Here is a 244,719-nt window from a genome sequence, read left to right as displayed (position 1 = left end):
TAATTTTGTGACAAAAACCTATATTATGTCAAAAATTTGATCACAATCCAAATTCAGACAGAATCAAGCTTGAATATTGTGACCAAATTTGTCCCAACTGTTCAGGGTTTAACCACTGGGGTCGTATAAAGCTGCGCCATGCGGAGCACCTGGTTCATGATTTCACGATGAGCGTCCACTGGATAGACGTAAATAAGTAAACAACATTTACTTGAAAGTTTTCCAGAATTTAATGGACGAATTGGGAAACCGAGGCATTAATTTATTCAGTACGGAAGAAGACATATATACAGAAACAATGTAATAGTATGTGCAGGAAAAGGACAATATTGTATGACATTAAAGTTTTTAAAAATGCTACAATCCTGCATTGCTGGAATATTCTGAATATTTCAATCCTTTTTTGCGTAAACCCCTGAGGGTTTACGCAGTATATATTGTACGAGTGATGTAGTCTTTCGGAACATCGGATGTTATTCGGAACACTTCTGTTCTTCATATGACCACCTTTCAAATACATGCGCAATAGCTATGACCACCTTTCAAATGCATGCGCAATAGCTTACTAATCTGTTGAATATGCATTAGCATCTTAAGTTGCTATAGAGATATTTTACGTATGATCTGAAATTTATTATGATATAATATTTTCTTGCACACGATTACAAGCTGCTAAAATTAACCTACATGCGAATATTTTAATAAGTCAAACGATGTAACCAGCTGTGTTTAGATATGAGATAAGATTTCATGTCAACAATGTGCTTTATATTCTGAACGAGAATAATCAAAAATAAAATCTTTAGAAAGAGTTTTAGTAGCATTTTATTTTAGATATAACGTTTAGTGAAGATGTACATGTTGGAAAAAGCAAGCTATTTATTTGTTTATACTAAAATTAAAGGGAAGTCTTTCTTGCATATGATTAAATTACAGTTTGTTGGTTTTTTTTGGGGGGGGGGGTTAAATATTGCAACTTTAATAAAAAAAAAATAGTATAAATTAAATAGATGTTGAATATGAAAAAATAAAATATTTTGAACGAGAACAATTAAAAATGAAATCTTTAAAAAAAGTATTAGCACTTTTTGAAATTTTACGTCTATTATAGACCAAGGACGTGGAAATATAATCATAAATACGTGCCTCAAATAGGTGTAAAAACGAGGATTTTTAAAAAAAAAATTAGTTTATTGAAAATAACGTTAAAATTAATTATGAAAGTTATGTCCGTATTTATTTTCATTAATATTGCTAATTCAAAGTTATTTTCTTTGTTTAAATATTGCAACATTATTAACTTTTTTTTAAAACAAGGAGGTCACATAATAACCTTTGAATCCTTTTCGTCATTAAAATGCGACTGATAAGTATAGATATTCAATATGAAGGGGGGGAAATAACCATGACTGAAATCTAAATCTTAAATTTATTTTTGAAAAATACACATTTGACCATGCAGATGTAAGAAATTATACTTCAAGCAATGAAACAACGAATTAAATGTGCCACTTTAATTACGACTGATAACACAAAAATGAATCATGCATGCATTTTTAGCAGACTTAACCAGGTCGGCGATAAAATATCGAAATATAAAAAAGATGTCAATGAGACAACTATCTACAAGAAACCAAAATAACACAGAAATACAAACTATGGGCCACCGTACGGCCTTCAACAACAGACAAAGCACGCACCGCATAGTCGGCTATAAAAGGCCCCGAAATGACAATGTAAAACAATCAGTCAAAAAAGAAAATTAACAAAGTCCGTATCATGGTATGCGTAACTTAGTTGCTCACCAGAGGAACGCTACGCAAGCGTTTAAGGGCATACGATACAGTTTTGATCCTGTATTTACAAGTTCATGAAAATTTGCATATAGGCTATTTTTTACCTGATTAAATCAAATATGTAATAAAAAATATACCTCCATGTACTACTTTTTGAGTAAAATGAGGTCGAAAATTTTATATATTTCCTCGAAATTCAGATTTGTGGCCGGAATTTCTGTTTCGAAAGAAAGAGATAACTTTTTTGTTATAAAAGATAAACACAAATTGTTTTTTGTTAAATAATCGGTAATTTCTGTATTTTATAAATATTCAAAAAAATATGCAATTTTTTATTCAGAAATAACTCATATTTATCAAATGTTCATGAATTGAGGAAAAAACGTAATTTTTTACTGCATGTTTAACAAAATTAAAAAAAAATCCTCTATTTACAGTTTTATAAAATTGGGGTTACATAATCTTCCTGCAAAATGAAACAAAAATCCTCTATTTACAGTTTTATAAAATTGGGGTTACATTATCTTCCTGCAAAATGAAACAAAATGCCGTTTTGAAAAATAGGGGTCCATGAACTCGTTTTCAAATTAAATCAGTTTGAATGATAAAAATCAGTCGAAAAGTGCATCTTTTTTCGATATGTCACAGTTTGACGTCGCGAAAATAACAAATTACGTTAGCAACGTCATTACCTTCCCTGTAACTGTATCGTATGCTGTATAGCAACGTCATTACCTTCCCTGTAACTGTATCGTATGCTGTATACTGTATACAGCATACGATACAGTTACAGGGAAGGTAATGACGTTGCTAACGTAATTTGTTATTTTTGCGACGTCAAACTGTGACATATCGGGAAAAGATGCATTTTTCGACTGATTTTTATTATTCAAACGGATTTAATTTGAAAACGAGTTCATGGACCCCTAATTTTCAAAACGGCATTTTGTTTCATTTTGCAGGGAGATTATGTGACCCAAATTTTATAAAACTGTAAAAAGAGGATTTTTTTTTAATTGTGAGAAACATGCAGTAAAAAATTACGTTTTTTCCTCAATTCATGAACATTTGATAAATATGAGTCATTTCTGAATAAAAAAAATGCACATTTTTTAAAGATATTTATAAAATACAGAAATTACCGATTATTTAACAAAAAACAATTTGTTTTTATCTTTTATAACAAAAAAGTTATGTCTTTTTTTCGAAAAAGAAATTACGGCCACAAATCTGAATTTCGAGCAAATATACAAAATTTCGACCTCATTTTACGCAAAAAGTAGCACATGAAGATATATTTTTTATTACATATTTGATTTAATCAGGTAAAAAATAGCCTATATGCAAATTTTCATGAACTTGTAAATACAGGATCAAAACTGTATCGTATGCCCTTAAATCCGCGTTCCATAAGTTTGAAGTACGTCGAAATGCAAAGGTATACGCTTCACGGGTGAACGCTTTTACTTCATGAAAATTTTAATGGAACATAGAAAATTTCATTCAGCTCAAACGTTTGTCAAGCGTATACCTGTAAACTGCACGCACATAATATACACGCTACACGAGCGTAAAGGATACATTGCATACAAAAATACTCGTCGCCTTAAAGCTTTCATTCAGGAGAAGAAGTCCGATACGGGTGAAACTTTATCAAACCTACAGAAGATATTACACCCTCTCCAACCATGCAACATGGGACTAGACATAAAAGTACAGGAACTACTCCCATTAGTTTGAGCTGTACAATATCTACAAAAATATCCCGCCTGCCTCAAATGTGCAGGATCGACCATGTTCCAGCACTAATGATACAAGTACCAACCAGAGTTACAATGACGTGGTAGTAAGTCTTTAAAGGCCACCGAGCGGCCTCCAAAAATGAAAAAAAACACTATTTAGTCGGCTATTAAATGCCCCGACCATTCAGATTCAAAACAAAAATCAAACAAAACTAAACAGCCTTATTGATAACAAAATAATTTACGAAAAAACCCACTGTACTACATGTTTCTGGCTTTAGAATGGACATTGGAACATAAATATGTGGTGGCCATAAACCCAACCCTCCCAAATGAACCAAACCTTAAGGACAACACATCGCAAAAAAAACCTATAAAATATCAGTTGCAATTCGCGTCCCTAAAATTATGGGTACGGTGAACAATAATCACTTACATAAAAACAATAGACACAAATCACTGAAATAATCGCACTTACCGAAAGCTAATTCAAAGCTCGTGAACATGTAGACGAACCAGTGGACATAGACGGACTGGTAAACATGTAAACAGACGGGCGAATGTGACAGACTTATTGACAAACATTCACATATAAACAGACCTGCAGTTGGGAATGTAGAAAGACTAGGAGAAACACTTAGGTACGATTTACGCACACCCAATACACGCTTTAAGCTCGTTGTGCACACGATACAGATATGATTGACAGGTTGAATGCATCAAAATTACTAGCGTATTGCTAGCGTGCATGATTTTTTTTTACCATGGCCGACGTACGTCAGATCTATACGTTGATGTGTGAAGCCGGTATTACATTAAATAAACAGGTAATGTCAGTTTCTAATTCTTATGCACAACAAAAGTAATATTAGACAATACATCTTTATTAAACAATTATCTTATATATATATAATGCCAAACAAGCATTTGGGTTTACGATTGCATTTCTTTTTTTAAAGAAAGCAACTTGTTTAGCCTAATTGTTTCGTTGCTGTAGACGGTTTTAAACGTAATCGTGACGTTGTTACTCTAAAAGTACTCCAAATCAGAAGAACAGTTTTCATATTGTCAAAAGGCAGTCTTTTTTGGAAAAGGGGGCATTCTAAATTAAAAAAACTGTTTTCAAAATAGTACAGGATTTAGAATTTGTTTACGATACTAAATTTAGGAATCCTTTTATTGTAATAAGAAACAGCCTTTCTGTGTTCCTCCCTTTGCACACAAATAAATATACATACTATTTCAGAAAAAAACCACAATCCTCCATCCACCCCGACAAAGGAAGGAATAGACGGTGCCTAAATACGAAAGATTACAAATTTCAGTTCAATTCTATATTGCTTCGCATCACGATGCGGAGCTATTAGTTTCAGTCGACATACACGCCATCTTTTATTAATTACTTATCAAATACAGATTCTGATTGGTTGAAATACAGCAATGTCGTTTTATAATGCATATATTTCACAGATGAATTCAATATTTAAAACGTGTATACTGTGAAAGTACTTTAATTCGTGGGTATCAATTTTCGTGGTTTGAGCAATATTTTCATGTTCGTGGGTTTTTAAATTCGTGGATTTTAGTTGTTTTTTTTTAAATGAAATATTAAAGCCTTAAGAAAAGAAGGTTACAAAAAGTCTGGATTGAAGGACATTGCAAAGTAAACATTTACCCGCGAAAATCGTAGTGACAACACTAATTATCCCAAGCTGAGACTACCAAGATAAAGTGATCAACAGATTAAGGACAATCAAAGGTGTTTATTAGGCCATAAATTTGTCACCTAAAGAAATCAGTATCATAAACGTATCTTAAATTGTCAAATAATTCTTCTCAAAATCAAGCCCAGCATGACATTATTATTTCCCATATGTACGAGAACTATGAGGATATAAAATGAACACTTTATCATACTAGCATATCAATACCGGAAATCCGACTTTCATCGAAAAATATTTTTTTTTATGAGAATTAAAAGATCAAAAGTTGTACAGTTTAGTTTATTAAAGATTAAAGGGGTATACTCCTGCATGCAGTTGAAGTGATGTGACTGCTATTAAAGTATTTTTAGATTCGAGGTTATTCAATCTATTCTCTAGATCATATCAGTAGTCAAACTTCATGGGGATCTTTTCATGTCTTACTTTGGACAATGGTTGTTTTATTTCGTTGGACACTTAAATTCGTGGATACAGTCATCCACGAAAACCACGAAAATTGGTACCCCACGAATAAAAGTACTTTCACAGTATTTGCATTGCTAACCTGCAATATGCACGATTTGCTTTGCTAAACAATGTCCCTATACAAAAGTCAAAGTTTACAAAAATTCGTTATCTGTATTTTTTAACTTCTGACAAATTAGGCACACCTCCAGAGAGGCACACCTCATGAGTCGCGTTGTCCATTCGTAATTGTTTTAATTATCAACAAGTACAAGTAATTAAAAAAATTAAAAGCATGGGTGTATAACGCACACTCTTAGAGTAAATCAATTTTATATCAATCAATATAGAAAAATACCACATTTTCATTACTAAATCAACAACCAAATGCACACATATTCTTTTAAAATTTGATAGAGCGAAGCTTTTTAGAAATTTCAAACTTGGTTTACTCTTGTGAACAATTCTTATGTACAGGTTAATCCTATCGGTTTATCTAGTATCTTAATATTACCTAACTCCTATATACATTTCTAAGCAACCGCGGGGAGACCGTAAAAGACGAAGAAATTAATGATGAAAGATTGTAATAAATTCATGAAACACATCAAAAGCTAAAAAGTTGTTTTTGTTTGCATTTGTTTTTGTATAACCAATGGAAGAAGTTTCGGGTTGTTGTCTCTTTGACACATTCCCCTTTTCCATTCTCAATTTTATCTTAAAGGGAAAATTCGCAATTTTTTACTTATAGTTTAAATATATTCATTATGACATAAAATACATATTAACAAAGTTCTATCGCTAAAAGTACGGTAACTAATATAGATTATCTGATATCATTTAGATAATTGACGGTATATTCTGTAAAAAGGGGAGGGGCGATTCAATATTTTTCGTGGCTAACTTTCAAATATGCTCAAAACAATCGTGGTGTGCTTATGACGAAATCAGGTCGTAGTAGAAGCGTAGTGAGAGCGCATTAAGGTGGTGGTAAGATCGCAAAGGTCGCTGTACCATCGTAGCGAAAGTGCGATTCTAGTTGGGGAGAATGCGTAACGATCTCACCCCGATGTTGCTACGACCTCACTACGACCCCACCACGTTCTCACCGCGACCCAACCACGATCAAACTACGACCAGCATGCTCATTGCCATTTTCATATAAAATATTTAAAAGATCTCCAGGTTTTGTTTGTCGGTATGCAATTTGAACCTCTTGTCCTTTTTCTCCAACGGCAACCATGCTTGATACATCTGTGTCATCTCAACTATCGCTGACCACAGCATTGCCATTTGATCTTGATGGACCAGCAATAGGTTAGGATAGAAGTTGGATTTGTCGGTCCGACAACTCTCTATTGGATCATCATTCGTTACTATAAGATTTGTCTCTGCCTCTGCTTCTGCCTCTACCCCTACCACCACGCCCACAAGTTCTGTTATATTTTGGTTGCATGACTGTGTTGAATTGTTTCCGATAAACTGTACTGATGACTGAGAAGAAGGAATGGAACAGTATTTATATGGACACACGATGTTAACGTTATTGCTGCATTGTAAGATCGCGGTATGAACGTGGTATGATCGTAGTATGGTTGCGGTAAGAGCGTGCTATGATTGCAGGAAAAGCGTGGTAAGATCGTGCTGCAATTGTATAAATCGTTGTATGGTCGTAGTGAGGACGTGATGAGCGTAGAAAAATCGTGATAATCGTAGTGCGGTCGCAGAATAAGCGTGGTGAGAACGTGGTATAATCGTAGCGGGATCGTTGTAGAAGCGTAATGAGGACGTAGTAGCTACGCAAAGACACGAACATTTACATTTTCATGCCGCTCACACCGCGACCTCACCACGATCTGAATTTATTTTAAATCGCGATGAGCGTGGTGCGATCGTGGTAATGGTGGGACTGGGGCTTAAAACATCGTTATTTCAAGTTTGATTGACTAATATAAGGTTGTGATTCAGATTGGATTGGTCGGTTCGACATCTCTGCTGGATTAGTATTCGTTACTATCAGAGCTACCTCTATCTCTTCATCTACCCCTACCACCACACCCACGAGTTCCAGTAGATTTTGGTGGCATGACTGGGTTGTCTCTGAGAAATCTACGTATTAATCATAAATAGATGGAACAGAACAGTATTAATATGCAACACGGATGGTTATTGCTGAGAACGTAGTTAAATCGGAGTATGAACGTAATATTATCGTGGTAAGAACGTCCTATAATCGCAGTAGAAGCGTGGTAAGATATTGTTGCAATCGGATAACTCGTGGTATGGTCAGGCGAAGTGAGAACGTGATGAGCGTAGTAAGATCATGATAATCGTAGCAGGTTCGTTGTAGAAGCGTAATGATGACGTACTATTGTCGTGAAAACAACGAAAAATAAAAATGTCATGCCGCTCACACCGCGTCCTCACCACGATCTGAATTAATTTAAGATCGTGGTCAGCGTGGTGCAATCGTGGTCTAGTGGGACTGGGGCTTTACTCGCGATCACGCACGCGATTCATGTACCTTGTTCATTGTGTATTTAAAAATTAACAAGTCTGCCAGGAAGTCGACCGATAGAATACCAGAATGTGTCACTTTTTCAATACCCTGGTATTTATTAATCCATGCTGTACAAGGAGATAAATGTTTGAACGTTGGTCAAGTACGTAAACACCCAAAATAAAATCAAAATATACGTTAGAATAAAGCAGATTTTTTTTCAAAAGATCTCAAATCAACATTTAAAATAAAAATCGAAATGAGAGTATAACGATAAATCTCAGTTTATAACTCCTCCACAACAAAGAGGGACGAAAGATACCAGAGGGACAGTCAAAATCATAAATCTAAAATAAACTGACAACGCCATGTCTAAAAATGAAAAAGAAAAACAGACAAACAATAGTACACATGACACAACATAGAAAACTAAAGAATAAGCAACAGAACCCCACCAAAACTAGGGGTGATCTCAGGTGCTCCTGAAGGGTAAGCAGATCCTGTTCCACAATTAGTGTCTTTGGACTTTTTTTTCACTCTATTGAGATTACTATATAACATTATTAAAGCGTAATTCCCATATACTACTAGATACTGTATTCCAGAGCAAAAATGTAAATTTAACGACGAGCTAAAACCGATGTACGATCTTCTGTCATTTACATTAAACCACTGGTGGTAAACGGATGGTTGTTTAAAGTTACGACCATTCGAAAATGGGAGACAACTCTAGGGAAAAGTTTTCTTTTCCGATTTTTGTGTAATACGAGGTTTATTTGAGCCAAACCGCTTGTCTCAAACATACTAATCGTCAGTGCGTTGATATTGAAACAAAATTAGATACATCAAAACCTTCTTATTTTCGAAAAATAGTCATTCAAAAATTCAAGCATGATGGTCGTAACTAAAAACAACAAAAACGTTGAGAATGCCCGTAACGTAAATTGTGATGGTCGTTACTCTTTATTAAATAGGACCGAATAAGGCAAGTCAAGAGTTTTAAAAGTGTCTTTTTAATTAACAACAATATAAAGAAAAGAAATATTCATTTGACCAAGTAGGTCAAATTTTGGAAATTTTCCGTTACCTGCAGCAGACGATTCGAACACTCCCTCTATCTGATAATCGAATAAGCTCTTCATCCGGATATTTATATTTAATCATTAAGTATTTAATTACATGTAATTCAAAAATTGCTGCATTACACATTACATGCAATTACTTGGAATAATGTAATGCATTACACATTACATGCAATTACTTGGAATAATGTAATGCATTACCATGCATTACAATTACAAATTTGCATTACCCTATGCCTGATCTTTAGTACTCAAAAGAATAAAACACTTAGCAGCTACAGATATCATATATGGTGATGGTACATTTTACTCCTGTCCGAGCCTATTCTTCCAACTAGGAACCATTACACAACACAGGGACTGATGACTACACCATCATCTAGAGGAATATCACAGCAAGCTGAGGAAACATGTCCAGCACCCACATCCAAACTCATAAAACCACTGAAACATGACGAAGCTTTCAACGCCATGAACAGTTTGCAACCGGTGGGAAGAGAGTGGCCCAAAAACAAAAGTATGTAAATCAACAACAGATTAGATTATCTTAATGTTAGACACCGCAACCAGGAAGTCACAGCAGTACAGTTTGATGATGCAGACTCCCACCTTCTTCACGTTGAATAGATTAATACACTTTAATCGATTTATATACAGTGAATTTTTAATGTGTGTGCTACAATGTGCTACAAATTGTCACAGTGATTTGTTTAAGTGCTGTTATCTTGTATTGTTTGTTTCATATTGTAATGCTTGTTTGGATATAGTGTTGAATCTGTGTTAGTCTATAAAGAAATAAAATAATTTGCTTATATTTGTTTCCATTTCTTTCATAGTTCTTTCATATTTCTTTCAATTAAAAACACAGAATTCATGAACATACAAAAATAACCTATTACCTATCCAAAATAACACTGGTCAATTAAAAGTTGATTAAACAATGTTTATACAGTATAAATCCCACATGAAATTTTAAATTTACTTACCAAATTTATAAAACGTGGGAATAGGAGGAATGAACCATTTGTTTCTAACTTCACCTTGATTAAACGATGTATGTGTTTCTGCGTTTGTAAAAAGTCTGTTTACCAACAACATGTGCAAGCATTATTGAAAGTTCAAACAGGGTCAGTAAACACTGATTAAACGATGTATTTGTTTCTACTTTTGTAGCGTTTAGAAAACCACAACAAACTCCACACAACGTTTACAAAATTTTTGTTAGAAAGAAATGCACTCTTTTAAAATTCATTATAATTATGATATCATTTTATTATGATTATGATATTTGCATTTTTCTAAATACCACTTCATCGTTGATTAAACCAGCGGATAAAGCCACCGAGGATTTAACAGATTTTTTTCACAACATTCTATATAAGATAAGAAGTCATTAAAATCTTCCAAAAGGGTAACAGGTTTAAATCTTAACTAGAGGCTCTTAAGAGCCTGTGTCGCTCACCATGGTATATGTGAATATTAAACAAAAGAGGCAGATAGATTCATGACAAAATTTTGTTTTGGTGATGGTATATGTTTGTACATCTTACTTTACTGAACATTCTTGCTGCTTACAATTATCTCTATCTATAATGAACTTGGGCCAGTAGTTTCAGTGGAAAATGCTAGTAAAAGTTTACAAATTTTATGAAAATTGTTAAAAAATTGACTATAAAGGACAATAACTCCTACAGGGGTCAAATGACCATTTCGGTCATGTTGACTTATTTGTAAATCTTACTATGATGAACATTATTGCAGTTTACAGGTTATCTGTATCTATAATAGCATTCAAGATAATAACCAAAAACAGCAAAATTTCCTTAAAATTACCAATTTAGGGGCAGCAACCCAACAACGTGTATGATTCATCTGAAAATTTAGGGCAGATAGATATTGACCTGATAAACAAATTTACCATCTGTCAGATTTGCTCTAAATGCTTTGGTTTTTGAGTAAGAAGCCAAAAACTGCGTTTTACCCCTATATTCTATTTTTAGCCGAGGCGGCCATCTTGGTTGAATGGCCAGATCAACGTACACACTTTTTTAAACTAAATACCCCAAAAATGATTCTGGCCAAGTTTGGATTAATTTGACACAGTAGTTTCAGAGGAGAAGATTTTTTGTAAAAGATTACTAAGATTTTCGAAAAAATGGTTAAAAATTGACTATAAAGGGCAATAACTCCTACAGGGGTCAAATGATCATTTCGGTCATGTTGACTTATTTGTAAATCTTCCTATGATGAACATTATTGCTGTTTGCAGTTTAACTCTATCTATAATAATATTCAAGATGATAACCCAAAACAGTAAAATTTCCATAAAATTACCAATTCAGGGCAGCAACCTAACAACGGGTTCGCCGATCCATCTGAAAATTTGAAGCGGATGATCTTGACATAGAAACATTACCCCAGGAGTAGATTACCTTAGCCGTATTTGGCACAACTTTTTGGAATTTTGGATCCTCAATGCTCTTCAACTTTGTATTTATTTGGCTTTTTAACTATTTTGATCTGAGCGTCACTGATGAGTCTTATGTAGACGAAACGCGCGTCTGGCGTATAAAATTATAATCCTGGTACTTTTGATAACTATTTACACCACTGGGTCGATGCCACTGCTGGTGGACGTTTCGTCCCCGAGGGTATCACCAGCCCAGTAGTCAGCACTTCGGTGTTGACATGAATATCAATCATATGGTCATTTTTATAAATTTTCTGTTTACAAAACATTGAATTTTTCGAAAAACTAAGGATTTTCTTACCCCAGGAGTAGATTACCTTAGCCATATTTGGCACAACCTTTTGGAATTTTGGATCCTCAATGCTCTTCAACTTTGTATTTATTTGGCTTTTTAACTATTTTGATCTCAGCGTCACTGATGAGTCTTATGTAGACGAAACGCGCGTCTGGCGTATAAAATTATAATCCTGGTACTTTTGATAACTATTTTATCCCTGTAAGATTTGCTCTAAATGCTTTGGTTTTTGAGTTATAAGCAAAAAACTGCATTTTACCCCTATGTTCTATTTTTAGCCATGGCGGCCATCTTGGTTAGTTGATCAGGTCACCGGACACATTTTTTAAACTAAATACCCCGCTGATGATTGTGGCCAAGTTTGGATTAATCTGGCCCAGTAGTTTCAGAGGAGAAGATTTTTGTAAAAGATAACTAAGATTTACGAAAAATGGTTAAAAATTGACCGCAAAGGGCAATAACTCCTAAAGGGGTCAACTGACCATTTAGGTCATGGTGAGTAATTTGTTAATCTTACTTTGCTGAACATTATTGCTGTTTACAATTTATCTCTATCTATAATAATATTCAAGATAATAAACCAAAACAGTAAAATTTCCATATAATTACCAATTCAGGGGCAGCAACCCAACAGGTCCGAGACCACAATTATTTCGTAGTGCATTTCTTTCAGAACATAAATGAAAATAAAAAAAATCCCACCTGCGTTTTCTAAAAGAAACTTTTACAGTGTGTTGTAATACTTTTGGGACAAATTATATCAAAATTATAGAAACTTCATCGTCTCGAACTCAAAATATGGACAATTTTATGTTTAGGGCGTCTTGAAATCTTTTTACAGCTTCCGAAGTGCTAATTTTAAACCTTTTTCAGCTGGACCAAATCACATACTTGCAATTTGAGGCATTAAACATGGAGAAATAAATTTGGAAGGGGTATAAAAATTAATGGCAAGTAACCCACTGTCAACACTAGGGACTACAATGGTGGTCTCGTACCAACAACGGGTTGTTCGATTCATCTGAAAATTTCAGGGCAGATATATCTTGACCTTATGAACAATTTAACCCCATGTCAGATTTGCTCTAAATGCTTTGGTTTTTGAGTTATAAGCCAAAAAAACCAATTTTACCCCATTGTTCAATTTTTAGCCATCTTGGTTGGTTGACCGGGTCACCGGACACAATTTTTAAACAAGATACCCCAATGATGATTGTGGCCAAGTTTGCTAAAATTTGGCCCAGTAGTTTCAGAGAAGAAGATTTTTGTAAAAGTTAACGACGACAGACGCAGGACGACGACGGACGACAGACGACGGACGCCAAGTGATGAGAAAGGTCACTTGGCCCTCTGGGCCAGGTGAGCTAAAAACGTAAACGAATGAAATCTAGTTTATGGTTTGACAGTGAGTGTGAATCAATGTATCGTAAATTAATCCAATCTTCTCGTTCACTCTCTACGGTTCTGTAAATGAAGAAAATTTTAAGAATGACTATGGACTGAAAAAGCAGTTCAAAAAATTAGTACGAAAAAAAACCACGACCGTATAAAGAAGAGATGCTTGATTCCTTACTGGAATTAGAAGACAAAAATTCCAAGGCTTATTTTGGATATTTTTAATAAATCTAAATATTCTGACAAGGACATCATTGCTCAGAGTTCCAATATTCCCTCTAATGAATGGTATAATTATTTTGATAAACTTTTAAATTTAGATAGTAGTAATGAACAGGATGATTTTCCTTCATGGTACAACGTTTTACTTGATTATGCTATAAATATGCAGGAAGTGTTGAAAGCTATAAATAAAGGCAACAGTAGTATACCGCTGTTCAAAACTCATAAATCCATGGACAAAAAACAAAATCGGGGAAACAAACTTAAACCGAGGGAAACGCATTAAATATAAGAGGAGAACAACGACACAACACTGAAATGTAACACACACAGAAACGGACCAAGCATCAGACAAAATCCCACGAGAATAACAAATATAACATCAAAATCAAATACATAAAATTGGGATAGACAAGTACCGTGACACGTCTTATCGCAATGTTAATTTACACACAAACTTTAAAGAATAACACAAGTGTAGGTTTTGACTGTATAAGTAATGAGATATTTAAACATTCTAGTGTGAATATGTTGAATTGTATTTGCAAACTTTTCAATATCATTTTGAAATCAACTTTATTTCCTAGTAGTTGGACAGAAAGAACAAATGTATGATTAAACCTCTTTTTAAAACAGGAGACGTTAGCTATCTAAATAACTGCAGAGGTATAGCAATATTTAGTTGTCTAAGTAAGTTGTTTGTAAAGATCTTATGCAACAGATTAGATTTTTTCGTAACTTAGAAAAACATACTATGTAAAAATCAAATAGGCTTTAGAAAAGCTACTAGAACAATTGATCATTTTTATACATTAAAATCAATTGTGGAAAAAATGGTCAGGGCAAAAAATATCTATATTGTTGTTTTGTTGATTTTAGAAAAGCCTTTGACACAGTTTGGAGGAATTTTCTCTTTTCTAAACTTTTTGAGCAAGGTATTAGTGGCACGATTTTCCATTCAATCAAATATATGTATACACTAGAACACACCCGTGATATCGCGGGTCCGTGACCGAATTAAGGTATATAACTATGCGCAAGCCTTATTTTAGTATTAGTATTGTCATCTGATAAAGTCATGCCGATTATAAGATGCACAGTTTTTCTCTGCTTTCAAATCTTTCTGTTTGAACCCGTCGAACTGGAACTTAACAATTATTGGTAATATTAATTATTTGGAAAACAAAAGGTCCTGGAATGGAGTATTTTTTAATCAGCAACATTGTCCTATATTAGTTATAAATAAAGATGAATTCTTTGGTTCGCTGTTTTACGTCATGTATGCCCACTAACAAATTGAAAACTTTTCCTCATTTTTAGTCTTGTTATCTTAGAAAGTCTTACTGATTAAAATACTACAATAGGTAGCTATTTGACAATTTAGTAGTGTCAACCCTGTGATTATGACCCGTGTATATATTAAGGCCTATTAACTCTGAATACACCGTTTTGTGGTGCGCCTGTCAGATGCAGAACGTACAGATTAGGTAATAGGTAACAAGTGAATATATTATTGGTATCGGTATCGGACTCCACCCGGAACTTCTTAATTATTGGTAATAAATAATTACGTGGAAAACAAAAGGGCCTGGAGTGGTGTAATTTTCAATCTACACTTTTGTACTATATTAGTGATATATAAAGTTGAATTCTTTGATTCGTCGTTTTAACGTGATGACGGCTGAAAAATTGGACTTCGTAATTTTAGTATTATAGATGTGTTAAATATTCAGTTAAACTAGATCCGGACTAACTGATTCCATACTCCCAAATGGTAGTGTAAAACAAGGGTGTATACTGAGTTCCCTTTTTTTCAATTTATTTATGAAGGACTTTTTCAGGATATCTTGATAAGAAATGTGATCCAGTAGATATAGGGAATACAAACTTAAATTGTTTAATGTATGCAGATGGCATAATTTTTTTATGTCTAAAATCTAAAAGGGCTACAAAACTGTTTATGCTCATTGGAACTGTATTGTAAAAAATGACAACTATCATTGAATATAGAAAAAAACTCAAATAATAGTATTAAATAAATCAGGTAAATTATTGAATGACTGTAATTTTTATTTTGAACAAAATCTTATCAAAAGTGTTCAAGAGTTTAAATACTTAGGTATTGTATTGAGAGCACCAGGTTCTTTCAGTACTGCAGTTGAAGATCTTAGTAAGAAAGCACTTAAAGTAATTTTCATGATTTAACGTATATTTCATTGTACACATAATAATACAACTTTGCTCTTAAAAATTTTTGACTCCTGTTTCAAACCAGTCCTTCTCTATGGAAGTGAATTGTTGGGTCCAAACATTTTTAACCTGGACAAAAGATTAACACCAGGTTCAAATAATGATTAAGAAAAACATTTATTTTAAATTTTGCACCTGAAAAAGTTCACATGGTTCTAATATTGCCAGTATGGCAGAACTTGGTCGTTATCCAATCTCTATATTTGTTATTTTGCAATCTCTTAAATACTGGCTATATTTGTATAAAGACCCTCTTTTGAATTTTTCAAAATTAGCATATAAGTCAATCGCCGATGTTGATTGTACCTTTCTATGAACCTTCAATAAACACATTTTTCAGTTTTTAAAATTCGTTCGTTTTGACCATGTCTGGAATAATAAAGGAACTCTCTCAGAAGGAAAACTCATATCGGCAGTGAAAAAGATATTACACGAAAGATATGGAAATTATTTTTTCTCATGTTTGTCAGGTGAAAAGCAAAACAAACTACGCACATATTACAAAGTTAAAAAAGGAATATAAACCGGAGACTTATACAAAGTTGAAGATCTCAAAACAATATATTAGACAGTTATGTAAATTAAGAATTTCTAACCACAATTTGCACATTGAAAAAGGCAGATATAATACTACGCCTTTGGATCAAAGAATATGTAAACATTGTATTGATAACAAAATTGAAGATGAGTTTCATTTTATATGTGAATGTAACCTCTATCAAGACGAGAGGAAGAGGTTTCATGATGACATTGTTAATATTATACCATGTTTTCTAATTTAGATAATTTTGATAAATTTAAATATTCAATGAACTGTTCGGAAACTGATGTTCTGAGACGGGTCTAGATCACTCATCTGCTGATATGGCACCTATTCAGTTTTGTCTATTCTGTCTTCTAATTCAATTATTTTCTGTTATATCAACAACCCATCCAGACCTTCATGCATGTGTATGACAGGCACCATCATGTTTGTCTAATTAGTACGAGGTTTACATTTTTGTCTTTAAGTTGTTGTTTACATATACTAGTATTACTTTCTATTGTTATCCTATTGTTTTTTATTCCCTTTTTTGTGTCCATTCTGTTGTCTTTGTCCATTATTCCCTGTTATATGAAAAAAAATTTAAAACGAAAATTAAATATTATTCTTTTAGCTTATAGTTTACATATTATGTAAATCTAAAGGAGATACTACAAAGCCAATTAAAAAATACTTACATTTTCAAAGTATTTATTTAAATAAATCCCGACAAAACAATTTAAATTATCTTAAAGTGAGAAGAAAATAGTTGTAAATTAGATCTGTTTGTGAAAATACACATTTGTGGATATATGTTATTAAGTTTTAAAATGGTTGTTGAAGAACACAATGTTTTTTTTGGCAATTAGTTAAATTATATCAATAATATTTTTTTCTCTGAAATTTAAGACACTGTGCAAAGGGAGGCAAATCAAATTTCCCCCAAAAAGGTGCCGTATCGCCAGCTGATGGTGCTATATCAGCAGGTGCTCAATCAGCAGGTGAGTGATCTAGACCTTACTGGATGTTCTCACCAGATTTCCTATATATATATATATATATAGACAAATGTATTTTGATTAGACATTCATCAGTGGGAATGATTCCATAATATTGAAGTGTGTGTTTTGTCTATTGCTTGCATTATATGAATATATTATATGATAAATTTGTGAAGTTTTTTATTTTTACATACAACGTATAATAAAATAATTTCGGTCCGTGTAACACTTATCAATTCAATTTTTTTCTTCAAATATTAGTTGGTTTTTTTATTTTGATTTAAGTTTTGAAATATCAAAATTTCAAATTTTGAAAATGTTTTGGACAGAATAAGGCAAGTTAAGAGTTTTAAAAGTGTCTCTTATTATATGAATTTATTATACTAGTTTGATATATTTGTGAAGTTGTCTTCACCAAATAATAAAAACTAAAAGGAATAAAGAGAGGGGTACCTGTAAAGTGCGAAATGTAGGTAATAAGATTAACGGTACCATTAAATTTGAACGAATCGAACGAAGCAATATATATATATATCTTTATTCTGTCAAACCTTTGCAGTTACAATGGTATACAGGCACTACATGACATCAATAATACAGACATAAATACATGAATACACAAAGCAAAATATATACACTATTTACAATTATACTGATAGTATTTAGCCAGGAGGGCACACATGTGAATTTATAAATCTAATGAAAGTACACAGCTTTCTCAATTTAGATTTTATATTTAAATTCATAATTTTTTAAACATAATTATATTTGGACGATTTAAATATTTTTTATCAATACATTCTTTTCTTTTTATTGACATCTCTGTGCACATCGTAATATAATGATACTCATCTCCAAGATCTTTAGAGTTACATAAGTTACAATTTCGTCTATCTCTCTGAATATTTGTCCATCTCCCTATCTCAATGGGTAATTTATGGTTGATGGTTCTAAATTTGCATAAAGTATAAATATCACGAAATTCTAAAATATCAAAATAGTTCTCAAACCCAAAAGTATCCTTAAAAATTCGATAATTTAATGTCTTCGAACATGCTTGCACATTTGAAAACCATGTTAGTTGAAACTGATCTTGGAGTGATGTTCTGATTGTATTCTTTAGCCAAATGTCACTAATACATGTTTGAGATAACCACACAAAAGATAATCCTGTTTCATTAAAAATAGATTCAACATGGTTTAACCATTTAAACTTTACATCATTTTCATTTGACAGTTTAAACAGTAGTTTATAAATGGTCGCTGATAATTTAGTCGGTTTACCAAATACTAATTTCATCCAAAATGATACCATACGGACTTTAATATCTAAATTAATGGGATATCGTCCAAGTTCACCATATATTACGCAATTTGGGGTAGAAGACTTTAGGTGCAGAAGAAGCTTACAGAATTTGAATTGAACTCTCTCCAAAATGTCGTTATTACCAAACCCCCAAATTTCACAACCGTACAGTAAGACCGGGTTTACTAATTTGTCAAATAAATCTAATTGACAACTAATAGATAACCCATGTTTTCTCCCCTTTTTGATTACCTCATACATTGCCTTTGTAGCTTTTTCTGCTAAATGTTTTCTACAGTGTTTAAATGTCCCATTTCGTGAAAAATATATCCCAAGATAGTTAAATTCTTGAACGATATCTATAACAGAGTTATCATATGTAAAACTGAGATTTTTGGGTTGTCTCCCATTACTAAAAATTACAATTTTGTTTTTTCTACATTAACTTTCATTTTCCAGACATCACAATATGAGTGGAATTTATCCAGCAATAATTGAAGATTTTTGGCCGATTCCGCCATTAACACAGTATCATCTGCATAGAGGATTGCGAACAGTTTAACATAAATATCTAATTTTTTCCTCAAGTGCATCTTCTATAGTATTCAAACCAATCAGGTTCTCGTTGATAAAAAAGTTTTCCAAATCATTTAAGAAAAGTGAGAACAGAAAAGGAGATAAGTTTTCCCCTTGTCGTAGGCCAATATTGCATGAAAAATAATCTGATATATTGCCATTATAAGATAAACATGACTTAATATTATCATACATCTTATGAATTATGTTATACATATGACCATTTATGTTATTCAATAACATCTTATACCATAAAGCGTCTCTTCTGACTGTGTCAAACGCTTTTTCAAAATCTACAAATGCACAAAACATTTTTTTCTTTTTTAATTTCAAAATTTCAAAGAAAGAGTGCAGTATAAATATGCAATCGACTGTTGAATAGCCACTTCTAAATCCAAACTGGTTTTCATTTATTAATAAAAAATCATCGGAAACATATGATAATCTATAACAAAATCGAAGTGAATAATTTCCCAACACAACTGACAATTGTGATTGGTCTATAGTTTTTTGGATCAAATTTGTTTCCCTTATTCTTATAAAATGGTTTGATCGTGCCAATTACCCAAGATTCTGGTATAATTCCAGTTCTGAAAACTAAATTAAACAATTCAACACATACATCAATTAAAAAATCACTAGACGATTTAATATATTCATTTATAATCATATCGTCGCCACAGGCTTTATTACTTTTCAGTTCATAATCTCGTCCTTTGTAATTGGACCATTAAGTGTACCATTTAAATCATCTAAAGCATCTTGGTCTACATTTGGTAAATCAATAGGATCGGGGGTGCCTGAATTAAGATCTCTGAAAAAATTAAGTAAATTATCAAAATTAATTTCAGGTTGTTTCGTGTGTTCCCGCTTATTCAAAATATTCCAATACTCTTTTGAATTTTGAGATCTGAGGTTTTTTTAATCTTTTAGCCATATCACGTCTATGAGTTTTTATGGCTTTGTCCATCACTTTTTTATATTTCCTCTCAGAATCTTTTACTTCGTTGTATGATAAAAGCGAAGGTGAAAATTTGAGCCTGCGCTTAAGCTTTCTGAAGTTTTGCCTCGCAAATTTGCAGTCATAATTAAACCTTGGCTTGTGTCCCTTCTTTTTAGGGGCTCGCTTTTTTGGTTTATCAGTTCGTGTTCCAAACGTTGTCTTAGCAGACTCTAAAACAACTAATCCAATCTCATTTACAAATGCGTTGACATTGTTATCATCAACTTTTTCTAAATTCACACTTTTAAAATTACGTAACAACCTGTCTAATCTATCAACATTTATATTAGCTCTAAATTCAGGTACCATTTTATGATCCCATTTATTAATCTTTTCTCTAGACTGAACATTAGGACTGTCCTGTTCATTACAATCTGTGACCAATGAGTTGCTTTCTAAGCGTAAATACAATGGACAATGAACATCTGAATATAAGTGTGAAAATTCTAGTACATCAAAATCAATAAGTTTTTCTAAAATGTTAACATTACTCAAACAATAGTCTACAACACTAGCATTTCTGCAGGTAAATTTCCCAGTTTTATTATTTCCAAGTCTACCATTCATAATGAATAAGTTGTTACATTTACATAAGTCAAGCAGATTATTACCGTAACGTGTTTTCCCTTTATCCATACTAATACGATCTCTGGGTATATTATACAATTCTAAGTTACATACATCATTTATAGATACACACTCCAAATCAATACTAATATCTTTATCATCAATAAATACATAATCTTTCTCATTTGAGGTACGTGCGTTAAAATCACCAATAATAAAAATATGTTCAAATGTTGTAGAAAGTTCCAAGTATTCACTTTCAATTTCATTGAATGCATCAGGGGAGGAGTATGATGTATATTCTGGTGGGATATATACTACTCCAAAAATTATATCCTCATTATTTAAAAATTTTGAAATTTTACACCATAGAACAAATTTACTATTTGTTTCAATCACTTCTATAGAGTTATTCAGATTTTCTCTATACCCGATTACAATGCCACCTGATTTTACTCTTGATATTTTACGTCTATTTTTGAATTTTAATGTGTAACCAGATAAACGAATATCATCCATATCGTCAGTTTTTGATTCAACAAAGCAAACAACATCATGTTTTCGGATTAAACTTTCAAATTCTGGATATTGTAGTCTATGTTTTAGGCCACAGCAGTTAACATATAAAAGATCTATAGCTTTTTTGTCTGTAATACTATTTTTTGACAAATAGTCAGATTCACCTGATAAAGACGCACTTATGTCTTCATTATTACTAGTAATATTTTCATCAACATCAATATCTACATGAACGCTTAAATTTTCAAAAATACAATTAATCAGTTCAAATGTTTCATCATTACACAAAGTTTCATTACAATTACTATTTACATTATTTTCAGCAATGTTTACATATTTATTATCATGTTTATCAATTAGTGTCGGACTGTCAATATGTTGCGCTCCTCGGCAATCCTAGTAATGAGCTTTCGGAGTTGAACCTGTGAGGGATCGTTTCTTGGGGTTGCAATCAGATGAGGGGGTTGATTTTGTTCGTTCAATATGCGGTGATGGGGCGTCACTTTGACGCTGTGGTGTGGCATCACTTTGGCGTAGCGGCGAAGATCCATCTTGGCGTGTCGGTAGGCTGCCATCTTGGTATGGGATATCTGCAACCTCGGCATCGTCAGGAATTTGATAAAGCTCATTGTCTATAAAGAGGCGGTCTCGAACGAGTGTTGCAATTTTCCTGTTTCGCTTTGCCTCTTTCATTATAGGATACAGCTTTCGTCTCCTGTCCTCTATTTCTTTTGGGAATTGTTGCTTAATGCCGTATCTTGTGTTCCGTAGCCTGTAAGCATTATCTAAAACGTACTGTAGGTCACAATGATATAGGAAACGTAATTCTATGGGTCTGCCGCCACCTTGATATCGTCCAAACCTGTGAACGTTTCCAAACTCTATTTTATAGTCAATGCCTAGTTCGTTGTTAAGAAGACAACGGAGAAGTTCTTCGGTGTTTTCATCTCTGACGTTACAAAGTCCGGTAAAAACCAGATTGTTCTTCATGGAGCGGCACTGAAGGTCGAGCACTTTTTCCTTCATGTTTTCAAGCTCTGTTTGGCAGTTGCATTCTTGCCGCTGGTCACTTAATTCTGTTAAATTTTTGAATAGTTTATTTATACAGGCTTTTGTTTGTTCGAGTTCCTTTGAGTTTTTCTCGGTGACGATTTTGTTTCTGTCGCATCGAGCTTTTACATCGTCAAATAGGTTCCCTATCCCTTGGACATTGGTTTCAAGTTCCGTAACTGTTGTTTGACATGTTTTTAGTCCCTGCTCGTTAGTTATAACCCTGCTGGTCAAGGATGTTATTATATTTCTAAATTCACCGAAATTTTCAATCCCTTTTTCAACAACTTGCAATCTTTTATCAATACTCGATACCAAGCTAATAAAAGTGTTCAATAGTAAAGGTACGCTTAGATCGTCTCCATTGCCTTCAATAATTGTCCTACTATCTTCCATTAATTTACGAGTCTCGCTTATAGCCATTATGTGTATTGCGGATGTGTGTAAATGTAGCAGAGTGATTTTTATGATCATTTTGTATATTGTAACAATCATCTATTTAATTACTATATTAATTATAAAAGCTTAATTACATATTTTGAATATTGTATATTCAGTTTAAATTATTACTTGCAAACCTTATTTTTATGTATAGCAATATTCACGTTATTTTATGAATATTCATTAGGGATTTACTTGAATCATTGTATTTGATTGGCTGTTAATATTTCGCGGTCAAGTTTAATTTCCTTTGTTTTGTACCTGTACATTTCCACGGACGATAGCCATGACAGTCCATTGAATTTATATCTGTTTTGACCACACATAGTTTACCTGTAAACTTAATTATTCTGGACAACATTATTATAGAATACTGTAAGTTACTTCTTTATTAACATTAGTTATATATTTCACGTAAATGATATTCTAGTAAAGTTTCTATTTTGTCTTGTAACGTTCTCCTCATATCGCATGTATGTAACACAAGTACACGAGATGTACATGATAGTATTTTATTAAGCTAGAAGTATATGATTTTATAATCTACGGTTTATTTGCCACGGTAGAATTGTATTGTTAATTTGCGTACATTACTATTTGATTATTGTCATGAATAGTCTATATTTTATAAATGACGGCTTATTAAGTGAAAGACGGAAAAGTGTTTCCATTTATATAAAGTTATAGTTTTGTAGTAAATAGTTTTTATCAAGTACAAATAGGAATGAGTAAAGAATATTTGTTACGTTATATATTTTCATAGTTAGAGTCCGAGTATTTATGCTCGTATTTTGGTTTCAGGACTCCATGTAATGTAATTATGTAGAACACATGATTGTGATGTCTATATGATGTGCCGTTAATCTTATCATTACAACTCACTCCACAAGTGGTAAGAGTATATTTATTTATAGTTTAGCTTTGTTTATATTGTATTGTAAACATGAGTTATCTCCCGTTAGTTTGGAGCTTTTAATGAATCGATAATATTGACATCATAAGTCTTTATGATTATTATATTTGCAACTTTATGATTGTTGTATGATATTATATAGTTAATTATTATACGTATTATATATTTTAATGAAGTCATTATTAATAAATGTAGTTGTAACATTTATTATATACCGTTTGTAAGGTAAACCAGTATTGAATACAAATACACAGATACACGTAAAGTACGTATGTTCCCCGATCGTGCGAGGGCTGAAAGGCCAGTCAAGGTCGTTAAACACTTCCATATATATAACGTATGACATTCCGATTTAGTGTATAGTTAAATGCCAAGCATTAGTAAAAGTACACGTGACACTCGATCTCAATTTCATTGAATGTAAACATTGAACATTTTCTATTTACCTTACATTTTACTTGCTAATTAGTTAATAACATTTAAAGGTATTATCTATTATATTTCTGTATTAATTAACCTGTGATATTCGTAAAAGTACATATTTATGTTATATGAAATAGCTTGTTATTTATATATGTTGTATTGCTATTTCAGACTAGTTTAATATACTGGTACAATAAAGCATCAGAACTTAAGCTCTTGTTGGTGTTATCGTTAACGCATAGAAAACAACCTACTACATAAACACTAAAGGGCATAGTTGAATGTTACAGTCCAAAGTCCAACTTTGACGAACAGGCCAGTAGCGCTTTCTAATACGTTATATTGTTCAATCTTAGTGAGTTTTATTCGTTACATGTAGGTGTTATGTACTATTTTGGTGATGTCTATGAAGAATAAACAATTGCTGTGAAAATAAATAAAGTGTTACTTTTCTTTGGCTTTCTTCATCCGAAAATAAAGTCCGTTCGATACCGATTCCAATCATATATCACATATTCTCCATAACGCTTTCAATTTTGCTACATTTTCGATATTTTTTTCTCTGAAAATTTTACACGTCCATCATTCTCAAGGGCACATAACTCCTCTCTACAAAATAGAAGGTCCACAGTAGTTTTTTGCTAGAATTTATTGGCATGGGTGAATGTGTTTGTATTGGCTTTCATTTTTTGGTGATTTGTTTTGTATATGTGACTCTTTGTATTTCTTTTTGTGCTCATAACGTGACTCTGTACTTTAAAAGATCCCGTCAGTATGATGTTTGTCTATAATATGTCATTATGATATATTTCTATTATGAATTACTATATACGTTGAACCACAAACGTCAAAATCAATCAATGGCGTAGTGGAATTAACAATTTTTGGATTCTCATAAATTCTATGTATAACTTTTGGACTAGTTTGAATCTCGGCCTATTTCTGTAATTTATTCTTACATACTTTTGATTTTTTTAACCCTGTATGCGTACATTGCCTATGCAAATTTTAAAATTGTTTATTATCATGGTACTTTTGATAACTACTGTATACACATTGAACGACAAATTTATGTGACGTATATAATTTTTCTGACGTCAGACACTCAAATCAATCCATGTGTTCGTAGATAGGTTTTTGTGTCCTGTTAAATTGTTCCTGTTAAAAGTTTTGGATTCTCATAAATTCTATGTATAACTTTTGGACTAGTTTGAATCTCGGTCTATTTCTGTAATTTATTCTTACATACTTTTGATTTTCTAACCCTGTATGCGTTTGTTGCCTATGTAAATTTTAAAATTGTTTATAATCCTGGTACTTTTGATAACTATTGTATGCACATTGAACGACAAATTTATGTGACATATATAATTTTTCTGACGTCAGACACTCAAATCAATCCATGTGTTCGTAGATAGTAAATGTTTTTGTGTCCTGTTAAATTGTTATACGATGATGACTGATGTACCCATATTTTGACTATTTTATTAATTGTGACTATTTATTTAACGCATCATGTAAATGTAGCGGAATTTGATGAGACTGTTATTAAAGTGAGAGGGTTAGCGCTATAGAACCAGGTTTAATCCACCATTTTCTACATTTGAAAATGCCTGTACCAAATCAGGAATATGACAGTTCTTGTCCATTTGTTTTTGATGCGTTTTGTTTTTTCATTTTGCCATGTGATTATGGACTTTCCAAATTGATTTTCCTCTGAGTTCAGTATTTTTGTGATTTTACTTTTTGTAATACTGAATACATGGGGTCTCAATGCACCTTGTGTTAGCACCGAACGTAGGAGGTTGTCTATTCTACACTGCTATCCGCTATACACACTGAACTTAAGAATGGAGTCAAATACATGTATGAGTAGCTTATATTTGTCAGAACTTTTTGGAATTTTGGATCCTCAATGCTCTTCAACTTCGTACTTGTTTGGCTTGATAAATATTTTGATATGAGCGTCACTGATGAGTCTTTTGTAGACGAAACGCGCGTCTGGTGTACTAAATTATAATCCTGGTACCTTTGATAACTATTGTAGCCAGGATAATATTTAAAGAAAGAACTTTATGCCTCAGCTTAGTGTGCTGGTCTTTTAAAGCTGAATACATTCATACAATATACACAGATAACATAAACATTATTTTCAACCGGCATATTTATGTGATACCTGTGTACGCTTGAACTCACAGTTGCCGCAGTACATTTAGTTTTATCTTGTAATATTATCGTGGCTACAAGCCTTCCTACAAACTACTTATATTTGATCTAACTCTTAATTTCAAATTAGAAGTGTAAAATATATATATCAACAATATTCCTACTTTTGAGGTTAACACATTGTTCATTGCGACACCATTGATTCAGTGTTCATTCCGTACCAATACTAAGAACTAATATCAATGATATACCGCAATACATGATCGTCATGCAATCGATAAGAAATAAAGACGACACGTTAAAAACTCAAGGACTCCGAAGCGCATTTGTTGATTTCCATTCATCATGAACGTATTTGAAGGTCAATGGTTTATAAGAACTGCAATAGCTGATTAAAAGTTAAAGATGATTGTTCAAAATTGTACGTTCAATAATTTCTTCTACCACAATGATTGCAGATAATAAAAAGTCGTAAATAATTAAAAAATCTAAAAACTCTTACGAGGGAATACTCGTGTATTTAACAATTGTTTGCATTAACGTACAGTTAAAATTATATTAATACTCAACCCCAACATACTATTTGGCTTAATGTGAGTTGATTAGTTGTCACTGCTACTCCTAAATGATGGTCGTTTGGAATTCATCAGAACTGTGTATGTTTAATAATTTTTTAACTTAATTTCTGCAATCCATTATCAGAGTAACAATTAATATTGTTTGTAGTTAATCATATATGACATCTGAGTTTATTAACATTTTTATGTGCACAGAACTTTTCAAATACTTTGATAAAAGGTCGTCTAAAAACTCGAGTTACAGTCATCTGATAAAGTTACGTCCATCTTGTGTCGTTGACGACCATCATTCAAAATTTTATAGTTGACGCTACGACCATCACACATTCAAAGTATGACCCTTATGCTCGAATTTTTGAATGACTATTTTACCAAAATTGGAATGATTTTATGTATCAAATCTGGTTTCAATATCAACGCAGTTACGATAAGTGTATATGAGATAAGCGGTTTGGCTCAAATGGACTTTTTACTGCACAAAAATTGGAAAAGAAAAGTTATCCGCAGAGTTGTCTCCTATTTTCGGATGGTCGCAACTTTACGTTACGACAACCCGCTTACCACCAGTGTTAAACCTGACTCTAGCATTGTATGCTGATTATTTAACCCACTCAAAAAATTAAGATATCTTGTAAAGTATTTTATGAAAAAAAAAATATTTTAGGAAAAATTCTTATCAATCTTAGTAAAGCATTACTTGATTTGATGATTTCGGAAAATATGAAGGCTTCTTTCATTACTTGGTCGGATAGAACATCCATAAGCTTGACAAGTCATTTTAACACTGATTAACGAACATGTCATGCTAGGTACTATGACTTTGTGGTTATAAGATATCTGTGGTTATTAGTTTTCAAGATGACGACTTGCCGAAAATTTATAGTCGGTTTTAAAAATCAATTAACTCACTTATCTAGACGAATAAACCTTAAATATTCATGTGTGCAATTAGCAAAATTACAATTGAAATATCTGTAAAATTTCCCACTGCACAGTATCCACCTTAGGTATTCAACAAGTAAACAGGTATAAAAAATATAAATGAACTTCTAAATTGCCTAAGGTAAAAAATGGTTGTTCAGTAATTGATAATTGTAAATTAAGGAAGAATGCTTTGTAAGTAGGGTATGGAAGTCAGATGAATATCACACAGTATCAATACTTCCTTTTCCAGTGGCATTCAATGTAAATAAGGTCAAACACTTGTACATTTTTGTTGAAGCTTGTCTATGATAATTTATAATAAGTGTGTCTACATTTATTTGCTAACATAATTATAAGTAGAAACTTTTTTTAATGATAGCTAATAGTCCAGTTGAGTTTTGTTTAAAAAATTTACTTGTTGTCTTTAAGTTTTCTTTCACAAATATTAGTTCAGTGCCAGTCAAGATTATTTTTTGTAAGTCTCTTTAATTACATTTTGAAGATAATGTTCATTGAAGATATATTTGAGCTTGTCTTGTAAATAAAAAAGCTAGTGCATGTAATGGAATACAGCAATACTTTCGTATTAATGAAAACTTCTTAAACTTCTAGAAACATTAAAGTGACCATGTAAATCTGTGTTAGTTATTTAAGATTCCACAATATATAATTAAACACTGTATACTCTAAATATTCTTTATTTTTAGGTAAAGGTTGCATGTAATGCAAAAAAAAACCTTACTAGACTAACTTGATATCTAAATCTTCCTAGGCTGATCACTACCTTTTTGATATACAAAATATAGTGCATTGGTCATATCATTCTATACATCCTATCCATGAACATTTCCAGAAATTTATTGATGTAATATATCCTCAGATATTCAAGGCGCATAATGATGTTACACTTGTCGAGGAAATTACATAACCTATGCAAGGTGCAAGAATCTAATATCTGTTCTTAAAATATAAATGATTGTTAAGATCATTTAAATATAAATTGGAGTAATCTTAATGAATTGCTGTTAAATCAACTACAACCAATGTATTTATGATATCTTAAATATATTTGAAATATTTTTTGGTAACTTTAGTATGAGTCTTATTAGTATAATTTTGGGAGATAAATTACAGAGAATTGTTTATGTTTTGAAAAAATCATGGACACTTGTACAACATCTGAAGTTGATTTGAAAGCTGAAAATTCTTATATAGAAATGCAGTTTTAGAATTAAAAACAGTTCATTAATGATAAGAAAAAAACAGGTTAAATCTTGAAATTTAGTGTTAACAATTAGCTAAACTCATGTAGATCAGTACTGTTACATATATGATAAAGCTTTACAACATTTGTTAAGATGTCATTTGACTGATATTCTAGTGTCTTAATTCACTAGCATTGTTAGTTGGTTTGTTATCTTACCTAGCTGTCATTTCATTAAAAGTTCGAGTATTTGAACACTTAATTTTAATACAATGTATATGTATTCAGTATGAATTTGCAGCATTTTGATTTGATATTACAAATGTATTTGTGTTGAATTGGAAATGTTTTATTAATAGTATGTACAAGTTCTTATTTTCTTGCAATACTTTGACAATCACTTAATGTAGTTGTAAAATGATATATTTGTTTATATACTACAATTTTTTTTTTTTGGATGTGTCTGCATAGGTTTTGAAGAAGAAAAGTAATCACATTTAGATTTCGATAGCATAATTTGTGTTCGGCTTTTCCTTAATTGTTCAGGTATGTTTTACAAATATTGTTTAAGTACATGTAGATATGCGTACTTGCAATAGTAATACTTCCATGAAAAATTATTGAAATCCATTTTATTTATTATCATTTGTACTTATTAACTTTTTAAAATAATGTAAATTGATTTCATGCAATGTTGCATGATAATATATTTGGATGATAAAATGCATTGAAGGGCGTAAGTTGACCTTTAGTTGTAAATGTTTGTGTCATTTTGGTATTGTGTGGATAGTTGTCTCATTGGCAATCATACCACATCTTCTTTTTTATATTTCCTGAATGGAAATGATTGTTTTATTGTTTCACAAAATAAAGCTATGATATTTTGTATGAAAGGTTTGCATTTTACCTTTAATTAAATTTGGTTAATATGGATTTATATCGCAATGAGTTGATCTGATATGAACATTGACTTAGAAGATGCAGGCAGTGTGTGCCCTCAATTGATGATTCATAGAGAATTTGTTATTGTTGAAAAAAAAAAAAAAAATCTTTTAAAATATAGACCACCCGACATTGACACACTTTATCAATGTTTTGCTGAAGAGTTCATTTAATTATTGTTGAAGACATAATTTTTTTTACAGAATAACTTAATATTTGTGTTTGTTTATTTGTTTGTTTAAAATAGGACATGACATTTTCCTTGTTTACTTTATACTTAATATTTTTGGAATACAATTAAAAATGGGAATTTTTATTTGATTCAGAGAAAAACTCTTTTTTAGTTGAGCAGATTGTTGATAATACCCCTTTTCAACTCTAGAATACATGTTCCAAAACCCACACTTATATAGTCAATGTTAATATTAATATTTTTATTTTTTTGGAAAAGTGAAATGCAAGACTTTCATGTAGAATTTCATAGCTGTACTTCGTGAAACAATATCAGGATCATATTCAGTGTCCCTGTTGTTCCTTTGCTTTCCTCTTATAGTTGATTTGTAACCCTCAGTTTTAGTTTGTAACTGGGATTTGTTTTCTCTCAATTGATTTATGACTTTTGAACACCAATATACTACTGTTGCCTTTATGTTTAAATCAAATTAGTTGTGTAATGTTTTTTAGTTAACATACTCTTGATTAAATAATGACTGTTGCTTGGAACGATTCTAAGTATCCATGATGAGAGTGATTTCATTCAGATAAGGGTTACAAATTTGATTCTGAATAACCATATATCAATTTGTTATGTTAATTATATAATATAGTTTATTTCTTTATGCTCATTTAATGTCCATAAGACTGTGCAATAGGCATAATTCTTTTTACTGTTTATTTTTTTTTATATATATGATACTTTTTTTATGTATTACACTATTGTTATAAATAGTAACTAATGATGTTTTCTTTTTCTTATTTAATCCAATTTGTCTGGCCTCCAACCAATGTGGTTGTTGTAAATGTTTTTAAATATACGGATACTGTTTAAATTGCTTATTTCACAAATTTCGACGAAATAGTTCTTACAGCATTAAGATTAACCTCATTTAACAATAACTTACATTTAAAATAGCAAACAATCTTAAAGATTGGATCTTGCAGAGAACACACACTAAAAACAAGTATCTTTTTTAGCTCACCTGGCCAAGTGAGCTTTTCTCATCACTTGGCGTCCGGCGTCCGGCGTCCGGCGTCGTCCGTCATCGTCGTCCTGCGTCCGGCGTTAACTTTTACAAAAATCTTCTCCTCTAAAACTACTGGGCCAAATTTAACCAAACTTGGCCACAATCATCATTGGGGTATCTAGTTCAAAAATTGTGTCCGGTGACCCCGCCAACCAACCAAGATGGCCGCCATGGCTAAAAATAGAACATAGGGGTAAAATGCAGTTTTTGGCTTATAACTCAAAAACCAAAGCATTTAGAGCAATCTGACATGGGATAAAATTGTTTATCAGGTTAAGATCTATCTGCCCTGAAATTTTAAGATGAATCTGACATTCCGTTGTTAGGTTGCTGCCCCTGAATTGGTAATTTTAAGGAAATTTTGTTGTTTTTGGTTATTATCTTGAATATTATTTTAGATAGAGATAAACTGTAACAGCAATAAAGTTCAGCAAAGTAAGATCTACAAATAAGTCAACATGACCAAAATGGTCAGTTGACCACTTTAGGAGTTATTGCCCTTTATAGCCAATTTTTAACCATTTTTCGTAAATCTTAGTAATCTTTTAGAAAGATCTTCTCCTCTGAAACTGCTGGGTCAAATTAATTGAAACTTGGCCACAATCATCATTGGGGTATCTAGTTTGAAAATTGTGTCCGATGACCCGGCCAACCAACCAAGATGGCCACCACGTCTAAAAATAGAACATAGGGGTAAAATGCAGTTTTTGGCTTATAACTCAAAAACCAAAGCATTAAGAGTAAATCTGACATGAAGTAAAATTGTTGATCAGGTCAAGATCTATCTGCCCTGGAATTTTCAGATGAATTGGATTATTGGTTGTTAGGTTGCTGCCCATGAATTGGTAATTTTGAGGAAATTTTGCTGGGTTTTTTTTTTATTATCTTGAATATTATTATAGATAGTGATAAACTGTAAACAGCAATAATGTACAGCAAAGTAAGAACTAAAAATAAGTCAACATGACCAAAATAGTCAATTGACCCCCTAAGGAGTTATTGCCCTTCATAGTAAATTTTTAATAATTTTCACAAAATTTGTAGATTTTCACTAACATTTCCACAGAAACTACTGTTATAGATAGAGATAATTGTAAGCAGCAAAAATGTTTAGTAAAGTAAGATCTACAAACACATCACCATCACCAAAACACAATTTTGTCATGAATCCATCTGTGTACAATGTTTAATATTAACATAGACCAAGGTGAGCGACACAGGCTCTTTAGAGCCTCTAGTTATATCAAAGCTTGGAAATGTAACTACAAATAGTTATATTTCATATGCTGGTAATATAAAGGATGCTATTGGTATTTTTTCAGCATGTCATAATTATTTTGCTTTTAAGCTGTTTTAAAAGTGTTACCCTCGACTGTTCTCTGACTCTTCCATCTGTCTGTCCCATTTTAGTTATCCAACTAACTTTTGTTTCCCAACTAACTTATGTTTTCCTCATTCAAATTTTTTAAAATTCATACACAATGCTAATAACCAAGACTCTCAAAGTGAGTTTGAATATGTAGTGTTGTGCAAATTCTGTAAAAAATTGTGACCTGAGTCCAATGAAAACTGTCTTTATTTTTATGCCCCACCTACGACAGAAGAGGGGCATAATGTTTTCTGGTCTGTGAGTACGTTCGTTTGTTTGTCTGTTTGTCCATCTGTCTGTTAGTCCCAGTTCAATTAAAGTTTTTGGTCAAGGTAGTTTTTGATGAAGCTGACTTGAAACTTAATACACTTGTTGCTTATGATATGATCTTTATAATTGTAAAGCCAAATTTGACTTTTGACCCCAATTTCACGGTCCACTGAACATAGAAAATGAAAGTGGGAATTTCAGGTTAAAGTTTTTGGTCAAGGTAGTTTTTTTTATAAAATTGAAGGCCAATCAACTTTAAACTTAGTACATATGTTCCCTATAGTATAATCTATCTTATTTAAATTTCTATTTTAAATTAGATTATTACCCAATTTCACGGTATATTTCAAGGATAGTGTAATTGGGGCATCCGTGTACTTTAGACACATTCTTGTTTTAAATCTAGACCTCTATGATTGTGGCATTGTGTTGAGTTGGGATCTGTTAAAAAATAATTACAACTTCAGTTTAATATTCTAGACCAACTTAAAATAACTAAAGACTTATAATTTATAAGCAATAAGTCAACTATATTTGTTGTATTGAAGAATTGTAAGCTGTACATGTCTGCCTGGCATGGTTCATCTGACCTTGACCTCATTTTCATGGTTCATTGATCAATGTTTCGTTTTCTTGGTTAATATTGAGTTTATGTGACAGTTGTAATAAAGCTTTATATTTAGGTCTATCAACATTAAATCAATGATGAGTAAAAGAGGCGAGACATTTCAGCGTGTGCACTCTTGTTTTATTTAAATTTTACAATATGACTTCAATTGTCTAATAAGCAGTCAGTAATTTATGTAAACGTGGAATCTTGTGAATTTCACAGTTTACTTAGATGTTAGAAACCCCGAAAACTTAACACTATATATTTTGGCCTCAGCAGGTCCACTTTCGTATGTACTACAACCTATGTACAATGTTCCTCTGTTGTCAATTTTTAAAGAAAATGGAAAAAGGATACCTAACTGATCATTAGTGTTTAAGTAATGAATGCACTGTCCTAAACTGCTTAAGATATAAATCATGTTACTTTCCATATCTGTAATGATAAGGTTTTTTAGTTTAGTAGCCGCCAAATCTCTTGGTTTGAATATGACTTGTCCTTTCCTGATATTCGGATTACCATTATATATCCACCTTACGCCGTTAGTTCTATCTAGTGCCACTATCCTACCACAGTTATCTCTATTCAGACGATCTAGAACATACATGTTATTGTCACTGTCTGTTGCTATGCTTTGTGGAGCAGAAAAGATAGGCTCTCCATTATTGTCGAGATCATACACCTTTTCAGTTCTTCCTTTTATATCCATAACAACAACTTGTCTTGTGCCTTCAACTGGGAAGACCGGTCCTTTCTTTCTGGTTCTGATCACAATCTTATCATCCAAGGTTACATGGATGGCACCTGTTATTAAGGGAGCTACACTATATTTTGATTTGGTCATTTTTTCAGTGGTATGGCAAATCATTTTAAGATTTGGTTCTGCATTAGATATTAGTAAGTCTCCTGATGGTAATAATGCCATGCCAGTTAAATATATAGATATTTCCTTTATAATATTCACTTGTTCGTTTGAAAATTGTATCTTCTGTAATATTTGGGTTTTAGTGTGAGCAATCCACAATGTTCCTTCATCACATCAAGCTATCTTTCCAACTCCTTTCAGTCCTGTTTTATACTGTTTTATCACTTTAGGGTCATATTGGTCTAGTGCATAGTGGAAATCATCACCAGACGCATTTAGTTGTCCATGTAGTGTCTGCTGATTGAGTATATTTCCTGGAACGTATTGTGGCAGCCTTTTAATGCAAGTAGTGACTAGTGCTATATTTCGTTTTCTTGCTGCTGTTTCCCTTTTGCAAGCACTGAAAACATCACAAGCATTAACAGAAGAAAATGCATTGGTTAAGCACTCTGTTCGATATTTTAAATCTTTGTTTATCTTCTTTGACTTGATATCTGCATCCTTTACTAATTTTGCTTGCAGATCCCATCTCTGATCAAGTTCTTTCAGAAGTGATTTTGTGTGCATTTCAACTTCATCTTTTAAAAGTTTTTCTCGGCTCATTATTTTTTGCTTCTCTCTCTCATATTTGATGTCTTCTGACGATTTGAAAGTAGACAGGTTAGATCTTCCTCTTTCATAATTTGCTAATTGTTTGTCAAGTTCAGAATTAAAAGTTTTTAAGTTCTTTACAGTTAGCTCGTATCCTTTAACCAATTCAATCATGTTGTGCTTTGTATGAGTGATAGCAATACAGGAAGGGCATATAACTTCATCACATGTCTGACAAAATATGCAGCAGTTTTGCCCACTATGAATTTCACATGGAATATTATGAAAGTCTTTGTTTTCTTTGGCCTGCTGACGATGTAAAGCAATGTCTTTGATGTCAATAATGGTATGTTGGTACGTGGATTTGACTTTTTCATGAAGTTTATGACATTTTGTACACAAGAGAAAATCACATTCTATACATTTCCATTTTATTTCGTTAGATTCTTCGCACAACTGACAGGATATCGGAGTTTGTCCTTCTAGGATCGTTTTGGATAAAGCCATTATGCTGAACACACTCTTACGGTCGTTGCTATGAATGATGTATACAAACTATTTAACTTCCTTTTAAAATCTTTATCGGACAAGGAAGTATTTCAATATTATCCTTCATGATATTGATTTTTACATTTTAAACTATACATAAATAATAATATTCCTCTCATATTTGGCAAGCAATTGGAATGTGTCCCTTTTATGTGGATTATGTCATGATGCGTTCGTTGAAAAAGAGTGAATGTTAAAAAAAAATTTGTTAAAACAAAACAAAAAATGTATATACATTTGTAATATATGTTATTGCTCTAATATCGATGAATATACACTGCGAGATACACTGAGATGGAAAGTTTAACTCAATACAAATGCAATATCATTTTTATAATGTCAAATCTATTTTTAGCATAATTGATGATAATTCTTCCAAGGGCATGAAGTCAAATTCCTTGTGTTTTATATCTCGTTTGTTGCGTTCATTAATCATTTTACCCAAAACTTCTTTAAACAATTAGTGTAGAATGCATCATCATCTTTCCCTACTCCCATATCACCCCGATCAGTCGCTCCGTAATCACGGCTTAGAGACGAGAGCATGTGTCATCAGCGACGCCACGTTGTCTGAGATGACATTATCAAGCTTGTGTTCGTCAAGCGTAAAACTGACTAAAGGAGGGTGAAAAGAACTGACATAGAACGATCAACAGATAATCACAAATTAAAACCAAGGGAAACACATCAATTGAAAGAGGAAAGCAGCAAAACAACTTTAACATTGTACTGCAACAGATAACAAACCCTAACCTATATAGAAACAGATTATTTACTAGCAACTGCTACATTCCTGACTTGGTACAGGAAATTTTAAGACAAAAATTGTAGATTTAACCTGATTTTATGGCTAGTCAAACGTCCCGTTTATATGACAATGTTAAAATACTGCTTCAATGACAACAAGAGATACTATAGGGACAATCAAACTAATAAGTTGAGTTGATGTCATGGCAAAAAGAAAACCAATTGACCCATGCCAGTCTGCAAACCCTATGTAGAAACATGGAGACTAGGTGCACATGATTTGTTTTAACCCCACCGCAACCTGGGGCTATTCTCAAGTGGTCTGGATGGGTATGTAAAATTATTAATTTGCCAATGGTATTGGTTCGCAGGTACCATTTTTTTATAAAGCCATTCCAATTGAAATACCAACACAACATCTACGAATCCATTTGAAACTTTTATACTGCAACTACGTTTTCCAGAATCAGGGTTTCAATTAGGGATGATAATAAGATTGAAATTTGTGTTACAATTTTGATAGATATTAATTTGATTTATTTAATTTGCAGTATAAATCACTATTAGGTCAATGTCATGAAAATATACACTTTTTTGTATTCAGCACAGACCTGTGGAAGGGATCGGAAAACCATCGCCCTCCCCCAGTTTCTCAGCCTGATAGAAAACCAGTTTGTATTTTTTTTTCTGAAATTTACTTAATAGTGTATATGTATTTTCTGTATCTTTTTGACTATATTATAGTGTATCCATCATCACCGCAAACAAATTGTTTAACATCTATCAGAACAAGTTATACAGTTTTATCACTTATAAATTTTGAAATAATAAAGGCACTAAGGTTTCAATTCCCTAAAACAAAGTTGACCATCGACCAATTGTGCTATTTTATGACTTATTTTGTCAAAAAGCTTTCACAACTTCTTCGGTTCCCATACATCCCTGGCTTTCAAATATTTGTCGTTGTGTGTTTCTAATGAAGGTTAATCCAGAAATTCACTTTGGATGCATGACATTTAAAACGTGTTGCTTTCCTTGTAAAAATTTATATTGGTCAAGAACATAGACTAATCACACTCAATTAATTATGCATAATCAAAACATTTATCTAATAGTAGTTATGGCCAGATACGACCTTTAAGAAACAATGATGTACTGTTTCTACGTCTGTTATCGCTTATGGATACCAGACGGACATTCAGTCATAGATCGAAAATATTCAAGAAAAAACAAATAGCATTTTGCCTTAATACTTAATTTGTAAAAAAAGATAAAGTAACAAACATACCAAAGTTAACTTCAAGGGAATGAATACCGGAAAATCCTTTTTAAAATGCCAAAATGGAAAGCTCAAACAAATCTATTGACATGAGAACAACTGTCGTATTCCTGACTTGATACAAAACGGAGGATCAACATAAAAAGAAGTTGTGGTATTATTGGCAATTAGACAACTCTCCACAAGAGACCAAATGACAGAACATTAATAAACTGATAATGAAAAATGAAGACAGCTCTCTTGCAAGCAAAAACACCAACTGAAAAAAATAAAAGGGCATACACTTCAGTCACGGGGACCAGGTTTTATAGCTAGCTCAACACTTTTATGACAGTCGAATAGAATTTGATCTTATTGACAACAATGTGTTAGTAAAGCAAAGAGACATAACATGTCAAAATGTCAAAATTTAGGGTACAGCAGTCAACATTGTAATATAATCTTAATGACTATATAAAAACAATTTTTTCAACAAAGAAAAATAGATGAAATGACATATGCACAAAGTAAATAAGTAAAAATGAAAACCATGAGATCGACATTATGATCCAGGAAAACGTGATCATAATACTTGAACCCATGAAAATAAAGAACTTGCACCAATAGTGAAAGACTTCATAAAATTAGACTGCCAAATTTAATTCTATTAAACAAAAGAAAAAACATCTCAAATGAAAAAAGTTAGTAACAAAAGAAAGAAACTCAATGGAAACTGTCCATGAAATGAGAAGATAGGAGAAATGTGACGTGACACGATATAAAATAAGTTTAACACGGGTCTCTAATGTATGTTGCAAAGTTCCGCAGAAAGCACTAAAATAATATTGAATTCGTTACATAAGATTGTATTAGATTGCAATTATTATCTATGAGAATGAAAGAAAAAGAAAATCTGGTATTTTCTTCTTCTACTGTTAGCTCAGATTAAATACAATCAAGCATTTTTAAATAAATCAAAGATGTAAATGTGATTTTGAATAATTATTTGAATAGATGATTAAAAAGCAACCAGCAAAGTAAAGAAACTGTAGTCAGATTTCGTTCACCAACCCACCAGCAAAGTAAAGACACCGTAATCAGATTTCGTTTCGATGGAAAACGGATTTTTCATTTTGTATTCTTGCCATTCTTTACCATTCTTTAGAAAAGAAAATTTAACTTATGCAATGAGAATGTAAGTATTTTTGAATACATTTTGTACGTCGTTCAGATTTTATTGACAAAGGATGTTTAAGTCATGAGAGATATCAAACATTTTAAGTTAATCAGAATATACCCTTTTTTATATTAATAAAAACATACTCAAGTTAGTTTGCATTCTGTTTGAATTATTTTCTGGTTTCCTGTTTTCGGTTAATAATGATAAAAATCGTATAGTTTATTACTCAAATACTGTTATTTTTTTCATGGAAATTCGTCAGTTTCCTTAAACAATCATATTTGTGATGTTAGGACTAGATCTATAATTTACCAATTTTCCGGTTTCCTATCTTGAATTTTAAGAGTCAATATAGGATGAACGGATCATATAAACCGGAGGGAAAATATGATACAAGCCCAAACGAAAAAAATATAAACGAGTCTAAATTGAAAACTACGTTCAAACCTATGATTGCGTTGGATAAAAACCGCAATTTTTATACGTGTGCATGTAAAACAAATTTTGTTGTAGAAGGGTCTAAAACCAGCACAAACAACATTTTCCAAAAGACCAAAAAAGAGAAAAAGTATATTTTAACAACACGCATTTGAATATATATATTGACACCTCATTTTTGTCGTATAACATCTTGGTCACAAATTTAAAATAGTCGACACGATATGCATCCGCAGAACATCAACGAACATCTTGTTATTTAATTTTGATTTTATTTTTTGTTTGGCATCTTATGTATTTGAAGAATTTTTTCGTCAAATAATCGATCACATCTATCATATGTTTCAAAACGTTAAATGTATTGTCTGCAATAGCATAAATCGTTCTTAATAATAAGGATGTTCTTATCCCAAGCAGAAAACCAAGCCGTATTTGGCACAACCTTTTTGAATTTTTGATCCTGTACAACTTTGTACCTTTTTTTACTTTCGAACTTTTTTGTCTGGGCGTCACTGGTGAGTCTTGAGTGTACAAGGCGCGTTTCTGGCGTAATTGATTTTAAACCTGATGCCTTTTGTTAGCTATTACTTATGTGTTTCTTAGTCTAATATGTTCTCCTATTTATTTGTATTGTAGTCCTGTAATATTATGTTGTCATTTTAATGTTATATTTAACTTTGCCATTAAAGTGCGAGGTTTGGCATGCCACAAAACCAGGTTCAACCGACCATTTTTTTCTATAAAAAATGACCTGTACCAAGTCAGGAATATGGTCATTGTTATATTATAGTTCGTTTCTCTGTGCGTTACATTTTAACGTTGTGTTTCCGTTGTGTCGTTTATTTTCTCTTATATTTGGGTGTGAATTCACATTACTATAAGAAGTGTCACGGTACTTTTCTATCCCAAATTTTTGTATTTGGTTTTGATGTTATATTTGTTATTCTCAACGGATTTTGTCTAATGCTTATATAGTCTGTTTCTATGTGTGTTACATTTTAATGTTGTGTCTTATATTTAATGCGTTTCCCTCAGTTTTAGTTTTTTTCCCCGATTTTGTTTTTTGTCCATATATTTACGGTTTTGAACAGCGGTATACTACTGTTGCCATTATTTGACGATATCCTGAAATTCATTACATGACGTCATAAAGTAAATCGGGTTTAAGATATTATAAAAATAACCGTACAATATGCGTTTTGCTATCCGCCGTTTTCTATCTACCTTCGAAAATATATTTTGACATTTTATTATCCCTAAACAAATCAAATTTGTTAAAATATACGAATTAATAATATGACTTTATATTACTCATATTACATTAAACTGTACAATATGCATAATTCCTATTAATGTTTACATTTCTATATATATTCTATATTGAAATTTAACAATGTATTGGATTCGAGCGTCACTGATGAGTCTTTTGTAGAAGAAACACGCGTCTGGTGTGTATAAATTTTTTTAGTCCTGGTATCTATGATGAGTTTATTTAACTTTTGTTTTACAGATTAATTAATATACCGGTACTTAAATTTATTACATAGTACTATATTCTATTCCAGAGGGTCGTAATTCATTTGTTGTGTTGTATTTGTTTGGAATCTATGATAGATATGATGGTTACTAATTGAGTTTACTTGTTTCAGAGTGTTTTGTCATCATGGCTAAAACAATGATTATTTTCTACCATGAAATCATCAATATATAACATTGAGAATGGAAATGGGGAATGTATCAAAGAGACAACAACCCGACCATAGAAAAAACAACAGCAGAAGGTCACCAACAGGTCTTCAATGTAACGAGAAAATCCCGCACCCGGAGGCGACCTTCAGCTGGCCGCTAAACAAATATATACTAGTTCAGTCATAATGAACGCCATACTAATATCCAAATTGTACACAAGAAACTAAAATTAAAATGATACAAGACTAACAAAGACCAGAGGCTCCTGACTTGGGACAGGCGCAAAAATTCGGCGGGGTTAAACATGTTTATGAGATCTCAACCCTCCCCTATACCTCTAGCCAATGTAGAAAAGTAAACGCATAACAATACGTACATTTAAAATTCAATTCAAGAGAAGTCCGAGTCTGATGTCAGAAGATGTAACCAAAGAAAATAAACAAAATGACAATTATACATAAATACCAACAGACTACTAGCAGTTAACTGACATGCCAGCTCCAGGCTTCTATTGAAACTGATTGAAAAATTATGAAATCATCATATGAATATCAGGCACAATCCTTCCCGTTAGGGGTTTAGTTACATACCATCATAACATATATGAGAGGAACATAACCCGTGGCATGCCAACAACATAATAATACAATAATGTTGCTCTACTGTAAAAAAAAAAAAATACCATTGCGGAGGTACTGGACGAGATTGTGAAAATTACACAAAACATGTGCGTAATATTCTGAATGCATTTTGATAGAATATGAAATTAAGAAGATATGGCATGATTGCCAATGATACAAATCTCCTTCAGAATACAAATTGCATAGACGTAAGCTTGTTTTAGAAAAAGAAGTAATCTAACGAAGTAAGCACTATTATTCTTACAAATAAAAACAATACAATATCGATATTGGTAACAGAAATTTAATAGTAATAATAAGTTGAGTAACAAGTATATTTGAACAACCCTAATTACCATGAGTGAATGAGTATTATTATACTGTAGTTCATGGATACATTAAAAAATATACATAAACTGTGGCTAAAATATTGCAATATGGAAATTATATACTGATAATCTGGCACATTAAAGTAATTTGATAAATATTACCAGCAAAGACTTAATGAATAAGAAATAAAAGATTTAAATAATCTGTTTTTAAAAGTTAATGAAGGGGAGACTCTACTTATGCAAAATTGTAAAAAAAAATCATTGACAGAGATATACATTTTCTCCTTTCCTGGAAATTTTAATTTGAATGAACCAATTATAGTTAACATCTTCCTTAGTCAAGCTCGTAAGCGATATTTTTATTCATAAAAATATGCATTCAACAAATGTTATTAGATGGTAAAGCTATGAGTGCCTCTTTCTATTTGTTTATCCTTACCAGGCCAAACTAATGGCTCTATATTGAGACTTTCTTCCTTGTTTGTGAATATTATATTCATTACACATTTTAGATTGATACACTCGTATACAAAAGTCATTATCCTCTAAAAAATAGGAAGATGGCATCATCATTATATTTAGTTGGTTACATGATCTGCCATATTAGTACATGTACTATTTATAACTGCAGAAATCAAATATCTATTGAAGAATTCATCTTCTTAGATTATATCTTTGTCTGTTAGAGATATTTATTGTAATATGATAATAAAGTAGATTTGATAACTCTTAATCAAATTAAAATATAGATGATCTCTAATCTGTCATAGGTTCAATCAGAGTTAATGTTAAAAACTCATGGATCACTTCCATGAATTACTTCCCTTCTTTATAAAATTCAAGCCTAAAAGGTTTTTTTGCATGGAAATTTTGTACTCATTCATTTCCCCTGTCGGTAATATTTGTATCCAGCATTTGGTTCAAAGTCTTCATATGTAATTTTCTCCTCTTCAGTCTGTGTATGACATGATATTACATTTACTGGAGGTGTGTAGGTTTTTATGTAACGTGTTTCTCTGATTGTGTAAATAATCCCTTCTTTGAACGTCTTTAAAATGTATAAAAGTCCTGCTATAATTAAAGCTAGACCTGAAAGAAGATACAACATATAAGTGAAAATCATTTACATTATACAGCAATATATAAACTAAAGAAGTATTCATCAGTAATCAAGCATCTCTACAATATATATGCATTGTGTTTTTCCCTTTGTAGCCATGGCGTTGTCAGTCTATGATCTGCTTTTGAGTTAGATTGTCCATTTGGTATCTTTCGTCTCACTTTTTGAAACAAAAATATTTAAAAAGAAAAACTCCTCCCAATGAATCCCTTTTGAAAGCAGAATATTCATATAAAACACAGATGACACCCGGGAAGTCCAAAAGGAAGTCATTCTATGACATTTTTTTGCTGTAAGACTATTTAGCCATTTTGTTGCTTTTATGGTTGGTTTAACTCTTTGATTGTTTTTTTTTCTGTTATAAAGATAATTGCGCCATTTGTTGTCATATAAGACTTTTTAACTACCCTCTTAATTTTTGTTAGGGATCATTAAGCAGCGGGTTTAAAATAGAAAATTACAAAATTAGTAGTATTTCAAGTCTTTTGAAGAGTGCAATCTCGACTTCGTGAATGGGTCAGCAACCCAACAACCGGTTGTCCGATTCACCTGAAAATTTCAAGGCAGGTAGATCTTTACCTCGTAAACAATTTTACTCCTGTTATATTTGCTCTAAATGTTTTGGTTTCAGAGTTATCAGCAAAAATCTACATGTTACCCTTATGTTCTATTTTTTAGCCATGGCCACCATCTTGGTTGGTTGGCCGGGTCACGCCACACATTTTTTAGACTAGATACCCCAATGATGATTGTGTCCAAGTTTGGTTTAATTTGGCCCAGTAGTTTCAGTAGTCAACACTTCGGTGTTGACATGTATATCAATAATGTGGTCATTTTTATAAATTTCCGGTTATTAAAACTTAGAATTTTTCGAAAAGCTAAGGATTTTCTTATCCCAGACATAGAATACCTTAGCCGTATTTGGCACAACTTTTTGGAATTTTGGATCCTCAATGCTCTTCAACTTTGTAATTGTTTGGCTTTATAAATATTTTGTTTTGAACGTCACTGATGAATCTTATGTAGACGAAACGCGCGTCTGGCGTACTAAATTATAATCTTGATAACTATGCAGAGGAGTAGATTTTTGTAAAAGCTAACGCCGGACGACGACGCCGGACGCAAAGTGATGAGAAAAAGCGCTTCGAACGCATCCAGTTTATAACGTGTTGTGTTTACATGTTTAATAGAGAATAAGGAAAAAAGAAAAAGAATAAAGAAAATGAGATAAAATCGAAACAAAATTACAGAAGTGAAAACCACCAGGTTTTTTGGTGACTGACAGTTTGGGAAGCCAAATGCATAGCCAAAGAACATCAAAATTAAATAGCCATCGGTCATTATTTGACTGGCAAACCATGTTTTCTGTTTTGTTTTCTGATTACTTTTTCATTATACCGTTTATTTTTTTATATAGCAAATACAGCGAATATTTTATATAATAATGTTATTTAAAATGAATTACCTGAAATAAAACCTAGAATAACTTTTGTACCAATCAGAAATATAGGTATAGTAAGTAATAAGTATAAAATGCCTTTCTTCCAGTTATCTATCCACATGATCACAGACCAACATCTACAGCAACATCCCTCTTTGCTGAAAAATAGAACGATAAATACGTATAGTAAAGACAATACTGTAAATGGAGATGTTTTGCCACACCTAGGGCTAAATCTGTTTCTATACACCCGCTACAAATTTTCAGGATGGGATATTGTTTTGCCCCCGTCTGTCAGCAGAGTTGTCTATCCTTCTGTCTTTCCATCCATTTGTATTACATATTACAGTTTGTCCCACAAAACCCTCCTATAAAAGGTGTTAAAGCTCGAACATTTTACTTGTTTAAATGTTGGTTATATTCTATATGTAATTATCAGTGTGCCACCTAGAACTTTTATAGTCTGTAGGATGGTATTTCTTATTCTAAAAGCGTGCTTGCTTTTATTTATGGAACTTAATTTTCTTTTAAATTTTCACAATAAACACAATGCTGCAAACTTTGGGATTTTATATGGAATTATAAAAGCAAAGTGCAAGGTTTCTTTCTGGCTGTGCCCTTCTACATTTTTTAGCCATTTCTTTTACTTCACAAATTAGCTAAAATAAAATGTGCGAAAATACCCCACTTAACACTACTTTTCAATGTCCCAAAAATGAACCACACATTAATTCTTGGATTTGTTGATATTAAACACAGTGTGTCTTAGTTATCTTTCTCTATACAGGGTGTCTAAAGATACGGGTGCCACTTGTGGAGCAGGATTTGCTTACTGTTTCGAAGCACCTGAGATATCCGCTAGTTGCTTTGTCTTTAGTTTTGTGTCTTGTGTGTTTTTATTTGACGGTTTGTCCTTTTCTTTTTTTTCTTTTTCGTGGCGTTTTCAATCGATTTTCGATCTATGAGTTTGAATGTTCCTCTGGTATCTTTCGTTCCTCTTTTTTTTAATATAAGTGGTGAATAGTGTAATCAAACTGATGTTGATCTCTATATAAGAGTATTTTTTAGTATGGTATGACTATGGGTAGTTCTTAAAACATCTGCAATCATATCCGAGTGTTGAACACACATGAAAGTGACCTTGTATGTCAAGTAGCACATTCAATCTTGGCAAATAATGTTTATAATTTAAATGAAACAATTATTATTTAACATATATATCTAGTTATCTTTCTTGCGTAGTATATAGATAGCCTTTTGTGCTACATCAATCAATTATGTAGAGAAAACATCAGTATACAGTATATAAACAGCTAATATTTTTACTCATAACACCACTTTCACGTAACAGTCTGACTTTTATCTATACAACTGATATACATGTAATAGTTGCAACTGGACCTTAACATATATGTTTGAACAACGGACAATGTAAGTGTCTGTTCCAAATTAAGAGCTAGTAATTCCGACTGGCGTAGCTGTATATATTTGTTTTTAATTGATCATTTTTATGCCCCACCTACGATAGTAGAGGGGCATTATGTTTTCTGGTCTGTGCCTCCGTTCGTCCGTCCGTTCGTTCGTTCGTTCGTCCATTCGTTCGTCCAGCTCCAGTTTAAAGTTTTTGGTCGAGGTAGTTTTTGATGAAGCTGAAGTTCACTTAATTTGAAACTTAGTACACTTGTTGCTTATGATATGATCTTTATAATTTTAAAGCCAAATTAGATATTTGACCCCAATTTCACGGTCCACTGAACATAGAAAATGAAAGTGCAAGTTTCAGGTTAAAGTTTTTGGTCAAGGTAGTTTTTGATGAAGCTGAAGTCCAATCAACTTGAAACTTAGTACACTTGTTGCTTATGATATGATCTTTCTAATTTTAATGCCAAATAAGATTTTCTACCCAATTTCACGGTCCATTGAACATGGAAAATGATAGTGCGAGTGGGGCATCTGTGTACTTAGGACACATTCTTGTTTTCTTTAATTCATACATTTGCTTTTCTCTTTTGATTTATTCTACATTTAGTCATGTTTGGGTCTTTTAAATCTCTGTTTGTGCATTGGTGTTTCATTTAAAAACATACCGCATATTTTGTAATTTTTATACAAAGTTCAATAATATATCAACATACCGCATTTTTTCTAATTTATTTTTTTTAAAGTTCAATAACATATCAACATACCGCATATTTTCTAATTATTTTTTTTTAAAGTTCAATAACATATCAAAATACCGCATATTTTCTAATTTTTAAAAAAAGTTCAATAACATATCACCATACCTGCAGCATGAACATTTATGTATCATCCAAGTTAGTTCTAATAGCGTTACTAAAATACTGGCTCCTCTGAAACAATGAAAATAACAATTAATACTTTTTACGTTTCAACAATGGAGAATAATTTGTTAATGTAATGCGTGGAAACAAAATTCTTTTACATTGAAATTTAATTTAGCTATATCATTTAAGCCTCTTATGCTAATTAAACCATATATATTTAAATTGCTATATTGGTCAAGTTTCTGTGTGTTTTTGTAAATATTGTTAAAATATATTAGTGAAAAAACTTAACGTTCAGCGTTAAATTTTCTTGTGTATATGGAAGCCCCGCCTTTTTTAATTGTCTTTGCAGTTCCGTATTTTTCCAATCTTTCGACATGTATACACAAGGTCCTTGTAGAAGTCTCTCGTCATATTTATATCTCTGTTGCTTCTTGTATTTATTGATGATGAGGCAAATTTCGGCCTTGGTATGCATGTAATATTTGCCACTGAGAGTAAAGCATGCAACATCAACCGTCCTGATTGTTTTATCTGTTAATTTGTATGCTCGATGTTCTCTCTTTCTGTCTGTTATAGGTTTGTAATTTCGAATACTATTAGTATTTTTCGTTCTATGTTTGATAATTCTATCACTGGTCACAGAAAGAGATTGGTACAGCAACCATCGATCAACAGCAAAATGACAAAAATAAAGGTCATCAGCAAGAATGGCAGATATCTTCACCATACCACTGGCCCCTCTTTATAAAAGAAAACGTGGTGCAAAAATGTAATCAGGGATATCAATGATTTTTACACAACACCAATATCTTATAGTTTACTTACAATATGTACCAACCCCAGTATAATGGCGTCCCTGAAGCAAACTGAAGAGTTGTTATGCTGGTAGACCACATGACTGAAACAAAAAGATTATCATCATAAGTTCCATAATTATAAATGTTTTTACTGAGACTACAAACCTATATAAATCTGTCAATTAATGGCCTATATGTGTATTATGGTATGTATTCAAATTCAGTAAATCTAGAATCCATCTTGAAGATCCCGGGTTTGGAATTATATTTCTTTATAGTAATTTAAATAAGAAAAAAATCTCAGTTGGCATACTCAGATTGTAATATTAAGTTGCTGGATAGTAAAGAAGATGAATACTTATCAAGACCTAAAATGTATCATGAACATTTAAAAATGGAAGAGAACTAGGAGAATTTTTATATCAATGACAGCAAGTTGACGGGAAACAGTTGGCAAAAACGCCAAAAGGAAACGGAAAAAAAGACCAAACACAGCCAACAAAACTTAAGATTGAGGAAAACCAAAAACTAAAGATTGGGTACCAGAAAACTAAAGATTGGGCAACAGAAAAATAACGATAAAACCCCCCACAAAAAACATATATTGTTTTCTGACATCAAAGCATTGTTCACCGTGATATTGTGAGCTTCCATCAGTGCTGTTCACATATTGTTCTCTCTCATCAAAGTGTTGTTCCTATATTGTTTGCTCCATTCAGAGTTTTGTTCATATATTGTTTGCTCCATTCAAAGTGTTGTTCCTATATCGTTTGCTCTCATCAAAGTGTTGTTCCTATATTGTTTGCTCCATTCAAAGTGTTGTTCCTATATCGTTTGCTTTCATCAAAGTGTTGTTCCTATATCGTTTGCTCTCATCAAAGTGTTGTTCCTATATTGTTTGCTCTCATCAAAGTGTTGTTCCTATATCGTTTGCTCTCATCAAAGTGTTGTTCCTATATTGTTTGCTCTCATCAAAGTGTTGTTCCTATATCGTTTGCTCTCATCAAAGTATTGTTCCTATATTGTTTGCTCCATTAAAAGTGTTGTTCCTATATTGTTTGCTCAATTCAGAGTTTTGTTTCCGTATCGTTTGCTGTATTCAAAGTGTTGTTCGTATATTGTTCATATATTGACCGTCAAAATGCCATAAATAAAACACTAGCAAATATGCATACCAATAATAACTAAAATATTTATGATTAGATTTTTAATTTTACCAGATCTTTGTACTATAAAAAAAAATCCACATTCATTTCTATTGATTTAGTTCAGATACTTATCCAGAAAAATCTGGAATTTGAATGAATATGAAACGAATCCAGTTATATCCTGAATCATACTACCTATAGCTTTCGGTAATGTTTTGATTGTTCTTGATATTTAGGACTATTCATGATCCTCCAAGTTCAAATCTAGATATTCTTACTTCTACTACAAGTATAGGTATTGGAATTCTGGTGTGTGCTTATAATATATTTTTAGTTTTAGTATCCTGTGACAAAATAGTATGACTTATTTGATCATAGTAATTCACTTGAGGACTATTTTCTTCACTTACAGGCACTTGTTCAACAGTATAAAAGTAAGAACCAAGTCAGGGACAATACGTAGTGCATGTGTCTTCATAACTAAGAAATATTTTATTAAATTTGAATGATACATGTATATGATGCGACATTTATCATACTAGTGTAAGATAGAGCGGAGATATTCTCTGACTTTAATTCTCGACATTCAAGATGAAGAAAGAAAAAAAAGTAGAGAGTTAGAAGCAATGGCCCTTCCCCCGTCAAACATTTATTCACAATTTTCGAGAAAAATACATATGCAGTCAGACTAAAAGTCACGAATTACAATAGTAGTTTTAATTCAGTCAATATGCGAGAATTGTCTGAAGCTTTTTCTATTGTCAAGCATATTTACTGCTTACTCTTTCAATGTCTGCTAATTAGTTGAAATCGAGTGATTCACTGTACAGCGGAAAATATGTATCAGCATTTTATGTAACAGTTGTTTATCGTTATATATATATATATAACAATTAAGAAGATACAAATCTGTGTAACAAAAAAAATACCCGGAGGCAACAAGTCAAGTCCATAGCGGTGAAGTAGCAAACATCAAATGGAACTCGGGGTAGCGTGTTAGTCTTGGGTGCGGAAACTTTGCGTGCAGTCTGATTACGTGTCTGGGTAGGTTGAAATGTAACAATTTTTCAATGAACAGTTTATACCTTGTAAAACATCGCGTTTAAATCTTGCTCAGGGTTCTAATCTAGTATGATGCAGAATCATTTTTATGTGACATCGATATGTTCTTTTCCTGGTATGAATGAGTAATATATCTCACTTAACTTTAAACGGCATGTGCAATAGATGCGTTCCTATGACTGATCTAGAGTCGAGGAACACAAGACAACACCAAGGACTACGATTGTTCCGATACCACCGGGTGAGCGTATATGAGTTAATTGTTTGTCATCTCGGTAGGGAAAAGGAGATGCATGGAATAGTGAAACCTTCTAATAAAATTCAAAAATGAAAATTGTTTGTCTTTACTTTAATTATAATTTCCAGATAAAAAAATACATAGGAGTAACGAAGGTCTTTGTATTTTGTAAGATGATTGCATTTCCTTATGACCAGGCATAAATCTGTGGATAGATCATGGTATGGTGGCAGACTTTAATAAGTTCAATAAAAAACTCACGTGCTAGAGTGGCCAAGGTCCATAGTCTGGCTACAGCCGGTATATATGCTAAAAGCTTAGGCTGTGTTGGTGGTCCAGTTTCAGTCCGAATTATACGATCCTTTTCCATCACAAACTAGCATTTTACAAACTTACACACATGGTGAACATATCTATATCTATACACACTCAAATGCCACGCAATACTCAATTTAAACTATTTATTCTACAAATGTTTATATATATACATATATGTATTTAAAAGTTTGTGTATATAAAAGGGTTTAAAAATCCTTGCCCTCTCATGTAGAACGACATAAATAAAAGATTTTATCTATCCTGTTTATTCAGATTTGTTGCAAGCTGTTGTCATTGATTTTTTCAACATTCATTTTGTTGTAGATTTGGGCGAACTATTATTTGAGAGTTATTGATGCTTATAATTACAATAATAAAGATATGCGTATTTGTTTCATGCGCAGTCATCATAGTACAAGGTCGTTTTATCGGCATATTGTACCTATTTGATGCAGGGAAACATGTGGATTAAAAACTCGCAAATTTGGGGCAAATCGGTAAATGCTGTCACTGCAGAATTTTGAGATTCAGATTTCGTGGTTAATAACCGATAGCATACAATTGAGAATGGAAACGGGGAATATGTCAAAGAGACAACAACGTTGAACCCGGCCAAAGAGTATATAGAAAACAGCACAAGGCAACCAATTGTTCTTCAATATGTTTTGCGGAAGAATACAAACTAGGTGGTATTGAAACTCCATTATGTTCGTTCTTATTCAGTTGAAGTCTTGAAAGAGGCAAACAGTTTCAGGCTTTTTTGACTTCGGCACTGTTTGGTTTGATGGTTTGTATGTTAAAATAAATTATATTAAAAAGTTTTGTATTTGTTTCAAACCAATCTCGATTTTCTACATGTATAGGTGCTGAATTGAACCCATTGCCTGTAGAAGTGGCCATTAAAACTACATGTCCGCTGCGTCAATTGAAGATACCAATTGGACATTCAAAAGTTGAAAATCAAGTTCAAAACAAATATAAACTGACAACGCCATGGCTAGAAAAGAAAAGACCAACATACATACAACAGTACACAAAACACAGCATAGAAAAATAAAGGCGGGTATCTGTTTAACACTTTCAGATAACCACTTTCTCGGATTGTGTCCATTCGTCATGTCTTTTAATTCATTCGGAAACTTTAGTGTATGACTATGATGGAAAAACACTCTAGCCGTTGGACCTATCTTTAGAACTTTCTTATAATCTTATAAAATTTCAAGCTTAAATCTTGAAAAGAAAATTATCAGTATTAAGACGATTGTTATGATGAAAAATAAATAGACTGTTCTTAAAATAATATTATCTAAAGAGGTGACCAAAGAATTTAACATTTAAACGTTAGAGCAAAAATACAGAATAAAAAGTGATGTCTTCCTTTTGACTACTAAATGAAAAATTCGGTATAGTTACAAACTAGGGTTCATATATCTCATTGTGTATGCATATGATAAGGTCTGTTAAAGAGTGCCTGCTAATTAGGCTCCTTTTGTGGGCTCTTATAAAAATACCTGTTGACCTTAATAAGTTGACCAATAGATGTTTGGTTGCTTAACTACCAACATTTCCTTTCAACTAAAATTTCATTTGAGAAAACTGCAGATTGTCTTATCATAATTTTCTTTTGATTAAAAGTATAAATGATTATTTGATGTATTTGTACATCCAGTGGCAAATATTACAATCCTATTCTGGAGGATAACATGCAAGTAATAAAAAAATCCTTTTATTTGAACACTAAGAATATTTTGTGATAATAAGCATTATGTATAAGTTTCATAACATTTGGTAAAGACAAACTAAAGTTATAGAATGGAAAAGAAAAATTCATCAATTTTTCCATTTGTAAAGGGGCATAATTCTATAACAGTTAAAGAGGCACCACCAAAATTCAAATTTGGTCTGTGTGTTTATGGTAATGAGCATTGTGATTAAGTTTCATAACATTTAACATTTGGTAGAGGCAAAATTAAGTTAGAGAAAGGCAACAACAACAAATATGGACTTACAAGGGTAAAACTTAATGTCCCCTCAGCTTTGATGGGGTAACAAAAATGTAACAAAATGTGTCTCTTATGTTCAATGTGATCAATCTACAATAACATCTAGAGTTATCAGTTTTGAACCCTGCTTGTAGCAATGTATGTTTGACTTGAACCTTAGTTGAATAAGATTGCCAATGTTCCTGCATAAGGTCAGTGTTCTATACAGGTACTACCTCTTTCTTCAGCAATAAAAATTGCCCCCCCCCATCATAGAGCTAAATGTGCTGCAAGTGGTGTAAAACCAGTATTATCAATTAGAATTGTGGACTTTCCTGAAGAAGATCATTCGCGGGGCACTGATAAATTTTCTTTCTCGATACATCATTAATATTTTAAGAATTTCTGTGGTAGCTTAAAATGTTCATCTCTACATTTAAGCTTGGTATATATCAAAACATTTGCAGCTAGGCTGCAAAATTAAAGCACAACATTAATAATCTTTAGTGCTAAATTTGAAAATCATATTCATAATTTTTTTTTAAAATTTCGAAATGGTCAAGAAAGTTATTAAAAATACATCATAAACAAAATATGGACTCAATTTTGACAACAAAATAATAGATAGACTTTTGGTGCTTAATTCTATTTTTCAGAACTATTGGCTTTGTTGTGGCAGCTAATTAGTATAGGTAGAGGACACAGAAGTGCCCGGAGAGAGATCTTCTACAGGTAAGTCCACAATCCTAAGTAACCAAGATTGGAGTCAAACTAACAACGTCAATGTTGACAGGCTAGTGATTTAGTTGATGAACTTCTTATACCATCCAGCCACTGAGGCCAACCTGACAACAAAAAGAAAACTGTCAATTTCATTCTCTGTTTTGATTGTAAAATTTTGGAATCTGATATTTCAGACCAATGTCCAGTTGTGTCAGAGGAAATGACCAAAGAAAGATTGAAGCCAAGTGACGAGAAAAGGATGACTCTATCTTTCAATGTCCCATTAATTAAAGAGATAAGACACACAGCTCTTTTATATTATACTGTTAACACAATATTATTAGAAGGATACCAATTTTCCATAGCCTTGTAAGCAGACTTTGACTTACATAAATAAGGCTGTTATTTTTCTTATTTGAATAGTTTTAAATTGTCATTTCAGGGCCTTTTATAGCTGACTATGTGGTATGGGCTTTGCCATTTGTTGAAGGCTGTACGGGGACCTATAGTTGTTAATTTCTGTGTCATTTTGGTCTCTTGTGGAGAGTTGTCTCATTGGCAACCATACCACATCTTCTTTTTTTTTATATTTGGCAAAACCACAAATTAATATCCTTGAAAAGACAAGTTTTCCTGAATCCATGGAAATTGTTAACCATGAAAGTAAATGAGTCCAAAGAATAACAAATCTGTAAAGTCAAATTTAAGACATATGTTTTTAGTCAAGGGGGATAATTCAAACCAACACATTTGTAGCATTAAAATTTATATTTAATCTGCAATAATTAACAAATAAAATTTTCCAAAAGAATTGCACAATACGGACAATTTTACAAAAAAAGCAACCTAGAAGCCACTATAATATGTATAATTAACAAACTACAATATGACAATAAAATACAAAAGCTTAAATAACAAATAGGCACATGGTTGCTTGCATGTTTTGGCATATTTAATATGCTTGGTGAAAATAATGAATTGACGACAATTTGTACTTTACTTCTGACATTAAAATCTGGTAATGCTAGTAAAATTTCTATGCACATTATACTTAAAATATCTTTAAATTTCATTTTTTACAAATTTTAAGTGTATGCCCTCAATATATCATTGTTAAATGTCTTGAAATCAATTCCCCAAAAAATGCAATTTTGGTTCTCTTAACATCATTCTGAAATCAATGTCGGAATTTACAATGGAAATAAATGCTTAAACAATAAAACTTCAGACATTAGTGTGCAGATCTTTCATAAAGAACAATGATGCTGTATCAATTTTCCTATCATTTCTTAAATCATTTTCAACAAAATGTGTTTAAAAATAAATGAACGTTTCATTTTTTCTCAAGCATAACTTCTTCCTTAAATCGTTCTAACACTCCATCATCACTAATTGTTGCTGCTTATTTATGGTAACTGATTAATGCAAGCAATGTACAGCATGTTTCTGAAACCTATGCTGTGTTCTATAAATAACTATGTGGCACCTTAGCTAAAATAATGGGAAAAGGTGTTTAAAATGGGGTATTATATACTATATACTAATTTTTAAAAGATGAAACTTGTAAAACAAAATGGCACAATTTTAATAGGATTTCAGATTGAGACAGCTTGAAATTGTTTAAAATTAATAAATTATCCTGATAAATAACTGAATTTATGATTAAATATAAATTTATGCATAAGCCTTTCAAAAACTCTATATCTCAAAGTAATTTTTCAATTTTGAAAATGATGTTTAGAATATGAAGAGGGTGGTTTTTAAAAAGCTTGACTATCCATGAGGAGCAGAAAGACTTTAAAAGAATAAGAAAAGGGAAATAACTCCAGTTTGAATCATTATTCCCTTTTTATTTTCAACTTTTTAATATAAACAATCTTCTTCATAGCAAATTCTATTTCTCTATGCTTACATCTATATTTTACAGTTATTTCTTTTGAATAGCTCATTAATTTAACTTCTAAATTTCAAAGATTTCATGTAGAACTCTTCTAGTGATTTCACTATCATTAAAATTTACATGAATTTTCTATATATTTCTTAAATCATTGAATATTATAAAATTAGTACAATTACAATATAGACTAGATTTTTACTACATTTCATATTAAATTATAATCCAAACTAGGCTAGATCTAATCACTACTTTTCAACTACATGTATATCACTTTAGTTAATAAATCTATCACTATTGGCATATATCTAAATGCTATATTCTACGAATAGATTATTTATATACTAAACATTTATGATTAATGTCATATTATGCAAAGAATTATCAAAAGTTTTCTAATGTTTTTGTTCTTAATATTCCATATGGTTTCCATAAAACCAATTTAAAAATAGGACTTTGAAATTTGATAAAAACTGCCTTTCAGCAAAATAACAGCAAATCTCAGTGAAAGAATTTGTTCTTCCTGCTTTTCTTGTAGTAGTTGTCTAGTGATTTAAAAAGTATGCTTTGTTATTCAACCAACTACATTAAGATTTATTTATTTCCTCAAATTCATGTTTTACTTTAAAACAATGCAATTAATTGAACTGCATATCAATCCAAAATAAATTGTGTAGAATAACTATAGCCATACTGCAAAATTGAGCCTTTCTTTTCTATAGGTGTCCCAACCAATATAGGGCTATACTAAACTATTCTTTACCCTAACCCATACCTAACCTTAAACACTAGCTATAAAACCTAATCCTTATCTAGAGCAACCCAATACCTAAAAATAACCATAAATGAACCCAACCCGTCAGTATATAGACCCCTAGAAAGCTCAAAATGCACAGAAGAATTTACAATGTAATATTTTTTATGTTTTGAAATCAAAATGACATAAACTGAAAACAAATTCTGTATAATTTCTATGTAAAACCCCAAGTAAACAAAAATCAATTAAATTATTCCACTATGGACTTAAGTCTACATCAGGTAAAGTTTGGTCAGAGGGAAATAAGAAATAATATAACATAAAATACAGAAAAAAGATCTTACATGTATTTGTTAATATAAATGCAAATAATTAAAATTACATCACAAAAAAAAATGAATTGTAAATATCAAAACAGATAAAATATTATTTAAATTTGATTTCAAATTGTTCCATTATATATCTACTACATATTGGCAAGGACATAAAATTTAAATTCAAATATGAAATTAAAATTAAATTTCACAGTGTTTAAAAAATACTACACAAGATGGCTTCAATTTGTATGTCATGTGATAAAAGTCTTGATCATGATTGGATGTAAAATTTGATCAGTGTTTTGTGTAAAGTTTTGATTATAATGACTGGCCAAAGAGTACAAAATTCTCTTACATGAACATGCGTAATGGCTAAATCTATAAATTGTTAATCATATGAACATGTGGCATCCATTCCTTATACATAGTGTAAAGTATTACAATTTCAACTTATATGTATATGATGGTTGAACTCTAAATTTCCATTATTTGCACTACTGCACTACCCAATATACTACTGTAAATTCAGAAATTAATGCGAGGTTTTTATTATTGGGAAAAATGCGATTGAATTGTAAACGCAATAATTAACTAGCATTTTGAAATATTTATATGAATTCAACAGGATTTTTCTCAAAATCGTAAAAATTAAAATCGCATTTAAGTCTAAAATGACAAAATTGCAAAAAGAAATGCACGCAATAATTTCTTTTTTTACAGTATTAAAATTGTTCGAAGTGGATTATAAGAAGAGGTCTGTTTAGTAAGAAGAGAAAAATGAAATAAATGTGAAATGAACACATTGGTACACTGCTGTAGACAATAACTTAGCAAGATCTGATTACAATCTGGCCATAGTTGTTCTTTAAGAGACAATAACTTAGCAACATCTGATTACAATCTGTCCATAGTGGTTCTTTAAGAGTTCGCTTTGATGAATTTGGAAACTTTTTCATGGGCTCGCTGACAACATTCTTTAAAATGTCCTGAAAATAAACAAATATTGATTAATGTCTGATAACATCTTAAAATATTACAAGCTTATTCAGGAGGAAAATGTGTTAATGTAATATGAATACCTGTTTACAGTAATACCCTACTTTGTTCATTTAGTCATTAACATACATGTGATTCTTCCTGCGAGAGTCAAAATCTCCCCCTTTTCAGACCATCTTCTGTCCCTCCTGTTAAAATTTGAAATCTTCCACTTTTTGAAAAAGTCAATCCCTGAAAATTTTCAGTAGACAAATTTTGTTTACAAAATAGATATGGACAGAGGAAAAGTCTGAAAAACTGGAAAATGATATAAAAACAGTCTGAGAAAACCGGAAGTCATCATTCCCTGTGTGAAAATGTAAAGCTCAGTGTCTGTGTCATTGAAAGAATCATTGCAAGCAAAGCTAAGACACAGAATCTGTATTTTAATTAGATTGTGTTTACATCCTCAACCTTTGATCACTAGTGGATAGTTGTCATTTTGGCAATCATCTCACATCACTTTATATCTTTTACTATGGTCCACAAAATGTTCATAACTTCATACACTAGAAGCATCCAGATCTACAATATGCTTGTTTATAGTACAAACCTGGCATAACAAAGAAACCATGTGTGACACCTTTAACTGTAAATGTTTGAGATTTTACTCCTGCCTCCTTTAACTTCTCATGGTAAGCTGAAAAACAAAAAGGTTATTAACTCATGTTTGATATATTGCATTTGTATGTCACATATTTTATTGTTTTTCTGAAATGTGGATTTTGATGAATTATCTTCCTTTGTATTGGGTGTGCAAATGGTGAGTTCATGCCCGGCAATGCTTAACTGTAATTTTAGCCATTTTAGGCCAGAAAATTTTCCTATCTTTGCTTCATCAAAAAATAATTTCCCTTTTGAGAATTTGAAAAATATTGATTGATTAGTTGATTGTTTGTTGCTTGCTTATTTATACATATTTGCTTGACCTCAGTGATAATTTTTTTGTATTTATATCAAGGTAAAAAAATTGCACCTATAAATGTGACAAAACATTACAATTAATGTATGTGAAATTTACCTAATTTCACTCATAATTATCATTACATTACATACTTACCATAACCATGGTCTCTATTCATATCTAATTCTGCCATAATAATCAACGCTGGTGGACATTTATTGAAACTTTTATACAACAGTGGGGATGCTCGTGGCTTTTCAAAATCAGCTTCATTTATATAATTTCTGTTAAACCTAAAAATTGTAAAAAATATTGAAACCATATCTGGATTAGAAAAAAATAACTAGAGGCTCTTAAGGGGGCTCCTGGGTATAAATGATTTTTTTTTTCTAATATAGGATTTCGCTATATTTTTTCCAAAATGACCTTTATCATATACTTAAAAGAAAAATGAAATAAAAAAATAGGGTCACCGTTCATTTAAGCTAAAATCTGCCTCTGGAAAAAGCATACATTTTTGTTAATGTCCTTTTTTTCTGTTGAACTAATAGGAGAAAAAGAGGAAATATCGAAATAAAAAAATAACCTAATATAAGAAATCGCTTAAATTTTACAATAATTTAGTTTATGTACAGCTGATTTGAAAACAATAATAAAAAATATAGGTCACCGATAAGTTAAAAAGATATTTCAAATTTAAGGCCAAAAAATGGCATTTTCGCACCAAAGGGAGATAATTTGGAGCTTTTTCAAGTTTTAAAGTCATCTGGGGCCAAACCAAATCATTTTTGTGGGTTGTTTTTTGTACCATATCATAAAGTAACAACTAATAGTGTAATAAATAAAATTTGTAATGAAAAAGTATAGGTTTGATTTTTTGCTAAAATTTTTGTACCCAAGAGCCTCCTTAAGAGCCTGTGTCGCTCACCTTGGTGTATGTGCACATTAAACAAAGGAAACAGATGGATTCATGACAAAATTGTGTTTTGGTGATGGTGATTTGTTTGTAGATTATACTTTACTGATCATTCTTGCCACTTACAATTTTCTCTATCTGTAATAAACTTGGCCCTTTAGTTATAGAGGAAAATATTTTGTGAAAAAATACCAAAATTTACCAAATGCTTTGGTTTCAGAGTTATAAGCCAAAATCTACATTTTACTCCTATGTTCTATTTTTAGCTATGGCTGCCATCTTTGTTGGTTGGCCCGGTCATAGCACACATTTTTAAAACTAGATACCCTAATAATGATTGTAGCTAAGTTTGGTTAAACTTGGTCTAGTAGTTTCAGAGAAGAAGATTTTTGTAAAAGATTACAAAATTTACTAAAAATTGGTAAAAAATGACTATTAAGGGCAATAACTCCTTAAGGGGTCAACTGACCATTTTGACCGTGTTGACTTATTTGTAGATCTTACTTTGCTGAACATTATTGCTGTTTACAGTTTATCTCTATCTATAATAATTTTCAAGATAATGAGCGAAAACGGACAAAATTTCCTTGAAATTACCAATTCAGGGGCAGCAACCCAACAAAGGATTGTCCGATTCATCTGAAAATTTCAGGGCAGATAGATCTTGACCTGATAAACAATTGTACCCCATCTCAGATTTGCTCTAAATGCTTTGGTTTCTGAGTTATAAGCTTTTAGCTGTGGCTGCCATCTTGGTTGGTTGTACGGGTCACACCACACATTTTTTAAACTAGATACCCCAATGATGATTGTGGCCAAGTTTGGTTTAATTTGGCCCAGTAGTTTCAGAGGAGAAGATTTTTGTAAAAGCTAACGCCGGACGACGATGGACGCCGGACGCAAAGTGATGAGAAAAGCTCACTTGGCCCTTTGGGCCAGGTGAGCTAAAAAGTTGGCAGGTATGTTTTTACATGAATTTTAATAATCAAATAAATGATGTCTAAAAACAATGCATAAATACATATATATTTACATATTTATCCACAAAATGAAACTCATTTTATCTTTTATTTCATATTGCATATTCATGGATTTGACAAAATTGTAATTTGAAGGTGAAGGACAGCAATGAAAGAGCTGTTACTTGCTGTACGTTGTCCAATAGAATTAGACGTTTTGCAACATGAAATAATACACCATATTAGTTCTTTCATTCAGACAAACACCAATATCCCTCTTTCATCAATATATAATTTAATTTTGGATGAAACATGTCTTCTGATAGGCCGAGGTTATTTTGTTATCAGCCCAAAGATATAATTTAGTCATGTGACCGTGACGTCATCAATGTTTTTCATGGTTTTTAATGGTTTTGAATGGAATTTGGAATTAAATTATAAGAAATGACTGTAATATTTTTTCTGTCTATTCGAAATAACATAAAAAATGTGTTGCACACTGTTAAATAACCTGCTACGGGCTTTATGCAGTGTGCACCAAATTTTTTATATGATTTTTCTTTATAGACAGAAAAAATATTATAGTCATTCCTTAATTGTAAATAAGCAGAATCCTACTATAACAAATAGAACAGGGCTGGCATGTTTGAAGTCATTTGCTTCCTTCTTGCACTTTATAAACAACAGATCATAAAATGTTAGTCATATACATAAAACCTACCATTGTAAAATCTCACTAGATAAGACAGGACCTTTTTCAAACTCTTTATCTGAATTAAATTTTCTTCTATAGTCTAATGATGGATAAACTAGAACCTGAAAAGAATAAAAAAAATGTAAGCATATTCAATTCTTAAACATTAAATTGATGTACATGATAGATACTATGAATTCAGAAATGTTGCCATGTATGGAACCTAATGTTCAGTAGTTATTATTTGTTGATGTAGTTCATAAGTGTTGTTGTTTTTTTAAATTTGTATATAGATTAGACTGTTGGTTTCCCTGTTTGAATGGTTTTTAACTACTCATTGTTGGAGACTTTTATAGTTTGAATTTTGGTGAGAGCCAAGGCTCCATGTTGAAGATCGTACTTTGACCTATAATTGTTTTCTTAAATTCCAAATTGTGACTTGGATTGAGAGTTGTCTCATTGGCACTCAAACCACATCTTCTCGTATCTTTATACATTGTATTCATTGTTGTGAATTTGGATTATAGATTTCCAAAATATGCTATCAAATCTTAGATGCAAGGTTCTAATTTTGCAGATACCATCCAATCACAATTTTTTTCTTAATAAAACATCATGAATGTTTATCAATTAATCGAGTTGTTTCCTTATTTTTTTTTATTTAACATTTTAAACAGTTCATCTGCAGTATTAGTATGAAATAGTTTATGTAAATCAACTTATTTTTGTGGATACCTCTTTTCAATATATTTTTTTCCAATAGCATTTAACATTTCCTAAGATTTCAGATGTGGATGGAAATGTAAACATACTTCTAAATAAGAATAAAATGTTGGTAAGTGTGTGCCCAAATTTTGTTGTAATTTATATGGGAGGAGTTTTTTTCGCTAAATATCATTTTATGATTAATCCTTGGTTTTAGTAGTTTTTTTAAAATCAAATATAAAATAACATTTCAAAGGAAACTCAAATGAACGTTATTTGCAGTAAGGTGTGAATGTTTTGCTCTGTGTTGAAGGCCTCCCTGTGACTTTGATATCAAGTACTACTTTTTTAGTTTCTTACGGTGCATGTACTGAATTTATGTAATGAATGGATAACCCATGTCCTTTGTTTTTATATTATACTAGAACACGCCTATGATATCGCGGGTCCATGACTGAATTAAAGTATATAACTATGCGTATGCCTTATTTTAGTATTGGTATCTGATAAAGTCATGCCGATTATAAGATGCACAGTTTTCTCTGCTTTAAAATCTTTCTGTTTGAACCCGTCAACCTGGAACCTATCAATTATTGGTAATATTATTAATTTGAAAAACAAAAGGGCCTGGAATGGAGTATTTTTTACTCAACAGTATACAGCAAATTCTAAATACACTGTTTGATGGTGCGCGTGTCAGATGCGGAACGTACAGATAAGGTAATAGGTAACAGTTGACTATACTATTGGTATCTGTGTCAGACTCGACCCGGAACTTCTTAATTATTAGCAATATTAATTACGTTGCAAACAAATGGGCCTGGAGTGGTGTAATTTTTAATCAACACCATTGTACTATATTAGTTATATATAAAGTTGAATTCTTTGATTCATCGTTTTTACGTGATGACGGCTGACAAATTGGACCTCGTAATTTTAGTATTATAGATATAACAAACCTGATAATTTATATTATATTCTTCATGACAGACAGAAGCTGCTAATCTTCCACCAGCACTATCGCCCCCTACACCAACTGTACTCTCATTTACAGCACCTGAAGAAAAACAAAGTTACTACATATTTGTCTTGTGTTCTGATTTGGTTCATTGATTAAAAGAATTGCAAAAATCATCCATCGACCTAACCATCCTATTTTTAAGTTAACCTTATTTTGAGTTTAAAGTGTTGTTCTTTCGTTTCTATGTGTCTTGTAAAATTAAGACATGTCTGATTTTTGTTAGAATGTTTCCTAATTATGGAATTATCTCCCCTTAATTGTTAATTTCCAGTGCATTTTAACCAAATTATAAATTGAAATACCAGAACAGGAAAGGAAACAAATTAGGAGACAACTGTATGGTATTTTAAGCTTGGCCTTCTTACTATCGCAAATTGATTTTAGCTAGCGACGTGTAGGTTAACAATATTTGTGACAGTGAAATCAAGTTTTTCAAAGGCCAAGCTTAAAATACATTTAACAATACAGTTAGCTCCATTCTAATGCCTCATATTAAAATAAATACCATTCAACAAATATTTTGGCATAAAATGACATCAATGAAAAAATCTGTGAACAGTTAGATGACAAATTTGAATGTAAATGCTATGGGTATTGTTTAGCTACCTTACCTATGTTTGACAATAAATAATGAATTTAATGGTACCTATTAATCCTTTGTTCATTTTGACCCATCGTACCACACAGACTGCATCTTCATGGTTGGCTGGATACTTAAATTCTGGTCCACATCGGTACTCTACATTTACCACAACACAAGGGGCATCCCTAAAAAATTCAAATAATTTAAGTAATATAACAAGATGGCAAGACATGCTAGGGTTACCCCTCTTTTAAATCAAAGCATATGAAAACAGAAAGTAGGTGACATACAGACCCAAAAAGCACTCACTTGTTACAACTTATTACATTCAAGCTGCTGACCATATACATATATGAAATCAATCAAAAAAATTGTGTTGAAAAAATAGTATGACAAACAGACAAGCGGCTCAACTCCTAGAATGTGGTTTTCATAATTCTGAAATAACTACATATGTTGGTACATCAGGTAAAAAAAAAAACAAAAGTTTTGAAAGCAAGCATATAATATGAAAGTGATAAGGGCTACACAGTCAAAAAAGTTTGACGAAGACTCCATGAATCAATTAATCATAGTTCAATAAATGTCCAGTGGCTAATTTTTCATACAAATTCAGGATAAAAACAAAGAAAACTATTGGGTTTTGGTTAGTATCATGTAACTGGTCAGGGAATTATTGCAGGGGTTCCTGAAAGTTTTAAAATAATGAACTTGCAATGTTCAGGAACTAGCGGCTCCAAAGAGCCTGTGTCGCTCACCTTGGTCTATGTGAATATTAAACAAAGGACGCATTTGAATTCATGACAAAATTGTGTTTTGGTGATGGTGATGTGTTTGTACATCTTACTTTACTGAACATTCTTGCTGCTTACAATTATTTCTATCTATATTGAACTTGGCCTAAAAGTTTTAGTCGAAAATGTTAGTTAAAATTTACAAATTTTATGAAAATTGTTAAAAATGCACTATAAAGGACAATAACTCCTTAAGGGGTCAATTGACCATTTTGGTCAAGTTAACTTATTTTTGGGTCTTACTTTGCTGTACATTGTTGCTGTTTAAAGTTTATCTCTATCTATAATAATATTCAAGATAATAACAAAAAACAGCAAAATTTCCTTAAAATGACTAATTCAGGGGCAGCAACCTAACAGCAGGTTGTCCGATCCATCTGCAAATTTCATGGCAGATTGATCTTGACCTGATAAACAATTTTACTCCCTGTCAGATTTGCTCTAAATGCTTTTGTTTTTGAGTTTTAGCCAAAAACTGCATTTTACCCCTATGTTCTATTTTTAGCCATGGCGGCCATGTTGGTTGGTTGGCCAGGTCATGCCACACATTTTTTAAACTAGGTACCCCAATAATGATTGCGGCAAAGTTTGTTTTAATTTATCCTGGTAGTTTTAGAGGAGAAGATTTTTGTAAAAGATTACTAAGATTTACGTAAAATGGTTAAAAATTGACTGTAAAGAGCAATAGCTCATAAAGGGGTCAACTGACCATTTTGATCATGTTGACTTATTTGTAGATCTTACTTTGATGAACATTATTTCTGTTTACAGTTTATCTCTATCGATAATAATATTCAAGATAATAACGAAAAACAGCAAAATTTCCCTAAAATTACCAATTCAGGGGCAGCAACCCAACAACGTGTTGTCCAATTCATCTGAAAATTTCAGGGCAGATAGATCTTGAACTGATAAACAATTTTACTCCCTGTCAGATTTGCTCTAAATGCTTTGGTTTTTGAGTTATAAGCCAAAAACTGCATTTTACCCCTATGTTCTACTTTTAGCCATGGCGGCCATCTTGGTTGATTGGCTGGGTCACGCCACACATTTTTTAAACTAGATACCCCAATGATGATTGTGGCCAAGTTTGTTTTAATTTGGCTTGGTAGTTTCAGAGGAGAAGATTTTTGTAAAAGATTACTAAGATTTACAAACTAGAGGCTCTAAAGAGCCTGTGTCGCTCACCTTGGTCTATGTGAATATTAAACAAAGGACGCAGAATGATTCATGACAAAATTGTGTATTGGTGATGGTGATGTGTTTGTACATCTTAATTTACTGAACATTCTAGCTGCTTACAATTATCTCTACCTATAATTAACTTGGCCCAGTAATTTCAGAGGAGAAGGTTTTTGTAAAACATTACTTAGATTTACGAAAAATGGTTAAAAATTGACTATAAAGGGCAATAACTCCTAAACGGGTCAACTGACCATTTCGGTCATGTTGACTTATTTGTAAATCTTACTTTGCTGAACTTTATTGCTGTTTACAGTTTATCTCTATCTATAATAATATTCAAGATAATAACCAAAAACAGCAAAATTTCCTCAAAATTACTAATTCAGGGGCAGCAACCCAACAATGGGTTGTCCAATTCATCTGCAAATTTCAGGGCAGATAGATCTTTACCTGATGAACAATTTAATACCGAGTCAGATTTGCTCTAAATGCTTTGGTTTTTGAGTTATAAGCCAAAAACTGCATTTTACCCCTATGTTCTTTTTTTAGCTGTGGCAGCCATCTTGGTTGGTTAGCAGTCACGCAAAACATTTTTTAACCTAAATACCTCAATGATAGTTGTGGCCAAGATTGGTTAAATTTGGCCCAGTTGTTTCAGAGAAGATTTTTGTAAAAGATTACTAAGATTTATGAAAAATGGTTAAAAATTGACTATAAAGGGCAATAACTCCTAAACGGGTCAACTGACCATTTCGGTCATGTTGACTTATTTGTAAATCTTACTTTGCTGAACATTATTGCTTCTTTACAGTTTATCTCTATCTATAATAATATTCAAGATAAAAACCAAAAACAGTAAAATTTCCTTAAAATTACCAATTGAGGGGCAGCAACCCAACAATGGGTTGTCGGATTCATCTCAAAATATCAGGGCAGATAGATCTTTACCTGATGAACAATTGAACACCGTCAGATTTGCTCTAAATGCTTTGGTTTTTGAGTTATAAGCCAAAAACTGCATTTTTCCCCTATGTTCTATTTTTAGCCATGGCGGCCATCTTGGTTAGTTGGGCGGGTCACCGGACACAATTTTCAAACAAGATACCCCAATGATGATTGTGGCCAAGTTTGGTTAAATTTGGCCGAGCAGTTTCAGAGGAGAAGATTTTTGTAAAACATAACTAAGATTTACGAAAAATGGTAAAAAACTGACTATAAAGGGCAATAACTCCTAAATGGGTCAACTGACCATTTGGGTCATGTTGACTTATTTGTAAATCTTACTTTGCTGAACATTATTGCTGTTTATAGTTTATCTCTATCTATAATAATATTCAAGATAATAACCAAAAACAGCAAATTTCCTCAAAATTACTAATTCAGGGGCAGCAACCCAACAATGGGTTGTCCAATTCATCTGAAAATTTCAGGGCAGATAGATCTTTACCTGATGAACAATTTAATACCCGAGTCAGATTTGCTCTTAATGCTTTGGTTTTTTAGTTATAAGCCAAAAACTGCATTTTACCCCTATGTTCTATTTTTAGCCATGGCGGCCATCTTGGTTGATTGGGCCGGTCACCGGACACAATTTTTAAACTAGATACCCAAATGATGATTGTGGCCAAGTTTGGTTAAATTTGGTCCAGTAGTTTCAGAGGAGAAGATTTTTGTAAAAGTTAACGACGACGGACGACGACAGACGACGGACGACGGACGCAAAGTGATGGGAAAAGCTCACTTGGCCCGAAGGGCCAGGTGAGCTAAAAATGGTTAAAAATTGACTATAAAGGGCAATAACTCCTAAAGGGGTCAATTGACCATTTTGGTTATGTTGACTTATTTGTAGATCTTACTTTGCTGAACATTATTGCTGTTTACAGTTTATCTCTATCGATAATAATATTCAAGAAAATAACCAAAAACAGCAAAATTTCCCTAAAATTACCAATTCAGGGGCAGCAACCCAACAACGGGTTGTTAGATTCATCTGAAAATTTCAGGGCAGATAGATCTTGACCTGATAAACAATTTTACCCCATGTCAGATTTGCTCTAAATGCTATGGTTTTTGAGTTATAAGCTAAAAACTGCATTTTACCCCTATGTTCTATTTTTAGCCATGGCGGCCATCTTGGTTGGTTTGGCGGGTCACGCCACACATTTTTTAAACTAGATACCCCAATGATGATTGTGGCTAAGTTTGTTTTAATTTGGCTTGGTAGTTTCAGAGGAGAAGATTTTTGTAAAAGTTAACGACGACGGACGCCAAGTGATGAGAAAAGCTCACTTGGCCCTTCGGGCCAGGTGAGCTAAAAATATGATAAAATATCACAATTCTGATTAAATAAGTCTAGTCATTTAGGAACAAATGTAATATAAGTAATGTATCCTTACTTTTATACCATTAGAAAAATATAAAATCAGTAAAATAAAGACAATATATTTCTACGGAACATTGTGATATGATTGTATGACAATTGCATTACAATTGCATTACAAACTCATTGACCTTAAGAAGTTGTGTTTCCTGTACTAAAACCCAGTTAGACTTATTTATGGGTAAGTACTTAGTTACATCTTTTAACCAAGATATTCCTATGAATTATTTAAACGTCTGCACCAAAGTTTTACAATCTTATCCAGTAATCTGCAATTGTTCCCAGCATGCATTATGATTAACAAATTACATTTACATTGCTAAAAGCAATTTATGGAAATGGAACCTGGAGACAGCAAAGTTTGTTTTACCGATTTAATAGTTTGTACGTTTACATTTAGACACGAAACTTTAACAAAAGTTACAGAACATGTAATATTTATGTCTTGATTAGGTGAAGATTATTTTACAGCCTAATATGATTGTGAAATATTTCATGGAAGCCATAGATTCGTTGGACATTCACACATGGCCTGGGTCATTATAGATACTCAAATTTTATTCAGTGGTTGTCGTCTGTTTATGTGGTTTATAAGTGTTTCTCACTTTTCTTTTTATATAAATTAGACTGTTGGTTTTCCCGTTTAGATGGTTTTTCACTAGTAATTTTGGGGCTTACTTTTATAAATTGTTAATTGGATGGAGAGTTGTCTCATTGGCACTCTATCTATTTTCATATTTCCGCACTCAGTCACAACTCTTGACTATTACGTGCCGTTGCATGCGTGGCTTATTTACAATTAAAAATAAATAAATTTGCAGTAATATTACGTTACATTGCATTGATGCTTAGAAAAAATAAATAAAGTAAAAATATAACAGTGATTTAATTTTTTTTGTGTGGATTGTTATCCTATGTATATTTCTTGTTAAAACTATGTACATGTTATGCATTTTTTAGAATATTTGTGATATAGAAATCTCATACCACATCTATCTATATTATATATCTTTGGCAATAATCATAAATTTCCAAACAATTCTTTCTTATACCATCTGAAAAGCAGATCACCAATTGTATGATGTAATATTTCAACAAGTAGTAAAGCTTTTTCAATCAAGTAAACTTATTGATTACAAATATCTTACAAATTTCAATCTATCAATGTAACAGCTAAGATGAATGTTTGAAAGATTTTTGGTGTTTGAACAAAATAATTGATGAACCTAATAAAATTTGGAATACAGTATAAACTCTCTACAAAATTTGGAATTAAGTTATGCAGAAGAGCAATAATTATTTTATGACGGCTATCTAACCAAATAGAGAGAGGTGTGAAATCTAACACCAATTCATTTGTGTCAATTTCCTTACGGAAATAAAACCTGTCAAATTTAGCTAAGATACAGATTACTCTTTCCAGATATTTTTCTATAAATAAAATGTGTGTATTAATAGGAAATTGATTTTTTTATACTTGTATAGATGCATTTAAAAAGATGTAGTGTTTAGTCAGAGAGAAAACAAGCATGTGTCCATAACACACACACCAAAAACTTAACTTGAAGCGGGCAGATAGATGCACAGAGAGAAAATATACAATACCCTTACATTAGGTGGGGCATAAAATAAAACAGACATCTCAAGGTCAACCAAATGCTCCAAAGGGCGTAGCTTTATACGACCGCAGAGGTTGAACCCTGAACCGTTGGGGCAAGTATGGACACAACATTCAAGCTGGATTCAGCTCTAAATTTGGATTGTGATTAAATAGTTGACACAGAATAGGTTTCTGACACAGAATGAATGTGTTCTAATGAACTTAAAATTTTTGTTTTCTCTTAGAGCAATTCACTATGTTGTTGAATATAAATCCTCTCCAAAAAATGGTTGAAGAAATTTTCTTTTTATTTATGAAATTTCAAATGAGAAAAATTGAACCCAATTTTTTTAATCACATCCCCCTTTCCCTTATTCCAAAACTAATCTCAATTAAAATTTAAATGGAGTTTGCAACAATAACAACTCATTTAAATACATCATAGAATATTAAGATGTAAAAAAAACTGCTTGTTATCACTGAATGGTAAAGATTATTTTAATTTATCAGTTGGTAGTAAAAAGTGAATATACATTGTATATTGTATATAACAAAGATTTAAGTTGATTCTGGACAAAGAAAGATAACTCCAATTTAAAAAAAATCTTGCTATTGCACAATATTGTGCAATTAGATATTTCTTGCTTAATATTCTGGACAAAGAAAGATAACTTGAATTTAAAAAAAAATTGCTATTTCACAATATTGTGCAATTAGATATTTCTTGCCATTGCGCAATACTGTGCAATTGAAAAGACTTGCTATTGCACAATACTTAATATAATAATTTTAGATCCTGATTTGGACCAACTTGAAAACTGGGCCCATAATCAAAAATCTAAGTACATGTTTGGATTTAGCATATCAAAGAACCCCAAGATTTCAATTTTTGTTAATCAAACGAAGTTTAATTTTGGACCATTTGGACTTTAATGTAGACCAATTTGAAAACAGGACCAAAAATAAAGAATCTACATACACAGTTAGATTTGGCATATCAAAGAACCCCATTTATTCAATTTTTGATGAAATCAAACAAAGTTTAATTTTGGACCCCGATTTGGACCAACTTGAAAACTGGGCCAATAATCAAGAATCTAAGTACATTTTTAGATTCAGCATATCAAAGAACCCAACCGATTCATTTTTTGTCAAAATCAAACTTAGTTTAATTTTGGACCCTTTGGACCTTAATGTAGACCAATTTGAAAACGGGACCAAAAGTTAAGAATCTACATACACGGTTAGATTCGGCATATCAAAGAACCCCAATTATTCAATTTTGATGAAATCAAACAAAGTTTAATTTGGGACCCTTTGGGCCCCTTATTCCTAAACTGTTGGGACCAAAACTCCCAAAATCAATACCAACCTTCCTTTTATGGTCATAAACCTTGTGTTTAAATTTCATAGATTTCTATTTACTTATACTAACGTTATGGTGCGAAAACCAAGAAAAATGCTTATTTGGGTCCCTTTTTGGCCCCTAATTCCTAAACTGTTGGGACCTTAACTCCCAAAATCATTACCAACCTTCCTTTTGTGGTCATAAACATTGTGTTTAAATTTCATTGATTTCTATTTACTTAAACTAACGTTATTGTGCGAAAACCAAGAAAATGCTTATTTGGGCCCTTTTTGGCCCCTAATTCTTTAAATATTGGGACCAAAACTCCCAAAATCAATACCAACCTTCCTTTTGTGGTCATCAACCTTCTGTTAAAATTTCATAGATTTCTATTCACTTTTCCTAAAGTTAGAGTGCGAAAACTAAAAGTATTCGGACGACGACGACGCCAACGTGATAGCAATATACGACGAAATTTTTTTCAAATTTTGCGGTCGTATAAAAACAACAAATTAAAGGTTTAATAATCTTGTTGACTGGTACTTTACCATTTGAACTTGGTGCACAGTACTTTGTATATTCCAAGAAAACCTTGTTCATTGTTGAAGGCCTTACAGTGACCTATACTTGTTAATTTCTGTGTCATTTTGTCTCTTGTGGAGAGTTTTCTCATTGGCAATCATTCCACGTCTTCTTTTTTATACTATATAATAATTCCTAAATTCAGATAGTACTAGGTACCATCTCTTAATGAATATCCTAGCTAATACATGGGATAAGTTAATCTTGATTGCTACTTTCAAAATTGCATTTGATTAAATTTATCACAGTTGTGGAGAAAATAACAATGATTCCCTTCTTCTATATGCATAGTATCATCAATCACTTGGAATTACAAATACCAAACACCCAAGAAATGAAATAATTTAATTATTCACAATTTACTGCACAGCACAACACAAGTTAATGACTGCATTGCAATCTCTAATAATTCTGACGACTATGAACACAGCAGCAGAAGACATCACAAGTTAATGACTGCATTGCAATCTCTAATAATTCTGACAACTCTGAACACAGCAGCAGGAGACAGATATTGATATTACACAAAAACCAAAACAGTTTCATCTGATCTAATGCTATATATATTTCATATTTATGTCTGTGTTAACCTTCTGATATTTATAACATCCTTAAGTATACTTTGATGTTCCACTTAATGTAGATCTAATTGACCTGATATTAGTTTATCATTTCAATAACCCATCAAATGTAGAAAAAAATACTTCCAATATCTTTCTAATACTGTGTTGATGATATGAACTTCATATTCTTTTTTTATCGGAGTTATGTATTTTCTATATACATGTATATAAATCACAACTTTGTTTTGTTTTGAGGAGATGTGTTAATGACAACTGAACATACAAATTGAAAAACTAAATCCTCCTTAATCCAGGATAATTTAAATATAACTGAACTATCTGAAAGCTGAATTATCATGTTCAGTCAAAAGAAGGCAAGAAAGCTTGCCCATTCAGAAATGTCTTTGTTTGACAAACACTTGCCTAGCAAAGAAGATAAAAGCCAATTACAACTTTCAAAGGGAAATGCATAACTAAGTATTCACCCCATCCCACCCCCAAATAAAAATACAAAAATTGAAATCAATCCTGGTCTGTCAGGAAAAAGGGATAAGAGACCTTCAAGGACCTTTAAAAACATAAGAGAATATCCATTACATATCCATACCTTGAAAATATTTTACAGACAGTATCAACAGTTTTCCGAGATCCCACCACATTTCCTCCACCATGGAAGTAAACAAACACAGATGGAGCTACTACTAATGCACAATTCTTTGATCTGTATACTGTAATTTGAACTCCATCTATAATAAAAATATATTTAATGATTAAAAAGTTTGGTACTTTTCTTAAGATCCATTCTTTAAATTTTGTTCAGAACAAATGATCACCTTTCAGCAACTTGATCACGACTATGTTTCCATTTATAAATAACATTTTCAGTGGAGTTACTGTTTTTAAGGTTGCTGTCTTGTTGGTGTATGCCCTCACATTAATTTTATCTATATTTATAAATGGACAATTTTTATGTCCATATATTAGATCATTAGTTTTCTTGGTTGAATTGTTTTACATTGTCATTTCTGGATCTTTAAAAGCTGACTTTGCGGTATGGGTTGTGCTCATTGTTGAAGGCTGTACAGTGACCTTAATATAGTTGTTTATTTCTGTGACATTTTGGTGTATGTGGAGAGTTGTCTCATCTGCAATCATACCGCATCTTCTTTTTTATAAATATTATAGTTCAAAAGGTAAATAACTCTCAGAATGTAGGTAAAAGGGGAGATAACCAAACTTAAATAACATCAATTGTCAATGAATTTATTTTTTCATTATCATATACCCACATTAAAAAGTGATAAACATTTAAGCGTTACGTTTGAATATCATAAAAGTTTTTAAAGTTTTAGTAAAAAGCACACAAACTGGGCTTTCTTTTGCCCACTCTTTTTCATTAAGTATTAAATATTGTGCATTGGTTGGAAAATCTCAATAAACTTCTTCAATCAAATATATTAGATACTATAAGATTAACGAATATGAAATTCTTTTAAGCTTCTTTGATGATTTGGAATAAAATCAAGTGGTATTTAATAATATTCATCTGCAGTATTTATAAACATTTAAGAAATCGTAAAATTTAATTAATTTCTGCAGGCAGTAAATAAGACATTACACAAGCACATTCATGTATGAACATAAAAATAAATTAGAATTTCTGGTATTCAGTTGTCCCACTGCTAGTTCAGATTAAATACAATCAAGCAAATAAGCTGTAACTGCAATTTTCTGACAATTCTCCAACTTTTTAAATAACTGATTTCTTCAATATACACTATCTTTCTATCTGAAGGCTGAAAACCACTAGCAAAATAAACAATCGTAATTGGATTTTCAGCCACCCAGACTTAAATGAGCCAGTAATTATTTTTTAGATTTTCATATTATATCCCCATCATACAAGACTCTGAAGAGTGCAGTTAATTCTACTTCATCAAATAAGTATGTGCATGCAGAGATTTAAAAAAAAATTATGTTGTTTGTTGGTGTTTTATGCCACTTTCGTCAATCTTGGCTTCATCATAAAGGACTGTTTTTATTGGTGATTGAAGCCGGAGTACTTATAAAGAACCATTGACCTTCAGCGGGAAAGCTTGGTATGAGGTGGGTCTCAATGGGGTCTAAGCGTGACGCGAGATTGCAGATTTTTTTTAAGCATGACATGTGAAAGTCAAATTATTGTGGCGTAAAAACGGGAAATGAGGTCTTTCGGGACCTTGGAAATGACAAAAAAATGAGAATTGCTTAAGTATATAGTGTAAGCCGGATACGAGAATCGGACAAAACAGTAAGTGGGATCCAGGATCGGAACCCCCAATGAGACCCTGTATGAGTTGGGTTCAAACTGACAACGATAGTGACCACTGTATATGAACATTTATGTTTAAAATTGTGTTGTTTGTATGACTTTTGTGTTACTTTGTGTGTATATATTTTATTATTCAGTTGATTTGAAAAGCTCACTAGAGGACGGTTCGTTGAATATTCACTTTAAATTAAAACTTTGAATTGAATCTTAGACCAGCCTATACCTCTCAGCCATCAACATGATCAAAACACCTTTTGTCATATGATAACATAATTTGTTACAAATGCATCTGCTGTTAACGTTTTTCATTGATAAATCATCTGCAGTCTAATTTTCTAAGAAAGAGGATGGGAATCTATACTCTTGCATTCATATATCACATTTTCTTTGCATTGGAAATCATCCTCCTAAGTAATCTTGTTTCTTATAATTCACAGGAGCTGCTGAACTTTCAGCAGAACACTGTTATAGTAATAAATAATAATAGAACTTGATCATAATTGATATATGTTTCATATAATGTACTTTCGAGTGATTGATCTGTGTAAAGTTTGTTAGATTGCACTATCCCCAGGGGACCAACCAAAAACATATTAGTTCTATAATTCTTTTATTCATAGATGCTGATTTTCATGGTTTTCAGAAAATACATGGTTCTAATCAAACTATGCTTCATATAAGTAAGAGACAGACTTTTGTATTAAGTTATAATTTGAAGCCATTTCGTTTATTGTTTAGATATCTCAGATATAAGGATAATGCATTCCTTTCTATGAATCAATCTTATTACATGAAGCTAAAACAAAATTGAATTCATCTTATTACGATTCATGTCAGTTTCTTGTTAAGAAATATCAATCGGGAACATATATTACCATTTTGTAGTAATTAAACCATTTTTAAAGATTTTTGGCCCTGGACTTCTTCTGTTTCTTTATTATCCTTCTAACCTACATGGTACATATGCTGCTTCCACAATTCACTTAGTGGTACAAGTAGTCCAACTACTGTTTCACTAGCTAGTCAACACTGAAGTTGTGAGTTTGAATCCCTGAGGAGTCAGGTGCACTCAACTCCAATCTTAATTGACTAGGATTTTCAGTTTTCCCGTAGAAGGAAGGTGGTTCTCTCCAGGCACTCAATATAAAGTGACCACTATGAAATCATACAATAGTGTTGAAAGTGGTGTTAAACACCAATCAATCAATCAAATACAATTGAGAATGGAAATGGTGAATGTGTCAAAGAGACAACAACCCGACCATAGAAAAAAACAACAGCAGAAGGTCACCAACAGGTCTTCAATATAGCAAGAAATTCCCACAACCGGAGGCGTCCATCCACAATCCATATTTATTTTTCAGGTAACCAAAAGAAAATTTCAAGCTCAGATGATGTCATGAAGTCATCTACTCACTATGAAGCATACACTCTCTTTACAAAAGTACAGCTTTTTACTCCACTTACTGTTAATTCAATTCTTTTTAGTTTGGTTCTATTATAACTTTCACAGGACAAGGCAATAAGCAGTTTGTTCAAAGGCAAAGAATAGTTGGTGTTTACAGCTTTCAGGAAACATGACAATATCACATGACTTCCAAGTTTTATTGACGAAGGAAGCCATAGTAACTAGAGAGAACCAAACTTTCAACATCCTTGTCAAAGAAGATATGAATGGAACAAACTTATCAATGAGCAGGGTTCAGACTCATAATGTCAGAGTTAACTTAGTAGACTATTCATCAATGTGGGGAAAACTACTTTAACCACTATGCCACAACTCATTCGGTGGCACAGTTGAAAAGATATGCAGTTAATGCCATAAGATAGGAAAACACAGTTAAAATCAAAATCAAGTGTACTGCATTTGCAAAACATTACAAAATCTTAACCGATACAAACCTCTGCCAGAAATTTTCTTTTTTTCCAAACATTCTTTTTTCATGGAAGATAGAAGTACTTGAACAACAAACTTAGAAATCTTTAATTATCTTCAAAATTCAGTTAATCTAAGTCACGTGTGACAATTTAAAAGATCAAAATATGCAAATAAGAATTTAATTGAATTTTCTCATCATAAAAAGCACATCCTACAAGTACATGTAAAACTAATTGAATACCACTTGTAGTAAAATAACTTAAAATGCAGTTTATTTGGTACATTCCAAAATACTTGACACAGAAACTTGTTTTTAAATACTTGTGTAATTTGTTTTATACCTGGGGGTATACGTTAAATAACATCATGAAATTCAATCAAAATTGTCATCTTAAATTAAATGGTATTATGTTAAGTAAAAGTCAACATACATTTTTATGTGGCCAGTCAAGTTCAAATATCAGAAGACATTTATCTGCCTAAAACACTTTAACCACTTCTAGCGACTTTAAAAGTCAGACAGTTATGTATTTTTTCACAATGTCTGGTTTGAAATAAAGCCAATATAAAAATTATTCAAACATGTTTCATGAATATTTAACTTGTGACAGAAAAAGGTTGACAACTTTCATGAAACAAATTATTTAAAAACAAACAAAAGAGCACTGCATTAATTAACTGACTTAATTTTTAGTTCAGGTTTACAATGGGAGATAACTCAAATTGACTTTTATTTTAATGCACTATCATGTGCAAAAGGTACTTATTAATCATTGCACTAGTAGGTAAAAACTTTTGTCTCTATCTTTACTCGTCATAGTCACATGAACCAACTAGTCTCAGTCAGATTGAAAACCATGAAAATTCATTGAAGACATTTTGGTCATCTGAAACTTAAAAGGTCGATCATGTTTCAGATTGAAACATCAAACTATTTGGAAACTCCAAAACATAGCATTGAATAATAGCAAATATTACCTGCATCATGGAAAATATAAAGTTTACAACTTTATACTATAGGAAGGTTTGGCAAGGTAGTTTGACTAGGTAATTGTAATTAAGTTTGTCTGCAACTAGAAAATAATGGTACAATAGAACATGCAACAGGCCATCTAAAGACACCTCCAAACCAAAATGTATAAATAAAAAATATACACATAGACATAAATATGTCATCTCCTGAATGGCGTGAATAAATGGTCTTATAATAATGGCATATAAATATATTGTTAACTTTGATCAACAATCCCAGATGTGATATTAGTTTGTTTATTTAACCACTCCAACTATTTTCTATGGGATACACCTTATTATGATATTAATTAGTGTATATTATTATTATATTGGAGATAATTAGTATATATTATAACAATGATAATCAGAGATGATATTGATATAATCCCCTCCCCCTGCAGATTATCATGGCACATTCCCAGAAATTCCCCAAAGTAAACAAATCTTTATCATGCCAGAAATCTAATCTTATCAGATAATCTTGTTTCTGTTTGATGGAATTCTCAAACTCATCAACATGTCCAAGGCAACGCTACACAGAAAAATATGTGCTCTATCTTTACAATATATACAAATCGCTTTTGATCAATTCTGACAGATATGTACAATGTGTATATCTACATACAATAAGCTGATTTATAGTGCTTCTTTTCACAACAATGGAGCTATGGTTTCAGCAACTGGTTTATCAAACCAGCTTAGCTTTATGGTGAAAGAAAATTGATCATTTCATCTCATTTTTAGAAAAAGTTAAAATCTCTATATATACTATAGCTTATTGAATAAATGCACATTTATATGCATGGTTTTCCATTAATGTCTAGTATAGAACAAATATCAAACCATACTTATATATATATTTTATTCTTAATTCCTGGGAAAGACAGTTTAGCTTGTAGTGATCTTCTTTAAATAATTTATAATATGTACATGTATAGTTGTATCTTGTGTTTTCTATTCTTTGCTTGCTGCAATACATATAAAATCTGGCACTACATGTATGTAAAATATATCATCATCATCGTAAACGTAAAATGGTATGCTAAAATATTTTTGCCCATCAATTTTCTTATTAGAGTTGCTTTTAAAATTCATCAAAAAAACATTGAACTTTGAAATTAAAAAAAAGAAAACAACTGAAATTAAAAAAACAAGATATTCATTTGTTCAGGGTTATTTATGAATTCAAACATACTGTAGGGGAAATAAGAAGTTGCATCCACATCTGCTTTGTTCATATAAATAAGTCAAAATACGGCATTTCCCTCAGGGGAAATAATTAAACATATTCAATACTGTAAAGATTCAAATTAAATGTAATCAATGGAGGAAATATTTAGGGTGATGATACTTCACTACTGTTTACAGGAGAGAAAATGAAATATTCAGATGAATCAATAAAGAAACTGAACCATTTTCCATGGCAAATAAAATATAAGTGCCTAGCTATTTTCAATGCAGCTGAAAATTGTTAGGCTTTAAATATATGACAAATGAATATAAAGTGAGACCTTGTTTGAGTGATTGCACATGTAATTCTCACTTATTGATATATATATTTGAAAATTTTAGAGGAAAAAAGGGGGGATGTGCTTCTGATACCCTTCTTAGAACCATTCCTGAACTGCAGTCATTTAATCTAAAGCTTTAAGTATAATCATAGACCTGTAACTTTGAGTTGTCAGAGCATACATGTATATGTACTAAAATTCATCAGCAATTACAAATTTTTATCATAAAAAAGTGGAATCATTAAAAGTAATTACTCTTGCAAAACTGGATAGCAATAAAATGCTAGACTCTTTTACAATTACAATATAATACTGGAGTCATATGACATAACTTGATGCTATATATATTGTCTAAATCAATAACTAGTTAGTCAACCAGATCCATCATTACAATAAATTAGGCTGCTGATGTTTATCTAAAATAGTTTGTCTGGATGAGATGTCATATGACACCAGTGTATTTCATTGTATAGTAAAGCATACCAAATAGACTTAGGAAGCGCAGAACTTCATTGAAGCATGAGTTACTGAGAAGTGCCACAATCAATAGTTTACAGTCCATTTCTTTGTATCAGCAGTATTTTGGATTAGCCTTGAATTGACCACTATATGATAGTTTGATTTTTTTTGCATTGAATGCATTATACATTTACATTGTACATGTATGCTATTTTCAAAACTACAAAATTGATATGCATGCATATGTACATGTAAGCTTAAGAGATTTTGACCAATAAAATATGTTTAAACTAACAGAACTGAAACCCAAAAATAATTAAAAAAACAATAAATGTAATAAATCCAGATAAAACCAAATTGATTATTGTAAAACCCATAAAATATTCACTTGAAGGCTATATTAACACCATTATGTTATAATTCATTGTCTTACAATGTGTTGGTATATGATTCAATAGTCTGGAACTTATAACTTTCTAGTAATAGTTATGAGTGTCATTTTTACATTGGAGTAGGGAGAGAAAAACAGATACAGTGTAGCATTACAGAAACATCATCATGACAGTTGAATGCAATATAGTTTGACAAGTAAATAGAATACTGTAAATGCTGTATAGGGGGTTATTTTCGCAGGGTATACATTTTGAATTATTTTCGGGGATAGAAAAAAATGGCCAAAATTAATTCCGCCAATTTAAAATCGGGCATGCAAAAGGTATTGATAAAAGTTTTGAATCCGCCAAAATAATAACAGCCAAAATATTTCGTATACCTTACTCAATGAAAATCGCGAAGATAACCCAATGAACTGTAAGTTGAACTCAGTGATTTAGCTAGCGCTCGTCACTTTCGTATTTTACGAAAAGGTTTTAGAAATGACGAAAATATTTCATATCAATTTCGTCACTTAAATTTGGAAAGTGTAAAAATATTTACACATCAAATTACTTGAATTCTACCTGTCTTTATGTTTCTGACAAGTTTATGACCCTCAGGTAATTAACGTTTACCAAAGGTGTTAAAAGTTGTGATGACAAGTAATCCGCCTATCTCCAATCAGATGGGTCACTAATCCCTTAATTATCATTATAAAACCTCATAAATGATCATCATAATAATTTATTTAAGTTAAATCAGTCAGTCAGCTTTTCATTTTAATCATTTCTCACAGTTCAGTTGTATTTTCGTCATTTGAACAAAATTGATAAACTTCCCGGACATTTCAACTTTATTTTATTTTCAATATTTCCCTTACGATCATAATTTGCAGTTTGCTTGTCGTAGTTTCGTCAGTTCAACGTATTTTCGTCATACTTTATATAAATATTCATTTAAAATATTCGACAACTTCGATTAAAAAGAATGAACTTTATTTTAAAAACGTAAATATTTTCACTTGCAAACAGGTGCTTCCTGTTCTATGCATTGCGCATGCGTTAAAGTTCGAAAATGAATTCGGTTTTGTTCTGAAATTATTATTCAATTGTCACTTCCCGTTTTCATTTCATTTTGTTTAAAAATCGAAAGTAAACGTGATCTACAGTCTACAGTCATAAGAATCGTCACATTAAGTATAGATGCAGATTCTTCTATCCAATATTAAAGAAATTGATTCCAAATAGATATTAAAACGTATTTTCAAGGATATAAATGATTGTGAAGTGAAAAAGTCGTTACAAGTTCATTTGTACAGTGGTTAAAAAATAGAGGCACCCAACTTTTGTTGATAATTAAGGGGTGTGCCCTGAAAATAACTGAAGTGAAGTTTTGATCTTATTACCAGATCCCTATTCTTATCTTCATATCTTAGCATCACATCAGTCAATTCATTCAATATTGCCAATAACTGCCTACATAAGCAATCCTAAAGTCTTCAAAGATCCTAGACTAGTCCTTAAAGGACTTGGACATATATGTATAGCTAGTTTGATAAACATCCTAGATCCCTTGCTTTATAAAAAAAATAAGGCTGATTTTTATCGCGCAAAAGTGACTAAAGCCCTCAAAATCCTAGCTAAAACCCTGCTATTTGACTGAATTTCATCCTCGTTCACTGCTCCATAAAAAGCCAATTATTGGATAAAAAAGGATAATATCCACCACTTGGTCTTCCACACAGAGAAAATCCTGCATTCAGCAGAGGACTTCTTTGTAAGTTAAATGTACTTAAAATTAAGCAGTTGGACTGTTGAACACTATCTTTTTTTAACAGCATATTTTTACTTGTGGTAACTAAAGTATACATGTAATAATGACCTACCGGTACATGTATCATGGTTTTTCTTTTACATGTACATATTGTGACTTGGATGGAGAGTTGTTCATTGACACTCATACCAATCTTCTTATATCTATGTACCGGTATAAACATTTTGTAAATATGTACTTTTATTTCCTGTACAATGATTTCCTTAACTAAAAATCTTATTTCTTAGCAGAACTTTATTATAAATAATATACACACTGACTAGAATGACAACCAATTAACTAAAACCAGTTCCTGTCAAAATCTACAGCAAGCCATCAGCCATTTACAAAATTACAGATTCTCTCTAAGATAACTTTTGCAGTAGACACAACATGTTATTGACTTTTCCTGCGCTGTGTTGAATTTTTCTTCAAATAGAGAGAACTTGGTCTTGGTCTAGGAGAGGAAATTGCACAAAATGTATACTTTACCAGCCTTATTTCTGCATTATATTGGCTTGAGAGGGGAAACAGGGTTGGGTAGATCAATGTTGATTAAAGTGATCAAAACTGTCACATCACAAGAAAAGTCATCAAACTCTTCAAATTACAGTAAAACTTTTCAATATTTGCTCTATAACCCCTTCATTGGCTAAAGTTAAATTTGGGTGTAGATCACAATTTACATGTAAATCTTAACATGTTTTTATAATGTTTGCAACATCATCATTTCAATAAAGATATTACTTTAATATTTGTTATCAATTGCAGGAAAGAAATTTACCAGGGTTCCTGTAAATCATGGTTTCTACAACTTTACTTGTGAAAAGGCATATCATAACAATAGTTGCATATGTACAATGCATTTAATGTACATGTATGTACATGATGTATAAAACTATATATATTGCCATACCAAAACATAACAGTTTACACAAAATATAGATTTAATATATTGTCATTATATTTTTAAATTTACTGTTTACAAATTTTTGAAATTTTTGAAATACTAAGGCTTTTCTACCTCAGGCATAGGTTACCTTAACTGTATTTGGCAAAACTTTTAGGAATTTTGGTCCTCAATGCTCTTCAACTTTGTACTTTCTTTGGCCTTTTTAACTTTTTCGGATTCGAGCGTCACTGATGAGTTTTTTGTAAACAAAACGGGCATCTGGCTTATACTTAATTTAGTCCTGGTATCTATGATGAGTTTATATACATGAACTGTTGTTATATAATTCCATTACTAAATTTTAGGCAGAATTTTAATAGAGCTCTGAGGTCTAAGTGACAATACTGCAACAACACGAAATAAATAGTTTAAAAAGTCTTTCCAATGACAAAATGCATCATTGTTTAATCATATAACAATAGTGACGTGAAATAGATGTGATTAAGATTTTAGATGGAATGAATAGTTTGGCAAACATGTGCATATACATTTCTGCATGTACATTTTTTGTACATGTACATGTACATGTATATAATTAAAGACATTCCACTGTTCATTTTTGCCATTCCCAAAGTTGGAATGTTATATTAAGATAATCTACATATTCAATCCTTCTAACTTGTTTATGTTTCATTATCATGATTATTGTCTAATTTTCACATTATTAAAGTGCACATCCATTGAGTACAAAAAAATGTATGTCACCTTCTACACTTTACTAAGTAAAATTTTCAAGGATATATATTAATGCATGGACTGGAAGATAAAGTATTGCTAATTTTATTAACTTGCCTAGTGGCAGATCTAGAAATTTTCATAAGTGGGGGTCTGCTGGTTCCCTAAGAGGGGGCCTGCTTCTGTCACGCTTCAGTGATTCCCTATATAATCAACCTTTTTTCTCAAAAGGGGGGGACGTGGGTCCCCACCTAAATCCGCCTCTGTTGCCCTCTTTCTAAAAATCTTCACATGGATGTACCATCTTCTTCTATGAGCCAATATCTAATGGTACATGTAAGTGATTTACAAAATATATTCTAGAACAAAGACAGCAGCACTGCTAGGGAGGTCTTTTAATTTGTCTGGAAACAATCCCCCCTTTTTTCTATCTACTTAGCATAAATGACTTCAGCCAGATAAACATACCCTTGACATATGGTGATGGGACAGTAAAATCTTTTACACTTCCTTCGAATTCTACTTCTCCTCCAAATTGTTTTGCTATTTCTTCTTTTTGGACCCTTGCTTCATCATAATTTGACATTTCATAGTAAGGCTTGTTATTTCCATTTTCGGTTCTTAGCTTAAAATAGCTTTCTGTCTCTTCGTGCACTTTGTATTTCTTTTTTAAATCATTTAAAGCTTCAGCCATGTCTATTGTTTGTAGTCACATCACACCTTTAACATATTAATGAACCAAAATAATCTTATTTTGCTACCGGTGAGTTTCTTTCACTTCCGCTGAAATACAAAGTGGATTATTCCATTTTATTTTTATAGGGGAAAACCCACATCAAAGTGAAAGTGAAAGTCACTGTCAGTGCTAGTTAATATACAGATTTTCAAAGATGTTAGTTTAAATAACTAAGTGATCTTTGAGTCCTTCTATATAATTTTTTTTGTATAAATTATGATAATGTTTGTAAAATAAATAAATAAATATACTTTTATTTCAACGAAATTGCATGCAAATTAGTTACTTTAAAGGTGGGCCATCAATGTTTTATTTTCACAGATTTGATTTTTTATTATAGTTATAGTGTCCATATATTTTTTTCAGAATCATTTTCTAACAATTGATTTTATGAACTTTTTCTGAGGTTTTATAAGGCCAGTTGGTGAATATTTCGCCCCCCACATTTGACAAAATAATATCCAGAAAGAGTAATTTAAAACTGTTTGTGACATGAAAAAATATCAAGTAACATATTTTATCTAAATAGGTTACTGAAGTTCACATAGATTATTCACTTATATCTATAATGATTAAAATAACACTGTTCTTAAAAAAAAAAACCACCGTCTTATTTATCCATATACATATTATTTATCTTTTACACATAACTTTAGAATTATCAATTATGAGGGTTTGGATAAAGAATAATGCCCTTAAAAAATGAAGATTAAAGAATAACGGGCAAATGAAGATTCTGGAAAAAAGGGGTTAAATTTTTCAAGATTAGAGAAAAAAGGGGTGAAAATTAAATGTTTACAGAATAACAGACCCCCCCCCCCCCCCCTCCAGACCCTCAATTATCAACGGGTAAATGTATCATTTCAATAGATCATCAGTCTAATATCCTATTAAGGTCAAATTTTTAATACAAGAGGTATTCTAAAATAAAAGAACATTTTACACTTTTAAATACTGTGAATTCAGAAATTATTGTGTGCATTTATTATTGCAATTTTGTTATTTGAAACTAAAATGCAATTTACTTTGCAGTATAATAAAGAAAAATCCTGTTTATAATATATAAAAAAAATTCGCAATACAAGTTTAAATTATTGTGATTATCACCCTGTCGCATTTTTTTGCAATAATTTCTGAATTTACAGTACACAATTTCTTACCTAACCTAACAAAATTTTACAAGACAAGAACCTCAGCTTTTATTATTTCTTAGGTATATCAGAGTTTTTTTTTGGTGTTGATCAGGTTCTTAAACAAAATTCTCCACATGGTAGACTATTTATAGTTGGTAGATTTGATCCAAAACCATGACATCTGACTCCTAAATTACCTTATACATGAGTCTAATGTATGTCAAACTAAATAAATTTAACAGTATTTGAAAAAGAAAGGCCCCTGGATCTGCCTATTGTCAGGTCTTTGGTGGCTGAGTGGTAATTTTACAGGTATGTTGTGGAAGGAAATTATTAAATAAAAGGAGCCTGTTCTTAAATGATTATAGTTTGTTGGTGTGGTTCATTGGTGTTTCTTGTTTTTTGTTTTTTATGTAGATTAGACTGTTGGTTTTCTTATTTAAATTGTTTTACTCTAGTAATTTTGGGCCTTTTTTATAGCTTGCTGTTCAGTGTGAGCCAAGGCTACTGTTGAAGGCCTTACTATAATTATAGCGTATTCATGGGCAATACGTTTTCTGGTGTGTGCGTCCATTCATCCATCCGTTCGTTTGTTCATCCGTCCGTTCGTTCTTCTGTCCTGTTTCAGGTTAAAGTTTTTGGTCATGGTAGATTTTGATGAAGTTGAAGTCCAATCAACTTGAAACTTAGTAAACATGTTCCCTATGATATGATCTTTCTAATTTTAATGCCAAATTTGTGATTTTATCCCATTTTCACGGTCCACTGAACATAGAAAATGATATGGCGGATAGGGCATTTGCATACTTGGGACACATTCTTGTTTTTAACTTTTTTTACAATGTGACTTGGAAGGAGAGTTGCCTCATTGTACTACATGTAATGACATACCACATCTTCTTATTTATATACATATAAAAACTGTCAAGCAATTGAACATTTTAAAATAAAAAAAATAATCTATCAGAAGTTTTTTAAATATATCTTAAAAAGATTCCAGCTGAATATGATAGCAGATGAACCAATGAACCAATTCAATAATTTTAAAGTTATGTGTATCAATTATGTTTGTGTTAAATATTGTATGCAAGTTTCATTACATGTAAGACAAAATTTTAATAATATAACTTTTTTCACAAATATGAATATGCAAATTTGTTGTATCAACTTGTGTAGATTAAAAGTATTCTCAATGTCTGATTTGGTAAATTCATATACCATTTGTGACATGTTAATCCCGCCACATTTTTGATCCTGTTACAAGTCAGGAGCCTCTGGCCTTTGTGAGTCTTGTATGTTTTTTACTTTTTTTTCAGTTATATGTTTTGGAATTTAGTATGACGTCAATTTTCACTGAACTAGTACATGTTATCTAGGGTCAGCTATCCCACCTTAAGATGTTGGATTTTCTCACCTATTGGTGGCCATTGGCTGTTACCTATATTGATGTCTTATTGTGTTGTAAATACTCTTTTTTTTGCAGTCAAGAAACTATGTTTAGACTCACTTTCTGCAAAGCATTTGGATTTTTAAAGGAATAATTTGTCTTATGTTTAAAACTGCATTTAAGAAGTGGGCTACACAAACAGCTAATATATTGGTATCAATGTTTTTATTTATCAAGAATAAATAATATGAACTAAATATGTATCAAACAAAATGCATGCAAATCAGCAAAACTGTATGACATTTTCAAATTTGCAAGTATGCACTTTTAACAAAATGTCTGTGAATCCATAAAATCAATGCTATATTTTTCACTTTAAATATCCAGTCGACACCATTAGGAATGCTCTTTAATGAACTGTATACATCTGTCTATTGGTTTCTTACAACATTCCTTAAAATGGCCTGCAAAAGAAAGGAGAAAACATTATATAGGCATCAAGGGGAGATAATCATTAAATATCCTATAATTTTGAAAGATCTAATTCAATTTGTATTATACTATATTTGAGGGAAAACCCTTGTATTTTCTGGAAACCTAATCTTGCATCAATTCCTTCCAACATATATTTGGTCAAGTTAGAGAGAGAAAATGTCTAAGTCTCTCTGTCTTGCCTTGGTCAAGCTTTAACTTCGGTCAATTTTTTGTGGATATTTGATTTTGTAGTTTTGTAAATCCCTACATTCAAAGCCTATAGACAATTTGTAATTTGTTGAACATTAAAATTTCACCTATACTCACCTTTACTCACCAACCCACAAAAAATTGGTATTCAACGAATAATAATGAATCCACAGTATAAAAGACCCCCTTTATAGCTTGTTGTTCGGTGTGAGCCAAGGCTCTGTGCTGAAGGCCGTACCATACATTGACCTATAATGGTTTACTTTTTTTTTAAATTGTTATTTGGATGGAAAATTGTCTCATTGGCACTCACACCACATTTTCCTATATCTATCTATCATGACAAAATATGAACAAACCAAAACAGAAAACTGTTGAAGGCCGTACCATACATTGACCTATAATGGTTTACTTTTTTTTTAAATTGTTATTTGGATGGAAAGTTGTCTCATTGGCACTCACACCACATTTTCCTATATCTATCTATCATGACAAAATATGAACAAACCAAAACAGAAAACTGCTGAAGGCCGTACCATACATTGACCTATAATGGTTTACTTTTTTGTTAAATTGTTATTTGGATGGAAAGTTGTCTCATTGGCACTCACACCACATTTTCCTATATCTATCTATCATGACAAAATATGAACAAACCAAAACAGAAAACTGCTGAAGGCCGTACCATACATTGACCTATAATGGTTTACTTTTTTGTTAAATTGTTATTTGGATGGAAAGTTGTCTCATTGGCACTCACACCACATTTTCCTATATCTATCTATCATGACAAAATATGAACAAACCAAAACAGAAAACTGCTGAAGGCCGTACCATACATTGACCTATAATGGTTTACTTTTTTTTAAAATTGTTATTTGAATGGAAAGTTGTCTCATTGGCACTCTCACCACATTTTCCTATATCTATCTATCATGACAAAATATGAACAAACCAAAACAGAAAACTAATGATATTCTAAGGTTATTAACAAAGCAAACTGTTTCCACAATGACTCACCTGGCATAGTAAAAAAAGCATGGACAACACCTTGGACTAGTAACATTTCACTGCTGGCACCACAGGATTTCATCTTCTCATGGTACACTGTTAAATCAATAAGAAAATTTCAAATTTAGTAAACAACAATAAAAAAAACAAGAAATTTAGTTTCACATTTCAATATTACTCAGAACATGTTTGCTGAATACTTACAAATTTTTAATAATAGGAATAGTGAACATTCAGAAATTTTTGTTATTTTATCATTGCAATCATTAATATTATAGGGTTATTGCATGAATATTGGGGAATATTGTCCCGAGTAGAATTTTATATTGCACGAGCTTGCGAGTGCAATATATGTTCTACGAGGGACAATATTCCCCAATATTCATGCAATAACCCTTTTATTGTATAGCAATATAATATTTGAAAGTAAAAAATGGGTTTAAACTAAGATTTTGTCGTTGATGACGTCATGAATTTTGAAGATGTATTGCACTAGTGCAATATTAGAATTTATTGCACGCTTACTTTTGGTTACTCTCTGTTGGAAATATTATATTGCTATACAATAATTTGTTTTGTAACATAAATTGGATTTTTTCCTTTGATGTTTTTATGAAATAATTTGCTTAAAAAGTGTGGTGAGGGAAAACCATGGTAAATTATATGCAAATTAATGTTATACCATACTTTGCTAATCAAATATGCAACTCAACTAGAATTCAAAGGAAAAAGGCGGAGCTTCAGCCATGGTATAACATATTCATGTTCATGTTATTCCATGGCTGAAGCTCCACCTTTTCAGTTTTAAATGTATCTGTGTCTTAAATATTTAGGAAACTGTTAAACGTACTAAAAGGTCAAGATCTTCATTTGTTTTCTTTCATAACAAAAAACAATAAATTATGTGTACCCAAATCTTAAGAAACCCTTTTCAAACTATATAGGATTGTTACGAATTCCCCTAATTTTGGAAACAATTACTAAATGTTTCTTCTTTAAGTTGTGAAAAAAATGAAATGTGAAACTATCATTTCCTTTGCGAAGATCCAATTTAATTTCTATTTAAAAAAGGGGGTACCTATAAAAAAAGGAATAAATATCGGCTACAAATATCTATGAAAAAACATGATTTTTTTGGCGATCAATTAGGGGAAAGTACACTATCTACGCTCCCTGGATCCGCTACTGTTTAAATACAGTGTTTTATCATTAAAATTGTGTTTTAACAAATAATCTAATAATCGAATTAATAAAATAACGGAAGAAAGCAGTTTGTACGAAAACTAGAAATGTATAAATATGCATTTTTCAATGAGATCAATTAGGGGAACGTACACTATCTACGCTCCCTGGATCTGCTACTGTTTAAATACAGTGTTTTATCGTTAAAATTGTGTTTTAATAAATAATCTAATAATCGAATGAATAAAATAACGGAAGAAAGCAGTTTACTTTTTAAATTGTTATTTGGATGGAGAGTTGTCTCATTGGCACTCACACCACATCTTCCTATATCTATGTACGAAAACTAGAAATTTATAAATATGCATTTTTCAATGAGATGTAAATTATGTAAAATATGATTAATTTGTATGATACTTGAAAACAAAAACAAAATTTTTTTACCGCCTTTAGAATAATTATTTAATCCTTGTCCGATGCTGGAATCCGATATTTTTGTTTACCTCAGTCTGATGACATTATGAAGTTACTTGCGCAAACAACCATACACGGGGCGCAAAACTAAATAAAAATCGGGAAAATCTGACATTTCCTTTCCTTTTTGCAAATTCAGGGGTTCTACTACATGAAATACACAAAAGATCATACACGAGGCGCAACAGTGACTTGCGTGAGCTTCCATTTCATTGGACAAAACTGTAACGTGATCAATTTCCAATATTAGTTGAAGGTCTTGAAGCTGTCAATCATTTTATTTATATTACAAATTTTATATACCATGTGTCTTACTCATCAACATATTTAAACAAACTCATCCTTCGGATTCGTTTGTTTAAATATGTTAACTTGTAAAAACCATGGTATATATAGTACTTTCAATATGAGATTAATTACTTTACTTTTAGAAATGCTGACTATAAATAATGCTATAAACATTTATAATGCATGTCTTTATTTTTGCAAAACTTTTATCAGCTGAAGGAACATCTAAGAATCAACATTTACTATGTGAGGAAAATGTTTACAAGACAACTTTCTGGCACTAAAATAAAATCAAATACAATCATTTCAAGATTATGTTCCCTATTTAGACATTTTACGTACATATGGCATTATCTCTGAGTGGATCAATATCAGCCACAATAACTAAAGCTGGTGGTAACTTAGAAAAACTCTTGGTATCGTTTTGTAATGGTGACCCTCTCAAACTCCCCTGGTCAGATTCATTTAAAAAATAATTTCCAATAAACCTGAAAATATAGAAATAAACAACAATTAACATCAGATAACATACTAAACAAGAATGCGTTCATATTAAACAGATACCCACTCAAACTATCATTTTCTATGTTTAGTTGACCATGAAATTGGGGTCAAAACTCTAATTTAGCATTAAAATTAGAAAAATCATATCATAGGGAATGTGTGTACTAAGTTTCAAGTTGATTGGACTTCAACTTCATCAAAAACTACCTTGACTAAAAACTTTAACCTGAAGCAGGACAGACAGACGAACGAACGGACTGATGCACAAACCATAAAACATTATGCCCCTCTACTTTCATAGGTGGGGCATAAAAACATTTAAGGTAACTAAAGATATCAATACAAACTGACAACACAACATATTTGTCTTATATAACCAAAAATATAAAAATATGAGTTGTTATTGTTCTCATTGAGTGCTTCAGTCCATATACAGTTTTGGCTTTCATTGCCATGAATTATTTGTCAAATAATGAAAAGCAACAATTAGTTCTTTTTTTCATATTTTTGTTAAGAAGTAAATTGATGATGAATTTTGGAGGGATCAAAACAAATTTAATAAAAAGTTATGATTTCTGATTCATAATAATGCCTGGTACTTGAGTCAACCATTTTCATTAAATACTGTTAGCTTCTTAAATAACACATGGATGTTAAAAATGCATTGATTTAACTGCCTATTATAATTCCTAATACAAAGAGTTATCTCCCTTAACCTTAACTCTGATCTTTTCCCCCTTATGAGTGTAATGAATCTAAAATACCAGTCTATCAATTGTTTAGTAAGTACTGGTCCTCTGCTGAACTCTTGATGAGCTAGAGATGAGTGTGTACTGTCAACACTTGGATACACCAGGATCTGAAAAAGAAATGTTTAAAATTGTAGCCTCCAGTTTTTTGTGTGATAATGTGTGGTTTGTACTTTTGCCTCATGCAATAGACCACTTTCTTGTTTGTCCGTCCTGGAGAAAACTTGTCAATTATGTGCGCCTTTATGAAGTCATTTACCAGATATAGAGGGGATTAAGGGTCTTAGTGATCGACATTGTAGAGGATAAACTAGAAATAATATTTGTTCTGTAGGTACTTAATAACAATTTCCTAATGAACGCAGTGCTAAAAGACAATAATGAGAATTCAATTTGAAGAATAATACATGTATGTGCCATATAGCTTTATAGTTTTCCAACCACTTGTTCAACATTAGAACGGAAGTGACAACACCATCTAAATGCAGGAATGATGTTCACTAAAACCAAGGTTTTTGATGGAAATGCATCGAACTCGAAAGTTGTCTATTAAAAAAATACAATAATGATGCAAGTAAATGTTTCTTGATCAGTAACGCTGAGAATTACACATCAGACTCAGTCAATTACAAAATCCAGTGTATATAAAAAAGAAGATGTGGTATGATTGCCAATGAGACAACTGTCCACAAGAGACCAAAATGACACAGACATTAACAACTATAGGTCACCATACAGCCTTCAACAATGAAAAATTTGTAAGGGTTCCGCGGAACCCAGTGTCTCGCCTACTTTTGCTGTAAATCACAGGCTAAACAAAAATGAGGAAAAAAATCAATAAAAATATTCCTCTTGATACTATCTTATGATTGTAAGAAGCTTCTGTCCAAGTTTGGTAAAAATCTAGAATAATTAATGAATCTAATAAATGTTTTGAAAACTTTAACTGCAGACTGTATGTAATGTTCACTGGAAGAAAATCTAAGTCCATTTAAAAGTAAAATACAGAAAAAATGGAGTTGTCTTTTTACAAAATTTACTTCTGGATACTATCTAATGATCATAAATAAGCTTTTGTCCAAGTTTAGAACAAACCCAGGATAGTTTAAGAAAGTTATTAAAATTTTAAAAACTTTTACCACAGAGTGAATGTTATGTTTCCCGCAGAAAAACTAAGTCCATTTAAAAGTAAAATACAGAAAAAATGGATTTATTTGTTTACAAAATTTACTTCTGGATACTATCTTATGATCATAAACAAGTTTCTGTCCAAGTTTGGAACAAACCAAGGATAGTTTAACAAAGTTATTAAAATTCTAAAAACTTTAACCTCAGAGTGAATGTAATGTTTCCCCGCAGAAAAAACTAAGTCCATTTATAAGTAAAATACAGAAAAAATTGAATTTTATTTTTACAAAATTTACTTCTGGATACTATCTTATGATCATAAACAAGCTTCTGACCAAGTTTGGTAGAAATCCAGTATAGTTTAAGAAAGTTATTAAAATTTCAAAAACTTTAACCACAGAGTGAATATTTGTGGACGCCGCCGCCGACGATGCCGCCGCCGACGATGCCGCCGCCGACGATGCCGACGCCGACGGAAAGTAGGATCGCTTAGTCTCGCTTTTGCAACTAAAGTCGAAGGCTCGACAAAAAGCCCATACCGCATCGTTTATGCACTAAACATCATACTGAACAAGGACATTTTTATACCGCAACATAATGAAAAGGCCTTGACATCATATTACTGTAGCTTACAAGAATTGATTCTTAAACCATGGTTTGATGATTCTGACAACTTTTTTTGGACTGACCTGATAATCTATACCTTGTTCTTCATGGCACACAACAGCAGCCAATCTACCACCAGCACTATCCCCACCTACTCCAATTCTACTTCTTGATGACCCACCTTTAAACAGATCAAAGTTCACAAGTTTAAAACAGGTTGGTATAGCCAATGATTTGAAAAATAACATAAATCTTAAAAATATATGGTCAGTTACAATAAAAAGTTGCTGTGACAGATTTATACAAGAAATTTTATTACACAGCTAGAGAAAAATAAACTTTAACTGGAAATTGAAAAAACAGCATTTATCTGTTTAACATGTTTAACATGATCTCATGAGAACTTAAGAATTCCTAAATTTCAGTTTGTTATTAATAGAATGGTAGTTTTATCTTTTGAAATGTTTCACGTTTTCCAAGTCAGGGCTGTTTAAAGTCAACTATACAATATGGGTTTTCTCCTTGTTAAATGCTATGCAGTTGCCTGTAATTGTGTACACTTCATTTGAACTTTGGTGGATAGTTGTCTCATTGGCAATCATACCACCTTTATTTTTGTTTTTATATTAGTTGTATAAATCATTCCAAGCCTATGTAAATTTCTTCATAACTGTATCCCTTTAATATTCCTTGCAATCTTTTTACTTTATTTTTTAAGTGATTTCAGAGTAACATTCATTTTCCTGTCTTTTACCCTTACTGTTACAACAACCCTGCTTTTGAGCATTAAACCCTATATCTAACCTTATGTAATTCCCAATTGTCACAGTTACAAAAAATACCTAATTCCTCCTTATGACCTTTAACCCATCGAACAACACACAGAACATCCTCATGGTTACTTGGAAATTTGAATTCTGGTGCCAGTCTATACTCTACATTGACAACAATACAACCAGAATCTCTGAAAGATAAAAGTTGACAAAATGGCATTTTAGATTATTGTAAAAAAATGTCAGTTGAAGAAAGACTATGTAAGTTAGAAACTGTCCTAAACACAAAGCTATCATTTCCAACTGATTTGTATGTATTTATTTTTTTCAGTTGTGCTAAATTAACATCACACTGTCTCAGGTAGTGCTCACTAATATGTTTAACCCTGCCATGTTTTTCTACTCATGTGTCTGTCCCAAGTCCTAAGTCAGGAGCCCTGGAATTTATTTGTTGTTGTTGGTTGCTGTCCATCATATTTTTTTTTTTTAATTGACTTGTAATAATTTACATGATTTTCTTGTTTGATTTTCTTTCTTCACATTTTAACCTTTTTTGTTGAAGACTATGCAGTAAAGGTTTTGCTCATTGTTGAAGGTTATATAGTTACATTCATGTCATTTGGACTATTTGGCAATCAAATCACATCTTCTTCATGTTTTAAATTATCAAAGTTTTCAATAAAGAAACGTGGATTAGCAATTTTCATGAAATAAAAATTTGGTACATTGTATTGACAGTCATGAATACTTTATCTCACAATCTAAAAAAAATATGCCTATAAAAACTTTTCTGAATACTTAAATTGATGGTTCACCTTTACCCACAAAAAAAATTAGAAGTACAAGTCAAATATCGATTAGAAAAACTATGCATTTCTAAACAAAAATGTTTGCAGAGACAAGCTGTACTGGTAATTAAATTTATACCTTGACAAGATTTTACAGACTGTATCCACACCAGCTCTGGATCCAACACAATTGCCTCCTCCATGGAAATACACAAATATAGATGGGTCATTTCTACAGGTAGCTGGCTTGTAGACAGTCACTGGTATACCATCTGTTATTAAATCAATTTGTTATAAGATGTGATCATCGGACATCGTAAGAAAAAACTTTAAAAATCAGTTTGTAATCACATCAACTTGAAGTTTAGAACTGAGAATTGAAACAAGGAATGTGTCTAAAACACAAACACCCAAACAAGAGAGAAAAACAGCCCAAGGCTACAATGGGTCACTAATGTCGCAAAAAATTCCCACTCAAGAGGCGGTCTTCAGCTGGTGCCTAAACAATAATGTGTACAAGTTAAGTGAAATACATATGTTAGTACATGTTTTTTATAAAGTGAACTTTTTACTGAAATATCCTTACCTTTATAGTGTTTAATTTGTAGGAGAGAGATTTTATGTTTGCAATTAACAAAGTCAATAAATTTGAGAACAAACTGCATTGTAAAACCAGTGTTTCTGATATGGATGTTACATAAGATAAGTTTAAAAATTAAAGATAACAGAAACTTGACACAGATCTTACTATATATATTATTCAGTGATCATGCCTTTGCATAAATAAATCATATAATATATATATATATTATATTTTAATACCTTTGAAACATAAAACTTAATTTTTTTTAGGGTTGAATAGATGAAATGCAACAGATTCTGTCACATTTTTTTTTTATCATAGGTTTAAAAAAATTTATCATAGGTTTTTGCTAGAAAAAGCAAAAGAAAATGTTTCTTTTTTAATTGAACTAGAAATTTTCAAAATACAACCAAACCTTGAGCCAATTTAAATTAAAGTCCAGTTTTAACCTAAAGGATATGACAATAATTTATAAATATTTTAGTGTCTTACAGACTGAAGTTACAGTATTTAAATCACATTTATCAACTGTGAGCACTTAAACTGTTAAAATTCATAAATTGTTGATATAAAAAAGAAGATGTAGTATGATTGCCAATGAGACAACTTTCCACAAGAGACCAAAATGACACAGAAATTAACAACTATAGGTCACCGTATGGCCTTCAACAATGAGCAAAGCCCATACCACATAGTCAGCTATAAAAGGCTCCAAAATGACTATTTTAAAAAACAGTTCAAAACTAATGGCCTTATTTTTTTTTTAAATGAACGAAAAAAAAATATGTAACACATAAACAAACAACCACTGAATAACGGCCTCCTGATGTGTCCTTTTTTTAAATGTCTTGAAGATAACATTGTTTATTTTACACATACTTATCTAGCTAACTTACCTTTAATATCTTTAGATGGAATGTTTAATTCCCTTGTTGTACCGTCAAAATCAACACTACCCGAAAATAATTTAGCTGACCTCAAATTTGATTCCCTAGCCTCTGATATTGGTACATCAAAATAAGCCTTGGTGAATCCATGTTCTGTACGTTTTTTGAAAAAGTCAAAAGTTTCAGGATGAATGAAATACTTTGATTGTAATTCTTCTAATATCTCCAGTGTTGTCATAATTCCAGGATAGTCTTATACTACTATATCAATTTCTGTCTTCCTAAGGTTTAAAATTTATCTTGTTCTGGATATTAACCTTTCCAGATTTTATCTACTTCGATGGAGAGATAATCATCTTTTGTTTACTTTCTTAACAGAAGGAAAAATTCAAGTTACCGGTATTCAAAATTTTATCAAAATTTATAAGTTTGAGAAAATTGAATTTGTATTTTAATATTTCAGTTTTTCTCAACAAAATAAGAATACATTTATATATAAGATATGGTACAATCTCCTTCTATTAGTCAAATGTATTTATTACAGTGATATTTTTGTCAATTTAAACTCAGTGAAACTGATATTGCTGATGTTATAACTATCACTATGTGGATACTTCTGTTGGTGGATTTTAAGTCCCCTATGGTGTATTACCAGCTCAGCAGCAAAATAGGGATATCATTTGTTTGAAATTTACTGTTAATCACTCAAATTGAGAAATGTATCTCCCTCTGACACACAAAGCTCTGATTCCTTGTCCAGATTTAGCTATACATTACTTTCTATTTCTATAAATGAAGAGACATTAATTGCTGAAAGTCAAATCTGGTACAGTTAAATGATAAGGTTAATATGATCACAGGAACAAACCTTTTTTGTTCTTGTTTCAAAATGAAATTTATTGCAGTTTTGAATAATTCCAAACATAGAATTCCCAGAACCCTTGAAAATGTGATTAAAATGAATAATTATCAAAGAATTGTTATACAAATCCAAAGACCACTTTTGTAAAGAAGATATTTGAAATATTTGTAAAAAAATCACACACTTTTTCTTTTAAATGAAACAGTTCGGTATTTCTTTCCAAAGGATACAAATTTCCAAGAAACTCAAATTTCAGGAAAATGTAAAAAATTCAAACTCTTATTTATCCCTCAAAGTAGCAAATGAAGGTATATTTTTTATTACATATTTGAATTTTCTAGATGAAAAAAAAGCTTGTACATGCAAACTTTCTAAAAAAATCCCTGTTCAATCAAAACTGTATTGTATATGCTCTTAACATTGTAAACGAGTTTCATAAAATTGGATTAGGAAAACTTAAATTAAAGTGTGCATGGAAATGAAAATGGGACTGATAGAAAGTTTGTAGGTCCAGTGTAACACTTATTGACCCTTCACAGAGCAATGGGGCATAAAAGTTAGAAGGAGCAAGCAGCCTATCAACAAGATTGCACACAGTAAAATGTCTTGCCTGCTTTACCGACCATTGACTTTAAGTTGAAAGTCTTAAAATAAAGGTTTATCTAAATACATCACATAACTCAGGTCAGATAATTGCTGTCAGACAAACATACATTTTTCAATTCGTGCAAACACAAAATACAATTGATAGATTTCTATTGATAATCGAAAACTGAGCAAAACAAACAAGAATTAATATTGACCAATTAATCATCAAAATTGGGTCAAGGTCAGATAATACCTGCCAGACAGACATATACACTTTGAACTATTCCATACACCAAATATAGTTTACCTGTTGCTTATAGAACGTAGAACATGTACTTGAAAACCCAAACTCACCACAAAAACTTAACATTGATCAATGAACCCTGAAAATGATGTTACAGTCAAATGAAACCTACCAGACTGACATATACCAATTACATTCCATACACCAAATATGGTTATCCTATTACTCATATTAAGTGATAAATTGATATAACAAAAACAAAAAAAATGTTTTTTTTTCATGCAATGGCTGAACAATGAAAATGAGGTTGAGAACATTGAACAAATGGAAACTTTGTTACATCCAGGTCTTCATCCTTCTGAAATATACAGCTTTAGACAAATAGTTTACACTGCCCTCACCAAATAGTTATACCTATGTCTCACAAAATGTAACAACAGTCACAGGGCGAGAAAAAAGTCAAAACAGGATGTATATGGTGAGCTTCTGCTTCAACTGTCCTAAAAACATGTCACAGTATAACCAGATGAAACTTGGTGCCATCAAGAACCTTTGACTTTTAGTTATCTAAAAAATATGTTACAAACAGACAGATCTCAGTGTTGAAGGCTGTACCTTGACCTATGATGGTGTACTTTTACAGTTTGTGACTTGGACTGAGAGTTGTTTCATTGGCACTAATACCACATCCTCTTATATCTTGTCTTGATGTAATCTAGTATACCTTGTCTTTTGGAACAAGGAATATATTAGATGAAATCAAAAAGAAGAAAAAGAAGTCCACAAAATACTGCACAGAAAACTAATAAATCAGCTCATGAACCCAAAATAAAAACCAGTTGCTGTGGAAGGGTAAGAAGTTTCTTCTCCATAAGTGACATCCATTGAAATAAGTAATATTTGTTAATGTAATTTACAAGTCAAAGTAGAGGCATAGAGACTTCAATCTGGTTCTCATTGGGGTCTAAGCATGACACAGGATTGCCGATTTTTTTGTAAACCTGATGTGTGGAAGTCAAATTATTGTGCTGTGAAAACAGGAAATGAAGGCTACGGGACACAGGAAATTACCAAAACATGAGAATTGCTTACGTACAAAGTATAAGTGGGATGCAGGAATCTGACAAAACAGTAAGCGGGATCTGGGATCAGAACTCCCCAGTGAGACCCCTTCAACAAATGGGACATACAATGTATGACTGTTGCAATGAAAAGGTGGTTTATTTTTTTCTTTATACATGTCAACAATAAAAATAAGACTATAATTTTTAAAATTCAACAGGTTGATGATGTCACTGAAAATTATGGATGATATATAGAAATAAAAGTTCCACTCTTTTCTTTGTGTAGAGTTTGTGTCATGAATAAATATACATTATTGATGTTTCCAATTGAAATTAAAAAAAAATCACAGTGTTTAACTTTTTAAAAGTAAAAAAAGTAGCATACTTTACATCAATCATAGAACATAATTAAACAATAAAGAACAACATTAGTTCACATTCATCCACATTTATCACAAATTATGAAACAGTTAAAATTAAGGTATCATAAATAAAAGCTTTGGTAAATATGACAATGGCTGCCATATCTCTGCAAGATAATCTTGGCTTCTTAAACCAGTTTAAAGTCTTAAAACCAGTATTAGTTGTAAAAAATATCTACCACTTCATAAAATGGAACAAATCAAGTAATTTGATTTCCAGTAATAGTTTTCACACTACACAGCCTCATCAAGTATTCCAAAACTGAAGATTTGTCCCCCTTGCTTCAGCTGAATACCGATTGGTTGAAATGTCTACATGTGATACTCTTTCCACATAATCTGGATCTGTGAATTTTACTGTACATATATAGAAGAACACAGGCAGGGGAACAGTAGCTAGAAGTGAGAGATGGAATGTAAGATTGGTCAGCTGCGTCATGGAGATGATGGCATATGCATGAAGTATCCAATGACCAACAAGAATGATTAAGTTCCTTGCATCACAGAAGTTATTTTTAAACAATTGTTTCACCTCCTGTAATAAACAAAAAAATAATTTACATAAATGAGATGCATACATGTTTTACAACTATTATACTTCTTTATTTTTGCTCAAATTTGAATGCATGTACATGTACTCTTCATTTCCTGGTAAAAAAATCTTATTTTCGTAACATTTTGTGAAAGCAGTGACAAACAATCATGCAATAAAAATAAGAAAATATATATAAAATGCATCACTGAGCACAGCCTGATACGACCTCAGAGGTAGTTTCCTGAACAGTTGGGGTATTAGTTTGGACAGAATATTCAAGCTTGATACTGTCTTAATTTGGATTTTGATCAAATTTTGACATAATTTAGGTGTTGACATGAATATCAATTATGTGGTAATTTATGTAAATTTCCTGTTACAAAAATTTGATTTTTTTTAAGAAAAAAAAAACAAAGATTTTCTTATCCCAGGAATAAGATAACCTTAGCTGTATTTGACCCTCCTTTTTGGAATTATGGGTCCTCAATACTCTTCAACTTTGAGCTTGTTTGGCTTTACAACTATTTTGATCTGAGCGTCACTAATGAGTCTTATGGAGACGAAACGTGTGTCTGGCGTATTAAATTAATTTCCTGGTACCTTTGATAACAATTAGGTTTCTGACACAAAATAAATGTGGTCAAAGATCTTAAAAATCTTTTTGGACTTTAATTCTTTAATTGTTGGTACCATAACCCCCAAAATCAATCCCAATCTTCCTTTCGTTGTATTGAACCTTCTTTGAAAATTTTACAAATATGATTGTCTGGAAACCAAATGTCTTTGACATGGATTAAAAGGACACAGAGCATGACACTGATAACAACATCATAGCATTATACGAACCAAAAAAAAATGTTTGCCGTCATATAAAAAGAAGATGTGGTATGATTGCAAATAAGACAAAAGAGACCAAATGAGACAGACATTAACAGATATGGGTCATTGTATGGCCTGCAACTATGAGCAAAACCTTTACTGCATAGTCAGCTACAAAAGACCCAGAAATCGCAAATGTAAAACAATTCAAACGAAAAAAACTAACAGCCCAATTTCAGTGACTTGACTGTTAGTGTTTCTCTGAACCAATTGCAACTCTTTCAAAATTTTGACTAAATTGCAATTTGTTTTATTAAACCAAATAGTTCAACTGGTCAGAATATTAAACAAATTGTTCAGCCAAAATGTGAAAGTGCAAGGTGATAAAATAAATATTACTTACAATCCTATAAGACTTTAACTCCACTTTAATGATGTTGTGACAATATAAGTCTATCAGTTTTTATAGGTATATTATAGTCATTTCCATGCTGAAGGAACTGTTATTATTTTGAATTGCTATAAAAATGTCCAAACTAAGCTTGGAAATACTGTAGTGGAGTTAAAGTCTTATAGGATTGTAAGTATGTTTTATTGTATTCTGCAGCAGTTAGTTCAAATTTCTGACCAGTTGATCAATTTGATTTTATAAAAGAAATTCAATTTGGTCAGAATTTTGAATAAGTTGCAATTGGTGGAGAGCAATACTAAAAGTCAAGTCACTGTAATGTAACTCTTGTCTCTATTTCTTACCAGATAAATGCTTTTCCTGACCTGTTAATAAATATCATTTAATCAACCCTGTGGCTTGCTTAATTTGATCTCAATTTATCATAAGTCAAATTCAATTGTGACATCAAATTTTCTTGCTTTCCTTTTAATTTCCTGTTATGATGTCACAAATAATACAACCTTGACCATGTCTGATGATATTTAATAGAAAGAATACATCTGTTTGAAGAATTTTGGAAAAGAAGTATTAAGTTTGCCTGCATTTCATCTATAAAATCATTAAAGAAAAAGCTAAATCTACCACCAAATTTGATATTTTTCAACAGTTTAATTCTAAATATTTAAAATGCAAGACTGTCTTGAGTGGAGAAATATTGTATTAACTCTACATATATTTATTGTATGTTGTAAGAGGGTCTCATTGGGGGGTTCCGATCCCGGATCTTGCTTACCGTTTTGTCAGATTCCCTTATACTGTTTACACTATGTAACTAAGCAATTTTCATTTTTTTGTCATTTCCAGGGTCCCGCAAGACCTCATTTCCCGTTTTCACGACACAATAATCTGACTTTCACGTGTCAGGCTTACAAAAAAATTGGCCTACCCGCGTTACGCTGAGACCCCAATGAGATCCACTTGTAAAACTTGACATTTTTATGAAAATCAAGACTTACCAGTACATTAGTACTTGCTAAATGAGCTGCACTTGTAACCAGTGATATAACCAACATTATGTATGGAAAGGCATAATCTGAAAATATAAAATATAGACTTGTAACCAGTGATATTACCAACATTATGTATAGAAAGGCATAATCTGAAAATATAAAATATAGTACAGTATAAAATCAATAAAATCAATGTAAATATCTGATATAGCCAAACCAATTCAATCTTAAGTTCTTTTCATAAATGTGGGGCAACTGACCCTATTTGTGTGAAAATTAATGAGGGTATGGATGGGGGGTCTGTTATTCTGTAAACATTTAATTTTCACCTCATTTTTCTCTAATCTTTAAAAAAATAACCCCTTTTTTCTCTAATCTTCCAAAAATTAACCCTTTTATTCTCTAATCTTCTATTTTTTTGGCTCATTATTCTCTAATCTTCATTTTTTAAGGGCATTATTCTTTAATCATTTAACCCCATCCAAACCCTCATTAATGTTCAAACTAACTTTCTTTTACCAAGGTGATAGTTGAGATAAGGCCTTAAAGGCATAAAACTTTGCTCAGTGCTCAGAGCACAAAAATCATGCTCGAAACATGAAATCCAGCTATTTGATTGGTTGATTTTCGAGTCTGAGTACAAAAATCATGCTCGAAAGTTTTATGACCGTGAGTAAGATCACTACTTTTTTACTTACCACTACTGCAACTGGAAACGTAGCACATAAGTTTCCTCTTTCATTACTTTGGTATTTTAATTTGGAAAAAAGTATGCCTTTTCATAAATATGATCTGTGCTTGTCTATGGTTACTGAGTATATTTTCCAAGCATTTCAAGCACACCATTTTATAAATAAACCTAACTTACACAATAGTCCACCAAACATGGCCTGCAGGACAATTAATATTGGATGGAAATACAAAGCAGCATAAATGGATTTGGTTCCTTTAGTATCTACACATCTGTATGATATTAATGGTCTAAACAACATCATAAACAGCAAAGAAAAGGCATAGTATATCATACATATCGTGTATCTGAAAAAGAAATTTAAACCCTTGCATTTGTTTACATTAAAATTCAAGAAATATGGGTCAATTGGTAATAACATTTTTTTGTAATCAGTTTTAAAGTTTTGCAGCTAAAATTTAATAAAAAGACTTTTGGGCTGGCTGTATGGTAGGTATGGGTAAGTTTATATCAGAATCCTCTATTGGCCTGGATTAGGTACTACAATTTCTTAGGAAAACATGGATTATTTGGTAGTGTGTGTTTTTATATTTAGTCCTTTCATGTACGTTCATCTAGAAACTGAAATGAGGAATGCATAAACAAAAGCATAACTAATATGAGTGCCTATTGCATGCATGCGACAGCATTTAAAATATAAAATTCCTATTTTGTACAGTATGAAGTAAGGAGCCTGATGTTTAGTGATTGTTGTTTGTTGATATGGTTCATAAATGTTTATCATTTCTTGTTTTTTTATATAGAGTAGACTGTTGGTTTTCTTATTTGAAAGGTATTTCACTTGTCATTTTTGGAGCCCTTTATAGCTTACTGTTAGAGTTGAGCGAAGGCTCTGTGTTGAATGGTGTACTTTGATCTGAAATGGTTTACTTTTTACAAAATGTGACTTGGATGGATTGGAGTGTTATCTCATTGCCACTCATGCCACGTCTATTAGCTTAATTTCCTATAGAGTGATGAGTTGTGTGGTTAGGACCAGAGTTGTACAAAATACAAATAATATACTTACAGCGGATACACAATTTCTTGTGTACAGTGTAGAGTTGTTGTGTAGTTTGGACTTGGGTTGTACAACATGGAATACCAATCTGAGAGTTGTTTGACCTTACACGATCGTATGTTAAATGTACCAATCGGATCCACCAATAATATTGTAACGATACCAGACAAAACACTTTCAATAAATGCTGATACATGAAGGATGATTAAATTGCTGTAAAAAATAAATAAAAAAAATTATTCTCCTATCACATTTGGCAGAAAGTACATATTTTCTTAATTCACTCAAAACCAACAAGAATAATGTCTTAGTTAGTTGAATTACATTTAAAAGTCATATTGTACATATTTTCATCATAAAAGAAATGAGTACCAATTTTCTTGATTTTTTGTCATATTTTAGAATTTTGGAATGATTAATTTCCATTGTTTTGTAAAATCAGTTAAAGGTTTTTCTGTACTACAAATAAAGTTTTTAGATGTTTTACATGAACTTTGAAAGACTTAATGTACTTACTTTTTTCTTCTATTTGTAAAATCTATGAAGAACCAATGAAGTAATAAAGACAACAAGGCCATGAATCCCAGAAAAAGCCAGTCATAAAAAGATGGTTCTTCTTCACATCTCTTACATATAGAATTTTCAGAACTATCATCAGGCTGGTAGCCTCTCACACAAGCCTGTCAAAAATTAGATAAATAGAAAAATGTTTACACAAAAATTTCTGAAGACTATATTGTGATACATGTATCTTTGATGAATACGTAATCTTTGTTGTATGTGTTAATAGGTGTAGTTGTTTATATATCATGCAGCCATTTTTCACTTATTTATCATGTATGCTGCATAGTGCTATAATTCATATAGCATTAACATGTTCTTGTCTTGAATATCATGAATATGCATTTAGTTTGCAGTTGGACATTACATTGTAAATAGCCATCCATCTTCATCATCATCAATTTAAACTACCAATGAATCATATAAACTCAAAGTAATTATAAAAACTATAAATACCCCACAATTACTGAGTGTTCCATTCTGTAGTGTTCTTCCACAGTAAAGACCAGGACATTTTTCTGAAACTGAAAAAAAAATAAAAATCAGTAAGCTGGTAAATTTTACTGCATGTACCAGTGATCTACCAGAATGCAGTACATACAAAAAAACACAGAACAAAAAGTATTCATAAATTTTGTGATGAGCAACAAGATGGGACACACCAGACATGCCAGAATAATGATTGAATTGTTAGATCTTGTTTAGATGTACATGTTTATATCATAATATTTATATTTTCATGGAATTTTTTAAATGAAAAATGTTTGTTTGTCAGTTTCTAATTAGAAGCTTTGATTATTACAAATTGTGATTTATTCAGTATGAGTATAAACAATTGAAGATTTAAATTGAAAAAATGAAACATAATTATAATTTTACAGCTTGTGACGAGTTTGATAGCCATTTGTCTGCCTTTCTTTACAAGTCCTAGCTGAGATTTCTGTACCAGTAATACATGTAGTAGTCTAAGGCCTTAGAGATGAATAACTTAGTCTTTGATAGTTATAACACTATTCATTTCGTCAAAATAATTGATAAAAAATAATTTATATAAGAAAACTATGAAATATGTACGTTACTAATTAGATTGTTACTTACATGTAAATACAAAATAATTAGAACTAAACGAAAAATCACATGCATTAAGAGCTTGGTTATAAAGTATGTAAACTGGTTAATTTTTGTAAAATATTTTTTATGACTGGAAAATTTTAGGAAAGGTATCAAGAGTCAAAGGAACATGGTATATTTTAGCCCTCACACTTTTTTTTTCTTTGAAATCCGTTATTTTTTTTATTTTCTATTAATTTGTTGTGAACACACATATATGAAAGAGGGTAGCATAATGCCCTTAAACTTCCAGTGTCAACCAGTCATTTTCAGCTACTGTTAGCGTCTAATTGGTTAAAAATCAAACTGATTCGTCAAAATATCCTTATGTGATTTGTCAGAAGTCTTAAATAATTATATTTTCAAAATATCCTTTATATGTGATTTGTCAGAAGTCTCAAATAATTAAATCATCAAATATCCTTATTGTGATTCGTCAGAAGTCTCAAATAATTATATCGTCTAAATATCCTTATTGTGATTTATCAGAAGTCTCAAATAATTACCGCTTCCATCATATATAGAAAAAAAATTAACGTAAAAATCAGTCGATGTTTTATTGTCTAAAAGAATGTCAATGATGATTGATTTATTGTCGAAGGAAGAGAGGCAACACACAAAATGAGGTCTTAACATTTAATAGTATAGAGGGAGGGTAGGAGGGGTCCTGATCCCGAAATCTCGAGCTTAAAAACACGAAATCCCAAAATCCCAGGCTTAAAAAACACGAAATCCTGAGGTCCCAAAATTTGAAAAAAGAATTCCCGGATCTCGAAAGGGTCAATCCCAAAATCCTGATAAAGTTCCTATCCCCCCTCTGTTAAGATAAAAAACTTATAGCAATACACAACCGTTAACATATTTAAGAACCTGTTTAACACAAAACCTTTAAGGAACAGAACCAGAAATAGGCAGGATGTGGACTTGAGGGATGCATTCATGCAAAAGTTATGGACCTGGCGCGTGCAACGTGAACGGGAGTAAATATTATTTAAGACGAATGGCCCAGGATTCTTTAACTATCAACTCAATGGATGTTACAAAACAAGATCATAGTTATGTTGCTTATGTTGTTATACATGTGTAGTACTGTCACGGAATAGAAGTTCCTTCATAATATAAGTTCCAAATGGAAAAACTATTCTGGAATATTATTTCCACAGGAATAAATATTACAGTAGATGTTCCTAACGGAATAAATAGTATAGAATATTTGTTCCAACAGGTACAGGTATTATGACATTGTTTATAATAAAGTTTCCACTGGAACTTCTGTTAGGTGGAACAAATATACGTTGACAGTCCCAGATTACTCTGACGTACGACGGCTTATTTGTCAGACAAGCTGGGGCAGTGGGGGAAAAACAGCCGTCAGACGTCAGAGTGATCTCGAACTAGTACACACAGGCACTTGTTTCTATCCATACGAAGGTTGACTATCCATATCATACGTAGGTGGTTATGTTTTTGCAGTTTTTTTCTAATTTTAAGGTAAAGTGAAGAATAAGCTGGAGGTTAAAGAGTCTATCAATTGAGCTATTTGTCTAACAATCAGACATTGATTTTGGTCTTTCAATATAACCTTTCTGTCCAAATGATACACCATAGATTACAGGAAATAATATGAGAAACTTCAACATATTTTGTTTGACATTTGTACTGGTCCTTGTGTTTTTGTTTGTCATACAGACAAAGGGTTATTTCTGAATCCGGTAACCAGTTTTGAAAAACTCTTTTTAGTTGGAGATACGGAAGTCGGATCAGCCAATGCAGCCGAAACAAAAAATGTTGTCGTTTTTTATAAAATCGACGATATTTGTGTGGTATACAGTAGCCATACATTCCAGTGAAAGTGATGAGACTGAGCAAAGATTACAACTGACAGATCAAACATCCGAATTGACGAATCTTTTCTGGTTTGTTCAGGTATATCAACCGGCGTTGCCAAAATTATCATGATTCATGACTCAAATCAAATGATGTGAAATTCTAAATGAAAATTACATCAGAAATTGTAAATTTCAAACATAAAATGTTCACAGTAAATTTATTTCAGCCATGTTCTGAACCATTTCATGTTTTATTTCTTTTACTGTCATGCAATATTCATGTCCAATTTAAATTCAAAATATTTGATACTTTTTATTTTTCATTTTTTGCATCAATCATAAGCCATTTAAGTCTCACAACATTTCATCATGTTTTGAAACTCCTTAATAGAATTAGATCAAATGCATGTCAAATTCATTGTGAATGATGCTTGTTATACGTCAGTTTTGAGCATAAGCACTTGTTTCAGATTTTTTTCCCCTACATGTATATGTATACCTTAATCATTGTTTAATAATAAATCAAACTCCGATGCATTAACACTACAAAAAGATCTCAACAAACTGGCATCGTGGGAAACTTCCTGGAAAATGGCATTCCACCCAGATAAGTGTAATGTAATTTCAGTCACCAGAAATAAAAAAACAATCACATGTAACTACACATTACACAATCATTCTTTAGAACATGTTACAACAGCAAAATATCTGGGGGTCACCATCAGTTCAAACCTTAAATGGGATGTGCATATTAACAACATATGCAAGAAAGCTAATAGCACACTAGGCTTTCTAAGGAGGAACCTGAACATAAGTTCAACATCCATTAAAGAGCAAGCATATAAGTCCCTAGTAAGACCATCACTAGAGTATGCTTGCTCTGTTTGGGATCCATACTTACAACAAGACATAGATAGCATTGAAATAGTTCAAAGGAGGGCTGCACGTTTTGTTACCAACAAATACAGAAACACCTCAAGCGTTGGTAATTAACATGTTACAACATCTTGAATGGCGCAGTCTCTCTGACAGAAGAAAAGACTCCAGATTGGTAATGCTCTACAAAATTGAACACGAAAAGGTTGCAATCCCTAAACAAAATAAATTAATTCCACAAAAAAGACAAACAAGACATACAAATTCGAACAGCTGCCAAATTCCATCCTGCAAAACACAGTACAGAAAAGAATCATATTTTCCAAGAACTATCACTGACTGGAACAAACTACCGGACAACATTGTAAATTGCACTTCAGTAGACTCTTTCAAATCTTCAATTTCAAAGCATCAATATTAACTCAATTACAACATCTTACTTTATTATACAAAACATTTTATATTTTTAATTTTTCATATTTTTTAAAAATTGTACATTTTTTCAATCTATGTCTTGTTGTAAGTTTCCTCCTGTGACATAATCTTCAATTTGTTAAAGGCGGTCACTATATGGTAGAATAGAATAGAATAGAATAGAACAGAACACTAAACCCGCATTTTAAAAAATATTAGACAGTGGTGAAATTCTCTTATATGCTGATTTCTCAGTTGTCATCCCCACTAAAACTTGTTATTTTGTTCATCGAAATTGATTTTTCTACATTCTATTTTTGTTGTCAGAATGATCTGTAGCAGGCCCATGGAAGTATGTAAATCTTAATTATTTCCTCTACTGATGTTGGATATATAAAAGACACAAGACTTGCAGTAAAATTGATTTATTATAAAAATTGTTTCAGAAAGAAATCTTAGTATTTGTCTGAATAGAACTTATCATCCAGTTACTGTTAAGTAACATGGTATAAGATACTGTGAAAAAAAATCTAACAAACTTGTGTTATTTGTGGTATGTCTAATTAGTTATGAGTTTCCTTTTTAGACACAAATTTTCCCATTACGTCAATGTCATTCAGACTCTCTCTTGACTTTTCGTATCAAACGAATTAAGATCAGATAACTTTGAGAATGATTTAGACTTTCCCACAAAACTTGACCAATCGAAAACAGAGATATATAAAGGGAGTAAGAAGATACCTTTCACTGCAAGACATTTATTTCCAATCCAACTTTGGTAGACGAAATAATTATGATTGACATACAAACCAGTGGTTTTGAGATCTATACAATAGCTTGTCATATCTGTCATGTGACTTGCATGATACCAAATGACAAAATTGCTAGTACATGCACATGTAGGTATCATCACTTCTGACACCACTGTTGAGGGAATGGGTGAAAAAGTTTGATGCTATGCATGTTGTATAATTTTTTTTCTTCTGGAAATAAAAATCTAATTAGTTGGTCACCTTCCCTTTAGATGTTGGGACCTTGAGATTATGGCTAATCTATATATATAATAGATTTAGCAGTTCATTGTGAAGACTGCCAAATTATAATTTTGATCCCCATTTCACTGTCCAATGAACATGGAAAATGATAGTGCGAGTGGGGCATCCATGTACTTTGGACACATTCTTGTTTTTGTTTTATTGCCCATGTTCAGACCAAAGAGTTTCGAACAGTTATACTTCGGATATGACTGATGGAATGTATAAAATGGATTCCTAACTTTGATTGAAATGAAGTGAATTTTATAAATTTATTTACTGATCCTGAACTTTAGTTTTTTTCATATGATATATCATTAAAACATGTTTACTAACTTATATTTGTCCTATTTTAGGTTACAGATATCCACATCAGTAAATTCTCAGCTTTTAGTAGAGCTCCTGATTTGAAAAAGTTTTGTCTGACACATATAACAAATATACAGCCAGATTTTGTTATAGTTTCAGGTATGTAACTGTAGAAATGCTAAATGTCTCATCTACAGCTGAGTAAAATGTATCTTCTTTAGTTACCCATATTGTCCAGTTTTATTTGAAAGGTTGATTTCTTCATTTAGTGATTGAACTATGAAAAAAAACTTAGTATTTCAGTTTTAAAACTTATATTACCTTAAGACATGAAAGATCCGCAATTGTGAAGAGTGAATGTTTTATTATAAAATCAACCAAAGAAATACTTACCAGAAACGTCATCTGCCATTTTTGCACATTTAATAATGGCAGATGAGATCACTTTTACAAACCATTTTCAAAAATGAAATGGAGTTTTGCATTAGTACTATACCTTTGTTATACATTTGTGTAATGTATTTTACTTGATAGTGTTCTTTTATTAACAGAAAATGTACCTCAATATTGTTGGTCACCACTTTTTATAGATAACTTACATATGCATTTGTACTTAGTATTATGTGACGAAAAAGTAAATTCAATAATTGATATGACTATTTTAGGAGATTTAACTGATGCAAAGTACGCAGATAAACGAGGATCTAAACAGTTTATAGAAGAGTGGAAGCTCTATCAGAAAACTGTCAATGATTGTAAACAAGCATATGACACAACATGGTATGATATCAAAGGAAACCATGGTATGTATGATGAAAAATAACTCCACAAATGTATTCCTGTTGGTACAAAAATTATAAACCTCTCAGAGCTGTAGAATTATAAGCATGCACATTCAAAATGAGGTTACCATATCACACCTTAGAGGCATATTTAGAATTTCACTTACATTTTCACTATATTTAACCTATAGTGAGATTTCAAAGTGCCTTCCAGGGTTCCATGTATGTTTTAATGGAACAGCCCTGCATGACTGCGTCTGAGAGGGATTTTTAGTTTACTTGTTCTGTCTGTATAACCCCATCTTTGGACAAGCACTAATGTATTTACTAAATTAAATTCATTGATAATGTATACTCTTAATTAAAAAACATGTTACTGCAACTATAAAAATGTATTGACTAATCTCAAAATCTATTGCAGAGAAGAAAGAATTTTAATAATATTAAATTTGATTTATATTTTAGACAATAGATATAGGAAGATGTGGTGTGAGTGCCAATGTGACAACTCTCCTTCCAAATAACAATTTAAAAAAAAAGTAAACCATTTAAGGTCAATGTACAACCTTCTACATGGAGCCTTGGCTCACACCGAACAACAAGCTATCAAGGGCTCCAAAATTGCTAGTGTAAAACCATTCAAACGGAAGAATCGAAGGTCTAATCTATATGTAAAAAAAAAAGAGAAACGAAAAACTTGTATAAATTACATAAACAAACGACAACTACTGTACATCAGATTCCTGACTTAGGACAGGTGCAAACATTTGCTGCGGGATTAAACGTTTTAATTACAAGTACCAAACCTTCTCCCTTTTTCTGAAACAATAGCATAACATCACAACATAGAAAAACACACTGTAAAATATCATTTGGCAGATTTAACTCAAACATGAATAACAATTTTTTTCATGAATACAAAAATAAACATTGAATGAAAAATGTCAGCTGTTTTCCTTAATTGTAGATGCATTTGATGTGCCAGGAGATTTTGACAAGAGGAACTTGTTTAGGTATGTCAGTATAGCAGTGACCTCTGTTGAAAAATTATTTATTAGATAGGGCCCGAAATGGATAGGTTTCAAATGACATAATTTGAGTTATTTTCCTTGTTAATCATTTTTAACGGATTTTTTACCCTTTGCTGTCTGTCCATACGCCTTGACATTGGTTTCTGTTATCTAACTGTAGTTTGCCTCAACCAAAAATTATAAAACTTATACATACTGCTTATTACCACAGAACTCAGATCAAGATCCAATTTAGGTGGCATCACTTTTACCATTCTTGAGTTATGCCACATTATAATGTTATATGCAAGCAGGGGCATCAACTTTGTCCCTTAAACACATTCTGTTTTTACTTATTTTAACATCTATCCTTTAATATTATTATCTCATTGTTTTTTTAAGATTCTTTTGCTGCCAATGCCTGTTTATGTTTCAAAATTTCAGTTAAAGGGGGAAATGAGTATTATTTTTTATCAGTATCAGTTTTCATATATATTGACCCATAAATCTGTCTGTTCTACCAGAACATGAATATTTGAAAACAAATACAACATCCACAGTCAGTAGGTAAAAAATAAATGGCAATCATTCAGTGAAGCCTGAATACTCTATCAGTTATTAGTAGTTTAAATAATTTTAAATGAAACCTAAGTTGTCAGAAAAAAAAGAATGAATTAAAGTTTCTAATGTGAAAACACAACCTCAGAATTAGATAGTCACAATACAATGAGTCAAAACATGATGTGTCAGGAACTAGTTTGGGTCAAAACACTACATCAATAGTCAGTTAATTTAACACAACCTCTGTCAAATGGTTAAAATTAGACAATTAATTGTCTAAATAAATCAGCATATGAAATTCAACTGTATCAAAGTTGTTATAATATAATATTAATTGTCAGTCCTTTTAATGTTTTTTATATATTAACAGGAAGTATTCTGAACAAGGTTGGACACACCCTTCATCTTATTCCTTTACACATGCAAAGCCTTATGGGAACTATACAGTCATAGCAATGGATGCAGCACCCATTCCTGGACCTCGTAGACCATTCAATTTCTTTGGCTATATGAATAAGGTAAGTACAAATAAATATTCTGCAAAGTACGGTTATTTTTGTATTTAATTTTATAATTTGGATATTTGTTTAAGTATGTTATAAATCAAATATGGCAATTTTAGTCAAATCTATGAACATGAATTTGACGGCTATTATTTTGTTCCTTTAATTTCTATTATTTTCATAGTAAAATACTGTATTTGTTGCCATCTAAATCTGCCTTTTAAATATTTATTTTGACAGGAAAGGAGGACAAAGTTACAAGATTTATCACAACAGGCAATGAATTCTAGCAATATGACCCTATGGTTTGGCCATTATACTACATCACTTATTGTAGATGCTGAGGAAAGCAATGTCAGAAATTTAATGAAGTAAGCAAACTTTGTGTTAAGACATTTAAAGTAATTCAAGAGCATTTAATGAAGAAAGTAAAAGGATGTTAAACAATTAAATAAAAAAATGAAAAACCTTGCCAATCAATTTTAAAAAAAATCATGAAATTTTCAAAGTCAATGCAAAGCCTGTAATTTTAGTAAAAATCACAGAGCTTGTCCAAGCTGATGCACACATTTGCTCAAATTCTTAAGACTCATGCGCAAATAATTAATTTTAAAAATCAAATTTCAAAATGTTTTAAGGCTCATGGAATTTATTAACAGGGATGCAGCTTATTACCTTTGTGGACATCTTCATACCCTGAATGGTTTACTGACCAGGATGTACACAAGACATAATACAGGGACAATAGAACTAGAACTGGGTGATTGGAGGGATAACAGATTGTACGTAGGAAGAATTTATACTCCTAATTTATAATAGATTTGATATATCATACAGCGGGCAGCTGAATGAGTTAGAACTCTGTGGTTGGAGAGATAACAGATTGTAAGTAGGGAGAATTTATACTCCCAACTTAAAATGGATTGAATATATCATACAGGAGGCAGCTGTTGGAGGGATAACAGATTGTAAGTAGGGAAAATTTACCCACTGAAGCAGCTAAATTAAATTTGTTGATTGAAACTAAAATTGGCTCTAAACAGGGATTCTATATTTGTACTCTAGATCTGATATAAGGTATTGCCAATTCATTAGTATTCATGGCATACCAAATATTGTGGATTTCTTGGCTACTCATGAAACACAAATTTATATATTCAACAAGGTACACTATTTTTATAGACTTCTACAGGGTAATAAATCAATAAAATGCAGGTTTTCTTCAATCCGCAAAAAAAATAATGAATTCACAGTAGTATTATATGTGCCTGAACACCACCCATCAAAAGTACCAAATATAAACAGATTTATATGTCTTACAACAAAACAAAAATAAATAGACTTTTCTTCAACCTTAATAAAATATGTTTTATTTTTAAGTAATATTGCAACCAAGGAAACAAAGGCACTTTATTCTAAGGAACAAAACCATTAATGTCCTGCATGGGCAATTCTTGGGGAAAAGATCATCACTTGAATGTAATTATTTTGTTTGAAATGTTTCAGATACAGAGTATTAGCTATAGATAATGATATGTTGTCATTTACTGATGTAAAGTATGGAGAATGGCCTGTTGTCCTAATTACTAACCCCAAAGATGCTTTGTTTACGTCCTCTAAAGAACCAACTTATAGAATGAAAAACTCAACTTATATAAGGTAATGTTTGTGTTATGTTGGGGTGTGGTATCTTTGGAAGAGCTTGGCACAAAAGTTGAAATGCTCTTTTATCTGTTTTAATTTTTAGCCATTTTCTTCTTTCAAGCATCATAGAAAGCATATAAAATTTTGTTGTAATAATTTTTGTAATAACTTTGTTGCTTCAAATCAGTTTTCAAATGTCCAATGAATCCTTGCCTATACAAATATTTGTAAGATTCAGATAAATATGATATCATAACCAAAGTATTGTATTTGCAAATATTTCAATTCTAACCATGAAATCATAATGTGTACTATAATTTATATTGATACTGAGTAGGATTTAAAAAAAGATTAAAAAATAAAGTATAATGATACTCTAATATATAATATTTAGTTTTACATTTGCATTTTTTTCATGTTTTTATATTTACATTGTTGTTTCTTATACATTTATTTTGTTTTAGAATACTGGTATTTTCTACAGCTAAGATCCAGTCAGTTGATGTATACATTGATGACAAATGGATTGGACTAGCACACCATGTTAAGGGACCTCTGTATGCACTTAAATGGAATCCAGCTAGCTATCTTCATGGATTACATTCCATTAAAGTCACAGTACAGGTACAATTGATTTATAGATATAACGGGATTTGAAATGCTCAATACATGGTACACTATTCCTATGAAATTTTCTTCTTTAATTAACATTTACTGTGGATTCATTTGTTTTCGTGGGTACCAATTTTCATGGATTAAGGAAAACTTACATGTTGAGGATATTTATTTTTGTGGTTTTGCTGAAATCTGCATACAAGCATTAAAAAAATAGGCTATTTGTTTTAACATTTGATTTTGTGGTTTACCTGTTCCCATGAAATCCACAAAATAATTGAGAGATGTACCTGGCAGGTTTCATGATCTCTGACCTCATTTTCATGGTTCATAGGACAATATGTATTTTTGGTTTTTTGGTCTATTTCTGAAATATTATAAGCTATAGGTCAAATATATTTGTTGTATGACATGATTATAAATGTCTGTCTGGCATGGTTCATCTGACCTTGACCTATTTTTCATAAAACATTTGTGATACAAAGTATATGTGACACTTGTGGTAAAACTTCATATTACATTCAACATGAATTTAATAATAAATAAATGAGACATTTCAGCATGTGCACTCTTGTTTACAAGTTTAATCTCTTTACTTCAAATAACACCTGATCAATCTTATTTATAATCATACACTTGAAATTGCAAATTGAAATCAACTTCTCAAAAATTGTTGTCAAATTCAACAGAAATCAACTTCTCAAAAATTGTTGTTCCTTTAAAAAAACATCTGTCTTACAGTCTAGCAGAGTTCATCTTAGGCATCTGACCTTGACCTCATTTTCATAGTTCATTAGTCAATGTTAAGTTTTCATGGTTATGTCTGTTTCTCAGATAGCATTAAATTAAATATTTCACCAATTCCTCCACTCGGTTAAAATATTGTATTCTCTACTCACTATACCCCTTTCTCTGGCATGCTTCATCCTTTGATTAATTATTAATACTATATTTACAGGATTCAGTCAACATATTGAAGACAGTAAAACAAGACTTTTCATTGGATGGTACAGTGACATCTTTTTCTTTTCTAGCCAGAATGGTTCTTACAAACAATATATACTACTTTGTAAGTTAATTAGTTAAAAAATTAAAATTTAAATTAAATTTGCTTAAATTAACTAATTAAAATTGAAATTTAAATAGAAGTTTATGAGTCTCTATCAAGTTTTTTTAAGTGGGTCTCATTGGGGTCTAAGCGTGACGCAGGATTGCCGATTTTTGGTAAGCGTGACACGCGAAAGTCAAATTATTGTGTCCTGAAAACAAGAAATGAGGTCTAGCGGGACCCGGGAAAGGACAAAAAAATGAAAACTGCTTACGTACATAGTGTAAGCGGGATACGGGAATCTGACAAAACAGTAAGCGGGATCCGGGATCTGTACCCCACAATGAGACCCCCTTTTAAGGGGCAAATGAAGAGGATTAAAGCAAAAATGTACCCTATTACATAGTAAAAATTTTCAAATGATGAAAAACATTTTTTTTTGTTAGATCTGGCCCATTGACACATTCTCGATATATTATTTTTATTATAAGACACATTAACATTGCCCTCTCTGAAAATCATTGGCTTGTGTATGCAGATAATGGAATACACTGGTAAAAATGCCACACATGTGAACATGCGTGACACATGCGTTTCACATGTGTGTCGTACGCATGTGAAAGAGACGTTTCATGCCACGCATGTGACACATGTGTGAAAAAAGAATGTGATACGCATGATATACACATGTGATCATGTGTTTCACATGTGAATCACATGTGTAGGAAAAAACACCTGTGACACATGCGTGATTTCTGCATTCAAAAGGTATGGTGCCAGTACTAACAAAAATTCAAAATGTGTGATACGCATGATATACACATGTGATCATGCGTTTCACATGTGAATCATATGTGTACAAGAAATACACCTGTGATACATGCGTCATTTCTGCATGTAAAAGGCATTGTGTCTGTATTAAATATTTTTCAAAATGTCCTCCCTATTTGTCTAATTATCATGGTTGTTGATATGTTTGTTAGTTCTCAGGTGCAGCAAAAGTGTTTAGTATACATAAAGTTAATATTATTGAAGTTTCATATTTATCCTGTTCTACCTATTGTGAATGCTTCATGAAGAAACATTTTATAAAAATCATCAGACTGCAATACAATTTGAACCTGGTCTGTAACTTGATAAACCAAAACTTAAATCAATATATAAGCTGAAGCATGACAAAAGAAAACCAAGAAAATGTGCGACAGTGTCACTATATAATATAGTACACTGATATTCTGCTCACACTTTTCATGTTCAGTATAGCACAAAGTCAGGGTCAAAACCTGAACTAGAAGCCATTATATCACTTATTTGTGTCAATTAAGTTGATTGGGCTTCAACTGCATCGCTAACTACATATACTGTGACCAACAACTTTAACCAAAATCCTTAAGTTAAAATGGAATGGATGGACGAATGGACAGACAGACACACGCACCAAAAACACATACTACTCCTTGACTAACTTATAATTGTCTTACTTGCAAAAGATGCCTATTTGTGTTTTAAAAGTTTTGAAGAAAAAAAGTAGTTTACTCAGCCCCATATTCATGTGCCTGTTTCAAGCCAGGGTTTCCGTAGTTGTCTAAAGTCTCATCCTAACTAAACATATTTAAAAAAATCGGTTTTAATAGCAGTGCTTTGATTGGTAGACTCTGGTCAATTAAGTAGATCATGAAATTGTTTAGACACCTGTTTATTGTTGAGGACTGTATGTTAGCACCTTAATGCCTTTTATGTGCTTTTGTTGTTGTGTTGCTGTCTGATTGATTTATACCTCATATCACATTATATTGATAAATTGCAGATATTTTCAACCATTTCCTTCTTATTTCAAAACAATTTGTTGACAAACAATAAGCATATACCATTAGAAGATTTCAAAGTTTGGCTGCATAATAAGCTAAAAATTCTTGTAATTTCAAATATTTATATAAAATTCAGTTAAAAACATGTGTTATTCATTTTTAGACTATAATTGTCATTTGACACAATAATTTGAATTTGAATTGTATTATATTCTGAAAGTACTTGTGGTTGAAAAAATATACACAATATTTAATTCCATGGATATGTGTTTTAAATTTCTTGAATACGTCACTCCCATATCATGACCACGTGTAAGAGTTCTATCCTGTATGGAATTGCTGTAATTGCTATTTGTATCCAAGGCTTCCTTCATACATTAGCACTTATCCTAGGCTTCTAAGATGTTGCTTGAATGATAAAATCCTGTAATACATTATCAGCCATCAGACTCTTGGAATACAGTTGCTGAAATTAAAAAAAAACACTATATAACATCAAATATTGTCTTACCAATCAAGCAAAAATGAGAACATAAATTAAATATGTAATGATTTACCAAACTTACATATATGTATTTAAATATCGTGTGAACAACTGTAGTGGAGAAATAATAGTTTTCTTTTTGCAATTTATCATAGTTGTTTTTTTTGCTTATTGTCTTTTTAGTAAATCAGGCTGTAAGTTTTTTCTTTGGAATTGTTTTACATCTGTCATTCTAGGACCTTTTATAGCTTGCTAAATTCTGTATTGGTTTTGCTCAATGTTGAAAGCTGTACATACATGTAAAGTGGTCTATAGTTGCTAACAGTCAGTCATTTAGACTCTGATTGATAGTTGTCTCATTGGCAATAATACTACATATTATTTTTTTACGTTAATAAATGAATAATTAATAATGAAAACTAACTCTATTCATGCATGTGTACTACACATTACCTGTATATATAATATATATGGCATTTGGACCTTAATGTAGACCAATTTAAAAACAGGGACCAAATTCCCCCAAAAAATAATACACGGTTTGATTCAGCATATTAGAGATCTCTTTGAATTCAAGAATAAAACCCCATTGAAATTGGTAAAAAAAAATAGAGGCTCTTAAGAGCCTGTGTCGCTCACCTTGGTTTATGTGCATATTAAACAAAGGAAACAGATGGATTCATCACAAAATTGTGTTTTGGTGACGATGTGTTTGTAGATCAACTTTTACTGATCATTTTTGTTACTTACAATTTTCTCTATCTGTAATGAACTTGGCCCTTTAGTTACAGAGAACACTTTGGAAAAACTTACCAAAATTTACCAAATTAATGAAAAATGTTAAACTAGAGGCTCTCAAGAGCCTGTGTCGCTCACCTGTTACTGTATTTACTGATGTCGGTCATCTTGGTTGGTAGGTGGGGTCATTAGACACTTTTTTTAAATAGATACCCTAGTAATGATTGTGGCCAAGTTTGTTTAAATTTGGCCCATAGTTTCAGAAAAGAAGATTTTTGTACAAGTTACAAAAATGACGAAAAGTTGTTCAATATTGACTATAAAGGGCAATAACTCCTAAAGGGGTCCTCTAACAATTTTGATCATGTTGACTTATTTGTAGATCTTACTTTGCTGAACAGTATTGCTGTTTACAGTTTATCTCTATCTATAATAGTATTCAAGATAATAACCAAAAACTGCAAAATTTCCTTAAAATTAACAATTTTAGGGCAGCAACCCAACAACGAGTTGTCGGATTCATCTGAAAATTAATGAAGGGAAAGATCTTATTCTGATGGACATTTAAATCTTGAAAGATTTGCCCTTAATGTCTTAGTTTCAAAGATATAATTCAAAAACTGTATTTTACCGCTATGTTCTAATTTTAGCCATGTCGGCCATTTTGTTTGTTAGGCGGGGTCATCGGACAAATTTTTCAGACTATATACCACAATGATAATTGTGGCCAAGTTTGGTTAAATTTGGCCATGTAGTTTCAGAGAAGAAGATTTTTGTACAAGTTACAAAAAATGACGAAAGTTGTTAAAAATTGACTATAAAGGGCAATAACTCCTTAAGGGGTTGACTGACAATTTTGGTCATGTTAACTTATTTGTAGGTCTTACTTTGCTGAACATTATTGCTGTTTACAGTTTATCTCTATCTATAATAGTATTCAAGATAATAGCCAAAAACTGCAAAATTTCCTTAAAATAACCAATTCAGGGGCAGCAACCCAACAACAAGTTGTCCCATTCGTCTGAAAATTTCAGGGCAGATAGATCTTGACCTGATCAACAATTTTACTCCATGTCAGATTTGCTCTAAATGTTTTGGTTTCAAAGATATAAGCCAAAATATACATTTTACCCCTGTGTTCTATTTTTAGCCATGGTGGCCATCTTGATTGGATGGCCAGGTCACCGGACACATTTTTAAAACTAGACACCCCAAGGATGATTGTGGCAAAGTTTGGTTAAATTTGGCCCAGTAGTTTCAGAGGAGAAGATTTTTGTAAAAAGGTTACGGACGACGGACGACAGACGACGGACGCCAAGTGATGAGAAAAGCTCACTTGACCTTTCAGGTCAGGTGAGCTAAAAATGACTATAAAGGGCAATAACTCCTTAAGGGGTCAACTGATCATTTTGGTAATGTTTGACTTATAATTTGTAGATCTTAATTTGCTGAACATTATTGCTGTTTACAAGTTATCTCTATCTATAAGTATAACAGTATTCAAGATAATAACCAAAAACGGCTAAATTTCTTTAAAAATTACTAATTGGGGGCAGTAACCCAACAACCAGTTGTCCAATTCATCTGAAAATTCCAGGACAGATAGATATTGACTAGATAAACAAGGAAACCCCTTGTAAGATTTGCTTTAAATGCTTTGGTTTCAGAGTTATAAGCCAAAATCTACATTTTACCCCTATGATCTACAGATGAACATACTTTGATATCTGTTCTTTTTTCAGGACATTCACACCTACATGTTCAGTGGTTTTAATACTGTACTTTCCATTCTTTTGGTAACAAGCTACAATGTAAAATTGTAAATCAAAATTATTTAATCAAGAAGTCCAGACAAAAACTAGATGTACATTGTAGTATGAACATGTTGAACTCACTGATGCTCACTAATTTATACCTTTACTATATATACTTTTTCTTTTGAGTGAATGCAAATACATGTAAGCAAACAACAGAAAGAAGATCAACAGCATCTTACATGTAGCTAAAAAATACATGTACAGTATGAACTTTCTGATTTTAATGGATATATTCTGCTGTATAGAGTTAAAAAATCATTTCAGGCATTAATTACTGTCAGATGTTTATTAGATCTTGTTTTGCTGTTTTAAGTTAATAGACAAAAATGTTAAAATACACCATTTTCATATACATGATATAGAAAAGATTAATATCATGTTCGAACGTAGCACGTTGTCATTTCTGTTATAATCCATATACAATGTATCATGTATATCCGGCATTTAACAAAAGAACAACCTTTCATGTATCTTGCAGCATGCCAATAGATTTTCTGTCAAAAAGCACATTTTGTGTGTGTTTTTGTTAGTTAATAGATGTCTTTCTTCTTTGTATACATAGTATAGATCTGATGAGTTAATCCCTTTTCACATCATGTGCCAGGACTGAGGTTATGTATGTGCCTGTCCCAAGTCATGAGCCTGTAATTCAGTGGTTGTCGTTTGTTTATGTGTTACTTATATATTTGTTTTTCGTTCATTTTTTTTATATAAATAAGGCTGTTACTTTTCTCATTTGAATTGTTTTACAGTTTTATTTCAGGGCCTTTTATTGCTGACTATGCGGTATAGGCTTTGCTCATTGTTGAAGGCTGTAGGTGATCTATAGTAACTATGGTTATTTTCTGTGTCATTTTGGTCTCTTGTGGACGATCGTCTCATTGGCAATCATACCACATCTTCTTTTATATATATATCATGTATATATATATTCATAGGTGGGTTTATTTTGGCACCACAAACTGCTAACTATATAGTCCAGCCCCAATCACATCCTGTATATTAGTATGTGCCTGTCCCATGTCAGGAGTTTGTAATTCAGTGGTGCAGGTTTTCCTTTAATTTGTTGTTAAGTCTGTTAGTATTCTTGTTTGAATTGTTTTACACATTTTTTATTTTCATTTAGGGTCTTTTATATAGCTGACTACTGTAAATTCAGAAATTATTGCAAGGTTTTTATTATTGCTAAAATGCGACCGAGTTGTAAACGCAATAATTTAAACTCACATTAAAAAAAATATTCAATATGAATTTAACAGGATTTTTCTCAAATTCGAAAAAAATAAAATCGCGTTTAAGACAAATTAGCAATAATAAATGCATACATTAATTTCAGAATTTACAGTATATGGTATAATGTATGGGCTTTGCTCATTGTTAAAGGATGTATGTTGACATATATAGTTGGTAACTTTGATGTCATTTGATCTCTGTCTTTTTTCATTAGTGTAAGGCCATGGATAATTAATTGTTGGTTTCCCCTAACATGAGAATTTTTTGTAAACCCGGCAGGAAATGTAAGTTCTTTGCGCAAAATTCATGCATGAAGTTTTGCGGATTTTTTTTGTACTGTGGATTCATTTATTTTCGTGGGTATCAATTTTCGTGGATAGAGAAAAAAGACATTCCGTGGTATACATAAATTTGTGGATCGCTGATTACAAAAAAAAATCAGATACGTAATTCGTGGATTTCTTTTTGGTTTAGGAGATCTTATAACCTCCTTGGTTTGATCAATAATAAAACAAACTAAAAAGAAAGAATTCATTGAAAAAGTTTTGAATTGTCAAAATCGTCGCTTGGTCATTTTAGGTTAAAGTGTTCATTAAAAACTTCTATTATAATAATGGACAAAAACAACTAATTATTTGCTTGTTTTACAATTTATAAATGCTTGTTGGAATTCTATAATGCAATCAAATCTTTATGATTGAAAGCTTATTTTTGCAATCACGATATAATATAACAGTGAAATAAGTGTTATTTTACAATGTTTAATAACAAAAATATGCAGTTTTACTGATGACAATTATTTTTTTTTAACCTGGGCCACACTGTCAGACTTAAAAATATTTTTATCTAGGGGGGGGGGGAGGGGGGATCCCCCTTTTTTGGCGGATCAAAACATTTGAATGGGAACATATAGTTGGAACCCTCAGGCCCCCTTTGTCCTGGGTTGGGAACTCCTCTTTTTAAATGGCTGGATCCGCCCTAGTGATTTTATCGCATTACTGGATATCACACAGGTCCCTGTAAAATTTTAACGTCACAATACAAAATATATGATGCCACATGTACAATGGAAAAGTGATTGTTGTATGCATCAAAAGTTCAAGCGGCCAGGTCAGCCGGGATTAGCGATAAGATGTATAACCACTTGATTTTCAAGGGTTTGGGTAGTTATTTATAGCTATTTGGACTAGGGTTTTTTTGGGGGAAAAAAGGGGGGGGCTGGCTAGGATGAAAATGTTATCCTGCATTGTCCATTGTTGTCAAAGTTGTTTTTTATCCTGTAAGGCTGTATTCAATTTCAATCAAACCCCCACCACCCACTGAATTGTATCCAATTTAATACAAATGGTGGCATAGACTAAGCTCCCTCAACATGAGTTCGGCGATTTAAAAAAAAAGAAGGTCCTGTTGTTAAAAAAGTGGGGCGTTTTACCAATGGGGCGAGTTGACTTGCTTCCGTTTTAAAACTTTTTGTAAATTTTTGACTGATTTTCTGGTTTACATGCACCATGTGCATGACATGAATACAGTGACCCCTATGTTTTTCATGAAGGTATAATACTATCATCTTCCTAAAAATGTGCATGATTATGATGGGGGTCTATGATATTTACCTTTCATAATATTTTGACATTTGGCCATAATTACGCTTTCCCATACCTGTAAGATACCTGTAAGATCGTTGTGGGGCTCATATGGAAGGATCCCATCCTTTTTAGCCCACCATATTTTGGTACACTTTCAAAAACTGATACAATCATCAATCCTGCATGATTTGGTGCATTATTTCATGGTCATGATGGTCCAAGTACACAAACAATACACTGCCTACACTTTCTAAAATGTATGTTTCGTTCCCCGATTTCTTCCAGTTAATCGACAATGCAACCCATTTCAATATATCTGTTTACAATAGCTTTTTGAACCATCTGTTTCAATCTTTGTATCATCCTTTCAAACAGTAAAATCAGCAGACGAGCGTCCTTTTGCGTCATAGTATAAAAAACGGCCACGGTGAAAGATTTCCCGGTTTCCGTATTCGACGCGCATAAATTTACGTCTAATGAGATAATTAAGAGAGTTAGTCTGGAATCGAGAATGGGAAATTGAATAAGAACATCTTTTGTTTTATAATTTTTAACTCTGACATGAACTATGCAAACATTTTTAACACAATCTTCTCATTATATTCAACGAAAAGCTCACCAGTTCTTATCTTCACATGTTTGTCAGTATGAGCAATCAAATCAAAGTTGTACTTACTAAATTTGCCGTCACTTGGAATATTCTAAAACATTATAGGTTGCCACACGTTGAGAAGGTAGCTCCTGATGAAGTTCGTAACTGTTTTCTCAATTTTATCATTCACAGTAACTGAACTCACTCATCACGGTATTTTGGACACGGGAACTCATGTAAAAAAAACGCCTGTGTATACCTTTTTAAGGTATATAGAGAATTTTAAGGTATATAGGGAAAACAAATTCGTAGACGAGTGCCTGTGATTTTGGAGGTACGTGTTGCACATAGGCGGATTTAGAGCACTGTGCCCCTTCCCTTTATGTGGGCAAAACTTTATTGATTATTTAGGTATCACTGAAGCATGACTAGCATAGGCGGATCCAGGGGGGGCTGGGGGCCCAGGCCCCCCCCCTTTTGTGGGAACAATTTGGTTGATTATATAGGGAATCATCGAAGCATGACTGGAGAGGGCCCCCTCTTAGGTCAGTCAGCGCCCCCCCCCTTAGGAAAAGTTCTGGATCCGCCACTGACTAGAGAGGCCATCTCTTCAGCAGCCAGACAGTGGGACTCTTATGAAAATTTATAGGTCCCTCATGATCACTGCATGGCACAATTTTAGTTTTTATGTGATGGTAAGTCCAACGGTTACTGTCGTTTTTACCTTTCGGACTTTTGACTTTTGTCAATTCATTATAGATGTATGGTTATAAACTACTATTGCAATTGGTATCCTGTTTCGATTTCACTGTTAACAATAAACCCACAGATAAAGACTATGTATTGTATTTTTTTTAAATCTTGGCATTAAAAAGTTTTATTTTCACATGCAGGCCGGAGAAATCTGTCCATAATTTCATAACAAGACTGTTTAATATGTATCACAGATTAAAAATATTATCACTGTTGATCCAATATACAAATCCGTGGTTGATCTATTCTTAAACAACTCAGTTCTTTAGTTCCCTCACAATGCCGGGAAGGCCGCGAGCAACATTTACATTTACGTTCCCCTTAAGTTATAGATAGAATAGAGAAATTGGGGACATTTTATATTTCACATGTTATAAACTTTGAAAGAACACAAGCATGTGTAACTTTTGACAACACTAAGGTGATCAAACGTGGAGGACTCAGGTGGTAAGTTTATAACTAAACCCACCATCAAATGCTTGCTAAAAACTAAACAGAGGCAGGTTATTATGTCTTCTGCTTTTATCCAAAAAAAAAAAAGATGAAGAAATGCATGATAAAGTTATATGGTTACAGGTATATTATTCTATACATTGAACAAGGTTTAAGCCTACGGAAGGCCCAGGAAGTATTAGACGTCACGATCTTAGACTAAGTGAGTGACTGGTGTTTGTTGTGATTTAAACACGATAGTAGTGTTTCTTTCCCCTAAACCTTATGAGCCGCATTGACTGACAGGATAGATTACCTTAGACCTCAAATACTCTGAAACTTTTTCAAGTACATTTATATGCTCATGTGTATTTTCTTGTTAGCATAATTTTGTACTTGGACAGATAATCAGAATGGTCAACATTCATGTTTTGGTCACGTTTGTTAGAACAACCAAACCAGGTAATTTTTAATTTAGCCTCACATGTACAATGTTTATGTACATATACATTCAGCCATTTTTATAACAAAAGGGCTATACATAAGAAAATCCTAAATAAGATATGCAAATCTTTTATTAAGTGCCATACCTTACTGCATGAAGCACCTGTTTGGCCTAAGACTAGTCTACTAGTCTATAACATATATGTTGGTTTAAGGATTAAACACAGTTTTCCTAGAGGTTATTTTAATAAAATGTGTAAACCGGGGATTTTACTCACAAACATTACCAAAGGACTTTTATTCAGTTTTTGAGTTAATCACCCTGGTTTACACATCAATAACCTCTAGAAAACATGTGTTTAATCCTAGAATCATAGAGATATTACTGATAAAGCAATATTAGTCCTTCAAATTAATCTAGGTATCTAGGAAACTAAAACCGGATATGTATACACACACATATGTATATATACAAATTCCACCCTTATGACAACAAGAGATAAATATTTAAAAAAAAATGTAGTTACATCTTATCCACTATCAAGGGAGATAATCTATGCCAAATAAAAGATAAGTATTATAATCATTTGATGATTTATATATGTGCCCCTTTTATGGAAAATCTTCAGAAAAAGGTGAACAGCTTTGATGACTAAATTCTTCAAATAAAAAATGGAGTAAATTTTGGAATTTAAGTAAAATTCAGGTGAATTTGTATCTCATACATCATGTACATGTATGTTACAAAAATTGAACTCAAGAATGTTGAATTTCTCTAATTAATTCCATGTTTTAATTCAGATAAAATTGATTTAACTTTTTCACATGAACATTTTTATTATGAATTTTTCACATGAATTTCACTGAAAATAGATTTTTTTTAAAGTAAATTAAGATTTTCAATGGAATACATGTCTTACAAGGCAAATGCAAGGTATCTATGTTTAAAATAAACAATTTTTGATTTTTAATTTTGATTTGATTTTTTTTTGGTGAATTTCAAGTGAATAATTTTACCTAAAAGTCATGTGAAAAATTTAACTTCACGTCAACAAAATTTGCCTGTGTCACACATGCGTTACACATGCATTTTACTATACATGTGTTACACATGCAAATATCGCATGGGTCACATGCGTTATCCAACACATGTGTGACACAGGTGTATTTCTGACACATGTGATTCACATGCGTGTGTAACGCATGTGAACGCATGTGTCTCACGCATGATTCCCATGCGTGGCAAGAAACATGTGTATAATGCATGTAACACACCTGTGACACATGCGTTTTTAGGTACATGCGTGACACATATGTGGCATTTTTGCCCTAGTAGTATAATTCAATTTGGACAAGTGCAATAATAAAGTTGTCTCATTGTTAAAAGCTGTATGGCTTAGATCCACTTCATTTGAACTTGGGTGGATACTTGTTTCAGTGGCAATCATACCACATATTATGTTTAGGTTGTTATCCTGCAATCAGCTGTTATTACAAATATATATTGTATGTCGTTGCTGGGCTTCTAAAATGTTGTAAATTAAAAAAAAAAAATATCTCACAAACAGGCTTTGAAAATTTTGACAAAATGCGCGCATCCAAAATGTTGTATGTGAACTTGAACATTTTTGAAGATAGCAGTGAAATAAAAACTTAGACATTTCTATTATCGGAGAACTTAAATTATTTTCACAGAAATAAAGAGATGTACAAATATTGTATTCTCAAAGCCATTTTACAACGATTTTCAAGTTTTCATACAATATTTTGTAAGCAAACTTTACAAATAACTGACATTGGCAATTTTGTAATATGTCTTATTTCAAACGTTTTAATTGGTCTAACTGTATGCTATTTTGTAATACCAAAGATTTCCTCCCACCCAGACCATTATTGTCAAAAAGTATTTCTAGCCAAAAAGTCATATACTACCTTTTGGAAGCCCAGCGATGATGTGTTACTCCCTATGAAACAGGTAGCTGGTTTAAAGTTTTTGGTAAAAGTAGTTTTTAATGAAGTTAAAGTCCTATCAACTTGAAACTTATTACACATGTTCCCTATGTTATAATCTTTCTATTTTTCATGCCAAATTAAGATTTTTGACACCAATTTCACAGTCCACTGAAAATAAAAATGATAGTTCAAGTCAGGCACTATGGACACATCTTGTTTTAAAATTTAGTAAATAAATATTGCACATACATACATATATATTTATTTATTTCAGACCCAGTGTATATTCTGGATGTTGATACTGATTTATATTGTCCTACTTCTTATGTTGAGGTTATTACAGAACATTCAGGTCATGTTTATACAAGGTAAGTCAAAACAGTTATCTCCCTTGATTATTTAAAATTAAAATTTTATACTGTTTATTTTAAAGTGTTTTTATTATGTAAAGTATGGATAGGGTAAAAAAAGTTTTAAGCATCATATTTGATTATTTCAGAACAGTATGTATCACTAAAATTGTACTTCGCTGTTTGATTTCATATGTAATATTGTCCTAAATACACCACACTTGTTGGTGAAACATGTCGACCAGAATAAACTCTTACCATGTGGTAATTGATGGATATCTTTGTTATCATTTTATTCATGAACAAGAACAAACAGTAGATACAAAATTTAAATGACCAATTAATGAGCATTAAGTTTTTTTGTCTGCGTTCATTTGTCTGTTCTTCTGTCGGTCTTGCTTTACACGGTAGGTTAAAGTTTTTGGTCAAAGCAGTTTTTGATGAAGTTAAAGTCCAATCAACTTAAAACTTAGTACATATGTTCCCTATGATGTGCTCTTTCTATTTTTTTAATGCCAAAATCAAGTTTTGCTCACAATTTCACATTCCCTGAACATAGAACATGATAGTTTAAGTGGAGCATCTGTGTAGTATGGACTCATTCTTGTTATGCAGATGATTTAAGAGCAATTTTGATTCAAAAATGTCATATATTTTGAAGGGTTTCAAATCATTTAACAAAATTTTGAGTATGCCTGTAACTGAGAGGATCTTATTAAATCAATTTCATGACAAAGTTCAAAGTAATTTTAAACACTTGATTATTTATATTTTACAGGTCAGAATGTTATAACTAGAAATATAGGACACTTTATCAATATCTGGTTATTGAGGTTATGGCTGGTGACTAAGATTAAGTCTTTATACTGGCTGTTTACACTGTTTACATTGTATGTAGCAATAGGTATGTAATTTTAATGTAAAATTTTAAGCTGAATATATAACATAAGATCAGGGTTCTGTAAAAAAAATAAAAAATTGTCAGATATTGAAGTATTTGAAATTTTTCAGGGTAAATTCTTTGTTGCAATTGTATTATCTGAAAAATATTAAAATTTAGATTAAGTAGCTTATTAGCAAAAAATGTAATTTCTGACTAAATGGAGTTGAAGAACGTTCAATTTGACTGCAATAATTTAAGTGCAGTCATTTGACTGTTTCCAAAACCTTGAAAAAGAATTTTATATAAAGATATGTTGTTTTTTGTTTGTTCACAGTTGGAGATATCCCATGACAAACTGAAGGATACATTTGAATGTATATCCATCATACATGTATGAATATTTGGTTCACAAACTTTTAATTTTTAAATATTTGCTACATTTTAATTAATGCCACAATTGATAGATGTTTTAAAGATCATAAATTAAAAAATATGAAATTTTTACATATAGTAAAAAGTTTTCCATTTCTTTCTGAAGGTCCCTGGTTTATAGCAGATGTGTTAGAAGGAGAAGTAGGAGTATTATTTGTCTGGGGATTATATGTCAAAGGGACACTACTACCAGGCTGTCTAGCATATCTGTATGGTACATTTCATGTAAGTAAAGTAATCATATGGAAACAACATGAAAACTCCATAGCAAAAACGAATTTGCAAGTTGTAATTATAATTTAATTTTAAGCTTCTACATGTGAGAAATAAACTAAGATAATGTCTGAAATGTTTGTAGAGTAAACTAAGAGATATTTTGTAGAGTACAGATATATTTTTTCCAATTTTCTTCTCACTATTATTACTACGGAAAAGGAGTATTTATACATGTATTGTTTGAAAAAATTTAAATTCATAGTTATATTCACAAATCAATACACACGAGTTTCAGGAAATGACTACAATAGGTAAGGATGCAGCTAAAATAAAGTTAACAAGTCCTTTTAAGACATTTGTTTGTAAAGCTTTGCAAACTTTGTCCTAGTTTGGTCATAGCTTTATACAATCATGGTCTATTAACTTTAATCTTTTTTGCATAGTTAACACATATATATATATTTGTTATGCAGTTGTATAAGCATTGGTTAATCCCTTTCAATGGAGTTTATATAGCCTTCCTTGATAAAGGGTTGTGCTCACAAGGAAGCTATTAAACTAAGGGTTTGTTAAGTTGTAAATTTTATGGACAAAATCACAAATTGGTTGACCTTTGTGGAATATCTGTTTCACAGAATGAGGTGGCAACTAATATCTTCCAATTGTCATAACTCCAATCCTGTCCCCTCTTTTTTACCTGAATGTGAACTTCTGAATTATATTTATTACTGGGTTTCATTTGTACTTTCATAAGCAACATATGGGTGCCACATGTGGAGCAGGATATGTATACCCTACCAGAGCACATGAGACCACCCACATTTTTGGTTAGGTATTGTGTTGCTAGTCTTAATTTTTTTTTGTGCTTTGTGTACTGCTCTTTGTCTTTTCATTTTTTAACCAATCTTGATTATTTTATACTAACTTATTAATTACTCTTATTATTTTTTTGTATTTTTCAGATTGTGCTGTTTAATATTCCACTACTATTAATGACTGGATACATTATTCATTATACAAGACAGATGTCTCAGAAACACCATATACCAAGGTTCCACAAACTTAAACATATATATATACCATTTCTGTCTCTAGTCATTGTTAATACTTTAATAGCTATTACCGAGTTTCCAGCAGCTTATGGAAGCAAAGCAATGATACTGGGTCCTGTTCGAACTGGATCTATATTTCTGTCCTTTGTAGCATACCATTTAGCTCAGAAGCATGCATTAGCCATCCCAGCATTTCATAAAGTCGAAAAGGATTAGTTTCAGAAGCATACTACATATACTGTGGATTCATTGTTTCATTGGGTACCAATTTTCGTGGATTTTGTGGTTACGGGTGAACCACGAAATTTACTGTTCAACAAATACCAAATTTTCTAAAGGCTTTTATGTAGACTTTGGCAAAATCATGAAATTAAATATCCTCTAACAGTTTTCCTAAATCCATGAAAATTGGTACCCTAGAAAATAAATGAATCCACATTAAATTTCCGGTGAATGATTTATTACTCAGGATTTATCTTACAAAAGCATGTACCGTTATTTATTTATTTATTTATGACTTTTTATATGTATGCCAATTGTCGGAGCCATAGAGTTATTGCCCTTCTGAGATTTAAGAATTTTTTACTCAGTTTTTTATCCAACTTTGTGATAATGTCTCTTTTAATGATTCATTAGCAGTAAATTTTTAAATCCTTGTATACAAATGCCACCATGCATGTGTTTAGTCAAGGAAATATTTAGTGATTTAAAGCTTCACATTATAATTGTCTATTAGTAAAAACTGACCTGGAGAAAACTCATCATAGATACCAGGATCAAAAATTTGTATGTATGTCAGATGCACCTTTTGATTACAAAAAAGTATAAAAGGCCAAATTAGGTACAAATTTGAAGAGCATTAAGGACCCTACATTCCAATCTCTTTATTTTTCTGATTTGCTACCTCACTGATTAATTATTAATACCTCATATCTCTTTGTATTCAAATATGTATATTGGAATTTCCAGTTCACTTGAGTTTTCCAGAAATGAAGGTACTTGTTCTGCTAAGCAAACATGTTGATATAAAAACTAACATGGACGTTATAAGGGACAGATAGAACCCTAATAGGGTAAACTCATTGGTCAATTTTAAAACAGTCATTATATTATCAAAATTTGAGAATTAGATTTAAGTATTTAGTTATTCTAATTTTCATCTGAGTTGAGGTATTTGTGATTATCATTAAGTAAAAATTGTGATTCTTTTGGTTTCTAGTATATTTGTTTATGAGTATGTAAATACTTCTTCTAGACAGAACAGAATTTTATCTGTCAGATTTCACAGCATTATGATACATTGCATTTACCTTAAAGTGTTCAAATATGATTTTGAGCATTACAAACAAATATTTCAAAATTGTATAAATATTATTTAAAGACTATTTATTGTCCTGCCACAAGATTCACTTTAGACGGCCATTTTACAACTGGATGTTAAGTTTCCATTAACTAGTCATCATCTGTGATATTTGTTATTGTAAATGTTATGTAATTTATGGATATTTTAATAAAGTGGTTGAAGGTAATGGTTTTATGTTTTGGAAGTCAGAACAGTTTAAACAGAACAGGATAGAATCCAGTCATTTTTAAAAATGGGGTTTCCAAATTCCAACCCCATTCAAATGCATTGATTGACCAAAAAAAAGGCGGGGTCCCAACCCCAAACCCTCCCCTCTTGGTCTGCCACTGCTTTAGAAATGACTTCATGAACTTTGTTGATATTTGATTTTTGAATCAAAATAACTCTGGTAGGCAATTCAGACACATACAGATGAATGGGTCCTTTTTCTTACAATATTGATGTTTCTGACAAAGACAAATGTCTTTCAGAATTCTCAAAAAAGGTTTGCACGAACTTCAAATTGGCTACAATACATTTACTTCTTTCAATGAATGCAGCAGTATCATTGCTTCATTGGCTTCAAACTAGTTAAAAAATTCAACAATGTTGTGAAAATCCATAAAATGGATAAAATAACTGAATATTATAATTTTAAGGAAACAATTTGTTGCAGACAGGTTTAATAAACTGTGTCAAATTCGAACAAGCTGGTTAAATTGTTTTAAAATGAAAAAACAACTCATCATAAAACTATACATTCTGTTACACCTCCACCTTAAATCAAGTACGTTTGCCGTCTGCTATTAACTACTTACTGAATGTTAACCCCATTAAATTCTATTCTATTCACAATAAGGAAATTTCCATTGACACTTCACTATATTTGTTTCCTAATTCAGCGAAAAATTTTCAATTCAAAATCCTTTGTAGGCCTAAAATAAAATATTGTTTGTTTCCCCAATCCCTACCAACCCTGCAAAAATGGTGCTACTCATAAAAATTTATTGTTATAACTAAGTAAAATATTATTTTATTCATTTTAAATTTTCAGGCTTGCCAGACTGTCTGATAATATTCTAGCTTTTTGGAAAAATAAAATTATTTCCCTACCTACCGACCCACACCTGGCTTGGCAGGGTCTGGATTGGGGAAACAAACTATATATAAATTTAGGTCTAAAAGCACAAACTGTTATATATGAAAAAGAGATGTGATATGATTGCCAACAACACAACTCTTCACAAGAGACCAAAGGACACAGAAATTAACAGGCATAAGTCACTGTATGGCCTTCAACAATGAGCAAAGCCAATATTGCATACTCTACTATAAATGGCCCTGAAATCACAAATGTAAAAAATTCAAACTAGAAAGGCTAATATTTGTTTCTGTAACAGCATCTATCATAAATATTCAATACAATGATACGATTAGAATTCGATCATGTGAGTATATGGTCCATTGGTGTCTGTTCTAAACACTTGTCTGTTTCCATATGTACCACTTTGTACAGACACATTGGGATTGTTTTGTTTAACTATGTCATTACATGATTGCACAAATTCATCGTACAGTTTTTTGCCTTCCTCTTTGTCAATGTTTTTATGATACTGCATCAACTTTCCCTTCAGTGAACCTCCTAGTGTTGCTTGTGGTACAATCAACACATCTCCTGGAAGTTCTAGTATGGATACTAATTTCCCTTCATCATTTGCACTAAGTCTGGTATTTAATGCTGCTTTAACTGAAATTATTATCAGACAAATGCATAATTGAAAAATAGGAATCTAGTATCTGTTCTAAAAATATCAATGACGTAATTGTTAAAAATATTTTTTATATTTAAGTTATCTTCCTTTGTCCATAATTGTAGTTGCTTGAGATTTAAATACACTTTTTAAATAAATGGTCCACACTACGTAAGGACTTTATAACTATAATCTAATGATAGTTCCCCGGGCCGGCGACAACCTTATAATTGTGTACAATGTAAAAATCTCAGTCAACACCTTCTGCAAAGACAGGTAGACATCATGCACAGTAACAACGGTTGTGCAACATGTGCAATACTCAACAAGTAACACATCAATAAAAATACTTTTACTTCAATGATCTTCACTTTCAAAAAGAGTCCTCAGTATAAGTAAAATTCAGACCAAAGAAGTATGCTATTGACCTTTTATTTTTACTTCTATGCATCATCAGACTAAGAACAACGTATTTTATTTTAAAAGCATGTGTATGTCTAATTGCACTCTCTAATTTCAACTGTACCATTACATGTTATGAATAAACGCAAGTTTCATATAGACAAGAACAGGCAAGGCTGAAGGATGGGCTTCATAATATATTGCTGTGCATTAATAAAATATATATTGGGGGAACTTTAAGTGTGACCATGTATGAACAAACTATAAATATTATGAATATGTTTTTACTTAAGAAATCTATAGTAGGTCTCTGCTTAAATCATTTTATATTACAACGACAAAACTCTTTGAAATATAGTCACCAAAGCTATTATAGTCTGGTATATTTTTTCTGTTTCTGGTACACTATGTACATTTAGAGAATTCTATTTTTTTCAGTTTTTTCCACAGCATGTCAACCATTTTTATGCTAAATGATTATATTTACCCATTTTGGACACTGTGTCGGATGTTGAATCTTTCAGGAAGCATATATACACTATCAAACCTCTTCCAATCTAACGAAATAATAAATAAAAAAAATAAAAGGTATTAAAACTAGAGGCTCTAGACAGGCCTGTGAGGCTCACCTATGTATGTGTGCATATTCATCAAAGAACACTCCAATATTGCAAACGAGATTAGAATTCATGAAAAAAAAACTAATTTGTTGATCTTGTATCGCTGATCATTAGGCTGTTTAGTTTCTCTCCACTTTTTTAGTTTTCACTCAAAACCAGAAAAAGGATATATCAAAAACATCAGTTAAGGATAAAAAGTGACAGCCTACTAACTATATCTGCAAATTTTGACTTGTTAGTAGAAAGTTCATTCAATGCTAATAAAAAAAATGTGATTCAAGATATATTTTTTTATAATACATTTTTTAACATAAAAGTCAAAATGCAAAAAAAAAAAAGAAGTAAAAATCGTCATTAAAGGGCAATAACTCCAATAAGGAGTTGTTTGGCGATCGTCCTCCATATTGTAGATCTTGCCTAGCTGATTGGTGGCCAAGTGCTCTAAGTAGTTCTACTACTGTAATAATTAGCCAGTCAACACTGAGGTTGCAAGTTCGAACCTCGCTCTTGCAGGTGCACTCGACTCCATTTTAATTGACTAGGATTATCAGTTTTCCTATTGAAGGTTACTGATAGGTGGTTTTCTCCAGGCATTCCGGCTTCTACATCTATAAAACTGACCACCGCGAAATAGCACAAAAGTGGCGCTTAACCACCGACAATCAACCTTAAATTCATGGCTATAGCTACTGAGGATTTTATGGTCTGAAAAAGATCAGGCTTCCATTACTCGATTTTCTTTTTTATTCCTTGCGAGTGTAGATTCCAATATGGGCAGCATTTCCGTGATACAGATTTCCCTTGATTTAAATTGAATCACACACGATTTTTTTTAGATACAAGTGACAACTATACCCTTGACGTATATCAGTATATGTCGGGTAGCAATACACAGTTAGGAAAAAAACTTAAAATTGACACTCATAATTTTTAAACACCCCCTTTCCCCTCCTGTCTAACAAAGAAGGCTTTATATGTGTGTTATGCATGTATATACTTGTAGAAAGAGAATCTTCCATAGATTTGATTTATAATGGTCATAAGGGTGAAATATAATCCCTTTTGGGTGTAACCATGGCAACAATCTGCATTTCTTAGATACAAAATATAGCAAAAAAGGGGGGTGAACATGTCACAAAAGTCTCCAAAATTTGGTCTAAAGGAAAATTTCAATGAATTACAGTGATACCTTTCCTGAATCCATAGGTTTATATCTATCAAGTGGTCCACAAAAAATCATATGTCTTCCTGCTCGTTTTTCCATAAAATTGAATTGAAAAGATCGAGCGCAAAATCTTTGTTGATAAACACTACAATAATTTATGGACCTATGAACGGTACGGATAGGAAAATACGGACTGTCAATCATTGAAATGGCCTATAAAACATGTTAAAATCAATCTAAATGTTCATATAAACCCACTAAGAAGGCTATATTATTCTTCAATTACCTAAAAATCAATTTTATTGTACAAAAACTTTCATATTTAAAAAATTCACAGGGGCCATAATGCGAAACTAAACTTCTAACTGTGTATTGCTACCTTAAGGATTAACATTTTTTTTCCCAATTCCACTTTAAATGGATTTCTGTTTTCTACTAGTTAAAACGAGCATTTTCGCCTGCTAGTTTTGAAAATCGGTTCAGAAATAAATATTTTATGAAGGTTAGCAGTTGACACTGAAATGCAACAAAAAAGTGATTTTATGAAACATGCCATGTCAAAGTGCATTTTCTCCTTTTTTAGTCAATTTTCTAAAACTATACCTTCTAAGCCTGGCTTTCCTTGTTTAAAAACCTAAATTAACCTTAACAGTAGACAACTTTTACAAGTTAAAGCTATTTTAAAGCTCTAGAATGTCAATTTTGTTGTGTATTACCATACCAAGGCCTTGGTTAAAATTTAGTCAATACTGAATTTATTTATAACAGCGGGGAAAAAATTGGGCTTAATTCATGCTAAATTGTGACTTTATACTTGCTAAAATAATAAATTTGATTAAGTCGCATGAAAAAATATAAAGCGTTCCCTTCTAAGGTTTCTACATAACGCGCAATCTTCTTTTCCAAGGGGTAGCCAATAAAGTATCAATTAATTACGGAACCAAGTCTATGTGTCAAAATGTCTATATTGGTTGCTAAGGACAATAAACAACAAAACTAACATACATTGTCATACTAAAGGTTGTTTCTTCCTTAGAATTGTATCTATAACCTAAATATCAATAGTTTTGTGGTATGTTTGTCTGAAAAAAAGGCAATTATTTGCTTTGTCAAATGCCATAAGGTAGCAATACACAGTTAGGAAAAAAACTTAAAATTGACACTCATAATTTTTAAACACCCCCTTTCCCCTCCTGTCTAACAAAGAAGGCTTTATATGTGTGTTATGCATGTATATACTTGTAGAAAGAGAATCTTCCATAGATTTGATTTATAATGGTCATAAGGGTGAAATATAATCCCTTTTGGGTGTAACCATGGCAACAATCTGCATTTCTTAGATACAAAATATAGCAAAAAAGGGGGGTGAACATGTCACAAAAGTCTCCAAAATTTGGTCTAAAGGAAAATTTCAATGAATTACAGTGATACCTTTCCTGAATCCATAGGTTTATATCTATCAAGTGGTCCACAAAAAATCATATGTCTTCCTGCTCGTTTTTCCATAAAATTGAATTGAAAAGATCGAGCGCAAAATCTTTGTTGATAAACACTACAATAATTTATGGACCTATGAACGGTACGGATAGGAAAATACGGACTGTCAATCATTGAAATGGCCTATAAAACATGTTAAAATCAATCTAAATGTTCATATAAACCCACTAAGAAGGCTATATTATTCTTCAATTACCTAAAAATCAATTTTATTGTACAAAAACTTTCATATTTAAAAAATTCACAGGGGCCATAATGCGAAACTAAACTTCTAACTGTGTATTGCTACCTATACCCTTGACGTATATCAGTATATGTCAGGTTGTCAATGTCTTTCAAACTCCTATTTGTTTTTCTCAATATATCCCAAACTGATGCCAAACTTTAAAAATTTTCCAACTGCACAGACGAGAAATACTTTGGTGAAAACAAAGCCATTACTGTCCGTTTGTAACACAAGGTATTGGATCCGCTCTTTGGTCATTTAATGAAACTGAAAACATGCAAAAGGGGTATAAATCAACAAGACAATGTTCAATAAACTCATCATAGATACCAGGACTAAATTTAGTTTATATATACGCCAGACGCGCTTTTCGTCTACAAAACACTCACCAGTGACGCACCCATTAGTACATGAGAATTTTGCTATTATCAAAATTTTATTCCCTTTTTAAGCAGTGTTTGTGCTTTTCTTATTTTGCTGTGGTTCTTAGTGACAGAGTGGTGTCAAAAGGTCAGCTACGACATGTATATCTGTTATCCCGATAATGCGAGTTCGAATCCCGCACGTGGCAGGTGCGTTCGATTGTTACTGTTACTGGTAATTTCCTCCTTTCTCAGGAGCACCCCAAAGGGATAAATCAATGTACTCGACTCGAATCTTAATTTCTGTGATTGTTTAGTTCCTGCCAAAGTTCTAATTTAAGTTTGTTTCTTCGGGCACTTCGAGTTCCTCAATCTTGGTATTATATTAATTTATTTGTATGTAGGTAAAACAAATCAGAGACAATGATGCTTATAACAACACTGTCAATTAAGCACAAAAACAGCTTGTACCAAGGATTGTTAGATCTAACTATACAAATCATTGCTTGTACTAAGCTTTCAAGCTAGACTAAATCATAGCAAAGCACTGACGGTTTAAACAGCCAGTCGTAGTGGAACAATGTTGAAACTATAGTAAGCCTAATCTTATTTGGCTCACCTCAACAAACTGTGCTTCTTCTGTGTCGGATTTTGGCTGAACTTGCAGTCGTGCTGACAAGCACTGTTGGAGTACAATTCTGGCTTTTCTGTCTTCAGACTTTTCAGTACTCATTTTTCGATGAGACTGTTTGGGATTTGCGAAATTATGGAACTTTTGCGGTACAATTTGACTTTCAGTACACAAATCAGCGAAAACCACAATTAAGTAAATGTACCCCAGTGGACTTTTCGGCTTATCTAATATTCAACAGAAGTCAAGATAAGAACGTTAAGCGATGTGTTTGATATCTTTAAAGTCTGAAATCGGAAAAAAAACAATATCGGAGCTGAATATTTAATTTTGATATTCAAATGTCTGCGCCCATGGGACACGATCGTTCACGACCAAAGCCAAAAGAAGACGACGAGGAAGAAGATCCAGTTGACAAGATGCTTACAAAAACTGGATGCAAAGAGTTACATTACCTTGTACAGGTAACTCATAATTTTTACAGTAATGAAAATGGCGCTAAGTTTAATCTTACTTCGTATACATTTTTTGTTTATGTAACAGGTGTTACCAAACACCAACATTTAATTTAAATAAAGCTACACTGCGATGTACGGGTATATAATATTGTTCCGATGTTAAAAAATATATTTTGTGCCGTCCCTCTTTTTGTTTTCAACTTAAGATTTATTACCTCGAGAAAAAAATCGTTAAAAACTTTTTTACTGTCAACGTTTCTGCTATGTTTAGAAACCAAATATCTCTGAGTGTTCAATTTATAATTAAAAATTTTGCTCTCATCAATGACATCATGCTCATGTTTGCAAACAATTTTACATACTCTCATCGAGTTAGTTTTTTTTAGCGCAATCATGGAATTATATAATTCAATATATCAGTAACAGTCATAAAACATAATAATCTTAGAAACTTTGCCTCTGACATATACTGTCCTTTTTGTCATAAAAAAACATGTGTCCAAATTTTATAAATCTCAGTGAAAGTTTGACAAAACAGATGTTGATATATGAAATATATATTTTAAAAAAACACTAGAAAGTCTACACATACTGAAAGTAAATGTTGACAACGACGACGATTCAATCGTCGTAATAAAAGAAAGGAAAAAGGGCAAGTCACAAAAGACTTCTATCTAGTAATTAAAATTCATGATTTATTTTATGGATTTCAATGATATACTTTAATACAGGATTGTATGGGAGAACATAATGATTGGAGGAAATGTCAAAAAGAGGTCACAGAATTCAGGAAATGTATGGAAAAGAAATCATCTTAATACATTTGAGAAAGGATTTGTCTTTGCAAGTGAACAGTAAATCCTCTGAAATATACAATGAAGATTAAAACATCTGTGATATTCAAGATACTTAGAAGAACCATATCTACCTTTTGTGTATCATGTGTAATGACAAATAAACGACACCTTTCACTGTTGTTAAATGAATAAAGTTTTTTATTAATGAATTTCAATTTGTTATGATTCGCCTTTGTTTTGATTATACATGTGCAAGACAGTAAAAAGGATTGCAGTTGTTGTATTTGTTGTGTACTATCATGTATCTGCATTAGCCCTCTATCAACTAATACAGAAGACACAGTAACAAAGGTGTTGTTATTCGTTCAATTTTGATAATTGTCAATTGTGTTAGGCCAAAAACAAATTTACAATAGACACAAAGGTAGGTCCAATAATAAAGGCCGTCCTGGCATGAAGGTCGGTGTATTTTTATTAGACTACCACTGGACTAGAGAATGAGGGATATAAGAAAGGGACAGACATATTAAGCTTTGCAACATATCCCTCAAAGAATTGATTCAAGGATTCTAAACATGCGGAGAGCATGGTTCTCTTTCTACACCAGGCATCGGATTTATCGTCCCCATTCTGACTAGACTTCAACTCATAATTATACTTCTTGCACAGCCAAATTGACGCCCACTTTTGCAAGGGTATCTATTGCCAGTTAGACGAAGATCTGTAGTAACCATATTTATATTCCCCGGTTACCCTTGAAGGGGGACACTTTGACGTATAAAAGCTTCAGATGTGGTATAGTGCCAATGAGGCAACTCTCCATCCAGGTCACGTACAACGTGTGAAAAGTAAATAGGCTGGATGTAAGAGGAAGCCTATTATGTTCTTCAAAGACATGGAGAGGGCCTTACCATGTTAACAGTTTCTTGGAAGTTTGTCCATACTTGACACCAATGATGGAAAAAACTGACTGGTTGTTTTTTGTTTAATGTCTAGTAGCGAAGTGGTCATGTATTTTGGGGACCCGATTGAACACATAACACTTGAGGAAACTGTTGTACAGACATGAATGGATCTTTATTCATTCTTTTTTATCCCTCGGAAAATGCTTAAACATCTAGCTGTAAACTGTGAAGAAGAATTTTACATCATTCTTATTCAGTATCTCACCAATTAGAGACGGGCTTTAAAGTTATTGTGAAACTGCCTATTCTAGAGGTGGCGTGATTCAGATGTGGATACTTAAAAATTCTAAAGATCTTTTAGAGTACATACAATCTAACTCTCTTTCATCTTGAAATGGTATTAAAACATTTGACTTTCTACACTTTACACTAGTATTCCACATTCCATTCTAAAAGACAAATTGAAAGAGTTGGTATTGCTTTGTTTCATACAGAAGAATGGCCAACGTAGATACAAGTATCTGGTCAAGGGAAGGATACATCCTATTTTGTAAAGGATCACTCTGATTCAAACAAAAAATTCTCTGAAACTAACATTATCAAGATGCTTAATTTTTTTATTGACAACATATTTATTACGTTCGGAGGACGTGTTTTTTCAAAAGACTATCGGCATTCCAATGGGAAACAATTGTGTCCCTCTTCTTTCCGACTTGTTTCTATATTATCATGAGGCTGGCTTCATATACATGTAGGAAGAAAGATAAGAAGTTAGCAATATCCTTTAACTCTACTTTCCGAAATATAGATGATGTTCTTTCACTAAATAATTCAAAATTTGGTAACTATGTTGAACGCATCTATCCCATCGAACTAGAGATAAAGGATATAACAGATATACAGATACAGTTAAGTCGTTCGCATATCTTGACTTACATCTAGAAATTGACAATGAGGATCGGTTGAAAACAAAACTTTACGACAAAAGAATTGATTTCAGCTTTCAAATTGTGAACTTTCCATTTCTAAGAAGAAACATTTCAGCAGCATCTACATACGGAGTATATATCTCCCTATTAATACGGAAAATCCGTGCTTGTTTTTCCTATCATGATTTCCTTGATAGAGGGTTGCTGTTCACAAGAAAGCTATTAAACCAGAGCCCTCCTAGTTATTGGTGGGGTTTGTATTGCTTATTCTTTGTTTTCTATGTTGTGTCATATGTACTTTTGTTTGTCTTTTATTTTTGCTATGGCATTGTCAGTTTATTTTCGATTTATGAGTTTGACTGTCCCTCTTGTTTCTTTTGTCCCTGTTTTACACATCATATATTAGTAAGTTTCATGATTAAGTACAAACATGTGACTTAATTTTATGCGTTCTATAAAAAGTTACAAACGATTATTCCCTTATTTTAAAAAAAAAATATCTGATCTTTTCTTTTTAAATTTTCATTATAAAATTCTAACAGGCGTCTTGACACGAAAACAAAAAGATATGTTAATTTATTTATATGCAATAAGACACCCTTGGATTTAACATCTTCCTATTAACTGGAGTATGCAATATGAAACCTTTTCCCAAGGATTGAACCCTGTTGTCCAATGGAGTGTACAATAGGAAATCTCTCCCCCAGGATTTTACATCTTCCTATTCTCTGGAGTATGCAATATGACATATTTCCCCTAGGATTGAACCTCTGTCGTCCACTGGAGTATAACATATGATATCTTTCCTCCAGGATTAAACATATTCCTATTCACAGGAGTATACAATACGAAATCTTTTCCCAAATATTGAACCTCGATCTGTCGTCCACTGGAGCAAACAATAAAACATCTCTCCCCCAAGATTTTGCATCTTCCTTACCACTGGTGTATGCACTACGAAATATTTTCTCTAGGATGGAAACTCTGTCGTCCACTGCATTGAGTATACAATATGAAATCTCTCCCCCTGGATTGAACATCTTCCTATTCACTGGAGTATGCAATATGATATCTTTTCCCAAGGATTGAACCTCTGTCCTCCACTGGAGTTTACAATATGACATCTCTCCCCCTGGATTTAACATCTTCCTATTCACTAGAGTATACAATATGATATCTTTTCCCAAGGATTGAACCTCTGTCGTCCACTGGAGTATACAATAAAACATCTCTCCCCCAGGATTTTACATCTTCCTTTTCACTGGAGTATACAATACGAAATCTTTTCCCAAGGATTGAACCTCTGTCGTCCACTGGAGTATACAATAAGACGTCTTTCCTCCAGTATTTAACATCTTCCTATTATGAATATAGTATGCAATATGAAATGTTTTACCCAGGATTTAAGTCTGTCGTTCACTGGAGAAGGGGTACCTCGGTGGACGACCAGTCTAAGTACCTAATACTGTAATCACTAGCAAGAATTTCTATTGCTAGTTGGAAGAAGACTTGTAGTAAACATATTTCTTTTCCACGGTCACCCTAAAAGGGGGATACTTTGACGTCTTACCATCTTTTTGGGACTTGTTTTATTGAATAGATATAAGGAGATGTGGTATAGTGCCAATGAGACAACTCTCCATCCAGGTCAAGTACAATATGTAAAAAGCAAACAGGCTGGGGTTTACGCCTATGGTGTTCCTCATTGACACATCGAGGCCATACCCGCTTCTTTGAAGTACGCCCATTCTTTAACTCGTTCGTGTTGTTTATTCTTTAGTTTTCTATGTTGTGTCATGTGTACTATTGTTTTTCTGTTTGTCTTTTTTCATTTTTAGCCATGGCGGTGTCAGTTTGTTTTAGATTAATGAGTTTGACTGTCCCTTTGGTACCTTTCGTCCCTCTTTTACACCAATGATGGAATCAATTTACTGGTTGTTGTTTGTTTAATGCCTAGTTACAAAATTAACTGTAATTTCAGCACCATTGAACACATTACACTTGAAGAAACTGCTGTACAGGCATGGCCGGCGGTTTTATTAAAAAAATCATCCCTAGCAAAATGCTTAAACATCTAGTATCCGTAAACCGAGTAGAAAAATTTTACTATCAAAATCATTCTTATCCAGTATCTCATCAATTACACATCAGTAACAATAAGTTTTCATGACTTGGAACAAACTGGTGGCTTTATTTCTGGCATCCTATAAAAACATTATATCCTACTTTATGAAGATTGTCTGTTTTTTTTATTTATACGAAAACACAAAGATATGTTAATCATTTCTTGTTGTTGCGAATACGGAATATCGTCTTCAGACTTATAACAAAACGTCCCTAAAATGTCCGGTTTGGGGACGTTTGTGATGATCAATCATGATTTTTTTCGTGACTTAACTGTCTTTGCAGCAGATATTAAGAAAATATGACATCTTTCCACAGGATTTAACATCTACCTTATCAGTAGTTTATACACTATAACATCGTTTCCACTGGATTATAACCTGTGCCTTTCATTGTTGTATACAATATGACATCTTTCCACAAGATTTAACATCAGCCGTTTACTGGATTATATATCTTTCCAAGGATTCAACCTCTGAACAACCTCTGTCGTTCACTTGAATATATGATATGACATCTTTTCCCAGGATTCCACCTTTGCCTTTCAAGGGAGTATACGATATAACATTCCCCCGGATTCAACCACGCCCTTTCACTGGAATACACACTATGACATCGTTCCCCCAGGATTCCACCTTTGCTTTCAAGGGAGTATACAACGTGACATGTTTCCCCCAGGATCCAACCTCTGCCTTCTAAGCATGGTACCTTTGATAAATATATATTCCCCAGAATTCAACCTTCCCTTTTACTGGAGTACACAATATGCAATCTTTCCCTAAGGATTCAACCTCTGTCGTGCATTGGAGTGTACAGATTTCTTTTCCCCAGTATACAACCTCTGCCTTTATTTGGAGTATACAATACGACTGCTTTCCCCCCAACGGTCCAACCTCTGCCTTTCCCTGTAGTTAACAATATCACACTTTTCCGCAAGGATTCAACATCTACCTCTTCAATATAGTATGCAATATGACATTTTTCTAATACTATAAATTCAACCACTGCCGTCCATTAGAGTAAACAATTTGACATCTTTTCCCAAGGATTCTATCTCTGCCGTCCATTGGTGTATACAGTATTAAATGAATACAAAATAATGTATTTTGTCAAATATAAAAAGCTATGCAACAAGGTGTAAAATGATAATTTTGTGAGAGGAAAAAATGAATAGTGACATAGAACACATTATAAATAAACAATTATGGTCCCTTCAAATTATTTTGTAGATTACATTTCAGTACTTTTCAATCTTTCTGATATTCAGCCATTTAGTTGACAAATCTGCATGGTACTAGAGTTTACAATTAAAAAAAACCAAATATTTCACAATTCTTTTTTTCCAGGATTTAACGTCGACTTTCCACTGGAATATTCAATATGACATCTTTTTTCTAGGATTCAACATCTGCCTTTTCGCTTGAGTATACATTTTGACATCTCCCCCAAAAGGATTCAGCATCTCCCTTATACTGTGGCATACAACAATTCCACCCTTCCCAAAATTCATTTTCTGCCTTACAGTGGATCATACAAAATAAAATCCTTTCGCACAGGATTCATCCACTGTTTTGTACTTTAGTTTACAATATGACATATTATCCCAAGAATCAAGCTATTATCTTTCACCTGAATTAAGTGACATCTTTATCCCAGAATTAAGTCATGTATTCAGAAAAGTTAACTTAAATGAACCATGAAAACTGACAGATTGTCTAGAAGAACATAACATTTTTAAAACTAGGAACCATAAATGAGGTCATCCTTTGCAAGTTTCTAAGATAATATATTATTTAGTCACAAATTCCTGACCTGAATCATCCAATAACCAGAAAGTGTCATTTCTTACATTTTCATTCATGTCATTTAGACGATACCGAATCTCAATTCTTAAAGGGTGGAGATGGTAGATTAATGTAGTTGGTTAGTACTGATTTGATCGGTTTGGTAAATTTAGAGTTGAGTCACTAAAAAGTTGATTTACCACGACACTTAGTATGGTGCAAATTATATAGGTCGTTACCATGTCTCAATAAAAACTTGCTCAATATATATTTCAGTCATGTAGTTAAAACTTTGGCATCCTTTTTCACATTTTATGCTTCTTTGGTTCTTTTTAGATATTCACAGGTTTTCCGAGATTTAATGTTCATGAATGGTGTATTTATTGATTTTAACATTTGATGTGTTTTATAATTTGATTTCCCCATTTGATAACAGACTTTCTGTTTAGAATTTTCCTCAAGAGTTCAGTATTTTTATGATTTTACATTTTACCAGTGTATGATCTGAACCTTCCCATGTAGCTAATTTTATCGTTTGCTCTCCAAAACAGAATAAATATCTGCTTGATATAATGAGAAGTCCACATTTTAAATGAAAACTTTATAAGTGGCTCATCATATTTAAGTGATTGGTGGTTTTGCTATTTCAGAGATTTTATTTGGAGTGGTGGTTTTGCTGTTTCACTCATGAATACCCATATCTTCATTTTTTTCCAAAAAAAATTGCACGAACCAGATGATAAAACAGTTGTTCAAAATTCATTTTTATTCTTCAAATTATATAGAACAATGATTTAGTGCCATCACCTACTGGGGCAATGTGACTCTAAATACATAATAACACTGGATGACATGATCACTGTTAGGACAATATTATACAGTAAGTAATGCTAATTTGTTATTCCCCTGAAATATCTAATTAAAATGGGGTTCAAGCTAGTTGTTGAGGATAAAAGACCTTATTATAACATGTATTTATATGTTTTCATTTATAAAATATGGATTTTTTTAATATACAGTTTAATTTGAATTCAATAGTTTAATGGGCTACTGTATTTGGGCTTTCTATTATAAACAGATTTTTACCAAAGATATATTCAAAACAATTAAGTTGAAATCAGATAAAATTAAAACACCTGGAAGTTGAACATATAAAGTTTTCATGTAGAAAACTAATTCCTTTTGCTAAAAGCCTCTACTCATATCTTCTGTATTTTCATATACCCATCCAGGTTCTCGTACACACGTACATCATATATATGACTAAAACACAAAACTTTATAACAACAAATCAGATTAGAATGTATCTTAACTAGACTAAAGTAAGTATATATACTTTCTTTCAAGAAAGAGATTGGGTCAATTTCCTTTGTATTTATTTCACACTAAGACATTTTTTAATATTTTTTACAAAATCCCAGCTTCATTGAACTTCGAGGTTCTGTCATAACATAATGGCGCATTTCTGGACATTTGATATGGAAATATCTAATGATGGTTTGTTAGTCAAAACTAATATTTTGGCAAACTTTGTCTATCTATTCAGAAAATGATGGACAACAAGATCTGAACCATAACCAATATTCTGTCAGAACATGAAAGTAAATATCTATAATTTAAAAAAAGTTTAGGCCTATTTTTTTAGGTGCCTTTCAAAAATGTCCATATCTAACAATAACATTTCAACTTGAAGGATATACTAAAGATGAATTTAAAAAAAAAGTTAAGTTTCAAATCCCAAATTGTGTGAAAAAAATACAGTGGAAACGGGCAATTCATCTTTTCTTCATTTACGTATCATAAACTGTTCACAGTTTTAACATAACTTGGCAACATTAATTTCACATTTAACATACTGGAATATGTCAGCATGTTGTTTTCAAAATTAAAGGACTATACTATAGAAATGAACCTTAAATAATCAAAACTTTTATTCATTGTTTGTTGTCTGAAATTGTCCATTTGTATTCCTTTTGACATCAAATTAAATTGCAAAAAAACATTCTGTCCTAGGAAAAATGAATTAGTTTTTAGTTACAAATTCTCAAGTAAAATTTTCCCATTTTCAAAATTAACATCCCACATTTCCATGTTCAGTATATCAAACATATTATCCGAACAATAACCAATAAAATAAATGAACATTGTAGAAAAAAGTATACATTTTTAGATTCCAACAGAAAACCAAGCTCGCCAAGCTTTCCCCCACGTTTGAAAGTTAGTATAAATATTTTTTTATTCTCTATCAACGTACATATCTTGTTTTTATCATGTAGCTTAAATGTTTTAATATGTTTCATGTAAAGTCGTTGCCTTCTTTTTGAAGGAGACCAACATTATTGGACAAGGACCCCAATATGAACTCAAATTTTGAGTCTGTATAGTAAAATGGTTTATCAGAGTATAAAATGATATACTGAAACAGTTAATTTTTCAGACATTGCCAATATTAACAAGTACAAATGAATACAAAATAATGTATTTTGTCAAATATAAAAAGCTATGCAACAAGGTGTAAAATGATAATTTTGTGAGAGGAAAAATGAATAGTGACATAGCAAACATTATAAATAAACAATTATGGTCACTTCAAATTATTTTGTAGATTACATTTCAGTACTTTTCAATCTTTCTGATATTCAGCCATTTGTTTAACAAATCTTCATTCTTTGATTTAACAATTAAAAAAATTCAAATCATTTGTCCAATTTATTGGAACATTTAACTTTCACCATGAATTTAACTATGATATGTTTTACTTAATTTCACTCCTCAAATTCAAATGTCTATGATATTATTTTTTTTATATTTCCCTGAAACGTCAAAAAAGTCTCTCATACTTATAATCCCCTGAATGAAAATCTACATATTAACTTGACGTGTCCAAACAGTAAATACCTAGCTAGCTGTATAACAACAATTATATAACAGGTATTGTTTTGAGGCAGATAGTTCAATTTATCAATGTCATCACACACATCTGGATTAGTACTGTCGACAAAGACTTTAATGTTGAAAATTTACACTTTACACCCATACATTGTATACATTTTTCTATTTTTCCTCTCCCTTTTGGTACCAATGTATTTTAAGGGTAAATTATGAGAGAGAGCACACAATTCGGAATTGACATGAAAACTAGCTTGTTTTTTCCCCACAGTCGTTTATCCATACAAAAAACATAAACTGCAAACCCATTAGTAACCTTCAAACACATTTTATCATATAACAGAGAGGAAAGCTAGTCTGTGCCTTGGGCTACCACATTTTTTAGCTTTGAGGAACATGAATTTCCCAAATGAAGCCTCAACTTATAGCATACTTTTAAGTCAATTTGGGAAGCATAAATGATAAAACCACTATATAAGATATTGACATCAGCAAATTTACAAATCACAAAAAAATTGATAGTAATGATATTTAAAGAACCCACAGTATGTTATACTCCATAAATAATTCAATTTACTCAGAAAAAGACAAAAATTACAGTAATTTGAATCTGCAAACATTTATGCTCAAAAATTACAATTAAAAAATATTTTAAAGCCCAGTCTTATATGTGAATATTTATTCTGTTAATTCTATTGGTTTGATTTTGCAGTTTAATAGAAAATCAGTAGTTGAGACTAAAAGACAGTTATAGATAGGATGAGTTCACTTACCAATCTTTACCAAAGTAAAAAAAATCTATTGTATGAAAAAAGAGTTATCTTTAAAAACCTAGTTCCCTAATACCATCTTTACTTGTACCAAACAAATGTATATCAAACATATATTTAAGTGGTGTATGACCCCCTAAAAAAACTTGATTTCCATGGGATTTTTCTTCAATTTGAAAAAAAGCTAATATTAGACAACATTAGCAATTCTTTTATCTTGAGGCTACAAGTCTTTTAAAAAATACATATTGTGGTACGGTCAATTTTATAAAGGAGGCTACTGTAAAAAAAACACAATGCATGATTCAACAGAAAGAACAAGACTTTAAATATTGCCCTATTAAATGGTATTACATTCTCCCTTGTTATATAAAGCCAAGTGTGACAATTTTAATCATACCACTATCAACAATTACACATATTATCAACTACATTTGTACTTCATTAGAACTTAACAGACAATATTCAACACAGCAGAAAGGAACACACAGAAAACTAAACTATAATCAGCTACCGAAACATAATTTTATATAACATGTATGCAATATAATTTTGTTTACAAACTCCTAAATCTATGTCTAATTTTGTTATAAATTCTCATGACATGAATCTACTTGTAGGACACGTTTACAACAAACATCCCTCTGTTTTTAAATGTTGCACCAAATTGTGTCCAATCTGTCTTCAAGCAAAGTATCAAATTCCATATTATTTGGATCTGAAAGTCATCAATTTTAACAATATCTTTATGCTTTTGTTGTTTAGAAACAACTTTGATCGTGCTCAAGCAGAAAGTTTTTGTACCCCTGATGCAAAGAATTCATTTTGATGACATTTTAATAATGGCGTTAGGATTCCATCTGTTTTAATTCTAAGTAAGATAATAATCACTTGTTTGGAATGCATCAAAATATAAAAAGATACAAACTGTGAATGTTGAAAAACTTATTTTTAGAGTTATCTGCAGTGATGACATTAATAACCTGAATAAACTTTCAACTATGAAATCTAAATATCTTAAAATAGCACTGAACATTCTGCTTATTGTCATTATGTTGGATTTCTTTTCAAACATTCATCTCTTTACTTAAATCTGTTTATGCGGTTGTAAATGAGCGTGAAAATGATACAAGACTAGAAAAAGGACGAAACAAAAATCGTAAAATACAAAACAAATAGTATCTAATATTGAAGTAACAATTTTTAAACATTTCTAAATAATGAATTAAAACGAAAACAATACAATATTTAGCATTGTCATATTTCTATAACCATTTTGAGAATATTTTGCTTCTTTTACCATCATATCAGTTAAAATCAGTCTAACATAAACTGTAATACTGTATATGATATGAAAAAGTTTACCATTCATGCAGAATATGATCAAATATTTGAAAAAGACGAGAGGTGGTAATGATTAATAACATACATACATTATGCAGACTCATACATTATCTGCTTGTCATCTGATCTGCCAATAATAGGTTATACCACAAAGCTAAGTAACATATCTACATAGTAATTGTTTACGAATTAAAGAATCAAACTACAAAAAAAAATAAAAATACAAAATAAAAGCCTTTTCTGTTTGTCTGCTTAATCGGTTAATTCTCAATGTGTCATTCAATTTTATTCTGGGTAAATATCAGAATCAATAATAATATAGGTATAAACTGGAAGATTACAATTCTCCTGACAATAATTATCTAAAGGTCCATCCATGTCAATAGACAGCATAAGCTGTTAACTATATTAAATTTGTATTTAGCGTTCCAATTATTCAACCCTTAAAAAGGGCAAATGTTAGCACTGTGATGACAATCAGTATAAAACAGACCAAGCATTAAATGCTATATCTACATCAAATAAATAAGTTATATTCACTGAGCATAAGCATGATTTCAAATCTTTCAAAGCTGCTTTTTCAATATATCGTGGAACAAAAATTAATACAAAGTTTATATAAATATATGGACCATAGGTAAAAAATAATTAACTGACCCAATTAATTAGCAGAAATGAAAATTTTGGTAGTTTCATTCGGTCCAATATATCTGTTAAATTGAAAAATAATTTTCTTTTTCTAATACATTTAACAGATGTGCCCTATTAACTTTTTTTCTAATTAAACTTTCTTACCCTGGAATTCTAATGATATTAATTCTTTTTTATATATTTAAATTTTGATTTTAAGGTAAACAGTAAAGCGCAAAACTTACAGGTTACTAAACAGTTTCTGAAGTAATTATTATGTCATTATTTTATTAGTATTTGAGAAAAACTTCCCAATTCAATTAAACAAATAATTATTTTTTCTTTGACATTGAGCAAATAATTTTACAAAATATATCTAATATATTTCATATTTAACAGAAGATGCAATGTGTGTCGAAATGTTTAAATTTTATTCAATGCTGTTAGAACATTATATTTATATGAGCACTATATATCATGTTATAAATTTTTGTTTCATTCATAACATCGCAGAAAAAAACGGAAGCATTGCAAACAATCAAACACTACACAATATTATAAATCATAAAAATGTAGACAACAAATAAAAGAACAAGCGTGTTCACACAAACAATGTGAACATATTATTGTGGATTCATTATTATTCGTTGGGTACCAATTTTCACGAGTTTTCATGGTAACAGGTGAATCACGAATTCAAATGGTCAAAGAATGACGAACTTTCCATGGTCTTGTATGCAGAAATTGGCAAAACCACGAAATAAAATATCCACGAAATATAAAATTTTTCGTGAATCCACAAAAATTGATCCACACGAAAATAATTGAATCCACAATAACTGAGGTCAATCATTTCATCACAGTATTATTTCTGGTTATTAATGTGTATTTATAAGAACTAACTTAGCACTAAAATAAATGTAGTAAGGTCACAAAATTGTCAATTATGTTAATTTATTCTGGAAAAGTTTAAATAAAGTAATCTGAATTTGAAAAACACCAAATCAAATTGATTTCTAGTTCTTTAGTCACTACCCCAAGGAATGAAGGACTTTAAACATTCAACAGATAAAAGTGCTTACATTTTTTTTTAAAGTTCCTGAAGGTTGATTTTGACATTTGCATCAGATTTTTTTTAAATTTAAAAGCCTCTCTTTACAAAGAAATTTAAGTGAGAGATTTTCTAAAAGAAGAAAAGTGGGTAACTGAAATTTGTGCCTCCAACCCTAAAATCTCATTATACATGAAAAAAATCCTATTTTTCTTGTTAGAATCCAAATGGCGAATAAATGTTTTTTTCATATTTTTAGCAACTTTGTTAGCCAACCCTGGAGAATAAAATTAAAATCTGGTGTGGCATATTCAGTATTCCTAACGGGTACTAATACAAAATGCAATTTTATGAAAACTTATTATAGAGGGAAAGAAATAACCTTCCGAGAGCTAACTGACTGATCTACAATGAAAACTTTTCTACAAATATTTTGATACTGCCATTCACAAGGAACAACAAAAATCGTCCAATCTTATCCCTTTGATTGATAACAACTGTTTTCTGTAAACAGAGGCTGTACTGTCCCACTCATAGGAATATTTCATTTCAAAAAGCAAATATAACATCATAGAATATATATATATAATTATAGATTTAACAAAACAACTGAACAGGTGCTCAGTGGCCATTTTCTGCCACTTCTTTTGAGCCATAAATCTGCTCTTTATTGATTTGGAATCTAACAGTTTTGTGTTTATATAAAATTCTGCCAGACAAAACTATCGCCAATCATCTTCTACTGTTGCTGAACCGTCTTCTTCCTAAAACAAACATGAAATAACGTTAAAAGACATTAACAAGTAAAAGTAGGACATTGCCAAAACCAAACAATAAGCAAATCATGACTTTAAGAAATTGTCCCTACTCCCAAAAAAATTTATTTAACAAGGGTACAGAACACCATAAAGTGTTAAGATTTTAAATGATAAATAAATGCCTATCTGTACTTTCAACAGCTAAATCATGTACATGTATATTTTTTTTAATGCAGTGTTGATACACCTCTGATAGAGGTTGATAAACAATCAAACTTCAAGCATCACACGGTCGACTATGTTTACATCATACATGAAGTATAGACAACAAATTTCTGGAAGCTCTTATTGATGAGACATCAATATGAAAACTATCACATAGTAGCGCATATTCACATGTTGATTGAAAATAAATTCCCAAAGCTCTTAGGCGATGAACTTTAAAAAACAACCAGACAGAGACAAACAGTATACCAGTAAGGGGTATAACAAATCAATAAAGTTTTGACAAAATTATAGAAATTTTATTCCAAGACTGCATTTAAAAGTCAAAAGAAAAAAAAAGAAAAAGCTTGTCGTTTAAATCTTAGACAAAGTTATGGATGTCTAAGCAAATCTTTAACTGCAAAATGAGCCACTGAAAGTGCAATCACTGTCTTGTTTCAGCAACACTTTGTCAGAGACTATACAAAAAGTGTCAATAGACAACTTTCGAGTTCATCCGTCACCGGAAAAAACTCGTCAATTATACGCGCCTTTATCGCAGTCATCTGTGCGTTTAGGGGCGTCGTCACTTCCTTACAAGGTTGAGCGAGTGGTTGGAAAATTATAATTCTATATTGTACGAATTATTCGGCAAATTGAATTCTAAAAATAGACAATCAACACTGCTGTCATTAGGGAATTGTCAGTAAGTACCTACAGAGCAACCATTATTTCTAGTTTATCCTGCACAAAAACGATCACTAAGACGCTTGATGAACGTAAATAGTGCAGGGATACAGGCGAGCCCCTCTATCTGGTAAATGACGTCATAAAGGCGTGCATAATTGACGAGTTTTTGCCGGTGACGGATGAACTCGAAAGTGGTCTATTGATTTGCAACCAAATTTTTAAGAGTAATTTGATATTTTAAATACATACCATTTGTTAATGAAAAGAAACATGTGATGTTAAGAAAGATTCAAATAAACCAGCTGACAACATAGATATAATCATAGTATTGAAAAAAATCAGAATAAAAGCTAAATCTAATGAGTAAAAGAGGAGTGTACATTTTTTGGTTAGATACAAATGACCAATCAAAACTCACTGCAGAAAACTAACCTAGTAACAAAGGATAAACTCAGTATTTTCTCAATAACTGTTTATAGAAGGGCTCATCAGTGCTAGTTTCTTGCTGAAATTAAAGGCAACTTAGAAATTTCAAAAATTCATATTGAAAAATGTCTAATATCTGAACAATCAGACCATCCTTCAGACATTTTGTAAAGTTCTTTGATAAGTGTAAAGCTTTCTTCAGATGACTTAAAAAATATTTAATTCTTTACGCCTAGAACAATGTAGAAATTGCCATTTCATTGTTTGGACACATTAACTATACAAATCATATCAATTTATTTAAGGAGGATTTTTATAACCATTTCCTCAATTTGAAGGAGGATTGAAAGAGGAGACTATCAGAAATTTCGCAAACGTATATTGATCTTTCTTGCTTCAAAGGATTATATTGGTCATTTTCTAATCTACAATATATATATAATTAGCCTGAAAATCAGTATTGAATTTAGATGGTTCAGTCAATTCTATGTACCGAAACCTTGGAGTTGGTAGGTTAATATAATAAGGAATAAGCAAAATAAATGGCTCGATGTCACATAAACTACATACACAGGATAAAAAGCAAATGACATTCAGATCTGACGACATAGTAATGTTATAATGCAATGAAAATGCATCCAGCTCCTATTACCCTTGTGTTAAGCAAATACATCTCACTTTTAATAAGGCTTTTCCCAAATTTAATGATCTAGGACAAAGAGGATCATTTATTTACCCAACAAGACTGATGGTATGCATGGTGGTGTCGGAAAGACTACTTAAATTGTCAGTTTATTTAAAACATTATGGAATTAATCCATAATTTAGTGGTCACAAGTAAAACATTTGAAGGAGTTAATTGTTACAAACACAAATCATGCCACTGAAGCTTTCAAAATAATTCCTGTACTTACTTCTGCTGTTTTCTTTGGTCGCAGTCGATTAAGTATACTTTCAACTGTATTTTTTCTGTAAAATAATGAACAGATATATGTACATCAATCATTCTTCTTTTCTATTAGTCAAGGTTTCTACAACCCTTTATCAAACTATACTTTTCTGATCAAAACTTCCTGTCATTCACTATATTACTTTCAAGAAAGAGCAAAAAGAAATGTGTATAATATATACACATTTCATGTATTTTAATTTATTGAGCATACAGTTCAGTGCAATAATTTTAATTACCATAATGATTATACTTTAAACCCTTAAAAAAAATAAAAATTACAACAAATTTCAATACATTTGCTGTCAGTGTTGGATTCATTGCATATGATGATCTTGAAATTTTGGTACGGGTTGAGTTGAATTCATTGGTTTTTTTTTTAATTTTAAGTATGTTAACTTATTCAAAGTACACAAGTAGGGTGGGTGGGGGGGGATTTTCCTACCCTTAAATGTCCTTCTTTCTAGAATCACAGTTTTGTCTTTGTACTGTTTCATAACTCAATATTAGGGTTATGGCTGCCAATATTTTTTAATACTTTACAAACCCTTTCTATAATTCAGCCACATTTGGTTTATAAATTCTTCCTTGTTTTAAAGAGTAATGACAGAACATCAATATCAAGAATATTGAAAACTTGGTCCTTTGAAATTTTACAATCAATACTCTCATCTCATCTGATGCATAATAAGTTTCATAAGTCTTACTGTCAACATTTCATAATTAGTAGCAAAGTAGCTAAGGAGATTTACGGCAGATTCTATTGAGTGTGTAGCAAAGGGTAATATCTTTGGTTAGCTTGCTGGTTAGCTGAACCGTGAAGGCATTGTTAGGTTATTAAAGTAAACAACCCTACTTTAAGAATAGACTACTCCGACAGAAAACCAATCGATCTAGCTTTTGGACTTTGCTACTTCGAAAGTAGGGTAGTTTACTTAACCTAACAATGCCTTCACGGTTCAGCTAACAAGCAAGCTAACAAAAGATATTACCTTTCGCTACACACTCAATGTTATCTGCTGTAATAAAAGTGAAAAAGACCATGTTTGCCAGATGCATTTAAACTGTTTATGACTGATACTCAAATACAACTTAAACAAAGTGAATATTTGATAGAAGATTGGGAAAAAATAAGAGGAAATGATGTATAAATTCTTAGAAAATAGTGGAAAAATTAATAATAAACTGTATCTGTCATATGAGAGTCAACATCTTCCTAGGTTTATTGCTATGTTTTTATCCTTGCGATAAATGAAAAGGATTATAACCGAAATAATGTAAACTCATGTCACATTCAGAAGTTTTTTATAAGATTAAAACTGGATTTTTTTTAATATTGCAAAAAATTAGAACAGTATTTTAGTTTAAAACTGCAATAAGTGCATGTAATGATATCTGAATTTACAGTTAGACGACTGATAAGTGAAGTGTATATGCACAGTCAGTCTTCACGCTGAGTGGCAGCCCAGGCTTGTAAAATTGCTCTCGGGCCTGTAAAAATCATATCTTGAGGCCAACAGAATCTAACTAAAAAATTCCAAAAATTGAGCTCTGGGCCTGTAGATTTAACAGTTCATCGTGTAGACTGTAATAACACAGTAAATGATCAGTTTTCTAACGAGTCTTACTTTGAACTTAATCCGCCTCCAGGTGGAAGACCATCTATATCTTCACTTATTGTATGCATTACATATGGTAAATCAACGTCTCGCACATCAACATCAGCTAAAATTTCTGTAAAATGAAATGGCATTAAATATTAGAAACAGATCTAAATTCCAACTAAATGTAACACATGCAACCAATTTGATATTGTTCCACTGAAATAAGCAGTAATCAGTAAACATGGAAAAGTGTCCCTTGTTTTTCTCCTCTTCATAGATTTCGGAAGACAAGAAAAATTTTGGCTGCCAAAATAAACTGATCAGAAGTCCTAACAATGTTCTTTACTTTTCTTGGCAGAGCTGTTGAGTTTGTATTTTTGTGTGTAGTCATTAAATATTTGAAGATGAATGTTTAATACAAGAAATAATTAATCAAAATTAACTTAAAAACCAGTTAAACACAAACTTTAAAATAAAGAAGTTTGTTCCTGTTTTAACTTAAGTTCTGCAAATCAAAATGTTTTTGTGTGATTTTTACTTATTCTGGTATTCCTAATTTCTCATTGTTTCAAAGTTGGTGCTTTTAATGTCATGAAAATACATCTTTCCATGGGTTCTTTGGTTCTTCTGTCTATTTATACATACAAAAGTGTTTTTTGTGAACAATAATTTTACAGTATTACCTGGACCAGTGACTTGTGATTGTTGTATGTTTAAGTGCATGTTTTTTCTTGAAAAGACTGCTTCCATCTAACTGTGCCTGTCCCAATGTCAGGAGCCTGTAGTTAAATGGTTGTCATTGGTTCATGTCACTTCAAGTGACTCACTTGTGTTATATTTGTTTAAGGTACAATGTATTATCTTTATATTGTATCGGTAAATAAATGTTGCCACTGCTGTGAAAGCAGTTGGATTGCGATTGGTGACGTAAAGTCCAATTGAGACTCTTGAGAGAAGGGATATTATTGTGTTCAATCGTATAGCTGCAAGTCAAAGCACATTTTAACTTATATAGTGTGTCCAAGAATTTGGAGTGGATGTGACATCTGTAATATTATCGTTTTTTCTTTAAAATACGAGTAGATTTAGAGTCGGTTCCTGATTTTTTATTCATGTTGTTGGGTTACAATCTTATTGACTAGCATGTACAAATGTATATTTACTCCACCTCACATTTCATTCATATACCATGTACATGATGTATACAGGAAAAACTCACAACTTTAATAATTTGAGAAAATTTTCTCATTTTAAAGATTCTTTCACTTAACTACAGCATGTAAAGTAAAGAAATCAGAATTTTTGATTGTTTCTTTAGAAAGTTACTTATGATGATGATCATTACGAATTATTTGTTTTCTCTTTCTATCTGTCTGTATGCATGATAAAAATATTAAATATTGAGTTTCCCATTTAATCAAGAATGCATATTCTCCTTGCCTTTAATTTTTGCCTCTATTCTTTCATCTAATTCCTGTTCCTTTTTCATAGCTTCATCAGAAACTTTAGGTGATCCTGTCAAAGCAACTATCACAATACTCATGTTGTCCCTGCTGCCCTGAAATAATCAACAACCAAAAAAATACAGATTTTAGGCATAAGAAATATGGTAAATGCACATGATACACATACATGTATAGACATAATTAAGAGTTTTAACCTAAAATAAAACGAGACTAGCAGTAAATATTTGGTTTTTTTTTGTCTGACTAATTTAGTGTAAAATTATTTGAAATAATTATCCTGTTAAATCGTAACATGTGGTATCGGTGCATATATACATGTATAATATAAACATTATACATGTACACATATGTATTCAAAATAATGTACTTGAGAATCAACATTTCTCAGCTTAATTTTATGTACAACATGTAGTACATTGTACATGCATTTTGATATATATGTATATACATGTATATACAAGTAGATATATCTAAACATGGATTTGTTCCTGGTTTATATCATATTTCATATATTTGAACAGAAACAAATAAATGATAACTATAGCTTATCAACAAATAATGCTCCTTATTTTTTTAGGCTGATGGGAAAACATGTTAAAGATATTTGAACTATAAAAGAACACGAAGTATCTAATAATTTCCTTGTGTACAATGTACACGTACAAAACTATATATGATATTATCATTGATTAGTTTGTTTAAATCTGTAAACACTTTTAGAACACCCACACGTTTACGCTAGTTAACACACAGGGTATGACTCACATACATTTAACAAGTATTGAATCATACATGTATTCAATTCAATATATTATGTTATTCTTCCTCAAAAATATATTTTTTTAAAAGTTAAGATTTAAATTTTTATAAAATTATAATGTTTTTTTTTATGTGTCCATTTAATCTTTATATAATTTAACGAACTTCAAAGACTGGGTGTAGATATCAAATGACTTTATAAAGACCTAACAAAATTATTTTTAAATAAAGCTAAAAGGTATATTGTTGTACACAACCCTGCAGACATTATCACAAGCAGTGACGGATCCAGACATTTACATATGTGGGGGCCCACTGACTGACCTAAGAGGGGGCCCGCTCCAGTCATGTTTCAATGATTTCCTATATAAGCAACCAAATTTTTTCCCAAAAAGGGGGGCCTGGCCCCCTGGCCCCCCCTAAATCCGCCTCTGACAAGGACTTCATAAACATGAAGGGTCAAACAAACAGAGCTGTTGAAAAATGTTCAACCTGAAAATGCTTAGTCTGCTTTTCTGATCATGATTCATTTTTACTTTAAAAACCTGTAGAAGATTATTTTTTTAAACTACATGTATCATATAATGACATTCATTAACATGATTAAAGTAACATAAAAAAATCAATGATTCATGAAAATGAGGTCAAGGTCAGAAGATAAAAATATGTACATAACAATTATTCCATGGGTGTACAAATGTACCATCAAGTTGACCTATCATTTAAACAATGCAGTTATCTGAGAAATAACCACCCAAACCGTATGTTGATGATCACCGATAAATGAAACAAGGTCAAGGTCAGGTAAACTCTGTCTGACAGACATGTTAACTTTGCAATGATATTAAATACATGTATATATACAAGTATACAATGTTCAAATAATGTTGGTCTAGAGAATTTATCGTAATCAGTGAGCAGTTATGCACATTAGATTTTTTTTTAAAGCAGTTGTTTCACCATGACAATTAGGTCAAGGACAATGTCAAAGTCATGACTCATGTACATGCATGACAGAAAGCAAGTTCAGACCATTAGGCATCTGTATACAATATATGAAGTATCCAGGGCTTGTACCTTTAGAGAAATACAATGTATTAAGCTTTTAATAAATAGTTTTAATATATTATGTAAGTAATCATTGTGGAGAGTTGTCTAATTGACAATCATACCACATCTTCATTTTGTAATCGTTGCCAAACAAGCATCCCTACATACATGTTTGAGTTGCATTTTTTTTCGAATTTGGTAAAAAGTCCTTCTTTCTTTAAGACATTCAAAACACACAATTACTAAAACCTTGAATTGATACCATACCTTATATAAGCAAGTATCCACTACTTGATTGCAAATCAGCTCAAGACTACTGGTCAGTCGCATTCTACTTCTGACAAAGTCACAGAGTTCATCATTAGACATAACATCCCATATCCCATCACAGGCTAGCACTATGAATTCATCTTCTTGTTGGTTTCTATCTTCCATAAATATTTCTGGTTCTGGTGAGACCAGTTGTTCGCAAGGTCCCATACCTTGTACATTTTTATATTCAAAATCCCCGAGAGCTCTTGATACGGCAAGCGAACCGTTGACTCTCTGAATCATTACACTCCCTCCTGCTTTTTGAATTCTTTCTTTTTCAGTGGGATTCACAGGTTTATGATCCTGTGTTGAAAATACACATTTACCTGCACGTGATAGTACAGCCCTAGAGTCCCCACAATTTCCAAAGAAAATGTGATTTGGCGATACAATTGTACAAACTGCCGTGGAACCACTCTTATCCTCGCCACTTGCCATTTCTGGCATTGACCTCATCTTTTCATCTAATTTCAGAAAACCTGTTTTCACACCTTTAATTACATCCTCAAAAGAAGGCTGAATTTCAGTTCCTTCTTTCATTTCAATTTTACCTCTAAAATCTTCATTAGTTATGATATGATCAAGTAATTGTTCGGCACAATGTGCTGAAACACGAGCACCAGCATGGCCATCAAAGACAGCAAAAAATGACCAATCTTTTAATCCATTTGGCAGTCCAATAACTGCTGTGTGGGCATCTTCCATTTCCACCCTCCATCCCTGCATACTGCTGAGACCGAATCGTAGCCCATTTCCAACTCCACCCTCATTATGCTTCTCAGTTTTTGGTTTGTCAAGAAAGGCTCCCATTGTTAGCTGCAGAAAATTTAGTAAATTGTTTTTATCAGATGTTACAACATGTACAAGAATGGCAAATGAGAACTTATTCTTTTATAACTACTTGCATTAAGGGCAGGTAATACAGTTACAGAGTTTCACCGTTTGTAATGTTGTTGAGAATGTAAATGTAATTTTTTCGCTATGTCAAACTGAAATATTGAGGAAAAGATGCATATATATTTGACTGATTTCTGTTTTAAGCTTTTTTTTAAATGAGCAATATCATATTTGTTTTCTTGAATAGAATAATATTTGAAAGAATTCCAGTAAAAAAAACACCCAAGGCCAAACATATTCAACAATAATTAAGGGAGTTTATACAGACATGACAGAGTTTCAAGGAATAACAAATTTATGTACATGCAACCCCAAATCAAGACCAATTGAAACAAATTATGGCGGCGGTCAGGACAGTGAAAAAAAAAATGCTTTATTACAGTCAACTTTAAAAGATCATAACATACATGTACACTACAGCTAAGACATCAATATTTTATTTGATCACAACCCAAGAGAACCATGAGAGTTGTTAAGGGAGTTCGCTTCTCAGCTTCAAAGTAATTAACTTTTCAAAACACTAGTTTATATAGATAGAGGATTAATAAAGGAATCCAAAGAGCAAAAAAAATGTATAGGTCACCGTGCTAGCCATTGAAATTTTGGCGGGAAAATATTCTCTCTTGACTTTTCATAGCTTTATCATTGACAAGTTGAAGTTCTGAAAAACTGTTATACAGTAATTAAAATTTTATAAGACTTTTACAGATGGCTTATCATTATACATGTAAAAGATTTACAAAAAGAAAAATGGTGGTCATCGGTCAATCTTTTTCAAGACATTTAAATGGATAAAACCAGAGGATTCCAAAAATCTGACAAAAAATCTAAAACATGACAAGCCAGCTTCCTTAAGTTCGTGCCTTAACACTGCCAAGTCTTGGTTGATGAAGCCATGAAGGTGTTAAATTATATTGTATGTGATGCAGTAAAAAAAGTTGGGTTGAGTGTGAAGACTGGGTCGCTTGATATTCGCAGCTCTATTTAAATATTTGAGCAGAATTCAGCAGAAATTAGATTGTAGACAAACAAGTCAACTCACACACTTTTTCTTGAGTGATATCTAAGTTTAACAATAAAATATTTGATGGTTATCTATCAAACATTGGGTTGAGACATAAAACACATTTCTTTTCAGCTTTAATAGTTTGTTCGTCTTTATATTCTATTACAAAACTGTCCCAGGTTACAAAAAAAAAGTATGTGAGGGTTGGCGCTATCAAACTAGTTGTTTAATTATGCCACATTCTATATGTGCTTTTCCTGTCCAAAGTCAGGAGCCTGTAATTCAGTGGTGGTTGTTTGCTTGCTGTAATGCTCATTGGCGATTATACCACATCTTTATCATTATTTTTGTTCCCCAAGACTAGTTTGCCTCCAAACTTTTCCAACCATGAGACAATACAAAAATGTATCCACTACCAACCAAGAATATGAAAATAATGACAGAACTTGGTGGCAAATTAAAGTGCTTATACAATGCAGCATACGATAGTCAGCTTAAATATTGCATATAGATATAGGAAGATGTGGTGTGAGTGCCAATGAGACAACTCTCTATCCAAATAACAATTTAAAAAGTCAACCATTATAGGTCAATCAATGTACAGTCTTCAACACAAGAGTCTTGGCTCACACCGATCAACAAGCTATAAAGGGCCCCAAAATTACTAGGATATTGTATATAGAACACATGGTCTCAAATGTTATGTTTATTAGTACAAGCCTAAAATCAATGAATATTATTTAATCATGCATTGCTTCCTGGTTTCTGTCATCAGCAACTAAAATTTCAATGTTCAATTTCAAATAAAATGTTTTTATTGTGATATAAAATGTAGCACCTTTTAAAAACAGTTCAGCCATAAAATTTAGGAAATGAGTTCAGCAGTGTGGTAATTGTGTTTGAAAAGCATTGACCAAGGATAAAAAATGGAGCCGACGTGGATAATCAATGCTTTTACAACTGAATTCTTATAAATTTACAATAATGTACTACAATTTATGTCAACATATGAAATCTACTGGTATGTATTGTGACAGGAAGCATGTGCAGTCAAAGATGTTGGAATTTTTATTAAATAAAATATTACTTTTAAGACTAAAGTGTTGTCAGCCAATCAAATTGTTGATTGTTATGAAACAAACATGTTTTAATTGTTTTACATTTGTGATTTCAGGGCCTAATATCATAAATAGCTGACTGTAGTATGAGCCTTGCTATTCATCGTAGAAGGCAGTATTGTGACCTACAGCTGTTAATTTCTGCGTCATTCTGTCTCTTGTGGAGAGTTGTCTTATCTGCAATCATACCTGACGGCATCTCCTTTTTAGATGTGTCGTAATGTAATTGCAATATAATATTGCCTTTATTTAATTGTAACTAAGCGGTCTTTGGGAAAATAAAAACGGTTTAACCACAACTACATGCAACTTTGGCACACCACTGTTGATCCAAAATGCACACGACACACACAAGTGGGGATTCAGTAGGGAATTTAATATACAAAATTTTATAACACATGTGTAATGTCAGTAAATAAATAACTACTGCAAGGAATGCATCCATTTTTCTACAATGAAAAATTAATTAAAAAAAAAACATTGTTAAAATAAGCACTTAATTTTGTAGATTTGGTACTGGATTAACATTGATAATATATTCATGTGAAGTTGTCGAGTTCATGTATTACAATAAAACAATTCTCGGCACATGCACGCAGAAAAAATGTTACAATTATACATAAAATGGAGGGGACTGAATTTGGCGATTGTAACCTAAACTCATCAATATTTTGACATGACACTTGCAGCTGATCTCACCTATTATTTCTCATAAACCGAATCTTTTCAGGAATATCTATTTGTCACGAAACATTCAATGTAAAACACCAACAGCGGTTCCGTAGCATACCAAAATGGGACGCCAAACCAAATGTAACCAGTTTTCTACTTGCACTTTTCTCAAGTGTCAGTGAAGTGTGAGAGTGCATTTATAGGTAACTTTACATTTGCTTGTCGTTATTTTTGTGAAACTAAGAAAGATTTGGCACAAATCATAACGAATTCTCGTGCCAAACCGTTTGCTTTCTCAAGAGACCACTAACAACCAAAGGTCAACATGGCTTCTACCACTAATGGGCATGCGTAATTAGCGAGCACTGCCGATGAATCACCGTCTCGATTAGTCAAAAGCTTCATTGTCAAATTCGTGTCCTCATCGTTTAAAGCGCTTTGACAACTTGAAGAGAACAAGATATGACGTCACTTACTTTTTTTGTAATGCTATTTATAACTAATTTCAAGTTATAATATTCAAAAAATTCAGAAAGAAACATGAATATTTTATATTTATTTTGAGATTTAAAAATCAGATAATAATCAAAACATATCACGTCAGCTTTTTCCAAAGAGATTTAAAAAATATTCTTCAGCGATTTACACAAGTTTCCAATACGTTGGGACACAGGGAAAGGGGGAGGGGAAGTGTTCAACCTTTTTAGCTCACCTGGCCCAAAGGGCCAAGTGAGCTTTTCTCATCACTTGGCGTCCGGCGTCCGGCGTCGTCCGTCGTCGTCGTCGTCGTCCGTCGTCGTCGTCGTCCGTCGTCGTTAACTTTTACAAAAATCTTCTCCTCTGAAACTACTGGGCCAAATTAAATTAAACTTGGCCACAATCATCATTGGGGAATCTAGTTTAAAAAATGTGTGGCGTGACCCGTCAAACCAACCAAGATGGCCGCCATGGCTAAAAATAGAACATAGGGGTAAAATGCAGTTTTTGGCTTATAACTCAAAAACCAAAGCATATAGAGCAAATCTGACAGGGGTATTATTGTTGACCAGGCCAAGATCTATCTGCCCTGAAACTTTCATATGATTTGGACAACCCGTTGTTGGGTTGCTGCCCCTAAATTGGTAATTTTATGGAATTTTTGTCCGTTTTCACTTATTATCTTGAATATTATTATAGATAGAGATAAACTGTAAACAGCAATAATGTTCAGCAAAATAAGATTTACAAATAAGTCAACATGACCAAAATGGTCAGTTGACCCCTTTAGGAGTTATTGCCCTTTAAAGTCAATTTTTAACCATTTTTTGTAAATCTTGTATATCTTTTACAAAAATCTTCTCCTCTGAAACTGCTTGGCCAAATTAAATTAAACTTGGCCACAATCATCATTGGGGTATCTAGTTTAAAAAATGTGTGGCGTGACCCGTCAAACCAACCAAGATGGCCGCCATGGCTAAAAATAGAACATAGGGGTAAAATGCAGTTTTTGGCTTATAACTCAAAAACCAAAGCATTTAGAGCAATCTGACATGGGGTATCATTGTTTATCAGGCCAAGATATATCTGCCCTGAAACTTTCAGATGAATTGGACAACACGTTGTTGGGTTGCTGCCCCTAAATTGGTAATTTTATGGAAATTTTGTCCGTTTTCACTTATTATCTTGAATATGATTATAGATAGAGATAAACTGTAAACAGCAATAATGTTAAGCAAAGTAAGATTTACAAATAAGTCAACATAATCAAAATGGTCAGTTGACCCCTTTAGGAGTTATTGCCCTTTAAAGTAAATTTTTAACCATTTTTAGTAAATTTTGTAATCTTTTACAAAAATCTTCTCCTCCGAAACTGCTTGGCCAAATTAATCCAAACTTGGCAACAATCATCTTTGGGTTATCTAGTTTAAAAAATGACCTGCCAAACCAACCAAGATGGCCGCCATGGCTAAAAATGAACATAGGGGTAAAATGCAGTTTTTGGCTTATAACTAAAAAACCAAAGCATTTAGAGCAAATCTGGCTGGGTTGAATTGTTCATCAGGTCAAAATCTATCTGCCCTGAAATTTTCAGATGAATTGGACAACCCGTTATTGGGTAACTGCCCCTGAATTGGAAATTTTAAGGGAATTTTGTCCATTTTCGCTTATAATCATGAATATGATTATGGATAGAGATAAACTGTAAACAGCAATAATGTTCAGCAAAGTAAGATTTATAAATAAGTCAACATGACTGTAATGGTCAATTGACCCCCTTAGGAGTTATTGTCCTTTATAGTCAATTTTTAGCGATTTTCATAAAATTTGTAACATTTTCCACTGAAACTACCAGGCCAAGTTCATTATAGATAGAGATAATTGTAGCAAAAAGAATGTTCAGTAAAGTAAGATCTCAAACCATGCAAACACATCACCATCACCAAAGCATAATTTGTCATGAATGCATCTGCTTCCTTTGTTTGATATTCACATAGACCAAGGTGAGCGACACAGGCTCTTTAGAGCCTCTAGTTAATATTAGGGTACACAAACATTCGGCTGGTGGGTTTAAAAAAAAATTCAATTCGTATAATTTCTCAACCTCGATAGACCCGTCACCTGATAGAGGCTAAATTCAGACTCTAAAAGGAAATCAATCTCATTAAAATCCGAACGGTTCTGATACGCTACCATAATGGCAATACCCTCCACTACGAAATAAACCACTGAGTATATATTTAGCTTGTACAGTGGCTGACCCAGAACTTTTCATAAGGGGGCCTGCTGACTGACCTAATGGAGGGCCCGCTCCAGTCATTTCCTATATTATCAACCAAATTCTACCCCCGAAAAGGGGGCACCCCTTGATCCGCCTATGCTGTATACTAGTTTTAATTGTAATTTGGTAAACATTTCAAATGTATTAAATAGCCTTGAAAAGACTGTCTGGGTTGCCTGACATGGTGCAAAGTTTTTCGCCGAACCATACCGATTCAGTTATAAATTCGTTTTCTTACTTGGATGACTTGAGAAGCCAGTCACAAAAAGTAAATTAAAAAAAAAGTACCCGCCAACTCCAGGGAAAATTATGAACGGCTGTAACCCAAGTGGCAAAATCAAAAGCTCAAACACATCAAGACAAATGAATAGCAAGCTGCATATTCCTGGCTTGGTACAGGCATTTTCGTATGTAGAAAATGAGGATTAAACCTGCTTTTATAGCTAGATAAACCTCTCACTTGTATGACAATCGCATAACATTACTTTATATTGACAACGATGTGTAAACAGTTAGACATGATAGCAGGTAAAATGTAAAGAATAAGAATATAGCAGTCACCATTGTGTTATTTTTTTACATTGAGTCTATATTGAAGAGAAATTCGGACTTATTAAACAGTGCTTATTGAAAAATGACAAAAAAACTTTAATATTGGCTATTTATAAGCTTGACATATATTATAGGGTAGGTAGCCCAGGGAAATAGGAAAAGATAAACAAAATCGCATATATGGACAAAGCCGAGAAAGACAACCCATCTAATATTTGCATATACCATATATAAGAGCAAAGACATATGTAACTATAAATTATATATATCTGATAAGAGTGAAAGTCCAAACCGGCAAGAGAAACCAAAGAAAAGGCTTTATAGCATATATGTCATTACCCGAAGCACTGGTGCCTACCCAAGTGAATGCTCTATCTAATATAGGACACGCAATAAATTACTGATTTGTCCAATATAAGAGCTCGTACCATAAAGGAGCAACATTTTTATTAAGTTTTCGACTCAATGATTATAAATCAAACTTTTTTTTCTTTTTAAAATTTAACACTAGAAGGTATAGAGGGGCAGTCAGGATTCAGAGTACTTTTTTTGTCATCTGCTTGACCAGAATATTTTTTCCCATTAAATTGGGGATCAGATAACCTATCCCAGGTAAGGGGAGGGTTGGGATCCCGCTTACATGTTTAAACATTATGTATGTATGTGCCTGTCCCAAGTCAGGAGCCTGTAATTCAGAGGTTGTCGTTTGTTTGTTATGTGTTGCATATTTGTTTTTCTTTCATTTTTTTTTTTATAGAAATAAGTCCGTTAGTATTCTCGATTGAATTTGTTTAACATTGTCATTTCGGGGCCTTTTAAAGCTGACTATGTGATATGGACTTTGCTCATTAATGAAGGCCATCATACCACATCTTCGTTTTTATATGTAGACAGATTGATGGACACATAAAAAGACGGGTGGACATGTTGTCAGACTGTTCGAAAAGTACACTGACTGGAAAACTTGTGAATAGACTATTAAACACGGAGAAGAACTGGTGGGCATGACGACAGTATAGAAGACAAAACAACGGACTGATGAAGAAAACTAATGGATACATAAACAGACTGTAGACAGATTAGTGGATAAAGACTAGTAACCATGAAGACAGACTTGTGGACACATAGTCAGAATGTAGAAAATGTAGACAGAATAGGGGACTATTAGAAAGACTGGTGAAAATAAAGACTTGTAGACACATATATATCTTGGCATTGCTCAAGGTCATGTTTTTCTCTGACTGTTTATGACGTCTTTACACTAAATTCGTTGGATGTTGGATGTGTACGGATTGATGCTTTAGTCTAAATAGTTGCGTGATTTTTCTGTTAGTTGTCAGTGGCTTTTAACTAGCTGTCAGTTAACTGTGAGTGCTCTCAGATCTGTACCTTGTGTCTTTTTGTTGTTGGGATATACAAGTACCCGGCCATGTCCACTTGTATGTTTGTCCCTCTGATGAGTTAAGCATTTTTCAACGGATTTTTATAGTTCGTTCTTATGTTGTACTGTTATATCACATGTGGGATCCCGCTAACATGTTTAATCCTGCCACACTATGTATGCTTTGCTCATTGTTGAAGGCCGTACGGTGACCTATAGTTGTTAATTGCTGTGTCATTTTGGTCTCTTGTGGAGAGTTGTCCCATTGGCAATCATATCACGTCTTCTTTTTTTTATACATATAGAAAGGACAGACTAGTAGACACACATAGACAGACTGACGAACAATTGTGTAATTTAAATGTTAATTGACAAAAAATATTTAGCAGCATTAAAACTTATCCTAGCTCTGTTGGATTTAATTTTTAGACTTAATATGATATAATGAAATGCATATGGGGGAACGATTGGCATGGGGAAAAGTGACTATATGTACAGTATACGTATTGCTTAATTTCCGAGGGGAACGAACTGCAATGATCCAAACTTTTCCATTGGGAAAAATTGGCGCATGCATAATAGCTGTCAGTGTATAACACCGCCATTGTGAAGTAATTTTGTATATAGAGAGGTGAAGCCATCATATAAAGGGAGAAATCCAGCTTCATCAATAAGTCAAAGGCATAAAACCACTGTGTCTAAACCACACCGGCAGAATTTGATCGGACTCGATGGTATCTAACGTCCGGCACAATGACGGAACATCAATAGACAGAAGAAAGATAGGTTTCTCCTTATTTTCTTATTTTTTTAATGATATCGAAGAATATATATACATATACAACTATTTTCTATTGTGAGATGCAATATTTTCTACAAGCGTTCTATATTAACGGAGAATTAAGTCAAAATGCATGTCAACATGACGAATTGAGTGAACCTTGCCTCGAAATTGTTTAATTTCTCTTTAAATTGTTCACATTGTACGGAAAGAAAGGTACGGGAAGATAGATACTGACACAGAGATTGCAAAACTAGTCATTATGAGCATCTCAATACTTGTATTTATGTGTATGGAACGAAAGAAATGGGTCATGTCAAATAAAAATACACCGGTTTCGTCATTGTTGTTTACTACACAACACCCGGTTTCGTCTATATATATCACCCGGTTTTTTATATTATTTTAAAACCAACAATTTATGAAAAGCAACGTTAACACGGATCTGAACATTGTCTTTCGAAAGAATTTAAATATATATATATTATAAAGTAAACTTGGCGTGTTTACATTTATTTACATAGGTAATTAAAGTACTACACATTTTCCTAATGAAAGTCGTATCCGTTATTTCACTGATCTTCAAACTAATTTTAAATGGAATATAAATACTCAATTGCAAACACTGATGTCTAATTATTTTTTTAACATTAACATTATGATATTTTTTTATATAGGTTTTGAGATACATCGCAGTATGTGACCCCCCTTTTTTTTTGACAAAGAAAACCTAATTAACGCTTAAAAAACAAAATTTAAAACATCACCTTAAAGTATGCAGAAGTTAAGATTTATATTACTAAGAAGTGTGTAAAGTTTGATGCAATAATGATTAACCATTTTGAGATATGGCGCGACATGTTAAAAAAAACACACTCCTGTTTTACTTACAAAGTTCTGTAACTCAAAAAGATTTAATTTGATTTTCACTAAAAGGTTTACAAATCGTTTGACCATTCCAAGAAATAACTTTGTTAGGTTTCATGAAAACTAGATAAGCTGTTCTCAAGTTACGGTACGACATGTTTACGCTGGACAGAAAGATAGACGGATAGCTAGAAGGACGGACGGACCGAATGACTGATAGATGAAGGAACGGACGGATGGAAGGACGGATGGACAGACGGGTGTATACAATAAAACGTCCTGTCAAAATTGGGATGGGCGTGTAAAAACGCAAAAACTGAAAAAAAAATCGTAATTAAAGGTCAATAAGTTTTACTGATTAGGATATCGGCCAAGTCGATTTATTTGTATATTTGTCTGCCTTATCATTTTCCTATATAACTTTTATATATATTTGAGAAAAATGTATAGAAATCGATAAAAAGAACTTGATTTTCGGCATTTATTATAATAAACATAATCCAACTCACATAATCCGATTTCCCGGGTGTCCCTGTTTTCTCATTTCTTACAATATTTTAATTCGTTATACACTTTATAAGATAAGTGGCGAATCAAGATGACGTATAGGTTGCACGCCCCGACCCCACCTTCGGTTGCCAAAACTATATTGATTCCTGTATTTAACGATTTTGTAAAGCAAAAAATAATCAAAATATTGTTCGACTCGCTACGCTCGGCGGTATGTACAAGTTGTTCGAAATACGCCCACTTTGAAATAAACTGAATCCCTCTGTCCGTATATATTGTCAAAATATATTGACCAACGTCAGTGTACGATCATCATAACACAATGGCGACAGTACAGACTCGTTTTTTTTTTAATAATGTTAACAAAATAATTATTATTGAATTTTATCGATGACCTGAGACTATTATACTAATTTGTAAATAGCAGTATAGTTACAATTAGTGATAAATACATTTTATTTTAATGCATGGTAGTTGTAATCCTACATTCTATGTCGATTATGCATGCATATAAATTTGTCTTATCATCAACGTTTATCCTTAAGAAGATTTATTTATAGCGATGGTAGAAAAGATTACATACATGGAATGATTAAATTACTTATAAAGGTGTCCATTCTTTAGTGCGAGAAAATCACATATCAATTGTGTGTTTCGATTTATAAGACCGTAAACTTTTATTTCAAGTTTAAACATGTTCAACATATTTTCCCATAACTCATATAGAAAACGCATATTTAAAGAGCTTTAATCTCAATATGCTGTTAAAAAAGTTCGGAATGCAAAGTAAAATTAAAATATTTGAGTTCTATAAGAGTAGGAATTTGCTTATTATTATTTATTTGAATCTGAGACTCATATAAATAATAAGCCGCTGTCCGGTGAACGAACTTGTTTTCGAACGACCCACAAAACTCCTTTTGAACTCTGAAATTAAATAATCAATTATAATGTAATGCGATTATAATTTTTTTTTATTTGACCAAACCGGGTTATGCATTTTGAAATCTATGACGAAACCGGGTTGTATACATTGACGAAACCGGCCAGTTCCATTTTGACATGACCCATTTCTTTCGTTCCATACACAGAGTTACACTTATTGAGATGCTCATAATAACTAAATTTGCAATCTCCGTGTCAATATCTATCTTCCCGTACCTTTCTTTCCGTACAATGTGAACAATTTAAAGAGAAATTAAACAATTTCGAGGCAAGGTTCACTCAATTCGTCATTTTGACATGCATTTTGACTTATTTCTCCGTTAATATAGAACGGTTGTAGAAAATATTGCATCTCACAATAGAAAATAGTTGTATATGTATATATATTCTTCGATATCATTAAAAAAATAAGAAAATAAGATGAAACCTATCTTTCTTCTGTCTATTGGTGTTCCGTCATTGTGCCGGACGTTAGATACCATCGAGTCCGATCAAATTCTGCCGGTGTGGTTTAGACACAGTGAAAACTGTACAATAAAAGATTAAATCATGATATTTGAACAGACAGTGAACTTATGTCGTTTGTTTATGTGTCACATATTTGTTTTTCGTTCACCTACATAAATAAGGCCGTTTGTTTTCTCGTTTGAATTGTTTTACAATGTCATTTCGGGGCTTTTTATAGCTGACTATGCGGTTTAAGCTTTGCATATTGTTGAAGGCCGTACGATGATCTATAGTTGTTAATTGATCATGTGGAGAGGTGTCTCATTGGCAATCATACCACATCTTCTTTTTTATATTAACATCCAAGACACACTGTTAAGCATGCAGAATGCAAAAACCTGAGCAACCGCGAGGAACCCAATCACTAAAATAATTTGGGAGTACTTATGTGAGCTGATAGTATTACTAAATAGTTCCTGCTTCGATAATTGCGTTATAATCGCAAGCATTTTTTTTATTTTAGTAAGTCGCATATAAGTCCTTTTGGTAATGGCAAAATATATTTTAGTTTCAAAAGTTAAATAAAAGATGGTCTTTGAGTTGATTACTTCACCCAAAACAAGATAATGTAAGCATATCAGTGTAGCGTGTGGTATACACATTGTAAATAAAATAGTCAGTGAAAACATTTGTAAAAATACTAATCATGTTCCCAGGCACGTGTGTTATTGTAACATAACGTCGGTGACGGGTCGTCGCGATTATACATGACCGCACAAGCCGATGGAGGAATGACTTCAACTTTACTAAAATAAACTTATGAATAACTAGTTCAATGGGTTCCATGTATTATACAGACTCCTCTACCAAAGGAGAACATGCTTTGTGACATCTTATTAACCGGGAGATTCATAACTCACAGTATATGCAGTCGCTTGTTGCAACGTTTTTATAGAAATAAGAAGTTCACAATGAGAAAATTGCTAATCAAGATTAGTTCTCCTTAAAAAAATATTACAGAGAACGATTTATGAAGTTTTCTAGACAAAATAATGGTTCAAATGTTGAAATTGGAGTGTTATTGAAAGCATCAATCACATCAATCAAAGGCATTCCAAAATTCTACCAGACATTGGCAAATGGTTTTGACTGGTGTTGTTTGGTTTGGTAAGGGCAAGTTGTTGCTCAATTTGACCAGTTATCATAGTCTAATTTTTCTACAAAATTTCAAATATCATATCCAGTAAAACTGGTATTTGGTCCAGTGTCAATGAAGTCCTTACATTATAATCTGATCTTATCTGGGCCGAATGTCTGGAAATCAATTGGAGAAGAGTTTACACTTTCGCACTAAATTATCTTACTAAATTCGTTAATACTATAAGATCTAAGGAATGATCTTGCTTTAATGTCTATATATGCTGAGAAAACACTAGCAGCTGAAAATTAAAAGGGGATCGTTGGAAGGTAACCCGTTTAATAAATAATCTAAACAGTATACATCAACTGATGAAGTATAACCATGATGACTGCAAAATGTAAAATGTACAGAAACGTCGGGTACCCTCACGATACATACACAGATTTCTTCATAGTCAGAACACACTGAAATCTCTGAGACATAAATAAACAGACATGACAGAAACAGGTTTTAAAAAAGTGACGTCTGATTTTTTTTTTTTGTGTGTGAAGCATAATTTCTTCATGGGGAAAATGGATGAACACACAATACTAGAAACAAACCAGTTGCGAGAGCTTTTGAACACCGTACAAGTATAATAACTTAAAATCTTGGGAATAAGGAACATTCATCATTCATCATTCACCACAATCTCCGGAGGTTAGACTTTAGAGAGGGAGTTTCCCTTTTCACGACATACGACGTTTTCATTGGGTTTGACGTTATCTGGTCTCTTTTCACTTTGCAATGAATATTGAGAACCAGTATCAATATGGAGCGATGCGATCTTGGAAATTTTCAAGTTTGAAGATCTTTGAAGACTGTCCTGTAAATAGTTTTATAAATGTTTTATAGATCAGTGATCTAGATACTTTTACGCGTACTTTAAAGACACATTTTTACAAAACCAAAATAAATCGACATAGCTACCATGCAAGTAACTTCATTTCAAAGTTAAAGACTTTAAAGAAGGGGGGAGTGGTCGGAGGGGTCTGCAGACCTTTTTACAAAAAATCTTAATTGTAAAATTTCTCGTAAGTCTAAAATATTCCTTCACAACTCGACTAAATATTTTTATCGTAAGATTAATTTTACACTTAAGATTTTTTGTGAAAAGGGCTACAAGTCTCTTAAAAACATGAAGTTGTGAGGTCCCGAATTTAAAAAAAAACATCTAAATCCCGACATCCCGAAATTCGAAAATAGAATTCCCAGATCCTGAAAGGGTCAATCCTGAAATCCCAAAAACATCCGATCTCGACGTCCGGCCGAAAAGGGTCCTGCCCTCCCCCTCCATTATAGCCCAATCCGACTGAAATCAGCTATTAGGATCTATAATCGCTAAGGTTGAAGAACAGAACTTATATAGGAACAGAAAGAACGAAACTAATGTTCTGGCTTCTGAATTCAGTGAGATCAAGTTGTTCATCTCTCAGTCTCTAACGTTATCTTGCGGAAGAGTAACAGTGAAAAGGGGGACAAAAAATACCAGAAGACATTCATAAATCAAAAATAAAAGAAAAAGACAAATAATGTTACACAAGACACAACATTTTTTTTTTATATTTCACTTAATTGCAATCAAACTGAATTATTTTTTCTCTACATTAGAAAATGATTTTTTCCCCCAGACAGAAACACTATGATGCAGGTGTACATGGTGTGTGTTTTCCTATGAAATCACTAACAGTGAATAAGAGTTCGTTCTTATGTTGTACTGCTACACCAGTGTCCCAGGATAGGGGAGGACTGATAGCCATGTATAACCCCACCACATTCTGTATGACTGTATAGCTGTATGGGTCTGTCCAAAAGCCAGGAGCCTGTTATTCCGTGATTGTCGTTTGTTGCTATTACACATATGTTTTTCGCTAATTTCCTTTGTACATTAATTAGGCCTCAAGTTCAGTTTTCTTGCTTGACTTGTGTTACATTTGTGATTTCGGGGCCTTTTATACTGAGCTGACCATGCGGTATGGGCTTTGCTTAGGGGCACTGCTCATTATCGAAGGCTACACGGTGACATATATACTAGTATAGCTGTTAATTGCTGTGTCATATGTTCTCTTGTGGATCGAAAGTTAATTGTCTCATTGGCAACCATACCACATCTGTTTTTGTTTGTTATATTTGTTCACATTATATTTAATGGCATAATATTCATGGGATAACAATTCCTTGTACATTATTAAATATCTTTAAAGCATATTGTTAATTAAAATGCATTTATATCAGGCGCGTATAATATGATTCGAATAAACGGGATTTTGGATTGGGGGTGATGGTTAAAAAGGAGTACTTCAATTTATTTGGGGCGATTAAAAAATCCTTTGGTAGATCACACCTGTAGTTTACACACCGACGTGTCTGCAATGTGAGTAGACGGCCATTTTGTGGATGTACATGTGCATGCATTAATATAAAAAAGAAGATGTGGTATGATTGCCAATGAGACAACTATCCACAAAAGACCAAAATGACACAAACATTAACAACTATAGGTCACCGTACGGCCTTCAACAATGAGCAAAGCCCATACCGCATAGTCAGCTACAAAAGGTCCCGATAAGACAATGTAAAACAATTCAAACGAGAAAACTATAGCTAACGGCCTTATTAACATACTATCAGAGACATATAATTGTATTATATGTCTCTGATACTATATAGTAAAAAATCATTTCTGTAGATCACCGAAAGGGGAAGTGGTCTAGAACACAGTATTATTTTATTTAGGGGGTTCACTATACACGCAAATTTTTATTAGTCTTCACTTCAAGGTTAATCGAGCAAATTTTATTTAATAAGGCTTTTTACAGTTTTTTTTACTTTACTACGGGCTCATAAGGATCTTAAATCTGATTTTATTGCTGTGTCCACAATAGACACAGCAATATTATTCTACGTATTTCACCTGTATCGGTTTGGGCAATTCCATGGACTATTCCATACACACACCATTATGCTTAAGGGGTTTTCATATGTCATGTCAAGATGATATAGGCTATTTACCGTTGTTTGCCACAAAAAAAATCTGGTAAAGTTATTTTTCTGAAAAACCAATATAAATATAGTTAACATATTTATATATTTAATCTAACTGTGTTCATTGACCAGTATTTTTTAATGACCAATACACACCTAAAATTCGTTTTGGTCTATTCCATGACATTTGCGCGGGAAATATTCATCAGAGACTTTAATAATTTTAATGGACGTTCATTTGGAAAATTTTACTATCTATTTTATGTGAACAATTGTCATATGTTTTTGTTTTTCATACATTTAAAGGATCAACGTTATTTAAATTCCGTATATCTTCATTTGACATCAGGTTTGTACGCATTTAGTCTCTTCTCTAGTCTATAATCAAAACTGAAGGCCGCGAAGGGACACATGTCATGATGACACGTGCTGCACAATCCCACACATTTCACATTATGTATTAAAATTCTACTGTTTGCGATAAAAATATTCACTGTTTAGGGGTGTTGAAATTAGGTCTTACATAGTTGATGCGTATCCGATCCGTGATTTGTATATATTTCAATGGTGCTCTCGGTAAGGGCAAAAAAATATATGTTTTATTATGGGTACCTGACCGATCCTATTTTGAGCACCCACCCTAAGCCATTTTATTGACGTCGTAAGAAATAATCCAATCATTAGAAATAGGGGAACTCTCGCCCCATGGACAACTCGGACCACACAATTCAAAATCATGGCACAAAAAATAAAATGGACAAAATAATAAAAAGAAAATACCGACCTACCTACCTACCCTACATATTTTGATGATGTAACCTTAAACAGACATGTTAGTTTTCTCGTTTGAATTGTTTTACATTGTCTTATCAGGGCCTTTTATAGCTGACTGCGGTATGGGCTTTGCTCATTGTAACATGTACAACAATCAAACATCAACCCACACTAAACTGAATGTAATTGTAACATGTACAACAATTAAACATCAACCCACACTAAACTGAATGTAATTGAAAGACATCTAGAGGTTGTGATCAGAGGTGGATTTAGGGGGGGGGCCCTGCTTTTTGAGAAAAAATTTGGTTGCTTATATAGGGAATCACTGAATCGTGACTGGAGCGAGCCCCCTCTTAGGTCAGTCAGTGGGCTCCCACTTTAGAAAATTTCTGGATTCGCCACTGGATATACAGTATCGAACAGAAGATAAAAAAGGGAACAATATGGTGAATTTTAGAGATTAATATTATTTCATGTACATGCATTTGAAATATTTAAGATATATTGTTTCCCTTTTTTTTGTTCTATGTTCCACGGTGACCTAGCTTCCATTTTCCAAAACTGTGATTTAAATGCTAGTCTATTAGAGGGATATTTCCTTTTCATTGGTTGTAGATATGGAATCTTATTTTACCATGAAGTCAGATTTGAAAATGACTTTAGGATGAAGATATCGAAAAGACTGAATGTCAGTTTTAGTCTTTTATATCTATAATACTAAAATTACGAGGTCCAATTTGTCAGCCGTCATCGCGTAAAAAAGACGAATCAAAGAATACGACTTTATATATAACTAATATAGTACAAAGGTGTAGATTAAAAATTACACCACTCCAGGCCCTTTTGTTTTCCACGTAATTAATATTGCCAATAATTAAGAAGTTCCGGATCGAGTCCGATATCGATACCAAAAATTAATAGTATATTCACCTGTTACCGATTACCTTATTTGTACGTTCCGCGTCTGACAGGTGCACCACCAAACGGTGTATTCAGGATTAATATGCTATATACACGGGTCGTATCCACAGGGTTGAAACTACTAAATTGTCAAATTTTAATCAGTTTAGACTTTCTAAGATACATTGTAACAATACAAATACTAAAATCTGGACTAAAAATAAGGCGTATAGGTACAGTTTTCAATTTGTTAGCCGGCATGACGTAAAACAGCGAATCAAAGAATTCAATTTTATTTACAACTAATACATTTTTACATGTATGTATATATGACAATGCTGTTGATTAAAAAAAATACTCCATTCCAGGAACTTTTGTTTTTCAAATAATTAATATTACCAATAATTGATAAGTTCCAGTTCAACAGTTTCAATCAGAAAGATTTGAAAGCAGAGAAAACTGTGTATTGTTTAATCGGCATAACTTTATCAGATAAAAATACTAAAACTAAAATAAGGCTTGCACATAGTTATATACGTTAACTCAGTCATGAACCTGCGATACCACGTGTCTGTTCTAGTGCACTTTATAATTTTAGTCTTGCATGTACATAATTATGTGTACATATATCACTGATTCAGTGGCAATGGTAAATAGACACTGACAAGTCTTAGATAATATTTTATAGTTTTGAATGTTTTGTCCGTTGACTAAAATTAGGTGGAGGTTTGTGTGTTCTTATTTCCAACAGAGGTAAACTCAACACATATCAATATGTACATGAAGCAAATTGATAGTTGCTAGATACGGAATGATTGTACCACAAGAAAGTTTAAACCTGTGTGTATATACTTAAAATATGATAAAAAAAATCATGTCTTTTTCAGGACTTCTGAATCCAACCATGTAGTATGGAATGTTTTTGAGATGTGGTTTTGGTCGATGGATGTTAATGAAGGACCTGCAGTACAAAGTATATCACTGAATTTAGCTCTTTGTCTAAGTGTATTATTGAATACTTTGCTTTGAGCTCAGTTCATTGTTATGCAAATCATTCTTTGTGAAATAAAGATTTGACAGAAAACTCTCATGTACAAGGATTTGTCAAAGTAGTATCACCTCTATTTACAATGTAAGTATTAGGGAGATAAAAGCAGTCTATATTGATTTGAACCAAATATATTATATAAAAAAGAACAAATTTACCCGAGAATGCTACTACCACTACTAGCAATATGATGCTAGGTTGTTTTAATACATCTGTACTAGCTGCCTACTGATGACTCGGTTCTGAGTGTAAATGGTCCTTCAACTATGCAGGGAAAAATTATAAGGCATATCTAGGCTTATCAATTTCTAAAACAATATTTCATCGTACATGATTGAAATTTTTAAACAACCACAGAAATTTTTGCAGTTGAAATACATGTATGTATCCTGTCGTCATCTTCCCAAGACGGATGGTTTCCAGATAATAACTACAGTATAAGTAAAAAGGAAGCCTTAAAATTATAACATACTGTGGATTCATTTATTTTCGTGGGTACCAATTTTCCTGGATTAAAGAAAGTTTGCATTTTCGTGGATATTTAATTTCGTGGTTTTGCCGAAGTCTGCATACAAGCCTATAGAAAATTTGTTAATTGTTGAACATTTAATTTTGTGGTAAGACTCTAGCCACAAAAGCCACGAAAATTGGTATCCAAAGAATAATAATGCATCCACAGTAATATTTATAATCATAAAAGGAAGCCTGGGATTGTTTTGGGGGGTTATATATATAGTCCCTAAGGTTTAGGAATAAGGGTTCCAAAGGTGACCAAAACAAGCATTAATCTAGTGTCCGTACAAAAAGTTGTGTATAAGTATTTCAATTGTTCTGAAATTGTACCATAATATTGAATACCATAAGTAGAAGGTTGAGGTCTATTTTGTGGGTTATGGGTCAAACAGTCTAGGAATTAAGGGCCAAAAACAAACATTTTTGTAGTTTCCAGACAATAAATTTGAGTTATTTCTTTGTCCAGAATGGTTGTTGAATTACCTAAAACCAATGCTTCATGAAATCTTCTTTAAAAATTGGAGTTTAGATTTCTCTGTCCATAATAGTAGTTGAATCAACTTAAAATAATGCTATACATGTATATACACTATACAATGCAAAATTCACTTTACTACCAACTGATAAATTTAAGCAGTCTTTAATAGCCATTCAGTGATTACAAGCACTTTGATTATCATTCTAGGGTTATGCCCTTTCACAAATGGAAAAATTTCTCAAGTTTGTCTCAACTAAATTTAGTGAAATGTGTATATAATGCTTATTACCTCTAAACTCAGTTTAAGTTCAATTTTTGGCAGCTTCACTTTATGTACCTTTTTAACGTTATATGCTAGCGGGGGCATCATCACCATGACTGTATGACATTTATATTTTAATACTTAATGTTTTATTAAAATGAGTAGTTGAATAATTATTGTTGCAAACTCCATTAGAAATTTGATTTGAGATCATTTTTATACCACCACAAAAATTGAAAACTTTTTGGTTGTACATTTGTATCACGTTGGCGTCATCGTCTTCATCCAAAGACATTTGGTTTTAGCACTCTAACTTAAGTAAAAGTCAATAGAAATATATGAAATTTAGACACAAGGTTTATGACCATGAAAGGAAGGCTGGGATTGATTTTGGGTATTTTGGTCTCAACAGTTTAGGAAAAAGGGCCCAAATTTAGCATTTTTCTTGGTTTTTGCTCTATAACTCAAGTATTAGTAAACAGAAATCTATGATATTTTAAAATAAGGTCTATGGCCACACAAGGAGGGTTGGAATAGATTTTGGTAGTTTTAGTCCCAACAGGTTAGGATTTAGGAACCAAAAACAGGTCCCAAATAAGCATTTTTCTTGGTTTTTTTTAACAATACCTTTAGCATAAGTTAATAGAAATCTATAAAGGTTTATGACCACAAAAGGAAGGTTTGGATTATTTTTTGGAGTTTTGGTCCCAAGGAATAAGGGGCTAAAATTAAACTTTGTTTTCTTTCATAAAAAAAAATGAATTATTGCGCTTCTTTGATATGCCAAATCTAACCGTGTTAAGATTCTTAATTTTTGGTCCTGTTTTTAAATTGATCTACATTAAGGTCCAAAGGGTCCAAATTTAAAATCAGCTTGATTTTAACAAAAATTGAATTTTTGGGGTTCTTTGATATGGTGAGTCTTAACATGTACTTAGATTTTTGATTATGGGCCCAGTTTTCAAGTTGGTCCGATCAAAAATTGAATTCTTCGGGTTCTATGATATTCTGAATTTAACCATGTATTTAGATTTTGGATATTGGACCAAAATAGGTAAATGTCCAATTTAAAATTTTTAAGTTGAAGTTCTTTATAGACCACATTCAATCTGTGTCAGAAACCTATGTTGTGTCAACTATTTAACCACAACCCAAATTCAGAGCTGTATCTAGCTTGAATGTTGTGTCCATACTAGCCCCAACCGTTCAGGTTTCCACCTCTGCAGTCGTATAAAGCAGCACCCTGCGGAGTAGCTGTTCCATTCATTTGTTTTTTCTTAATTTGTGTGAATTAACATTGTTACAGTAATTGCTAATTACTACACTTGCATACCACAACAAATACTGTATTGGTACATGTTTGTACATGTATCACTTATATTTGTATCCATATAACAAAAAAAAAAATGAAAAGGAATAATTTTGCAATACCTTTTGAGTACTAAATAGCTTTTTAGGTATTTAGACATATTTTAAGTCTTACTAAGTAGATGTTGATGATATCTGCTTGACATGCTTCAAATTCGATCAGATTACTTTTGGAGCAGTTATGAGTCTTTGAAGCATGCTCACAAAGATTCTTTTGGTGAAATCATTTTTATTTTGGTCAAAATTTGTCTTTGCTTCGACCAGCTTTGGAGGAGATATAAAGAATTGATATAAATCAGCACAGAGGTTTACTTCCGATCTTATTTAGCCCCAATAATCATGTCAGACTTAAGCCATTGTCATTACTTAAAACCAATAAATGTATTCTAATCTGAGGAAGAAATTCGACATTTAAATTTTTTTTTTACTAATGATACTGACGATCCACCACATAGTAATGTAAATAGAACCATACCAATAGTAAGCAAATACATATAAAAAAAGATGAGGTATGATTGCCAATGAGACAATTCTCCACAAGAGACCAAATCGACACAGAAATTAACAATTCCCAGCTACAAAATGTATCCAAAACCAAAGATGTAGAACATGTTCTATCATAATCATTTGGTAACTAATGTAATTACTGTCTCCCCATGTCTGTATTGAACATAAAAAAATATCAAATAAATAACACTCCTAATGCTCAGATCGGTTGTCATCGTGCAACACAGTTATTAACACCATATAGGAAAAACATAGAACTTTATTGTCATAAGACACTGTCAAACATCCAAACACACTATCCACACTCATCTGTGTCCACACTTGTTTATGTAAAAAAATGAACGAAAAACAAATATGTAACACATTAACAAACGACAACCACTGAATTACAGGCTCCTGATTTGGGACAGGCACATACATAAATAATGTGGCGGGGTTAAACATGTTAGCGGGATCCCAACTCTCCCCTAACCTGGGACAGTCAGTGGTATAACAGTACAACAGTACAAACGATACAGTTACAGGGAAGGTAATGACGTTGCTAACGTAATTTGTTATTTTCGCGACGTCAAACTATGACATATCGGGAAAAGATGCATTTTTCGACTGATTTTTATCATTCAAACTGATTTAATTTGAAAACGAGTTCATGGACCCCTATTTTTCAAAACTGCATTTGGTTTCATTTTGCAGGGAGATTATGTGACCCAAATTTTATAAAACTGTAAAAAGAGGATTTTTTTTAATTGTGATAAACATGCAGTAAAAATTTACGTTTTTCCCTCAATTCATGAACATTTGATAAATATGAGTTATTTCTGAATAAAAAATTGCTTATTTTTTAAGATATTTATAAAATACAGAAATTACCGATTATTTAACAAAAAACAATTTGTTTTTATCTTTTATATCAAAAAAGTTATGTCTTTCTTTCGAAAAAGAAATTACGGCCACAAATCTGAATTTCGAGCAAATATACAAAATTTCGACCTCATTTTACTCAAAAAGTAGCACATGAAGGTATATTTTTTATTACATATTTGATTTAATCAGGTGAAAAATAGCCTATATGCAAATTTTCATGAACTTGTAAATACAGGATCTAAACTGTATCGTATGCCCATAAGAACGTATTAAGTATGTTTAAAGAAAAAAAATGCTTTGTTTGCTGCTCTCCATCTTGATGGATACTAATTCTTGAAGGTCAAGTATGGACTGAAATAAAGAACAGTTTGAAATAAACTTAAAGCAAGTCGGGTATGTAAATATGGGCTTAAGCATTCTTAAACTATGCAGGATTTTTCTACAATACTGCGACAAATTAACTTTTGAAAAAAATACTCCTCCCCGTTAATTAACTATTTCGAATTTCAGAATCCTTTCCGATTCAAATTAGCAAATGCTTTGATATGTTGAACAAGTTTACAGTTTAGTTTCCATGATACTTATGTATAAATATTATTAAAAACTAGATAATGTACATAGTCTCCTTCGGATACTCATATTACTTTATAGATACCACTACTGGCGGAGTTTAATTTCCACAATGGTATCACCAGCCCAGTAGTCAGCACTTCTTTGTTAACATGAATTATAAATTTACTATTAACAAAACATTGAATTTTTGAAATACTAAGGCTTTTCTACCTCAGGAATAGATTATCTTAGCTGTATTTGGCCAAACTTTAAGGATTTTTTTGTCCCCATTGCTCTTCCAACTTCACTCTTAATTTGGCAATTTTAACCTTTTTATTCGAGCGTCACTGGTAATTCTTTGTAGCCGAAACACGTGTCTGTTGTAAATATAAAATTCTATCCTGGTATTTATGAAGAGCTTATTTAAATGAAAACAGCTTATTTTTTAAATTAATTAGGCTGTTCAAGTTTCTCGTTTGATTTGTTTTTACATTAGTGATTTCGGGGCTTTTTATATATGACTATGCGGTATGGGCTTTGTTCGTTGTTGAAGGTCGTAGTGTGATCTATGTCTGTTAATTTCTGTGTCATTTGGTATCTTTTGGTGAGATGTCTAATTGGCAATCATACCACATATTCTTCTTTTATATTTGTTTAATACTACTACTTGAACTGAATTTTGATGTGCGTATTGTTATGGGTTAACTTTTTATACGACCGCAAAATTTGAAAAAAATTTCGTCGTATATTGCTATCACGTTGGCGTCGTCGTCTGCGTCGTCGTCGTCGTCGTCCGAATAATTTTAGTTTTCGCACTTTAACTTTAGTAAAAGTGAATAGAAATCTATGAAATTTTAACACAAGGTTTATGACCACAAAAAAAAGGTTGGTATTGATTTGGGGAGTTTTGGTCTCAAAATTTTAGGAATTAGGGGCCAAAAAGGGCCCAAATAAGCATTTTCTTGGTTTTCGCACTATAACTTTAGTTTAAGTTAATAGAAATCAATGAAACTTTGACACAATGTTTATGACCACAAAAGGAAGGTTGGTATTGATTTTGGGAGTTTAGGTCCCAACAGTTTAGGAATTAGGGGCCAAAAAGGGACCCGAATAAGCATTTTTCTTGGTTTTCGCACCATAACTTTAGTATAAGTTAATAGAAATCTATGAAATTTAAACACAAGGTTTATGACCATAAAAGGAAGGTTGGTATAGATTTTGGGAGTTTTGGTCCCGACAGTTTAGGAATAAGGGGCCCAGAGGGTCCAAAATTGAACTTTGTTTGATTTCATCAAAATTGAATAATTGGGGTTCTTTGATATGCTGAATCTAACTGTGTATGTAGATTCTTAACTTTTGGTCCCGTTTTCAAATTGGTCTACATTAAGGTCCAAAGGGTCCAAAATTAAACTTAGTTTGATTTTGACAAAAAATGAATCGGTTGGGTTCTTTGATATGCTGAATCCAAACATGTACCTAGATTTTTGATTATGGGCCCAGTTTTCAAGTTGGTCCAAATCAGGATTTAAAATTATTATATTAAGTATTGTGCAATAGCAAGTCTTTTCAATTGCACAGTATTGCGCAATGGCAAGAAATATCTAATTGCACAATATTGTGAAATAGCAATTTTTTTTTTAATTAGAGTTATCTTTCTTTGTCCAGAATAGTAAGCAAGAAATATCTAATTGCACAATATTGTGCAATAGCAAGATTTTTTTTTATTGGAGTTATCTTTCTTTGTTCAGAATCAACTTAAATCTTTGTTATATACAATATACAATGTATATTCACTTTTTACTACCAACTGATAAATTAAAATAATCTTTACCATTCAGTGATAACAATTTACCATTCAGTGATAACAAGCAGTTTTTTTACATCTTAATATTTTATGATGTATTTAAATGAGTAGTTATTGTTGCAAACTCCATTAGAAATTTTAATTGAGATTAGTTTTGGAATAAGGGAAAGGGGGATGTGATTGAAAAAATTGGGTTCAATTTTTCTCATTTGAAATTTCATAAATAAAAAGAAAATTTCTTCAAACATTTTTTTGAGAGGATTAATATTCAACAGCAAAGTGAATTGCTCTAAGAGAAAACAAAAAAATTAAGTTCATTAGAACACATTCATTCTGTGTCAGAAACCTATGCTGTGTCAACTATTTAATCACAATCCAAATTTAGAGCTGAATCCAGCTTGAATGTTGTGTCCATACTTGCCCCAACCGTTCAGGGTTCAACCTCTGTGGTCGTATAAAGCTACGCCCTGCGGAGCATCTGGTCTACATTTGCTAGAGGTAGAGGGGGAGGGTTGAGATCTCACAAACATGTTTAATTTTAGTTTCTTGTGTACAATTTGGAAATTAGTATGGCGTTCATTATCATTATATATTTGTATAGGGGCCAGCTGAAGGATACCTCCGGTGGGGGGAATTTTTGGCTACATTGAAGACCTGTTGGTGACCTTCTGCTGTTGTTTTTTTCTATTGTCGGTTGTTGTTTCTTTGACACATTCCCCATTTCCATTCTCAATTTTACGATTTGTAGTAGTTCAGTATAACCCTGATTAAAACATAAAATAAGACTGGTAGAGCCTACTAATTTATATGATTGTTTTGTTTAATTGTATGTATACATTTTTATTTAAATTAAGTCAGTCACACTGTGAATATATAGAGTACATGTAACTTTTTTTTTATTTTCTAGGAGGAAGATTTTACAGAAATCTGTGAATTGAATTAACCTCGACACGTTTGAAAGTATTGCTATTTTGCTTTCAATAAAATAGAATATGACCGATCGTTATTCAAGTTTGAATATTGTAAATAACAAATAAAGATCGAAGTAAACCACGGGACCTAAAAAATAAGATCAATTACACAATGGCGAAAAATAGAAGACAACCATACACACCGTCAGCCAAACATAGAGCGACACTATCAAGTGTCTTCGACTTTAAACCTTTCACTGCTTACTCTTGTTTAAGTCCGCTGATGAGTCATAACCTTATAAGGAAAGATTGAAATTAATTATAGAGATAATATTAATAAGACCGTTTCCAAGAGAATCAACACAGATCCCTGTCCATATTTAGTGGTTATCGTTTTTTGCTATATATCTTATTTTTCTTTTGTTTTGTACGCAAATCAGGCCGATAATTTTACATTTGTCATTTAGAGTCCTTTTATTGCTTGTTTCCTATCTGGTATTGGTTTTGCTTATTTTTAAGGTCCTAGGGGACTTGTAGTTGTTAACTTTTGTGTAATTTGTTCTCTAGTGGAGAGTTCTCTTATCGACACTCATACCTCATCTTCCTATTAACATATATAAAGCCGGAAAACTTTAGTAGAAGAGCAGACCTCGGGTTATGTTCTTCTCATATATTTTATGATAGTATGATACTAAACCCATAACGTGAGAGATTGTTCTTAATTTTCATAGGATGACGACATACTATTTAATCAGTTTAATTGAGGTCTGGAACTGGCATGTCAGTAACTGCTAGTAGTCCTTTGTTACTTTGTGTATCATTATCAGTTTGCTTAGTTTCTTTTGTTACATGTCCCTATTCTGACATCGTACTTCTTTTGAACTGAGTTTTACAGTACGTATTGCTGTGTATTTGTTTATTCTACATTGGCTATAATGATAGGGGAGGGTTGAGAACTTTCAAAAAGCATTTTTGCGCCTGTCCCAATTCAGGAGCCTCTAGCCTTTGTTAATCTTGTATATTTTTTAATTTTAAAACTTTATATGTTTTATTACAAATTGATTATTTCAGTTACTTTGATATTATATAAACCATTTAAACCCAGCTCAATCCTGTTATGTCCTTTGTTTAACCTTTTTTCATTTACTTTTATATTATGTTTGAAATAATATTGTAATTGTTCTGCTCATTTTTGTGTGACGTTCATTTTCACTGACCTAGTACACATTTTGTTTAGGGCCCGCTAAAGCTAGCCTCAGGATACGGGCTTTTCTCGCTGTGTTGAAGACCCATTAGTGGCCATTGGCTGTTTTCTGCCCTTTTGTCGGGTTGTTTTCTCATTGGCACGTTCCCCATTACCGAGGCCCCTCATTGGGGGGGGGGGGGTCCTAGTAATCACATAATCACCATTTTTTTGCCAATATAATCACATAATCATTAAATATTTGCTTATCTTTAGTAATCAAATAATCATAAACTAAAAATACAGTCCTAGGTAATCAAATAATCATGAAATATTTGGCTTAATAATCAAATAATCATTAAAAAAACGGCCAAGTAATCACATAATCAAAAACCCCATGAGGGCCCTCATTACCATTCTCAATCATCTTTAATCATAAAGTCATTACACATTTAAGAAATACTACAGACGGTAAATCATTTCGTGCTCTTAACTGACGAGTTGATGAAAAGTTTGCTGATACAAAGTAAAGAAGGACGATTGCAACAATCGCCGATGATATAAAAACAGATGATTCCAAGTTCAATGTTCAATAGCAAATATTACATACATAACAACATTAATATGATAGGAATAGAAACCCTGCTTTCAGGTTCTAACTGAATCGCCGAGAGCTTCTCTCTTTACTCCGAAATGACACGTGTTAAGTTGAGTAGCAACATACTATGAGTTTTGAAGTGTTTGGTTAAACCCAAATGGTGATCAAGCCAAGGACCTCCAACACAGACAAAAAGAATACCAAAATATTAAGTTCACTGCGATGCAAAATTTTATTATAAAATTACAAATAAAGTACTGTAGGTGATAAATAGACATAACATATAACTTAAAATCAACTGTGACCATATAGTTGATCATTTTGATCAACTAATAAAACATATTACAATCAAGTGTGACATTTTAGTTGATCATTTGGATAATACAAGTAAAATATCAACTTCATAAGCAAGGTTGTCATCCCAAACTTTCCCGAAGTCCTGTGTTTTGATTGTCGAGTTTATGAGCTTCGGTCCTTGATTGGAATTGGTAATTTATAGTACAATAAAGTTCGAAATGTAAGTTGATCATTTAGATAATACAAGTAAAATATAGTACAAGAAGAATGTGTCAATAGTACACGGATACCCTATCCGCACTATCATTTTCTATGCTCAGTGGACTGTGATATTGGAGCATAACTTGTAATTTGGCATTGCAATTAGAAAGATCATATCATAGGGAACATGTGTACTAAGTTTCAAGTTGATTAAACATCAATTTCTTCAAAAACTACCTTCAACCAAAAACTTTAACCTGACGCGGGACAGACGGACGGACGGACGAACGGACCAATAGACCAGAAAACATTATGCCCCTTTACTATCGTAGATGGGGCAAAATAAAGTGTGAAATTTTGGTTGATCATTTGGAAAATACAAGTCAAGTATATAATAGTATTACAATTAAGTGTGTAATGTTAGTTGATCATTTGGACAATACAAGTAAAATATATTACAATTAAGTGTGAAATGTTAGTTGATCATTTGGATAATACAAGTAAAATATATTTCAATTAAGTGTGAATTTTTAGTTAATCATTTGGAAAATACAAGTAAAATATATTACAATCCCGTGTAAAATGTTAACTGATCATTTAGATAATACAAGTAAAATATAATACAACCGAATGTGAAATGTTAGTTGATCATTTGGATAATACAAGTAAAACATATAAATAATACAATTAAGTGAAATATTAGTTGATCATTTGGAAAATACAAGTAAAATATAATAGAATCCAGTTTTAAATGTTAGTTGATCATTTGGATAATTCAAGTGACATATAATACAATTAAGTGTGGAATGTTAGTTGATCATTTGGAAAATACAAATGAAATACGGTACAATCAAGTGTGAAATTTTAGTTGATCATTTGGAAAATACAAGTGAAACAAGAATGTGTCCCCAGTACACGAATGCTCCACTCGCACTTATCATTTTCTATGTTCAGTGGACCGTGAAATTGGGGTAAAAACTTGGCAATAAAATTAGAAAGATCATATCTTAGGGAACATGTGTACTAAGTTTGATGTCGATTGGACCTCAACTTCATCAAATACTACCTTGACCGAAAACTTTAACCTGAAGCGGGGCAGACAGACGGACGAACGAACGGACGGACGCACATACCAGAAAAAATAATGCCCCTTTATTATCGCAGTTGGGGCATAATTAAGTACAATCAAGTGTGAACAATAAATTTATAATATAGATAAAGGAAGTAAAATATAATACAGTAAATAGTGAACATTTAGTTAGTTGATCATTTAAAAGTCAAATAATTAAGTCAGATATGAAACAGTAAAATGTTAACATTAAGTTGATTACTTGCAAAATACAAGTAAAATATAATACATTAAAGTTGATCATTTGGATAATACAGTCATATTTATCCCATGACGACGCATTGTGTCAGTTTGACATCACCCGGATGGCCGGAGGCCGGAGGGTGATCTCACACTGACACACCAAGTCCAAATGTGATACCTATTTGACATCACAGCCACTCTAGACAAGATAAAAAATCATATTTACAATTCATGAAATCTAGTTTAGAACGCAACACACTCATTATAATATACTGTATATATTACTATATTGGTTATACCCTTAGTGAGCCCTGAATACGATGTTTATATATGATAATAGGGGCGATCCGGCTTAGATCACCCCTGGTAGAACAAAGGAGATGGGATGCAATGTAAAAAATAGTACAGTACAGTGATTTTTTTGAAAATACAAGTAAAATATATTATATAAAAGTGTGAACGTTAGATCATTTGAATAATACACGTAAAATATAATACAAGCACGTGTGAACTGTGAGTTGATATTGTAAATAGTGAACACTTAATAAGTTATCATTCAAAATTAAAATAAGTCAAATATGATACAGTAAAATGCAGTGTAGTGAAGTGTGAATAGTAGTGTGATCATTTTTAAAATTGATCATGTGGATATTACGTAAAATGTAAAATGTAATGCAATAAAGAGTGAATATTAAATTTTATCATTTAGAAAATACAAGTAAGCTATAGTAAACTGTCCCAAGTCAGTAGCCTGTAATTCAGTGGTTGTCGTTTGTCTATGTGTTACATATTTGTTTTTCGTACATTGTCTTATCGGGGCCTTTTATAGCTGACTATGCGGTATGGACTTTGCTCAATGTTGAAGGCCGTACGGTGACCTATAGTTGTTAATGTCTCGTGTCATTTTGGTCTTTTGTGGATCGTTGTCTAATAGGCAATCATACCACATCTTCTTTTTTTTTTATATAGAACAACAAATTGTGATCATTTGGATTATACAAAGAAAATATGATACTGTAAATATAGTGAACTTTAAGTTGACCATTGGAAGAAAAGAAACAAAACAAAACAAATCACATATGATACAGAACAATGTGAATATTGATTTGATCATTTGATAGAAAAACGAGTAAATTATAATAGTACACTAAAGTGTGAACGTTTAGTTTTTTTTTAATGGACAATACAAGTTAAATATGATACAATGAAGTGTGAACAGTAAGTTAATTATTTAGAAACTACTAGAAAAAAGCCGTGCAGTGAAGTGTGAAAATTAAGTTGGTCATTTGGACTATATAAGTAAAATATAACACAGTTTAAAGTGAACATCAAGTAGATCATGCGATTGTAAAGGTAAATAATCAGTACAGTATAATGGTATCTTTTAATAGAAAATGCTGACAATATAAGTAAAATACAGTACAGTAATATGTGACCATGAACGATTTTTAAACATTCGGTGTACTTTTGAACCTTAGTTAGATGGATTTTCCCCGTTATAAACAGCTTAACCAGACTGCGATGTTTTGTTAAATTGCCTTTATATATACCCCCTGGACAATTGTAAACATAAGTAGTTATTGAAAAATGCATACAAAATAAATTTTGAAGAAGTAGACGAATTGCCATGGGTATCATGAAAATAGAAAGATATAAAAGTAAAGAAAATTATATTGTTGAAAGCAAAACAATGTGCAAAAACAGCACTTGTAACATAAATTAGATTTTTTCCTTTGATGTTTTTTATGAAATAATTTGCTTAAAAAGTGTGGTGAGGGAAAACCATGGTATATTATATGCAAATTGATATTGTACCATACTTTACTAATTAAATATGCAACTCAACTAGAATCCAAAGGTAAAAAGGCGGAGCTTCAGCCATGGTATAACATGTTCACTTCATCTTATTCCATGGCTGAAGCTCCACCTTTTTTTTTAAATGTTTCCGCCTCTCAAATATTTAGGAAACTGTTAAACGTACTAAAAGGTCAAGATCTTTATTTGTTTTCATTTTATAACAAAAAGCGATAAATTATGCGTACCCACATCTTAAGAAACCTTTTTCAAACTATAAAGGATTGTTACGAATTCCCCTAATTTTAAAAACAATTACTTAATGTTTCTTTTTTTAGTTGTGAAAAAAATGAAATGTGAAACTATCATTTCCATTGCAAAAATCCAATTAAAATTTTGATTTAAAAAAGGAGATACCTATAGAAAAAGGAATAAATATCGGCTACAAATATCTGTGAAAAAACATGATATTTTTTTGCGATCAATTAGGGGAACGTACACTATCTACACTCCCTGGATCCACTACTGTTTAAATACAGTGTTTTATCATTAAAATTGTGTTTTAATAAATAATCTAATAATCGAAATAATTAAATAACGGAAGAAAAGCAGTTTGTACGAAAACTAGAAATGTATAAATATGCATTTTTCAATGAGACGAATTCTGCAAAATATGATTAATTTGTATGATACCTTGAAAACAAACAAAACAACAACAATTCTTGCCGTCATTAGAATAATTTTTTAATCCTCTCGCTGGAATCCGATATTTTTGTTTACCTCAGTCTGATGACATTATGAAATTACCTGCGCAAACAATCGGGGAAATCCGACATTTTCTTTCCTTTTTGAAAAGTCCGGGGTTCTTTTTCATGAAATACACAGAAGATTATACATGAGGCGCAAAAGTGACTTGCGCGAGCTTCCATTCCATTTGGATAAAACTGTAACGTGATCAATTTCCAGTTTTTGTTGAAGGTCTTGAAGCTGTCAATCATTTTATTTATATTACAAATTTTATATACCATGTGTCTCACTCATTAACATATTTAAACAAACTCATCCTTTGGATTCGTTTGTTTAAATATGTTAACTCGTAGAAACCATGGTATATATAGTACATACAGATAAATAATAATAATTAAGTTGATATTATGAGGTGTCATATCTACTGTTCAACTGACATACTTGTAAACTTATATTCCATTAGAACACACAGCGACAAAACAATTCATACACAATAAAATCACACAAAACAACAGAATAAATTTATATACATTTTGTAATTTAAAACCCAAAAAACGAAAACAACTGCAATAATAATCACATTCTGAATTTGGTTACTCTGTTCAAAGTAACAAGATTTTTAAAAGACTGATAAAAATGGATGGTATAGAAAAAAGGAACTGAAAAAGAAGGAAAAAAAAATAATGGCACATGTGCTTGTTTTCGAGATATAAGCCTTTAAAAATTTGGCGGCAGATGATTCTTTCTAGACTTTTCATACATTTCACATTGTAACTTTTTTTTAATTTCTTATCAAAAACTATGAATGAATTACTAGAATACAATAGGATTTAATATGGCATTTAAACTTTATGCAATAAACTTATGAAAAGAACAGAAGGAATTAAAGGGCAAAATTTTGGATGGTACTACATGGATAAACCCAGAGGAATGTCGGATATATGACAAACATTCAAAAACCCAAAAGGAGCGAACATCTTTAAATTGTCATCATAAAGAAATATTCCCCCCTTTACGTTCTGGAAATTATCTTTTACGAATGTATTCGTCTTTTTTTCCCTTATGTGATACACTGTGCTTTAGGTTTTTTTTGTTTGGCAAAGACTGCTAGTGGTCAAAATATCCTCTCAGGAAAATGTTGAAAATAAGTAAAATATCATTTACTAATATCATTGTAGATCATCCTTTTCAACCGCGAACTTACTCTTCGCCATCCATAGTCATAAGCTTTTCCCGACACGGCCTCTATATCACTTGTTGAACGATTAATATATTGAAGCAAAATGAGTACCAAGTTTTCATTTAAATGACTTTTACATGCTTCTAATATCGCAGAATCGAAGTTAAAATGTTCGCGATTAACCTTCTGAATCAGTAACTCAACAACGTCTGCTTCTCCACAACGACAAGCCTCATTCATCGCAGCAGTAAAATCAAACAGGGAATGCTCAACTCTTTCTAGTAGTAAGGAAACAACTTCGTCCCATCCTTTCTGGCATGAGATATTCATATAAGAATTTACTCCTAGGAAACTTATATCAATTTTATCAAGAAATATTTTAACAATTTCAGTTTCGCCATTAAACAAGGTATTAAATAAAACTGGAAATCAACATCAAGTTTAGAAAACCTCCATTTCTTCTAACCACTTAATTTCATGGTGTTAGTTCAATTATTTTTTAATTTGATGTAATTACCTTTTTTTCTGTTTAGTTGATTTTTTTCATATTCAACATATTAATAATGTTTTACATGCATATTGTGCATTATAACTTACCTTAGGAAATAAATTGCAAAACTTGATAGTATGGTTAAACCTTTTCATGATTTGTAAACATGAAAACTTAGAAACTAAGCTTACTCCATGCATGCATGGACGAAGGTAACTAACGTTAACTTAGTCCATGCATGCATGGACTAACACAACAGACTTAGTCCATGCATGCATGCACTAAGGCAACTAACCCTAACTTAGTCCATGCTTGCATGGACTCACACAACAGACTTAGTCCATGCATGCATGGACGAAGGCAACCAAGGCTAACTTAGTCCATGCTTGCATGGACGAAGGCAACTAAAATTAACTTTTTTAAAGTTTAAAAAATTTATAAATGCAAAATATTTCAAAAAAATCAAATTTTTCAAAAATAAAAAAAAATAAAAAAATATTTAAAAAAAAAAATCTTTTAAAATTAAATTTTTATAAAATAAATGAAAAAAACATGAAAAATTTACAAAATTATTTTTTTCCAAAATGCTGAAAAAAGTTTAAATTCCATTTTTTCTCAAAATTACACAAAAAGAAGAAACAAATGTTTAATAATCACTGTGTATCATCACCACCAGATATAGGTACCCTTGCATATAGGTATAAATGCCACATGAGAATAGTCACGTCTGCCAAAAGATTAGAATGTGTTCACATTTTATTTAAATGATAAAAACTCTTCACTGTACAGATCAGTTGGAGCTGAAAATTTGTTTAACATAACCTGGACAGTAGCTGCAATTAGTTCCTGAAAGTTCCTAATCATTTAGTAGTGGTAAGTGTTATTTTAGTTTATTGTTATTATATCTGTAATAAACATGTTTAATCAGTTTAATTGAGGTCTGGAGCTGGCATGTCAGTTAACTGCTAGTAGTCTGTTGTTATTTATGTATTATTGTCATTTTATTTATTTTCTTTTGTTACATCTTTTGACATCGGACTCGGACTTCTCTTGAACTGAATTTTAATGTGCATATTGTTATTCTTTTACTTTTCTACATTGGCTAGAGGTATAGGGGGAGGGTTGAGATCTCATAAACATGTTTAACCCCGCCGCAATTTTGCGCCTGTCCCAAGTCAGGAGCCTCTGGCCTTTGTTAGTCTTGTATGATTTTAAATTTTAGTTTCTTGTGTATAATTCGGAGTTTAGTATGACATCCATTATCACTGTACTATTATGCATATTTTAGGGGCCAGCTGAAGGACACCTACGGGTGCGGGAATTCTCGCTACATTGAAGACCCATTGGTTGCTTTCGGCTGTTGTTTGCTCTATGGTCGGGTGGTTGTCGCTTTGACATATTCACCATTTCCTTTCTCAATTTTATTTGTTGCACTATGATTTTTGACTTTGTCTCAATAGCAGCTAACTTTTTGTATATATTGTACATGTACATGCAAGTCGTCAAAACATCAACCCAAAAATGTAAGATCTGTAAGTTTGCTTTCGCAATTTTTTTGTTCTTCCCATGCCGGGGTTCTAACCCATGTTACTGAGATATTGTGACACCAAATCTGTACAATTTTTAAACACCAGAGAAGAGCAGATGATTTAAACACTTTTGTGTAATCCAGCATTATATAAGATGTTTTGTGTCTAATGTTATAGTGCAGTTTGAGCACTCAAAAACATGTTCATTATGTCAACTGGTTGTGTTTGGTTGCTGTCTGCCATATTAAATGGATTTCCTTTTTTTTGTTTTTTGCTTAAATTTGTCTATTAGCTTTCTCTTTTGAAATTAAAAGAAAACAGTTCACAAATTAGGTGTGCTGGGCTTATTTTAATTAACCTTCATCAGAAACATACAAACAAAAATTTGACAGCAAATGATGGAGATACCATTATCTTGGGACTTAATAAGCCCATGTATAACGTTCTTTAAATTAAGGCTTTTGCTTATTGTTGAAGACTTCAGGTGACCTGTACTTGTTTACATCAGTGCCCTATTATGCAGGGCTAGTAGTTGTCTCAATTGCAATCATTCCATGTATCCTTGCTTTTGTATCATTTAAAGACTTCAATTCTTAAATCATTTAAGTTAACACATTTTAATTTCAAAACATTCAACAGATATTTCCAAATAACAAATTTTGTAAACAACAGATATAATTGGTAACTGGTAATTATTTTACAGTCAATATGTTTTTATATTTATCAAGAGGCATCATAATCATGTTCATTAAATTCTTTCCTTGTCGAGACTGTTACTGATCTCAAAACCAGTGAAAATTGCAAGTAGCTTTTAGTTTCTAGTAGTGCTATTTTGATAAGATGTGTAATTTTTCATCATTTCTTTTGATGTTCTGTCATAATCAGTCAGACTATTTCACCAAGATGTTTTCAAATTCTCCTAGTACTTCAAAGTGCTCTTTTTTCAATAATAATCTGAAATACACAAAATCAACAGGTCAGTAACTTCGTAATGTACAAACTTTAACATGTCAGATTAATATGATTAAGAAAATGATGTGCAGCGCAGCCTTGTTATTTGACTGACCAGTTGGTGCATGTTTGGACACAATATTCAAGCATGATAGACTGTCTGTATTTGGATTTGGATCAGAATTATGAGAAAAAAAAATCCCCCTCCCCCAATTTTTTTCAACCCCCTTTCAGTAATTACCCCAAAACTTAATCCCAGCCTTTGTGGTTTGGTACTTTGCAGGACAATTTTAAAGAAATCCATACACTTAAACACAAAATATTGTCTGGAAATTAGAAAAATGATTGTTTTTGACCCCCTATTTCCTGAACGTTTGAGGCAATTACCCCTTTAAACAATTCCAGTCTACCCTTTGTGATATGGAACCTTGAAGAACAATTTCAGAGAGATTAGTACACTGGCACACAAGTTAATGTCTGGAAACTACAAAAATGCTTCTTTTTTGCCCCTAATTTCTAAACTGTTGGTACCATCACCCCAAAAATCAACCCAACCTTCCTTTTTGGTATTAAACCTTGTGTAAAATTTCATGGATATCCATTCGCTTAAACTATATAATTATCCGGAAACCATATGTGTCGACATACATCGCTAACAACAACATCATACAATAATATGACTCAATTTTATTCTTCGAACTTATAAAGATCAGGACGCTGTTAATTACTTTTTAATTGTTTAACATTTTACAATGGGGGGCTTTTATTTATAGCTTATTACAATATATATGGTAATTATTTTTGCTAAAGGCTGAAAGCAAACCACTGAACTGTCATTGTTCATAAAGATAGTTTTCATGGGCAATCTTAGCACATCTCTTCATTTTTACATGATGATCATTTTGAAAATCAGTCATTGTTATTTGTGGAAACCCTTCTTGGAATTTAGTGAAACTTGAATATATAAGCATAACCATTTTTATGATAAAAAATTTCTAAATATTTTCATTTCCTGTATCTACATGATCTAATTAATAAAGGATTTTAGTATTTTTGCAGTTAACATTAATCTGTAGCTTCTTTCTAGGGTTTAATATAAAACCAAGAGTGCACACGCTGAAATGTCTCGCCTTCTTTTGTAGTCCTTCAAATAAAGCTTTATAACAATTGAAACATAACCTTAACATTAACCAAAAAAACTAAAAATTGACCACTAAACCATGAAAATGAGGCCAAGGACAGGCAAGGTGAGATGAACCATACAAGGCACACATCTATACAGCTAATAATTCTTCCATACAACTAATATATTTCCATACACCTAATATAGTTATTATAGCAGTAGACTTATTGCATATAGTATTAGATAAAAAGACAAAAACTCAAAAACTTAACTTTGACCACTGACCATGAAAATGAGGTCAAGGGCAGATGACACATACCAGCTAGAAATGTACACCTAACAATCGTTCTGTTATTATTTCCATACACCAAATATATTAGACCTATTGCAAATAGTATATGAAAAACAGAAAAAAAAACACAAAAACTCAACTATAATCATTGAACCATGGAAATGAGGTCAAGGTCAGATGACACCTGCCAGTTGGACATGTACACCTTACAGTCCTCCATACACCAAATATACTAGACATATTGCTTTTAGTATCTGAGATATGGACTTGACGGTCAAGTTGACCACCAAAACTTAACCTTGTTCACTGATCCATGAAAGGAGGTCAAGGTCAAGTGAAAACTGTATGACAGCCATGAGGACCTTGCAAGGTACTCACATACCAAATATAGTTATCCTATTACTTATAATAAGAGAGAATTTCACTTTACAAACCAGATGCTCCGCAGGGCACAGCTTTATAGGACCACAGAGGTTGAACCCTGAACAGTTGGGGCAAGTATGGACACAACATTTAAGCTTGATACAGCTCTGAATTTGGATTGTGATTAAATAGTTGACACAAGATAGGTTTCTGACACAGAATGAATGTGGTCTAAGAACTTACACTTAATAAACTGTTATCACAGAGATATGTATCCCTTTTTTGTAATTTTGATTATGCAATGTTGAAATTAAATAGCAATATTATAACATGTAAGTTATGCAAATATTCATGTAATTTTGATTATGCAAAGTTGAAATTAAATAGCAATATTTTAACATGTAAGTTATGCAAATATTCATGTAATTTTGATAATGCAATGTTGAAATTAAATAGCAATATTTTAACATGTAAGTTATGCAAATATTCAAAGTCTATGAACAATGACTGAAGGTACATGGCTAAACAATCTCCATGGAATGAGATGTGCCAATGATAAATATAATACAACTGCATACCAATTACCATTGACTCATAATAAGTAGCTCCCTTTAAACGAACCTAAACACAAACATTAAGTTTTACTTTTAAACTATGTAAAAGTTTCAAAGTCAATGAACCATGATCAGGGGTGGGGCTATATAATCTCCATGAAAACAACACTTTCAAATGACAATAAATTTGCATACCAAATATCATTGACTTAACATTAGCAGTTCATCTTAAACTGATATTATCACACACTAATACATGTAAACTAAGCAAAAGTTTTAAAGTCAATAGACCATGACTGAGGGGACAGGGCCAAATATTCTCCATGGAAATGAGATGTGCTAATGTTTATTAAACTGAACACCAATTAACATTGGCCTACAACTAATGGTTCCCCTTGAACTGACCTTATCACAAACTTATACATATGATTCTAATGATATCTAGTTTTATACAAGTATCTTCATTAACATTAACACCACTAAGGGTCAATTATAGATGGTCCCTCAAAATATGACGTCATACAAAAAAACCTGTTGATTGCACCCTAAATACACGGTTAGATTTGACATATATACAAGAACCCAAATAATTCATTTTTTGATGAAATCAAACAAAGTTTAATTTTGGACCCTTTGGCTTTGGACCCTCATTCCTTAACTGTTTGGGACCAAAACTCCCAAAATCAATAACAACCTTCCTTTTGTGTTAAAATTTCATAGATTTCTATTCACTTATACTATTAAAGTTATTGTGCAAAAACCAAGAAAAATGCTTATTTGGGCCCTTTTTGGCCCCTAACTCCTAATCTGTTGGGACCAAAACTCCCAAAATCAATTTGAAACTTCCTTTTCTAGTCTTTAACCTTGTGTTTAAATTTCATAGATTTCTATTTACTTCTACTAGTTATAGTGTGAAAACCAAATGTCTTCGGATGACAACGACAACGACGCCAACCTCATACCAATATACGACCAAAATTTTGAATTTTTGCAGTCGTATAAAAATCTTAACTTTTTTTCAAGTAGACACTCAACCATGAAAATTAGGTCAAGGACATTAGACATGTGACGGAGAGAAACTTGGTAACCTGAGGCATTTTGGTATATATTCAAAGTATGAAGCATCCAGGTCTTCATCCTTCTAAAATATAAAGCTTTTAAGAATTCAGCTAACTCCGCTGCTGGCCCCCAGAACATTATATATATGTCGAGCTTTCTGCAACAAAAGTTGCAGGCTCGACAATAAGATGATGTGGTATAATAGTCTATTTTCACATTATCAACTTTTGACTCGGATTCTATGTTTTTTCAACAGGTTTTAATACCTTCTCTGTGGTAAGACATCTTGGTACTCTGTCACTACAAACACCCGAAAGAAAGAAATTCAAAAATATAAATGGTGCAATTTTGGCGGAAGGTTAACTGTTTTCTGATGATTTAGTCATGTATGGAAAACATAATGGCATATGCATTAAACAGTTAACTTCCCTCAAATTTGTTCCGATTAAAGTGGGTACATGTAAATTGGAAATTTGTCTATTGCCAATGACACAATATCCACCTTGAATGACATGGACATCAAATAACTGATACCATGGATACTGTGTCATACTTTCACAGATTTCTATGAAACTTTGCAGATGCTTTTATGATTGCATTTTTAGTTGTGCTAATGTTGATGGTATGTTTTAATATACATGTACTGCCCACTTTAAACAAATTTTATTGTTTCACATACAGTTATTACCATCTTACCCAATACATTGTTGATGCATACTCGAGGTACATGTATTAATACAAATATAAACATTACTTTAAATTTATGTTTACCTTCATTTGATATCCTTAATCTTCAGTCAAACTTTCCGACTCCTCAACCTTTTTTTTGTCAACAGAGGAAATTTACCTCCTTTATCTACAATAAAATCCTAATTAAAACTAGACCGTACAAAAAACTCTGTGGCTAATTTATTAAATAATTAGGAGTTGACTGACAATTTCAACCATTCATGATACTTATTTGATGATCTTTTCTTGTTGATCATTTTTGCGACTTAAACTAAAATTTCTCTCCATCTATATGTTATTTGTTTAGATGACATCAAGTGATAGCTATAATCATTCATTTATAGGTCTAGGTTAGCTTTTAGGGCATACAATACAGTTACAGAGGAGGTAATGACGTTGCTAATGCAAAATGTTATTTTCGCGACATCAAACTTTAACATACCAGAGAAAAATGCATTTTTCGACTGATTTTTATCATTCAAACTGAATTTATTTGAAAACGAGTTCATGGAACCCCATTTTTCAAAACAGCATTTTGTTTGACTTTCAATTTGCAGGGAGATTATGTGACCCAAATTTTATAAAACTGTAAATAAAGGATTTTTTTTAATTTTGATAATTGACATATTTTTCCTCAATTCATGAACATTTGACAAATACGAGTTATTTCGGAATAAAAAATGCATAATTTTTTAGGATACTTATAAAATACAGAAATTACCGATTATTTAAAGTCATAAGAAGCCTCAAATTAAAAAAAAATATGCATATGTTTTTTTATAACTAAATGGTTAGTTTTCATTAAACAACTTATGTACATATAATTTTTTCTGATGAAAATTCTTTAATTTGTCCACATTTAGAAGAAGAGTCCTTTTTTTCAATTGCTTGCTGCCAGCAAGCAATTTGCCGACATATTTTCAGTATGCATAGTGACCCGAGCGTAACCCTCCTCGTAAAAATCCGGTGACCACAATACGCATGGATCTGTCATTGAAATAGCAAATACATGTATATGATTATACATGTTAAACACGTGCTCAATACCCATGCTTTTTGTGATTTGTTTACTATAAGGTGACAATCGGTTAAACTCGGCTTCAAATCACGGCTTCAAATCACGGCATTTAATGAGCAGCCATATTTGTTCAATCATAACAAACAGAGAGAGAAAAAAATTGGCGATTCTATGATATATTTGCGAAAATAATGATAAAATCCTGCACATAGGACTAAGTTTATGAATGTATACATCCATTGGTTCAAGAATTGGACAAACATTATTTTTCACCACTCACTGGTTTCATATGACTTTAACAAAAAACAATTTGTGTTTATCTTTTATAACAAAAAAAATATGTCTTTTTTTAGAAAGAAGAAAATACGGCCACATATCTGAATTTTGAGCAAATATACAAAATTTCGACCTCATTTTTCTCAAAAAGTAGCACATGAAGGTATATTTTTTATTACATATTTGATTTAATCAGGTAAAAAATAGCCTATATGCAAATTTTCACGAACTTGTAAATACAGGATCAAAACTGTACGGTATGCCCTTAAGAGAAATTCAGGCCATTGTGTAAGGACAAGGATAAAATATTGATTATTAGAACATGCTTTCAGTAACTGCTATAAATCTCAGATGTGTATTTCATGTGTTTTTGTTTTAGGATTTTTTATTGTGCTTTGACTTTGTATTGATCTTAGAATTAAGCCCTTTTCAAATGATTTTTATAGTTTGCTAGTTGAAATGTTGCACCACTGTCATAGGTTAGAAGGAGGGTTTCGTGCCAGCAACCATTTTGAATGTTTTACAAACTCCATGTGTCTGTCTCAATTCAGGAGCTTGTAATTCAGTAGTTTGTTGCTGTATATCATAACAGTTTATTGTTCAATGTTTTGTTAATAAATCAGGCCCTTGGTAATTTCAAGTCCTTGACGTTGTATAGCTCATTGTTGAAGGATGTACAGTTACCTATGGTTGTTAATTTTTGTCTCACTGGTCTCTCATGGAGAGTTGTTTCATTTACAATCATACCACATCTTCTTATTTTTACAAAACATTTAAATAAGTATACTTCACCTTAGAAGCTGCAAACAAACTGGTACAGTCCAAGTTCCTTTTCTCTTTGTTTCTTCAACATCATTTGTATGAATGTATCTGCAACATCTACAAGGAAAAATTGTTTTCTGTAAAAATGATAAACGTACTTAAATCTTGTACTTAATAAAAAAAAATGGGGTCACCGTTCACAACCTGCCTTTGAAAGAAGCATACATTTTTGTAAAGGTACCTTTTTTCTGTTAACTAATAGCAGAAATAGAGGTAATACCGAAATAAGAGAACTTAATTACAGAAATCGCTCAAATTTTACAATAGTTAAGTTTAAGAACAGCTTAATTGAAAATAATAATAAAAAATAAAGGTCACAGATGAGTTCCAAAAATGGCATTTTTATACCAAAGGGAGATAATTTTGAGCAATTTTAATGATGATCTACATTTTACAATTCATCTGAGGCCATAAAAAATTGATTTTTTCAAATTATTTTTGTACCATATGATAAAGTAACAACAACTTAAGGTAACAAATAAAAGGAGTATAGGTAAGGTTCTGATTTTGGCCTCAAATTTCAAATTCATCTAACGAAAGATTTTGGACACTTTTTAAACTCTTAACTGTCTATTTCAATTGATTCAATTAGTTAATGTGAAAGATTTTGACTGACTTAGTCATTAAAAACGCTCAGATTCAAGCTTTCGTATGAAAAATCTATTGAATTTGCCAAAAAAATGTAACTTTTCTGATGGTTTTTGTCAAAAAATGAAAGTGGCCGCATCTGTGTTCATCCTCAACCTTTACATGTATATATATATTATGTATTATCATTAAATACAATTAAAGAACCTTAGTGAGCACACTCACATACCCCACGTCCCCACATTGTCATTGGGGAAATTAAATTAGTGTAAGAAAAATTAATTTCCTGCCAATATGCACATCTAAATAGTATGTCCTTATTATCTACAAAATTTCATGAAATTCTGTTGTGTGGTTTCAGAGGAGTTGAGATGACAAACTGTTGCAGAAGTACATTGAAGCAAATAAGTACAAAGGGGCGTAACTCCTAGAAAAAAAATTGAATCACAATTTCCCGTCGATATGCAGAACTACATCGTATGTCCTTATTATCTGAAAAGGTTTCGTGAAATTCTGTTGTGTGGTTTAAGAGGAGTTGCCATAACAAACTGTTGCGGTAGAACATTGAAGTAAATAAGTTCAAAGGGGCGTAACTCCTAGGGAAAAAATTGAATCGCAATTTTCCGTTGATATGCACAACTACATAGTATGTCCTTATTTTCTGAAAAGGTTTCATGAAATTTTGTTGTGTGGTTTGAGAGTAGATGAGATGACAAACTGTTGCAGTAGTACATTAAAGTAAATAAGTTCAAAGGGGCGTAACTCCTAGAAAATAAATTGAATCACAATTTCCCGTCGATATGCAGAACTACATCGTATGTCCTTATTATCTGAAAAGGTTTCGTGAAATACTGTTGTGTGGTTTGAGAGGAGTTGCCATAACAAACTGTTGCAGTAGAACATTGAAGTAAATAAGTTCAAAGGGGCGTAACTCCTAGGAAAAAAATTGAATCGCAATTTCCCGTTGATATGCACAACTACATAGTATGTCCTTATTTTCTGAAAAGGTTTCATGAAATTTTGTTGTGTGGTTTGAGAGTAGATGAGATGACAAACTGTTGCAGTAGTACATTAAAGTAAATAAGTTCAAAGGGGCGTTACTCCTAGAAAATAAATTGAATCGTAATTTCCCGTCGATATGCACAACTACATAGTATGTCCTTATTATCTGAAAAGGTTTCGTGAAATTCTGTTGTGTGGTTTGAGAGGAGTTGCGATGACAAACTGTTGCAGTAGTACATTAAAGTAAATAAGTTCAAAGGGGCGTAACTCCTAGAAAAAAAATTAACTTGCAATTTCCCGTCAATATGCACAACTACATAGTATGTCCTTATTATCTGAAAAGGTTTCTGAATTCTGATGCATGGTTTGAAAGGAGTTGTGATGACAAGAAACAGGACTGACGGACGGACGAACAGGTCAAAAACATTATACCCTCCGCAACTCGTTGCATGGGGTATAATTAACATTTCAATATTATAAATGAACACGAATAATTACAATATCATAATGTAAGGAGAAAATTTACACTTTCATTTAAGACAGAAACCGTCTAAAATTTACCAAAAAATTTAAAATTTTGAAGATTTCAGTAATTTAGCATTACTTAATGATGCTAGTAGTAGTACCTGATATATGCATTGTATTGTCAAAAACATCCTATTTTTATTTAGCAGAAGCATGCTACTTTCCAATAAATAGCTTAAGGATTACATTTTCACAATTTTGTAAAACTTCTATATTTTGGGGCCGAAAAGGGGTCTTACTGAATCTACTCCTTTGTAATGAAAAAATACTGGTAAATGTTTATTTTTCTCTTAAATTTTTATACATGTACCCTCGAGCCTCCTTATTGTAACTTATAGTAGTTTCTGGTTTTATCATTGTTGAAGGCCATACAGTGACCTAAAGTTGTTAATTTCTAATGTAATTGTGTCTATTGTGTGCATTTTAAATGCATAAATTGTTTTATATGTATATTATTTTTAAACTTCTCTGTAACCTTTGTACTTGCATGGTTTTATGAGAATAAACTATCTTATCTTATCTAGCGACTAGATTTGTCTCATTGGCAATCATACAGTATACCATATTTTCTTTTTAATTTGTTGACTTAATATTCTGAATATTTCAACACCTATTCACATATTTTTAAACTAGAAATCAATGGTGGATCTAGAAATTTTCATAAGAGGGGCCCTTTAACTGCCTAAGAGGGAGTCCCTACTCGAGTCATTCCCTATACAATCAACTAAATTTTTCTAACAAAAGGTGTTGTCAGACCGGGCCCCCTGATTCTGCCTATCTAGAAACATAATAGTGAGTTGTCTCATTGGCAATCATACAGTGTACCACATTTTCTTTTTAATTTGTTGACTTAATATATTTCTTAATATTTTCAACACCTATTCACATATTTTTAAACTAGAAAACAATGGCGGATCTAGAAATTTTCATAAGAGGGGGCCCAAAGACTGCCTAAGAGGGGGTCGGTCCTCACTTCAGTCTTTTCCCCTAACATTATGATATTGTAAAGTCAATTGTAAAATACTGGTATAGATTTAAAAATCTTACAACTGAATTCAGTCTATTGAAAGATGCTTATAAATGCAGCCAAGAGCTTCACAAATCTAACATAACTTCTTCTGCCAGTTCTCATTTGCTAGTAGAAAAAGTTTTTGAAATTAAACAAGAAGTAAAACATTTCGGACAATTAATTCACACTAAATATATTAGAAATTGGTATGCTAGCCAAAATAAAGCTTCTGATAGAAAACTGTATAATAATGTGAAATTTAAGCTACAGTCACGCTTCAATGATTCCCTATATATAAACAGTGGCGGATCCAAAAATTTTCATAAGTGGGGCCCACTGACTGACCTAAGAGGGGGCCGCTCCAGTCACGCTTCAGTGATTTCCTGTATAAGCAACCAAATTTTTCCAAAAACGCCTGTGTCGCTCACCTTGGTCTATGTGAATATTAAACAAAGGACGCAGATTGATTCATGACAAAATTGTGTTTTGGTGATGCTGATGTGTTTGAACATCTTAATTTACTGAACATTCTACACTACCAACAATTTGACTAGCGTTTACATGTACATTAAATGCCGCTATAAAAACAGTACTTTTAGGAAACATTACTAATCAGTACATTAAATGCCGCTATATAAACAGTACTTTTAGGAAACATTACTAAACAGTACATTAAATGCCGCTATATTAACAGTACTTTTAGGAAACATCACTAAACAGTACATTCAATGCCGCTATATAAACAGTACTTTTAGGAAACATCACTAAACAGTACATTAAATGCCGCTATATAAACAGTACTTTTAGGAAACATCACTATTTAGTACATAAATTTTTATATCATTTTCAGTAATGTTGAGAAAAAGTTGTTTACAGTACTGAAAATTTCAGTCATTTATCAGTACTGAAAATTTCAGCCATTTTTCAGTACTGAAAATTTCAGCCATTTTTCAGTACTGAAAATTTCAGTCATTTTTCAGTACTGAAAATTTCAGTCATTTTTTATTACTGAAAATTTAAATAATTTTCAGTACTGAAATTTTTTGTCATCTTTAAGTACTTCTACACATACAATATAAGGTCAATGTCAGAAAAATATAAAATGTTTTTATACTGCAACTAGTTGTGTTTATTTTATATAAAATATTGTAACAAAGCTCTATTGTGTACGATGTCAATTTCATCATGGCACACTTTCTCCACAATCAGGGGTCCATGAAGGGATGAAAATAAGTCTTTCGTTTGTGTTACGATTTGAATAGCTATCAATTTATTAATTTATGTTGCAGTATAAAAGCATTGTCGCTGCAATATTAGGTCAATGTCAGAAAAATATAACCTTTTTAGTGCTTGGCGCAAAACTGGGGAAGGGCTCGGTAGAACCTCGTCCTTCCCCAGTTTCTTAGCCTCATACAAAAGATATGTATGAGACTGCGAAACTGGGATAGGGCAAGATTTTACTGCGCCCTTCCTTTCCCCAGTTTTATTCAGAATACTAAAAAGTTTATATCTTTATGACATTGACCTAATATTGTTTTTTTCTTACTGTAACCTAAATTAAAATTGATTTTTAAATCGTAACTGTTATATATTATTAGCATGAATATCAAACTGTTTGTATCCCTTAATGAACCCCTGATTGCGGAGAAAGTATTGCATGATGAAATTGACATTGCATAAAATATAGAAATCAACGACAACGGAAGCCCGCAATGAACGATGATTTAATCTTTTGCTGACGACAACTTCCAAATTTACTTAGGACCAGGATATTTTAAGGTAAAAAGTTACGAAATATATCAAAGTAGTTCACATTTCACTTGGTTAGTATGGTGATCACGAAATCAAATAACGTGTTCAAACTTGGGGCATTTTAGTTGGTTGCAGAACATGTCCGTCCTGGGACAACTCGGACCGTCTAAAAAAGACAGCTAGGACCATCTATAATGACAACTCAGACAAAGACAAAAGGAACATGTTTACTAAGTTTCAAGTTGATTGGACTTCAACTTCATTAAAAACTACCTAAACCACAAACGTTTACCTGAAGTGGGATAGACAGATGGAGGAGTGCTCGCACAGACCAGAAAACATAATGCCCATAATTGAGACATAAAAAAATGTAAAATAATAACGTAAGCATTAAATTTGCCTCAATGTAGTTACTGCCCTGTAATAAAAGTGAGGTATGAGTATCTGACACAATATAGCTCAAGTTAAATGAAACCCTTTTTCAGACATTTCAAGTATATTTTAAATAATATTAATAATTTTATTATATGAACTTTTCAGAAGTGTTTCACGACTCTTTTTGGGAAAAAATGAATTTTATGAAGAATCTGTTGCCATCTATTACTTTCGAATAGACCTGCTGAGTTTATTTTCAATGCATTGTAAGTCAGGTTATTTATTTTGAAACTACCACAGAACAAACCATTTATTTTTGTGATTATCAAGCCCCCCCCCCCCCCCCAGAATATTAAACAGTTGCCTCCTTAGAAGGACACTATATGGACAACTAGCTGGATAAATATAATAAAACACACGGACAATAACAGTAAGGGTACGACCTTTTGTTATTCTAAGGATGGGAATGGGGCAGCACGATTTTTTGCGGATTTTTTTATAATTTTTAAAGTCTTAACTTGTCGCTAAGCATGCCTACAAGTAAGGAGATGTGGTATTACTGCCAATTTGGCAACTATCAACTGGAGATCAATGAAGTAGTATTATCAATTATAACCAACCGTGCGGCCTTTGACAAAAAATGACAAATACCCATACTGTATATAAAAGGCCACGACAAAAAAAAAATGTGAAACAATTAAGACGAAATAAACTAACGGCCTAAGGGACGACATCACTTGAAAAGTTCAATTAAGGATAACTAGAGGCTCTTAAGAGCCTGTGTTGCGCACCTTGTTTGTGAGTGTATTACACAAAGGAAAACGATGGATTCATGACAAAATTGTTTTTTTGGTGATTGTGATCTGTTCGTAGATCATACTTTACTCATCATTCTTGCTACTTACAATTTTCTCTATCTGTAATGAACTTGGCCCTTTAGTTACAGAGGGACACATTTTGTAAAAACTTACCCAACTTTACCAAATTAATGAAAATTGTTAATTGAAAATTGACTATAAAGGGCAATAACTCTTAAAGGGGTCAATTGACCATTTCGGTCATGTTGACTTATATGTAGATCTTAATTTGCTTAACATTAATGCTATTTGCAGTTTATCTCTATATATGATAGCATTCAAGATAATAACCAAAAACGGCTAAATTTCTTAAAAAAATTACCAATTGGGGGACAGCAACCAACCAACCAACCAGTTGTACAATTCATATGAAAATTTTAGAGCAGACATATAAAAATATGCTTTAATAATGATTTTGGCTCAGTTTGGTTGAATTTGGTCCAGTAGTTTCAGAGGAGAAGATTTTTGTAAACAAATTACGAAAAATTGGTAAAAAAATGACTATTAAGTGCAATAACTCCTTAAGGGATCAACTTACCATTTCGGTCATGTTGATTTTTTTGTAGATCTTACTTTGGTGAACGGCTGTTTACAGTTGATCTCTATCTATAATAATTTTCAAGATAATAACAGAAAACGGACAAAATTTCCTTAAAATTACCAATTCAGTGACAGTAACCCAACAACCCATTGTCCGATTCATCATGCTTTGGTTTCAGAGTGATAAGCCAAAATATACATTTAACCCCTATGTTCTATTTTTAGCCATGGAGGCCATCTTGGCTAGTTTGGTTAGTTTGGCGGGTACCGGACTCAATTTTAAAACTAGATACCCCAATGATGGTTGTGGCTAAGTTTGGTTAAATTTGGCCCAGTAGTTTCAGAGGAGAAAATTTGTTTATAAGTTAACGACGACGGACGCTCAAAATTCGGATTTGTGGACATATTTTTCCTGTCGACAGGAATACATAACTTTTTTGTATTAAAAGATAAATAGATAAACATAATCTGTTTTATGTAAAATTATTTGTAAATTCTGTTTTATATATAAAATGTTCTTTAAATGTGTGCAATCTGTTGTTTTTTTTCTTCTTCAAATAATCCATATTTTTTTAACGAAAGTTTACTTTTGAACACTATTTTTATTTATTTTTTTAACTGAAAAAGTTTTAAATGTCTGAATATCTATATTATTTCTTTTTATTAAACATAATTTGGCTAATTTATAAACTGTGCACTTTTCCTCTTTTTTGCCAAATTGAGTCCTGTTACCAGGAAATGGTAAACATATGGGGCTCAGGGTAGTAATATTTTTTTGTTAAGCTCATGTGGCTCTATTGAACTAATAAAGTTTAATTCCGCGGTCACTCTAGGCAACGACCGCACTATGATCTGTGAAAAATGCAAATGTTGACGATCATAGTGCGATCTTGAAGATCACAGTAAGGTCGTATCACGGTCGTGGTGAGGTCTTCAAGTTCGTGATGAGCGTATACAACTTTGAACATGTTCAAAGCAATCGTGGTGGAATCAGGTATTAGTGAGTTCGCACTAAGGTCGTGGTAAGATCGCAAAGGTCGCTGTATCATTATAGCGAGAGCGTAGTGAAAGCGTGATTCTATTCGGAGAGACCAGTACCATAGTGTGGAAACGGAACTATACGGTTTTCTAATAATTTGGTCATTCGGGAGACTGTCAAAAGGGGCACCGACATTTGCAAAATAACAAGTTGCTTGATGAAAATTTGATGAACTCTTATGTTACTATATATAGCTATGTAACGTTTCTGCTTCATGTTTTGGTAGCTAAAATATTCTTATAAAGAACCAATAAAATAATAAGAAAAGTTAGTGCATCCAAACGTTTTCCTTAGAATGATGGAGCTCCATGTGAAACGATCAAATTTGTCACACAACAGCGATCAAAAATGTATAAAAAAAACATCGAAAAATGTCTAAAAAAAACATCGAAATCCAATGTTTGCTACCTGAATTTCCACATGTACCTTTTCTGATATATAGTCGTACCTGTCTGTTTTGAAGTCATTGTTCCAGTAGAAATCCAAATATATTCATTTTCTCCATGTCGGATATTTTTATTGACTGTACAATCGCTTGCAAGTTTACTGTACAATCAATCTGAGCCTTCCTGAACAATATATATGAGAAGAACATAAACCGTGTACTATCTCTTCTGCCACATTCATGTTTAGTTTATGTTTTCCATGATACTTCTGTCATATAAATATTTATTAAAACTACTGTAATCCAATGCTGCAACACATGTCTGGAATGATTTTCTCTTTTTTTTCTGTTACAATTTAATATCAGTTAGTTATTTTGTATTGTTATCAATTTTTTATACCTAAATTACACACTCAAAAGTTGAGTCTGCCTGAGCGGATCCGGCATGAGGGGAGAGGGAGTGTTGGTGATTGAAACCCCATTCAAGTTTTCGATTTTTTTTTATTTTGTGGAATTTCAGGGTGTTCCGTGGTTTGGATCCTGCACCTGATCTGATATCGTCATTGATAGTATTAAATGATGATCCGATCATTCAACTGATTTTTTTTTATAGTTTGGTCTTGTGTTGTGATAGTGGTTTTTTTTAGAAATGAGCGCACACAGACATTTTTAAACCCGCCAAATTCTGTATGTACCTGTTTTAAGTCAAAAGCCTGTAGTTCAGTGTTTGTCGTTGGTTCGTGTATGTCATATATGTTTTTCGTAAATTGTTTTATTATGAATTAGGCCGTCAGTTTGTGTATTAATTCTTATTTTTCATGTCGGAACCTGTTATTGCCGACTATAATTGCTTAAATCCATTTATTTTTTTAACTTATAAAATCCTATCACATCTCCTTATTTTTATATTGAAGATATAAATATGGTTTGATAAAATGTTGTTCTCAATTAAAAAAAACCTTTTTCGTTAATTTGTCGGATTCTATAGTTGGGAATATTGAAAAGTTCCCGATATAAAAAAAAATCATGTTGTTTTCTCTGTCTTTCAGATAACAAGGCCTCTCCCATCCTTGATAAAATTTAATTTTACTGGAGCTTTTTCTTCCAGTAGTTATAGCTTGTAGTAAACAGAAATCTCATTGGAAATTATACCACATCTTCTTATTTTAATATCGTGTTTATTGACCTATATATACGTATCTTTTCTTGGATCCGTGGTAAGATACCACCATTTCACATTCGAATTCCTTTATCAAGTTACAATATCCCGATCCTATGATGAAAAATTCTTTGTTTTATTGTTCAAATATGTATTTTATTTTATTTTTAAATTGCTGGTCAAAAGCATATTAAGTAAAATTCGGAATATGCTAATTACCCTTGCAGAGCATCTAGTCACTTTTTTTATATATAAATATTTATTTTGTACGAGGATTATTTTCATTTTTATTTTAGATTAGATTCTTAACATATTTTGTACTGTCCTTTTCTTTTTCGTTTTACATTGTTATTTCGAGGCCTTTCAAGTTTTATAGCTGACTATGCGGTATGGACTTTGCTCATTGTTAACGGGCGTGCGATGACCTATTGTTGGTAATTTCTGTCATTTTGGTCTCTTTTGGCGAGTTGTCTATTTGGCAATCATACCACATCTTCATTTTTTATATCTATTGTAAACATTTTGTTTTTGTCTCTGATATAGTCACCTTAAAAGGGTTCCTTGATAGGATCTTAATTGTTAATATGACTGGTTTTGTGCTTATTTCCATTTCAAATATCATAATATAAATATAATAGGACAGACAAGGAATATGGAACGTCATAGCTGTGTCACAGTGGAAAAATGGACAAAAAAAAGATTTTGATACTTTTTGGACATTTTGTTAAAGATTTTGTAAAACCAGTGATTTTGTTATATTTGCAATATTTCACTAGGGATTTTGATATTTTTATTGTGCAAGATTTAAGTCAAGTTTAGAAGATTAAGCTAATATAATTTCATGTTTTAATTTGGGATTTTTTAAATGGCGACATTTTACTTCAAAATTATCTATTATTCCTGAGACTACTATAACACATGTTATAGTAGTCTCAGATTATTCATATTTGACAAGCCAAGGCTTTAATCTCATAAATAAGTCTGTATGTTCTATAATTGTTAATTATTATCTACATGTATGTGTTAATTTTTCTGTTGTTCCTTATTTGAATTTTCTCACTCATTTAGAGAAATATTTTTCAAGTACAAGTAGTTTTGGTTTGTTATATAAATTATGCTTAAAAAGGGGGGATTTTCCAATTTTGGGACAATAACTAACACTTTCAAAAACAAGTTAAAAGAGCAACGGGCGTATAATGCGCTAAAGCGCAGCACTTTATTATCAGTACTGTTATCATTATGTTGAGTGAAATAAATATTATGTTCTGTAGACTGATCATTATGTTCAGTAAAATAAATATTATGTTCAGTTCAAACAACTTTATGATCTGTGGTCAAAATGTTTTATGTTTGGTTCAAAAAATATTATACTTGGTGGTTAATCAATTACTTTCAGTGCTTTTTTTCATTATCTGGTGGTGGTAGACTTCCGAAAATAACCGAAAACATGTATAATTTTTTCGGGTTTATTTCCATACTGTCAACATGTCGTCTGCTGTACAACGTGCTCTTGCAGAACTTAATCTGCAAATCTTTCAAATTAAAAAGTTTAAAGATGATAGGATAGAAGATGACACTTTTCAGCACCTTACCGATCAAGACTTGATCAGACTAGGTGTTGAAACTATTGGTGATAGAATAAAGATTGATGGAAGCGATGAGGATGACTCTGTGACTATATGACACAAACATTAGCAACTATAGGTCATCATAATGCCCCCAATAATAAGAAAAAGCCCCCGCATAGTCAGCTATAAAAGAGGGAGGAAAGATACCAGAGGGAGTGTCCCCGAAATGATGTGTGGTAGACCGTGTTATTAATTAATTATAAGCGCCCTTGGTAAAACTTCAAACTTCAAATTTCATAATTAATGTATTTCATTTCATGAATGGCTGTTATTTATTTTGAATTTATTGAACCATAAAATTAATTATGGACTCTTCACTTTGAATAATCCGCGAAGCGGATTATGTTAAATGTGAAGAGTCAAAAATTAATTTTATGGTTCAATAAATTCAAAATAAATTATTGTCATTCATTATAAATAAATTTTTATCAAAAATAAGTCTCAAAGATATATATTAGTACGAATAACAACGGACACAGATGTTTGCGTATGAATATACAACGTTAGAGTGGGCGTGTCGCCATAAAAATTATTAACATAGAAAATAAAGCTAATTTTTTTAACCAATCAGAAGACAGTAAATACATCAAATTTATTTATTGTTAAATAATTTACATGAAGCTTATATACGTTTATGTTTGTTAATTGCATATAGCTTTTGCTTTTTGAGTTCGTTGGTTAAAGCTATTTATTTATATTGTAAAGTTTAATATTTGCATCGTCGCAAAATCTTTGGTTACCCTCTTTGTATACATTCAGTGAGAAACTTATATATTCTATAGATCATATAGAGACCAAATTAAGAAATTGATAATCATTGTCTATCCTTTTTTTATGCGTTTTGTTATATGATTTAGCCATATGATTATGGATGTTGAATTGAGTTTTCTCTAATACCCCAGTCCCACTAAGCCACGATCGCACTACGATCTGTGGAAAAAATGCAAATTTTGATGATCGTGTAGGTCGCAGTAAGGTCGTACCATGGTTGTGGTGAGATCTTCAAGATCGTGAAGAGCATGGCCAACTTTGAACATGTTCAAAGCAATCGTGGTGCGGTCGTGGCGAAATTAGGTCGCAAAAGAGTTCATCAACCAGAGAATTAAGTTAATAAACACAAAGCTGTAATAAATTCCAATAATTTTAAGTTTTGGAAGCTCCTTGGTATTGTATTAGGTACTTTAAATGAAAAGAAAAGTTACAAGTAACATATCATATTAGTTTAAACGAGTAAACACTAGGGACTATGAACAACGAAGCGAAGAAGAACAGACAATTGTGGTCTCGGTCGTATATTGGTATGACGTTGGCGTCGTCGTCGTCGTCGTCGTCCGAAAACATTTGGTGTTTTCACACATAAGTAAATAGAAACCTGTGAAATTTAAACACAAGGTTTATGACCATAAAAGGAAGGTTGTGATTGATTTTGAGAGTTCTGGTCCCAACAGTTTAGGAATTAGCGACAAAAAGGGCCCAAAATAGCATTTTACTTGGTTTTCGCACAAAAACTTTCAGTACACAGAATTCTATTAAATTTTAACATAAGGTTTATGACCACAAAAAAAAGGTTGGGATTGATTTTGAGAGTTTTGGTCCCAACAGTTTAGGAATTATAAGCCAAAAACGGTCCAAAACAAGCATTTTTCTTAGTTTTTGCACAATATCTTTAGTATAAGAAAATAGAAATCTATGAAATTTTCACTCAAGGTTTATGACGACAAAAGGAAGGTTGGGATTGATTTTGGGAGTTTTTGTTTTCGTATAAAGCTACGCCCTGCGGAGCATCTGGTTCTTTTAGTGGCCCAAAAGCGTGGAATTCATTATCCAGTGAAATAAAAAAATTAAAAAGTATATCTACTTTCAAATACTCTTACAATTCATTATATTGTTTTAAGTGTCAAATGTATGAGTTAAGCCACAATGTATTATACTATAGGTGTTTTGTATACGACCTCAAACATTTTTTTGGATCGTATAATGGTATGATGTCGTTGTCGTCTGCGTCGTCCGAAGCCCAATTGGTTTCCGGACAGTTTCTTTAGTTAAAAAAATAGATCTTAATGATTTTTTTTTTATCAGAATGGTCAATACCACAAAAGGAAGGTTGGGATCGATTTTGGGGATGGTTGTCCAACCGTTTTGGAATAAGAAGCCCAAAACACGGATTTTTCTAGTTTAAGGATAATAACTTGTGTATAAGTATTTCATTTGCTCTGAAATTGTACCACAATGTTTAAAACCACAAGTAGAAGGTTTGGATTCGTTTACGGGTTTATGGGTCAAAAGTTTAGGAATAAAGGGCCAACAAGGGACCAAAAGCAAGCATTTTCTAGTTTCAAGACAATAAATTGTGTGTAATTGTATTGACCTCTCTAAAATTGTACCACAATGTTCCACATAACAAAGGGGAGGCTAGGATTAAATTTTGGAATAATTGCCCAAATATGTAGGAATGAGTGGGGCCAAAAAAGGGCAAAAAAAGAAGCATGTTTCTAGTTTCCAAACAAAAAATGTTTTAAATAAGGTGAATAAATCTCTCTGAAATTTTATACAAGGTTCCATACTACAAGGGAAATGATGGGATTGAGTTGAGGGTTATTGCTTAAAAAGGGGGTTTCAATAAGGTTTTTTTTAGGGGGGGGTAATTTTTTTAAGGGATTCCTTTTTTTCAAAAAATTTCGAAATTCGAATTTTGAAAAATTTCAAGAAGAAGCCTTCAATTGCACAGTATTGTACAGTAGATTTGTTAGATCTCTGGCCACATTTATTTTGTGACAAAAACCTTTATTATGACAAAATTCGATCACAATCCAAATTCAGACAGTATCAAGCTTGAATATTGTGACCAAATTTGCTCCAACCGTTCAGGGTTGGACCACTGCGGTCGTATAAAGATGTGCCCTGCGGAGCACCTGGTTGTTGTTGAAATTATAGTTTGTTTATTTAGATCTATTGTTTACATTTGTATATTAGTAAATTATTCATTTATGTAGTTGATATTGTATGTAGAGAGCCTTATTGAAATTTGGTTTAATCCTAATGAGTTTTAATTATTATTATTATTATAACTCGTAACTCAACTTTTAAAACTCGCAACAAGAATTTTGTAACTCGCAACTCGATTTTCGTTACTCACAACTCGATACTTGCAACTCGACTTTCTTAACTCACAACTCGATACTCGATAAAAAGTGAATCTCTTGCGAATTGCCGAAATGATGTCAGAGGCGGATTAAGGGGGGGGGGGATACAGTCCCCCTTTTTGAGAAAAAAAAACCTGCTTGCTTATAAAAGGAATCACCGAAGCTTGACTGGAGCGAGGTCCCTCTTAGGCAGTCAGCGGGCCCCCACTTATGAAAATTACTGGATCCGCCACTGAATGTTGCCATCAAAACTGTGTCACTTAATAATTTGTCTCCGGGTATATTGTTATGCAATCTGTAACTTTACTACAATGGTTCTTTTATGGTTGCCATGGTAAGGGTTGTTTTGTTTTAAGGGGACAATAATTTGATGGTTTTTTTTTTGGGGGGGGGGGGAGGGGGGAGTTGACGAATAGATCTAATCATTTTGATCTGTTGCTACGCAAGTTTATATTTTACTACAGCAAAGCTTCATTTTTAGGCAGTTAAGCTGCCTTATGCGAGCACCCTAGATTTGTGTTCTACCCAATACATGCTGAATTATGTGCCATTGTTATTATCTAGCTGGATGTTATGTTATTTATAACTAATTGGACAGTTTTTTTATACTTTTAATTCTTGATTACAAAAAATATGATCAGAAAAAAATGATTTATCCAAAAGTTTTGAAGTTGCACATAAACATATAGGAAGTATGGCACATTAGGATTCTTTATGTAGTTTATTATCCCCTGAGATTTTGACTAAGCTGTCAAAGAACAAATGTATGAAATGTTTAATCGCCGAAATCTCTAAAGACAAGTAGTTTAGATTTCCCCCATGGCAAAAGTCGTAGGAATATTGTTTGTCATCAATACGTAGTCAATTATGTCAGTAGTCTTAAAATAAGTTCCACTTTTCATGCTGTTGGCGGCAATTTTAAATTATAAGACGAAATTTTTGTATCTTTTCAATTTGGAGGCAGGGGTTCAAATTAGCGGCCTTCCACTTTTGCAGTCGGACGTTCGACTTGGTTAAGCTACGCTCGACATGCCCGACTTGAGAGGAAATAAAAAGATAACTTTGCAAACCTTTTTACCAAAGTCGGCTGCTAATAAACGATCTCAAAACTTATTTTTAGCATTACTGTGCATGACAGCGATGTTCATTTTGTTCAACCGCTTTATACAGAAAATCGCCGACAAATAATGTGTAAATTCTAGTAAAATCGTATCTGACAAAAACAACATTGAAAACAAAATGGCTGATATGAGGTACAAATGTAGCACTCCACAGTTAGGTGTGTAGTTTCGCATTTTGGCCCTCGGATTTTTCAAATATGAGAGCTAGTGTGCAATAAAATTCATTTTTGGATAGCTGAGTATTAAAATAGCCTTTGTATTTAACTTGTCTTATCGGGGCCTTTTATAGCTGACAATATGCGGTATGGGCTTTGCTCATTGTTGAAGGCCGTACGGTGACCTATAATTGTTAATGTTTGTGTCATTTTGGTCTTTTGTGGATAGTTGTCTCATTGGCAATCATACCCAATCTTCTTTTTTATATTTGTATTGGGTTTATATGAACATCAAGATTATGTAATATAGGCTGTTTTCTGTATGACAGTCCGTATTTGCAGGGCCCTACCATACATTGGTCCGACAATTATTGTAATATTTTTTTTCAACTTTTTATCGCACGAGCTTTTTGTGATTGGATTTTACGAAAAAATGAGGCGCAAGTCACCCATTTTTAATTTGATCATTAGGAAGATTTATGAAAACAGTTTCTAAAAAGGTATCACTCAACGGCATTGAAATTTTTGTTTGATCCAAATTTAGGGGGGTATGTGACATGTTCACCCCCCTTTTTGCAATATTTTATGGTTAATAAATGCAGAATGTTGCAATTGATACCAGAGACATATGTCTCTGTTGATACACATAAAAGGAATTAATTTTCACTCTTTTAACTTTTGAACATCAAATCTATAAAATATACTGATTACATACGTATGCACATGTACAACACAAACAGTTAGGTTAATGTATTAGAAATCTAGGAATAGGAGATGATAAACATTTTGTGGCTAATTTTTTATTTTATTTTTTAAAGCTGGGGTCACACATTCACGATTTTTACTTCCGTTCTTGATAGGACCATTCCCGATTAAAATTTATTAAAAGTCTGATCAAGATCCTGTGAATCGTGGATGGAAATTCAAACTTATATTAAAATTTGTAAAAAAGATAATTTGATCACGACAACAATCAGATAGTATTCAGGAAGCACCGATATTCAACCGTTTCTAAGCGAATTAGTCCCGATAATACCGTTCTGAATCCGCTTCTTATCCGATTTGTATTTTTCGCCAGGTAAAATTCGACCGAGTCTGTCACGACTGCGTCCCGACTCTACCGAATGTTATCCGACTGAGATCAGACAGTGACCGGACAGTGAACCGACGCTGACGGAAGTTATCCGTTCGAAAACTGTCGGCATATTCGGGATGATCAAGTACTGTCGGAACGTAATCCTATCATAGTCCGCTCTATCGCATTGCAAACGGCTTTGTCTGGTCTCAGTCGTATTGTATTCTGTAATTGTCGGGACTCTGACGTGGGTATCATTGACGAATTTCGTATTAATAACGGGACTGTTTCGGAACGGTTTCGGCAAAAAACGGATCGCAATCGACAAGATCTGGATGCAATCTGGACTCAATCGGCAGAAAAACAACTATGAAAAATTACTCCGGATCATTCCCGTTCCACAGGACACCGTCCAGAATACACAAGACATTGTTCGGAATTCGATCCGATACAGCAGAATCTGTCACGACATAGCCACGATTGTAATCCGACTAGACAAAATCGGCTGAGTTGCCCCGAATGTTACGGGACGCACCTAACTGTCGGGATGCTTTGCCGAACTATTCGGACCCTTCCCGATCCGTAGGAATCTGTTACGAACTTAAACGAATGCGTTCAGACATTGATAGGACATTCCAGATAATTGAGGATACTAATCCGACTTTTTCACTTTTTGTGTCGTATTGCTGTCTTATCTCAATCGGGAGCAATAATCGGCAATGTGTGAACCCCGCATTAACTGTGGAGTGCTACCTGAGACGAAAATTACAATCCCGGATTCGATTCCGGAAGCGGATATGGGTAATTCCGGATTTTGGCGATCTTTGATTTTTTTTTTTAAATCAGACAGATGACAAAATTCATCTTTGCATGGTTAATAAATATATACACTGGAATTGAAAACCAAAAGGTATATGTAAAAGAACGAAAAAACAGAAAATATTTTGTACTGAAACACAAAATTACTTGTTGACAAATATTAATGTCAAAATCCAATACAATGTGAGTCTTTGTGACAGCTTGGAACAGTATATATCTAACTATGTATATGGTCCTGGTGACATTATACATTTTCTTTATCAGTAATGAATGTTGGTAAAGCAAGTTAGATGCTTTTAAAGTGTAAAAATATTAGTGCAATTTCAATGGGTATTTTTTTCTCAATTTTGATGGGTCAGTTAAAATAGCAGTAAGTTTCTTATTGTACACATAGAGTGCAACTAGATTATATGATATCTTAATGTAAGCAAATCATATGATATGTATGTGGAGTCCTTTAGGGCACTCTACCCCTCCTGTTTGATAACTTTGAAACTGATGAGATTCCCATCTCTCAACCATATATATTCATATATGGGACTATATAACTGATCAAATGAAATATAGGGGGAGTCCCTGCAGTCACCCAATCCCTCCTGTTGTTTGAGAACTTGGAAACAGTCGAGATCCCCACCTTTAAATTAAACCATATATTTTCATGTACATGTACGGGACAATAGCACTAATCAAATGAAATATAGGGAGAGTCATAAGGGTCACCCTACCAATCCTGCTTGATAACTTGGAAACAGATGAGATCTCCACCCCTCAACCATATATATTCATGTATTGGACTATATAACAAATCATATGAAATATAAGGGAAGTCACTTGGGTCCCCTACCCCTCCTGTTTGAAAACTTGATAACGGTCGAGATCCAGACCCTTAAACCATATATATTCATGTATGGGACAATATAAAAAATCAAATGAAAAATAGGGGTAGTCCATAGGGTCACCCCACACCCTCTTGTGTGTGTTTTGAGAAACTGTAAAAAATTCAGATACCAACTCCTAAACCATATTCATTCCTGTTTGTCATTTTAAAAAGATTGAATGACATAGATCTACAAGGTCAATATCATAGGCGTCACATATGCATATCACTTTGCGAGAACTAACACCTGTAATTTTATTCCAAACTTCGACATAATGGACTTGGGGTGAAGGTGGGAGTCATTTACATTTACTATGAACAGGTCAGTCAGACCTCACCATTGACCCCCCTGTAGTAGTAAACATTTGTCTGATTTGTGTCTCATAACTTTTGGACTGTAGAACACAAACTCAGTTTACTTTCCAGGAAAGCAAGTCCATTCATACTTTTACAAGCTCGTACTAAAGAACTAAAGTCAACTTGAACTACTAACAGTCAACTAATACCAACAATTACGATCAACTAGAAGAACTGCAATCATTGCGAATTTGTACCACTGCTGACTCAAGACTCATGACCATGAAAAAAAAATATACTTGATATATACATGTATGTTGCTATTGAAAACCTTGATAAAATATGAATTATTTGCCTTAAGTGCCAGTCTGCCTAAGAATCAGGCAGTGGTGAAAATATGACCCAAAAAAACCCACCCAATTTGACATTGATTTCAGTTCATAATATGTAGTTATGCACAAAAAAACCCATTCATTTCTGTTTTCTGTTCTGGTAATAGAAGATACAATTTGGTTGAAATGCACTAGAAATTAACGAATAAGGGGAGATAACTCTGTAATTTGCTATCATTCTAACCAATTTTCTAACCGAGTTATTTGATATTACCAGACACACACAAACGAAAGACTTATAATGTTTAACTCAGGATGATGGTTAGTATTAAATAGAATGATTAGCTCGGTGGGTTTTTTTCTGATCATGTTTTGATTTTTACCTAAATTGCCTGATTATTACAAAGACTGGCACTTAATGATTTAATTTAATTCATTAAATGAACATACATGTACAATTATATATGAATGTTTAATGTTTGTTCTTTTAAATCTTTAAAAAAAAAATTGAAGCAACATTAATATTGCCACAGTTTTCATAATTATGTTTGCCTTGGTTTTTGGTTAACTGCCTACAGGGCTTACAGCGCTTTGATTACTTTTTTATACGCCCGTCAAAAATTTGACGGGACGTATTATGTTATACAAATGTCCAGTGTCCGTCCGTCTGTCCGTTTGTCCGGCATAAACATGTCGGGCCGTAACTTGAGAACGACTTATCCAAATTTCACGAAACTTATTGTAGTTGTTTCTTATGATAGTCAAATGATCTGTTTACTTTTCGGTCAAAATAAGATTAAAACTTTTTGAGTTACGGCACTTTGTAACTAAAATAGGGGTGTGGTTTTTTTTCACATGTCGCACTGTATATCAAAAACAATTTTTGATTATTGCTTAAAACTTTACAAACTTCTTAGTTAAATTAATCTTAAGATCTGTATACTTTTTGGTGATGATTCAAAATTTCATTTTTGAGTTCTTGAGTATTTTGTAAAAAAGGGCGAGGGGATTTTTACATATCGCGCCGTATCTCAAAAACGATTTATGATTATTGCTTTAAACTTTACACACCTTTTTGTTATATTAATCTTAAGATCTGTATACTTTTTGGTGATGATTTAAAATTTCGTTTTTCAGTTGTTTAGTATTTTGTAAAAAAAAAGGGGAGGGTATTTGTACATGTCACGCCGTATCTCAAAATCAATTTATGATTATTGCTTAAAACTTTACACACTTCTTTGTTGTATTGATCTTAAGATCTGTATACTTTTGGTGATGATTTAAAATTTCATTTTTCAGTTATTTAGTATTTTGTAAAAAAGGGGGAGGGTATTTTTACATGCATGTCACGCCGTATCTCAAAATCAATTTATGATTATTGCTTAAAACTTTACATACTTCTTTGTAACATTAATTTTAAGATCTGTATACTTTTTGGTTTTGATTCAAAATTTTATTTTAGTGATATTTATTTTTTTGGGGTTCATATGTCCCTCTGTATCTCAAAAACAATTTATGGTTATTGCTTAAAACTTTCTCAAAAATTATTTATGATTATTGCATTAAACTATCACACAAGACGACAGGCGTACCATGCGCTCATGGCGCAGCTGTTTATTTTAATTTGTACACAATTTAGTTCCTGCATTTTAAGTTGCAGAGAGTTAATTTTCCTCATGCTCTGGGCAAGTTGTGCAAAATAATTTCTTTCAAGTCTTATCAGCCTATAGTAAAGTTTTAAAAAATCCATTTAAAAGAATTGGTTGTCATATTTGTTCTAGCCCACTTTGCTTTATTCATAAATTTTTATCCGTTATCATTGTCCGTTAACTTATCTAAAATTATAAAAACTGTTTTCCTCTGCATACTAATGACCTTAATTATTTTACCAAACTAGGGAACAAGAAATCTTCATAGGGATACATAGATTGAACATTTTCTCAATGGATCCACAGAACTCTGTGTCTCACCTGCAGTTGCTGCTGTTAGTGTAAAAGTGTGATGTTGACTATAAAAGTGAGTATATTTATCAGCAAAATACAGAATTTAAAAAAATAATATATGTGCATGTATCATACTCCATCCATGAACTATGGATAATTAAAACAATGTTATAGCAATAACTAAAAAATATTCATAGATCTAATTTTAAGGGTTAACTTATTAAAGCTCTTCGTCTTTTATATACGATTTGGATTTTAAATATTTTGGCCACGAGCATCACTGAAGAGACAAGTGTTGTCGAAATGCGCATCTGGTGCAGAAAAATTGATACCGTTAATGTTATTATTAATTTTTTTTTTCTTGTTCTAGTTTATCATGGAGACTGCAATGATAAATTATAAATCACAAAAAATCCTTAATCTCACCATTGCACATGTCAGAAATGCTAAATATATGGACTCATCTTTAAATTCCTTAATGATAACCCTGATTGGTAAGGTTAACGTAGTATTTGATGATTATTTAAGAAAATTGTACCCTGAATTTTATTTTTAGATTTCAGCAACAGAATGAAGAATCCCAAGAGTCTAATACGGTTTATTAAACAGGATTTTATCATTGAATCAACATCCTACAAGAATATAACATACAAATAAGTAATTATGTGCAGGGAAGAACATTTAAACAAAACTGTAAGAGACATACAGTGGTGTATTTTTAAAGAGACCGAAAGAACCTGTAATAACTTGCCATGAGTGTATATTTTCCAAACCAGAAGCTCGTTCATAATAATATACAATTTAAATTAAAATTATTGTATGAACATTACAGGCGTTTGAATAAATTATTTTTAGAATATTAAGTTGATAAATGGATTAGAAAAAAATCTTCCGTTCGGTCTTTTGCAAGTAAGACCCTTTTCCCTGAGTAATTTGTTTCAAAGTTGATCAACAAATACAACTAAAATCCAGGATGCGAGTCATCGATGTACATGACTTTGCTTGTCTTCTTTCTTTATTGTCGTGCCTGTGACATGCGAAAGATACAGATCCTACGGCGTTAGGTATTTGTATTGAGCTTGATATTTTATATGGTAATTGACTTTAACTGGAGGCTTCATACCTTCTGGCTTATACATGTATAACGAAAGTCTGTATTATGTCTGTTGGCCTTGACCTCATTTTCATTGTCAAGCAACTGCTTGAAAACAAATTTCTATTTTTATTATGTTAATTTCTCACTTACCTATTAGTCAACTACCGAATTGGACTATTTACCGGGTTTGTAGCAACAGGATGGGTGCTACATTTATATGTGGAACAGGATCAGCATACCCTTCAGGAGCACCCGAGATCAAACCCATGGTGGGATTCGTGTTGCTTAGTCTTTAGTTTTCTATGTGTCTTGTGAACTATTATTTGTCTAATTTGCACAGGTCATTAGTCAATGTTAAATTTAGGTTTTTTGTCTATTTCTTTTAGCAATACTAGTAGATAAAACTAGATATAGTGCAATAAATGATTTTATGGTTTAAATGTCTTGTCTAGCAGGGATCATCTGACGAGTCACCTTGACTTTATTTTTTCATGGTTCATTGGTCAATATGTAATTTTCATTGTTTTGGCTGTTTATTGTATGAGATAAGCAATAGAAAAACTATATTACGTGTGTATAATGATTGTCAGCTATACATGTCTTTCTGACTTAAATTGGTTTATCTCACATTGACTTCATTTTCGTGGATCTTTGACAATGTGTGATGTATTTGACACCTGTACTAAAACTCTTTCCTTGGTCTATCAGCATAACATAATTCGTGAATATAAAAGCAGGCGAAACGTTTCAACTTGAGCATTCTCGATGCATCTTATAAGTTGTATATAGATATAGGAAGATGTGGCGTCAGTGCTAATGAGACAACTCTCCATCCAAGTAACAATTTAAAAAGTAAACCATTATAGGTTAAAGTACGGCCTTCAACACGGAGCCTTGGCTCACACCGAATGTCTGAGACATTATTGGTTAGAGCTTACAGGACTGACTTTAATTGTTGAGGACCAAGAAATTTGAACAACAAGAAAGAAATAAAGAAAGGTTGTATAAAACATGCTCACGACCAAAAAAAAGTTATATTTACTTTCTATAATATTATCTAGAATATATTCAGTTACTGTTTAATTCTTGTGAAGACTTGATTTTTGTCCATTTCCAATTTAAAAAAATCATGTGATTGATCGATTCACTTTGGGTTCATATGTAGAAAATGTGTCTGTAGTTTAGATCTTTTACACTAACCGTGCAATTGAACACTCTTTTACTTGTAACGTAAAAGATGAAGAAAACCGAATCAGACTCCAATTAGTAATAGACTGAAATATCTTTTGTAGAAGTGTTACTGTTTTGTGGAGATTTAACTAACATTTCTTTTCATATTTAGAATTATGTATTTTAATTGGATTCTGCCTTTCTACCCTAAAATTTAGTCCAGCTTTTCATTCAAAATCTACTGCTGTCAAAATTATTATGCTATATTAAAACCACACAAAGAACAATACGAAGCAAAGTTCTATTTTCTTGCCGTTGAATAGAAAATATCAGTGTTGGTAAAAATAAGGAATGTTGTTATAATTTTCAATGATACAACTATAATAATTCACCAAAGTTTTAGGTAGATATACGCAATTGCAGTCGACTGTACGACCTTAAAGTGAGTAAAAGTCTCTATAAAAGGTTAAAACATGCGAAATATGAATATGAAACAATTCATATCAGAATATTAACTGCCTAATGTACATGTATAACAAAACAATTTACAAACAATAAATATGACCGAAATAAATCAACCACAACCACTAGACTAGAGGTTCCTGACTTGATCCAAGGTTAATGTTATAAAAATATCTTGAAATGTGTGCTTATTCTTTTAAACTACTTTGAAATTATTACTGATAACAATCTGTCATGGTATCAAAAGAATCTTTTCTATCTATAGGAGAAACGTGAACTATATTAAAGACGTCATTGCATTTCAAGTGCTACAAGAAAGTATGAAAGAGCAACAGTTTTCAGCGACTGCATATATATAATCTACATATTTAGTTCTATTAATAAAACAAGGAGATGTGGTATGCCTCACAACTAACAACAACAGAACAAGGATACTATATAGATAACCATAATGTTCAACGTCAGACGTCGACAAAATCGGTTTAACCCGCCATATGTATATGCACCTCTGTCCCAAGTCGGACAAAGTCATGTTATAGATATGTCTTTGTGTAGTTATACATTGGTTGACCGTTATGGAATAACCGTTTCACAAATGATATCGGATATGTTCCTTACGTCGTAACTACAATCCCCTTCCTTTTCATGAATTTGACCTACCGAATTAGACTATTTACCGGATTTGTAATCACATAAGCAACACGACGGGTGCCGAATGTGGAGCAGGATCTGCTTACCCTTCCGGAGCACCTGAGATCACCCCTAGTTTTTGGTGGGGTTCGTGTTGTTTATTCTTTAGTTTTCTATGTTGTGTCATGTGTACTATTGTTTTTCTGTTTTTTTTTAAATTTTTAACCATGGCGTTGTCAGTTTGTTTTAGATTTACGAGTTTGACTGTCCCTTTGGTATCTTTCGTCCCTCTTTTAGTTTGATGAACGATATTCTGACATTGTTCTTTACATCTAGATGACATTTTTTTTCTCGGAGCTATTCAGAACTTCTTGTATGGTGCTGACTGCTTAATATTGAAAAACTGTATTGGTGACCCCTGCCAAATAGTTTTGTATTTGTTGCTAATGTGATTGAATTTGACTGTTTTTATGACAGCTCTTTTTCCGCCTTTCACATAAATCAACAATGAAAACATCATTGCGCATGGAAAGCTGTAAAAGTCATCTTGATAACTAGCGAAACTAATCGTCAGGATAAAAAAAACCGCACTGGTTTACGCCAAAAACATTGAATAACACCAACTATGACATACAACAAATAACGACAATAAAAAAAATGAGAAGTCGTGGCTTGAAACAGGCACATAAAGAATGTGGTCATAAAGTTCATCAAAAGAATCCTCTTTAATATATTAATGTGTTGAAATGAAAGAATACATATAGCTATGGAGTTTTAAAATAAAATTCTTGTTTTTATCCCAAACCAACTTATGATATTTGTTGATGATTGATTTTTACTGATTGTTGATTGCTATATGTCCAGTGGCAAATATTTCACGATGGTTCTGGACGAGAACAAGTTAACAATAAATACAACAGGTACTAGTAGGTCTTGTAATAATAGAGGCCCATCCCGATGATGATCAGGGGGAATTTCGACTTCCACTGGAAAATAAAGGTATATAAGTAAGGGACAGAAATTTTGCCATGCAACAAGAAGAGTTGTTGCAAGGGTTCTTAACGTGCAGAGATCTTGTCACTCTCTTTACTCGAGGCGTTGGATTAAACCTCGATATATGCATTCTGACAGGACGAAGCTGCAAACTTGATACATCTTTCACAGCCAGACGGACGCTTCACTTTAACAAGCTTTTTACTGCCGGTCGGAACAGGACCAAGTGAGCAAATTTCTATTCCCAACTCACCCTTGGGGCTTATGATATTTGTGATAGCATAACCGAGGTTTTTTTTATTAGGTCTTGAATTTGACTACAACTTTCTGTACTTAAAAATGATTGAATTTTCAGTACTGTAAAATTACTTAAATTTTCAGTACTGAAAAATGACTGAAATTTTCAGAACTGAAAAATGACTGAAATTTTCAGTACTGAAAAATGACTGAAATTTTCAGTACTGAAAAATGGCTGAAATTTTCAGTACTGAAAAATGGCTGAAATTTTCAGTACTGAAAAATGGCTGAAATTTTCAGTACTGAAAAATGGCTGAAATTTTCAGTACTGAAAAATGACTGTAATTTTCAGTACTGTAATCAACTTTTTCCCAACATTACTGAAAATGATATAGAAATTAATGTACTGAATAGTGATGTTTCCTAAAAGTACTGTTTTTATAGCGGCATTTAATGTACTGATTAGTAATGTTTCCTAAAAGTACTGTTTTTATAGCGGCATTTAATGTACTGATTAGTAATGTTACCTAAAAGTACTGTTTTTATAGCGGCATTTAATGTACATGTAAACGCTAGTCAAATTGTTGGTAGTGTAGCTGCTTATAATTATCTCTATCTATAATTAACTTGGCCCAGTAGTTTCAGAGGAGAAGATTTTTGTAAAACATTACTAAGTTTTACGAAAAATGGTTAAAAATTGACTATAAAGGGCAATAACTCCTAAATGGGTAAACTGACCATTTCAGTCATGTTGACTTATTTGTAAATCTTACTTTGCTGAACATAATTGCTGTTTACAGTTTATCTCTATCTATAATAATATTCAAGATAATAACCAAAAACAGCAAAATTTCCTTAAAATTACTAATTCAGGGGCAGCAACCAAACAATGGGTTGTCGGATTCATCTGAAAATTTCAAGGCAGATAGATCTTTACCTGATGAACAATTTAACACCATGTAAGATTGCTCTAAATGCTTTGATTTTTGAGTTATAAGCCAAAAACTGCATTTTACGCCTATGTTCTATTTTTAGCCATTGCGGCCATCTTGGTTGGTTGGGCGGGTCACCGGACACAATTTTTAAACAAGATACCCAAATGATGATTGTGGCCAAGTTTGGTTTAATTTGGCCCAGCAGTTTCAGAGGAGAAGATTTTTATAAAACATAACTAAGATTTACGAAAAATGGTAAAAAATTGACTATAAAGGGCAATTACTCCTAAACGAGTCAACTGACCATTTCAGTCATGTTGACTTATTTGTAAATCTTACTTTGCTGAACATTATTGCTGTTCACAGTTTATCTCTATCTATAACAATATTCAAGATAATAACCAAAAAACAGCAAAATTTCCTTAAAATTACTAATTCAGGGGCAGCAACCCAACAATGGGTTCTCTGATTCATCTGAAAATTTCACGGCAGATAGATCTTGACCTGTTTAACAATTTTACCCCATGTCAGATTTGCTCTAAATGCTTTGGTTTTTGAGTTATAAGTCAAAAACTGCATTTTACCCCTATGTTCTATTATTAGCCATGGCGGCCATCTTGGTTGGTTGGGCGGGTCAATAGACACAATTTTTTAACTAGATACCCCAACGATGATTATGGCCAAGTTTGGTTTAATTTGGCCCAGCAGTTTCAGAGGAGAAGATTTTTGTAAAAGTTAACGACGCCGGACGCCAAGTGATGAGAAAAGCTCACTTGGCCCTTTGGGCCAGGTGAGCTAAAAAGGGGGGGAAGGCCCCCTCCTTAATGATAAATCCGCCCCTGATAAACCATTTTTTCCCACGAAAAGGGGGGGGGCAAGGATCCGACTATGCATTGGGAACATGTGTACATGTATTAAATATACTGTTCCCAGCTGACACCTTATATGTATAGGAAGTGCTCCCTCCCGAGATTCCTGTTTATTTAATTCAATTCAATATTTTATTGGAAAGAGCTCAATAGAGGTGTGATCCAAATACAGATAATTAATAATATTAAAACAACACACAAATGAAATAAAGATTCATGGAACAAGTCAAGCCAATTCTATGTATACAAATACATTATAAACTGATATTGATACCATAGACTTATATTTCAGTATTATTCTAGATTTTCATATATTTACTTAAAACACACAATATAAGATATTTATATATATATATATATGTATATGGACAAACTACTGTCAAGGATTATTATCTGATGAAACGGTATGGTGGTCTCTCAAATTAAGAGCTTCTTCAATATACATACAAATAGATTTTAACTTAATTCCTTTTCCGACATAGGATTTAACATTTTGGTAAAATTTTCATCCAAATTATTTAAATTTATATCATTAATTTTATATTTAGATCTAATTTTGTTATATTGCAGACATTCAATCAAGAAATGAATCTCATTTTCAATTTTTCCTGTGCAAAATTTACAAAATCTCTCATTAGATGGTATTGTTGGTCTTGCATACCTCCCAGTTTCTATTGCTAATGAGTGTGCATTATTCTTATTATTAATTAAGTGAGTTTTTTTCAATTAACCCTTTCCTCCATTGAAATTTTTTTTTTTGCATACTTGATTCGCATAGGATTTTTTTTAATAAAATGCTGAACATATGCTTTAAAGTATTAAAGCATTGCGAAAAACAACTATTTCATCAAATAAATTTGAGTCGGATATATATATATTCCTATGATATTCTTTTTCATAATGGATACCAATTTTATTAAGTCAACTGCAGACACTTTGTAGTCAAAGTGTTTCAACTGAGGTACTACAAAGGCGTCAAAAGGCGTCATTATTGAGTAAGGGGGGTGGCGTCAAAAGGCGTCATTATGGAGGAAAGGGTTAAAGGTATTTAATTTAGGAATATTAAAATTTAAATATTCTTGTTGTTTAAATTTTACTAAAAAATATAAGTTTACCACAGTGTCCATCTTTTATTTTAGAAAGTTAAAATATAATTTTATTTTTGTAGAAATCTTCTAGTTTCTGTTTGAAATTACTATTACAATGCTTTTTAAAGGGTATTGCAATATATTGTATTAATTCAGATAGTTTATAAGACCATGAATTTTCTCTATTTGTGAGAGTTTTGTCCACTTCAAAAGGCTTAAGCAGCCTTGAAAATTTCATGCGGACCACCAGACTGTTCACCAATATTATTGAGACGCTCATAATATTTACACATAAGTTGATTACATTTAATGCGAATGGGTAAAGTGCCTAATTCACACCGCACTGCTAGATTGGAAGACTTTCCATGAACCACAAGTATGTTTTTAAATATGGAGTTTTGTGTTTTGTCTAATGTACTTTTGTCTATAAATGCTTCAAAATTTGGTTTGAATTCTGATAACCATACTTCTGATCCATAAGTTAAAATAGGAGTTATCATTGAATTAAAAAGCTGGAGCCAAGTCTTAACAGACAAATTTTCACTACATATGTATGGTAGTTTTGACTTCAATGAAAAATATGCTGTTTTAGCTTTATCTGAGAGGCTTGACACTACTTGTATAAATTTTCCAGAGCTATGAAAATCAACTCCTAAGTATTTATAACAATCAACAATTTCAATTGTATTAGAACTGTAATAAAAGTAAACGTTTTTTTAATTTACTTTTAGTTTTAGAGAAAATTATAATTTTTGTTTTCTTATGGTTCAAGTCCAGTTTCCATTCAGTACCATGTTTTTGTAAAGAATCAAGAGAGTTCTGGAGACCATCTGCATATTCCGATATCAATAATAACTTGACTTCCAAATTAGTGATAAAGAAATAATTACAGCTATATATACATTAAAAAATAAGAAGTCAAGTGGCTTTGACATGATCCTAAATGAAATGCTAAAATGTAGCCAGTCATTTCTAAGTTTCAAAAAATTATTTAATCATATTCTTTTAACTGGCTCCTTCCCTACTATGTGGGCAAAAGGATTTATAGTACCAATATTCAAAAGTGTTTGGTTTTCAACTGTACAGGAAAAATAAATCATTCATCTTTTAAATCAAATAATTGTCCTATTGACAAAGCTAGACAGTATACATATTTAGGAATAAACTTTAGTGCCTCTGGAAGCTTTACAGAGGCTAAACATGATCTATATAAAAGAGGACTAAAAGCTCTTTTTAAAATTTATAAAATATTTAAAGGTCATAAACCCAAAATTAAAACTTTACTTCATATATTTGACCACACAGTTAAACCAATTTTAACTTATGGAAGTGAAATTTGGGGTGCTTTAGATTCAAAAAAGTTAACTGAAAAAGGAGATTGTTATTTTGAAAAATTATGTAAAGAACTGCAAATTGAATCAATTCATTCTAAAATATGTAAATTTTCACTGGGAGTAGGAAAGAGAAGCACAAATATGGCAGTGATAGGTGAGCTTGGGAGATATCCTTTCCGTACTTATAACGTTTAACAAGTACAGAGGACCAATTATTGTCTGAAGCTCTCCTTGTATCAAAATCCTTATCAAACCATAGTAAGAAAAGTTGGTTTAATTCTATAAATTCATTAGCAAAATATTAAGACATAGATTTATCACAAGTTTTTAATATGAAATCAAACTTGAAAAGATTTATTTTAAACAAACTTAAATTAAAGTATAATAAGTTGTGGTATTCATCTTTAAACGATGACAGAAAAAATATGTCATTTGGAAATAAACTTAGAACATACAGACTGTTTAAGAGAAATATATATTCTGAACCTTATTTGGCTATAGGTAATAGGAATCTGAGAATTCAGATGACAAAATTCAGAATTAGTAATCATGATTTAGAAATAGAGAGAGGCAGATACAGGGGACTTCAGGCAATGGATAGAATTTGTAATCTTTGTAAAAAAGAAGTGGAAGATGAACTCCATTTTTTACTTAAATGTTCATCTTTGGAAAATGAGAGAGTTTCCATTATTTCCAACATAGTTAAAAGTTACAAAAACTTTCACAATTTAGACTATCAATCACAATTTATTTGGCTAATGTCCAATGAAGATAGTCACATTTTTAATCAAGTAAGCAATTTAATTAATTATTTAAATGTTGTTCGAAAACAACTATTAGAAACTTAGTGTACTTATATATTTTACTGTAAAAAGACAGAGGCATAATTTAGAAATTTAGATATTTATAAAACTTCTCATTTTAAATGTAGGATCATAAAAACACCAGGGGAAAACCCAGAATATCTAAATTTAGTTTCCTATATTCTTTTTTATTTTTTAGGATCACTGTATTTGTCAAGTTGAAACATGATACATTTTATGAATGCACATTAGTGATCATTAGTGTGTCTTTCTTGTCTTTTCATTGTAATCATTGATTTAATTGTATTCAAATAATTGTAATCATTTTGTAATCATTGTACCAAATTTAACTTGTGATTATTCTGCCTGTAATGGGCGTCTTTAATTGACAATAAAATATATTTGATTTTGATTTATACCTCTATAGTTCCCACAATCAGATGCCATCATGGGTCACCAGATTTATAAATTGATGTCAATAGAGAAATGTTCCAAATTTTGGGGAATTTTCTGAGTTACGTATCTTATTAAAAAGCAGGACCTCCAGATTTTCCCTTTTTTAACTTCTTAATACAGTCTTTGATTTCTTTACGTGTAATAGGGACATTAAGGGATGTATTAGAAAAGTTGTGATTTTTGTTCTCTATATTTTGATTTGTATCAGTTGTATCATTATTACTAGGATAAAATTTGAAAAAAAAGGCAGGACAAAATTTTTCATCCTAGCCTCCCCATAAAAATCAAATGGTAGCTCCATTTAGCTACCATTTGATTTTTATGGGGGGGGGGGGGGGCTAGGATGTAAATTTTGTCCTGCCTTTTTTTTAGCTGTAATCTCTGTCCTGCCTTTTTATTTTTCACTGTGTTCGGTCCTGCCAGAGACATATAATACATTTTATTATATGTCTCTGGTCCTGCCTTTTTTTTTTAAAGTTTATCCAGACTTTTTTACCAAAATTGTCTTATTTTTTTTTGGCAAGTGTGTCATCCTGCCTTTTCTTAACTCAAAACTCCTGCCCTGCCTATTTTTTCAAATTTTATCCTAGCCCCCCCCCCCCCCCCCCCCCTAAAATCAAATGGATAGCTCCGTTAAAAGAAACTGTTTGTTTTTGCAGCTCAAAAGTTTATTAGGCCTAGTCACAAATCAATGGAAAAAAATTATCTGGCCATAGTCGGCGAACATTTCAACAAACTTCCCCATATTAATTCAAATAATTTACATTCTTAACATGACGGCTAAATATTATATATCAGGCCGAACGTTCCCGGAATCTTCCGTTGAGACCTCCCCCACCCCCCTTTTTCCAAACGGGTATTTTAATGCGTGTTTCCTTAATGGCAGTTTTGAAAGAGAAATAATAGTAAGTGACTTTTTACCGAGAAAATTTAAATTTTATGCATTTTACGTTTCAGATCTTATCAACACATCTTCATCTTCATCCTCAAGTTTCGTTTGCTCTGCCTTTACGGTCTCATTTCGTACAGAAAAGTTAGGGCATATTACTACACGAATATTTATTATTAAAGTCGCAACATCCCTAGAAAGATCAATAAAATACAAATGTGTATTGATATCATGGTTTGTTCTACAAAGAACGATGAAATGTCTTGTCATTCTAAATCAAACTAAAACTCGACAGCGGACTATTTTTATGTGCATTTAGAACCTTGTTGACAGATTGCGATTCGTGCTCGCGTCGTCTGTCAAAGATGATTTGCAAATTTTTCATACTAGAAGCAAGGAGATTGAAAATTATTCACAGGAAAAACAGTTTGTTTTAAGGCAATCAAAATCAACATTCAATTAAATAAAAAAGAGAGTTAAGGAATTTACGTGGTAAGATTTTAATAGAACAAGCGAAAAAAGGATCTGAAAATGCAGTTATATGAGGGGGAGGACAGGGGGTACTCTTTTTCCTTCTCTCACCTCTTTTCTCCTTTCTCCTAGAGTGGGGTGCTCATTTTCGCCACATCTTTCCATGTTTTCTTCAGTTTCTGTTAAGGTCTTTGTGTTTTTGAAGTATACTGGTATTTCTATATGAAGATAACTTCAAATGCAAAATATTCTTAGCTTGAAAACGTGTTTGTTTTGAGTAAAATCATCTAAAAAGTTGAATTATAGCGGGTTTGAAATTTCTTAATTTTTTGTCAACGGGGGACACATATTCGCCATTTTTACATATCTTTTTAAAACCAAATAACTGCAGTTTAAACAATATTTATCAAATAAAATTCATTATAGACGAATAGTAGACATTTGAAAGGTATAAAAAAAAATGAAATTTAGGACAATCAGTCAAAGAATTACTAAGGAATGCTTCTTTGAAATCAATTTTGTCATTTAGGAAATTGGCTGAAAATCGTTGTTTATTTTTCGGCTCTTTGCCGTAAGTGCCGAAATTTGGTCTCATTTTCAAAAATAGTTACTAATATATATGTTTATAAAATATAATTTAACGGCATATTTCTTCCATTTCAACCATCCTTTGAAGTTTTTACACCTCAAAAACATAAAACGGCGAAATTGTGTCCACGGCGAATATGAGCGCCCCACTCTACCCCTCTTCTCCTTATTTTATTTTTTTAATTTACCGGAAAAAAGAGAGATATTTTATTTCTTCATATTTTATTTTTTTCTCCAACTTCTCCTTTTTCCCAACCTTCCTCTCCTTTCTCCTACCCCCTTTCTCCCACCCCTTTCTCCTACCTCCTTTCTCCCTGTCTCCTGTCTCCCTTAGAAAATCAGTCCATAGCTAGTAATTTATGTTTGTAACTTGTTTTCCTAGGAAAATATGTCACAAGACTTGTTTTTCTAATAGTTTTTTTGTATCATAAAATATATTTTTAAAATAGAAGATTTTTTTTTTTATAGATAGGATTGGACAATAGAAGAAATTTTTTTCCAATAAAAATGAAGAATATTTCCTTAATAACCTAATTATTAAAAACATAAATATTCAGTTTCCTTTGCTTATAACATTTTTTATAATAAAAGACATGGACATTTTTAGTCCAAATAATTATGACGTCTTGATAGGCTATTATATTTTTTTTCTTTCACGCCTTACTTCGTCAAATTATGACGTCTTGTAAGTTGAAAGGCTTTTATATTTTTTTTCTTTGACGCCTTACTTAGTTCGTCGAAGTAAGGCGTCAAAGAAAAAAAATATAATAGCCTTTCAAGCTGTCATAATTATTTGGACTAGGACATTTTTACCTACATGTAGGAATTCAATACTAATGACATGGACATGATTTTCTAGGAAAATATGACATGGACATGATTTCCTAGGAAAATTAGTCTGGAGACAAATTTTATTTACAGCTAATTTCCTAATGCATGTAATGCAAAACTTTGGTTGGCTTGCCTTCTTTGTTTGTATAATTGTTTATACAAGCTTTGTAAATATGATTGACATGATGGTCATCTTTATATAATATATTTAGGCATAGTTTAACCTGTATATTTAATATTTGAATTTAATTGGATATTATCATAATGAGTGTACAGTTTAAATACAAAGCAAGCAAGCTAACTTAAGTCTTGCTCTACATGCTTTAGGAAATTAGCTGTAACAGATTGATACACAACTCTTTCGTTTTGTCTATAACAATGTTAAAACATATTACATTCATATTCACTTTTAAAAATTAAAGGCAAAGACATTTAAACCTAGGACTTCTAATGACATGGACATGACTTTGTGGGAAAATTAATAGTCTGGGGACATAAATTTTATCAAAAATTTAACTATGTGACTCTTAAAAATTACTAAAACATAAGATTTAAGTTTGCAAATGCAAGTAATTGAATCTTTTATAGGATTTTATAGGACATGATTACCTAGGAAAATTTGGTTGGGGACGTATATAACTAATATTGGACTAAATATATACTAGTAAATTTTGTAACAATGGACTTTTTATACTATATAGTAATATTTGTCCGCCCTGACATATTTTACCAGGACAAATTTATCACTCACACTTGTACTTGTTCGCCCTGGATCAATTTGCTCTGATTTTTTTTTTATACTCCAGTGGCATAATGTTAATTATTTGAACATTACATGTTAAAGTTTGTTGAAAAATTTGCTGAATTTTTGTATTGCCACAACCAATTTATTATTTCCCCTATTTGCTTAGTCACTGTCATGATAGTAGAACACTGGAGTACAATGTATAAATTTATCTTCATTGCTATTTTTTAACAAAATCATTTGTTTTTTAATACAAGTCTCAGAATATACAAAATGTAATTTTAAACGAACTTGTAAATCCTTGTAATAAATTCCTGTTTTCGTGATTTACAGTTCATACATCCATGACATCATTGTTTTTATTAATTCCAAGCTGACTACTAGCTTATAAATCAAAACAAAAAGTTTGTTTTTTTATTATTGATCCATCAAAAGACAATTATCACAAAAATCAGTGAGAATAATTTACATGTTATTGAACAATTAACTTTCCTAAAAACTTTTAAATATTTATGTTTTTTTTATAAATTTTAAGCTATACAATTCTTACTTGCATCTCTGAAATGTGCTTCTATGTGGTTTTGTTAGCAATTTCTGTACAGGTCTGCTAAAGGCTCAAATTGACATTTCACCCAATTTCACCATTTTCCCTCCAAAATTTGGGTTTTAAGGCAAAATTTTTATTTTTCCTTATTGGTGACCCTTGTATTTGCCAGGGACGCATACATGTATATATAAGTCCTTGTATTTGCTTAATATTTGAAGCTATATTTCAGCTTTGTACATTACAGATTTGGACCAGGTCACACCTGAGGTATCACAGACAGTTTTTATTTGATATCCCATAAAAATATGTCAGCACCTCTATTTTCCCTATCATTTCATTGAAAATGGTCCCTTTAACATGCTTGTACCTATTTAAAGTAAAATTTTGAGCTTAAATGGTCTGGAACCCCTACTTTTTTCGACAAATTTGAGGTACTCTTTGTAAAGATTAAAATAATACAGCATTCTGATAGAGACTTTGAATAAGTCTGAGCCATCTTAACTGTGTAAAATCAAAAGTAGCAGCACGAAATAAAGTTAAAATGAATATGAGTCCCCTGTATTATATTTTAAACACCGCTTTTTTGATGATCAAGTAATTCCTAAATGAATACTGGAAAATAGCTGTAGAATGCTCTCCAAACATAAAATTTGCATCAAATAATAAAAAGCTTCACTTTAATCAACATAGAAATATGTTTAGAATTTGATGATTTATTGGGTATATATATATGATATTGCCTTCACTCAGTTATAAACTAGAAAAAAAGTAATGTTTAGCTCACCTAGCCCAAAGGGCCTACTGAGCTTTTCCCATCACTTTGCATCCGGCGTTGTTACTTTTACAAAAATCTTCTAGAACTCTGAAACTACTGGGCCAAATTAAACCAAACTTGGCCACAATCATCATTGTGGTATCTTGTTAAAAAAATATGTCAGATGACCCGGCCAACCAGCCAAGATGGCCACCATGGCTAAAAATAGAACATAGGGGTAAAATACAGTTTTTGGCTTACAACTCAAAAACCAAAGCATTTAGAGCATATATCTGACAAGGGTATAGTTGGTATAATTGTTTAACAGGTGAAGATCTATCTGACCTGAAATTTTCAGATGAATCAGACAACCCATTGTTGGGTTGCTGCCCCTGATTTAGTAATTTAAAGGAAATTTTGCTGTTTTTGGTTTTATCTTTAATATTATTATAGATAGAGATAAACTGTAAAAAGCAATAATGTTCAGCAAAGAAAGATTTACAAATAAGTCAACATGACCGAAATGGTCAACAAGGTCAATTAATCCCCTATGGAGTTATTGTCCTTTATAGTCATTTTTTAACAATTTTCATAAAATTTGTAAATTTTTACTAACATTTTCCTCTAAAACTACTGGGTCAAGTTCATTATTTATAGAGATAATTTTAAGCAGCAAGAATGTTCAGTAAAGTAAGAGGTACAAACACATCACCATCACCAAAACACAATTTTGTCATGAATCCATCTGCTTCCTTTGTTTAATATTCACATACATGTAGACCAAGGTGAGCGACACAGGTTCTTTAGAGCCTCTAGTTTAAAGTCTAGAATACCTTTTTATACAATCATAAAATTTTTGCAATCATATAATTATATTGGTATCACATCGTCTTTGTGGTCAGCTGAGCATCTTTCGAAGACGGATCGATGGTTTCCAGATAATAACTTTAGTATAAGTTAATCATGTTAATAGAAATGAATAGAATTTTAACACAATGTTTAAAACAACAAAAGGAAGCTTGGGATTGATATTGGGGGTTATGGTCCCTAAGGTTTAGGATAAGGGGACCAAAACAAGCATTTATCTAGTTTCAGGACAATAAGTTGTGTATAAGTATTTCAATTCCTCTGAAATTGTACCACAATGTTAAATATTAAATTATTATAAGAAGAAGGTTGGAATTTATTTTTAGGGTTATGGGGCAAACAGTCATGAATGATGGGCCAAACACAAGCATTTTTGTTGTTTTAAGTTAATGACTTGTGTAAAAGTGTACATGTTTGATCTTTCTAAAATTATACCCCTCTATACTACTATGGGATGGTTAGGATTGGCTGAGGGTATAGATAAAACCATTTACGAATAAGGGGCAAAAAAGATGAAAAACTATCATTTTTCTGGTTAAAGGATAGTCAAGACAATTTGAAAGCTGTATAAGGGAGGTAATCCAAAAGTTATATTTGAATTATTTCACACAACTTTTAAGGTGGTACCTAACACCACAGGGAGATAACTCTGTAAAGTCAGCTAAACGTTGTAATTACGTTGTGTTGTTAAAGGGATATTAAGCTTTTCAATGATCAAAATGAGTGTTTGTCAAACTGCTATATAACCAGTGTAATTTTTCTGATAAAACGGTTGGTTCAAAAAAAAAAAAAAATTATATTTTTGTCAAAGAGTCAAAGTAAATACTTTGTCAAAATTTTAAGAAAATTAAACGAGCCAAATTAATTTTAGTTCAAGTGTTGGGTACCACCTTAAAGATGTGATTTTGAAATTTACCAACATATATAACTTCAGTAAAAATCAGTTATTTGAAGTTATATATGATAACTTAAGTTTAATTAAAAAAAATGCCAATAGTTTTAGCATAAGTAAATATAAATCTTTGAAGTTTGAAACCACAAAAAGGAAGGTTTGGATTGATTTGGGGGTTAATTTATGGTCCCTTTGGTGTAGGAAAAAGGGGTATAAAAGGGGCCCAAATAATCAATTTTCTATTGTCCAGACAATAATTTGTAGTACAGTTTATAGAAATGCCTGAAGTTTCCACACCACAAAGGATAGTAAGGGTTGGAATATTGGAGTTATGACTCAATCTGTTTATGAATTAGGAGCAACAAAAGGGGAAAACAAGGGTTTCCTGGTTAATGGACAATTACTTTAGATTTGTTTCTTTTTGTTGGTGCCTTTTTTTGCTAGTTCTTTTATGAATTTTTATGCTCTACCTACAATAGTAGAGAAGCATTATGTTTTCTAGTCTGTGCGTCCTTTCGTCTGTTTGTTTGTCTGTCCATCCATTCTTCCCACTTCAGTTTAATGTTTTTGGTCAAGATAGTTTTTGATGAAGCTGAAGTCCAATCAACTTGAAACTTAGTACAAATATTCCTTATGATATGATCTTTCTTATTTTAAAATAAAATTAAAGACTTTTGACCCCATTTTTATGGTTCACTGAACATAGAAATTAAAAGTGTTTCCTCAGTTTCAGGTTAAAGTTTTTTAAGTCAAGGTAGTTTTTGATGAAGTTAAAGTCCAATCAATTTGAAACTTAGTACACATTTATCATTAAAAAAGCTGATTGTGTCGTTTCATATTAATTAAAATTTATTTACCTAATTTATAATTTCAGCTTTTCCATGCATTGTAAGATTTCCAGAATATAGAACATGTAGTTTCTGATAAAAAAAACACCAAAAGATTGCTAAGATAAAACTGTTGAGTAACTATTTGTAATACAGAATGCATCAATATGGTGGTATGCTACATATATAATATTGATACTATGACAGATGAGAAAAGAAACTGAAGACATAACCAAATGCTGAAGTCAGCAAAGGTATGATTATAACTGTTATTGATGTTTGAAGAAGTGTGTCATTTATATAGCATCTACAAATATTTCAATCAAACATGGTTCAGTACTTAAGACTAGTTTTAATTTAAAAGAATTAAATGGCTACTAACATCCATTGCTAATAACAGCTTATTAACCTCCTGTTAAAAAAAAGAGGGGTGAAATATACCATAGCAACATCCAAACTCATAAATCGAAAATAAACTGACAACGCCATGGCTATATATATATAAAAATGAAAAAGACAAACAGACAATTAATAGTACACTAGCTAGAAACAACATTAAAAACTAAAAACTGAGCCACACAAATCCCACCAAAACTGGGGGTGATCTCAGGGTCTCCAGAAGGGTAAGCAGATCCTGCTCCACATGTGGCACCCTTTGTGTTGCACATATTATTACAAACTTGGTATATATATATAGTCTATTTCGGTAGGTCACATTCATGAAAAGGAAAGGGGATTGTAGGTACGAAGTAAGAAATATCCGATATCATCTGTGAAATGGTTTATCCATAATGGTCAACCAACTGTGATGATTGGGTAACCTGTATTATATTCAGGGGTGAATTCAGACATTCCTAAAGGGGGGGTTCAAACTAAATTTCTCCATTCAAGTGCATTGATCGTCTCAAAAAAAGGGGGGTTCCAACCACCGGAACCCTCCCCTTGGATCCACCACTGATATTTGAGAAATTGCCACAATACATTTTGTTGATATCAAATTAAAGTTGAGAAGCTACGGTAATCTATAAATGTTTATCTATTTTTCATTGTCTACTCTCACCTTGATTAGTAAATAAATAAAAATCATGTTTGAAGAAAAATTTAGTCATGTGTATATGTTTTAGGAACTAATTGTGGTATATTCTTCAGATTGAAACATGCAACAAAAAGTTCAATCATGACCATAAAGCAGGCAAGACATTTCAGTATGTACAATCTTGTAAAAATATGTCAAACTATGTCAAAGCATATTTTTTGTTTTGTTTTTTCAGATTAAGATATAAAGAGCAGATATTTTCCTGAAGATCTCATTTATGTCTCGAATTTGAAGGGAACAGAAGCTATCATGACGATTCTTTAAAGAAAAGATACGGAAACACAAGCTCCTGTAGACACTTATGAAAAAGAAGATGTTTTTGCAATGAATATGCGTGAATGTGATAAATTATGGCAAATCAACATGGTCAATTAACAACAATATGTTCTACACATTTCCTAGATTTATAAGTTTCATTACATTTAGTTGAGGCAAACTAAAGTTAGATAACGGAAAACGGAAAAAAATGGCAAATAAATATTGTTATTTAAAATACTCAGTTTTAGTTATTTTTATTTTGATATTAAAAAATATACTGTATTAGATAAATACTAGTTATACATTTAAAAAATTAGTAACCCTCATGTCTCCCTGCATTAGAAGTTGCATTATTTAGCCTTTACAGATGAAATATAATTGTGAATAAGTTCAACATGTGAAATAGTCTGACTGGATATGACAGAACATCAAAAGAAATGACGAAAAACTACACATCTTATCAAAATAGTACTACTAGAAACTAAAAGCTACTTGCAATTTTCACTGGTTTTGAGATCAGTAACAGTCTGACAAGGAAAGAATTTAATGAACATGATTATGATGCCTCTTGATAAATATAAAAACATATTGACTGTAAAATAATTACCAGTTACCAATTATATCTGTTGTTTACAAAATTTGTTATTTGGAAATATCTGTTGAATGTTTTGAAATTAAAATGTGTTAACTGAAATGATTTAAAGAATTGAAGTCTTTAAATGATACAAAAGCAAGGATACATTGAATGATTGCAATTGAGACAACTACTAGCCCTGCATAGTAGGGCATTGATGTAAACAAGTACAGGTCACCTGAAGTCTTCAACAATGAGCAAAAGCCTGAATTTAAAGATCGTTATACATGGGCTTATTAAGTCCCAAGATAATGCTATCTACATCATTTGCTTTCAAATTTTTGTTAGTATGTTTCTGATGAAGGTTAATTAAAATAAGCCCAGCACACTTGATTTGTGAACTGTTTTTATTAAATTTCAAAAGAGAAAACTAATAGACAAATTTAAGCAAATAACAAAAAAAGGAAATCCATTTAATATGGCAGACAGCAACCAAACACAACCAATGGACATAATGAACATGTTTTTAAATGCTCAAACTGCAATAATAACATAAGATACAAAAACATCTTATATAATGCTGGATTACACAAAAGTGTTAAATCATCTGCTCTTCTCTGGTGTTTAAAAATTGTACAGATTTGGTGTCACAATATCTCAGTAGCATGGATTAGAATCCCGGCATGGGAAGAACAAAAAAATTTTGAAAGCAAATTTACAGATCTTACATTGTTGGGTTGATGATTTGACGACTAAATGCATGTATAATATATACAAAAAGTTGGCTGCTATTGAGACAAAGGCAAAAATCATAGTGCAACAAAACATGTTTATTACAGATATAATAACAACAAACTAAAATAACACTTACCACTACTAAATGAATAGGAACTTTCAGGAACTAATTGCAGCTACTGTCCAGGTTATGTTAAACAAATCACCTCCAACTGATCTGTTCAGTGAAGAGTTTTTACCATTGAAATGAAATGTGAACACATTCCAATCTTTTGGCAGACGTGAATCTTCTCATGTGGCATTTATACCTATATCCAAGGGTACATATATCTGGTGGTGATAACTAACCATTTTTTCTTCTTTTTGTTTAATTTTGAAAAAAAAAATGGAATTTAAACTTTTTTCAGCATTTGGGAAAAATATAATTTTGTAAATTTTTCATGTTTTTTTCATTTATTTTTATAAGAATTAAATTTTAAAAGAAAATTTTTTTTAATTTTTTTTTTTTTTTCTAATTTTGAAAAATTTGATTTTTTTTAAATATTTTGCATTTATAAATTTTTCAAACTGTAAAAAAGTTAATTTTAGTTGCCTTCGTCCATGCAAGCATGGACTAAGTTAGCCTTGGTTGCCTTCGTCCATGCATGCATGGACTAAGTCTGTTGTGTTAGTCCATGCAAGCATGGACTAAGTTAGGGTTAATTGCCTTAGTGCATGCATGCATGGACTAAGTCTGTTGTGTTAGTCCATGCATGCATGGACTAAGTTAACGTTAGTTACCTTCGTCCATGCATGCATGGAGTAAGCTTAGTTTCTAAATTTTCATGTTTACAAATCATGAAAAGGTTAAGCCTTACTATCAAGTTTTGCAATTTATTTCCTAAGGTAAGTTATAATGCACAATATGTATGTAAAACATAATTAATAGGTTGAATATGAAAAAAAAAAACTAAACAGAAAAAAAAGGTAATTACATCAAATTAAAAAATAATTGAACTAACACCATGAAATTAAGAGGTAAGAAGAAATGGAGGTTTTCTAAACTTGATGTTGATTTCCAGTTTTATTTAATACCTTGTTATTAATACAAGCAGTTTTCATTGCTTCTTCCATGAGGTTTTTGTTATGTTTGCACACGTCTATAAGCGATGTTACAATTTCCGTCCAACTGTATGTGCATGCTTTTTTGATAATGATATCTATATTTGATTGTGCTAGTTCAAAGTTCTCGATAAAAATCTTCACGACACCTGCGTTTCTACTGTTTTTACACGATATATCGATTAATATGTTCACATCAAAGTTTTTGGTGCCATATTTTGACAAAAATAGTTCAACTATTTCAAGTCTACCTTGCGCACACGCTTCAAACATGCATATATCCAAATCAATAAATGAATTCTCTATATTGTCAAACAACCAAAGGATAATATATTTCCATCCGTATCCACACGCTTTCTCTAATACTAATTTAGTATCGATCAAATTAGAATCGACATTGTCGAGAAGAAATTTGACCACTTCATATCGACCATATGAGCAAGCCTCGTCCATTGAAGACCTCATATCAAAATGTTCTTTCTCAAATTTTGACAAGAGCAATTTTACGCTTTTCAACCAACCATAG

General features: G+C 32.0%; 11 protein-coding genes and 3 long non-coding RNA genes across 23 annotated transcripts; 3 read left to right on the top strand and 11 right to left on the bottom strand.

The window, feature by feature from the left end:
* Positions 1-33,772: 33,772 nt before the first annotated feature.
* On the bottom strand, positions 33,773-34,474 carry LOC134709868 (uncharacterized). Its single transcript, XM_063569999.1, has one exon. It carries the CDS (start codon positions 34,472-34,474, stop codon positions 33,773-33,775), a length of 702 nt encoding a protein of 233 aa, XP_063426069.1.
* Positions 34,475-34,588: 114 nt separating this feature from the next.
* Positions 34,589-35,512, bottom strand: LOC134709867 (E3 ubiquitin-protein ligase TRIM45-like). The gene has a single exon (XM_063569998.1). The coding sequence runs from the start codon at positions 35,510-35,512 to the stop codon at positions 34,589-34,591; it is 924 nt and encodes a 307-aa protein (XP_063426068.1).
* A 7,100-nt stretch (positions 35,513-42,612) lies between these two features.
* On the bottom strand, positions 42,613-50,558 carry LOC134709169 (uncharacterized). The gene is made up of 5 exons (XM_063569350.1): positions 50,174-50,558; positions 47,493-47,565; positions 46,665-46,730; positions 44,404-44,537; positions 42,613-42,907 (listed from the first exon to the last, which is right to left on the bottom strand). Exons 1-5 carry the CDS (start codon positions 50,280-50,282, stop codon positions 42,699-42,701), a joined length of 591 nt encoding a protein of 196 aa, XP_063425420.1. The 5' UTR covers positions 50,283-50,558; the 3' UTR covers positions 42,613-42,698.
* A 3,126-nt stretch (positions 50,559-53,684) lies between these two features.
* Positions 53,685-82,950, bottom strand: LOC134709974 (ethyl acetate hydrolase-like). Its single transcript, XM_063570104.1, has 8 exons — positions 82,629-82,950; positions 71,780-71,918; positions 62,784-62,905; positions 62,076-62,173; positions 60,439-60,533; positions 57,999-58,135; positions 57,492-57,578; positions 53,685-56,889 (listed from the first exon to the last, which is right to left on the bottom strand). Exons 1-8 carry the CDS (start codon positions 82,852-82,854, stop codon positions 56,822-56,824), a joined length of 972 nt encoding a protein of 323 aa, XP_063426174.1. The 5' UTR covers positions 82,855-82,950; the 3' UTR covers positions 53,685-56,821.
* Positions 82,951-85,680: 2,730 nt separating this feature from the next.
* Positions 85,681-92,290, bottom strand: LOC134709866 (carboxylic ester hydrolase LipN-like). Its single transcript, XM_063569997.1, has 5 exons — positions 92,126-92,290; positions 90,256-90,418; positions 89,398-89,586; positions 87,121-87,207; positions 85,681-85,880 (listed from the first exon to the last, which is right to left on the bottom strand). The coding sequence occupies exons 1-5, from the start codon at positions 92,288-92,290 to the stop codon at positions 85,813-85,815; spliced, it is 672 nt and encodes a 223-aa protein (XP_063426067.1). The 3' UTR covers positions 85,681-85,812.
* A 531-nt stretch (positions 92,291-92,821) lies between these two features.
* LOC134709975 (ethyl acetate hydrolase-like) lies at positions 92,822-95,383 on the bottom strand. Its single transcript, XM_063570105.1, has 3 exons — positions 95,083-95,383; positions 93,743-93,875; positions 92,822-93,006 (listed from the first exon to the last, which is right to left on the bottom strand). Exons 1-3 carry the CDS (start codon positions 95,309-95,311, stop codon positions 92,829-92,831), a joined length of 540 nt encoding a protein of 179 aa, XP_063426175.1. The 5' UTR covers positions 95,312-95,383; the 3' UTR covers positions 92,822-92,828.
* A 2,586-nt stretch (positions 95,384-97,969) lies between these two features.
* On the bottom strand, positions 97,970-106,142 carry LOC134709972 (JNK1/MAPK8-associated membrane protein-like). Of its 2 annotated transcripts, XM_063570101.1 has the most exons (8): positions 106,013-106,142; positions 103,777-103,844; positions 103,276-103,439; positions 102,769-102,972; positions 101,877-102,046; positions 101,015-101,091; positions 100,361-100,381; positions 97,970-98,788 (listed from the first exon to the last, which is right to left on the bottom strand). In XM_063570101.1, exons 1-8 carry the CDS (start codon positions 106,113-106,115, stop codon positions 98,501-98,503), a joined length of 1,095 nt encoding a protein of 364 aa, XP_063426171.1. In that variant the 5' UTR covers positions 106,116-106,142; the 3' UTR covers positions 97,970-98,500. The 2 variants fall into 2 exon arrangements, with proteins under 2 accessions (XP_063426171.1, XP_063426172.1); XM_063570102.1 differs by lacking the exon at positions 100,361-100,381.
* A 17-nt stretch (positions 106,143-106,159) lies between these two features.
* Positions 106,160-131,383, top strand: LOC134709973 (transmembrane protein 62-like). Its single transcript, XM_063570103.1, has 14 exons — positions 106,160-106,356; positions 108,940-109,051; positions 109,558-109,695; positions 110,642-110,687; positions 111,616-111,763; positions 111,989-112,119; positions 112,408-112,530; positions 113,255-113,407; positions 113,857-114,016; positions 114,966-115,076; positions 127,170-127,263; positions 128,024-128,149; positions 128,667-128,785; positions 129,739-131,383. Exons 1-14 carry the CDS (start codon positions 106,198-106,200, stop codon positions 130,042-130,044), a joined length of 1,926 nt encoding a protein of 641 aa, XP_063426173.1. The 5' UTR covers positions 106,160-106,197; the 3' UTR covers positions 130,045-131,383.
* LOC134709168 (uncharacterized) lies at positions 116,715-122,792 on the bottom strand. The gene is made up of 3 exons (XR_010105908.1): positions 122,749-122,792; positions 119,805-119,889; positions 116,715-117,329 (listed from the first exon to the last, which is right to left on the bottom strand). It is a non-coding gene; the product is annotated as an uncharacterized LOC134709168 (long non-coding RNA).
* Positions 131,384-131,889: 506 nt separating the features above from the next.
* On the bottom strand, positions 131,890-137,950 carry LOC134709970 (D-aminoacyl-tRNA deacylase 2-like). 2 transcript variants are annotated; one of them, XM_063570100.1, is made up of 3 exons: positions 137,221-137,437; positions 133,811-133,880; positions 131,890-132,917 (listed from the first exon to the last, which is right to left on the bottom strand). In XM_063570100.1, exons 1-3 carry the CDS (start codon positions 137,233-137,235, stop codon positions 132,604-132,606), a joined length of 399 nt encoding a protein of 132 aa, XP_063426170.1. In that variant the 5' UTR covers positions 137,236-137,437; the 3' UTR covers positions 131,890-132,603. The 2 variants fall into 2 exon arrangements, with proteins under 2 accessions (XP_063426170.1, XP_063426169.1); XM_063570099.1 differs by lacking the exon at positions 137,221-137,437 and adding an exon at positions 137,813-137,950 and having other exon boundaries at positions 131,900-132,917.
* A 119-nt stretch (positions 137,951-138,069) lies between these two features.
* Positions 138,070-139,288, top strand: LOC134709971 (uncharacterized). The gene is made up of 2 exons (XR_010106078.1): positions 138,070-138,288; positions 139,014-139,288. It is a non-coding gene; the product is annotated as an uncharacterized LOC134709971 (long non-coding RNA).
* Positions 139,289-145,569: 6,281 nt separating this feature from the next.
* Positions 145,570-173,522, bottom strand: LOC134709968 (protein phosphatase 1A-like). Of its 3 annotated transcripts, none has more exons than XM_063570096.1 (7): positions 173,401-173,522; positions 159,679-160,539; positions 157,577-157,694; positions 156,161-156,266; positions 154,498-154,552; positions 153,590-153,662; positions 145,570-152,269 (listed from the first exon to the last, which is right to left on the bottom strand). In XM_063570096.1, exons 1-6 carry the CDS (start codon positions 173,470-173,472, stop codon positions 153,609-153,611), a joined length of 1,266 nt encoding a protein of 421 aa, XP_063426166.1. In that variant the 5' UTR covers positions 173,473-173,522; the 3' UTR covers positions 145,570-152,269; positions 153,590-153,608. The 3 variants fall into 3 exon arrangements, with proteins under 3 accessions (XP_063426166.1, XP_063426168.1, XP_063426167.1); XM_063570098.1 differs by lacking the exon at positions 173,401-173,522 and adding an exon at positions 163,444-163,785; XM_063570097.1 differs by lacking the exon at positions 153,590-153,662.
* Positions 173,523-195,679: 22,157 nt separating this feature from the next.
* Positions 195,680-243,361, bottom strand: LOC134709166 (uncharacterized). Of its 6 annotated transcripts, none has more exons than XR_010105905.1 (4): positions 243,229-243,361; positions 202,295-202,381; positions 200,251-200,335; positions 195,680-196,091 (listed from the first exon to the last, which is right to left on the bottom strand). XR_010105905.1 is itself a non-coding variant. In XM_063569348.1 (3 exons), the coding sequence occupies exons 1-3, from the start codon at positions 234,175-234,177 to the stop codon at positions 196,028-196,030; spliced, it is 360 nt and encodes a 119-aa protein (XP_063425418.1). In that variant the 5' UTR covers positions 234,178-234,290; the 3' UTR covers positions 195,680-196,027. The 6 variants fall into 6 exon arrangements, 2 of the variants coding, with proteins under 2 accessions (XP_063425418.1, XP_063425417.1); XR_010105904.1 differs by lacking the exon at positions 243,229-243,361 and adding an exon at positions 233,940-234,166; XR_010105903.1 differs by lacking the exon at positions 243,229-243,361 and adding an exon at positions 233,969-234,165.
* LOC134709167 (uncharacterized) lies at positions 234,265-241,812 on the top strand. Its single transcript, XR_010105907.1, has 3 exons — positions 234,265-234,399; positions 240,477-240,683; positions 241,701-241,812. It is a non-coding gene; the product is annotated as an uncharacterized LOC134709167 (long non-coding RNA).
* Positions 243,362-244,719: the final 1,358 nt, after the last annotated feature.

Source organism: Mytilus trossulus, chromosome 3 (assembly GCF_036588685.1).
Source record: "Mytilus trossulus isolate FHL-02 chromosome 3, PNRI_Mtr1.1.1.hap1, whole genome shotgun sequence".
NCBI lineage: Eukaryota > Metazoa > Mollusca > Bivalvia > Mytilida > Mytilidae > Mytilus > Mytilus trossulus.
This window is presented reverse-complemented; position numbering and strand designations above follow the sequence as displayed.

What these genes read in the sequence shown, in the direction of transcription:
- LOC134709868 (XM_063569999.1), bottom strand. Translation starts at nt 34,474, where the DNA reads ATGGCATTATTACCATCAGGAGACTTACTAATATCTAATGCAGAACCA.
- LOC134709867 (XM_063569998.1), bottom strand. Translation starts at nt 35,512, where the DNA reads ATGGCTTTATCCAAAACGATCCTAGAAGGACAAACTCCGATATCCTGT.
- LOC134709169 (XM_063569350.1), bottom strand. Translation starts at nt 50,282, where the DNA reads ATGGAAAAGGATCGTATAATTCGGACTGAAACTGGACCACCAACACAG. An exon ending in CATAAATGTTCATGCTGCAG is followed by an intron (nt 44,538 to 46,664) that starts GTATGGTGATAT and finishes TCTATTTTTCAG; the next exon opens with CAAAGAGGGATGTTGCTGTA. An exon ending in TATTCTAGGTTTTATTTCAG is followed by an intron (nt 42,908 to 44,403) that starts GTAATTCATTTT and finishes ATCTTCTTTCAG; the next exon opens with GTCTAGCTTTAATTATAGCA.
- LOC134709974 (XM_063570104.1), bottom strand. Translation starts at nt 82,854, where the DNA reads ATGGCTGAAGCTTTAAATGATTTAAAAAAGAAATACAAAGTGCACGAA. An exon ending in CCCATCACCATATGTCAAGG is followed by an intron (nt 71,919 to 82,628) that starts GTATGTTTATCT and finishes TTTTTATTATAG; the next exon opens with ATGGAGTTCAAATTACAGTA. An exon ending in TGGTTTCTTTGTTATGCCAG is followed by an intron (nt 56,890 to 57,491) that starts GTTTGTACTATA and finishes GTTTATTTTCAG; the next exon opens with GACATTTTAAAGAATGTTGT.
- LOC134709866 (XM_063569997.1), bottom strand. Translation starts at nt 92,290, where the DNA reads ATGTTATTTTTCAAATCATTGGCTATACCAACCTGTTTTAAACTTGTG. An exon ending in AACAAGGTATAGATTATCAG is followed by an intron (nt 90,419 to 92,125) that starts GTCAGTCCAAAA and finishes TTTCTTTTTCAG; the next exon opens with ATCCTGGTGTATCCAAGTGT. An exon ending in GTTAAGGGAGATAACTCTTT is followed by an intron (nt 89,587 to 90,255) that starts GTATTAGGAATT and finishes ATTCTTGTTTAG; the next exon opens with TATGTTATCTGATGTTAATT.
- LOC134709975 (XM_063570105.1), bottom strand. Translation starts at nt 95,311, where the DNA reads ATGACAACACTGGAGATATTAGAAGAATTACAATCAAAGTATTTCATT. An exon ending in TCCATCTAAAGATATTAAAG is followed by an intron (nt 93,876 to 95,082) that starts GTAAGTTAGCTA and finishes ATTTAATAACAG; the next exon opens with ATGGTATACCAGTGACTGTC. An exon ending in GTCTGTAAAATCTTGTCAAG is followed by an intron (nt 93,007 to 93,742) that starts GTATAAATTTAA and finishes TTTATCTTTCAG; the next exon opens with AGATTCTGGTTGTATTGTTG.
- LOC134709972 (XM_063570101.1), bottom strand. Translation starts at nt 106,115, where the DNA reads ATGACAAACAAAAACACAAGGACCAGTACAAATGTCAAACAAAATATG. An exon ending in CATGTTTGGTGGACTATTGT is followed by an intron (nt 101,092 to 101,876) that starts GTAAGTTAGGTT and finishes TTATATTTTCAG; the next exon opens with ATTATGCCTTTCCATACATA. An exon ending in TCAGGAAAAGCATTTATCTG is followed by an intron (nt 98,789 to 100,360) that starts GTAAGAAATAGA and finishes TGTTTATTACAG; the next exon opens with GAGGTGAAACAATTGTTTAA.
- LOC134709973 (XM_063570103.1), top strand. Translation starts at nt 106,198, where the DNA reads ATGCAGCCGAAACAAAAAATGTTGTCGTTTTTTATAAAATCGACGATA. An exon ending in ATCTTTTCTGGTTTGTTCAG is followed by an intron (nt 106,357 to 108,939) that starts GTATATCAACCG and finishes GTCCTATTTTAG; the next exon opens with GTTACAGATATCCACATCAG. An exon ending in AAAAACTCAACTTATATAAG is followed by an intron (nt 113,408 to 113,856) that starts GTAATGTTTGTG and finishes ATTTTGTTTTAG; the next exon opens with AATACTGGTATTTTCTACAG.
- LOC134709970 (XM_063570099.1), bottom strand. Translation starts at nt 137,926, where the DNA reads ATGAGTACTGAAAAGTCTGAAGACAGAAAAGCCAGAATTGTACTCCAA. An exon ending in AAGAAGCACAGTTTGTTGAG is followed by an intron (nt 133,881 to 137,812) that starts GTGAGCCAAATA and finishes TTATTTCGTTAG; the next exon opens with ATTGGAAGAGGTTTGATAGT. An exon ending in CGACACAGTGTCCAAAATGG is followed by an intron (nt 132,918 to 133,810) that starts GTAAATATAATC and finishes TAATAATTTCAG; the next exon opens with TTAAAGCAGCATTAAATACC.
- LOC134709968 (XM_063570096.1), bottom strand. Translation starts at nt 173,472, where the DNA reads ATGATGAATGTTCCTTATTCCCAAGATTTTAAGTTATTATACTTGTAC. An exon ending in AATAGAGGCAAAAATTAAAG is followed by an intron (nt 156,267 to 157,576) that starts GCAAGGAGAATA and finishes TTCATTTTACAG; the next exon opens with AAATTTTAGCTGATGTTGAT. An exon ending in GACCAAAGAAAACAGCAGAA is followed by an intron (nt 153,663 to 154,497) that starts GTAAGTACAGGA and finishes CTTTAATTTCAG; the next exon opens with CAAGAAACTAGCACTGATGA.
- LOC134709166 (XM_063569347.1), bottom strand. Translation starts at nt 234,177, where the DNA reads ATGACAAGACATTTCATCGTTCTTTGTAGAACAAACCATGATATCAAT. An exon ending in GTGTTGATAAGATCTGAAAC is followed by an intron (nt 202,382 to 233,968) that starts GTAAAATGCATA and finishes TTTTCCTTGTAG; the next exon opens with ATGTTGCAGATACATTCATA. An exon ending in GTTTGTTTGCAGCTTCTAAG is followed by an intron (nt 201,196 to 202,294) that starts GTGAAGTATACT and finishes TTTCAATGACAG; the next exon opens with ATCCATGCGTATTGTGGTCA.